This window comes from Puma concolor, chromosome C1 (assembly GCF_028749965.1).
Source record: "Puma concolor isolate L17-30 chromosome C1, mPumCon1.1.hap2, whole genome shotgun sequence".
In the NCBI taxonomy this organism is placed as follows: Eukaryota; Metazoa; Chordata; class Mammalia; order Carnivora; family Felidae; genus Puma; species Puma concolor.
This window is the reverse complement of record NC_141674.1, coordinates 6,443,057-6,712,658: the sequence shown is the minus strand read 5'-3', so window position 1 is coordinate 6,712,658 and position 269,602 is coordinate 6,443,057. Positions and strand designations below refer to the sequence as shown.

The window sequence follows — 269,602 nt, the reverse complement described above, 5'->3', positions numbered from 1 at the left end:
TCTGGCTTCTTTTTTTTAAGTTTGTTTATGTATTTTGAGAGAAAGAGAGAGAGAGAGAGAGGGGGAGAGAGAATGTGCACGTGCAAGTGGGGAGGGAGCAGAGAGAGAGGATCCGAAGCAGGCTCCACATTGTCCGCGCAGAGCCCAATGCAGGGCTCGAACCCATGAACTGGGAGATCACAACCAGAGCAGAAGTTGGATGCTTAAAAGACTGAGCCACCCAGGTGCCCCAGGCTCTTGCTCTCTTCTGCTCAGCTAGCCTAGGCTGTGCTGGACGCATGCACAGCCCTCCCCGCCTCCTTGTTAATAGTAACTCTGCCTTCATGTTAGAGTTTTTCCAAGGTCTTTCATGTATATTATCTTGTTGGATACTCACCATGTTTGGCAGCCCTGTTGTTTTCGTTTCCTTTTTATGGATAAGCAAGACAAATTTGCCCAGGGTCACACAGCTAGTGAGTGGCTGATGCAATGATCTTTCATGCCTCTGTGCCTTAGAACATGCTGTTGCCTAGGATGCCCCCTTCCTCTGCTGGCCCAATGCCTTCTGGACCTCATTTGAGACCAGCTCAAAAATCAGCTTTTCTGTGAGGCCACTGCTGTTCGCGTGGGGGCATCGAGTGCTTCCCTCTCCTGTTACCTGGCACTCAGCAAAGGGATCGTGGCTGTGGCTACCAGGTCATGTTGCTGTGCATTCTTGCAGTGCGGGGCACCAATGTTCCCTCCCTGCCTGGCATACGGGTTGGTGGGAGTGAAGGCTGGGACAATATTTTCAGAAGGAAGTCTGGACGTTTTGCCAAAATGTTGAAATGTGCACATCCTTTGACTGCCACGTGGAGGAAGAGATTTCATTCATTCATTTATTCAACACCTATTTATTGAGCATTTACTCTGTTTAAGGTAGTGTTCTAGGCTCGGGGTACATCAGGGGTTAAAATGGGTAAAAATCCTTGTCAAAACAGGAGCGCTCAGATCCAGCGACACATGAAAAGGATTATGCATCAAAGCAAGTGAGAGATGTCCCCAGGATGAAAGGTTGGTTAACATTTGGAGGTCGATCAATATAGCATAGGAACAGAATAAAAGAGAAAAACCAGGTGATTGTGGCAGTAGATGCAGAAAAAGCATTTGACAAAACTGAATACCCATTCCTGGAAAAAGCTCTTGGCAAACTGGGAATATGAAGGAGTTCCTCTCCCTGAATAAGGGTGTCTAAAACAAATCTACAGCTAACTTCATACTGATAGTAAGATTGCTTGCCTGCCTCCCTAAGATCAGCAACAAGACCATCTATGCTTACCACTTTTCAGTGTGGCACTAGAGGTCCCAGTCAACGCAATAAGGCAAGAAAAATAAATACAAGATATAAAGATCAGAAAAGAAGAAGTAAAATCGTCTTTAGTCACAGAGGATATAACAGTTTACTACGGAGTCCTAATGAATCTGTATAACAAGAACTAAAACTAGTTAGTGAATTCAGTAAGATCACAAGACACAAGGTTAATTATACAAGAAAGAAAGAATTTTTGCTAGCTACGAGCAATTTGAATATGAAAAAAATTTATTTTAGTGTTTATTTATTTTTAAAGGAGAGAGACAAAAAGCATGAGCGGGGGGAGGGGCAGAGAGAGAGGGAGATGCAGAATCAGAAGCAGGCTCCAGGCTCCGAGCTGGCAGCACAGAGTCTCGGATGCGGGTCTCGAACTCATGAGCTGTGAGATCACAACCTGAGCCAAAGTCGGATGCTTAACTGACTGAGCCACCCAGGCGCCCCCCCAAAAATTCTATTTACAACAGCATCTGAACAACAGCAACCATAACAAAGAAGTCAGACATAAAGGAATGCATGATTCCATTTATATGAAAATCTAGAAAAGGCAAAACTAACGTATAGTGACCGAGAGCAGATCAGTAGATGCCTAGGGCTGGGGCTAGGAAGGGGGTTGACTGCAAAGAGGCCAGAAGACATTCTTAGGGTGATGAAAATGTTCTCAAGCCTGATCGAGGTATACATACTTGTCAAACTTCAGTAAAATGGTTGCATCTTGTTGTACGTAAATTATATCTCAATAACATTGATTGGAAAGGAAAAAAGCCAAGCAGACTACATGTATAAGCATACATCCAACAAATCAAGTTTAGGGATGAGGAAGGGCACAGACAGATGGTTCTACAGGGAGATCCACTTAGGCGCTAACCCAATTTAAGCCACCACTCCCAGACTTGGTAGGTGGGGGAGGAGAGGCTTGTTTGGGTTTTTTGCAACTGTTCAAATTTTGAAGGGCCTGAGGCTCCCTGATGACCCGTTGCTGGTTTCTTCTTGCTTTCTTCCTCTGATTGGTGGCTGTCAAACCTCTAATTGCTTCTTTAATCCTTGTTTTTCTGCAAAGCTGCCCGCTCCTGGGAAAACACCTCCCACTGCACCCCCACAGGCTAGGATTTCAGATCTTTCCAGGGAATTGTATGGAGCATTTTGCTTCCTTATTAAGCCTAAGGTTGGAACAGGGCTCTTTTCCCTCCTGAGAGGCCTCCCCTAGAATGAGCTGATGTTCAAGGCCCCTGTCTTCCCAGGGGCTGGTGGGTAGCAGGGGCAGGGGGTATGGTTGGGGGGCAAAGGACAATTGCCCAGCGGGCTGCTGCACTCCTCCTTTTGTTTCTCCTTAAGAAATCCAGCCAGAGCCAAGTTTCTGCCACAGTCCTAATGAGGCTCTGCGAGCCCAGCCTCCTTGCTCATAAAAGGCCTGTGTTGTCCCGGCTCCCGCAAGGATAAGCCGCGGCCAGCAAGTTGCCCTCTTCAGGTCTGCCAGGCTGGAACCTGTTTGTCCAAGCTCTTTGTGAGCCCATCGCCCCTGACGCCATGCTTCCCTGTTCCTTTCTTAGAAGGAATGCACTGTAGGGGAGGAAAAAGAAATTTGCTTCTACCCTTCTAGGTTCTTGGCTGTGACACCTCCTGTAATAAAAGAGAGATTAACAGGAGAAAAACGATTTAATTTCATACGTTTGGGGCCCCCAAAGACATCAGACCCAAAGAAGTGACCGGAGCAGATAGGTTTTCTACCTTTTTGACAAGGAAACCATAAAATTTGTGAAGAACTGACAAGACAAAGAAGTTTGGGCTTTTTTGGAAATTGGAAAGGAAGTACCAAGGTTTGTTTATCTTGCCTTCAGTACTGAGCAGCAGACCCTGTTATGGGGATTCTTCCTCATACCTATTGGCAGCCGTTGAAATGTACAAGAAGTCTAGTTCCAGAGTGGGCTGGAGACAAAGAGGTTAAGGAGCTGTGTCACCCTAAAAGAAGGGAGGGTTGTCTTTTATTGAGTACCTGCTGTCCGCCAGCTTTGTGCGGAGGATGCTGTAAACACTTAACCCCTGATCCCAAACCGCCAGAGCTGTTCTGATGACCTCAGAGAAGTCCGAGGACAGAGGGTCGCAGATACCCTATACTAAATGACACCCCCAGGGCACCACACCCTCTCCAAGCTCCAAAAGGTTTTGAATAGTTCTCCTTCCTGGGATTTAAGGACCCCCTGTAAATGGCCTCCCGGTCAGGCAAGGTCAGGGTTTGCCATGAAATGGGGCGGACCAAGGTCAGGCTCGGCTGCTGGGGGAGTTAGCCTCCGGGCTTCAGGGCCGGAGGTTCCTCAAGGTTCCTCCAAGCCCCTTTCACAGATGAGCGGACCAAGCTCAGGAGAGGCTGAGGAAGCTACCCCTGCCTGCAGAATGGGGGCGCTTCCCCGCCAAGCTGAGGCCGAGGTGAGCGCACCCACCCTAGAGTCAGGCCGTGTGGGCTCAAGTCCCAGAACCTGGGGCAAATCAGCCTCTCTGAGCATCTGTTCCCCAACTGCCAGAGGAGATGATAAATAATAGTACCTGCCTCCCGGGGTTGTGGTGAGGATTATGTAAGGTAACTGCGCCTTGGCCAGAGGAACACAAGCCTCGTTACAGTCCTGCTTCTGGCTCCCCAGCCCCTCAGTATGGGATCAAGTCACAGTATTGGTGGGACGTGGCTGGCAGCTGGAAAGGCCGAATAGGGCAAGAATCTTTGAGGACCCTTGGTATAGAAGTGGGGTCTGGGTTCTCGTCCCCAGCGTGGGGCCCTGAACTGCGGAGATTCCCGTTGCCCTCCTCAGCCCCACAGCGCTGAGTCGAGGGATGCTGGGCCGGGAGCGTCCACATGGGTGTCGCCATTCCAGAAGCAACGGTGACCGGACCCTCAGCAGCTTCCCCCGGTTGGGGGGGGGTTGGGGGGTAGGGCAGGGCAAGAGAGAGAAATGGGGTAGACACCACTCACTCACTCATTCATTCCACGGGACAAATGCTGCCTTGTCCCCCACTCTGTTGTATACCTGGGTATGCCATGGGGCATCCGTGGCGGGTGAACTTCACGGTCCCGCCTGCCTGGAGTTTTAGTCTTGCAGAGAAGAAAATTCCGGGTGGGGAAGAGTTCTTGCTCTCCGGGCAGCTTCACCTCAGCTACACCTGACAGAGTTTTGACAAGTAACAGCTCTCTCTGGCTTTCTGGAAGACAACACAGAGTTGCTAGGCAAAGGATGGAGACCAGGGCCAGGAGTCCCAGCGGCTCAGGGCACGCGTCCCCACCTGGGTCCCGGAACCGTCGGTGAAGCAGAAAGAGCTTGGAGGAGTCACTTTTTTTCTGTTTGTTTATTTAATTTAATTAATTTATGTTTTTTTTTTTTAAATTTTTTTTTCAACGTTTATTTATTTTTGGGACAGAGAGAGACAGAGCATGAACGGGGGAGGGGCAGAGAGAGAGGGAGACACAGAATCGGAAACAGGCTCCAGGCTCTGAGCCATCAGCCCAGAGCCTGACGCGGGGCTCGAACTCACGGACCGCGAGATCGTGACCTGGCTGAAGTCGGACGCTTAACCGACTGCGCCACCCAGGCGCCCCGAATTAATTTATGTTTAACCTTAATTTTTTTAAAATGGCTTATTTATTCTTAAGAGAGAGAGAGAGAGAGAGACAGAGCAAGAGCAGGGGAGTGGCAGAGCGAGAGAGGGAGACACAGAATCCGAAGTAGGCTCCAGGCTCCGAGCTGTCAGCACAGAGCCCGACGCGGGGCTCGAACTCATAAGCCACGAGATCATGACCTGAGTGGAAGTCGGACACTTAACCGGCTGAGCCACCCAGACGCCTCTAATTTATTTATTTATTCTTAGAGGGAGAGAGAGAGCGTGAGAGCGAGCAGGAGTGGGGGAGGGGCAGAGAGAAGGGGAGAGAGAGAGAGAGAGAGAATGAGCAGGGGAGGAGCAGAGAGAGAGGGCAATGCGGAACCTGATGCAGGGCTCGAACCCACGCACCGTGAGATCATGACATGAGCTGAAATCAAGAGCCAGCTGCCCAACAGACTGAGCCACCCAGGCACCCCCGATGGGTCCCTTTCCAATGGGCTTTTTTTCCGGGCCTGCCCGTTCAGGGAGGCAGAACCAGGCCACCTTCAGAGGGCTGAAGGGGTGATGTGCCAACAAGCCCCGGGGAGTTTGAAGAATTCATTAGCTCCTGGAAACGATCCCAAGTGCACCGTGCTCCCTGGGGAGCTGGCTCCGGTTGCCGGCCTGACGTTGCTGCGGTCTAAGTAGGGCAGAGCCGGGATGCCGGGGCCCTGGCCCTGGTCAAGGGAGGGCCACAGGTCTGCAAAAGGGACCAAGAATCCTAGCTAACATTTATAGAGTGCCCATGCTTGTGTCAAGTCACCTGACTATTACAACAGCGCGGTCAGGTGGAGACTATTATTATTGTCCCCATTTTACAGAGATCACTGAGGCCCAGAGGATTTCAACCAGTGTGTTTTGGTTCCAGGGTCTGTACTGCAACCTCCTCCCAGGACTGGACTGGAGGCTCTAAGCAGAATGCATCCCTAGACTTTCTCCCTCTGACATTCAAGTTAAGCTGATCTGTGAGCCACTTTTCTTGGTGCTGATATGCAACCTGTTAGAAGTGAGGGAAGAGGGAGGCAGGGTCAAGGAAGAACAGGCTGGGGTCTCGTTCCCACGGGCTTTATCTGCCACGGCTGTGGCCATGGACAACAAAGCTAAAAATAATTGGGGTGGGGGCGGAGCCTGGGTGGCTCCAGTCAGTTAAGCAGCTGACTTCTGCTCGGGTCAGATCTCATGGTTCTGGACTTCGAGCCCTGCATCGGGCTCTGTGCTGACAGCTCAGAGCCTGGAGCCTGCTTCTGATTCTGTGTCTCCCTCTCTCTCTCTGCCCCTCCCCCACTCATGCTCTGTCTCTCTCTCTCTCTCCTTCAAAAACAAATAAAAATTAAAAAAAAAGATAACTGGAGGCACCTGGGTGGCTCAGTCGGTTAAGCGTCTGACTTCGGCTCAGGTCATGATCTCACGGTTCGTGAGTTCGAGCCCCGCTTCGGGCTCCGGTCTGACAACTCGGAGTCTGGAGCCCGCTTCGGATTCCGTGTCTCCCTCTGTCTGCCCCGCCGCTGCTTGCACGCTGTCTCTTGCATTGTTTCAAAAATAAATAAACATTAAAACAAAAAGACAAATAAATAAAATGCTTGCCTCTTACCAGGTGATTCAGAATCTTCGCAGCACAAACCCGCTCTGAATTAGAAGCGGCCCCTCCTGCTTCCTTGAGGCTCAGCCCACTGTTTCCTTATAGATCTTATTTACCTCCGGGCCTCTCCCACTAAAAGGGTGGGGTCCAGGACAGGGCGTAGTGTTCCCCAAACCAGTGCTCAAGGGCACTGGGGGAATGTGGTTTGACTGTTGACAGATAAGGTGGGTCATGTGGCCCGTGGCGATTTTACAGATGGGGAAACTGAGCTCTGGGAGTTGCAGGTTACTGAGCTATACAGCTGATAAGGGCAGAGATAAGACGAAAGCTGTCTTATCATTCCAGATTCCAGGCCCCTTCTGTCCTATCCTGATGCCCACCCCCAAAGGGGATGTTCTGGGCAGTTGACAATGCGGTTTAAAATGTGGTTCCTACAGCTCAAATATTGCCAAACTTCCCACTCTGTGATTGAGGGGCCACACCCTCTCCCTGGATGACCTTACCCAACCTGATAAGACTTTAAAAACCATCTGTCTGGCATCCCGATGACCCCACCTCTTCCCTGAGATCTGTTCTGGAGTATCCACTTACACACACAGGTTGCTTTCTAGGTGTGGAATCAGTACGGCTCTTAATGGTGTCATTGAATCATGAAAAGTCTGAGTTATATATATGTTGTTTTGGGAGGGCATACCTTTTTTTTTTTTTTTAAGATTATTTATTTATTTGGAGAGAGGGAGTATGAGCGGGAGAGGGGCAGAGAAAGAGGGAGAGAGAGAGAATCTCAAACAGGCTCTGCACTGTCGGGACAGAGCCTGACATGGGACTCGAACCCACAAGCCACGGGAACATGATCTGAGCCCAAACCAAGAGTTGGAGGCTTAGCCAAATGAGCCACCCAGGTGCCCTGGGGGGGTAGAACTTCTGCCTGAATTCCTCCTGATCTGGGCACTAGGGACTCAGGTGAGAACAAGGAGTGATTCCCATCTTCGTGGAGGTCAAATTCTAGTTGGGGAGACTGTCAACCACAAAGAAACAAACGGTACATTAAATCATTCCCTGGCGTCCAATACTGTAAAGGAAATATGTAGGTTCTGGGATGGTTAAGGGTGTGACGTATCTAACATTCCCTTTGGAAAGGGCGGTTAGGGGAAAACACTCAGCAGAGGTGCTGAGGGACTATGGGGCCCTCCACTCTTTGATTCCAGAGTCTCTGCCCCTGGGAAGTGGCTTATTTGGGATCCCAAAAGACCCCCTCGCTAGAAAACTCCTCCCAATCCAAGATGAGACACAACAAATAACTTTTATTTAGTTTTAAAAAATATTTACTTATTGGGGGGCGCCTGGGTGGCTTAGTCGGTTAAGCGCCTGACTTCGGCTCAGGTCGTGATCTCACCGTCGGTGAGTTCGAGCCCTGCGTCGGGCTCTGTGCTGACAGCTCAGAGCCTGGAGCCTGCTTCATAGTCTGGGTCTCCTCTCTCTCTGCCCCTCCCCTGCTCATGCTGTCTCTCTCTGTCTCTCAAAAATAAATAAACATTAAAAAATTTTTAAAAAATTACTTATTTTGAGAGAGAGAGAGAGAGAGAGAGAGAGAGAGAGAGAGAGAGAATCCTAAGCAGGCCCTGTGCCGCCAGCTTGCTCCCACGAACTGTGAGATCGCGCCCTGAGCCGAAATCAAGAGTTAAAAACATTCAGCCGACTGAGCCACCCCGGCGACCCCAATAACTTTAACAGCACAAACCTGAGTTATTCTCAGCTTCATTTATTTTTGAGAATAATAATACGGATGCAACAAAACTTGCCATTGTAACCATTTCTTTTTTTTTTTTTTTAACGTTTATTTATTTTTTTGGGACAGAGAGAGACAGAGCATGAACGGGGGAGGGGCAGAGCGAGAGGGAGACACAGAATCAGAAACAGGCTCCAGGCTCTGAGCCATCAGCCCAGAGCCCGACGCGGGGCTCGAACTCACGGATCGCGAGATCGTGACCTGGCTGAAGTCGGACGCCTAACCGACTGCGCCACCCAGGCGCCCCTGTAACCATTTCTAAGAATACCGCTCCGTGGCATGAAATACACTCACGTTATTGCACAGCCCACACCAGCATCCGTTTCCAGGACTTTTTTCATCTTCCCGAACAGGCACTCTGTCCCCGTGCAGCGCTAACTCTCCGTGCTCCCTCCCGGAGTCCCTGGGAACCACTCTTCCACTTTCTGTCTCTGTGAACTTGACGGCTCTAAGTGCTTCGCGTGGGTGGAATAATACAGCCTGTCTCTTTGCGGCTGGCTCGTTTCACTCGGCATAACGTGTTCCCGAGGTTCATCCGTGTCGCAGCAGGTGTCAGAGCGTCCTTTCTTTTTAAACGCTGAATACTTTACTGCGTCGTATGGGTCAGCCACACTTTGTTTATCCATTCGTGCGTTGGAGGTCACTTGGGTTGCTTCTGCATTTGGGCTGCTGTGAAGAAGGCTGTTAGGAACACCGGGGTGGGGGTGGGGGCTACAAATAATCTGTTCGTGATACAGTTTTCAGTTCTTCTGGGCATGTGCACGGGAGTGGAATTGCTGGATCACGCGGTCATTCTATGATTACTTGTTTGGGGAGCTGCCATAGTTTTCAGCAAAACCACGGGAAACCTCCAGGGGTCAACAGGCAGCGAGTTGTGGCTCCCCTCTGGTTGCTGAATTTATAACCCAGGCGTTCAGGGTCAGACGGTTGAGGGAATAAGGGTGCAGGCGGGGTCTTCCAGGGGCCACGGGCTCTCTGAAGGGTGGACTTTAACCCATCTGCCAGCAAAGGTAGGTGAGGAGGCTCGTCTGTCATCTGGATGCAAGGAGGGGGAAAAAAAAAAGCTCCTCTGGAAATGGGCGTTCACAGGCTTGCCCCCATGTGAGTTTGGGGCTTGAATTTGCACCGCCTTGTGATCCAGAGAGAACCAAATGGGAAAATTGTGCTTGCCTTTGCTTTTCTCCAAAGCACGGATGGGACGGTGATCCCAGGCATTGGAGTGAGATGAGGGAAGGAGGAAGGGGGTAAACGGGGTGCTAATGAGCTGTTAGCACTGGGGGCACACGGGGCCAAATCCTCCTGGGACCCCAGGGAGGCTGTGTGGGACCTCAGAATGTCCCCCTGAGGGACCTGGAGGCTGGGTGTCTATCCACCAACTCCTCTTTCTCAGGGGCCCAAGGTTGCTCCCATGGGGCTGACTCCTGGATCCCTCAGACTGCCGGCGACTGGCCCCCTGGAGGATTCAGGAAGCCACAGGGGCCTGCCTAGGTAATGTCTGCCCTGACTTCTGGGGCTGGCCGGGGACACAGGTGGGTCCCTGACAATGTTTGATCCATTCAGTTAATAGCCCCGGGGGGCGGGGGGAAGTGCTGGGAGGTCTGAGGGAAGCCTCACACCTCCCACAGTGGTTTTACAGGATTCCCATCCTTCGGTGCCCAGCTGAATGTGAGCTCAAACCCACCATTTCAAAACACAATCTGCCTCTGGCAATATTTCCAGATTCTTCTGTCACGGGACACTCCTGCATGCCTCGTGCCTTCGTACACGCTGTGCCCTCTGTCTGCACCCCTCCCCTTTCCCTGCTGGTCCATCTACCTCAAATGTCACCCCCCCCCCCCCCACGGGGCCCTCTGCTGTTCTGCCCCAGCTCTGGCTAAGCATTCCTCCCCCCCTGGGGGTCTCTGGGTACCTCTGCCGGAAGTCCCAACCCGGGAGCTTTTGTTTACATTTGTCTCTTCTGCTTTAGTTTTTACTGCACGGCCTGTGCCTCGGGAAATATACAGAAATGAACAGACAACAGAGTTGTCTGGTACCTTCTTCAGGCGAGCCTTGCTACACAGAAGCTGGCCAACTTAGTGTCGATAACCCCGTGTCCTCGAAACTCATAGCACTTAATTCTTTTTTTTTTTTTTTATAAATTTTTGAATTTTTATTTTATTTTTTATTGTTACATTTATTTATTTTTGAGAGACAGAGCACAAGCAGGGGAGGGGCAGAGAGAGAAGGAGACACAGGATCCGAAGCAGGCTCCAGGCTCCGAGCTGTCAGCACAGAGCCCGATGCGGGGCTCGAACCCACAAACCGCAAGATCATGACCTGAGCTGAAGTCTGACGCTCAACCGACTGAGCCACCCAGGCACCCCAGCACTTAATTCTGTAAAGCAGTCTGGGGATTTTAGATCACAAAGTGTGGGTATCAATGTTTTTGTTTCTTTTTTTTTTTTTTTTTAACGCTTATTTATTTTCAGAGAGAGAGGTAGAGAGCAAGCAGGGGAGGGGCAGAGAGAGGGGGAGGCAATCCCAAACAGGTGCCAGGCTGTCAGCACGGAGCCCAATGCGGGGCTCAAACTCACCAACCATGAGATCAAGACCTGAGCCAAGCTTAAGAGTCAATGCTTAACTGACTGAGCCACCCGGGCGCCCCTTGTTTTTGTCTTAAATGAGCTCCCCCTGCTACTCAGTGGGGTTTTAAAAACAGGCAACTCTGGGCTCAGGACTCAGGGCTCCCGGGGCCCATCCCTGGGACACTGGCTCCTCCTGGCAGTGGCCCAGGAACTCGCTGTTCTGTGACAACAGCGTGGAGAAGCTTCTTCCCCAAGGGCTTTCCCCTCGGGGAGGGCAGGGGCTCAGCTAAAACTCTAGGACAAGCCTGGGGTTGCCAGCACTCCTCGGGGCAACCGCGGGGACAAGCCAATCTTTCCACGGAGAGGCATGGCTGGCACCTCAACCCTGGTTGTTAAGGACACCGGGCAGGGACTTGGCCCCTGTCTGTGCCCTCACTCGCAGCCCTGACAGTCACAGATCACGTTGCAATCCTGAGGCCTTTAGGAGTTCCTGAACGGCAGATTCGGTCACAAAAGTCTTCCGTGAGGAGTGAACTGGGAAAGGGAGTTGGAGTGGGTGTTTTTTTCCTTTCAAATGTTTATTTTTGAGGGCGGGGGGTCGGGGGGTGGGGGGGTGGGGGGCAGGGGCAGAGAGAAGGGTACAGAGGATCTGAAGCAGGGTTTGCATTGACATTGAGCCCGATGACAACATGGGGCTTGAACTCACGAACTGAGGTCAGACACTTAACCGAGCCACCCTGAGTTGGTGTTTTTTTTTACCCCAAGTCCCCAGGTGGAAAGTGGAGGCGGGGAGTCCTATCCCACAGAGACCACCCAGCTTATCTTTATGTTTTATAGCTCAGATTTGACATCAGGAATCATATCCATCAACAAGGACTGAAACAAACAAAACCCTGATGAATTAGTTAGACTTAGGGTCATTTCATTATACATTGGGCTTGATTATTATTATTTTTTTTAATTAGAGTGTCCTCAAACTATAGCCGCAAAACCTGCTTTTGTACCACCTGGGCTTTAAAAATGGCTTTTACATTTGTAAATGGTTGGGCGGGGGAAAACACTAGAAGAATATTTCACGACAGGTGAAAGGTATAGAAATTCAAATTTCCCCATCCTTAAAAAAATTTGTTTAAGGATTTCACTTTTTTTAAATTACTTTTAAAACATTTTAATGTTTATTTATTTTTGAGAGAAAGAGAGAGACAGAGTGTGAGCAGGGGAGGGACAGAGAGAGAGGGAGACACAGAACCCGCAGCAGGCTCCAGGCTCTGAGCTGTCGGCACAGAGCCCGACGTGGGGCTGGAACTCATGGGCCGAGAGATATGACCTGAGCCGAAGTCAGATGCTTCACCGACTGAGCCACCCAGGCGCCCCTAAGGATTTTATTTTTAAGTAATCTCTACCTATGCTCAACGTGGGGCTTGAACTCACAACTCCTGACATCAAGATGGCATATGCTCTCCTGAGTAAACCGGCCAGGCGCCCATCGAATTTCCCCATCCTTAAATAAAGTTTTATGGGGACACCATTCAATTACATAGTATCCATTCAATTACATAGTATCTGTGGCTGCTTTCCCTACAAAGGCAGAGGGCTGTGTAGTTGAGACATAGATCGGATGGCTATAAAGCTGAAAATAGGTACTGATTGGTACTTTACCGAAAGTTCACTGAGGCTTGGGTTAGAATATTGGTGCTAAAAGGCTTAATAACGCTACCCATCCGTAGTGTCTGGTAAAATGCTGGGCGACCCTGAGCATTCGGTACACGTGTGGTGAAAAAGAAAGAGAAAGAGAAAGAAAGAAAGAAACAAAGGAAGGAAGGAAGGAAGGAAGGAAGGAAGGAAGGAAGGAAGGAAGAAAGAAAGGAAGGAAGAAAAGCAAGGTAACTCGGTCTCACACAGAGGTTTAAATATGGTTGTCCCCAGATCCAGGCTGCACCCATGCTGGGGCTCAATACAGGAGTGCTGGTCATGGAGGGCAGGGTTGAGCCAGGGTGCTGGGCCTCCGGGCCTCAGGAGACTGCCCTCTGGAGAGTCACCAAGCCAGCTCTGCTGGGGACCACACCTGTGCCAGTGTAAACGCCACTCCCTGACCCTCAGAGCTAGGAATGTCCGGTTACGCTGACATTTGCCCCGCCCGCCCTAACAAGTCCCGGATGCGGGTACCACCAGGTTTGGCTTCATGGGAGGCCTCTCTGCTTGGCTTGCGGTGGCTCTTCTCCCTGTACCCTCCATCGCTCGTTCCTCCACGAGTGGACACCCCTGATGCCTCTCTCTCCTTGTGAGGACACCGGTCAGTCCTATTGGATGAGGGCACACCTATATGGCCTCATTCAACCTTGATCACTTCCTTACGGGCCCTGTCTGCAAATACAGTCACGTTCCGAGGTACCAGGAGTTAGGATTCAACATGAATTTGGGGAAGGGGGGGAGACACAGTCCATTACACTTAATTTTCTTTAAATCAAAGTGTAGCAGGCGCTGCAGCCACCCCCCCCCCCCCCCTGCTGCAGACGCCCTAAGGGTGTCCTGAGGAGGCCCAGACCCCGGGGCCAGGACCTTGGGTGTTGCTGGTAGCTGCCAATTGAGCGGCCCTGCCTCCCAGCCACCTTCTTCTGGGGGAAGCCGGAACCCCACGCCCGCCTCCTCCAGGCAGTGGTTTCTCGACCTCGTCGGCCCTCCTCTGCTTCCCTCAGCCCCCAGCCTCAGACAGTTCAAGGTTTTTTGGAAACAGAAAAAAAAAAAACTCTGAGCTTTGTCCCAGAGCAGAGAAGCCCTGAGTTTCCAGTCTCAGAGCCTGTGTTAAGGTGGGGAGAGAGAGGAAGGGAAAAAGAATGGCAATCGTTCTTCCGAGAGTAGGAAAACAAAATGCTCATTGTTCTGTAGCTCCCTAGGTGATGCCCCGTCCTCCTCTGGGTGCTCCCCTCTGCCCCGCAGCGGCCTCTGTAAATGTCCTTTTTGCTCAAGACCCCACCAACTCTTTCTGCCTCCAATGAACACCAGCTTGGCTTCAAAGAGAAAACAGATGTTGGGGCTGCTGGCCTCCAACTCCCGGGGCTTCCTGCCAGGGATCCACTCAGCATCAACCCGTCTCCTTCCTTCCGTGCAGTGGGAGGGGGTCCTCCCTGTCTCTGGCCGATCGCTCCCCCCAACCCCCTCCAGCTCCTCTGATGATCTCTTCTACATTTAAGCTTTTTTTAAAATTAAAAAACATTTTTTTAATTAAAAAAATTTTTTTAAACACTTATTTATTTTTGAGACAGAGAGAGACAGAGCATGAACAGGGGAGGGTCAGAGAGAGAGGGAGACACAGAATCCGAAACAGGCTCCAGGCTCTGAGCTGTCAGCACACAGCCCGACGCGGGGCTCGAATTCACGAACTGTGAGATCATGACCTGAGCCGAAGTCGGACGCTTAACTGACTGAGCCACCCAGGCGCCCCAGTGTTGTTTTTTAATAAAACCTTTAATTTTAGAATCGTTTTAAATTTACAGAGAAGCTGCAAACATAGTACATCGAGTCCCCCCCCCACCGCCGTTCCCCCACCAATATCTTACATGACTGTAGTCTGTTTGCTACAACTAATGAACAAATATCGATACATTATTAATAACTTAGGTCCATCCTTTATTCACATTTCCTCAGTTTTTACCTAATATCCTCTTTCTGCTCCAGGATCCCCTCCAGGACACATGACATTCATCGTGATGTTCTCCTTAGGCTCCTCTTGGTTATGACAATCGCTCAGACTTCTGTGTTTGATGACCTTGACAGTTCTGAGGAGGACTGACTGATGAGGTGTTTTGCCGACCGTCCCTCCATTGGGAATTATCTGATGCTCGGCTCATGATCAGACTGGGCTTGTGAGTTTTTTGGGAGGAAGACCACAGAGGAGCAATGCCCTTCTCATTACATCATATCAAGGGTACCTGCTATCAGCATGACTTACTACGGTTGGTGTTGATCTTGGCCGCCCGGCCACGGTAGTGTTTGCCAGCCGTCACCACTGCGAAGTTCCTCTTTCCCCCCCTTCTATGGTGTCCTTGTTCGCAAAGAGCACTGTGCACAGCCCACACTTAAAGGGTGAGGGTTGTGCTTCACCTTCTTGAGGGCTCAGGGTCCACATCCATTATCTAGAACTCCTCTGTACGGGTTTGTCTCTCCAATGTAGGTACTTATTCAATCGCTTATTTGTACCAGTATGGACTCACTGAGCTTGATTTCATACTTCGAGTTGTTATCAATACTACACTATTTACTTTGTTGTTCAGATTGTTCTAGAGCTAGCCACCAGGAGCCTCCAACTGGCACCTGTCTCTTTGACCCGGCCCCACGGTTTTGCTTTTCAAGCACCTCCTTACTTTCTGAATCTACAAGACGCTTCAACTTGCTCTTCCCTATTCCCCCCCGCCCCATCCTAGCACCAGCCACCTCTCCAAGGAGCCTTGGTCCCTGCCGTCGAGGAGACTGGGATCAGAAATCCAGGTCCGGGAGCGCCTGCGTGGTTCAGTTGGTGAAGTGTCCAACTTCAGCTCAGGTCATGATCTCACGGTTTGTGGGTTCGAGCCCCGGGTGGGGCTCTGTGCTGTCGGCACGGAGCCCTCTTCGGATCTCCTGTCCCCCTCTCTTTCTGCCCCTCCCCTCACTCGTGCGCATACTCTTTCTCTCTGAGGTCTCTCAAAAATAAATAAACGTTGAAAAAATTAAACAAGAAAAGAAAAGAAAGAAACCCTGATCCGGGGGCTATGTGTGCTCGTGGCCAATGGGTGCCATTCCCTCTAGCCCTCCTCTGGGACAAAACTGAAGATGTACCCATAAACACAATAACCTGTGCATGTATGCATAGCTACGATTTCCGTGTTCATCCACCTGTACTTACGTGAGGCTGAACTTGAGTCCCTACTGATGTCTCCAATGCTAAACCCACACCGATCGCCTGGTTTGTTCTACGTTTTCCCCGGGCTTGTCTGTCGCTGCCGGTCCATGAGGGAGAACCTGGCTCCCACCGTCCACCAGGCACTGTCTTGTTCCTTGAATCCTGGCACACGCGTGTGATGCTGGAGAACAGTTGGCACGCACACCGTGAGCAGCGACTTCAGCGACCAGAGGGCAAGGGCTTTTCTCTTGTCTTTAGTCCTCTGTTCTCTGGTGTGTTAGATGACTCCAGGCGGGCACCGCCCTCAGTGAGCTCACGTCACATGTCGTAACACGGTCAGGTTCTTTCCTCACTGTCTGCCTTCCATTCTGGGATCCCCCAATCTCCCCATTGAGCTTTGAAAAATTTGCCTCCATTAAGGGTCTCCCCTCGTGCCAGGGATCTTGAAATACACAGTGTCTCATGGAACAGGTTTGCTGCCCCCGCCCCCCCCAAGTCCCCTGTGCGTCACCTACTCAGCCTGCCTTCCAACCCTGGCAACCACTGATCTGTTTTCGATCTCCCTCCTCTGCGTTTTAACTGAACTTGACTTTCCCTGTGGCTTCCTGTCCTCTGGCATTTAGTGTGTTTGAAAAACCTTCTCCCCAAGCACCTTGGGTTCCTCCCACCGTGGCACCACATGTGTCCCCCCCCCCCTCCGCCCTTTAAAAAAATTTTTTTTTTAAATTTTTTTTTTTCAACGTTTATTTATTTTTGGGACAGAGAGAGACAGAGCATGAATGGGGGAGGGGCAGAGAGAGAGGGAGACACAGAATCGGAAACAGGCTCCAGGCTCCGAGCCATCAGCCCAGAGCCTGACGCGGGGCTCGAACTCCCGGACCGCGAGATCGTGACCTGGCTGAAGTCGGACGCTTAACCGACTGCGCCACCCAGGCGCCCCTAAAAAAATTTTTTTTAATGTTTGTTTATTTTTGAGACAGAGAGAGACTGAATGCAAATGGGGGGAGGGGCAGAGAGAGAGGGAGACACAGAATCCGAAGGAGGCTCCAGGCTCTGAGCAGAGCCGGAAGCGGGGCACGAACTCACGAACCACGAGATCATGACCTGAGCCGAAGTTGGACGGTCAACCAACTGAGCCACCCAGCTGCCCCTTGTATCCCCCTTTTATAGCCAAACTCTGCATGTGGCCTCAGCCTGACTTCTCGCCGCCGAAACTGCTCCTGCCACGGTCACCAATAGCTTCCTTGTTGCTAAACCCAGAGGGCCCTCCGTCCGCCCCGTGGCCACCTCCCGGTGCAGGAAGCCGGCCCCCCCTTCTCGCTCTGCACTGTCTCTCCCTGTGACTCATTTCCTCTTGGGTGTTAACACGCACCCACGTGCTGGGGCTCCCACGTGGACACCTCGGCCCAGACTTGTTTTCACCGAGCTCCTCCTATTCCCCTGGCAGGTGCCTGTGACACCACGGGACCCGCAACAGCCTCAGTCCCTTGTTGCCCGTCCCGATACTAGAAGTCACCACAAGGTGGGCGACATAGAAAAATTGTGTTTAAATCCAGAATTAAAAAGTCACTTAAAAGTTAATCCGCTGGGGCCGGGGTGGGGGTGGGGGGTGGCGCCTGGGTGGCTCAGTCAGTTAAGCCTTTGACTCTTGGTTTCAGCTCAGCTCCTGATCTCCTGCTTCATGAGTTCGAGCCCCACGTTGGGCTCTGCACTGACAGGGAGGAGCCTGCTTGGGATTCTTTCTCTCTCTCTCTCTCTCTCTCTCTCTGCCCCTGCTGTGCACTCTCTCTCTCTCAAAATAAATGAATAAACTTAAAAAAAAAACAAAAAAAACAAGTGAATCAGCTGGCCAGCAGCCTGCTGCATTCTTTTCCCTGCATCTGGCTGCACGGTCTTGACCTTGCCAACCGCTGTCACTGTGTGGGGTGAACTGCTGCGAGCGGTGGAAGGATTTCTAGAAGCCTTTTCTGCCGTCACTTAACATACACAGACTTGGCTACGGACCATATAGACACACTCCATGAAACCCAACTCGGCGACCTCCCCTCACCAGACCCTGGAATATGGCCCGCAGTCATTGTAATAAACCCTGAGAGACGGGGCGGTGTGGGGGGGGGAAGGGCGTTGAGTTGGGGGGGGGGTCTCAATAGGAAGAAGCAATATTTAACTGACTGCAGTTGATTATGTCACTTTTGCAAATTTTGCAAAGTTTTGCAAAAACATTTGACCATTCCTAGGGTGCCTGCTGCGGAATCTACACCCCCCTCTGTGTAGAGAGGGCCCCTCTTTCCCTGGAAAGAGTTCATGACCCAAGCTCTCCAGATGAGTGGGCCAGATGGTGCCCATGATTCTCTCTCTCTCTCTCTTTTAATTTTTAAATGTTTATTTATTTATAAATATAAATTTTTTTTTCAACGTTTTTATTTATTTTTGGGACAGAGAGAGACAGAGCATGAACAGGGGAGGGGCAGAGAGAGAGGGAGACACAGAATCGGAAACAGGCTCCAGGCTCTGAGCCATCAGCCCAGAGCCCGACGCGGGGCTCGAACTCACAGACCGCGAGATCGTGACCTGGCTGAAGTCGGACGCTTAACCGACTGCGCCACCCAGGCGCCCCTATTTATAAATATAAATGTTTATTCATTTTTGAGAAAGTGAGAGAGAGAAAGAGACGGAGCGTGAGCAGGGGAGGGGCAGAGAGAGACGGAGACACAGCATCGTAAGCAGGTTCCAGGCTCTGAGCTGTCAGCACAGAGCCCGACGCGGGGCTTGAACTCACGAACCACGAGATCATGACCTGAGCCGAAGTCGGACGCTTAACCAACTGAGCCCCCCAGGCGTCCCTGCCCATGGTTCTCTTAAGGACATTTGTACATTTTCTGCTTGTGGTCCCAAAAGAAATGCAATATTTTACAGACTTATTTACACGAATACTCACAGCAACGTTATTCATTAGCCAAATAGCATAAAAACCCAAATGTCCATTATCCGATGAACAGATAAAACAAAACGTGCTCTATCCACACGATGGAATATTACTCGGCATAAAAAGGAATCGAGTACCGATGCCCGCTACAATATGGATGAACCTTGAAGACATTACGCCACGTGAAAGAAGCTGGACACAAAAGGCCACATATTATATGATTCCATTTGTATGAAATGTCCAGCCATGGGCAAATCCATGGAGATGGGAAGGAAGTAGATTAGTGATTGCCAGGAACTGAGGGGAGACAGGGATGCCTGGGTGGCTCAGTCGGTTGAGAGTCCGACTTCAGCTCAAGTCATGATCTCATGGTTCATGAGTTCAAACCCCGCGTCGGGCTCTGTACTGACAGCTCGGACCTTGGAGCCTGCTTGGGATTCTGTGTCTCCCTCTATCTGCCCTTCCCCCACTCATGCTCTGTCTCTCTTTCTCTAAGATAAATAAACCTTAAAAAAAAAAAAAAAGAAACTGAGGGGAGACAGAATTAGGGGGCAATGCCTAAGGCTTCTCTGTGGGGTAGAGATGTTCTAGAATTGATTGTGGCTCTGGTTGCACCTATCTGTGAATATACCAAAAGCAAACGGTACGCTTTAAGTGGGTGAATCGGACGGTATGTGAATTACAGCTCCATAAAGCCGTCGCTCAAAACCAAAACAAAATAAAACCCTCACTGACTGCTTTAAGACAGTCTTCATTTAGAGGAGTAACACTTCTACTCACAACCGGGAGGTTGTCACTGGGTAACTTCTCAGGCTGACTCAGTGACAGTCGTTTTCCTGACAACCCCCCCTTGGGTGGAGCCGCTTTCGATCAATCTATGACCAGCGGGTGGAGGCCTATTCAAAGGTGTGTAAAACCGCCTGACCCGGGGTCGGGGAGGAGGGACTGGTGGTGTAAACCTGCGAGGTCCTGGAAACTGAGTGGGAATAAAAAGGGAACAGGTTGTGCACAAACCAGAAACAGTCACCCGGTTCAGCTTCCGATTGTCACGTCTCTCCCCTCTAAGGCACGAATTTGGGATTGCAGCCTGGGACAGTGTTACAAGCTACAGAATATTCCCCCCCTTGGCAGGACCCTTGACCTGCCTCGGAGGGAGGCCACTTTCCTTTCTTCTTTAAAAAAAATAAATTTTTTTTTTTACATTTATTTATTTTTGAGAGACAGAGAGAGACAGAGTGTGAGTGGGGGAGGGGCAGAGAGAGAAGAGACACAGAATCGGAGGCAGGCTCCAGGCTCTGAGCTGCCAGCACAGAGTCCGATGCGGGGCTCGAACCCACGAACCGTGAGATCATGACCTGAGCTGAAGTCAGCTGCTTAACCGACTGAGTCACTCAGGTGCCCCTCTTTTCTTTTAATTGAAAAAAAAATTTTTTTTTTTAATTTTAGGGAGAGAGAGAGAGGGAGCACAAGCAAGGGAGAGGGGCAGAGCGAGAGAGAGAGAGAGAGAGAGAGAGAGAGAGAGAATTTTAAGTAGGCTCCAAGTGTGGAGCCAGACACAGGGCTCGATCCCACAACCCTGGGATCATGACCTGAGCCGAAATCAAGAGTCGGAAGCTCAGTGGACTGAGCCACCCAGGCGCCCCGGGAGGCCACTTTCTGCCGCCAGATCAAACACAGACATGGTTACAGCAGCTGAATTTAGGAAATAGCCACAAAGCAGCCAAAGGACTGGATTGCAGAGGCTAATCTGAGAGGGAATGTCTCTCACACAAGGCGGCAGCGGCGTCAGACGCATCCATTCTCATTGAGAGTGACCCATCACAGGGGGTTGAGGAGAGAGGTCTGGGGGTGGAGGGGTGCTCTCCCTGCAGACTTTTCTGCTTCGTTTGTGACCTCTCAGCACATTCGCGATGAATCTGGGCACCGTGTGGATTCCTGGTGCCCCGTTCTCCATGTTCACCCCCACTGGACACTGAAGAGGCTGGTTTTAGCGTCCCTTTCCCCATTAACTCACCTGGGCATTAGGCCTTGTGCTGGGTTGAATGGTGACCTCCAAAACACGTGCATTCAGAACCTGTGAATGTGACCTTATCTGGGAAAAGGATCTTTCCAGATGCGACTAAGGATCTCCAGATGAGACCGCCCTGGATTATCTGGGTGGCCTTAAGTCCAATGACTGGTGTCTTTATTAAAGAAAACAAGACACACACAGAGGAGAAGGCCATGAGTAGGGGAGGCAGAGGTTGGGGACCGTACTGTCACAAGCAAGGACATACTGGGAGCCACTGGAAGCCGGAGGAAGTAAGGAAGGATCTTCCCCCCCGGAGCCTCTGGAGGGAGCGAGGTCCTGTGGACACTTGATTCCTGACTTCCAGGCTCTGTGACTGTGAGAGAGTCCCTTTCTGTTGTTTGAAGCAGCTCAGTGGTGATTTGTCACAGAAGTACGGGAAATCAATACAGCCCTTCCGAGCCTCTGTACCTCATTTATAACAAATTTATCTCAACATAAAGCTGCATTCACCACATGCCAGGAACGATGTGGGTTAAGCATTAACCTACTTACGCCATCTAATCCTTGGGATAACCTGCACGGTGGATATGTTTCTCTACTCCCGCTCGGCCGTCGTGGGAGGCAGGTGCACACAGGTTGAGTGGCCTGGCCGTGGCTGGATCAGGACTCGAGGTATCATCAGCTCCCCCAGGGCTCCTGCCTTTGACTGCGTAATCCTCAAGCCCTGGGAAGCAAACACAGACACCCTCTGTCTTTGCCTGTCCCTGAGATCTGAGATGCTTTGTACCTGCTAGTGCTGCAGGGACCCGAGGGGCCAGGGTGGTTCGAGGGCTCAATCCAGGCCTTCAGCGCCCGGCCTGGAGATGATCCCGGGAGTCTCCTGCCGCCTTGCCCAGCAGCTCTTCCCGCCCCTGCCACCCCCCTGACGGGCCCTAGTCAGAAGAGAAATGCTGAGTCAGGTGGGAAATGAGAGGAAGTGACCCTGGGCCCCACCCTTGCCTCGTACACGTGGGAGTCTGGCCCGGAAGGCGAGACGCTTGTTGGCCCCTTGCTGTGTTTCGCTGTGCGTGGGCAAGAGCGATGGCGAGATGCTGCAGGCTTGGCGGGCACAGACGGGGCCCGGTCACAGGGACAGGGGCCATGCACGGTGCACAGGGAGTGGGCGGGCTCATGCCACCCCTGCCTTGGGAACGGAGACTCCTTGTCCCTGCACAGAGACCCCGCTTCTAAAGGTGGATGGCTCTTAGAAGGCTGTCCAGGTGTACCCCCTCATTGCTCATCCGTGCACCCGGGAAGAAAGCAGCATCGGCTGTTAACAAAACACTTAATAATAAAGTAAACAAGTGCGGGTCCCGGGTCCCAGGGCTCTGACGGACACCCATTCAAGGCAAGTAACTTTAGCCGCGTGACCTTTCCCACGCCGGCCAGGAGCACAAGTGCATCCACGAAAGTCATCGGAGCCCTCCCCCTCTCCCTCCTCCCCTCTCGCTCTCAGCAGCCCATGGACGCCAAAGGGGAAAGCTGGGCCTTCGGGACAGACTGTGAGCACCAGCTTCTGCGGGGCCAGGCCCAGAGCCGGTATTTATAAACCCTGGCTCCCGCCCACGCTCCTGGATCAGACGGGTTTGTTTGAGTCTCCAGCGCCAAGTTTTTTCTCTTCTTGTTTCTTTTTCCAACGAGAATCTGAACCTGAACAGAGTCAGGTGAACCCAGAATCGAATCGCTGGATCGATACTTGCTCGCCACTCACCGCCAAGGCCTCCGAGGTTCAAAAGCATTTTTGCCTTCCATACCCTCCCCCCGGGGGCACAAATCCCTTTATGGTGGGCAGGAAGCAGAGGGGCTGTGGGCGAAGGGCCGTGGGCTCCCAACGGCATCTGCTTAGGACCGGTCCTGGGTGGTGTCCTTCTCAGGGAGGGACATAGTAGAGCTTCGTTGTTGTTTACGAAGTAGACGGAGGTTCCCAGAGAAAGGCCCTCCGAGAAGGCGCGCGGTGGGGCTCGGGGATGGGCCAGGACTTCCAAGGGCTCTGGGCGCTTTTGCTTCCGTGGGTCTTTTGTTCTCCATAAAGAAATCATTAAAGGTTATATTTTATAACCACATCAGTTCAAAGACAGACATAATTCAGGCTGGATTTGCTATCACGTATTTATTAGTAACGTATTCACTTTTTCTGATTTCATAAAGTTACTGAAACCTCTTTGTGAGCTCCCCAAAGTAGCAGGGCCTTGTGTCTCCTGCGCTCTGCCCGGGGCTGTGGGGGGCCCCTCGCCCACCGCTGTTTTATTCTTTAATGGAGGTTTCCTGTGCTCGGCCGTCTACACGCAAACTCATATTTCTTCGCCACAACAGGCCCCTGGGGTGGGTACCCTTGCTACCCCACCATCCACGGATGTGGAAGCTGAGAGGTTAGCTGACTCGTCCGAGGTCACACACAGCTAGGGCTGACCCCGTGGCTTGCACGCTCCACGAACCCCGCTTGTCCTTAACCTCTATGCTGGATGCCTCTCTACCCACATTTGACTTTGAAAAGTTCACGGGCCCGCAGCTCATTGTAAAAGCCTCACGCAGGTGCCTAGAGGCCTCCGTTAATCAGTAGCCACCTGCACCTGGCCCAGCGGCCACCGCCAGGGTGGAAGGCACAGCTCGAGGAGAACCGTGGGGCCGTGTCTTCCTGCCCACCCCCTTCTCTCGTCTTTGCTGGACCCAGCGTCCTCAGTGCGGTCCAAGGTGGCTTGTTCCCTCCAGCCTCGGCTACCTCAGGGCCAGGGCCATTGCCCCGAGAGAATCGGCAAACGGCAGCCCTTCCTTCCTCAAGCCCCTCGACTGTCAGGAAATCAGTGCAATAAACATACAGCACGGCCAGCCCGTGCCTGCTGCGAACAACACCCTCTTTTAACGTGTGCTGTGCGCATGCTGCCCGTCCATACAGGGCGACCCTGCTCAGGCCTCCAAAGTGCCTCAGTGCCATTGCCTGCTTCCAGGAGTCCCGGATGTCAGTGATGATAGGCCTGTCCTGGGAGGAGGCTGGCGACTGAAGAGTTTGCTGCAGGAAGAAGGGGGAGACTGGGAAAGTGACCTGGTGGCCACACAGGGACACTGGCCAGCACTCTACTATCCCAGGGAGTTGTACTTGGCATCAGGACCGTCTAGGATAGTGTGCCCTGGAGGTGGGGCTTGAAGCCTGTGCCAAGTGCTCTAAAAACAAAGATGAAGGGGAAATTAATTCTGCTTGGGCAGAAGGGACAACCAAGAAAGGTTTGGTGGAAGAGGGAACATTTGAGCTGGGCTTTGCAGGATGAATAAAAGTTTGCAGTGTTAAGAATCCAGGAAGAACGTTTTATTTTATTTATTTTTGAGAGAGAGACTGAGAGAGAGTGCAAGTGGCGGGGGGGGGGGGGGGGGGCGGGCACCGAGAGAGAGGGAGGCACAGAATCAGAAGCAGGCTCCAGGCTCTGAGCTGACAGCACAGAGCTGGACGCGGGGCTTGAACTCACAAACCGCGGGATCATGATCTGAGCCAAAGTCGGGTGCTTAACTGACTGAGCCACCCAGGCACCTCCAGAAAGAACCTTATAAAAGGAGTGTAGAGGAGAAGGAATAGAGAAGCTGGGGACTGCAGAGCCACCCCTGTTGTGGCGGTGACCCCCCTGTGTTACTGGTTTGTTTACTCCCATCTCCCTCCCACTGCACTGTCAGCTCCCGAGGGCAGGGACTGGGTCTGTTGGCCTTGTATCTCAGAACCGGACTTAGGGTCTGGCACAAAGGGGCTCTCAGTACATATTTGCAGGGTGAATGAGCCACCTGTTAATTTGTTGTAGCCAGATTTTAAGGGGCTGGGGGTTGCAGTGAGGACGTAAGAGGAAGCAAGGCTAAAAAGGCAGCTCGAGACATCGTGTGGGCCTGGGGGCTCTACCATTGAGCCTCGGTCTCACCATGTAGGGGATGTAGAGTCAACAGAAGGGTGATCCAGACTTGTCCTTCCTCTGTCGCATGGGTTTGGGTGGCCCCCAGTTCAAGTGGGCAGACCCTGAGCGTCAAGTCCGGAGATGCAGAGAAGAGAGGAGGAACGTGACAGGACTGTGGGCTTCTGGCCACATTTACCTGCTCTGAAATGGCGGAAAGAGTCCCATCGAGGGGAGAAGGGAGTTCTCCAAACTAGAGGCCTGAGTCAGGAAAAGCATCACTTTCTCCTGGGTCAATTTCATTGGAGCAGGTGGGTGTGGCCTAAGGTGTAGGGGGACCCATAACCCGTCACAGGGCTAGTGCGTGAATTATTCACTCAGCACCACAATCAAGTAGGATTTATCTCAGGTGTACAAGGCTGATTCGACATTAAAAAATCAGTTGAGGTAGCCCGTGACGTTGACAGGCCAAAGAAGAAAAATCGCATGGTCATATCACCAGATGCAGAAAAAGCATTTGACAAAATCCAACACTCATTCATGATTAAAAACTCTCAGCAAACTGGGAATAGAGGGGGACCTTTTTCAACCTGATAAAAAATGTCCACAGAAAACCTACAGCAGGTATCATATTTAATAGTGAGAAACTTGAAGCTTTCCTGCTAAGATCAGGAACAGGGCAAAGATGTCCCCTACACTATTTCTTTTCAACCTGGTACTGGAAGTCCTGGGTAATGCAGTAAGACAAGAAAAGGAAATCAGGGGTATATAGGTGACATGATTGTGTAGAAAATCTGAAAGGGTAGACAAAAAAACCCTTCCCGGAACAAAGAATCAATTTTAGCAAGGTTGAAGGATACAAAGTTGATATACATCAGTCAATTGCTTTCTGGTATACCCACCACAAACAAGTGGAATTTGAAATTAAACACGGATTACTATTTACATTAGCACCACCGCAAAAAGAAATACTTAGCTGTCGATCAAACCCAGATCTATAGGAGAAAAACTACAAAACTCTGATGAAAGAAATCAAACAGGAACTCAATAAAAGGAGAGAGTTCCATGTCTATGGACTCAACAGCGTCACGATGTCAAGTCTTGTCAAACCTGATCCATCTATAGATTCGATGCAATCCCAGCCAAAATCCCAGCAAGCGAGTTTGCGGATATCGATAAACTGATTCTAAGTTTACACGGAGAGAAGCAAATGATCCAGAATAGTCAATGCATCTGTGACAAAGGAGCAAAGGCAACACAAGGAAGAAAAGATCGTCTCTTATGCTCTTCCAAAAACGAACTCAGAATGGATGATCGACCTAAATGGAAAATGCAAAGCTGTAAAGCTATAAAACAGGAGAACATCTAGAGGACCTTGGGCATGGTGGCGAGGTTTTAGATACGATACTGATGACGCTATCCGTAAAAGAAAGAGTTGATAAACCGGGCTTCGTTAAAATTAAAAACTCTGCTCTGTGAAAAATAATGTCGAGAGAATGAGAAGCCAAGCTGCAAACTGGGAGAAAACATTTGCAAAAGACATTTCTGATAAAGGATTATTATCCAAAATTCACAAAGAACTTGTACCACTCGACAATAAGAAAATTAACAACTCCTGGGGCACCTGGGAGGCTCAGTCGGTTGAGTATCCGACTTCAGCTCAGGTCACGATCTCACGGTTCACGGGTTCGAGCCCTGGGCTGACAGCTCAGAGCCCGGAGCCCGCTTCGGATTCTGTGTCTCCCTCTCTCTCTCTGCCCCTCTCCTGCTCACACTCTGTCTCTGTCTCTCGCTCTCAAAAATAAATAAATAAATGAAACAAAACCGCCCCCCCCCCCCACAAACCCCTGCACAGAGATGTTCATGACAGCTCTATTCATGAGTGCCAAAACTTGGAAGCCACTGGGATGTCCATCAGTAGATGAACGGAGAAACGAAACCGTGGAACATTCAGACAATGGAATATTATTCAGGGTTCACAAGAAATGAGCTATCAAACCATGAAAAGACGCGAAAGAACCTTAAAGGCATCACTAAGTGAAAAAAGCCAGTCTGAAAAGGCTCACGCAGTCTGATTCCAACTATGTGACGTTCTGGAAAAAGCAGAACTATGGAGACAGTGAAAGGATCAGTGGCTGCCCCCCCCCCCCCGGGGGTTTGGGGGAGGGAGGGAGGAATAGAAGGAGCCAGGGTAATTTTAGCAGTGAAACTACTCTGTAAGATGTCACAGGGGTAGCATGTCATTATATATTGGTCGAGACCCTCAGAATGTACGACACCAGCAATGGGCCCCAAAGCGACAGACGGACTTTGGGTGATGGTGTCTGAATGCGGGTTCACTGACTGCAAGGAAGGCACCGCTCCGGGGGGGGGGGGCTGCGGATCGCAGGGGAGGCTGTGCATGTGTGGGGGCAGGAGAACGTGGGATCTCTCTGTGCCTTCTGCTCAGTTTTGCCGTGAACCTCAAACTGCTCTAAAAACGAAAGCGCATTAAAATAAATTATTCACTCAGCCAAAAACCACTCAGCGAGTCCCCCTTACCTCCCCCATCAGCACCCCCCCCCCCAGCTGGGAGTGGAAGGGAGGATGAGGCTTGAGGGGGACGGTGAGGGGGTGGGTGGGGGGGGTCGCTGATGGTGACTGTAAACCTGGGAAACTGGGCAAGTCGGCGTCTGTCTGTAAAATGGGTGCAGTTATTAGGTCTCTCATCCGCGCGGGTGAAGGTCACCGCGGTGACCCAGGACCAGCGCCCTTGGAGGATTTGCCGCCCTTCCCCCGGGCGCCACTTCGCCCCCTGGTGGCCACGTCGGGGAGCGGCCGCTCCCGGCTGCTTGGGGCAGGATCACACACCCACCCCCCCCCCCCCTTTGCAGCTTCCTCCGCTGAGGCTTTGCCAGAGGTGGGCACGACGATATACCGATCAGGCGTCCCCAAAGATGGCCACGTTGAGTTTCTTCCCAATTCCTCTCTCTCAAGTCTTGGGCCATCATCCTCAGGACAGGGTTGGGGGATGCTTGGGGGTCCGTATGCGGGATGGTGCTCCAGACTCCTTCATCCACACATAATCAACCTCACTTTGGATGGAGAACTTCCTCTCTCCTATGCCTGCCCTTCCCTGTCCCCCACCTCCCCCATGCCCCTCAGGCTGTCCCAGGACTCAGCCCCAGAGGTGGAGGGAGTCAACCTTTCTCCCCCTGGAAAGCCCGCACCAGCCAGTTGCTAGGGGGTGTATGTCCTCTCTTGGGACCCTCCATCAAGGGGTAGGAAAGTCCAGGGAAGGGCGCTGCCATTTGGTTTTTGAGTAAGGCCAAGTGCCAAGACTTGAGGTGGGTGATGGGCAAGGAGAGAGTAGCAGGGCTTTGCCCACCCCCATCTCCAGCAGCCCCAAATAAGGATGAAAAAAACTGGCGAAGCATGTGTTTCAAATTCCCGAGTTGACGGTACTGTTTAATTCATGAAAGGAAGAAGTTAAGAGAAAGCGATAATCTACTGGTGAGATAATTGATTGGCCATGAGGGGAAAATTCTAGATTCCATTAAAAAAAAAAAACAACCCTATTAGGTAGCCAATTTGTGAGGATAAAGTATTTACGAATAACATCTTTCTGGATTATTTCCTAGTGCTGCCTTCAGATGACTGATGACACATTTCACGTAGCTCGAGCCCGTTGAAATAGCCACCCTGGAGCCCTCCGTGCAAGGACCCCCTCCCCTGCCCCCATCCCCACCCCAACCCGGGTCTTTGATCTTAGTAAAGGTCCTGAGTGTCACTGGATTCTGGAGTAAACTGGAGAACTGACCGTAAACAAATGGAACCAACCCCCCCCCCCCCCCCCCCCAGCTGGGAGAGCAGGGTGGGACCGCAGGGCAAGGAAAACTGGAAGGTACTGTGTGTCCGTGTTTGGGTTCGAGTCTAGACCCGAGCAGATTGTGAAATCAGGGCATTTGAGCCATGTTTGTCTGAATCTCGAAGGGCACAGTTGGCCCACAGTGACACCTAGGTCAGTGACAACATTTAATGTCATCGGTGTTGTCTTAGACGTCATGATGCTACCAGCACGCGGGCCATGTGATGGCGCCATCAGGGATCAAGAATGGAGGGTCGTTCTGGAAGGACAGCAGGGCATCCGAGCTCAGGGAACAGGGGCAGCTGAGAGAGAGAGGGGTCGAGGGCTCCCAGTGTAGACTGTGGCCACACTAAGGGAGTTGAGCGAGGGCCTCACCTGCTCAAACCCAGACTCAGCCTCTTCTGATTCTTCGAACTTCACACCCCTGTGTCTTCATGGACAGAATCATTCTTCACAGGCTCAGAGATCTCAGGACTTTGACAAATTTTGGGTTCAGGTCATTTGGGAGAGGTCCGTTGGGCCGTGCTTTTCAGTTTTTTTCTCTGGCAGTGTCTCAGGTGCATTTTCTGTCTTTACAGATTTGTTTTTCTATGATAAAAAAACCTAGAACCATAGAGTCACGGGAGCTGGGGGACCTGGGAGAGAAAGGGCCAGTGAAACCTCGGGAGCTGCCACCGTAAAACTCAGCTGGAATGTGGCTCGGTTCCCTCTGTTCATTAACGTGGCTGCGATCCCAGGCCACTTGCAAATTTAAATCATGTGTTAAGGGGCACCTGGGGGGCTCAGTAGGTTGAGTGACCGACTTCAGCTCAGGTCACGATCTCGCAGTTCATGAGTTTGAACCTTGCATGGGGCTCTGTGCTGTCAGCTCGGAGCCTAGAGCCTGCTTCAGATCCTTCGCCCCCTTCTCTCTCTACCCCTCCCCTACTCATGTGTGCTCGTGTTCTCTCTCTCTCTCTTTCTCCTTGTCTCCCTCTCACAAAGAAATAAACATTAAAAAAGATTATGTGTTCAAATAGAAAGACACCAAAAGAACAGATCTTCAGTGTTCTCAACACACACACACACACACACACACACACACACACACACACACACACAGAGGCAACTCTGTAAAGTGATGGGTATGTAAATTAGCCTGATTTTGGTCATCATTCCACAATGTATACACACATCAAATCTTCCCCTTAAATATAGACATTTTTTTTTATTTGCTGATTATATCGCAATAAAGCTGGAAAACATGGGAAAGCAAGTTTCTTCAACAAGTTGCAGGATGAACAGAGAGGCTGTAGATAAAGAGAAATTTGAATGGCACATCAACTAATCTCAGTGGATCCGGATGCAGATTGTTTGAAAAAAAAAAAAAGAAAAAGAAAGAAAGAAACATGTTTGGCATTGACGCAACTGTTGATAACATGACACTGTAAATGTAATAATGTTGAAGAAAATTGTTTTACGTGTGATAATAGTATTGTGGTGATGTCAGAAAGAGTCCTTATTAGCGGTCGACTTCGGCTCAGGTCATGATCTCGCGGTCCGTGAGTTCGAGCCCCACGTCGGGCTCTGCGCTGACGGCTCAGAGCCTGGAACCTGTTTCGGATTCTGTGTCTCCCTCTCTCTGACCCTCCCCTGTTCATGCTCTGTCTCTCTCTGTCTCAAAAGTAAATAAACGTTAAAAAAAATTAAAAAAAAAAAAAGAAAGAGTCCTTATCTCTTGTGCAAATATTTACGCATAAATATTTACAGATACGTAATGTGCTCTCTGGGATTTGCTTTAAAATAATACAGATGTAGGGAACTGTACTGACCTCCATCCATTCCCTTCATCTGTATTATTTGGGGTCAAGATGAAATGAGAATGAATGAGATTGGCCACCAGTTGGTTAATCATCCAAGGGGAGGTTCATGGTGGCGGTTGGTTCATTAGACCATTTCTGTATTTAAAAAAATATATTTGAGATTCTCCATATAAATGTCTCATAATAATAAAAGTGGGTTTACAAATTAAAAAGGGGGCTTCTTTTGGTGCAAGGGGGCCCAGTCCCCGGAGGTATCCTTGTGGGCTGGGAGGGAGCCCTGGCTGGTCCCTCCAGATGCCCCTTTCTGTGGCTCAGTCCCCAGTGACCGCCAGGGGGCGGCCAAGACCATGTTAACCCACCCAGGCGCCGCCCCGTCCTTCCCGCCCTCCTTTCTGTCTTCCTTTCCCCCACCCTCTCTGAGATCTGCGGAGGTTTCCGACTCCTCCAAGGGGGGAAAGTTGAGGCACAAACCTAAGAGATGTGCATGAGGTCAAGGCCAAGGCCGAGACTGCAGGAACGCACTGCAAACCTGGACTTGAAAACCGGGCTTTCCTACTGTTTTCTTAGCCCGGGTCCCTCCGGAGAACTTTATTTCTTCGGCTTCTGCCCCAGAGTTTTTCCAGTCTCCCTTGTGTGTGGGTTTTACTTTATTTTATTTTTTTTGAACGATTATTTTGGGGCTATAATTCACAGGTCATACAAATCACCCATTTAAAGTGTGCGCTTCGATTGTTTTTAGTGTATGCAAATACATGAAACTATCACCTCCGTCAACGTGAGAAGTTTTTATCACCTAAAAAGGAAGCCGTGTAGCCTTTAGATCCCCCTGTCTATCCCCCTATGCCCTGCCGCCAGTCCTGCGTAACCACTGATCTACTTTGTGTCTCTAGATTTCTCTATTCTGGACATTCCCTTGTGGTTTTGATGAGCAAGCAGGCTTTTTTATTTTTTTTTTTTTTTTCTCTCCCACCCTGGAAATGAGAGCATTATGGGGGCTCCTGGGGCCTCCTGCCCCTTCTCTCAGTGAACTTGATCCAGATCATGGAGCTTGCAGGCGGCCATGATAATCCGTAGCCTGCTCAATGAGACTGGCTTCTCCGAAGTTCGTGTCTAAAGAGTTAGGGTTTGTTGAAGTGGATCCCCCCCAACCCCCACACACGCGTGCACGCGAAAGGGATTAGATCAGGGCAATGAGCAGGTACAGTTCAGAAAGTCCCGACCACCCTCACACCCGGCCGGGGGATTGTAAAATGGTGCGGCCACTGTGGGAAACAGTCTGCCGGTTCCTCAAGAAGTTAAACATAGAGTCTCCATATGACCCAGCGATTGTACTTCTAGGTATACACGCAAGAAAACTGAAACCAAATGTCGGTGCTAAAACTTGCACACAAATATTCGTAGAAGCGTTATTCGTGATAGGCAAAGAGTGGAAAAAACCCAATGTCCATCGACAAAGGAATAAACAAAATGTGGCCCAACCATACAATGGACTATTTATTATTCAGTCATAAAAAGGAATGAGGTCCCGATACATGAATGAACCTTGAAAACACTACGTAATGTGAGAAAGCTAGGCACAAAAGGCCCCGTGGTGTACGATTCCACTGATATGAAATGTGCTGGTCATGCGAGTCCATGGGGACAGAGAACAGATCAGCGGTGGCAGGGGTCAGGAAAGGCCGAAGGGCCTGGTTCTTGGACCCCTTCTCCTCTGGTCACCCCCACGTACCACCCAGCCATCAGTCCAGCCTGAACCGTCCACTGACCCCAGACCCCCACGTCCACCGGTCCCACAGCCTTGCTGGGATGCCCAGTCGGGAGCTCAACCTTAATTTCTGCAAAACCACTGTCACCTTCCCGTCTGAGCCTGCTCCTCCCGTAGAACTTCCTGACCGCTGTCAACAGCAATGCTGTCCTTCCAGTTGGAGGCAGCTGTGGGTGGAATATAATTCCCTTGTTACCAGAAGGACCGGCCCCCTTGGGTCCTGTGACGATCAGATGCGAGCATCGAGAAATTGCGGCTTCCGGGGAAAAGGTAAAGGTCTTGGGTTCAAATCCCAGCCCTACTTCCTGACTGTATGGCTGTGTTTGGTTACCTAAACCAGCCCAAACCTTCTCTTCCCTGTGATGGCGGTCGTGAATCTTCTAGGATGATTGTTTCAGAAGAAATAACATGGCAGAGCCCTCTGGTGGGACCTAGCGTGTGGAGGATGCTCTGTTGACTCCTGCAGGGGTCCTGGGCTGCCGGAATGACCAGTGGGGTGGCGGGGACGGGCCCAGGGCTCCAGGGGACGCCCTGAGACCCACACTTTCCTCTTCAGGTTGCCGGCGCTTGAGGCAGAAACAGAGAGATCGTGACACGAGGCAGCTTCCTCGTGGAGCTTGAGGAAAGCATCCTGGGGGTCACAGACACGTTCCCTGGGCTTGATTTTTTACAAGATCAAAGTCGTAGGAAGTGGTCTGCAGGGAGCGGCCACCGCCTCCCCGCCGTCCGCGAGCTCCCCCTCCCTGCCTCTCTCCCGGGTTTGTCGGGAAATGCCGAGGTGGGTTTGCAGCCTGGCTCCTGGGGCTGCGGATGGGCTCGGAGGAGAGCTTTGGACAGCCGGGCACTGGGCGGGGTAGGCCGAGGGAGCCAAGGGCGGATGAGGCTGCCCGATGGCGGGAGGGGGTGCTTCCTGCATACTGGGTACCAACCGGTGGGCTTCCGGCCTTTGGTCTGAGCGGAGCAGACACTTGCTGGTTCTTTCTGGGCCGGTGTCCTTGACTTCTCTGGTCCCGGCCTGTGGGGTCACGAAGTCTCATCGTTTCCATGCCTGTTGCCGCCTCGGTCTACCGGGTGCCACTCGTTGGAGCAGAAACATTTGGATCATCTTCTCTGGTCCCCTTATTTGCTCATGAGGAAAGTGAGGTCCTTCCGGGGCAGCCAGCACCCTGGGACGGGGCGTGTGGGACACCAGGCCCTGGTGGGATGACCCCGGCCTGTGACGCGTGCCGGGGCAGCGCTGCGGGGGGCCGGGATATGCCAGGAGCCGCCGGATACGGTGCAGACTTTAACGGGGCCTGAGAAGCCACCTTTCCCACGGGCCTCGAGGTGATCCAACGTGGCAGGTCGGTGGGCCACACCATGAGAGGCGAGGGGTTGGGCCCTGCGCCTTCCATTCCTGGGAAGACAGGACTGACGCAGTGTCAAAGCCACACGGCGCCAGGCCTCCTCTGCCCCCCTCCTGGTGGCTACCTGCGCGGCCCGGCACGCGAGACTGGAAGGACCGAAACAGAGGCAACTCCTTTTATCTCCTGGATGGGGGCCCCCCGGGATGGTGGGTCTTCAGCCAGCTCTTCTGGACCCTTTCTGTGCATCCAAATCCCAGGGTGGGGTGGGAGGCAGAGATTTGCAAAAACCCAAGGATGCTCGGGCGGGCTTCACTCCCTACAGATTCTGTTTCAATTGGTCCGGGGTGGGGTCCAGGCCCCCTTGTTTTCCGAAGCTCCCCGGGGACTCGGCACAGCCAGGGCGAGAACCATGGCTCTTGGTGGTAGGGTTGATACTTAACCATTCATGCAATTGCTCGCTTGTTCCTCCCTTCCTTCATTTATACAGGTAGTTAGCATTTTCCAAGATCCAAGTCCTCGGATTTGTCCTGTTGGGAGTGACCACCCCTTCCCCAGGGTTTACTGAGCCCCTCCCTACTCCGGGCCAAGCACTGGCCTAGGCCCTGAGGACACACGGGCCCCTGAGCGGGAGGTAAGAGGACCCTTGAGAAAGAAAAAGCTGGGACCTACGCGCCAGGGTGGTTCTCTGGAAAAGTGACCTCTGAACTGAGACAGAGAAAGCGAGGGAGGGGGTGTGCACAGCTGGGAGGAGCACTCTCTAGCCGGGGAACAGTTTGCAAAGGGCCTGGGGTACGGTGTGTGTTTGAGAAGCAAGGAGGGGGGCAAAAATCCAGGAATACGCTCAGCAGAGCAAAATGCAGCACGGTGAGTTCTAAGCTTGCTGTAGCTGTGTATTTACTCGTCTATTTTTATTTTATTTTATTATTTTTAAAAAATGTTTATTTTGCGAGAGAGAGAGAGAGAGAGAGACAGAGCATAAGTTGGGGAGGGACAGAGAGAGAGGGAGACACAGAATCCGAAGCAGGCTCCGGGCTCTGAGCTGTCAGCACGGAACTGGATGTGGGGCTCGAATTCACAAACTGTGAGATCATGACTTGAGCCGGAGTTGGACCCTTAACTGACTGAGCAGCCGAGGTGCCCCTTATTTTATTAAAAAAAAAATTTTTTTTTAATGTTTATTTATTTATTTTGAAAGAGAGCAGGGGAGGCGCAATGAGAGAGGGAGAGAGAGAATCCTAAGCAGGCTCTGTGCTGTGAGCACAGAGCCTGACGTGGGGCTCAATCTCATGTGACATCCTGACCTGAGCAGAAACCAAGAGTCGGATGCTTGACTGACTAGGCCGCCCGGACCCCCTGCCTATTTGTTTTTTGTTTTGTTTTTGTTTTTTTGTTTTTTTTTAATTTTTTTTTTCAACGTTTATTTATTTTTGGGACAGAGAGAGACAGAGCATGAACGGGGGAGGGGCAGAGAGAGAGGGAGACACAGAATCCGAAACAGGCTCCAGGCTCCGAGCCATCAGCCCAGAGCCTGACACGGGGCTCGAACTCATGGACCGCGAGATCGTGACCTGGCTGAAGTCGGACGCTTAACCGACTGTGCCACCCAGGCGCGCCCCCCCCCCCCCCCCCCCCCCCGCCTATTTGAAGATGAGCTCTAGAAGTCTGCCTCGGGGAGGAGTGAGTGGCTGAGGACAGGGGCTGGAGAGAGGCTTACCGTATTTCCCTTGTGTACATCTTAAATCCTGGGCCGATGCCTGCGTTGCGTATTCAAAACTAAATAAAATTTAAAAGAAAGAAAGGAACAAGGAGGGGACTAGTGTGGCTGGGGCTAAGGGAGGAGCGGATACCAGGGAGGGAGGGGTGTGATCAGGAAGGCCATCTTAAGGAAAGGAGCTTTATCACTGCTGTGTGACCCCGGGAAAGCTTCCTAACCTCTCTGTGCCTTTGTTTCTCGGGTCCCACCTGAGGACTGTGGTGAGGGGTAATGAGCAGCAATAGTGCCTGGCACACACTCGGAGCAGCCCCATGAGATGGGAACCACCAGAGGGTTGGAGCTTCTGTGGCAACAGGGCCCCCCTGGCCACCGTGTGAAGAGAGGTGGGGGACAAGCAGGGCCCCGGAGGTAGGGGGCCATTAGAGGCCCCTGCACTTATCTAGGCGGCAGGCTGGTGGCTGGGGCCAGTGGGGGCATGAAGGTGCTGCCTGTATTTGAGATAGAGCCGGCTGGGGTTTCTGATGGTCCGACCGGGGCTGTGAGGGGAAGAGAGGACTCGGGGGGCGGGGGGTGGTTTCGGCCTCAGCACCCGGAGAATTAGTGCTGCCGTTGACCGAGATGGGGAAGCCTAAGAGGGACAGGTGTGCGGCGTGGAATACTCAGGATGGCCACCCCAAAGCCGCGCAGACATGAGTGGGGAGCAGGATGTCTGGGTCTGGGGTCCATGGCAAAAGTCGGGAGTGATACACGTTTGGGACTTGTCACCGCGTAGGTGGCCCTATTGTAGGGTGAGGTCACATAAGATGAGAGGGCGAGTGGAGAAAAGGAGACTTTCTGAGCCTGAGCCCTCAGGGCCACCAACCTTAGAGGCTGGGAGAGGAGGAGGAGGGGGAAGGGGGACGGAGGAGGGGAGGGAGAGGAGGAGGAGGGAGGTAGGGGGATGGGGGGGAATAAATCAGTCCAACAAGCATTTACTGAGCACATATTCTATTCCATGTGCCGCAGAGGTGCCGGGACAGGGGATCAAAGGCCCAGACCCAGTGCTGGGGACCTTATAGGCTGATGACAGAGACCAAGGAACAAGCTCACTAAGGGCCTAGTTTTGAGGCCTGATCCGCAAAGAGAAGAGTACCCTAACCTGACTTGATATCAGGAGAGGTTCCCCAGAAGTGGAACCCCTGAAGTGAGACTTAACAAGTGTTGGAGGGGCACCCAGGTGGCTCGGTCGGTTAAGGGTCTGCCTCTTGCCTTTGGCTCAGGTCGTGATCTCGTGGTTCGGGAGTTCGAGACCCGCGCTGGGCTCTGTGCTGACAGCATAGAGCCAGCTTGGGATTCTCTCTCTCCCTCTGTCTCTGCCCCTCCCCGACTCATGCTTTCTCTTTCAAAATAAATAAACTTAAACAATAAAAACTACAAAGCAAAAGAACAATCGAGTTTTGGAAAGGGAGGAAGAATGTTCCAGAAGAAGCCACAAGAGCAGCACGAACGGAGAAGTACAGACGTTAGATGGGGTCCATGAGGGGGCCAGGGGACCCTGATCGGCGGTGTCAGGAGCCCCGTGTTTGCGTCTGATCCCAGGGGTTGTGGTCCCCAGGTCAGCCGATTGCAGCCTGTGAGGCCAGATCCCGACCGCCATCTGTTTGCAACACCTACAGCTTAGGTATGGTTTCCACGTTTTTAAATGGTTGGGGAAGGACAATCAGCGGCGGAATAATGTTTTGTGACATCTGAAAATGACAGGAAATTCAAAGTTCAGCGTCCATAAAGAAAGCCTGTTGTTCAGACACGGCCGTGGCCATTCCTTCCACAGTGAACAAGGCTGCCATGGCTGTGCCGTGGCAGAGTGGAGCGGTGGCCACAGATGCCGCGTGGCCTGCAAACTTAAACTTTACGGGGAAATTGTGGGGCTTTGTGATCTGGTGTTTCAGAGAGACATAGCAGAGAACAAGACAGAAATCAGGATTCCAGCCTGCTGGACTGTCCGGCTCCAGAGGTGGCCTCTGAGGGCAGGGGCCCTTTGGAAGGTGATCCTCTCCTGCTTCTAGAATTTCTCCAGTTCCTCTTCCCTGGAGCAGAGTCAGCTGTCACGAGGGAGCCAGTGACCTCCGAGACCAGGCCCTGCCCTGTGAGGCTCCCTCACAAATCCTCTGGGAGAGGTGATGTAGGCCATGGGGGGCCACTTGGAACATTCTCTCTGGTCTGGTGTTTATGACGTCACCGGGGCTCCAGGCCGGGAAGGAACCACACCTTCAGCGTGCCCTTCTCGGGAGCACATTCTCTCTCACCGGTGGAGCGAAATCTCCCTTTACCTGGAATCAGGTTTCGTTGGTTTGTTTTTCCCTTTAGGAGCAAACTGTTCACTTAAGGGCAGGTGTAAAATCTTGTTTTCTTTTCTTTCTTTCTTTCTTTCTTTCTTTCTTTCTTTCTTTCTTTCTCTCTCTCTTTCTTTCTCTCTTTCTTTCTTTCTTTTATTCTTTTTGTTTTTAAGTTTATTTACTTATGTTGAGAGAGACAGAGAGAGTGGGGAAGGAATAGAGAGGGAGAGGGAGAGAGAGCGAGAATCCCAAGCAGATTCTGCACTGTCAGCACGGGGCCCGACGCGGGACTCCAACTCAGGAAACCGTGAGATGGTGACCTGAGCCCAAACTGAGCGTCGGATGCCTAACTGACTGAGCCACCCAGGCGCCCGTTTTCAACTTAGTGTTGTGGCTCCAGGGTGGAAACGGCCTCCGTGTTTGTGCCCTACACATCACCTAGCACAGAGCCTGGCTCGTGGAAGGCTCTGGATGAATGCTGGCGGATAAACGAACAAATGAAACGCCACCCTTCCCCCCAAAGTCATAGACTATTCCCGAAAAAAGGAATCCCTGAGAAGCAATCTTCCACGGTAACCCTGCCACCAAAAAACTTCCAGAGGTGGGCCTGGCACTCTTCTGCGGGGTGGGGGCGGGCGGGGGGGGGAGTCTGGCTGGGCACTTGCGGGGTCTCCGAGTGGTGCCAGAGGCAGCACGTGGCAGGACGGGAAGTGCAGGTGCCGGAGGCATGGAGGCAGGACGTGTCCAGAGAGACAACTTCTGCTCCCTCGCCAGGAAATGGAAGGACTGGCAGAGGAAGGGGATTGTCCCCGGAGTCATAACTCATCTCGCCTGCAACTCGGGTCGAGGCATATATGAATCTTCACCCTCTGGCTCCTGCGCTCCCTGGCTAGCCGCTTCCCAGGCAGCCCTGAGGCATCCAGCTCGGGCCCACGCCGCTGTTCACACCTTCAATGGCATCCAGGGGGGACGGTCCCTTCTGGGAGCCTCAGAAATAAAGAAGAATGAGCCGAGGAGGCTTCTGGTCCTATCTCTGCCAACGTCACCTTCTGAGCTCCTCTCTGCTCACGGAGGCCCAGACACCGAATCAAAGCTCATGGGGCCAGCTGGCAAGAGGCAGGCAGAGGCCTGACCCCACTGCCTCGGCTTCTCTGCAAATCAGAACCAGCCGGTGAGGAATGGGGGACGACGTGCGTCCCAAGACATTGGGTTCATTCATTTATTCAGCAGACACGCACTGAGGCCTTGCTGTGGCCCAAGCATTGAGCTGGTCAGCAGTGAGCCGGGCACAGATGTAGCTTGAAAGGACCCCCGTCTGACCGTGTTGGGCGGAGAGGAGGCATGGACAGGTCATTAAAAACACCGCACAGGCCGGTGCTGGCACTGAGCCATACACAGGGCTGCGGGGAGCCCCGGATGTGGCTTCCAGCTGGAGGAGAGGTGGGGCAATTAGTCAGGGGAGGCTTTCTGGAGGAGGTGATGCCTGAACCCTGTGATAAAGGATGAGTAAGCATTGGGGGGGGGGGGGGTCAGGCTGGGGGTGATAAGAGCGTTCTGGGCAAAGAAGGCAGGAAGGTGTGTGCCCAAAGGCTGGAGAAAGTATCATGGGTGTGCACGTGCACATGCGTGTGTATGTGTGTGTGTGAGTTGTGTGGCTGGCATATTGAATGAGAGCTGGGCCGTACAAAGGATAAAGGAGGGCGGCAAGGGGCTGATCAGGATGGCCTCAGGCTCCTTGCTACGGAGTTGTGTTTATTCCATAAGGGATGGGGAGGTGCAAAGACAGGAGAGTGAAACAGAGTCACGTCTGCCACGGGGACTGTGTGGGTTCCATGTCACGGAAACCGAGTTTCAACTCCCTTGAGCACAAAAGGTAGTTATCAGCTTTCAAAACTGCGGCGTCTGGGGACAGCTCTGCCTTCAGGAAGAGCTGAATCCAGGTGCTCAGCCCATGTCGGCAAGAACTCCGCCTTTGTCTCCACCTCCCTCCGTGTGGGCTCCATTCTCAGGTGGGCGCTCCCCGCACAGCAGCATCGGAGGGCCCCGTCCATTCCTGTCGCCCGGCCCGGACGCCTGCTCCAGGGTAAGTCCTGCGGCTGCTCTCATTGGCTGGAAGTGAGTCACGAGCCCATCCCTGAGCCAATCATGGCGCCCGATTTGCGAAACTTGGGTCACGTGCCACCTGTGGGCGGTGGGTGGGGGCAGCCACGCGGATTGAGGGGCGTGGGGTGGGATGCCGTCCCCAAAGTGAAATACCCGCGCTCCGATCAGGAACAGGGAATTGAGGGGCCGGCCGGTGAAAATAACAGACGTCCAGTCACATACTGTATGGTTCCACTTATAGGAAGTGTCCGGAAGAGGTGAGTCCGTAGAGACGGAATGAAGATTGGTGGATGCCAGGGGCCGGGAAGGAGGGAGGTGGGGCGGAACGTTTAATGGTAAGGGGTTTTCTTTTGGGGGGACGAGTGGGAAGTAAGTAGAGGTGATCGTTGCACCACAGGGTGAATAAACACTCTGCGAAATGCCACTGAATTCTTCCCTTTACAATGGTTCATTTTATGTTATGTGACTCTCACCTTAATACGAAATAAAAACACAGCAGCCGTCCATCCGCAGGGATCCTAGGATGCGCCCTCATTCCACAGGGCCCGCTTGCTGGTGAGACTCCTTTTCTTCCCTTTACTCCTGCTTGCTCCCTTAAAAAATTTTTTTTTAATGTTTATTTATTTTTGAGAGAGAGAGAGAGCGCGCACTAGCAGGGGAGGGGCAGAGAGCGAGGGAGACACAGAATCCCAAGCAGGCTCCAGGCTCTGAGCTGTTAGCACAGAGCCCGATGGGGGGGCTCGAACTCAGGAACTGTGAGATCACGATGTGAGCCAAAGTCATACATTTAACCGACTCAGCCACCCGGGTGCCCGCTGCTTTCTCCCTTCTTAAGCCTCAGAGAGTTAGGGGCCTGCAAGCAGATTGTAAGTCAGAGGTAATTCTAGGCACGGTCGCCCGCAGGGCCACTGCCCGCGGCAGGGGCCCCGCGGAAACCTGGGCCACTGGTCCAGAAGCTGAGCTCATGTATTTTCGTGGGACCTGGAAGAGGAGGCCCGGGTGAGATGCCAAGGACGTCTTGTTCACCAGCTGTACCTGTTTTGCTCGGGGCTCTGGGCCGTGGGACGGAGCTGCGCTGCATGGGGCGCATGGCCGGGACCCCCGCTGGCAGGGAGAGCGAGCGCTGGGTCTCCACGGTCGCTTGGCACCGAGGAGGCGCAGGTGACGCCAGCACGGGAACGGGCTGGGCCTGGGGAAAAGCTCTCTGCGCTGGAATGGTAAAGGGGAAAGAGGGTTTTGGCTCCCTCTCTGGGCCTTTCCGCATCCCCCATGCTGGGGTTTGGGCAGAGCCCAGAGCTGCCTTGGGGCTCTCCCAGAACGAGCCTGCCTTGGCTCCTTCAGGAACGGGAGTTTGAATCCAAAGCTGACCTTGGGTTGCTCAGCGCAAGCTGCCTGCCGCGGGCCCAGGGCTCCTGGTCCCCGCGGGGCCCCAGCGGGGCTCGCCTGGCGTGGACGGGGGACGAGTCTCCCCGGCTGAGCTGTGCTCTCTGCTCCTACCTTGAGCCGGAGACGGGCTGATCTCCAGTCCGGGGTCTGGTCTCAATGGATGCGTCTGGGATTCTCAGGACGCGGTGTCGGACCCGTCGGTACTGCCTGTGCCGAGTCACACGCGGTTTGGGGCCTTGTTTACGGTGTGGCTCTCCCCTCCCCGCCAGCCAACTGGGTCAGAACCCGCGAAGGATTTTACAAGCTCCTTTCGGGGATTGGCCCGCAACTGAAGCTGGAGAATGATTGGCGTGTGGGACCGTGCTTTGCTCCCGGGAGCTGCGATTTCCCACGTGGCTCCCCTCCTGCTTGGGTGTGTCCGGGTGTCAGCGGACACAGCGGGGTGGGTCGTGGCACCACGTGGAATGGGACGGACTGAAGAACAACCTCTTTGCCCGTTCCGTTTCCTCATCGGTAAAAAAGGGGATCTGCCAATTCGCCTCCACCCCTGGGACCTTACTGGGAAGTCGGGCCTTTGCAGATGTAATCGGTTAGGATCTTGTGCTGACATCACCCTGGCCTGAGGGTGGACCCTGAATCTGCCTGCTGGTGTCCTTGTAAGAAGACGAGAGGCCACACAGAGAGACGTGAACAGAGCGGAGAAGGCCACCCGAAAGCAAAGCGGAGAGTGGAGTCATGTGGCCAAAAGCCACGGGATACCTGGAGCTTCCAGGAGCTGGAGGCGGCCAGGAAGAATTCTCCCCCGGAGCCTTTGGAGGGACCGTGGGCCTGCCGGCACCTTGACATCTGACTTGTGGCCTCCTGGACCCGGAGAACTGATGTATGTTGTTTTCCTCACCCGGGTTGTGGCACTTTGTCATGGGCCGTCCCGGGAGACAAAAACACCCCCTCGAGGGACAGCTGTCACCGCAAGCATTGGACACACAGCACATAGGAGGTGTCCCGTGAACGACCGCTAGCATCGCTGTGCTGCCTGTGGCCCTGCAGGGGCCCAGCGGGTCCAAAGGAGCATCGCCAGCGTCCGCGGGGACACCCGGCCCCCGTGGTGCCCTGTGTCACCCCACGCCCTCCTGGCTGCCTGCGGCTGGAGCCTTAGGAGGACCGAGCCGGAGGGAGAGAAAACAAGGAGGCAGCTGGGAAGGGCAGCCGTGGGCTGAGGGTTGAGGTCTGCGGGAGGAATGTTCACCGCCATGAATCACGGCTTCCAGGCCCCTCTCAGCCTGCTGACACATCACGCCCCAGGGGGAGGGCAGCGATGACCTCATGCCGGTGGTCACACACTCCGGGCTCCTCCCAGCACCGCCCAGGGCTCAGCGTTTGCCCAGAGGGAGCTGTCCCCACCCCACCCCTGCCCAAGTCTGTGTGCTCTCTCCTCCCTCACACACACAGCAGGACGAGCTGACCTTCGGAGCCAAGACTTCGGTGGAGGTTTATTATCTGGATGCTTTTGGAACGGGCCGGGCGAGCGCGCTGAACATCTGCGTGGGGAGGGCCTGCTGGGAGGAGCTTCGAAGGGACTCGTTCCCAGGGCCGGAGTCCCACTCTCTCGATGGCTTACAGACGGGGACACCGAGGGCCAGAGGAGTCAAGGGCTTGCTGTACGCCTCCAAATCCGAGGCCTTTTTGGTTGCAAAGAGCGAGGATTGGAATTCAGAATTTATCTTGGGCAAGACTCTGTTCTGCCTCCTGGACCAGCGGCCTCATCTGCTCGGCCGCCGCCGTGCATCTCACTTCCCCGGCTCCCGGTCCCTGGACGTACCCTCTAGAAACGACTCAATTTCCTTTGCCCTGGCCTTCCGAAAAGCAAGCAGGGCTGCTGATAGCAGTGATCTTAGCTCTACGAGCTGCCCCCGTGCGCGCCCCCGCCTTCAGACACGGAGAAAGTTTTCCCCAGGCCCCCGATTCGGGTTCCTGGCCACTATATCGCCAGACCACCGTGAGCAAGAATCTTAGGAGAGTCTATTGAGACAGGACATCTAGCGTGGAGAATGGGTCCCTGAGCATCTGGGGCACGTGCAGCCCCTAACCTATCTTCTGTCCTAGCTGGAGACACCTAGAGACTTCGGTGAGCTGAGCCACCGCGGTGCATGGGCTTTGACCAGGGATCTGGGACAACAGGCTGGGCCGCTTTGACCTCCCCAAGGCTCCTGCTTATTTATGTTACCATTATAACTCGAAGCCAATATTTAAGCATTACCAAAGCAACAGCCCAAATTCTCCAGCCCTTGGCCCCCATCCAGCCCCACACGGTGGGGACGGAGCAGGAGGGAGGAGCAAGAAAAATGAGTCAACCGTGCCCCCCACTTCCCAACCACCTGGGAAAACAGTGACCCAAAAAGCAGATCTCAGCTTCTCTTGCGGGGCAGCTGTTCGCTTCCGTGGTCCTACGGCTCCGCGCTTTGCACCCAGGCAGAACCAAGTCAAGCAAGACCTCGGTCTCCCAGGATTTTATTTTACTTTTGTTGTACGGTTGGAGCCAATAGGTTTTTCAAACTTCGTATTGGCATTTCATGTGGCGAAGAACGTGGACAAGCCATAAGGGTTCAATTTTCTTGTCACCGGCCGGATGCATCTTTCACCAGGACCCAGACTAAGCAACGGCACACGGGCGGCACCCTCTCCCCAGGCCCCCTGGTCCCCGCTCCTCGTTACTGGACCCCGAGGGGGTAACCATTGTGCTCGCCACTCACGGCCTCGCTTAGTTTTGCCTGGTTGTGTACTTTGTATACATGGAATCGTACCCTGTGTTCTCTCCTGGACTGGAGCCAATGGCATTTTCGGTTCTCGAGAGACCTGAGTGGTCCCTCTCGCCAGCAGCTCTGGGGAGGAGCGAACACAGAGAAGGCACCTTCCCTGTCCCACAAGCCAGTAGGTGTCAAGACAGGAACTGGAAAGCATATATAGAAGGGGAGGGGGCAGGCAGTGGTCTTGATTTAAAAAGAAAGGCACACTATCCTTTTGTGCCCCGTGTAACTGGCGTTTCTATCTGGTGTTCGGGGAAGGAGGAGGGCAAGAGTAGAGTCATAATGAGCCCGATGGCTGGGGTCTCCGGAACCTGGCCCCCCCCCCCCATCCTCAGTTTTTCTGGCGGGATGCTGGGGCTGCCTGCATCCTCTCTGTCTCCGGGGAGGCTCTCCTCTGCCGGGCTGGCTCCAATAGCCCCTGGGTTTATGCCTGGGCGGCACAGGGCACAGATTTACCAGCTGCGGCCCCCGTGTGTCCCTGTGGTGTGGGTGCTCCTGGGCTCCTGGCCGCCTGATCAGTGGCCCCGTGCGGCACCCCCCCCGCCCCCCCAGGGCTGCCTTGGATTTCAGTGTTTTTTGGTCCCAGGACTGGGGAGTGGGGGAGGGGTAGTCCTTGGTGCTTCACAGCGTGGGGGCCACAGGGAGCCTCAAACTATCTGCAGAGAAGACCCAGCTTAAGAAATGTCCCGTGCGTCGCAGACGGCTGCCTTTGTGAACTATGGTAACCGTGGCATGCTCAGGAAAATGAAAGGGAAGGAATGAAGGCCATACAGGCCCCCCATTTCTTTTTTGTTACTGGAGTCAACGGTCACAGAATTGGTCTCACAAGATAGAATGGGACCAACCTAAAAAGGGGAAAAGGGCATTTGGGGATTCTCAGTGTTTAATTTTTTTTTTTTTTTTAAGTTTATTTATTTTGAGAGAGAAGGAGCAAGCAGGGGAGGGGCAGAGAGAGAGACAGAGAGAGAGAGAGAGAGAGAGAGGGAGAGAGAGAATCCCAAGCAGGCTCCAGGCTCCCAGCTGTCTGCACAGAGCCTGACACGGGGCTCGAACCCACGATCCATGAGATCATGACCTGAGCTGAAGTCAGACACTTAACCGACTCAGCCACCCAGGCGCCCTTCTTGGTATTTATTCTTGATCGCTACCCCTGTTTTGATGTCCTTGTGACAAGCTGTTAGCTGACCAACACAGGCCAGTGGGTCACCTTTGTAACAGCACCACCCTGAACACCCCCTGCCCTGCCCTCAGCTGACCTTGTCGGGTCTCCGTGGTTTGTATCTGTCTGTGACCCCTCCTCGTCTCCTCGGCGGCCCCATCTTCTTCCTATTTCTTTATATGTTGCTTTAGCGGAAGTGAAAGAGATGTGAGCCTCTGCCCACCCGTTTTGGGATCCTTGTATAAGACCCTAAGCACACAGGCCACGCTCTCTTCAGTTTCTAGCAGATTCTAAGGAGTTACGCTTCACTTCTTTCTGCCTTTTGTGGCTTCTCTCTCTCAGATGTGGGACAAGGTCCCTCCAGAGCTGGGTTGGAGGATTATACGGTTGACAAGAAGACGGTGCCACACTCCCATCCTCTCTCCTCCCTTTGCGCCCACCCACGTGCTATACTGAATCCTGGCCCCCCAGTGTGACACAGGCACCCCTAGAGCGGGAGGAGGGATCATTTACCCCCACAGTCCAGTCCTGAGCCCACACATCCCAGGCTTTTCCTCTCTGGAAGGCTCTAGGACCCCAGGGGGCTGGCAGCTTTGTTCCAGCCGAGGTGACCACCAAGCCCCCTGTCCCCAGTGCGCCCTCTGCCCTCGCGGGATATCGGTGATCTCAGCGCCTCTCACTGCAGGGAGCTGTCTGAGGTCGCTCAGCCCCTTCCTCCTTACCGTCTGGCCATCTCTCCCACGGCCATCTACTGTGTGACCAGCCTCCCCCAAGGACTCTGACTCATCTGACCCCAATGTCACGAGTACGTGTGGGACAACACACGGGAAGGGGGATGGCGAGGAGGGCGGAGTGCGTTTTCTCCATGAGATTGGTCTAACCGGGGCTTCTTTCGGGCTCGGTGAGGACGGCGTCGCCCCGGCCAGAGACCCAGGCAGAAATAGGCGGCGCTGGGATTTACGAGCTGTCACCGTCCCTGCGTGTACAAGCCGGCTTGCTTTCCCTTTCCTCTCCTCATTATTCAGCTTTGGTTCTGTTTAATAACCCTGGCCGCATACTTCTCTAAACCAAACCAGCTGCTTACTAGCTCTTTATAAGCAGCAATAAAGACGGCGAAGACCCAAGGGCCCTTTGGTCTCCAGGAGGCTGAGGAAGAGGTTGAGGGCCCCGGAGGGGGCCTGCAGGGGACGCGTGGGCAGGGCTCTGTCCTTCTGCCGGCGGCTGCCTGTTCAGAGCCCGGTGTCCCTGCAGAGGATCTGTGGCCGGCGCTCCACTGCTCCCCTTCCTGCGGCCACATCATAGGACTTGGGGATCACCTGCCTCCTGCGGGATAAGGAGCTGGTGCAGAGGTGCTGGGAGATGATCCGGGCTCGCGAGGTGCCAGGAGGTCACTCTGAGGGAATGTTCTGAGCCGTGAGCGAGCCCAGGAAAAACAATTCGACAACAATGCCGAGTGCCTAGGTGACAGAGAAAAAAAGAGGAGCCTGTTTGGGAACAGATTTCGGTCTCGGCTTCCAAGGCATTAGTAATTCAAGCAGCAGTGAGTGTAATATTTACTTGGGAAACTATGAAAAGTCTCTAACAATGTTCTTCTCGAAGCTTTCATCATGGGCTTGCTGGGTTCCGAGTGCAGCCAGCACCCTAATCACAAACAGAGGTGCTCGCTGCCATCTGGCAGAAAGGGGTCAGCGCGTTGTGTCCGCGGGGACCGAGGCCCTCCGCGTGCCAGGCTCCTCCACGAGGGCCCCAGGAGGCCCAGGACGACGGTTCCCACCCGGCCACTGCCCCAGGGACTGCGCACCGCTTGGAGAAAGAGCAGGGGCAGGGCTGCTGACGATGACGGTGTCTGGCCCAGTGCTTTAAGCATTTTTCAACTTATTTTATTTTTCGGTGGGGGAAAAGGGCGGGAAGCAAGAGGGAGGGTGGCCAAAGATCCCGGTTTGCCTGGAACTGAGAGGGTTTCTGGGCTAAAGAACTTTATGTTCTACAACCAGAGAATTCCCAAGCAAACCGGAATGAGCTGGTCACCCTGGTGGGAGGGGATGTCCACGGGGTAGGAAACAGCACAGAACTTCGATCGGCATGTACGGTTCCCCGCCTGACTCGAGGTTTGTCCCCTCTGGGAAGTCAGGTCACCTGCCAGCACTTGCCTGTAAAAGAGGTCAGACCCGTGTGAGGAGATGCGAATTCACAGGTCTACAGTCAGGGCAGGCAGGTGGAGGGTGGCCTGTGGGGGGTGGTGGTGGGGGGGGGGGTCCTGGGAGACCTGGGGGGAGGGCAGGGGGAAGCTCCGCCCCTCGCCCAGCCACGCCCCCACCCCAGCGAAATGCAATGCGGGCCCTGGTCTACCAGACGTCTGCGTTTTTAAAGAATTTTTTTTTGCGAGCACTCCCAAATTCGGAAATGTTGGCTCACATATTAATGACATCCTGTATCGGCCACACAAACACGTCCGATCGCCAAGTTGGCTTCTGGGCAACTGGTTTGCAACCTCTTGACTACGCATTTTCTGTTTCCTGTCAGTTCGAAAGTTCAGTGATTTTATAAACTCCGGCCAGCCGTCCCCTCAGTTAACTGGAAATGAGTCACGTGGTTTACTTTGAGAAAGAATAAACACATATATATGTCTCAAAAGCTGATTTCAGGGATTTAATCCTAGAAAATGCTGTCCGCGGTGTCCCAGCCTGGCATTTCTCTCCATTTAGGTAGGGGCCGTGGGCTTGGTGTTGTTAAGACGTGCCACAACCTGGGTGAACCTTGAAAACATGGCTGGGAACAGAAGAAGCCAGACACAAAAGGTCATGTGTTGTCGGATTCCATTTACATGAACTGTCCAGAACAGGCAACTTCATTGAGACAGAAAATACATGAGTGGCTGCCAGTGGCTGAGGGATATGGGGGTTGAAATAACTGCTCATGGGGATGGAGTTTCTTTCTGGGTTGACGAAAATGTGCTGGAATTTGATGGTGGCGATGGTTATACGACCTTGTGACTATACTAGAAACCACTGAACAGTGCACGTTAAAATGGTGAATGTATGGGGTGCCTGGGCGCCTCAGGTTGGTTGAAAGCGCGTCTGACCCTTGGTTTTGGCTCAGGTCATGATCCCAGGGTTGTGGGATCGAGCCCCACCTTGGGTTCCACGCCGAGCTGGGAGCCTGCCTGGGATTCTCCTTCTCCCTCTGATCCCTCCCCCAACTTGCATGCGCGCGTGCTCTCTCTCTGAAATAAAAATTAAAAATAATAAAATGGTGAAGGCTGTGGCATGTGAATTATATCCCAGTTAAAGAATATATTGTTCAAGTGTTGATTCTCCTCACACTGATCTGTAGGTTCTGCGCAATCCCAGTCAAACGCTCAGCAGGCTTTTTGGGCAGAAACTTGACAAACCGATCCCAAAATTCAAATGGAAATGGGATGGACGTAGAATCGCCCAAACAACTTTGCAAAGGAAGAGCGAAAGAGGAGGTCTCATAGCATCTGGTTTCAAGGCTTATAAAGCAACAGTAATCCAGGTAATGTGGAACGTAATTGTAACGACAAACAAATAGATCGATGGCACAGAACGGAGAGCCCAGAAATAGACCCACACAAATATGGACAACGGATTTTCAATGCAAGTTCAAAGGCGATTCCGTGGAAAAGGGGTATTCATTTTTTTTTTAAGTTTATTTATTTATTTTGAGAGAGAGAGGAGAGGAAGAATCCCAAGCAGACTCCGTGCTGCCAGCGTGAGCCTGACTCGGGGCTCGCGCTCACGACCCTGGGATCAGGACCTGAGCCGAAATCAAGTCGGACGCTCAACCGACTGAACCGCCCAGGCGCCCCGGGAAAGAGGCACTCATTTCAATAAATGTTCCGAAATAACTGAATATCCCTATGCAAAAAAAAAAAAAAAAAAAAAAAAAAAAAAAAAAAAAATCAATCCATACCTTGTGTCATATAAACATATGAATCCAAAACAGATTTAAATGTAAAACTTAAAACAACTCCTAGATGACAAGACAGAAGAAAATCTTGTCGCCTTGGGTTAGGCAAGGATTTCAGATACGGCGCCAAAAGCATATCCATAAAAAAACAAGTTGATAAATCGGACTTAATCCAAATTGAAAAACAAAAACAAAAACAACCAACTTCTGTTATTTTGAAAGATACTTTTACAAGCCTGAAGAAGAAAAGCCACAGGCCAGTAGAAAACATTTACAAATCATGCATCTGATAAAGGACTCGTATTCAAATACTGTATATAAAGAACTCTGAAAAGTTATTAGGACAACAACCCACTTAAGAATGGGTAAAATATTTGCGCCAAAAGATGCCTACTTTGTTTAATAAACATGTTTTTCCTTATTGGATGGCCAATAAACACATGAGCCAATGCTAAACTCACTAGTCACTGGGGGAATGCAAATTAAAACCACAATGTGATATTACTATACATCTGTTTGAGTGGCTAAAATTAAAAAGACCGACCATGCCAGGTGCTGGTAAAGATGTGGAACTCAAACACTGCTGGCCGGAATGTTAAAATAGTACAACCACTTTGGGAAAACAGTTTGGTACTTTTTTTTTTTTTTTTTTTTTAGTTTATTTATTTATTTTGAGAGAGACGGAGACAGCCAACTCGGGGCTTGAACTCACGAAACCATGAGATCATGCCCGGAGCTGAAACCAAGAGTCAGACGCTTAACCGACTGAACCACCCAGGCGCCCCAACAGTTTGGCACTTTAAAAAAAAATTCCACACAGGGAGCGCCTGGGTGGCTCAGTCGGTTAGGTGTCTGATTCTTGATTTTGGCTTTGGTCATGATCTCGCGGTCCGTGGGTTCGAGCCCCGCGTTGGGCTCTGTGCTGACGGCACGGAGCCTGCTTCGGATTCTCTCTCCTCTCTCTGCCCCTCCCATGCTTGCTCTCTCTCTCTCTCTCTCTGTTTCTAAATAAATATTTTTTTTTTAATTTTTTTTTCAACGTTTTTTATTTATTTTTGGGACAGAGAGAGACAGAGCATGAACGGGGGAGGGGCAGAGAGAGAGGGAGACACAGAATCGGAAACAGGCTCCAGGCTCTGAGCCATCAGCCCAGAGCCCGACGCGGGGCTCGAACTCACGGACCGCGAGATCGTGACCTGGCTGAAGTCGGACGCTTAACCGACTGCGCCACCCAGGCGCCCCAAAATAATAATAAATATTTTTTTAAAAAGTTCCACATACAACTGCTATATGGCCCAGCCATTCTATGCCTGAATATTTACCCAGAAGAAAAGGAAACATATGTCACACAAACATTTGTAAACCAATGTCCGTAGCAGCATTATTTATATAAAGAGCAGAAAACTGAAGGTACCCTGAATGCGCCTAGCAGATGAAGGGCTAAATACGTTGTGGTATATCCATATAATGGGATATTATTCAACACTAAAAATAAACAAGCATATGCAAAAGCATAGATGAATTTCAAAAGAAATATGTTGGACGAAAGAAGTTAGACATAAAAAAGGACGTACTAGTCCGCTGGGCATGCCATAACCAAGGACCCCTCACCTGGTGGCTTCAACCAAAGAAATTTATTCTCTCCCAGTTCTGGAGGCTGGGAAGCTGAGCTCGAGTCATTGGCAGATCTTGTCTCTTGTGAGGTTTCCATCCTTGGCTTGTGGATGGGTCTTCTGGTGTCTTCACCTGGTCCTCCCTCTGTGTGTGTCCTAATTTCCTCTTCTAAATTTTTTTTTTTTTTAATGTTTATTTACTTCAGAGAGAGACAGAGATAGAGTGTGAGCAGGGGAGGGGCAGAGGGAGAGATACACACAGAATCGGAAGCAGGCTCTGGGCTCCGGGCTGTCAGCACAGAGCCCAGTGTGGGGCTTGAACTCACGACCCGCGAGATCATGACCTGAGCCGAAGTCTGACGCTTCACCGAATGAGCCGCCCAGGCGCCCCGTAACCTCCTCTTCTTGTAAGGACACCAGTCCTGTTGGATGAGGGCCCAACCTAATGACCTCATGTTAACTCAGTCACCTCTTTTAGGGCCCAACCTAATGACCTCATGTTAACTCAGTCACCTCTTCAAAGGTCACATCTCCAAATATAGTCCCGTTCTGGGGTGCTGTGGGGGGGGGGGGTGGTCAGGGCTTCCGAATAGGAATTTGGGGGGGGGGGGGACACAATTCATCTCATGACAGAACTGCGTGGTTGCATTTGTATAAAAGTCTAGAAAATGCAAGCTAATCTGGAGGGACAGGAAGCAGAGCAGTGGCTGCTGGGGGCTGGGGGAGCTGCAGGGGTATAGGGACGAGGTGACAAAGTGGCCTGAGGAACCCTTTGGGACGGATGCATCTGTTCATTATCTTGGTTGTGGACATGTTTTCACGGGTGTCAAAAGTTACCGAATTGCACACTTTAGATACGTGCTGTTTATTGAATGTGAATTGTACGTCACACCCGGAGGTATTAAAAGTAACAGCAAGGGTTTAATTCTAAAAGGCAGCCTCCAAGTGTCTTGGGCCCGGTGCCACGTCCGGCAACATCCCGTTCGCCTCTGTTTACGAGGACCTGATGGTTGAGAGGGTGCCCCCCACCCACTTACCTCCTCCCCTCGGGCCATGCTCCGCACCGCCTGCTTTCTTGCAGCCCAGCTGACCTTGCAGACCCAGGGAGGACGCCGTCTCCTCCGTCTGGGACCCTCCCGCCCCTTCCTCACGTTGGAGATCTCAGTGTCCTCTTTGTGGTTGGCCGCAGTCTCGAACACCCCTCCCTCAGCCCCGGAACCTGTGACTCCAGGGGTCATATTCAATTGTGGGACACAGCTCACCTTAAGATGGGAAGACACGCGCCCTCAAAGGCAGAGCACTTCTGTGGCTGCTGGCGGGAGAAGTCCCGAGAAGCAAGCATGGGCAGGACCGGATGGGCCTTGGCTGCACGGACAGGAACGTGGGTGTCCCCCAGTTGCTGAGGGCGACCCTCAGCTGACAGCCAGCGAGGAGACAGGGACCTTGGTCCTTGCTCCACACGCAGTGTCCATATGTTGACAAAACCTCATCCCACTGTGATTAGGAGGTGGGGCCTTAGGGGGGGTGATTGGGTCAGAAGGGTGGGCCCCTCATGAGTGGGATTCGTGCCTTCATAAGAGATCCCAGAGAGCAATCCTGCTCCCTCCTGCCATGTGAGGACACACTGCGAGGCTGGCAGTGAACCAGGGAGCGGGCTCTCACCAGACACTGAACCTGCTGGCACCTTGATCTTGGACTTCCCAGCTTCCAGAACGGCGGGAGAGAACTCTTTAAGCCCTTAGTTGTTCTGTTGTAGCAGCTGGAAGAGACGAAGACGGGCCTTTGTGGGCAAGAAACCAGACTCTGAACAATGGACTCCAGCCTGGAAGTGGATTCTTTCTGAGAGCTTCCAGATGAGAGCACAGCCCTGCCGACGCCTTGGTTTTGGCCACGTAAGACCCTGAGCGTGGAGCCCCCTTGAGCCCGCCCAGACTTCTGATCTGTAATAAATGGGTGCTGTTTTAGATGGCTGAGTTGTGGTAGCTTGTTAGGTAAATGAAGTCAGAGAGGAGTTTCCTGACTGTCCTGTCCCAAGCAGCCCTGCCCTTAACACCTTTGTTATTTTCTCTCAGGTCCTCTGGTACCTGCTGAGTAGTAATGTCAGTTTCATGGGACTCTCTCTCATGCCAGAACTTAGCCCATAAGGGCAGAGCCAGTGTCTGTCTTGTTCATCTGTGGATCCCGAGTACCCAGGACTAGCCTGACTTGCAATTGGTTCTTTTTTTTCTGTTTGCTTTTTAAAGTTGATTTATTTCAAGAGCGCGCGCGCGTGCTAGAGAGCGAGCAAGGGAAAGCGAGTGGGGGAGGGACAGAGAGAGAGGGCGAGAGAGAATCCCAACCAGGCTCCTCACTGTCCTCGCAGAGCCCGATTCGGGGCTCGATCCCACGAACGGTGAGATCACGATCTGAGCAGAAACCAAGAGTTGGACGTTTTACCGCCCGAGCCCCCCAGGCTCCCTGCAACCGGTTCTTGATCAGTGTTTGTGAAAGGATGCATGATCCCTAAAGATTGTGCACGCTGATCAAGGGGTCTTCGTCTTCCCTGCTCTCTTCTTTCTAAAGGGCGCAACTTGAAGTGCTAATTTGCACTGGAAGGCTTCTCATCAGATGTTAAAACAAAACGGGCTTTTAAAATTCCTGGTATTAATTTCATCTAACCAAGGCTGTTGGCTGGCCAACTTTTCTCAGCTAACATTGAAATTTAGCCCCAGGACTTTTGAAAGACTCTCTCTGGAAAGATCCAGTGATACTGTTGTTTTGTAAAACATGACTGACCAATTCTTGGGACTCCTGAAAAGTGAAGAGGGGTGGAAAATGGTCTGGCGGTTCCTGGAAAGGTTGGATGTGGAGTTTCCACATAATCTGGCATTTCCACTTCTTGGTATCTACCCAAGCGAAATGAAAACATGTATAAACAAAATCGTGTTCATGAGTGTTCACAGCAGCATTATTCATCATCGCCCCAAAGTGGAAACCCAACTGGCCATAAATTGGTGAATGGAGAAATAAAATGTGGTATATCCGTGCGGCGAGACGTTATTCGGACGCGAAAAGAAATCTGGAACCGATGTATGCTATGCATGGGTGAACCTTGGAGACGTTATGCTAAGTGAAGGAAGCCAGACACAATTTGTGTGTCCATTTATGTGAGATCCCATTTATGTGAGATGCCCAGAACAGGCAAATTCCTAGAGAAAGTAGATTAGTGATTGTGCGGGGCTGGAGGCAATGGGATGTTGACTAGAGCTTGGGTTTTTTTTTGGGGGGGGGGACGAAAATGTTGTGAAATGGACTGTGGTGATGGATGGACAACTCTGCGAATATTCTAAAAATATTCTCAACGTATAACTCGCCTACAATGGCACGTGAATCAGCTCTCAGTGAAAAAATTATACCTCGTCCAGGTGTGAGGGTGCATGGACGGCCCTCTTGCCTAATTCCTACCGAGTCTGTGGCTGGGCCGTCCAGGGAATTTCAGAATGCGTGGAAGGAACCCCCTGCCTCGGTAACACTTATGGCAGAGGGAGGACTTCTTCCTGGATCCCCATTACTCTGGGTTCACTCACGCCCACGGTGCTCCCTGTCAGTGTTACACAGAGACGAACGGTCGTGCATTTATTTATTTATTTATTTATTTATTTATTTATTTATGTTTATTACTATTTTTAATGTTTATTTATTTTTGACAAAGGGCGAGCGGGGCAGGGGCAGAGAGAGAGGGACACAGAATCTGAAACAGGCTCCAGGCTCCGTGCTGTCAGCACCCAGCCCGACGCGGGGCTCGATCCCGTGAACCTCAAGATCGTGACCTGAGCCGAAGTCGGACGCTTAACCGGCTGAGCCACCCAGGTGCCCCTATTTATTTATGTTTAATTTACATCCAAGTTAGTTGGCATACAGTGCAATAATGATTTCAGGAGTAGATTCGAGTGATTCATCGCCTACGTATAACACTCAGTGCCCTCTTTAATGCCCCTTGCCCATTTAGCCCCCCCCACCCCCACAGCCCTCTGACAATCCTCAGTTTGTTCTCTGTATTTAAGAGTCTCTTATGTTTTGTCCTCCTCCCTGTTTTATATGATTTTTGTTTCCCTTCCCTCATGTTCGTCTGTTTTGTGTCTTAAATTCCACATATGAGTGAAGTCATATGATATTTGTCTTTCTCTGACTGATTTCGCTCAGCATAATACCCTCCAGTTCCATCCACATTGTTGCAAATGGCAAGATTTCATTCTTTTTGATTGCTGAGTAGTACCCCATTGTATATATATACCACATCTTCTTTATTCATTCATCCATCGATGGACATTTGGGCTCCATACCTTGGCTATCGTCGATAATGCCACTGTAAATATTGGGGTGCATGTGCCCCTTCGAAACAGCACACGTGTATCCCTTGGATATATACCTAACAGTGCAATTGCTGGGTCGTAGGGTAGTTCTATTTTTAATTTTTTGAGGAACCTCCATACTGTTTTCCAGAGTGGCCGCACCAGTTTGCATTTCCACCAGCAGTGCAAAAGAGATCCTCTTTCTCCGCATCCTCGCCAACATCTGTCGTTGCCTGAGTTGTTAACATTAGCCCTTCTGACAGGGGTGAGGTGGTATCTCACTGTGGCTTTGATTTGTCTTTCCCTGATGATGAGTGCTGTTGAGCATTTTTTCATGTGTCGGTTGGCCATCTGGATGTCTTCTTTGGAGAAGTGTCTATTCACATCTGTTGCCCATTTCTTCACTGGATGATCTGGTTTTCGGGTGTTGAGTTTGATGAGTTCTTTATAGATTTTGGATACTAACCCTTTATCCGATATGTCATTTGCAAGTATCTTCTCCCATTCCGTCGGTTGCTTTTTCGTTTTGTTGATTGTTTCCTTCACTGTTCAGAAGCTTTTTATCTTGATGAGGTCCCAGTAGTTGATCTTCAGGTGTTCTTTACGAGAATCAAATCATTCCTGGATGGAATCTCAGTTTGGGACCTGGAAACGTCAGGCATGAAAATCTGAGCCTGGAGAGTTTCTTGCAGCAGTAGGGGCCCATCCAGATCTCACTCCCTGTAACTTCCCCTCAACTTCAAGTCCGGGCCTGGAAAGAACAGAATCCATTTCTGGCCTTTCATAGACTTTTCCACCGGACCCAGGAGGTGAGTCCTGGTGTTGGGTTATTCCGAGACCATGTCCCTTTACAGGCACGTGGCATTTGCTTTTAATCTTCCCTGGGACTTTCTATAATCATATCTGACAAGTACTTTTATCCCAGATGGACCGAGATGCTTGGTTCAGCTTGAAGGTTCATCAGGCAGACCTGATGTCTGCCCAGTCCTCAGCCTGCAGGAAAACTCTGGGCTGCAGCAGGGGTGGCTGGCTAGGATAGAGTCATGGGTCCTGTGGAGAGCATCTGAGACCACAAGACGTGAGCCCTCTCGACTGTCTGGCTATCCATGATCTCAGCCCTTCACTGGTCTGTGCATCTCCCATTGGGATAAACTCATCCCTCCCCATTTGGCCACGATCTAAATGAGGTCTTCCAAGATTGAGCCACGTCAGCTTCGAGTTTCCCGAAGGTGCAGACTCCGAAGGGCTTTGTGCAAAGGTCTTGATCTTGGGGTTTGCACACAGGTGGAGGATGTTAGAGCCTGGGTCCTCTGTAGGTGGAGGCCGGTGCTGGGTGCTATGATCCTCTCTCGCCAGGGGGCGCCACACTCCTCCTCTATCTCTATCCCTGTCTTGCTTCCAGATTTCAAAGGCTTGGGAAAGGGGGTGGCGTACCTTCCAGACTCTCGGTCACTCCACTTTGTAAACTGCTTACGGGCCTCAAAGTTTCCTAGTGAATAGGCTGACGATTTTCTGAGAGAAAACACAGCTGACCTACCTGACAAGGGCTCTTTGATAAGATAACAACAGCGGACTGCAAACCCCCTTTCCTTCTTGGTTTGCATTCTGGTTTCTGTTCCATTCGACGACTCCAAAGTACGTTCCCCCTTCTCCAAGTATGGCATCAAACCCTTCTGGAATCTTTAGTGGAGAAGAGGACCCGAGACAGTGGACTTGGCAAAAAAGGAGGCTCTCTCTCAGAAGAGTCTAAACACACCCTTGTTAGTCCTGGGTGCAGCCAGTATGCCAAGAAACCACATCGAGACTTCTTCCTCAGAGGCTCTTGGTTGTTACAAGGAGACCACGCTGGAAGGTCTCGGCCACACGGGAGGTTGGGCCCCGCTTCTCTACCACGTGTACCTGGAGACGTCGGTCTGAGGGGACATGTTCTCCATTGTCACAGTTCTCATTGTCCACGGGACTGCAGGAGGGGAAGCTGCTCAGGAGATTTGGGGGGGCCCAATCAGGGGTCCCGAGAGGGTGAGAGGTGAAGCCACCCCCTCGGAGAGGGGTCTCACCTCTCCTACCAGGTGACCAAGAGGCGGGGCCCAAAATGGCGTGTGAGAGCGTTACGTGTGTAAAAGTCACAAGAATGAAAACCTTGGGGTCCTGTTCCCCCGGCTCTCCCAGTAGATACAGGAGTTCACACCCACCCCGGGAGCCGGGCCTGAGAGCAGGCAGTGGTCATAGCCCGCGGGTACGTATTGTTTCCTAGATTCCCCGAGGCGGCTCGTCTTGCCTCTTCTCTTCCACCATGGATGTTTGCACCAGTGACAGGTTCCTGGCCTCACCAGACTCCACATGGTTTTCCCACCTAGCCCCGCACCCACATTCTCCCGGGAGCCTGGGACCTCGGGGTGGACGCCCCTGGACGCTCCACCAACTAGATATTTTATTTTTTATATATTTCTTTAAACTTTATTTTTACTTATTTTGAGAGAGAGATAGAGAGCGAGTGGGGGAGGGGAGGAGAGAGAGGGAGACAGAATCCCAGGCACGTGCTGTCAGCGCAGAGTCTGACTTGGGTCTCGAACCCATGAACTGCGAACTCATGACCCAAGCCTTGGGGTTTTTTTTGTTTTTTTTTGTTTCTTTTTCCTCATTTCACTGCTTGCTCATGGACCTGGGACCTCTCTCACCCACCTGCCTTCCTCCTCCTTGGGACCTGGGTCGGCCTCTGGTGGGATTGATGTTGCTTTCCCACACTTGCACGGTGGCCTTCTGGATGTCTCTGCACCCTCTTTTTTTTTTTTTTTTTTAATTTTTTTTTTCAACGTTTATTTATTTTTGGGACAGAGAGAGACAGAGCATGAACGGGGGAGGGGCAGAGAGAAAGGGAGACACAGAATCAGAAACAAGCTCCAGGCTCTGAGCCATCAGCCCAGAGCCCGACGCGGGGCTCGAACTCACGGACCGCGAGATCGTGACCTGGCTGAAGTCAGACGCTTAACCAACTGCGCCACCCAGGCGCCCCACTGCACCCTCATCTTAACGCACCTCCCTCGGTGCCGCCAACTGGTGTTGGCGCCCTTTGAGTGGTGGCGGGTGGGGGTGCTCCTGGGAGTGGCTGGGCCCAGCGGCATCCAACTCTCTCATTTCCCGGCTCCTTCCACCAACCCCTGACCACGCCGAACAGATATGGGACAGAAATACTCAAGTGAGGCGGGGAGGGAGTCTGGATTACATGGAAAATCCTTGCCGCTTTCCAAGAAGAAATCAAGAGTTTGTATCAAACACCTGAGGGTCAGGACAGGGCTTTTCAGCAAGTTCCCAATCTCTGTAGAAAGTCAAGGTCCGCGGAAAATTCGACACCCACGCGAGCCAGCGGACTGAGATGGCTGCCGGTGGAAATGAGCTCTGCTGGGGACAGCCCATGCCTGCCAGCCCTAAGCCTCCTCCACTGCCCTGGCCTGGGCACTGCCGGGCTCTTTGCGTTCCCGGCCCAGAAAACAATCCCGACCTGGGTCGGGGGCCCTCTTGGCTTCCCCCTCAAAACGTACAAAGCCCACATCTTCTCCTTCTCCCTCTTTGCACCTTTCTCGTTGTGTCATTGTGTTCCCCGATCCCTGATCACCTCCGGGGCTTAGCCAGTAAGCCTCTCCGTGGCGTCCAGCTCCAACCCAAGAGGCTTAACTTTTCCCATCTAAGGTCATCTGGAAGACCTGTCCTGTCTGCTCCCAGCCCACGTAGACCTGTTCTGTCTCCGTCTCTCTGCATATGTATAGTGGGGCCGGCCCTGGAGCCAGAGACTAAATACCAAATTGCCTTGCTCTGCGTGAAGTCTTCCCCTGTTAAAGAGCAAATTATTCAAAGACACTTGTTCGAGACGGTAAGACAGACTTTAATCCAGGGGTGGGGGGCATGGCAATAGGCGCAAGGACCCCTGTGATGGAGATTGGACTCCATTCTGAATACAGCGGGGGCAAGTAGGAGATTAGAGCCAAGGAGTAGGGTGGGGACAGAGGATGGTAAATCACTAAGAGGAAACATCAGGGGTGAAGGGGGTCCTCGCTAAACCCACCCAATGGGGTTCTTGCTGAAGGCAGGCCAGGGTGGTCAGCCGTCACCTGGGGGGCAGTGGGGGTGAGGAGCCCCATCAGGCATCGAAGGTGGGGGTTCTTGGCGATCTGACTCAGCAGGAGTCATGTGGGAACGAGGAAGGGCACCGCTTGGGGTGGGAGACGTTTCAAGAGCCGGGAAAAGTTTGTTCCAGCAAAGAATCTTGGTCTCCAACATTTGTCCCAAGGATAGCGGCGAGGGATAGAAATGATACCACGCAGGGCCCCGCCATGCCGTGGTTTCGGGAAGATGAGTTTCTCGCCTCCTGGAGCGCGCGTCCTCGTCAGGGAGCAAAAAGTCTTTGTTTAGGAAAATAACCCGCTAAGGGGTGAAAGGTGAGGCCTTCAGAGTTAAGAGAAATGGGGACCAGGAAACAAAAGCCCCCCAAAGCCTTGAGCTGCTCTGCATAATACAAGAATGGGCATCTGGGGAGAAGGAGGAAGGGGGTGTGAAGAGGCCGGAGGCAGGGGAAGCAGGGCTGGAGGCCAGAACTAGGTTGGCAGAGACGGCGTCAGGGGGTTTCGGAACAAGGAAGAGGCTAATAAGCCATTTTCCTCGCATTTGTAAACTTGCTCCGTCTGCCCAAGCCTTCAGCGAGAATACGCAGAGAAGTCTTCCGCTGATGGTGTTATTACTGTTGCTTGGGCTCATCCGGGGGGATCGCAGCGGGCAGAGTCAGAGCCGGGGACAGACCCGGGGCTGGGCGGTGGGAAGAAACTTGGGGACGGTGCCTACAGCTGCCACCCGCTTGTAACAAATCTGCCTGGGCTCATCTCAGGGATGCCCCGCACGCCGCCTGGAGACAGGGATGCCACCGCGCGAATCTGCTCCTTCAACAGACATTTATGGAACACCGACTGCGTGCCGGGGGTGCTGCTGCAGGACGCTGAGGACGCAGGAGGGACCTGCGCACAGGTCCATGGTTTCTGTCGCTCCCCAGGTGATGACAGCTCCCTTCCCTAAAAGCTTTGCCGGCTCCTCCTGCCTGAAGGTGACGTCTGAACAGCTCCAGACGATGGGTGATGACCCTTCACGGCCCAGACCCAGCTCACCTGTTCGGCCCCTCCTCTGAAATCCCTCAGGAAGTCCCACTACCCTGAGATCACGTCTGATTCCTGGATGTTCCTGGAATGCATCAGGCGGGCTGCAAGGCCTCCACACCCCGAATTCCATTCCCACAGCCTCCACACCTTCTCCCCTGCACCTTTCCTGCCGATCCTTCCAAGCCAGGCTAGGGGGCACTGGCCTCGTGGCTGTCCCTGACTACGCCTATTCTCCCCACCCAGCCCCCCTCGCTCCCCCCAACCCAGCAGCCACCGTCATGCTGGCCTCCGGGCTCCAGTGGTGCTCCCGGCTGGCAGGGATGGACCGGATCATCGTGAGTTGCTTCCACGGTCTCTCCTCCTCCTGAACTGTACCAGGGAGAAGACCCGTGTCTTGTTCGTCTCAGTGCCCACCCAGCACCTGGCACTCAACGAGCCTCTACCGAGTTGAGCTGGCTGGGCAGCGAGGGTGAGAAATCCTTTTACCTAAGGATCTACAGAACTTTCCCCAGTGTTGGGAAGACAGGAATATCAACTATGGCTGCAGCCTCCTCTCCGGTGAATTTTCATTCAACTCCCAGTATAAATAGCTCCCTTTCCCCCTATCAGAAAACATCTGCTCCCACTGAGCTGCCCAGGCCTGTACCAGCACTATAAATATCCTGGCCGTGTCTAGCCTGCCCTGGCACAGGGGCCAGGAGAACTTGGAAAGAGTTGAACACCAAGCGAGGTGAGGGCAGCCGGAGTGAAGGAACAGAATTGCCCCATCTCCCCCTCTTGCGCCCCCAGCCACAGGCCGACAACGCTTCCCGCGTGGGCTTGGAACCCCCCACGGTAGTCCTGGGAATTCGGCAGAGGCAGTCAGCTACCCCTGCTCTCCTGGGTTTCGACACCGCGTGTGATGCAAGGACCCCGCTCACGTCTCAGCGGCTGAGGTGCGGCTTGAAACTCAATTTGAGCCAGCTCTCCCCATTCCGGCGGGGATCTTGCAGGATGGGAGGTGATAGGGCTTTGAGAGCATTGCCTTTCATGCACATTTATACGGAATCGTGTGATGCTGTGCTCCTCGAAGCTACTCCTTAAACTCAATAAACCGAAGGGCTGAAGTCCACATGGTGGCGTGGTCTAGAATCTGCACACATTTCCGAGGTGGAAAAAGGGAGGCTAGTGTTGGGGAGAAGGGACCTGGGAAACAGCCTCCATCTAAAAACACCAGCCGCAGGGGCGCCTGGGTGGCTCAGTCGGTTGAACGTCCGACCTCGGCTCAGGTTGTGATCTCACGATCTGTGGGTTCGAGCCCCGCGTCGGGCTCTGTGCTGACAGCTCGGAGCCTGGAGCCCACTTTCGGATTCTGTGTCTCCCTCTCTCTCTGTCCCTCCCCTGCTTGCACCCTGTCTCTCTGTCTCTCTGTCTCTCTCTCTCAAAAAATAAACATTAGAAAAAGTTTTGTGAGACACCAGCTGCTGACATCCACATGCCATGTTTGTAAAACCAAGCTGTGGCACAGAGAGGGCTTCCGGGTACCCTGGAGTTGAAAGCCTCTTCCTCACTCTCCAGGGCCTGTTCAACACTCCCTGGGGGGGGGCTGATTTCTCTTCAATCCCCCCCCCCCCCGGTGAAATGTCTGGGAGCCCGGTGACCCTCCAGCAGCTGCTGGAGAACAAACAGTTCGCTGATCACTTCGAGTCTACTGGGTCTCTGTGCAACAGAGAGAGTCACCGAAGTGAAATTTCTTCCCTCCCAGCTCGGCTGCTCCCAGTCAGAAGAAGCTGTGTTTGGCAATGGTGGGGGGCTGGGGGGTGGGGGGCCCACCCCATGTGTAAGGAGCCTGACTCCTCCAGGGAAACAGAACTAACAGGTGTATTTACACTAAGGGATCGGCCTCCGAGGGTTATTGGGGCTGAGAAGTCCCAGGTTTGCATTTGGGGAGCGGGAGACTCTGGAGGGCCAATGGTTCTGCTCTGAGTCAAGTCCAAAGGCAGAAGACCAACGTTCCGGCCGGAGGAGGGAGGGACGGTCAGACGGAGCGCGAATTCTTTCTTATTCAGGCTTCCAGGGGATTGGCTGGGGCCCGTTCACACCCGGGAGGGTTCCCTGCTTTACTGTCCACCGACTGACTCACGTGCTAACCTTGCCCAGAAACACCCTCACAGACACGCCCAGAAATAACGTTTGACCAAATATTTAGACACCTTGTGGCACGTCAAGTGTACACACACAATTAAGCCTCATACTTGATTTCCTCACAGTCTTAAAAAAAATTTAAAAAAAAAAAAAATTTTTTTTTTTCAACGTTTATTTATTTTTGGGACAGAGAGAGACCGAGCATGAACGGGCGAGGGGCAGAGAGAGAGGGAGACACAGAATCGGAAACAGGCTCCAGGCTCTGAGCCATCAGCCCAGAGCCCAACGCGGGGCTTGAACTCACGGACCGCGAGATCGTGACCTGGCTGAAGTCGGATGCTTAACCGACTGCGCCACCCAGGCGCCCCCAAAATTTTAAGAGTTTATTTATTTATTTATTTATTTATTTTGAGAGAGAGAGAGAGAGAGAGCCCGCAGGAGAGGGGCAGAGAGAGAGGGGCACGGGGGATCCAAAGCTGATCTCTGCTCTCAGCACAGAGCTGGACGCGGGGCCAGAACTCATGAGCTGTGAGATCACGACCCGAGCCGAGGTCCGACACTTAACCGACTGAGCCACCCAGGCGCTCCAGAGACAGAATCATTTCTTAACATCCTGTTCCCTTTGGAGTAGCTGAGGGTAGTGGGCCAGCAGTTAGTTGTAATAATACAGTCTGTCTTCTTTGGCTTAATTATGTTCCAAGCGTTTCCAGTGTTCTTCGATTGCCACTGTGACCCCCGGGAAAGGGAAGGCTGGCAGCGAGAGAGCCTTTGTGCGCTAGGGTACTAGAGGCTTTACAGAGGTGGTTGTTCACCTCACAGAATCAGGTGGAGGAAGGAAAAAGGCGAGGGGCATTGCCAGTCTTTTTCAGAAGAAAAGCAAAGCCTTTCCGGACGGCCTCCGGAAGACACCCCCCGATGCATGCATCGGTAGGACTGGGCCAAGGCAGAATCAGTGGAGATGGGCAAGGGGGGGTGGAGGGGGCTGGGAAAGCCAACGCATCAGTCAGGGTGACAGTCTGCATCTGTCTCCCTGAGCAGCTCACCCCACCTGAGGTGGTGACTGTGCTCAGGGGAACCTTCCGCATCCTCCCCCCCACTCCTCCTCATTATCAGATATTAATGGGTTCTCACGAATGATGCCACATAGATAAGGCATTGGACGTGGGCAAATTAGATTCTGTCCTGATTCCTGTATGGTCCCTGTGGAGTCAGACACGTGGACGTTACACTTTTGACTCTCGCCATCCGTAGTAGTAAGTTGTGGTGTTTCGACCTTGGCTCCGGAAAATTCGGATGTTGCACAGTGACCTGGATGTAGCGGGAAAGGACTTCGAGGTGTGAATATGTGTATCAAGCCATTAAGAGAGAAGAGCAAGGTTCTTTGGAACACCTGACAAAAAATGGGAGATAGCCTTACTCTTTGTTTTTATTATTTTATTTTTACTTTATTATAGAAATATTTTCTTAGTACTTGTTTTAGTCTGAAATTGGTTCTATGTATCTGTGTAGACCTTTCTAAATTTTTAAAAATTGTTTTTAAAGTTTTAATGTTTATTTACTTTTGAGAGAGACAGAATGCAAGCAGGGGAGGGTCAGCGAGAGAGGGAGACACAGAATGCGAAGCAGGCTCCAGGCTCTGAGCCATCAGTACAGAGCCCGAGGCGGGGCTCCAACTCACCAGCCGTGAGATGACCTGAGCCGAAGTCTGACACTTAACCGAATGAGCCTCCCGGGCGCCCCTCTGAGCAGACCTTTCTAGGTAGAATTGTTGGACAGGCTGCAAGTAGTTGAATTTCTGGTCTAAAATTCGTTTTTCGGTCCGATTTCTCTGGGGGATCATGTGATTCCCTGGAAGCCGGCTGGCTACACGCTCCGGCTGGTGCGTTCAACGTTTAAGTTACTACTTCGGTTTACTCAATATTGTCTTTCAGGCCTGCAATAGCCTCAAAGTTACCGGACTCCATGATGGTAGAGACACTTTGCTGCCGGAAAGAATCCGGATGATAACGTGATGAGAGCCTTTTAAAATCTATCCGTGATGGCATTATTACATTTTTTGGGGGGGGGGTGGGGGGCATCCTCCCCACTGAAATCAGGATCAGCAATGAGGTGCAGGCGTCGGAGAAAATGGAGATGTGGATGCCGGTGTCATGAGGTCTGTGGGCAAGTGGCCTTGCTAACGTCGCACTCCTGACGCAGACGGGCCGATGCCTCCTGTCCCGTGGTGCCACTGCCTGGCACTTTCTCGGCAGCCAGGAGATCCCGGGGGGGAGCGAGGGGGATACTCCCATGCGCCGTTCCTCCCCATCCGCCCAAGTGGGAACGTAGCTCCGCCTCCCTTGGGAGAGGAACAGGGGGGAGGAGGGGTGTATGGGGTGGGGGGGGGAGGGAGAGAAGCAAGGAGTGCACCCCTAAAGATCCCCTCTGCATGTCAGCCTGAGGAGCTGGGAACAGGTGTCCGCCCCACCCCTCCCCCCCGCCATCTAAACTTAAAACATAAACACAACCCAGTACAATATGCTCTGATCTGTCATAGAGCAAATGGCTGGGATTCTAGACTCTTCGGTCCCTTTATAGGTCTCTCCCTTCACTGACCTATCTGCCACGTGTAAGACAGCTTCTCTCCGGGTCTCGGTTTACTTACTTCAACCAGAAAGATAATAATAATAACAGCCTTCCTATTAATAGGGCTGATACAGAGGTGGTTCTATTTAAGCTAAGTCTTGCTTTCGTCATATCGTAGATTTTGTTATAATGCCAGTTATTAATAAATAATATCGCCCCCATTAGACAGCCTGGCATTAAATGCATACGAACATGGCTACATCCAGATGATGGGATGTTATTTAGTACTCAAAGCTGATGAGCTATCAAGCCCTGCAAAGACATGGGGGAAACTCAGATGCATAATACTAAGTGAAACAAGCCGGCCTCAAAAGGCAACACACGATGTGATCTCAGAGAACATTCTGGAAAAGGCAAAATTACGGAGGCAGTAAAAGGGTCGGTGGTTGTCAGAGGCCGGGGCATGTGAAAATGGTGAATAGGGAGCCCCGGGTATATTTATTCTTAGAAGTCCGGCCCGTTTTATGCCCGAGATCTGCCAACAGGTTCTTCCTCCGTATTTGAAGTGGATGTCGCGTCAGGCAGAGGGAGAACAGCCCCAATATTCGTCTAAGTAAAGACATTTACTCAGGCAACTTCACTTTCCTCTGCCTCTCCCCGCGCACAGAGAACATTGCCAGGTCAGCAGTATCCACCGTCCCTTAGACACAAGGAGTATTATTTAGTCTAGAAACTCTCAAAGGAAATATCCGCTTGCACGTGAAAAATCTCTGGAATTTCTCTGTTCCTCGCTGTCCAACATCCCCGTATCTGCGAAACCGCCCTGAAAAGCCTCTGTACACAGTGCTGTCTTGTTCATGGGCACGGCGGGTCTGCCCCAGCACGCTTCTGTCCCCGCCGATGTCACCCCGGGCTGCTCCTGCCCTCAACACTGGCGGTGCCCAAGAGGAGAGGAGAGGAGGAGGAGGAGGAAACAGGGCGGAGGGCCCTCCGAAGACCCGAAGTGAGAAGTTTTACACAATTAGGGAAATAAACAGAGGAACAAAATCCACAGTCCCTGGAGTGTCTGGGCTTCACTGCTTCTCAGTCCATAATTAGGACTAGGAGGACTTTGGATCTAGACAATTTAGACAATAAGAAAGACCGAGGGTTTGGTCTGGTTTCCCGGCCCCAAGCCAGTGTTGACAGATCTGGAGTTTATTTAGATTAGGCACCCTGGGACCCAAGGGGGCATCCAAGGGCCTTGCTAGAGAAGTCTGCTAAGGTGTAACTGTGTTGGGCAATGTCTTGCCTTCTCTTTAACATAAAGGCAGGGACACACTCTTTCCTCCCCGTCTCCCAGGCCCTCTCCACCCCTCACTGCTGGAGGACTGTCTGGTCTCCGCCTAAGTCTGGTTGCAGCAGCAAAGGTGAAAGACCACACAACTCCCCAGCTCCTTTAAAGGAGACTTTTTTTATATATAGAATTTTATTTATTTATTTTTTTTTTAATTTTTTTTTTTTCAACGTTTATTTTTACTTTTGGGACAGAGAGAGACAGAGCATGAACAGGGGAGGGGCAGAGAGAGAGGAAGACACAGAATCGGAAACAGGCTCCAGGCTCTGAGCCATCAGCCCAGAGCCTGACGCGGGGCTCGAACTCACGGACCGCGAGATCGTGACCTGGCTGAAGTCGGACGCTTAACCAACTGCGCCACCCAGGCGCCCCTATATATAGAATTTTAAAATATCGACTTACTTTTGAGAGACAGAGTGCAAGCAGGGGAGGGGCAGAGAGAGGGGGAGGCAGAATCCAAAGCAGGCTCCAGGATCTGAGCCGTCAGCACAGAGCCCAACACGGGGCTTGAACTCACGGACCGTGAGATCATGATCTGAGCCAAAGTCGGAGGCTTAACTGATTGAGCCACCCAGGCGCCCCTATAGATGATGTTTATAAATATCTTTCCCTTCGTGCCAGCAGGTGGGATTAAGCCAAATTAACATGGAAAAGGGAAGGTGGAAAAGAATCCAAGAGGTATAGAGGGTACCCTTCCGAGAACAAGAAATACTCAAGTAGCCAGTGTGAAAGTTTTAAATAGAAACCTGCTTACACAGCATTCAGAGTAACAACAACATTTGGAGGTCCCGGTTCTTTTCAGAAGACGAACATTTAATTTCCAGATGGTTCCAGGACAACAGACTTAACATCCCATGGATTTGTTGTAGCAGATGCCCAGCTCGATGGCCCGTTGTGTCTGTGCCTTTCAAACTCTGGGTTTAGGAATTCATTTTCTGAGTTGTATGCTAGACCTCTTACGTTCCAACACACACACACACACAATGAGTCTGTTTTTTAAAATGTAATCATACATGGGAATTTTATGACATCAAACCCTTAAAAATGTGGAAATCTGGGTTTCAAAATCCTTACTGGGAGAAAATAATAAACCTCTTGATTCACAAAAATTTTTTTTTTCTCCGCTTATGGTTCATTCTGGAACTGTGGCTGGCACACGCTTAGGAGACTGGGGTAGGAGGCATAATCCGGTATTCATGGACGCCTGGCCCGGGCCCTGCAGACCGCGCCTCCGATCTGGAAATACTCTCTCCTCAGACAGGAATAGAGAGGCGACTTTTGGGTCACTCCCAACCTCACAAAAGGCTTTTCAAACAAGATGAAAAAAAAAAAAAAAAAAAAAAAAGAAAGAAAAGAAAAGAAAAAGGGAAAAGAAAAAAAAAAAAAAAGCTCTGATGTGTTGGGAGAACCCAGTGAGCTTTCGAACGGCAAAGATGGGGTGAGCCTCCGGGAAGGTGGATGTGCGGGGCGGCTGAGTGAGGAAGAAAGGGTTACCGGCGGGCGGAGGAGGTGATGGAGCCCCCCACTTCCTCCAGGTGTCCTTTACGCGGACTTTCCAGTCAGGCTCTTGGCTGCAAGAGGTCATTCTTTTTCCTGTGGCTCGGGTATCTGCTTTCCAGCTCTTTCTGGAAAGCCTGTGTAAGGGCCGCCTGCCCGCATGGGCTGCCTCGCCCACAGCCCCGTTCCCCACCAGGGAGGGTGAGCACATGTCAGATGAATTTCCTCCTAGGAGCTCCTAGAGACGCGGGAGTCTTTGGCCCCGGCGGAGCCAACACCTGTGTTCCTAAATCGGGGAAGGCTCCGTCTCCCTCTAGAACGACCCCACTTTCCTGCGTCTGTCGGGGAAGCAGAATATACAGCCTCAAAAGGGCGGTGAGGAGGAGGAGGGAGGGAGGGAGGCCTTGGCCCAACTCCTCCGATCTCTCCGAGGGCCCAGGAGGCACGAAGCGGCCTTCAGCTTGAGGAACGGAGAATTCCTCAATCGCAGGCGAGCCGCGAACGCCCAGTAACTCTCGCGGCGTGGATACGCTGAGCGCCGCTGTGGGCACCGGGCTGTGACAGAGGACAGAGAGAGTCAGAAGTCCCTGCCCGCGTGAAGCTGGCATTCCAGTGGGCGAGGCAGATAAGGAAGGAGACAAGGGGGAGATAAGCTCGTGGGAAACCACGCGTGGGCGGGAGCTCCGAAGAGAGTGGTGGGGGACAGCTCACTGATGAGTGGGCGTGTGGGTAAAGACCCCGAGGAAGGGAGTGAGGGAGCCATGTGGGTGACACAGAGCGCTCGTGGTGGGGGGAACAGCACGCGCCAAGGCCCTGAGGCGGACGTGCGCCTGGTGCGTTCAGCCAGCGTGGCTGCAGCCGAGGAGCACAGACCACGGGCCGGAGAGAGGGAAAGCGTGAACTTCGTTTAGGGCCCCATCTTCCAAACCGGCCAGAAGGAGATTCAAGGGAAAAGTCGTGCAGGTGGTAAGGTGACAACTGTGACAGCGAAGGATGAAACAAGTTGAAGGCAAGCCCCAGAAGTGGGGGCGGGGGGGGGGGTATTGGGTAGGTGACGGGAGCATCTCGGGTCTGGGACAGGTTGTGCGCTTGAGGAGAGCGTGTAAGAGAAGCGACCTGAACTGCACTCGGGCGGGCTCTCTGGACCCCGTGGGGATGTCCACCCCTGCGTGGGGAGAGAGGTTTCGAAATCTCTCGTGGCAGCTGGACTCACCCTTTAGATAAGAGAGAGTTGAGTCTTCCTCCTCGGACTTCTGTCGAGGTCAGAGGAAGAGGGAGTTCACCCCTTTACATCTGGGACGGTATCTCCTCCGAGTTTCTCTTCCGTCTGCGTCAGCAGCCGTCGGCCCCGCCGATAGGAGAGGCGAAGGTGCCATGTGACACATCCCCTGCTTTGTCAACGTCGAGAAAGAGGAAGCGTCTTTATTGAATCTGCCTTTGTATCTATCCAGTTCTCAAATCATCTCCCGGTGCGCCCCCCCCCCCCCCGATCTTGCTAGGCAAAACTGTTTGGTATATGATGCCCACGATTATGTGGGGATCCAAACCAAATCACCATCTCTAAGCTTCCTAGGACCTTAGGCTCTAAGATCAAGAAATCGCTGCCAGGCTGAGAAGGAGCCTCTCGAGACGTCGAGCACACGCTCCTTCTCTGCCCCACGCAACAGCGCAGAACTCGCTTTCCTTTCTGCCCTCGGCGGCCTTCCCGGCAGCTTGCGTGCCCTTGGAGAACACCACTCCATAAGCGCGTGTTCTTCAAGTGGGTGTTTGGAGCCCTCGTGAGCTTTTGTTTTTGTTTTTACCAGGGTGGGGAGTTGGCGCAGAGGACGCGCCGGCCTGTGGGACATAGTTACCTTTGGAGGTGGCTCGCAAGGCACTCTGAGTCACTCTCGCACCCCACAAATGGAGCCATCCTGGAATAAATACTTAAAAAAAAAAAAACCCAAAACACAGAAAACAGAAAACAACAAACAAAACCCCCAAACAAACAAACAAACAAAACCCTACCCCGTTTCCTGGCAGGTCTGAAGCTCGGAATGGTCGAGATGTTGCAATCCGGGGGGGGGGGGGGGGGGGGGGGGCAAGTCAGAGCGAATTGCTGGGCTGTGGGAAACTTGGACGTGATCTCATCATGCCCAGGCCGCAGCCCGGGCTCTGACTGATTCCCCGGGAACCACTAGCAGAGCAGGGAGAAGAGCCAGGCCCCAGAAATGCCAGAGAGCGCGGCTCACCCAGGTTATCCTGGAAGCCCAGACAACGATGGTCAGATTCTAGTGGGAACGCTGTCTGCTGACGAGCAGCTCTGGTTCCTTGGCTAAAACCCCAGCTGTGCCGGGGACTGACCTCATTCACGAAGTAAACATTGAATCAGATACCGGCAGGCCGAGCCCCGGTTGAGTGGAAATAACATGGATGTTTCCATAATTATGAAGCTGCCAATTGGATTTGGCAAGAGGGTCCCTAAATATGTCGATCGGAATGAGTTCATTACCTTTCCTCGCCAATTTAATCAGGGGCCAATTGCCTCGTTGCGGTTGAAATGATCTGTATTAAAATGCTTTACTTACATTTTAGTTTTTATATTCCGAATAATGTACTGGAAAGCGGCGTCGTCTAGCAACCGGAAGACAATACTGGGAGCTGGGGGGGGGGGGGGGGCGGGGGGGCGTTGGCCGGGGCTGCGGCAGCACGCGTGCGCCAGCGGTTACCGCACTAGGTCTCGTAATTCCGTTACTGGAGGACCGGATGGGGGCTGCGCAGGTCCGGCTTCATGAAGTGGGCGTGGCTACAGTCTCTGTCCGCACGTGCCACTTCGGGGTCGCAGGCACTCACTGTGGCGACAGTCTGTGCGCCCAGGCTACAGGCTCTCCGTGCCCTTGACCATGCCCCCGACCCCCTTTCCGCCTTGCGCCTTCCTTTTCCCGCCGTTGAAAGCGGGGGGGTTTGCGACCCCCATGGTTGTTGAGACCACCGTTTGCGAAGCAGTTTTAGTTCATGATCTGGGGGAGAAATGATTCCGGACGGCGGTTCCTTCCTTTTCCTCATTTACTTGCAGAGGCAGCGGAGGCGGATGGGGGAGGAGCCAGGCTGCCTGAGTTCCCGGCCTTGGCTCTGCCGGTGACAAGGTGGGTGACCTTGGGCAGGTCACTTCAACTCGCTTCTGCGCCTCCATCTCATCATCTGTGAAGCATCATGAGTGAAAACAGCACCTCCCTCCAGGGGAGCTGTGGGGATGGAAGGGTTAGTTCATGCAAAGCACTTACAACAGCGCCTGGTTCCCAGAAGAGGTTAAGTATCGTCTCTGCCCTTGTTATCATTGTTCACTGTTTATTACTAGCCTGAATGAGCCAGCACAGAAAACACCGGATGGCCATAGTTGTAGGTAATTTAGGGGTACATTTAAGAGGGGTAAGTCAATTAACCGCATCCCAGGTCCAGTGGCAATCAGAAGCCAAGTGACCAGAATCATCACTGATTCACTTTGTCCCTTACGTTGGTTACACGGGGTTAATGTTTAGCGTTTCTTTCTTGGAATAGTCTTGTCTGATTTTTGATTTTGAAGTAACTCAAACAAAGGGGTGTCATCATTTGGTTTGTAGACAGTTCTGCTGATGCTTATTTTCTGCATTCGGCCCCGAGTTGGATAGCCGGAGGTCCCTCGCACAGGCCCACGGAGCTGTTTCTTCCCCTAATGATGAGAGTGGTTGGCATTTTTCAGTCTCACGAAGGCCCTCCTCAAACGAAGCCATTCAAACCGTTTCCTCTGAATGCTGTCCCAGCTGTTTATTAACTCTGCTCCCGATACCCTGGGCCCTCTGTCCGAGCTGGGAGGGGAGGAGGCAGTCCCAGGGACTCGCTCCTTCGCGATATGAAAGAAAACTGGACCAGGGTGACAGATCTGACAAGCTGGGGCAGCGAGCGCCTCTGCTTTCCCAGGGTACTTTTTAAAAAAAGTTTATTTACTTATTTTGAAAGAGAGCACGAGGAGGGTAGGGGCAGAGAGAGAGGGAGGGGAGGGAGGATCCCAAGCAGGCTCCACGCTGTCAGCACAGAGCCCGACTCGGGGTTCGAACTCATGAACTGTGAGATCATGACCTGAGCCGAGATCAACAGTGGGACACTCAACCGACTAGGCCACCCAGCGCCCCTGCTGTCTCAGGGTACTTTGAGAAATCATGGAGGGAGGGGGGAAAAACTGGATAAACTGAAGGCCTGTGAGCTTAGTTTTGATGATGGGCAAAACACAAAATTTTAGAGCAGGTAATCAAAGGAATGTTTGCCCAGCATTTAGAAAGGGTGATCATAAGGGTCAATATTGACTATTGAGGGAATGTTTCTCACTAGGTTGGTGAATTGGGTGAGCACTTTGCCACAGTGCAATGACTTCTGACAATCGTTTCACAGTGTCTCGAGAAACTTACGGAGGAGCACCTGGGTGGCTCAGTCAGTTAAGCGTCCGACTTTGGCTCAGGTCATGATCTCACGTTCGTGAATTCAAGCCCCCGCATCGGGCTCTCTGCTGTCAGCACAGAGCCCGCTTCAGATCCTCTGTCCCCTCTCTCTCTGCCCTGCTCACTCACTCTCTCTCAAAAATAATCATTAAAAAAACCCTCTTGTGGACAAAATAGTGACAAAAAGGCTGCTAGACCTTGAAGGGCCATTAGATAATCATGTGGCACATTGATGACACCACTCTTTAAAATTTATTTTTTAAAGTTTATTTAGTTTGCGAGAGGAGGCACGTGCACAAGCAGAGGAGGGGCAGAGAGAGAGAGGGAGAGAGGATCCCAAGCAGGCTTTGCACTGTCAGCGCAGAGCCCGATGTGGGGCTCGATCCTACAAACGATGAGATCATGACCTGAGCCGAAATCAAGAGTCAGACGCTTAACCAAGTGAGCCCCCTGGGTGCCCCTAAGGTGACGCCACTTGCTTAAGGCCACACAGCTAATTAGCGTCCAGGCTTGGAATCTGTTCCTGGCCTTGTGTCCCAGGTGAGGGGTCCATCCACTGCCGGTGGCTCCTGGGCATGGGAGGTGGCATCTTAACAGCAGATGGGACGGTGTCCTCCCAGGGCTCTCTCTAGCAGTTTGCCAAACAGTTCTGTCCTTGGCCCTAAACCCCTCAACATTCTATCAACAACTTGGATGAAGCCAAAGATAACTGCTTATCAACTGTGCAAATAGCACAAGACGGGGAGGGAAGGCCAACATGTTGGAATTACAGAATCAGGATCCAAATGATCTCACCAGGAAAGAATGATTGGTGGAATCCAACAAGATAAAATTTAACTGGAATACTTGTAAGGGCCTGCATTTAGCTCCAAAACTAGATTGCAGAAGTATAGGATGTGGTTGGAAAACATGTCCAACCTCACCCATAATCAAAGAGATGCAAATTGAAGCAACCATGAGATAATCATTTTCTTTTTATCAGATTGGCAGTGATTAAAAGAATTAAAATTCCCCAATTTGGTGGCTAGGGTGTGGGGAAAGAGGTTCTCTCTCGTAAACCACTTGTGGGCGTGTAGACAAAAGCACCCTTGCTGGAAACTGATCTGGAAATATACAGCAAAAGCTACAGAATGTACCATTTGGCCCAACAGCTTGGTTGGCAGAAATGTATCCAAAGACAGGTATGCAAAGGTTTATGGACAGGAATATTCATAAGAGCACCGTTGGGAACGCTTTTGGAGGGGTGTGATCAGTTTGGGAGCAGAAGTCTTGGTGCCTCCGAAGGGTGCCACACAGGTATTGTCGAACCCTTGGCGCCGCAAGGAGGAAGAATGGGGGTCCTTGTGGCTCCTGAAGGCCAGGCCAGGACTTACGAGAGACAGATGTGGCTTCATAGTATACAGCAGATCCTAACAATTAATTCTGTTAAAAATTAGGATGGGCTGGCTGCCTTGTACATTCCCCATCGCTGGCAGATGGCCCTCTGTCCAGGGTGTCGAAGAGGGTAGTCATTGCTCTTTAGCCATTGGGATGAAATGCTTGCCTTGCTTCCTTCCAGTGCAAAGAGGCAGGGGGGATCTTTGCTGCATTAAATCCTCAAAGGGTGGAGTCACCACTCAGGTTGAAGGTGGGTGGGTGGTCACACCAGCTTCTGCTTCCTGACACCGAATTCTAGAAATAAAGTGAGAAACCCTCTTGCCACCCCTCTAATGCCACTCTTACCGAGGGCCTGACCATCCCCTTCACCCCAAATCTTTTTTTCTTTTTAATTTTTTTTAACGTTTATTTATTTTTGAGACAGAGACAGAGCATGAACGGGGGAGGGTCAGAGAGAGGGAGACACAGAATCTGAAACAGGCTCCAGGCTCTGAGCTGTCGGCACAGAGCCTGACGCGGGGCTCGAACTCATGGACCGCGAGATCATGACCTGAGCCGAAGTCAGCTGCTTAACCGACTGAGCCACCCAGGCGCCCCTCACCCCAAATCTTTTAGGAGTACCTGCTGTGTACTGGTTCCCCAGAGGTACACCTAAGGGAAGGTTTTGGCTGAACTTGGAGAAAAGAAATAAACGATGTGTGTTTCTTCTCACCAAATCGTTTCCACTGTATTTTGGCTTCCAGTAGACAGGCGTACTGGGTAAGCGTTCCACTGCTTCATCTATACTTTTTCTCCTTTGTGTTAATTTCATCTGAAACTTTTATTTTTTTGATGTTTATTTATTTATTTATTTATTTATTTATTTATTTATTTTTTTCAACGTTTATTTATTTTTGGGACAGAGAGAGACAGAGCATGAACGGGGGAGGGGCAGAGAGAGAGGGAGACACAGAATCGGAAACAGGCTCCAGGCTCCGAGCCATCAGCCCAGAGCCCGACGCGGGGCTCGAACTCATGGACCGTGAGATCGTGACCTGGCTGAAGTCGGACGCTTAACCGACTGCGCCACCCAGGCGCCCCGATGTTTATTTATTTTTGAAAGATAGAGCACAAACGGGGGAGGGCCACACACACACACACACACACACACAGAATCAATCTGACACAGGGCTTGAACCCATGAACCATGAGATCATGATCTGAGCTGAAGTCGGATGCTTAACCGACTGAGCCACCCAGGCGCCCCTCATCTGAAACTTTCAATGTGAGGGGCACTCAGTAGGGCATGTGACTCTTGATCCTGGGGTCATGGGTTCAAGCCCCATGTTGAGTGTAGAGATTACTTAAAAATACATAAACTTTAGGGACACCTGAGTGGCTCCATTAAGCACCTGACTCTTGTTTTCAGCTCAGGTGATGATCTTACGGTTTGTGAGTGCAAGCCCCACCTCGGGCTCTCTGCTGTCAGCGTGGAGCCCACTTCAGATCCCCTCTCTCCCTCTCCCTCTGCCCCTCCCTCACCCTGTTCATGCTCTCTCTTTCAAAATAAATTAAAAAAATAAATAAATGTATTTTGAGGGAGAGAGCAAGAGAGGAGGAGGAATAGAGAGAGAGGGAGAGAGGATCCCAAGCAGGCTCTGTGCTGTCAATGCAGAGCCCAATATGGGGCTCGAACTCACAAACCTCAAGCCCACGACTGAGCTGAAATCAAGAGCCACCGACTGAGCCGCCGAGGCACCCCCCAAAATACTCCTCGTTAACTCTTTACTGAGCCGTAAGTGCCAGATGCTCACCGGAAGTCAGAGATGCTCACCGGAAGTCACAAAGCTCTGGAGCTGGGAGTCGCCTTCCTCCAACACACTGGTGGTCAGAGTGACCCTTTCATAAGACAACTCGTCACGTCACCAGTAACAGACCTCGTGGCCTTCAGCGCCCTGCCCATTCTGCTCGCCCAACGCCCAGTGTGTCTCCTACCAAGACCCCTCACTCTGAGCTCAAGGCACACGGGGCCCGCCATTTCTTCCAACTCCTCACACTCTTTCCAGCCATAGAGTTTCTACACAGATTCTTTCCTCTGCCTGGAAGGTTCCCGTTATCCCCTCTCTCCTTCCTGTGCATCCTTTGGGTCTTAATCAATGCCCTGAGATGAATTGTGCTTCCCCTCCCCCCGATTCATGTGCAAAACCCCTAACTACCTCTCCCCCCCCCCACCCCCCAGCACCTCAGAATGTGACTATATTTGGAGACCGGACCTTTAGTGAGGTGACTGTGTTTCTTTTTTTTTTTTTTAATTTTTTTTTCAACGTTTATTTATTTTGGGGACAGAGAGAGACAGAGCATGAACGGGGGAGGGGCAGAGAGAGAGGGAGACACAGAATCGGAAACAGGCTCCAGGCTCCGAGCCATCAGCCCAGAGCCTGACGCGGGGCTCGAACTCACGGACCGCAAGATCGTGACCTGGCTGAAGTCGGACGCTTAACCGACTGCGCCACCCAGGCGCCCCAAGGTGACTGTGTTTAAATGAGGCCATTAGGGTGGGCCCTAATCCAGTCTGACTTGCCGACACCTCGATCTTGGACTTCTATCTCCCAGGACTCAGGATAGAGTTGGTTAAGCCCTCTAGCCCGTGGTATTTTGTTATAGCAGCCTGAGCTGACTAATACAATTAAGAAGTCATTCCCTCGGGGGTGCTCTTCCCCACCCCTCCCCTGCTTCAGCACTAGATGGCTTTCCACCTTCACACTTGTCACACTTTGTGAATAATCATTATTTGGATGATTATATGGTTATTGTCTGTACACCTTCCTCAGGATCCGCACTCCAGGGGAGCAAGGACACCTGTGCAATCAGGTTCTCCAGCATGTTCCAGCCACGAGCACAGTGCTTGCTGCTCATATAGGAGGGGTTCCACATCGTTGGGTGAAACCGAAGTATTGTTTTGCCAACATTAAAAAGGAGGATATTGAGGCTCAGAAAGGTTAAATTTCCTAAAGGTCACAACCCCAACCCCCTATAGCTCTGGCTCTTAACCACTACATGACATTCTGATTTAAAAAAAAATTTTTTTTTGAATCTTAATCACCTGGCTGAGGTAGGGTTTGTCAGTTTCCTCCACTACATTCCTCTTTTCCTCAGTCCCTAACTGTCCAATTTTGAAATGTATCTATTCACTCAATAGACACTTACTGAGCACCTCTCACATGCCAGCTTCTGTCTAGGAAGTGAGAACCCAGCAATGACAAGAGAGACAAGATCGCTGCCTTCCCATGGAGCAGGACATCAAATGAGATAATTAAATTATACGGTATATTGGAAGGCAATAAACGCAACGGAGCCCAGTGAGAATGAGGGACTGGGGAGTCAGACCAGTCGTTTAAAATCAGGAGGTTAGGGGCGCCTGGGTGGCGCAGTCGGTTAAGCGTCCGACTTCAGCCAGGTCACGATCTCGCGGTCCGTGAGTTCGAGCCCCGCGTCGGGCTCTGGGCTGATGGCTCAGAGCCTGGAGCCTGTTTCCGATTCTGTGTCTCCCTCTCTCTCTGCCCCTCCCCCGTTCATGCTCTGTCTCTCTCTGTCCCAAAAATAAACGTTGAAAAAAAAAATAAAATCAGGAGATTACAGAAGGGCTTTCTGAATAAGGAATGTTTGAGCCAAGCCTTGAAGGAGGTGAGAGAGGGAGCCCTGGGGATATCTGAGGACAAGTTCCTTGCAGAGGTAAAAGCAAGTTCAGTGTCCCAGAAACAAATAAGCCTGGAAAATGACCCATGTGGCTGGAGTAAAGAGAGCAATGGAGTCACAATCAGGAGAGGGGCTCAGCCAGGTTCCAGGAACCTGGTGGTACAGGACATTTCTGGCCATGGTAAAACTTTGCCTTTCCCTCAGCGAGAAGGGAGTCTTTGGAAGGTCTTCACAGAGGAGCCCCATGATGTGACTTTTAACAGAATTACTCAGGCTGTCATGGGAACCCAGGCTGAGGAGGAGAGGGCGGAAGGCTGAATCTAGGAGGTCAGTGAGGAGGCCATTACAATAATCCGTGTGAGAGATGATGGGGGCTTGGTCCAAGATGGTGTCAGTCTTTTTGAAGAAAAAGCCAATAGGATTTACCAATAGGACAGGTTGAATGTGGGGTGAAGGGTACTCAAGGTTTGGAGCCTGAGAAGCTGTGTTACAAAGAACACAGGTAGAGCAGCTTTGGGTGGGAAAGCCCAGGAATTTCGCTCTAAATATGAGTTTGAGCTTGCCTACTAGGCATTCAAGTTTTGATGCTAACTAGGTCGTTGTATATCCAAGTATGGAGGTTCAGGGGAGAGGACCAGGCTCTCATCAGCCAAAAGGGACGGTCTTTAAAGTCATGAAACTAAATGAAATCACTTAAGATATTAAGTGAAAAGAGAGAGAAGGTCAAGGAGCCAGTCCCAGGGGGGCACTGCTACATTTAGAGGTCCGGGCAAAGAGGAGGAACCAGCAAATGAGGTGGGGAACTAGGAGCCAGGGATGCTGCAAAAAAAACCCGAGAGTACGGTCCCACCAGCTAAGTGAATAAAGTGTCTGATGCAGGAGAGCGTGATAACTGTTTCAAATGTTGCTGACAGAGCAGATAAGAAGAAACAGCGTGCCGGGAGAGGGTACAGTGGGAAGAGAGCTAGAGACGCGAATATAGACATTCTTTTCAGGAGCTTCGATATTCGGAAAAAAAGGAGACAGGTGAGCTGGGAGCTACAGGGAGAAGTAGAGTTATCAAAAGGTTTTCTTAGGAAGAAATGATATATGTTATATGCTTATGGGAAAGATCTCGTTGAGGAGAAACCGAGGCTAAAAAGGTTTGGCCACTCTTGGCGCTAAGTCTCCTGGGTCAGATTCTGCTTCTCACCCGACGCGGCTTCAGCGATAAATTTAAGCCTCACGGGGCCTCCAGCCCTGCACGGGATCCAGTCTAGGGCAGTTTGAATTTCTACATTATTCGGGCCAGAGGCACATCCGATGTTTACTACCTTAGGTGAAAAAAGTCTCTCAAATTGCACTCTGGGCTCTGACTCTCGCTTTGGGGGTTCCCGGGAATCGCCCGCCCCCAGGGCGCGTGACAGCGTCCGGGTTGCCATAGGAACCCGCGCCGCGAGCGCCGCACCAGGCCTCCGCGCTCTTTGGGAGCAGCACCAAAGCAGCTGACCTGTCTTCCTCCAATCCCGTCTCGGGGGCGGTGCCCGACGCACCGTCTCCACAGCAACGCCTTTGCCAGTCTGCGCTCAGGGCGTCGGCCCCGCGGGAGGCGCGCTCGGATGACGTCACGCCCCCGCGCCGCTTGAGTGACGTCATCCCGGCTCGGAGGAGGGCCCCGCCGACCTGCAGATGTGAAGGCGGCTGGGCGTCGTCTCAGGTTGGGGCGTCTGTCGCTCCGAAACACCTAGTCGTGAGCGAGTGCGGTCGAGGGCGGCTCGCTGCTGCGCCCTCAGTCTTTCCCGGGAACCCATCGGAGGTGCTGCTGTCCCATCTGGCTCTCTCAGAGCTGTCTGGAGGGCACAGATCCGAGAATCAGACCAATTCAGGCCCTTCTCGTCGGCCTCTTGTCTGCTGGTGCATTCCTCATAGAATCCATAATGCCTCCTACCAGTCCGAAAATGCTAGTTGAATTCCCAGATTGCTTTTGCCAGCGAGTTTCCGTAGCAGGCCATCTCCTTTTCCAGACCGGTGCTTGTAAGATGAGCAAGCAAAGTTTTAGGCTCTGGTTGTAAAGGAAGGGTAACCAGACTCCCTCCGACTGAGGGCCTCAGAAGTTCTCCGAGTCAGGATTTGAACTTTCAAGGGCTTGGGACTTCTCTTGACTGCTCGTGGTTCTTTCAGATTGTTAGCTAGGATGCAAAGGGTCGACCTGGCCAAGTAGATGAGCTGCGGGTAAATGAAGTGTCACTGTTGTGAAACTTACGAAGCAGCCGCTTCTGTCTCGCGCAGTGCTGACCCCGGGCATGCAGTGATGATGAGAGTCTCTGCCAGCAATGAGAACTCCCTTCGTTGATTAATTCAAGAAACATTTGTTGGCCATCAACCGTGTGCGAGGCACAGTTTAGATTGTTACTGTTCGTCGAAAGAATGAAGTTGATTTAGGATCTAGCATGTGGCTAGAGGTCAGATTTGATTTTGAGCCTGGGCTCTGCTGAGTGATCCTGGGTGAATTCACATCCCCTCTGCATCTTGATTTCATGATTTCGAAAAATAGGTATAATAATGCCTACCTCCTAAAGGTGACTGATAAGAGTTAAACCTCATGCTACAGTTGGGGGAGGGGGCTTTATTTCTCTTTTCTTATGTTTCTTCCCTTCTCAGTCGCTGTCTACCTCAGGCTGTCCACAGAGGACACCGGCGCTGGTGGAAAACAGCCCCCTGACCAGCACACAGCCTCAGAAGTCGTCCACAGATTCTCCTCAAATTGTTTTAAAAACAGCTTTCACCCAGACTCTGCGCTCTGTGGGTCTGTATGCTGAGGCAAGGTTATATTTAGGCAGAACCCTCCTACCTCATCCCCAGAAAGTTCCTCTAAAACCACCTAATCCAAAAGGAAAAAAAAAAAAATCCCTTTCTTCAAGTGCATGGTGTCTTGAAGCTAAACATGTGCCGGTGTGTTGGAGGGTGGCCTGGGAGATTGGGTCACGTCCTGGGTCACTGTCTGGGGAGGGAGGAGGCACCATAAGGGTTGGGGAGTGAGTGTCTGATTCCCCTGTCACCACAAGGCCTGTGGTTTCCAGCCCTGTCTGCATCCACGTCCCACTAAACAACAGTGGGAAAGCAAACAGACTTGTACACCAGCAGACACACACACACACACACACACACACACACACACACACACACACACACCAGACTTGCACAGCCTGCAGAGGAAGTGGGGCACCAGATGTTCTGGGTTTCCTGTTCGATGCTTCCACAGCTGGTCGAGTCTGTGGTTGTGGTTTGTCTGTCTCGGGCTCATGTGAGAGACAAAAGCTGGGCTGACGGGAAACCTCCCCTCTGGCCCCCCTTCCTCGGCTCTAACTGATCAGTCACACGGAAACCTGGCAGGTCAGACATTTCCTGAAACACCCAGAGCTTGGATTCTCCCAGGAGGAGGCTGAATCCCCCTGTGTCTGGGAAGCAGCCTCTGGGTCGAGGGTCAGTCCTCACAGAGCCTAGGGAGGACAGAAACATCTCCGGGTTCACGATTCATAGAGAGCCACATCCCTGCTGAACAGAATGGAGCGGAGGCCAGGTTGCCACAGTCACTGATCGGGTGCCTGGCATAAAGCAGCCACTCAGAGACGCTCAGCACGGGGAGAAACGAACGAGGAACAGGGAACTTCACCTTTGGGGGCTGGATCTCAGAGCTCCTGCTGGCCCTCCCTTCTCCTGAGTGGCTTTGGATTCAGACAAAGGTCCTCAGTGTCACCACGCCCCTGGTTTGCTGCAAGTAATCCAGCCTCCCTAGGCCTGGTTTCCTCACCTGTAAAGTGGAGACAGTAAGATCTTTTTCACAAATTTGTGAGGCCCCGTGAGACACGTGGATTTGCTGGATAAGGAGTCTTGCCCATCATAACTGCTCAATAAATTCCGGTTCCCTTTTCTCTTTGAAACCCTGCAGTTTATTTAAGGATGCACCAAGAAAGCAAAGGAGACAACCAACCGACCAAGATACGGGTACCCATTGTGTGTGGGGGGGTGGGGCAGAGGGGGCTGAGGCTACCCCGGGGTCTCTAGGCTCTGGGAGGCAGCACCCAGTGTCTTCCTCTGGGCACGGAGGAGGGTTAGTATCTGGGGATGAAGGAGAGAACAGGTAGAGTTCTCCTCCACCCTTCGGCTCAGTAGTGATCTTAATCGTTACGGCTGCCGTTCAACCTGAACTCGGACCTGGGCAACAGGAGCCCTGCCCTGAGCCCCAGCTTTCGACAGGCTCCCCCGTGGCCCTCCTCCCGCTGTAGCCCTCCCTAGGAGACGCATCCACAGTCAGCTGTTGGCTCTGGCACCGACGAGCCAGCTCTGCAGCCTTGGGCAAGTTACTTTACCTCTCTGTGCCTCCGTTCCCTCCCTTACGAGACGGGTAAAACAATAACCATGTCGTCAGGTAGTCATGACGATTGAGTTAATGTGTGTAAAGCACTCAGGAGGGCCTCTGGCGTGTGGTGAGGGATCATTAAATGTCCACCGTTGTACACCCAAACGCACTGGATGCTTAACAGCAGCCTGACCACAGGTGGATTCTGTGACGAGTTCCGTTTCACAGACGAGACCTTGAAGCTTGGGGAGATGAAGGACGTTTTGCAAGTTCACACAGGTAGTACGTAAGGCTGAGGCTTTACTCTGGTTCTTTCTCATGTGTGAGGTTTCAGCCACCTCCCCTGGCTGTATTTTTTTCTTCTTGGAGCACTTCCCCCCACCCCCTAGGATGCTCAGCCCCTTCCTGACTCCAGGACGTCACCCCCTGCAGTCTCCAGCTGGATTTCAGCTCTCAGGGCGAGGGCTTGACTCTTGACTAGTGTTTTCCCTGCGGAAACTTACCTCGCAGAGTAACTTCTTTTTTTTTAATGTTTATTTGAGAAAGAGAGAGAGAGAGAGAGAGAGCACGAGGGGGGGAGAGGCAGAGAGAGAGGGAGACACAGAATCCAAAGCAGGCTCCAGGCTCCGAGCTGTCAGCAAAGAGCCAGACGTGGGGCTTGAACTCACGGACCATGAGATCACGACCTGGGCTGAAGTCGGACGCTTAACCGACTCGGCCACCCAGGCGCCCCATAGAGCGACTTCTTACAAGCAATGGTTCCTAGCCAGGGCGGGGCAGGGGGAAACCTGAGTTAATTCATAAGAAGGTCTCAAGTGTTTCCAGGACTATTTGTATTTTAACCCAAAGAAATGGCTCTCTGGGGAGAAATTCACACAGAGCAGTTGTGGTTTTCGCTGGGGAGGTGGTCCTCTGCTGCACCCTCAAATCCCCCCCGCCTCCCGGCGCTGACTTCATCTGATGGGAGAGGCAGGCTGGTGCGGCGCCAGGGTTCTCACACTTGGTGTAATTACTGCCCCAGGAACTTTGAAAACGCGGTTTCCCGGGCCCCGTCTCAGAGTCTGAGAGCTGCACTTTGAGAAATACTGGTATTGTGGTGAGAGACACAAGACCTCGGTTAAGTTCTTCAATTAGCTGTGCAACCTCAGCAGCACGTTGGATCCTTCTGAGCGCCGGTGTCCTCATCTTTAAAATCGGAGTTAGGACTCTCTCGTTCGCCTCATGGGGGATCGCCAGTGAGGGTACTTCACGCCCCGTTAGACGCTCCGGGGTGTGAGAGAGGCGCGCGTGTTCAACCAAGTGCTGTGCAGACCTTCAAAGGAAGGCATAGACCCAGGCCCAAGCTGCAAGGAAGGCCCCCAAATCTTTGGTGGGATAGGGGCCCCTGAATATGCCCTCATAAGCCCTCCTTTGGGTGAAGGCTGCTGGCCTGAGCCTCCTGCATGCTGGTCTCTCCCAGTCAACAACACGGTCAACTGTACCAGAGCGTGCCGGGAGCTTGAACCCGTCGGGGTATGCCCGGCGACGCTGCAGGAGCAATCAACCCCTGGGTCCCAGTGGCCAAACACAATAGAAGTTTCTTTCTTGTTCGGCCCGTATGTGCCAGCAGGCCAGCAGGTGGGTCTGCCCCACAGACTCACTCAGGGACGCAGGCGGATGGAAGCTCCGTCTTGTAGCCATGCCATCTGGAACATACGGCTTCCGCAGTCCCAGTGGCCGGGAAAGAGAGCCTGCGGAATGGGCCATGGGCTTTTCACTGCCCGGGCCTGCCAATGACACCCATCATTTCGGCTCCGTTTCACTGGCCCAAGCCACTCACATGGCACAGCCCGGACGTGCAGGGGAGCACCTGGCGTATTTGGTGAGCGTAACGGTTTCTGCCCCAGGACACTTGCAAGAGGAGGAGGTCTGAAAACCCTTGGTCCAGATTTCCAGCTTGGGCACAGAGACCCATGTCCCTCGAGAGGAAAAAAGAAGGATGACTTCTCTGTCGAACTGCTCTCCCGCCTACGTTCTGAGAGGCTCAGCGTTCCTGTCTCGTGGAGTGCAGCTTTATCTGTTTGAGAAGGTGGGTGTTGCTTCCCCCCTCCCCCCTTTTTCCTCATTCTTGCCTACCCTCAAAACATGGCAGGAAAAGCAGCCTGCCTCAGCCGGCCAGCCGTCTGGCCCAGGCGCCCTAGGATCGAGAGGAGTCATTCCCCAGGAGGCCAAGAAATACCCCAGGGGCTCCCAGGGTCCTGTGGGCGCTGGGGAGGAGGCTGCCACGGCCAAGAGGGGGCGCGCCCGGCCCCCCGACCCCACCCACGGTCAGCCCTAGCATTCTGTGCAGAGTAGAGCCGAACGCAACACAAATATCTTTGGAAATGGAGAACGCTAGACTGGAACCCAGCAATTTGGGGCACAGTTTGGGGCAATTTGGAGCGCATAGCTTGGGAACATGCCTGCGGAAATTTTTCATTCCTCGAGTGTCGGTAGATACATGGCATGTATTTGTTTAACCTCAAATCAAGCCGCAGTCCCCACTTCTGGGCTGATCTGAAAGGGTTGTTCTAAAATAGCTGAACAAACTGAAAATCATGGGTCTAGGTTGCTGGAAGGGCTTTGCAGAAAGCGGCGGGCTCAGGAAGTTCCTTAATTTTCCATAGAATGTGACCCGGAGGTGCAGGGAGGAGGGGAGAGGAGCAGAGCCTGGGCCCCTCTCCCGGAAGACTACACATGGGCTAGACTGTCTCCGTGGTGGGTTCAACCTTTGGCCCGGTCGGTTTCGGGGTGGGAGGAAATCTGGAAGATTCTTTTGTGAGGTCTCCTCTGTTATTTGTCTGACCAGCCTCTACTTCCCCTCTTTTGGTGATAGAATGTCTCTGTCCTTAGGAGAACCTGTTCCGTTGGGTTAGGCAGGGCTGACTCAGGGGTGTAAGTGTCTAAATTGATGGGTCCGGAGGGTGGAGCGGGGAAGGCCTGGTCGGTAGCATTTGCCAATTTCCATGGTGTAAATACTCTCACCATAGCCAGTTTCTTTCTTTTTTTTTTTTAATTTTTTTTTTTTTCAACGTTTATTTATTTTTGGGACAGAGAGAGACAGCGCATGAACGGGGGAGGGGCAGAGAGAGAGGGAGACACAGAATCGGAAACAGGCTCCAGGCTCTGAGCCATCAGCCCAGAGCCCGACGCGGGGCTCGAACTCACGGACTGCGAGATCGTGACCTGGCTGAAGTCGGACGCTTAACCGACTGCGCCACCCAGGCGCCCCCATAGCCAGTTTCAAGCTACAAACATCGCTTGACTGAACGACCAGCCCTCGCAAGCACGTCACTGGTGCTGATTTTACCCCATCCAGGAAGCGGGCGCATGACCGTGAGATGCCTTCCCAGAGCTCTTAAGGGTTGTCAGAGAAGACTGGTTCTTCCCCCTTGGCATTGCTAAGTAGATAAGATGTTAGTCTGGGGCTGTCAGCAGCTGTCTTGCCAGTTAAAGGGAAACAATTGGTTTGAAGAGAAGGGACACTCACAGCGTCACTTGAACTCCTGAATCCAGCCATACCCGAAGCTGGTCTGTTCACAAACATTCCAGTTGTACACATCAGTATTTCCCCTCCTTTGCCTAAGTAGTGTGACCTGAGTTCCTGCCACCTGCCCATAAAAACGCCACGAAAGGGGCGCCTGGGTGGCTCAGTCAGTTAAGCGTCCGACTTTAGCTCAGGTCATGATCTCGCGGTCCGTGGGTTCGAGCCCCGCATCGGGCTCTGTGCTGACAGCTCAGAGCCTGGAGCCTGCTTCGGATTCTGTGTCTCCCTCTCTCTGTCCCTTCCCCACTCACACTCTGTCTCGCTCTCAAAAACAAATAAACATTAAAAAAAAAATTTTTTTTTAAATGCCACGAAAAACACAAATGGGTCACCCCTAGGAAGCCAGTAAAATAGATTTGGTGTTTGTCTCTTGATTGTGGCGGTGATTTTACAGGTTTACACATCTGTCCAGACTTCGTGAACTGTATACTTTAGTGGGTGAAGCTTACTGTAAGTAAATTACACCTCAATCAAGATGTTAAAAATACAGATTGGGGAATGTGTAGGGGTGGACGGGAGTGGCTTCTTCCTTATTTAATTCTGCCAGGCAAAGGTTTGGGGAGGAAAAGAAAACGAAAGTAGGACTCTGCCGCTCACATCAACTGGCTCTTACTCTAACCTGTATCATGATTTATCTCCACCGGCCCACTTAACACTGGGGACTTCTTGGAGAAGAAGCAGGGGAAAGAAGGAGGGAGGGAGGAAGGCAGGAAGGACTGAAAGTGGGAAAAGCAGGGTTCTTCAAGCTGAAGTTGGGGGTTATCTTCTCTGGAAAGCCCTGGAAACCAGCCAGAGTCCCCATTAGCCTTCCGTGCCACCGAAAACAGCCTTGCAGAACAGCACCACTGACGAGAGAAAGCACCTGGGGCCCGGCAGAGTTTTGCCTGGTGCTCCTTTGAGACGGAGTTGAAACAAACCTGATACAAACCCGCTCTTCCTTTCTATCTCTGGGGTCTGGGAGAGGGTGGGCTCCAGACTGCCAAGGAGAGAGCCTGCATCAGTGCCCAAGTCCCAGCATTCAGTGCTGGCTTAGGGCGCTGAGGCTGCTGGCCGACCCCCGCTCCCCAGCCCCCACCGGTTGCCTAGGGGCACCTGAGACAACATCTCATCGCCTACAGCCGGCTCAGTCACCAGCGGAGTGGCTAACAGCAGCTCTGGCTCCTTCGATGAGACCAGTTGGCTGCCCACCCTGTGTCTGGCTCCACGGGCACCTGGTTTAATTTTCACAATCCTGGAGGTAAATTCTCAGATAATGACCCAGATGAGGAAGCTGATGCTCAGAGAGGTTAAGTAATTTGCCTGGGGTCACACAGCGAAGAAGAGGCATCGCCAGGTCTTAACTCGGGTCTGTCTGGCTCCAAACCTGGCTCCCGTGGCTAACTACAGGGTGCAAAGCGGAGGGAACTGCATTTGTCTTTTCTCACCTCGTGGCGCTGAATTCACAATGATCGGCCCCAAACAAGGTGAGCCATGCTAGGCAAGATGGATTCCAAACGCCTGCTGCCGGTGTGGGGGTGCCCGGGGCACCATCACTAGGGCGGAGGTTTCCCATTGCACTGATCCCCACCTGCACCCTCCCCGTGAGGGTCCTGGGGGGTTACTGGGGGGGGCAGAGTGGGGCCACCCAGCTGCCAGGGATCAGATCCGCCCAGGACTGGCTCACGGCTCTACAGGAGTTGGCTGGGCATCGTTCCGAGTGGGACGGGAGCCCTATTCGGTCCAGCAGAGCCGTGGGGAGATCCTCAGCCATTGGCTCTCCCGGAGGAGGGACACAGGTGTGGCTCCTTGCGTCCAGGTCACTCTGGTCATACCCGTTCTGGCCTCCTGGAGCCCCCACCGGAACCACCCCCTTCTCCACCTGCCCTTGTCCGCTGAGAAACCCTGCTGCAGGGAAAGAACCCTCTTTGGCTGAAATTTTAGCTGGGTTCCAGGGATGCCGGCTTGGTCTGGTTGGGTGGTGTGGGTGGATGGAATGGGGGTGGGGTCACGTGGCCACACGAGTGGGGGAGGGGTCACAGGAAGAGAGGCGCGGAGGGGGCAGGATGGGAGGGGCGAAGGAAAAGGGGAGGGGTGTGAGTTGCTGGGGTGGTGGGATGTGGACTGAGAGCAGGGACGTCTGTGAACTTCCCTAGTGGGAAGGGTGGAGGCTGGAAAGCAGGGAGGGGGATGCGTCCCCCCGACCCCCCCCCCCCCCAGGGCTGGATGGAGGGAAAACACCGGAGTACTCAGAGCAGAGAGAGAGCAGAGCAGAGTGATAGAACAGTTGTAAACCAGTGTTTTAAAATGAGTATGAAACGTGACTGAGCGACGCGACGCGACACTGCTAGCGGGGAGGGCCCAGGGTCCCAGGATGGGGAGGGCGGGGCTGCCCCAGTTCGGGGATGACTATCTGCTGTTGGGTGGCTGTAAGCCACCATCCGGGCGCGTCTGTGAGCGGCAGGAAGCCAGGCAGGGCCGCGGCCCGCCGGGTTTGGGCTTTGCTGTCTCTGGGAGCACGGAGAGCAGCCCAGGGTCACTCAGCCCCAGGGGCCCCGGAAGCCGCCGTCCTGGGCGCTGGACGCGGGAGGTGTGCCGATCACGACCTGTAAGCGCTTCCGTTTACCCAGCATCTACTATCCGTGTGACCAGCACGGGGCACGCTCCGCGTAACACGCCTCGTGTCACGTGATTCGCGCAGTCCTCCAGCGGAGGAGGCACTACGCCTGCAGATTGGGAAACTGAGGCTCAGAGTCCAGTCTCCTATGAGGTAACAAGCGACGAACCCGGGTCGTTCCCCTCCGCCAGTGTCCGCGAGAGCCAGCGGCTTGGCACCCTGTCTCCGTGCAGGGGGGAGGGAGCCGAGGCAGGGGCTGCAGCTGCTGGGGGCCCTGACCTCTGACCCCGGGCAGTGGCTACCTGCCAGGGAGGCTGATGGACCAGGGCTCTCTGCTCGGGCCTTAACCCCAGCCCAGGGCCCCCCGAGCTGCAGGCCCCCGGGGTCCGGCCTTCCTCTGCCCAGTCAGGGGCAATCCTACTGTCTTTGAAGAGGCAGCCCCCACTTCACCTTCCAGAAGCCTTCCCGTGCTACAAGGGGTTTCTCCCTTGTGGTTCCGCCTGCTCGTTTGTACAGAGCTTAGCTCCCCAACTACCGTGAGCGATCTTTCAATTCTCTTCCCCCTCTGCAGCATCCTGTCCGATGTGGCCACGGCTGGGCTCACCGACCATGTCGCCACCAGTATAGAAACCACGCGGGGTGGGGAGAGGTCCCCAGCGAAACCTCGTTCCCCATTTTCCTCTTAATACCGTTTGTTAGGATTCAAGGGGGGCGGGACACCAGCACGGGTCCCCCCCCCTGCCCCCCCCGGTCAACCGTGTCACCTCGTGTGTGGCAACCTTTCGCACTGTCATCCTGCATCTGGAAATTTAAAAATTTGATGACATCCGGAAATCGAAGACCCTTAAACACGCAAAAGACTTGAGGCGCGTGGGTGGCTCGGTTGGTTGAGCCTCTGACTTCAGCTCAGGTCGTGATCTCAAGGTTTGTGAGTTCGAGCCCCGCACCTGGCTTGCTGCTGTTAGCCCAGAGCCCGCTTCGGATCCTCTGTCTCCCTCTCTCTCTGCCCACCACCCCCCCCCCCAAATAAACATTAAACAAAGGTAAAGAAATGTGTTTTAAAAAAAAACAACCACAAAAGACTTTTTGATGTGAAGATGTTCGCAGCAGTGTTATTTATAATATGAAGAATTGGAAACCTACCTATATATGCAAATTTGGAGAACAGCTAAATGGATAGTGTATTATATACACATAAATAGCAGACGGACTTTTTTTTTTAATGTTTATTTTTGAGAGAGAGAGAGACACACACACAGAGTATGAGCAGGGGAGGGGCAGAGAGAGAGGAGGAGACCCAGAATCCGAAGCAGGCTCCAGGCACCGAGTTGTCAGCACGGAGCCCGACGCGGGGCTCAAACCCACAAGCTGCTAGATCATGACCTGAGCGGCGGTCAGATGTTTAACCGACTGAGCCCCCCAGGCGCCCCAGCAGATAGACATTTTGGAAGATGGTGGTGATGACTTTGTGGTCACATAGGAAAGTTCTGTAATCATATAAAACGATTATAACTACGTGAAACATACCGCCATGACCCCCACAGCCAAAAGGTCTGCCCAGGAGGGACAGCAACATGTTAATGGTTAACAGTTACTTTGGGTGACTTCTGATTTCTCCCTTTCGCTTTCCATAACAAGCATGAATACTCACACCGAGATTAATTATACCTCGGTCATCTTTTTTCTTATCTTGAAACTCGTATTTACTTTTGGTGAAACGATCCAGTAAGGAAAAGAAGAAAATAAACACGGTAACATTGTGTGTATCTCCTTCTAGTCCTTTCTCCATGCATATTTCCACGCCTATAAATAGACACTCGGTTGACTAGGGAAGAAAAATCCCAAGGAATTTTGGAGGCGTTCTCTCCGGGCTCGGAGGTCCCAGTTGCCTGCAGGTCTCATGTGGCTGAGAAGTTAGGCCACTGGCCCCGGGCTGGTAGGGCGGGAGGTGCCCCCTGCTCGGAATCCCGGGCCAGGGGGACCCCGCCACTTTCGAACTGGGAGCCGTCCCTTGGGAACCAGCTTGTTGATCCGCTGCCCCGAGGCCCACCTTCCCCACCAGACCCAGTCCTACCTCCTCCGCTCCTTTTTAAGGGACAGCAAAGCAATCAATCTGCTAATCCTGACTTTTCCAGAGTCGGAAGTCTCCAACCAGTGGGAGGCTTGCTATTTTCAAGTGGTTTGGGCAGTTGTTGGCCACGGCGGGGAGTTTTCCATCTCTGTTCCCTAGTTTGGCCAATCAACAGCGGATTTGGCCCTGGAGGTTTGGTGGGGTCGGGGTCTGTTTGGCCCTGCCCTGCCTTGCTCTGCTTAGGTGGGGACACTTGCCCCAGGGCTCTGCCCAGGCCACTGCCCTGGCTCCCTGGGCATCTGCTAGCAGGACTCAGGTGGCCCTACAGGGAGGTGGACTCATTTACCCCCACAGTCTGGGCCGGCCTAACACTACCCTCCCCCTCCAGGATTGGGGCTGTCCCCTCCTTTGCTCTTCCTAAGAAATGCCCTGCACCCCGGGGAGGGGCGGAAATAAAGGAGATGGGGGACGAGGAAGCCTGTTCTCAGCGTCCGTCTGTCCGAACCCCCCCCGCCCCCATCTCCTCCCTCCCCCCCACACCCCATCCCGTGGCCACATCTGCTCCCGTGAATAAGACGGTGTGATTCAGCGCCTCTCCGTTCCATCCACGCCCCTCCTCCTCCCCTTGGCTCCCATGTCACCCCCACCACCCCAGCCTCTCAGGAGCTTTGTGATGACCGCAGCTGTGTTTCTGTCTTGGTCAGAGGTGAACGTGAACCGTGAGTCCCTGGGCTCTGCCCGGAGCCGAGTCTCCCTTGCAACAGCCCGTTTCCACTTAGAAGACAAAACAGGTCAGGCTGGCCGAGCCCTGCTTGCTGGGTCAGGACGAGGACAGGGTGGGGAGGCTGGGCTCGGGACCAGAGCGGGAGTTGGAGGGGGGGACGAGGGCACCCAGTGACTGGCATCGGCACTTGCCCTCCAGCGCCTGGCATGGTACCAGGCACACAGGAGGCACTTGGGAGTGTTTCTGCAGAACAGATGCTGTCCCCAGGCCCCAAGGGGACATCGCATGAGCTACGGTCACCGTCCTCTTTCTCAGTGATGGGAAGGCAGATGTGGGGTCATTCTCTAAAAGCTTAAATCTATCCCAAAGGCATCTGCTAAGCACCCACTGGGTAAGAGAATTCGGGCTTTGCTTTCAAGGGAAAATCTCTGTCATCCTGTTGCCGACCGGCCACCCAGCCTAGACTTGGAGCGTCGCTGTCTCTCACGTCTCAGGCTCTCAGCCCCGAGGGGGAAGAAAGTTATCCTTTAAAGGCACGGCCCCGTGTCTAGGCCTGGTGGGTTGGAATTTAAGCGAATTTCTTGGCAGCCCTGACCCACCGTCTCGCCTGGGGTTGGGCCCTTCTGATTTCAGGGACGGAAGGTCCACTCAAGGTTTCCTCAGAGACTGGGGTGGGGGGGGGGCTTGGAAGGGTAGCTGTGGAGCTAATGCCGGGAGGGGTCTCCCCAGGCCACCCCAGCCAGGGGGCACTGCTGTTCCATTCCTGTAGGCCCAGGAGCCCCTCCCCCTGCTGATGGAAGCCTCGCTCTATCAGGTGAGAGAATGTTCCACCCTCCCGGGACCCTGGGGGTGCGGCCGGGACTCAGCGCCTACCAGTCAGGGTACCCACTCACACCTCCGGCTCCAGAGACTGGCTTAGGAATAAGCACACGACCCAGCTGGTCAACGAGAACCCTTCTGGGCACTCCTCTGCGGACAGCGGCTCTTTCCTGGGGGCCGCTGAATCGGAAGGATGGCGGGTTTCAGGTGACCCTCATGCTGGGCTTCTAGAGAAACCTTAATCTTAGAGATGTGGCGAGAGATGGGGACCCGATTGCGTCATTTGAACTCCTGGGTCTTGATGTATGTACCTGAAGCGGAAGCAGGCCCAACTGTGAAGTTTTTGGATAAAAGTTCATAGGTTCCTCCCCTCCCCTCCCTCACCCCCCACCGCCAAGCCAGTATGAATTGTGTTTCTGCTATTAAGAAAGGGACAAGCCCCCAGTTACTGCTGCTACACTCTGCCCTGCTGGGTGTGGCTTGAGTGTCCCCAGGAGGGACTGGTTCACGTTGATTTTTAGGTCTTATTTTATTTGACAGAGAGAGAGAGGAAGAGAGAGAATGAACAGAGGAGGGGCAGAGGGAGAGGGAGAGAGAATCCTAAGCAGGCTCCACACCCAGCACAGACCCCGATGAGGGGCTCAGTCCCAGGACCCTGGGATCATGACGTGAGCCGAAATCCAGAGTCAGAGGCTCAACCGACTGAGCCACCCAGGCGCCCCTCAAGCTGATTTTTTAAAAACTAGGCCTGATTGGCTCAGTCCATAGAGCGTGCAACTCTTGATCTTGGGGTCCTGAGTTCAAGCCCTACACTGGGCCTAGAGATTACTTAAAAAAAAAAAAAGTGAAAAAAAAAAACCCTCAAAACTAGTTCTGGTATAGACGGTCTTGTTCCAGATTCTTTCTGCATCTTCGTGGCCCCCCAGTGCCCCAACACACACACACACACACACACACACACACACACACAAGCTTCCCTTGGGTGACCTCAGTGCGGTAGACAGAATAATGGCCCTTCAAAGTTGTCTGCACCCCAGTCCCCAGAACCTGTTATTAAGTGATATCACACAGCGAAGGGACTCTACAGATGTGATTGGAGTTAAGAATCTCGAGATGGGTGGGGCGCCTGGGTGGCTCAGTCGGTTGAGCGTCCGACTTCCGCTCAGGTCATGATCTCACGGTCCGTAAGTTCGAGCCCCGCGTCGGGCTCTGTGCTGCCAGCTCGGAGCCTGGAGCCCGCTTCGGATTCTGTGTCTCCCTCTCTCTCTGCCCCTCCCCCACTTGTGCTCTGTCTCTCTCTGCCTCTCAAAAATAAAATAAATGGAAAAAGACTCCCTTTTTTTTTTAAATAAAAGAATCTCGAGATGGGGAGACTGTTTTGGATTATCGCGGGCCCCATGTAATCTCAAAGATCCTTATCAGAGGGAAGCAGGAGGGTCAGAGTCAGAGAAGGAGGTGACGACAACCGGGACAGGAGCTGGGGAAGAGGCCAGAGCCCAGAGCCGAGGAATGCGGGCGGGTGGCTTCCAGAAGCTGGAAAGCCAGGGCCGCGGGCTCCCTTCAGAGCCTCCGAAAAAGACCACAGTGCCCCCCAAACTCCGATTCTAGCCCAGGGTGTTAGAACGCTTGGCCCGCCACGGCCAACAGTACTGCTGGTTTAAACAGTAGAAATTTAGCGTCTCACAGTTTTGGAAGCTGTGAGCTCAAGGTGCCGGGGCATTTGGTTTTGGGTGGGGGCTTTCTTCGTGGAGAGCCACCGGCTCGTTTTGACTTCACATGATCTTTTCTCCGATGTCTCTCCCTCTTCTTGTAAGGACCCTTGTCTTCTCAGAGTAAAGCCGCTCCCCGAGCACCTTGTTACCCCTTAATTCTCTCCCTAAAGGCCCTACCTCCTGATACAGTCACATTTGGCATTTGGACTTCAACATAGGAATTTGGGAGGAGGGACACGAATCGAGACTGATTCTAAACACTCAGTGAGACTGATTCTAGATCTCTGACCTCTAGAACCATAACAGAATAAACCTGTGTTGTTTTGAGCCACGAAATCTGTGTGTTAATCGGTTCCAGCAGCCAGGACACTCGCGCATTCGGCCGGCGATGCTCCGTCTTGTCCCCGCGTCTTCCCGCGTGCTGCGCCTCCTGCCCGGCGATCTTCGCTGGCTAGCTCCTGCCAGTCCTTTGAGATTCGGCTCAGGTGTCCATGAAGTTTTCCGTGGCCCCAGAAAACCTTTCATTTATACATCTGTCCGTCTTCCTTTACCCCCAAGACACCCGGCTCCCCTTCCCCCGCCAACAGGTGCATCTTGAGCCCTTGCTGTGGACTCCACAAGACCCAGTGCTCTTGGAACTTTTGTTCCAGTTGGGGAGCTAGACACGGGGACAGAGGGCAAGGGTCTCCACCTCTCTGCAGCAGGGTCAGGCACCTGGCGGACCCCGTAGCTGTTAAACTGAGGCCAGACCCGGGGCGTGAGAGAATGGGTGGCCGTCCGAAAGAGGCCCTGAGGTCCAGGCCCCGCCCTTGCACAAGTCCCTAGGGCTGTCATTCTGGAAAAAGTCCACACTGGAGTCTCAAGGCCGGCTAAGCAGTCGGGGCTGCTTTGCTGGCTCTGCGTTCTCTGGGCCCTCCCGTATTTGCCAAGTCTTCTCATTGCTCGGCCGGCGTCCAAGGCCAGCTCGGGGGCGAAGGGCACCCGTAACCCGTTCATCAGTCTGTGCCCTCAACGCGTCCGCTCCGAGCTGGGCTTCTCCCGGCCCCGCCTTTCCCGAGCCCAGGGGTTCTCAACATGCGAGATTCCTCCCTCCCCCGTGCCCCACGGACGTCTGGCACTGTCCAGACATTTGTGGTTGCCGTCATAACTTGGGGTAGGGGACGTGCCAGTGGCATTTAGTGGATAGAGGTCGGGGAGGCTGCTAACGATTCCTGATGCCCAGGACAGCTGCCTTCGGATACAACAGAGAATTGTCCAGCCCCAAATGCCAGCATTTGAGGTTGAGGAACGCTGAGGCCTAATCCCACACTTTTGGATGAGTTTTGGCTGGAGAGTTTTATTGTTTGGGTTGTGAAGGGCTGGCCCTTCTGTGTTAGGAAAAGATGGGCAAGGCTCTCCTGTGCCGTGTCGCGGTGGTGTCCTGGCCAAAGGGCTCTCTGCCGCCGTGTCATCTTCCTTCGAAGGCTTTCTGTTGAAGCTTTGTTCTGGTGGATTCTACACACTGGGGCCGTGACGTCTGGCGGCCACACCGGATTGAGGGAAGCGTGTTCGCTCCTTGACAACAAATCCCCAAGCACACCTGCGGCTCAGTCCCGCTCACCTCGGCCCAGCTCAAGTGACAGGTGCAGGAGCGAAGGCATCTCGGGGGAGGGTCCTCCTGGGTGCGAGCCCTTGTCCCGTGGCCGCTGAGCCTCAGCTTCCTCATGTGTGAGATCGAGATGGTCAAACCTATCGTAGAGAGTTGCCGGGGAGTTGAGTGTGAGCTCGCTGGAATGTCGGAGCTGGCTTGGACTGGCCACAGGAGGCAGATGTTTAATTTTCAGGAATCTTCGAGCCACGTTGTTAAATATAGCTTATCATTAACAATTCAGTTCCCAGTCAGGGGCGCCTGGGGGGCTCAGTCGCTTAAGGGGCTGACTTCAGCTCAGGTCACGATCTCGCGGTTTGTGGGTTCGAGCCCCGCGTCGGGCCCTGTGCTGGCAGCTCGGAGCCCGGAACCTGCTTCGGATTCCGTGTCTCCCTCTCTCTCTGCCCCTCCCCCGCTCACACTCTGTCTCTCTCTTCTGTCTCAAAAATAAGCAGTAAAACAAAATAAAAAAAAATTCAGGTCCACAAACTTACCATTAAATGAATTAAATTGAAAACAAAGCTAATTGATACTTAAGCTTATCACTTCCTGATTATTTTACTATGGTCTATGCTCTCAAGGATGTTTATATCTACGGGAAATAGCACACACCTCTTTTTAACTCCGCGTGCAGGAACATCACACTGGCGGCTTGGAAACAGCCATGGTGGAAAGCATTTACGTCACGGAAATTGATAAAAATTGATTACATCTCAGGACTTGCTTTATTGTTCTGCTGATTTTCTAGATTTAAGACAGGGACGGATGGGGCGCCTGGGTGGCTCAGTTGGCTGAGCGTCCGACTTCGGCTCAGGTCACGATCTCACAGCCCGTGAGTTCGAGCCCCGCGTCAGGCTCTGGGCTGATGGCTCAGAGCCTGGAGCCTGCTTCCGATTCTGTGTCTCCCTCTCTCTCTGCCCCTCCCCCGTTCATGCTCTGTCTCTCTCTGTCTCAAAAATAAATAAACGTTAAAAAAAAAAAAAAAAAAAAGACAGGGACGGAGAAAAGGGTAATAATGCAAATTAAACCTGGAAGTGACTTGTGTCTCTGGTCATTTGTGAATAGCGTACAAAAAAATTAAGGAAAACTTCTCCCAGTATTCAAACACTATTATCCAATTCAGGAAGAAAGTGTCATTCCAATAAACGTCATCATGGTCTCACTTTTCCTTAGTCTTTAATTTAATTGGAGACATCAGGGGTGCCTGGGCGGCTCAGTCCGTCTGACCCTTGATTTTGGCTCAGGTCATGATCTCACTGTGCGTGAGTTCCAGCCCTGCGTCGGGCTCCGTGCTGACAGTGCAGAGCCTGCTTGGGATTCTCTCCCTCTCCCTCTCTCTCTGCTCCTCCCCTGCTCACGCGAACGCATACGTGCACACTCTTTTTTTTTTCCCTCTTTCTCTCTTTCCCTAAATAAACTTTTTTTTTTTTAAACGTTTATTTATTTTTGAAGTAGAGAGAGACAGAGTGCAAGCCGGGGGTGGGGCAGAGAGAGGGAGACACAGAATCCGAAGCAGGCTCCAGGCTCCGAGCTGGCAGCACAGAGCCCGACACGGGCCCCGAACCCACGAGCCGTGAGATCATGACCTGAGCCGAAGTCGGACGCTCAACCGACTGAGCCACCCAGGCGCCCCTAGATAAACTTTACAAAAAAAATAAATGGAGACATCAGTTAAGCTTCTTGTCAGAACCCCATCTTCAAGCACACGAACTATTGCTGAGCTGGAGGGTAATCGAGCATTTTTTTGGACCAAGATTAATAATGAACTTATGTGCATGTATTTGTGGGGCCATTGCCCCGTCTCCCCCAGAACCGGTTGTTAAACGTCTAACAGCGCAGCATGGAACGTGAACTTGGATATGGAAGTTGTTCACGCAGGACCAGGCTTCCACGGGGTCCACTCAGTCACCAGCCCGCCTGCTGTGGCTCTGTGGGAAGGAGACGTGTGTGTCTAAGCTGACGAGGGGACTCGTTCTTACAATCCTGGCCTAGAGCGTCCACTCTCCCTGCCCACCAAGACACCCTGGGTGGGCATCCTTGGGGCCACACGGCACCCACAGAGGCCGTGTCCTGGGTACAGGTGAGCACCCGAGATCCCGAGGGGGGAGCCTCCTGGTTTGGTGGCTACCCAGTTTGGGAGATGGCCCAGAAGTCCCAGGCTCACCTGGTCTGAGCAGATTGGAATGGGAGGTGGGAGCCTGGGTGGCCTCTTGGGGGTCGGGGCGGGGTGGGAGAGACCTCGAGGGGCACACTCGGAGAGCGTCCTGTCTGTGCCGCCGCTGACCTGGGTGCAGTCACCCAGCGGACCCATCTTTCTTTCCCTTTTTTTTTAAATTTTTTTTAAATGTTTTTATTTATTTTTGAGACAGAGAGAGACAGAGCATGAATGGGGGAGGGTCAGAGAGAGAGAGGGAGACACAGAATCTGAAACAGGCTCCAGGCTCTGAGCAGTCAGCACAGAGCCCGTCGCGGGGCTCGAACCCACGGACTGCGAGATCATGACCTGAGCCGAAGTCGGACGCTTAACCGACTGAGCCACCCAGGCGCCCTAAATCTCAGATTACATTTTAATCTAAGTATGTCCCTTGCAACGTTTGGCAATTCTGTACCTCCCGGGCCGACCTGAACTTGTCCCCCGGGGCCAGCACCCTTTCTCCCCAGTCATCCCTCTACGTGGGCTGGCCGCTGAGTGAGCTAGGCTGAGCCGGCACTGGAGCAGGGATCCGGGGTCAGATCCGGATGCAAGGAGAAGCCCAGGGTCTGGAAGACAGAGAGAAGCAGAGGGGTCAGGCCAAACCTGTGAAGGCAGAGCTGGACCCGGACCAGGACCGGGTCTCAAACTCCTTAACTCCCCCCCGCTAATGGGCGCGCTGGCACCTGGCTTCTCTGAGCCCTTGTTGTCTCCTCTGTCGGATGGGGATAAGTAATACTAGACAGAGGTGGTCATGACGGTCACGGGGGACAGAGGGCACTGAGCACAGTGCCTGACATATACCAAGTGCTCAATAAATGGTAGGCTTGACCGTACACTTACCCATTACTATATATAGCATATCACGTCCTTATAGAATAATTACTTACCGCAATAATAATAAACTATTACCGTTCCAGATCGGACTTTTGTTTTGCTTTACTGTTATACAGCCAGCATCTACAATGGTGCCTGGAACATGGTAGGTGCTCAGCTGCTATGTGCTGAAAGACTACATCGTGGGGATGAGAGCTTTGCCTCCAACATCCCTGAGGTCGGTCCAGCCCACTCCTACCTGACCAAGCCACCCGACTCGGCCCTAAATGCTGAATAGACTAAACGCGTGGGAAGGTAGAAAACCCAGGCTGAGACGTGTGGCTGCATCTCCGTCGAGTTCTGGGAAGTCAGACCTTTCTGACCTGGAACAGAAGGTGGGTGGCCTCCCGGTGCATCTGGGAATCCTGGCTCATCACGGCCCCGGGGGGGGGGGGGTGGGAGCACGTTGTGACCCCAGCCCTCCCGGCAGATGGACAGGAACCTGGGAAAACAAACGCAGGCAAGTCAGCCACGGCGTCTGTTCTGGAACTCCCTCTGTCTGCCCTGGACCTCACCGGGGCCGCAGCTCTGTGCCGTCCGGCGGGTCTGGCCGGCACTGCCGAGGGGACACGGCGTCCCCCAGCCCAGGCTCGAGCTCAGAGTTCTGGTCTCCCGGTTATTTGGGCAGAGGCGGTTTGCAAATTCCTGGGGCCCCGAGACACCCCCAAGCCCCAAACTCGGCGTGTCTGAAACTGAGCTCCCGACCTCCCACTGGGAACCTGCTTCTCGCTCAGACTCGACCTCTGACAGTGGCACCTCCATTTTCCTGGATCTCATGCCGGAAACCGGGAGTTCTCTTGACGCTTGCATGCCGCCTCTCCCCACGTACAAGCCGGCACCCAGCCCTGGGGGTCCTGCCTTCCAAGTGTCGCCTGATTCTTTCCACACCCACTGCCACCATCCTGGGCCTGCGGCATCCCGCCAGCCTGCCCTCAGCCCGGCTGATCACTGCCACAGCCCCCCCCAAGACCTCGTGGTCCCAGCTCGTTCCCCATGCAGCAGTCCCCGAGTGCGGGCCTTAGCCGGGCTGCCCTCTGTCCTGCGTCCCCTCCCCCTGCTTTAACTTGCTACCTTCCTTCCCGCTCAGCCTGCAGGTGCGGGCCTCCTCGATGAACACCTAAATATTCACGTCAATCACAGACGCAATGACGCTTCACCCCTGAATATTTAAACACGAGCCTTCTGAGATCAAGGACAGTCTGCTGCATGACCCAAATTCCATTTTCACACCCAGGAATTTAACTGTGACGCGGAAGAGGTATATAATGTGCAATCCATGATTTAATTCTCCAATCGTTCCTAAAATTAGTCGCTGTCCTTATTCCGCTTCAGCCCAGGATCCCACCAAGAATTACACGTGATGTCGGGTCGCACGGTGCTCCCTTCTTCGTGATGCCTCCGGCGGCACCCGGACTTGCCCCCCAAAGCCCTCATCCCGCGTCATCTTCAACCCTCCGCTTTGCCTCCTGACTGCAAACTCCCTGAGGGCAGGACCGAGCCTGTCTGGGGTCTGCTGGTGGTTTCTGGCGTATGGAGAGCATCCCGTCAATATATTTTTAAAATTTTTTTAACGTTTATTTCTTTTTGAGAGACAGAGCATGGGTGGGAGAGCGGCAGGGAGAGAGGGAGACACAGAATCCGAAGCAGCCTCCGGGCTCCGAGCTGTCAGCAGAGACCCCGACACGGGGCTCGAACCCATGAACTGTGAGACCATGACCTGAGCTGAAGTTGGACGCTTAACCGACTGAGCCACCCAGGCGCCCCATCCTGTCAATATTTTCCAAGTTGACTCGAGGAGATGACGCACATCCTGGGTGCTTTCCTGTCGCTGTAAAATCTGCCTCTTGTAAAGGGGGCTCAGCTAAGGAAATATTTTGAACTCAGACTCTCATTCAATCTAAATCCTGGGAGGTGTGACCCATGAGAGGAGCAAGGACAGCTTGTCTTTGCTGTCCTTTTATAGCACGGAAGGAGGCAGAAGGGGACACCCGAGTGGGGTGTGGGGAAAAGGGCCGTCTGGCTCTGGGCCTTTGATCTGCGCCCCAGGAATGCCCAGGAGGTCCGGGAGTTTCTGGGTGAACGAGGATATCCAGCGAGGGCCCAGCAAATGCTTCCTGGATAACGGGCTCACCGGGTCCCTCACTCGCCGAGGCCCTGGAACTGGCGGGGAGAGTGACACGCTGGCTACAACAACAATGGCCCGGACTGGGTCTTTGGAGGGGCAGGAAGGCCTTAATGGCCCTGCGAGACGGAGAGGTCATTCAGAGTCACCAATATTTATTGACACAGCCGTGACTGTCCCTGGGACAGCTGTGAATCAGAGGAACTACCGGGAATAGCACTCAGAGGCCAGACTCACACTGTCTGACCAGCGGCCGGCCGCGTCCCTCCCTCACCCCTGCCCCCCAGCTGAGGGGCAAGAACCTTGCTGGGGCCCGTCCTGCCCGGGCTCGGGTACTGCCCCTGCTTCTGCGGCCCACCGCGCCACGCCCAGACGAACTTCATTCCTTTACTGGCTCCATGCATCGTATTGAGCGCCTACTGCGTGCCACTGAACCACCTACATTTCTGAGCACCTGCTGTGTGCTAGGCACGATCTAGATACTGGGTTCCAGTTATGTGTCCTTTTTCTGGTGCACCACGACGTGCGTGTGCCAGGTACGGTATCAGAATGCTTGCCCAGGGCGGTTCAAAGCGGTAAAGCCCAGAACCAGGCCCTGCCCTTACTTCCTTTGGGTCCCCACAGCATTGCCTTGGGCTGGAGGAAAGCAGTTTTCCCTCAGCCCAACAGGGATCTGTGTGCCCCAAGGTCAGCCTGACGGGGGGGGGGGGGCAGTCCCTCGAGGGGATGGCAAGAGGGGGTGGCCCGGCTCCAGCCCGGGATGGGCACCCGGCCCTGGCCACTCACAAGGCCGTGCCACCAGGCTGGCTGCGGCTCTCAGCAGAGCGGCCCCCGTTGCCGGGAGACACTGTGCAAAACAGTGCTGGCTGTTCTGCAAGCCTGGCGTCACCCCCAGCCCCGAGGCCACTGCAAGGAGCCCGGTCCCCTTAATTAGAACCTGCCGGCTTGGCCCTGGCCCTCCCCAGGCCCGAGCTGACTTCAGTGGCCGTGAAACTTGCAAACTCTTTCCTGTGTGCTCCCTTGGGCTCCAGCCTGCAGGAGCTTCAGAGGCGACTCACTTCCCCTGGCTGGGGACTGGGCAGGTGCAGCTGCGGCCTGTTGTGGCTCCCGGGTGCGGGGCTGGCACGCCGGCCCATGCCTCTCCGGGCCTGGCACGTGACGGGCACTGGGAAGGGTCTGCCACCCAGACGGGGACACGCCTTCCCGAGCCCCGGCCGAGGCCTCTTCACCCCTTCTTGCTGCCCCAGCCTGCTCCCGCCCGGCTCCCCGGCCCGAGAGCGTTGGCCCTGTGTGTGTGTGTGTGGGGGGGGGGGGGGACATCTTCCCGGTTCTTCTCTGGGCTTCCACGGCATCTGTGCAGACGTGCTGTGTAGCCCGGAATCCCTCCAGGGTGGGACAACGTGTTTTGTCTACCTCTGCATCTCAGCGCCCACCTCTTGGGTCCCGGCTCCAGTGGGAAAGAGCCACGCCCCCTCTCTGAGGTTCAGAGGCATCAAAGCCCAGCTTCTTCTCCCTATAGACCCCCGGAGCCTGGAGCAGCCTGGGCCATCAGCGTCTCCGGCCAGGTGGATCGGACTGGCTCCAGCTCACAGGCAACTCCTGTCCAAGCCCGGGCCGAGGTTTCCACTTGGAGAAGGTCCCCATGGCTGGGCTGGCTGAGGACCCGGTGCGGAATATCTGACTAATCCCAGCTGTCCGACCTCTGGTCCCCAAGTGCAAGGGAGCAGCTGGCACTAAACTCGCTCCCCCAGGGCCCCCTCGGCCCTGCCCGTGTGAGAGGTGGCCAGGACCGGGCCCGGGCGTGACGCCTTGAGGTCTTCTGGTGCCCCTTTTGTGCCCCAAAGCCCATGCCAGTTTGCAGAACGCCATGGTCCCGGCCTCCAAGAACTGTGTGCAGTGGCTTCCAGAAGGACCAAGCCCGGCTGCGTGTGTTCTCGAAAGGTGCCTGCTCTTTCCCCAGCTCTGGGGTGTCCGTCCACACCGGGGGTGGTGGGATTCCCTGGTGGGAGGCCAGAGGGAAGGGTTGTCAGCCAAGGTGGGGACTTCAAAGGGCTCCTCTGGGCTCCCTGCTCGGGCCCCCGGCTGTGGGATGGGCTGAGCCGCCAGGCTGGCAGCTGGCAAAACACGGCTGTGCTTGCTCGAAGCCCCAAATAGCAAACAAGGGTGCCTTTCTAATTGGGGTGCCAGCAGGGTCCTCCCCGGGGAGGGGGGGAGTTTGAGGGTGGCCTTGGACTTCAGGCATAGGCCGCACCTCCCTGGGGCAGCGTGGGCGGGGTCCCCATCCCTCAGTGTGCGCGACCCTGGCTGGTCCCCGGCCGCCTCCTCCAGCGGCAGGCAACTCAGTTCGTGCTGATTATTAGTTACTAACTTACGAGTGACCCTATTGGGGCAAAGCAGGGACTGGATAGACTCCGGTCACGGTGCGAAGGAGGAGAGGAACCCAGCGTTTATTAAGCACCAACTGCATGCCTGGCTTGGTGTTGGGCAGGGAACGAAGGAGAAACAGCCCATGGGGGTGGGAGAGGGCCGGGAGGATGTGAGTCCAGGCTGTGGGTGGCCCTGGGATCAGCGGGGAATGGGGAGGCCAGTCCCTTGTCCTTGCGGGTGGGGCCGGCCCGTGTGTCCTTCGGTGGGCTTCGTCCCTGCAAAGGAGGGAGGGGTGGAGGAGAGAAAGCCACAGCTGTGCCCTCCTCCCAGCCTCTTTCCTCTCCTGCCCGGCTGCCGGCCAGAACCCCCCCACCTTTGCTGTGGGACCCGGATGGCCTGCCGGGCTCCTCGGTCCTGCGGGGCACATGGGATTTGAACCCTGTTTCCACTCAGGAAAAACCTGGTACATTCCACTCAGGAAAAACCTGGCTCGTCCCTGGGTGTGGCCGGCTGGCCTTGGCCGGGGGCCTGTGCCAACCGAGCAGCCGCTGCGGTGCCCGGGCTCATACACCCCGAAAAGGGCCCCAAAGGCTCAGCCTCACTGACTTAACTGGAGAGTCATTTAAAACCCCTCCAGGGCCGCCTGGCTGGCTCAGTCGGCGGAACCTGCGACTCTTGATCTCAGGGATGCGGGTTCCAGCCCCGTGCTGGGTGTGGAGATTACTTAAAAAAATTTGTTTTTTAATTTAAAATTAACTTAAAGAAAAAAAAAAATCTTTCCAGTTGCTGGGTCACCGAGGTCTCGGTGGCAGGATTCCACGCTCTGGAATCCCGCCAGGGGACAAGCCCGCAGGGACAGGAGGCGCCCTTGAGCTCCTCGCCCCCCAGGACCCGTTCCTCCCACGGGAAAGAAATGCCACGGGCCCTGCCCAGCCTGGCGACAAAGCTCAGTGCCCTGGAGTCCGGTCTGACAGCACGCAGGGAGGCCTGGGCTTTTATGGGGCAGGTCAAGGATGCACAGCAGGGGGCCTTGGTCCGCCAGTCCTGCCGAACACCCTAGAGGAGCGCCTTTCTTTCCTTCCTCCTCCCAGGATTGCCGAGACCCCAGGACGTGTGCAGCGGGGTCAGCTCCGTGCCAAGAGGCGCCTAGCAGGCCACACGGAGGCCACCGGGATTCCGCCCAATGTGCCAGTGGGTCCTACAGGTGCCGACCCAGGGAACAGTGTCCTGACCCGCCCCTCCTGTCCCTTTGTATATCCGTTACCTATTTCCTTTTTTAAAATCTTAGCACTCTCGGGGTGCCTGGGTGGCTCAGTCAGCTAAGCGTCTGACCCTTGATCTCAGCTCAGGTCATGATCTCACGGTTCGTGAGTTCGAGCCCCGCGTTGGGCTCTGCGCTGACAGGGCGGAGCCTGCTTGGGATTCTCTCTCTTCCTCTATCTCTCTGCCTCTCCTCCATTCTCTCTCTCTCAAAAAGAAATAAACATTAAAAACAATAAAATCTTAGAGCTCTTTATTGGGTCTGAAGTTCTGCCCCGAGAGTCCACGTGGGGTGGATGTGAGAAAGCGTAGAGAGTGGCTGAGTCCCCTCCCTCCCTCCTTCCATTGGGAGTGGCCCCCTGTGACTTCCAGGGACAGTGACACTGAGGGCACAGTGTCCCCTTGGCTCTCACCAGCCAGTGGACTTCTGCTCCTTTGCATCCCGGGGTGTTTTCTGGAGAAGGCTCTCTGGGGGGCCCCCCGCAGGGCAGAGTGCTGGGCTCATTCGCATAAGTCAAAGTTCAGGGGCGGCCTTCTCCGCTGCAGGAAGGGATGGGGGGCTGCAGGAGCTCATGGGGGGCCCCCAGTTCTCTGAGGTAGGTCTGAAAAATTTGCTACTGCAAGTTAGGGCTTGAAGTGAGTGCGTTAGATGAGATGAATCCTTGGTGGGGATGTGGAAGACAGAACAACGCCTACCCAGAGACGCCCCCTGTCCTGAGTCGACAGAGCCTGGGACCCATACTTAGCACGGCAAGAGGGACTTTACGGAGGTGGTTAAATTAAGGACCTTGAGGTGGGGAGATTATCCTGGATTATCAGACGGGTCCTTTCAAGAGGGAGGCAGGAAGGTCCGAAAGGGACAGAGGTGGTATGATAGTTTGTGTCTCCCCCAAATCCACATGTCAAAACCTTCTCGTGGCTGTATTTGGGGCTGGGGCCTCTAAGGAAGTAATTAAGGTCATAGGGGTGGGGCCCCGATCCCAAGGGATTAGTGTCTTTATTAAGAAGAAACACTAGAGAGGCTGTTTTTTCTCTCTCCACCCCTCCTTCTTCCCTCTTTCTCTCCCTGTCTCCCCCCCGCCTGCCTCTCCCCACCGGCTGTGTGCGCACCGAGGAAAGGCCCCAAGAGGACACAGTGAGAAAGTGGCTGGCTCCAAGCCAGAAGAAGGCTTTTACATCCAGGAACTGAATGGGCCAGATCCGCCCTTGATCTTTGGACTTTCCAGCCTCCAGATCTGTGAGAAATAAAATTCTTTTAAGCCGTCCGGCCAATGATAGTTTGTGTGGCAGCCTGAGGACAGGGTTGGGGGCAGGCAGGGGTGGGTGCAGAGATGGAAAAGGGCCCACGACCCACGAACCGAGGGGCGCGGGCAGCTTCTATGAGCTGGGAAGAGTAAGCTGTTGGATTCTTCCCTAGAGCCTCCAGAAATTGGCTCTGCTGACACCTTGAGTTTTAAGACCTCCAGCCTCCAGAGCTAGAAGATCATACATCTGGGTTGTTTTTAGCCATTTCGTGGCCGTTTGGTACAAGCAGCCGCAGGAAGATAGCACAGGGGCCACGAGGTCTGGCCTGCCCTGTCTGACCTTCCTTCCCCTTCTCCGGGGAACAGCCCCTGGCCCTTCCTCTGGGAACCTCCCGCCCCGTTCTCAGGCCCTCCCTGTGTGTGGGTGGAGCAGGTGACTAGGACACGGAACAGCACGTCTCCCTGGCCACGGGGCGGGGGGGCCTGGGGTTCTGGGGCTCTTCCCGAAACCCCAGGGGGAGAGAAGACCCCTCTTTCCACCAAGGCGGCTGAGGACGGACGTAAGCCTGAAGCACTCGCTGGCCATCTGGCCACGTCAGGGGTGGAGGCCACGCCGGAAATCAGGAACACAGAACCGAGGGAGGCCGAGGGTGCTTCCTGACCACCCCAACCGAGCCCCCAGCAACTTGAGCTTTCCGACGCAGGAACCTTTAGATCCCCTGTGTCGCTTGACCAGGTTTGAGGTGGCACTCCGTCACTTGCAACCTGGAGTCCTATACTAATGTCACTCGCTCTCGGCTGCCCGCGATGAGCTCCATTTTCTCAGGTGGGAAAGAAAGGGCTGGAATTGGGGCCCGCGGCGTGAGAATCATTCCCACCCGGGCCGGTCTTCTCTCCAGAGTGGCCACTTTTAGTGTTTGTTGGGGGCAGTTATGAGTCACCGCACTGCTTCTGGAACAGTTTTTTTTGGGGGGGGGGGAGCCCCAGGCAAGCACCTGCTTCGGTCCTCCCGGGCACTCTTCTGCAAATGGACACGCTCTTTTCCAGTGTTTTATTCCACGATGGTCTGGAACAGGGTCCGTGGGGCGTGGGAAAGAAGGCGCACGTGGCCGTCTAGAGAAATCTCGCGGATGCACGCGTGGTAACGGGCAGGGTAAATGCGCACAGAGGCCAACGTGGTCGTTATGGGAGGCGGCACAGAAGCGGGGTGGGCAGGGCTCCCCGCGCCCTCCGGCAGGCTGGGCGTCCACCGAGGTCTCTGTGGCTTCTGTGTTCACAGCCCGGGGGACAGACGAGCCACCGCTTTTGCTCTGGGGTCTGGGTGTGATGCCACCGTGATAAGGAGTACGATTTCGTATCTTCTATTTGCCCCTCGGATCCTGACGCCACCTTCCCCTGCTTCCTGCCTCGAGGGTGCCCTGTGCGGACAAGGGGCTCCTGTGCCCTCCACCTTCTGGCTGGGAAGCCCTACGGCCAGCTAGAGAGAGGGAGGAGGCTGAGGGCAAGGTGTCCATTCTCCTGGCTCCTTCCGTTCGATGCCTGTGTTCGTTTCTGCTACAACGAAGTACCATGGACAGGGCGAGGGGTGGGGGGGGAGGCGGGGGCGCGTAAACCGCAGAAGTTCCTTCAGGAGGTCACTAAGTCTCAAATCAAGGTGTCAGGCAGGGCCCCGGCCTCCCTGGAGGCTCCGGGAACATCCTTCCTCGCCTCTCCAGGCTGCGGGTGGCTCCGGGCGATCCTTGGCTTGTGACAACACCATGACATTCTCTGCCTCCTTGTCACATGGCCTTCTCTGCGTCTCTCTGTCTCCTCTCTTCTCATAAGGTCGCCGGTCAGATTTCAGACCCACCCCAAATCCAGGATGGTCTCGTCATCTCAGGATCCTTAAATAATTATATCCGAGAGGACCCTATTACCAAATGAGGTCCCAGACAGACAGGAATTTTGGAGGACACTATTCAGCCCACCGCAAAACCCTCATGGACTGGCTGGCTCTTTCTGACCAAAGGTCCGACAAGGGTCCTGTCTGCATGACTCTTTTATTCTGGGCCTCCGGCCTTTGGTGCCTCTGGTGGTAAGGCTCTGATGGCACCAGCCCTGGGACCCTACATTCTCCTTTCCCCTCTCGGTTTCCCTATACCCCACCTCGTGAACGAAGGCTCCTTGAATGACCTGAAAGAACCATCAGTTTCCTGTTGGGGTGTTGATGGACATACTCTTCATCACGGGGCACTCAGCCCATCTCCTTCCATCCTCGAAATCAGTATCACTCCCTCCTGGATGAAGAGACAGGTTCAGCAAGGCCGAGCTACCCGCCCGAAGCCGTTCCGCTGAGATGTACCACGGGTAATGCCCTCCTTCTCTCAGGATGCCAGGCAAAGCCAGTTCTGCCTCCGAGAGGCATCCTTTGGGGTGTGGCGAGGTGGGGACAGTGGGGCCTGACTCCGGACTCGTGTCGCTGCAGGTGAATGGAAACCCAGCTCCAACTGGCTCCAAGCAAAAGAGACAATTTGTTGGCTCCTGTGCCTGAAAAATCTGGGGGTGGGGGGTGGGGAGTGGACTCGCTCGAGGCACCTCCGGCTCAGGTGTGCAAATGATGGCGAAGAAGGGCATGTGTCCCCCCTGTCGGCTCTGTGTCTCTGTGCCAGCTCCGTTCTTGGGTGACTGTGCCTGGGAGGGGTGGGGGCAAGATGGATCCTGACTCCCCAGCTTCAGGTTCCCAGCGGGAAGGGAGCTTGTCTCTCCACGGCCTGCAGAAATCCCAGGGAAGACGCTGGTGTCTGGCAGGTGGCTCCCCAAGGGGAAATCAGGGTGCCGCTGGAAGCTCCTGGAAAGGGCAGGTGCTTGGTGGGGAAGGTGGGCGGAGGTTTTATCGGTCACCTGAGGCAGTGGAGGAAGGAAGGGCCGGGCAGATGTGGGACCGGGGCTTCTCCCACCTTCCACCTTAGCAGAGGGATCCTCCCGAGCCAGGTATTGGGAAGCAGGAGGTGGGCGGTGTGTCGGGGGAGGGGGATGAAGGCACTTGGGTGCAGAAGGCCACCCCACGTGGTCCCAGGACGTCAGCACCATAAACCCTCCCTAGGGATGGGAGTCTTCAGGAGCTGATGTCCCCAGCTGCTCTCCAGGAAGGTAGCGAACCAGCAGGATGGAGTCCCATATGCTGCCTCTTCGCTGTGTGACCTTGGGCCAGCACCATCGTCCTCTGGGCCTCAGTTTCCCTGCTGTTAAACGGGGGCCTGCTCCCCATTGCCGAGAGATCAGAGGGAGGACCAGCAGGCATCTGACAAGTGCCCTGTGCGGACCTAGGAACCTGGCTTCTGGTCTCGTCTTCACAGTGTCTCCTGTCTTTCCAGGTGTCCTGTCTGGTCATCCGGTGGCCAAGCAGCTTGGAGGCCATAGAGGCTGGCTGCGTGTCGCCTGCTGACTTCCCACCCTCGGTGTCTTCGGTAACTGCTTGTGGGAGGCTGAGGCGTGAGTCACGGGAGGTGCCGGGTGAGGCTGCGGGGCCCGGGGGGCCCCGAGCTGAGTACCAGCTCTCATGCCAACTTGGTGCCAGGCCAGCGTGGGCCACTGAGGAGGAAGAATCAGAGCATCTCTGTCTGAACCCAGGCCCTGCCTCCTCCCAGCCGGAGTCCCACTTGGGGCAAGCCTGTCCCCTCGGCGCCTCAGTCTCCACCCCCACCAAAGTCAGGGCAGGGCTACAAGAGCGTGGGGAGGTGGAGCAGGCCGGCGCCTTGCACGGGCCGCTCACTAGGTAGGAGGCTCGGCGGCTGGTTTATCGAACTGCCCAGTGTGGTTTGACACGGCTCCAGTCCCTCGGTCCCCGGCTGCACTCTGTCAAATCGTCCCTTCCTCGACTTCCAGTTTCCTTCACTTTCGGTTTTCACTGAAAGTGTTCGGACTCTCTGCTCTGTCCCTTCTCGCTCCCCTCTGCTCTCTGTCTTTGCTCCTCCTGTGGGTTAGGTAGGGGTTGAGGGGAGCAAGATTCAGGGGGTATGGTCTCCCTTGCCCTGGTCCTTGGCTGTCCTCTCTCTGGAGCCTCTGGGTGAGCCGTTATACCCGCCCCCCCCCCCCCCCCGCATCCTTGCCCTCAGCTCCTGTCCCTGGTGAGATGCACCCTTGATCTGCGGCCCTTCCCTGGATGCAGGTTCACAAGGGCGGCCTCACCTCCTCCATCATTTGTTAGACCCCCGTGGGGCCCATTCCTGCTCCCACCTCTCTTTGACTCTTCCTCTTCTGAGAGGTCCGTTTTGAAGTATTTGCCTCTTGGTTCTGTGTAAATCTTCTTCGGCTTGCCCCCTGGCCCCTGGGATTCTCCAGCCCATACTAGGGGGTGAAACGCAGATGTTACTGACCAAGCAGGAGCCAGGTTTTCTGCTCCAGAGACTCAGTCCAGTTGGGCCTGGCGGAAAGCAGGTGGAGGTAGCACAGGGCCGCCTCGTACAGGTGTTAAGGCTGTGTACTGCACAAGGGTACCTCAACCGTGAGGACACTGTTGTCAGTGCACATCCTAACTGACCTATGTGAGGCGTGTGGGTAAGTGTCAGGATGCAGGCCTGTGTCTCTGGGTGGCTGAGGCAAGCCTCCTTTATGTGAACCCCACACTGGCTTGGACACACTCAGGGCGGCACCTGTATACTTCCGCACACGCACGGATGTGTGCAGCTATGCCCAACCCCCGCTGAGCTCAGAGGATGCCTTGAGGTCCCTCCACCTGCTTGCTGCTCTCGCACCCAGTCCTCACCCTCACCGGGCTCCTCGGGGGCGGTCCTGAGGCAGGGTTCAAGGAGTAAGTAGAGGCCAAATAAGCGAATGGATGAAAGAAGGGGCACAGAGGGGAAACGGCATAGAAAGGAGTAGGCACGCAGCTGAGCATCTGACCGCGTGCCTTTGCTTCCTGGGTTGAGCAGTGTTCTGGACCCCGGCCAGCTTCAGGGTCTGTGCTGCGGGGAGGGCCGGCTTTCTCTCTGCTTAAACCCCCAAGTGGCTCGGGGTCTGGGTCTGCAGTGTCTCCCAGACCAGCGTCTTCCGGCCCTTGGGACCAGTAGTGGAGCACTGCCCTTGGAGTCCAAAGTGGGAGCCCCCACGGGCCACCTAGGTGTCCCCTGCCCCGGCAGCAGCTGCCAGCCACGGAGAAAGGGGAGTGCCAAGGAGAGGGCGAATGCTTTCCCAGGGCCCCTGTGTGCCCCTCCGGGAACGCCTGGCCTCCTTCCTCCCACCCCTGGCAGCAGGGGCTCCCCGGGGCGCCCTGGGTATGGGCCTGGGGGCAGGGAGCCGGGCGAGCTCCGTCCTCGCCAGCCCGCGGGGAGTCTGTCTGCCCCTCCCTGGGCTCTGGTGAGAGACTAGAACACAAAGCTATTTTTATTTATGATAGTGTCAGTGGGCTGGCCTCCGTCTAGACAGCGGGTGTTATCATTCGGGGCCATCCTGGAATGCGCAGCCCCATTTATTGAGAACAGAAGACCGTGTGCAGATTAAGCGGCTCATAAAAATAAGCTGGGAACTGATACCGGGCCGGGCAAGCCAAGGTAACCGGCGAGGTCAGCCGTGCACGTTGCTTTTGGACACCGGGATGTTTTCAGAGAAAACGAGGATCGATGTGGCCGCAAGGGTGGGCGTGGCCTGAGCCTGCCAGTTCCCCTCTGGATGACGCATTTAGCTGCCTCGGGGCCTCAGGGTGCTCATCTGTAAAACGGGCACGAACACAGAACGTCTGTCTCAGGATGAGGACTACGTGGCTAAGGGGGAGAAAGAGTTTGGGAAGGTGCCGGCACACAGCGAAAGCTCTGCGATATTACTGCCTCTGCTATCATTCTGCCCCTTCGACCTTTGGAGCGTGGCCACGAGGAGGAAAAGGCAGCAAGAGTGGCCTTGACCCAGCCCTTCCGAAGGGCCGAGGCAGCTGCGGTTGAGACTCCTACGTGGGCACACTGGGGCAGAGCTGGAGGGCCCAGACCTGGGCAGGAGAGAGCTCCAGTGGGGGTGGCAGAGGCAGGGACCCGGCTCCACCCCAGCAGACGGTCCCAGCACCCCTCTGAGCCTTGGTTTCTGCTTCTGAGAAATGGGGAGGCTGGGGGGGTCCCTTGCAGGCTTGCCTGGGACGGAGCGCGCCCAGTGCTCAGGGCGCTGTGTGGACGCCTGGCTTCTGTGAACCAGGCACTGACAGAGCCCACGGCAGAGCAGGCCCCGCGGCCCTTTGGGTTGGGGCTTTAGGAAGGAACAGAGCCTCTCCTGGTATCTGATGCCGTCCTGCTGTCCTGCCGTCCTGCCTTCCCGCTCCCACCCCGACACTGACTAAAGGTACACATGTGTTCTGCGTTGCCCTGATATCGCCCTGGCCTGGGGCCTCTGTGGTCAGAGGCCTTGTGCTCTTCCTTCAGCTTCCGTGGTTTCTCCGGCTCACCCTTCGCACCCGGCGTGCCGCCCCACCTTCGCGAGGTCTCCATCCCAACCTCTGCTTTGGAAGACACCTGCCCTCTCCTTCCTGTGATAGGAGAAGCTCTGGGTGGGGTCCACCCTGTCCCCAGGGGCCACACCCAGCACCCCCTGAACGAATGAGAACCCAGCTCTGCAGGGAAGCGGGCTGTCCTCAGCCACCCAACAAGGGAGACTTTGGGGGCGGGGGGGGGGAGTCGAGAGAGAGTGTGTGTGTATGTGGCCTGTCTGAGCAACCAAGGTCACAGTGGACCCGCCAGACAGCGCTATCCAGGGGATAGCATGCATCAGCGCGTGCAAAGTGAGTGCTTTCGCCGGCACACGCGAGTTCTCAGGCCCGTGGTGTTGGGTGGAGGCGGACGGTAGGCTCGTGCCTACTTTGGGGGGTGGCTGTGAGGCTCACAGAGGTGGTTTCGTTTTCCCAGGACCACCCAGGAGTCTCTGAGCTGCAGGTGGAGCCCAGATCTTTTCCCCTGCGTCTTTTTTGGAACCTACTACCCCCGGGAAGGAGAGAGCCCAGCGGGAGCTCCCGCCCAGGAACGACTTAGGAAGAAGGCAGCCTCGATTTACCCGGGTGTGCTGGGGTTTGCCGTCCACTGCCCCCCAGGCCCCGAGGCATGGCGGCAGCATCCCTGGGCTGACCCGCTGACACTGTGAGTGCCTGAGGGACCCGTCACCAGGCACAGAAGAAGCGCACAAACCGCACCCCCCTCCTTTCCCAGTATGCTCTGCAATGCGTGGGCTCAGAGTAGCCACCTCGACCGCTCCGAGGGAAAGAGGACCCCAGAGGGCAGGGCTCAGGGAGCCACACGGACAGGCTCAGGCTCTTCCCCAAGAGCATAGACTGACTGCTGGATTTCAAGACAGGAGCGCCCAGGGCGGTTCGGTCAGAGCCACAGCCTAGACCAGGAGCTGCCTAGAGGTGGGAGGATTTCTGGATGTAAGCAGAATAAATGACCCGGGTCCCCGAAGTTCTGGGTTTAAGCCTCCTTCATGGGGCCGCCTGGGGGAGGCACACAGGCTGTGAGCTCAGACAGCATTCTTACTATTATTATCTCCAACCCTTAAATGGCACTCCCTGTGTGGCAGATACTTCCTAGCAAGAGCCACTCCACGAGCAGGTCCTGTCACCACCCCCGTTTCACAGAGGAACCTGCCCAAATGGGCTCGATCCCCAGCCCCGCCGAAAACTCCTATTTATTTTTCAAAACCCTGGTAGGGCATCCCCGCGCTGATCTCCTGGTGGGGGCCATCCTTCCCCCCAACCCCCCTTGGAGCCCCATTTCCCACACCTGCCGGTCTGTGCCCATCCACTGGGCTCCTTGCTCAGAAGCCTGCTTTCCGGAGTCTGAATCCCCATCCGGCACAGACAGGGGGTCAAGACGTGTTTGCCAAACGGGACAGCAGAGGCTGTGGCCCCTTTTCTCGTCACTCCCACAGGACCTCCTGGAGGCAAATGTTGCTTGTCTCCCCCGCAGGTGGCCAGGAAACCTGTCCTTTAAAGGTGACTCTGGGCAGGTCTGCTGGCCCAGCCCACCCCCCAGTTCATCTTTCCTGGAAACTGGGGGTGGGCGATGCCTACGGAGGGGACCCCCCCCAAGCTTCCAGGGACGGCGGCAGGAGGCACGAGCCGAAGCCATGGGACCAGAGGGAGGGGTGTCCCTGGGGAGGCACAGGCATATCCAAGATGCTTATCTTTCCCCCTCTCTCGTCAACGGCTATTACGACGCCTTAGGCCTGTGTGGGCTTTGCAACTTTTCGAGGCGTTGCCTCGAACCCAGTTCTCCTTGACCCTTTGCAACACCGTGAGCTGGGCTGGAGTGGTTCTTCCCACTTCGCAGAAGAGGAAATGGAGACCCCCCCCAAAGGTGATGCCCAGCCTCACAGGATCAGCGACTGGTATTCTGAAGTCCCCCGGCCTGTAGATCTCTGTCGGCTTCACCCTGCAGCGGGCCAGCCTGGAAACTTCCTAAATTCCGCCACTGTGTCCGGTTTGCGGGTGAGGGCCCCCTGCTTACGATCCTCTCTCTTTCGGGTTTCCTGGAGGACTCTGAATGGGGGGGGGCAAGGGCTGGGGGTGGGTGGCAGGAAGTCGGACTCCTTAGGGCTGCCGGGAAAGGCGCCCCAGGGGGCAGGGTCCCAGGGCCGGCATGCTGTTCCTTCTGTCGTGCAGCCACCAGGCCCGGCTCCTCCCAGCGTGGCCCTCAGAGGCGGCTCCTTCCAGGGAGAGCCAGACTCCAGCCTGCTAACAGAGGATGTTTTCCTGCGCAGTGGACAAAACATTTCTGGCACTTTCAGGAGGGGACTGAACAGTCTGTCCACTTTGGCTGCGTTCGGGGTTCCTGGACGGGCGCAAGTGTGCTTTCACAGGCAACAAGATTAATCACACAGCAACCTCCCTCCCTCCCGGCTCCTCACCTGCCCCGCCCCGTCCCCTGTCACCCGCGCTGTGCTCCGGAGCAAACTTCTGAGAAGTCATTCCAAGTGGCCTCAGGAAGTGAACACTCGAGTCATGCGCCTCCCGCCACAGGCCTCCTCGGGGAGGGGGAGGGGCTGGGAAACACCCCCGACCCCGAGTCCCGTGAACCCCAGCCGTCTCACGTGGGGCACGTCCCATCCCAAGTGACTGCTTTGGCCTCTGACCTGACGCAGTGGCCTGGATCCGACGGCCGTTCCTCCTGGTGCCTCTCTGGTGGAAGTTCATCAGAATTTCCCGAGGTTTGGGAAGCTTCCAGAACCCCCGGATGAGATGTGGTCCCAGCCCTGGTTCCCTGTGTCCTTCCACGCTCCATTTAGAAAGGTCTCTGAGGCACCTGGGTGGCTCGGTTGGTTAAGCAATCACCTTCGGCTTAGGTCATGATCAGGTTCATGAGTTCGAGCCCCGTGTGAGGCTCGGAGCCTGGAGCCCGCTTCCGATTCTGTGTCACTGTCTCTGCCCCTCCCCGCTCACGTTTTCTCTCTCTCTCTCTCAAATATAAATAAACATTAAAAAAAAAATTTTTTTTTTTAAAGGCCGGTCTCAAGTGGCCAAAGTGAAATCAGTGGGTAGGGCCAGGATAGATCAGGAGAGAAAGGGAGAGGTCTGTGTCCAGAACTTCCGGGCCACGCCCAGGGCTGGGTGGGGGATGTGGTGGGGGGACAACCCTGGCCTGGAGAGCCCGCTCCAAGGGACGCCTCGTTGCAAAGCTGTTCTCAAGGTCTCGGGGTTTGCTCTAGACCCTGCCTGTCCCAGAGGGCCCAGCAGTAAACATCAGACAGAACATTCCACGAGCTTAGGGTCCTGGCAAGACACCCCGAGGCCAGGGCCACACGGCCACCCCAGGCAGGTCTGACACTTTGGAAATTGGGCCCCCACCCTGGCTGCACTCGAGGCAGAACAGGTTTGGGCGGCACGGGGGTGGGGAGCAGCGAGACCACTCCGCAGAGGCCCGTGGGCCGGCGCCGGGGCCCTGAACCCGCCGGGGCGAGCTGAACTCCGGCGGGAGGCAGGCTGCTAACCAGTAAGCAAGTTGTAAAAACCCAAGTCAGACACAACATCTGGCAGCTGCTTCAAATAGTTCTCCGTCTGAAGGTGGAGTCGCTCGCAGCCTTCCAGTAAATCAAACCATGTGCGACGAGGGGCCTGTGCCGGCCTGAAGCACCCTGCTTGGCCGGGCCCCAGCCGCGCCTCCGGTCTCCCTGGCTCTTTAAATAGCCTGGGGTTCACATTCCATTTCCTTGTACGATCACTGTGGAGCCGGCCTGGCCGGAGAAGCTTCAGGATGCGGGCCGCCTCCTTTGGTACCCCCCGAAAAGGATGGAGGGAAACAGGCACCGAGACGCCACCCAGTCCCCCGGCTCGGCCTCCGAACAATGCCCGTGTCTTCCTAGACCCCGGGACCCCTCACCGTGGCTGGTCAGGGCGAGACCCAGGGAGGGCCCGGGTGCCCTGTCCGCCACCAACTTGCAAGGCCCGTGCCCGGCCCCGTGGCTTCCACGCGCGGCCTGGGCGCCCACCCCTCGGAAGAATGGTCATCAGTGCCAGAGCAGATGTGCTCCGGTGGGACCGGCCCTGAGAGGCGGGGGCAGAAGGGAGGGCTGCCGTAGCCGATGATGTTGGGAATCCTGTCCTTGTTCCCAGCACCCACCACGGGCCCGGCGCTGGGGTCTGTCTTCCATGCACGTCATTTCGTAAATCCTCACGGCCGCCCTCAGAGGCGTAGAGCGTTGACTGTGGCCCTCAGAAAGATTAAGTCTACGTCCTAAGCCCAGAACTTGTGAATAGGAGCTTATGTGAAGAAGGGGGTCTTAGCCGACGCCATTAAGGATCTCAAGGTGGGTTCATCCTGGATTATCTGGGTGGGTCCTAAATCCAGGGACAGGGGTCCTTGCAAGACAGCCACAGGGACACAGACGGGAAGCCCGTGTGATGACAGAAGCAGAGGTTGGAGCGACGTGACCGCGAGCCAAGGGCGGCGTGGAGCCACCAGAAGCTGGAAGAGGCAGGAAGGATTCTCCCCTCCGAGCCTCCGGAGGGAGCGCGGCTCTGTCCACACCTTGATTTTGGACTTCTGGCTTCCAGGACTGGGAGAGGATGAACGTGTGTTTTAAGCCACCCAGTGCGTGGTGATTTATTGCAGCAGCCACAGGAAACCGATACAACGTGGAAACTGGGGGTCAGAGAGACGGAGCACGGCCACCTCTCTCCTCACTGCCCCGGACTCTGCCTCCCTGATGAGGAGGCTGATTTTGAGAAAACTGATCTCATTCCCATCCAGCAGGACAGAGGTTCCGGGACCCAGGCAACTTCCGGGCAAGATGCCTTCCTAGGAAAGGCTTGTTCACAACACTTCCGAGCACACGAGGGTCTGTGTGGCATATGAGTCATTACATGAGCTGCTTAACTGACCAGTTACGATGGGCCAGGCTGCACTCTAAGTTCTTCGTGGAGACTGAATCCTCACGGTGACCTCAAGAGAGGAAATTTTCTCTCCATTTTACAAATGAGGAAATCGAGACCAAGGGAAGCACTGGGGGAGGGTGTCGGGGAACACCCCCCTGGGGAAGCAATTGGAAGTCAAAGCAGCCAGGCACGAGAGGTCCCACAGGGCGTCTGATCCCACCTGGTATCAGCTGCGCGCAACAGGTGAATCCATCGAGTCAGAAGGCAGATTGGTGGCTGCCAGGGGCCGGGGGGCGGGGGGATGGGGAGGGACTGCCAATGGGCACAGGGTTTCCCCTGGGTGGATAAAAATGTTCTGGAACCAGACAGAGGTGGTGTTGCACATCGTGAGCGTGCTCACGGCACTGAAGCATACACTTTAAGATGGGCAGCGTGACGTTACGTGAGCTTCATCTCAACTTTTAAAAAAATATTTATTTAGTTTGGGGAGAACACCAGCGGGGGAGGGGCGGAGAGAGGGGGACAGAGGATCTGAAGAGGGCTCTGCGCTGACAGGCTGACAGCAGCGAGCCCGATGCGGGGCTCAAACCCACGAACTGCGAGATCCTGACCTGAGCTGAAGTCGGACGCTCGACCGACTGAGCCACCCAGGCACCCCAGCTCAATGTTGTAAAAAACCAGTGGAAAAGGGTGAGGTCGGAGTCCTGGCACCAAGGACCTTGAAGCGCCCAGCCCTAAGCTCCTAGTGTCTCAGCAGTTCCCCCGGGGAGAAAAGTGCTCCTGCTGGGTCACAGACGGGGACAGCAGGGCGCCTGAGAGCCTTGCTGGAAGTTACCGTCCCGCGTGGGTCGGGGAGCTGGGCGTGAATCGCAGGCTGCCCCGGCTCCAAAGCCCAGGACCCTCTCCGTGGCCATGAGGACGACGCACAGACGAGCTCGAAAGGGAAGTTCTTTGCTTTTTGGCTGAAGTTGGTTCTAGCTGTGGTGGTCACAACCCCGATGGTGACTTTGTGGAACAGCAATCAAAGGGAAGGAACCTCACAAACGTGGTTTGCTTGGAATATCTATCAAAAGGTGGAAAGGAGAAGGGACGGTCTGCTCTTCACGCTGTAAAGAGCGGGGACACGATCGGGGAGAGACATGGTCCTGGGTGATGCTGAGGTCGTGGGAAATATCAGGGGCAGCTCTTGGGTGGACAGGCCTGCTGCAGGGTGCCTGGGCAGTGGTCTAGGACCTGCAGGCCAGCTCCGAGCTCCTGCTTCAGCTTTCCAGGACTAATTGCCTTGGGGAAACTGAGGCTCGCTCGGGGGACCAGCCCCAGGCTGAGGTTTCCTCCCCCCACTCTGGTATTTTCCTCAGACTGCCTGGCTCGCGAGCACTTCCTCACCTGGGAAGGTGCTGGCCACGCAGCCCCCGCTCTCCGGGACATTTGCACGCGCTCTGAAACGAAGGGTACGGAGAGCTGATTTCCACCCACACCAGTGGTCTCCACACTTCTCTGAGTCACAGCCCCAGTGAGCCTCTGAAGGGAATGGGGAAGGTCAGGGGGTCTGCCTGGGTCCAACTCTGCCTCCACCCCAGGGCAGGGCGTCAGACTCGGTTCCAGTGTTTCAAGATGCAGATTCCTGGGCTCTCCGTGCTGCATCAGAGTTTCTGTGGGTTTGCTTTTTCCCGAAGGTGCCCTAGTGATTCACGTGCAGGTACCTGTGAACTTCAGCTTCGGGCCCCCAAGCTGGGTCCTGCTATTCGTGAGCTTCTACAAGACACAATCTTAGGGACGGCTGGAAGGTCCACCCTCAGAAGAGTCCGGGGAGGGGTAAATGAGGTCTTTGCATTTCCCGCCTACAAGGTGGACCGAGGACGGGCTGCAGCTGGGTCGAGTGGGAAGACAGACCCAGGGTAAGTCAGCGCCGACTCCATCCTGCCAGCTGCCCTCAGCCTGGGCTTTTCCACCGGGAACATTCCCTCTGCTCAGCAAAATCACTATCAGACTGGCAGCGGCTGCTGCGTTCTGGCCCGGGAAGAAAGGTTCCAAAGACGTGTTAGCTTTCTGTTCTCTTAAAACAGGAAAGGAAAAGAGAAAGAAAAAAGGAGAGAAAGAGAAAAGGTCAGGGCCCCGCCGAGGACACGGAGGTCCGAAGCTGGGACAGGATGCCGCTGAGGACACCGGGAGGACCGCAAGGCCGGCCCGGCTGCCGGCGGCTGAGCCCCGCGAGGCCCTCAGAGAGCCGTGAGCGGCTTCCTCTGGGCCTCCTCGGCCAGGACATCATTTGTTGATTCTAGAGCCCAATTCCTAGCTCATGATTTCTCTCTGGTTGCCATGGCCCCGTACAGAAAACACAGCAAACTCCTGGCCCCGGGCAGCTCATTTATTTCAAATATTCCCTGCAGCTGGACTCCAACCATGTTTGGGTGTCTGGACTGGAGCATGAACTAATTGCTCTGTCTTCGGCCCCCTCCCCAGCTCCCCCGGCATACTTTATGGTTCAGTAAAGTCCGCATTCCACATCTCGCCGCCGAGGAGGCGCGGGAGGGAGGGTGGGTGGGGAAGCCTTGTGCAGGAGGAGGGTGGGGGGGGCTCTTCCCATCTGTGGCCAAGCCCCAGGCCGGCTACCTGCTCGAAGGCAGGGTATTAATTACAACCACATGGGCCGCTCTGCAAGATGGTTTTATTAAGATTGCTCCCTTCCACGCGAAACCCTGCTCCCCCAGAAGTCTCCAGGCCGTACAAAGGCCCTTATTTTCCCCGGGCATCCACAACCCCCAATCCCACCCCTACCCCCGCCCACCGCCTGACCCCGCTCCTCCCCCTGCTGTGTCCTTCAAAGCTAGCGGAGTCCCGACTGCAAGCCACACGTGAACTCCGACCGAAAAATAACGTCAGACCACCCCTTTCCTCCAAACACACCCAGGGAGGGTCTCTAGGGCTCCCTGTCCCCCAGTACCCACCTGGATCTCTGGAGACCCGAGAAGAAAGATCGGGAAGCTGGTTTCGGGCTGGTTGGACCATTCTCAAAGACCGATTTCCAGAACAGAAGTGCACGAGCTTTTAAAGCGTTTGTTAGCGCCCTCGCTAGTGTGCTGGGCCCTGTTCTAAAGCCTCATTTCACCCTCGCTACCCTCCCACGAGACGGGCAGGGTGAGGACTGCCATTTGATGGAGGCTCATCCAAGAGCACGCAGTGAGGGAGAGTCAGAGCCAATATTTGAACCCGGGTCTGACTCAGGAGTCCCTGTGCGCGTTGCTGGGACAACCCACCGACACACTAGAAGAATTTCCCTTTCCTCGGCGACCTGTCCTGCAAAAGAGCTGATACAGTCACAAACAGTGGTCTCCAAACTCTCTTAGGCAAGGTCGCTTGGGGAGTTCGAGACAACTGCAGATCCCTGGCCTGGCCCCAGGAACGTCGATCTCGTTCATCTCAGGCGGGGCTCTGAGAAAACGTGCGTTTCAGCCAATACCTCCCGTGTGGTGCCAGTGCAGGTGGTTCGAGGAGAGCTGACCAGGAGGCTGACAGAGGAAGGGACACGGGACTTTGGTCCTGAGGGTCTTGGGCCCTCAGACCAGGGCACTTTTCACAGCACCGCGAGATCCTGACAGGCCCCCGGGGAGCTGAAATTCTTTCTTGCCAGCTCTTTGGAAACTAGTCAGGACATGAGATGGTATTTAGTAAATTTCTTGCAGATTCACGGATCACTCACCAATCCTCTGAATAAGCCTGAGTCTCCTGTCTTCTCTCTCTCTTTTTTTTTGAATTTTTAAATATTTAGTTTTTGAGAGGGAGAGAGACAGAGTGTGAGTGGGGGAGGGGCAGAGAGAGAGGGAGACACAGAATCCGAAGCAGGCTCCAGGCTCTGAGCCGTCAGCACAGAGCCCGACGCGGGGCTCGAACTCGCAAACCTCGAGATCATGACCTGAGCCGAAGTTGGGTGCTTAACCCACTGAGCCACCCAGGCGCCCCTCCTGTCTTCTCTGCTAGGGGATGAGGGGGGTGTCCTGCCCTCAGCAGCTGGCAGGACATGGTTCACCGTGAAGTCTCATTAGCGTCATGCATGCTCGGCACGGGGGCACAAAGGTAAGTGCGGGACAGGCTCCTTCTACCGAGTGTGCAGAGCGGGGACCCATATCTTGCCCCTTAAAAAGCCCACGCTGTCAACTCAAACCATAGGGCACTGATGAGCCAGGGGCTCTCACTGATGTGCAGAATCCTTTCCATCAGGCTCAGAAAGTCTCAGTCTGGGCTGCAGGCTCACAAACTTCTAAAAAGGGATGGGGACATTCTAGGATCACCTCTCTAGGATTCTCCTCCTCACTGGGCCTCGGTGGGCATCCCACCCTCTGCCAAAGGGTCCTGGGGATCACCTTAGTATCTACTGAGAACTGGACGCACGCAGGGAGGGCTTGGCCACAGCCCTTTCCTTCCCCCGAGACACAGAGAGAGAGTCAAAAGTGGCTTTGTATTTTTAATAAACTTTCCTTTATTAGGTTACTGACTATTATTAACCATCATAAAATAGAACGGGAGTTTCAAAACTGTACAGGTCACAAGGTTCTGGGCTGAGGGGAAAGAAGGGTGGGGCCGGGGTTTGGGAAGCTTGGGGACAGAGGTGCAGAGAAATGACAAAGAGCCCGCAATTCATCCGGCGTCGGTGGGAGACGGCTGGGCCAAGGCAGTAAGGCTGGGAGCGGCAGAAATAGAACTCTCTCGTGTGCAACATTCATGAGAACACGACCCACCCCGAAACAGGAGTGAGGAAAAGTCTTTAAAAGTCTTACAGGTAAGATTTCCTCCCCACTCCCCCCCCCCCCCGCCCCTGCCCTTGGAAAAAACCTCAAACTAATAAGGGGGCAATTTACATTCCTCACCCAGACTTGGTACCAATTTTGTGCTTTAAAAAATATACTCCGTTGGAAGACTTTTTTTTTTTTAAAGGTACCCTACAGCAGCTGTTTAAAACATAATTCTTACAGACAAATATATATGTATATATATTAAACATTTAAACAAATAAAGTCATCTATTGTACTGGTACAGAAACGAACAGAAGTCCGATTCGAAGAGAGTTGACCTCAAGATAGAAGGTGGTGAACGCGGTGGCAGGGGCCGGGGGCTGCTACGTGGGGGGGGGGCTGTGGCAGGGCGCTAGTGACCCTCTTCTATTGGCTGCCCCGTCCCACCCCGCCCTGCACCTCGTGTGGCTCTGCGGGGGGGGGGGGGGTGGGGGTGGTGGTGAGCTGAGGCTGTTCCACTCGGGCGCAGAGCCCAGACAGGGGCACTAAGTGGGGGCCTGCGCTGGCTTCCGGTGGGGCACCACCTCTCTGTGGTCTCCCCAGCCCGTCCTGCCCCTGGTTCCTCTGGGGACAGAGACCCACTCAGCCTCCCTTCTTGGTTGAGGCTCCAGAAGGCCAGGGCTTCTGACGACGCACATGGGAAATCTCAGCTAGGAAAGGAAAGGCAAAAGCAGCAACACCCTCCCCCAGAAGACTGAAGAAATAAAACCACGTGCAAAGATGGCCGAGCCCGAGGGGTGAGTGGCCACCTGGAGAGACACAGGGAGCTGCCACAGCCCTTGCAGACGGGACCCCCAAGATTCTCGTATTGCACGTGAGGCAAATGTTCCCTGAGGGGCGTGCTCGGGAACTCGGAGCAGAGCCCCCCCGGAAACTGTAGGTCCAGAGCCCCAAACAAAGACACCCTCGTGCCCCTGTGAGGACACGGCCCCCCAAGAGGGGCAGGTGAGGCACACACATATCCCGGGGAGGGGCAGGTGGAAGGGACCACCAGAACACTCCAGAGAGAGGGTACTGAAACAAGGTTTCCTTTCTAAATGGAATAAATAAATGGCTTTTGTTATTGTTCAAAGAATAAATAGAGGGTACCAAGGGACTGACAGCCGGGGCTGATGCTGGGCGCTGCGGAAGGTCCGATCTTGGTTTGCTTCTGCCTCGGAGTCCGTGGGGAGTTCCTGACGTCCTGAGCGTTGTCTGCCGTGGCGTGGCCCCACCGGCCTCGGCACCAGCCTTTATCTGAGCACCTCTTAGCACCCCTGGGATCTGCGCTTGGCGCTGGGACCCGGCAGGTGGCAGGGGTAGCCCACGCCACCCCGAGGGCAGATCGGAGCTCAGCGCAGGGCTTCCTAGGAGTCTGTTCTATGTGTCCTTTTCCAAAGAGGGACCTTGTGCGGCATGCAGGGGACTTCTGCCAACGTCAGGACGGGGGACAGGGGAGCCTGGGTCGAGCTGTCCGTGTCCGGCAGGGGCGCTGGGCGGGATGAAGAGGGAGAGCAGGGGCTTCCTCCCGCGGCCAGATGCCAGCCCGCGGCGCGGGGCACGGCGGTAGCTCGGTGAGGTGGCACCAGGTGGCTGTCGTGCTGGCCATGCCGGGGCTAGAGCGTCACTGGTAGAGGAGGTAAGCCTTGAGGGAGGCGGGCAGCGGCAGTGTGTGGATGTCACCCAGACGCTCCTTCCCCAGGGCCAGGCGCACGGAGCGGCGGCAGAGATCCATGAGCGGCAGGGGCTCGGCTGGGGGGGACAGAGCAAGGACAGCAGGTTAGCGCAGCTCTGGGTGGCTCCAGAACGAAAATGCTGGGGGCGCCTGGGTGGCGCAGTCGGTTGAGCGTCCGACTTCAGCTCGGGTCACGATCTCGCGGTCCGCGAGTTCGAGCCCCGCGTCGGGCTCTGGGCTGATGGCTCAGAGCCTGGAGCCTGCTTCCGATTCTGTGTTTCCCTCTCTCTCTGCCCCTCCCCCGGTCATGCTGTGTCTGTCTCTGTCTCAAAAATAAATAAACGTTAAAAAAAAAAAAGAAAATGCTGACAACGCTGGCGATACTCTGACTGTTCGTTTCAATACACAACTGGTGAGGAGACCATTCTACACGTTAAGTCAACTGTTATTAGCTAACACAGAAAACCTGCCCGGGGCTGGCCACCTTTGTGAGCCCTCCGCAAACAACAGGTCCCTTAGGGGTTTGTTATTTGTTTTTAGTTTTCAAATGCAGCCCCGCACTTTGGTTTTTCTTTCTTTTTTTTTTTTTAAGTTTATTCATTTCGAGAAAGAGACGGAGAGGGCGAGGGGGGCAGGGGCAGAGAGAGCGGGAGACAGAGAATCCCAAGCAGGCTCCTTGTTGTCAGGGCGGAGCCCGACGTGGGGCTCGATCTCATGAAGCGTGAGATCATGACCTGAGCTGAAATCAAGAAGCAGATGCTTAACCGACTGAGCCACCCGGGCGCCCCTCCCTTGATGGTTTATTATGGTTTGCTCGGAGGGGCTTAACAAGCACAGGGAGGCATCATTATCATCATCCCCATTTTACAGATGAGGACACTGAGGGATAGTGAGTCCAAATAACCCGCCCAGGGTCACGGTGCTGGTAGGAGGTGGAACTGGGTCAGAACCCAGGCCGTCCCTGCTCTTACCCACAGGACGAGCGGTAGCCTTTACAGCGCGTCCGTCTGGGCACACGGAAGCCAGCCCTTCCCCCCACACGGCCCAGCTCCAGACCCCACACGGGCGTCCAGGAGGGGAATCATTCTAGGTGAACCCAATGCTCGTGGGTCCTGCAGCTGTCCCCCCGCTCACTGCTGAGGGCACCGAAGCAGAGGGGGCCTAATGTGCCGGGTTAAGCTCTGGGGTCCAAATCCAGGCAGCCCGGGCTCAGCAACCACATCCTTTAGGCTCCAGACCCCACCGCCAATGAAGACAGATGGTGAAGAAATGGTGGAGGACACCCAGCCACCCTGCAGCCTGGAGGTGTGATGTCTGCAGAAACTCCTCCGTCCCAGCTCTTCTCTCTCTGACGGAGAGAAAGCTGAGAGCCCAGGCCAGGCAGAGTGGAAACATCAGCCCAGGCTCGGCAGCCGGGACCCTCGAGACCGCCCCGGCCACCGCCAGGGCATCTCATCTCGCGGCCAGGGAAACTGAGGCTGGGGCTCACGGCAGGGCCGCCTCAGGCACCTGGATTTGAGAGGGACCTCTAGCTGCAGCCTGAAGGAGCACTTCTGTCCTTGTGTCCCCAGACAGCCGGGGCCCGTCTTCCCGCAAGGGAGGCTCCATGCATGCAGCCTGTGTGCTCCAGAAGGAGTGTGACAGTCACTCCCTCCCAGGCCCTGGAGGCCGCCGGGGGCAGAGTGGGCCTTGCTCTCCCCGCCTCCCCGGGGCTGACCCTTCCTGGCCCTTCTCCCAGAAGCAAGGAGGAGGTGAGCCCCCTTGGAGCTGCTCAGGGCCACCCTGCAGCATCCCCAACACGGGAAGAGCTGAAGCGACGGCATCCGTGGCTTCGTCCAGGGTCTCCCCCTGACACCGAGACTCCTCTGTGACCAAAAAAAAAAAAAAAAAAAAACACCGAGAAAAACCCAGCATTTCCCTGGAGATCCCCTGCCCCCAATGAGAAGCAGATCGCCGTTCTCTAATACTCACGAGTGTGTCCCAGAATACGAAAAATAACATGAAAAAACCTCAACTCTTGAAGAGCAAACCCTATGGCTGGAGGTGTTGGGGGGAAATGGGGAGTTGATGAGTACGGGGTTCCCTCGGGGAGACGGAAGTGTTCTAGAACCGATCACAGTGATGGTTGCACAACTGTGACTATACCAGAGCCCATGGACTCATACGCTTTAAATGTGGGGATTGTATGGCCTGTGAATTACATGTCAACAGAGCTGTTATCAAAAAACAGAATCCATCTGAGGCTTGATAATACATTTGCTAAATTCCTGGCTTTAAATGAAGGCAAGCAACCCCCACGGGTGGCCAGCCACAGCGAGACGGCAGAAGGAGCTGAAATGGTAAATGTTGTTCGTGAAAAGCTTTCTCGGTTCCTGGACAGCACAGGATGATTAAAGGCAGCCCTGCCTGGAGGCAGGAGAATGCACTAAATGCTTGGGGGCCAAACGTTCCAGACTCCCCGGGGAGCAGGGCCCGGTTCCTCCCACCTGCGAGCCCACAGAGACAGGAGTTTCCCCCCGCGTCGTAAAGCGTCCTGTGCCAGTGGCCTCACATCTGGTCCTCACTTCTGCCCTGCACAGCAGCCTGACCTCGAGCAGACCACTCCCTCGGCCTGGGCCTCAGTTTCCCCAACTGTACGATGAGGAATCCAGACCAGATGCTTCCTAGAGTCTCCTCCAGCTGAGATCCTGACGGCCAGAAATGCCTCCCAGTGGTTCCTGACCTGGAAACGCGCTGAGTGGCCCTTCTATGGACCGAGTGGGGGATTTCGGTGGCCCTTCCTCTCCTCCACTCAGGAGCTCTCTCCATCTGCCCCCATCGGGCCAGTCCCTTCTCCCTCCCGGATGTGGCTCAGCTCCCATGGGGAGCCCGAGGGGCTTCCCCTGGTGGCTGAGGGCACTTGAGAAAGTAGTAAGAGCCATGAATGTGGCCAGAGGGCTGTGCAGGGCTGCAGAGGGAAGACTGAGAGGGAGTTCCCATCACACCCTCTTGGCTTAATGGTGTCCAAGGCATCCCACGGGGACCCTCACTGAGAAATGTTTCTAAACAGCAGAGCTCTGCAAACCCGCAGCCCCAGCTGCCTTCTTTTTGGTGACAGCCTACCTGAAATTAACATCACAGCACCAGCAGCGGTCATGGCTTGTGGAACACGTACCGTGTGCCTGGCGGGGACTGCAGCCCCCCCTCAACCTACCGACGGGGAAACGGGCTCAGGGAGGGGAGAGCCACGGGCTAGAAAGTGAACACACACCCAGGTCCAGCCTATTCGGCAGTTGGGCTCTCTCTAGGCCAACGGGAGGAGGAAGTTCCCAACGGCCCCCTGCAGTTTACCCAGACGGATGAGGACCTACGTCTACCTCCTTCCACCCCCCCCCCCCACCGAAAGCAGCTATGTGATATGGGGGAGCCTCCTCTGCCTGACCATCTTTGGACCACACTGAATGATCCAGTTATGGGGGTTGTGAAACCAGAAGGATGTGTCCTTCGGACATAACCGACCTGCCAGGACGAGTTACGGAAGCTGCAGCTGACAGAGCCAGTGATGCGTTAGGACCCGTCACCCGAGCATCCCCCGATGGGCCCATTCTTGGGGACCGTGAGGGCACAAACAGGTCATTCCCCCCTGGGTCTTGTAGGAGGTCAACGATGATGCACAGGGCCACGGTCTGATGGCTTTCCAAAGGCCGGGCAGAGACCAGGAGTGCACTGGCCACGGAGAGGGAGATGGGCACCGGGCCGGGGAAAATATACATCCTGATTTCAGTTGGTCACTAACAGAACCCAGGAAGGCCTCCCCACCTCAACACTTTTGACGGGGGCCTGCGGGCTCTGCCTCGAGCTCCACGCACAAAGTAAGGTACCCAGTGAAATCCCACCGAGGAAGCTGCCCGGCGGGGAAGGCAAGAGTTTACTTATTTGATGACCGTGCAAGGTGCGTCGGCCGCTCTGCCCATCTCCCGGAAGCTGAGGGGCTCATCACAAACTTTACATAGTTTGTATGAATGGGAGGGGCGGGCACTGAGGGCGCACAGTCGGGAAGTGAATCGGGTGCTTTTTATGGGAGCAGAAGGTTGAGGAACTGGACGGTTTATGCGCCAACTTCCACATTTCAAGGAGCAATGGATACCTGGTGGCCTATCTGAACACGCACGGCCCAGCACGCCGACCGCCGACCGGGAGCTCTCCTGCAACCCAGCTCACGCCTCCAGAGCCCGGGGCTGTGATAGCTCACAGGCTAAATGGACGAACTCTGCGTCCGGGAGGTCGAGGACAGTGTCTCGCGTCAGGAAGTGCCCCTGATTCAGCCACGTTCCCATTCCCACCCGTCACCTTGGCCGCCCCTGTGACTGCAAGCAGCTTCCAGTGCAAATGCTCTGTGAGCTGGATTCTAGACAGTCGTGGCTGGAGGATGGCCATCCCAGGGCATGTGGGCACCTCTCCTTAACGTGAAGCAGGTCTCACCAAACAGAGGCAAAACAAAACCCTAACTCCTTGTCCTTGGCCACCAGGGAAGGAGGCCTGACCCCTGGCTGGGTAATGAGGCACCTTTGGTTCCCGGCTCCCCCGACTCTGAGAGCCTGTTGTCCTCATGTGACCAGCGTTTTGGGGGACAGGGCGTCTAGAACAATCCCTTCCCTCCTAAGTGGTCTCTCTCCCCCAGAAGGAAACTCTTGCAGGTTGGGTGATTAGTATCCTTGACTAGGGCTCTTCTCTGCAGTCCAGCTGGAATGGAGATGTGGGAGGGAGCCACCAGCGGGTGAGGCGCCCCGGGAGGGGACCCACAGGAGGACCCCAGGAGGAGGTCACCAAGTCAAAAGTCTCCTGAGGAAAAGAGCTGAGCTGTCTCCAAACCCACAATCACGACAGACCTCACCAAACTTACTTATCCGGGAGCAGGAAAAGGGAGACTTTGAAAATGCTGGAACCGCAGGGAAAATGCTTCCTTAGCGGGAGACGCTAAGTGGGAGCAGGGAGGACCCATGAGGCAGGGACTCTCCCTTGGGGGACGGTCAGCCTGCGGCTTGCAAGTAAGTCTTTTCATTTTTGCATCTCCGGCGGGGGGGGGGGGGTGTGTGGCGGGGGGGACAGGCAGGCCCAGGGCCCAAGCTGGGTCCTGTCTCCCCAGGAAAGAGGAAGGGTGACACTACAGTCCCTCTGGCTGCAGCTTCAGCCCCAGAAAGTCTCAAGGCTGGAGGAGTCAGAACAAATGGGCTGTGGTCAGAGGCGGCTGGATGGTGGGGGAGGTCACCCAGGGGCAGGAGGGCCGGGTGAGCACGGAGGGTGGCCACGCTTAGCGACTTAGGCTGACGGGCTCTGCAAACCGCTGGTCCCTGCTGAGGGCAGGACCTGGTGGCTGGGGTGCGGTGGGGTGGCGTTGGGTGGGGTGGGGTGGGTGGGGAAGGAGGGCTCAGACAACTTCCCAGACTAATAAGTCAGACCGCCCCAGAGGCTGTGACCCTGAGAAGACGTTATCTAGCCAGCCCTGGCTAGACCTTCTGCCCGTCACACTCCACTCCCCCCATGGACCACGGACCTGGGCTGCCATGACAGTCTCCCTTCCTCAGTTGCCTTGGACGGTAAAGCAAACCCTCCTGGCAGAAGACACAGGCGCCCTTTGACCTCGCCCAATGAGCACCCCATCTGAGTGCAGTCTCACCTTCCCCTGAGGTGGCAGGTAGCACGGGGGTCTCGTGGGAATGGTCTGGAATTGCCGCCTCCACATCTACAGTGGGCCGAATAGCGTCCCCCCCCACCCCCAATTCAGAACCACTTGGATCCTCAGAATGTGACCCTCTTGGAAACAGCATCTTTGCAGATGTAAATAGCTAAGATAAGGTCATGCCGGAGTAGGGGGGGGCCCTGAATCCAATGGCTGGTGTCCCAATAAAATGAGGCCATGTGATGACGGAGGCAGAGATGGAGTGATGCGTCCACAGCGAGGACAGTCATCAACCAGCCGAAGCCAGGAGGGAGGCCTGGGAAGGGTTCTCCTTGGAAGACCCAACCCTGGGCACCTTGATTTTGGACATCTGGCCTCTGGAACTGTGAGAGATTACATTCTGTTGGTTTAAGCACCCGGTTGGTGGTCATTTACTCCAACAGCCCAAGGGACTGAACACACCGTCCTTCCTGCTCCTCTTCTGAGCCTCCCCCCACCCCAACCCTGACGACTTCTGTCAAGGTCACCGGTCATGGCCTTGTTGCCAAAGCTGATGGACAATTCTCCGCCGTCACCATACTGGACCTCGTCCTTCCTCAAGTCCTTCCTTCACTTGTTGTCCAGGATACCACTCACCTCCCAAGCCCCACGGCCACTCCGCCTCCTCACCCCTCTGTCCACCTGACCCCAAAACACTGACGCGCCCCAGGGCTCCGCCTCAGCCCTGCCCGCTCACTCCCTGGGTGAGCTCAACCCGGGGTCCCAGCGTCACACACCGTCCAGCCGCGGATGACTGTCCCACCGACTGTCTAGACTGGCAGAGCCATCTAGATGTGTGCAGTGAGCACCTCAAGCTCAACTTCCCTACTCTGGCCAAAGCCCCGGTCCCCTTTCCCCTGGACAACTGTCATGGCTCGTCCCTGGCCTTCCAGGGGCCACTGTCGCCTCCATCGTTCATTTCTACGCAGCAGCCAGAGTGGTCCTTCCCTAGAAGGAGAGTGTGAGGTGCTCTGTTGGTACGGAACCGAGGTGTCGGTGAACGGGCCGAGGCTGGCACTTATCCTATTCTGTGTGTGTGTGTCCGGCTGTTGGCGTTCTACCAGCCTCATGGGTCTTCCTATCTGCATCCTCCAAAGTCAACTGGTTGCGCAGAATGGGGCCCATTCATGACGGACTGGGACTGGGGGAGCCGAGAAGGCAAAAGGGCGTCCGGATATTGCCTGGCACCAAAACCCAGGAACCAAAGAGTTCGTGGGACTGATCGCAGCTGCACACTCACAAGCCGGCTCAACTTTTTACTCGGACCTTGTCCTCTTGCCTTTAAATTTCCCCGACTCTCCCTTCAGGGAGGTGGATTTGAGGCCTGCCCTCCCGTCTCCTCGTCTGACTGCCTCTCGAGTAAACCCTTTCCTTGCCGCGTCCTGGATGTCCCAGGCACGGTCTTCAATGCCCATCGGGGAGGCAAATTTGGCTTTGGCTACAGCATGGCATTTCAGGGGAGGGAGAGGTCCTCATCATTAGTCAAGAGAACCCAAGGTAGGCTCCAGCCACCTGGTACTTGGGGGTCTCCACCCGAGACCCGGCTCACAAATGCAACTCTCAACAACACATTCCAACGCCCGCTCCCCACTCCCCTCAAGCCCTGTACGTTTCCCCAACAAGAAAAGTTACAGAAGCATCCGACTTCCCACCTGAGGCAGAGCTGACAGGGCATCCCCTTTACAAGACGCCCGTCTGGGCCTCCAGGACTGTTTTGGGCCTCGCCCTGACTCAGCAGAGGAACAGTTCGGGCTGAGTGTGCCCTGACTTGCCAGGGTGAACAGGCTAGTCCCCTCCGGGCCACTCAGGGGTCTGTGTTCTATATTAGAGCTGGCCACGGGAACAGGGGAGCCCTGCAAACACACAACACTGATGGACCTGTTCCTGGAGGGCACCGGGGGGCTGGACAGCTTTATGGAGACCAATAGCCCCAGTGGCCTGGCGACAACACAGGGGGCCCAGCAATTCATTCATCTGTCTGGCTGCACAGAATGGGCATGGAACGATCTGGGGCTGTGTTCATTCTTCTGCCAGGGCCAGGGCTCCTGAGATCCTAGGTCCTGGGCAGGATGTGCCTGGTTCTCCCAATCCCTGTCTTTCCCGGCCCAGGGCAGATGTGGCTGTAGACTGTCTACTACCATCACCTGGGGAGACAGACTCACAGAACTTGCTCTCCTGGTTCCCTAGACCAGGTCTGAGATAACATCCTGAGGGGAGGTCACCTGCTGGACGCACACCTGACTGCTCCTGCCAAGAGTCCCGTGACCTAGGGGTACTGGGTTGCGCAGGTGAGTTCATTGCCATCACCCAGCCAAAGCCAGGGGCAAGGAGCGAGGGAAAGAGGCGGTGGAGACTTCCAAAGAGAAGTGTTTAAAACTTGCCTCTGCCTTATGTCCCTGGATATTTTCTCTGGTATCTTCCAAGGCTGAAGTAGGGAAGGGACATGGGAGAAGCTGAAGGTTTGGAGGCAGCATGACCAGAGTCAGCGTTTGTGCTTCTGACCCCAGCAGGGGCTTCCCCGACTGCTCACCTGGCCTAAGGGTGGGGTTAGATCTCGGGGTGCCAGGCCAAACTTGCCCCTTAAAAATGGTCGGCACATGGGCAGGCAAGGCTTTCTGTATCGCCCCCTTTCCAAGGTGGGGTTTGCAGATGGTGGAAGGGACCCATGAAAGAGGGAGGGCCAAGCATGGGGATGGACAGTTCTGGAACTCTGGGACCTCCTGCCACCATGGGGTCCCAGCCACAAAGCCACCCACGGAACCCTCTACTTCCTAAACCAGGAGGACAGTGTGGCTACATGTGGGCTATTTAACATGTGGTCTGAGAAAGGCCACTACCTTTTCCAAAGGACCTGTGGGAATCACTGCTGATTCAGCCTCCTTCTAATCCACATGATCCTCCCCCAAAGGCCTCCTGACATCCTGATTGAACAAATCCCTCCAGGGGACTATGTCCTGAAGGAGCCAACTCAGAAGACCCCAGCACCAGAAGAGAGTGACCCTACACCTGTTTAATGAGAAACAGAGAACACTGGTTTTCATTTCTGTAAGAGGTCCTCATACTCCGAAGACTGCAAACCCTAGCTCAATAATAAACCCCCAGCTACTGTGCCAGATTTTGGTCAACTGCAGGTCAAAACTGGAGACAGACCAACCAGAAAAAAAGAGCATCTATTCATGCATGCATGCATCCATCCATTCATCCAACCATCCACTCATCCATTTATCCATCCATCCATCTATCCATCCATCCATCCATTCACTCATCCATCCATCCATCCACCCACCCATCCATCCATCCATCCATCCATCCATCCACCCACCTATCCATCATCCATCCACCCATCCATCATCCATCCATCATCCATCTGCCCATCCATCTATCCACCCATCCACCCATCCATCCACTCATTCATCCCTCCACCCATCCATCATCCATCCATCATCCATCTGCCCATCCATCTATCCACCCATCCACCCATCCATCCACTCATTCATCCCTCCACCCATCCATCATCCATCCATCCAACCACCCATCCATCCATCCACCCATCCAACATCCATCCATCCATCCAACCACCCATCCATCCGTCCACCCACCCATCTACCCATCCATCCACTCATTCATCCATCCACCCATCCATCCAACCACCCATCCATCCATCCACCCATCCATCATCCATCCATCCACCCATCCATCATCCATCCATCCATCCATCTATCCATCCACCCATCCATCTGTCCACCCACCCATCTACCCATCCATCCACTCATTCATCCATCCACCCATCCATCATCCATCCATCCATCCATCCAACCACCCATCCATCCATCCATCCATCCATTCTCCATCCATCCATCCACCCACCCATCCACCCATCCATCCATCTACTCACCCATCCACCCATCCATCCACTCATTCATCCACCCATCCATCCACTCATCCATTCACTCATCCATCCATCCATCCATTCACTCATCCATCCATCCATCCATTCACTCATCCATCCATCATCCATCCACCCATCCATCATCCATCCATCCACCCACCCACCCATCCATCATCCATCCACCCATCCATCATCCATCCATCCATCCATCCATCTACCCACCTATCCACCCATCCATCCACTCATTCATCCATCTACCCATCCATCATCCATCCATCCAACCACCCATCCATCCATCCACCCACCCATCCACCCATCCATCATCCATCCATCCATCCACCCACCCATCCATCCACTCATTCATCCCTCTACCCATCCATCATCCATCTATCCAACCACCCATCCATCCATCCACCCACCCATCCACCCATCCATCCACCCATCCATCCACTCATTCATCCATCCACCCATCCATCATCCATCCATCCATCCATCCACCCAACCACCCAACCACCCATCCATCCATCCACCCAACCACCCATCCATCCACTCATCCATCCATCCATCCATCCATCCATCCATCCATCCATCCACGAGGTGCTATCAGGTAATCTGGCCGACTCCAGCTAGAATTCTTCACTTAAGTAGAGGAAAGCAAGAGTGACCTCCGAGGATCTGAATATGCTGGGATGTCTACCTAAAGACAATTTAGTTCCAATGACTGTGAACTTTTGGCCAGGCCCAGCCAGGATCCCGGGGACACAAGAAATCCAGGAATGCTGCCACACTGGACAGCACAGAGGACACTTACGGTCGAGGCCGTTCAAGTAGCGCATGCGGATCTCACAGTGGCCCCAGACGGCACTCACTACAGGATACAGTTTTTTGCCCTTGAGTCCTCGAAAAGCCACTCCCATGTACTGTCCGTCCACAATGAAGCTCAGAGTCCCGTCATCCATGTCCAAGGCCACAAGGAAAGAGTCAGGGACAATAAATGTCTCATCCGGCTCCAAAAAGGCCGGGTACGTTTTGCTTGGCTGGTTTTTGCCATCGTGATAGAGCCGGTTGCGCCCCAAGTCCCAGCCCCAGGACTCGTGGTTATTCCCCACGAGAGTCGTGTACCCAACGGAGTGCAGGGGGGCGTCCGCCGTCGCCACCCCCACCACGGCGTGCGTGCCCCGCTGCCTCATGGCCCACGTGATCTGCCACACGTGCAGCCCACGCGTGTACCCGACTTTGCCCCTGATGGCGTCCGTGCTCTGGGCCACCGGATGCCGGTGAAAGATCAGCTTGTCGTCCTCCTTCACGAAGACGTTGAGCGATCGGTCGTTGTTGTTCCACGAGTGGAGCAGCTGGATGTCATAGGACACGGGGGGCATGTCCAGCAACAGGTCCAGGCGGGTGGGCTTGCAGTAGTCCAGGCCCTGGAGCTCCTGCTTCAAGGGCCGGTACGTGGGGTCCCTCATGTCCACAGTCTTGATGCCTCCGGTGACCTTCTGACCCATGTTCGCCTTTGGTTTCACCTTTGCACCGACTCCCAAGGCAAACTCATCAATCGTGGGGTCTCCCGTCCAGTTTTCCAATGAGGCCTAGACAGACGTCCCAAGGAAGGTTTCCAGGCAGCCTCTGTGGACTGCAGCGCGCTCAGTGTTGCCTATTGGATGGAGAGAGAAAGAGCGGGGTGAGCAGGGCGTGTGGGAAGAAGGGGAACCCGGAAACCAGGAGCACAAGGCTACCCACGCGGACACGTCCCAGCCACCTGGCCTCTGTGCTCCCAGTACACCTGATGCGGGCTCTGGCCCCATGACTACACCGCCAGGAAGGAGAGGGGCTGTTCACCAGCAGCCAGCATGGGGACACGGGCCTGGGGACCGGGCACCATGCTCGATGGTGTCGGCTACACGACACTCTCCAAATGCCTCATCACGGTTTCCCAGGGAGGAAGGCCAAGTGGGCAGGGATCCTGAAATCAGCCCTGGGGCAGTGGGCATCTTCCTTGGGCAAAGCAAAGGGAGGCTTGTGTCCCTTCCCTGCTGTCTGCAGGGAAAGTGAAGCCCCGACAGGCAGCAGAAACTTCCAGACTCCATTTCCCAGTACCTCCTCTTTTCTAGCACAGTTGTTTGCAGGGGTTCGCACTAGGGGAGGCGACCCGGGCGTAGGCGGAAAGCCCCCCTCCCGGCCTGCTGGTCCCTGAGGCTGCAGCGACCTCCCCAGCAAGTCCTGTGTCCCTCCTGGGCCGCGGCCACCAGTGACACTCTTCTCATGGCCCCCGGTCAGGTGAGAATGAAGACTCTCGCCCCCCACCCCCAGGTAGTTCTGGACCAACACTTAGAGGACCGTCACTTTTCCCCGCCCACACCCTTCAACGAGCAGCCGGTGTTTGGCCCCTTGGGTCCCAACAGCCCATCTGGGGAGGAAGCCCGACTCCAAGACTTCACCGTGTCGTGGGGTTGGAGGAGAGACCTCACTGCATCTGTCCCGTCCGCTCGGCTGGTAGTGCCAGGAGGGTTACGACCAAGGAGGAGGGTGTGACACGTGGGTGCCCGGGGGCCGGCAGGGCCAGGAGGTGGGGCGGGCGGGGGCCATCCGCAGTGGGCCTGCTGTCTCTCCTGGGCCTTCCAGCAAGCCCGGAGTTGCCTCCCTCCCCTGGGACCACGTCTTCAGGGTGACCTGGCTTCTAGGAGGCTGGCTCTCGGCAGAGCAAATGTCCCTGTGTGGGAACACTTGGACCCGACCCCCTTATCTCAGCGAGCACACCAAGCTTCTCGCCCTCCCCTTTCTGGTGTGGAATGGAAGGCTTGATCGCTCCCCGACGCATGGTCATTTCTTCAGAGACAGGCTAGGACTTCTTGTGTCGAAGGTATGCAAAGCTGGTATAAAGCAGAGGTGTCCCTCTGCAGCCAGAGGGCCACCCTGGTTCTGGAAAGTTCTGTGGATATCGTGACCTGATGTCCCGGATCCCCCAGTTTCAAGCTTTCAGGCCCATTGAGTCCTGAGAGCCATCGAAACCTCCAGGACTCGCCTGTGGTCCCGTGGAGGGTTTGGCACCTGCTTGCCAGGCTGTGTCGGGGTGGGGGTAGAGAGAGCCAGGGTTTGGGGGTGCAAACATGGTCCTGGTAATTGCAGAGACCGGGGCCCACCAGGCTGCAGCCTTCCCTGAACCCCCTCATCCATGTCTCCCCCGACTCCATTCGAGTATTTTCCTGAGCTGGTCCGGGGCAGTTCTCCAAGTCGGAAGCACCCAATTCATCTCTGCCTGGGCGCCTCCCTCTGGCTGCTGCCCAGTGGCCTCCCTGTGCAGGACGCTGGTGGGGACCCCAGTCAGCCCTCTGGAGGACGGGAGGGAGCTGACTTCCTCAGAGAGCTCATTTCACTGCTTCCTGGAGCACAACGGCCATGGCCCTTTGGTGGGATCTATCCCAGCACCTCAGCGTTCCCATGCCGGGCACAGGTGGGGGAGTGAGGAAGGGGCTGGGGGTCAGGGGAGACACTGGGCAGGCAGAACATGCGGGAGAGAAATGTGGCGAGGAGAAGTCCCTCCAACACATTAACTTCAACTACTTGGAGAGACGGACTCCTGGGTGGCTCAGTCGGTTAAGCGTCCTGACTCCTGATTTCGGCTCGGGTCGTGATCTCACGGTTCGTGAGTTCGAGCCCCATGTCGGCTCTGCACCGGCAGTGCGGAAACTGCTTGGGATTCTCCCTCTCTCCTCTCTCTGCCCCTCCCCTGCTCTCGCTCCCTCTCTCAAAATAAATAAACCATAGAAAAATAATAAACTACCTGGAGAGAAACGGGTGGAGATGGAGCATGGGGGAGGTGGGGAGAGCTGGCACAAGTCAGGGGTGGAGCTGGGGAAGGGATGGGGGGTGACAAAGGGAGAGAGGAAGGGAGCTCTCAGGCCTGTGAGCCGGGGCCTGCACACATATAACTCCTGCTTCAGCGAGACCAGGGATCAGCAAACTTCTCGGATAAAGGGCTAGATAGTCAAAGTTTTAGGCTCTGTGGCCAGGCAGCCTCTGATAAGTACTCAGCTCTGCCTTGTGGCGTGAAAGCAGCCCCAGACGGTGCATTGATACGTGAGCATGGCTGAGTTCCAATAAAACTTTATGAGAATAAGCTGGTCCCTATTCTTGGCCGAGCTCGGCCAACCTCTGGGCTAGACAAGGGGCCTCGCACCTCATCTCCGCCGAAGACGGAGGGCCGAAGTGGAAGGCGGAAGATGTACGTGGGAGGGGATCTGGCGGCCACAGCGTCAGGCCGGCCTCAGAGCGAGCCAACAGAAAAGACGGCATAAGCTTGCAGTGGCAGGGGGCGACCTGTTCAAGTCAGTCAACCACGCTCTGAGAGATTCCACGGCCTGCAGGCAAAGTCCGTTTGCGCGGCCCTTGTGCTAAGCTCCCACCCTCCTGGGCCAGCAACCCAGGGCACCGTCCAAGAGGGAGGGTCCTTTCGGGCCCCCGGACCGCGTGACCTCGAGCAGCGGGAGTCTCTGGAAGGAAGAGGGGCAGGGTAAATTGTCTGCGGCACCGCGGAGTGGCTCCCGCCCAGGGGACGTGGCCCACCCGCTCTGCTGCCTCTGGGCCAGCCCGTCGTCAGGGTCACCCCCAGATGGTCAACCACCATAGCAACCCTGGAGCCATTCTTGATTCACCCGTCACCTGCCTGCCCCCACCCCGTGTCCAGGCTATGGTCCAAGTTGACACTTCCTTCTTGTAGACCTCATGCTGTCCACGCCTAGCCACCTCCTGGCCTCCCTTTCCTTCCATTTTTAAATGTAGCCGCAGAGATCTGCCCTTCTGGGGGTCTCCAGAAACTCCACTAGCCCCTTCTTGGGAAGAGCCAGTAAGTTCTCCGCCCCCAACGTGCACTTCCCTACTCTGCTCCTATCAGCACTGCCCCTGGGGCTTCCAGTCCTGGGGGAGGGGGGGACTCACGCACCTCAGGCCACTGCCTAGGACTCGCCCTTAGCTTTTCCGAGGCTCTGTTTGCTCCTGGGACAGGGGTGTCCCAAGCTCACCTCTCCTCAACAGAGACAATGTTCCAGAGAGGACCTAGTACAACTGGCAATTTCACTTCTGCTTTTGTTTTTATTTTTATGTTCCAGGCTGTGCTCTGCACACTGAACAAAGATCCCTGTTATCCATATTCTTGGTCACTGCACTTGGTCCTATGATGGACGCTGGCCTTGAGCCAAGACCCAGGTGTCTGAAATGTTGAGCAAATCAAATTCAACGTCCCCCCCGCCCTTTTTTTTTTTTTTTTACTTTTATTTATTATTAGAGACAGAGAGAGACAGAGCATGAGCATGGGACGGGCAGAGACAGGAGACACAGAATCCGAAGCGGCTCCAGGCTCAGAGCTGTCAGCACAGAGCCCGATGCAGGGCTCGAACCCACAAACTGCGAGATCATGACCTGAGCTGAAGTCAGACGCCCAACTGACTGGGCCACCCAGGTGCCCCTAACGTCCCTTCTAAGCCAGGGGTTGGCAAACTTGTTCTGTGAGGGGCCAGATTGTAAATATTCTAGCCTTTTCAGAGGATATGTAAATGAACGGGCATGGCCACGTTCCAATAAAACTTTATTGCCAAAAAACAGTGGGCCAGATTTGGCCCGAGGCCACAGTTTGCTCACCTCCATCCTAAACCCATGCCAACTGCTGACGTTATTTCAAAAATGCCTGGACGAGGTTCTGGGGGGTTGGGGAGGGCACGGAGTAACAGAGGCACCGGCTTGGCCTGTGCAGCAATCGCTAACACTGGGCCAAGGAGTCGGCAGGGGATGCCAAACTTCAGGGAGGAACCAGAAGAAGCAGTACAGGCCCCAGCTCTGAGACCAGTCCCCTTTCCTGCCTTCTGAGAGGCAAACGCGGATGTCCAGGCCTTTTAGGGCCTAAAGTTGTCACAGGAGTGTCAGGGCCTGGAATGGCCCAGCGAGTCCCTAGTGAGTCTCCACGAATTGGGAGGACCCAGACCTTGTCCCCCTGGGGGAGAAATAAAGCTGCAGCAGGTGTGGCCGTGGCTGGAACAAGAGAGGCCGAGGACAGAGACGGCCCGCGGCCATCGCCACCCGCCCCCCCCCCCCCCCCCAGCTGCGGCTCTTTCACTCTCTCTGCGGGGTTCTTGTTCACAAAGCTCGTACACACAGGGGCGCCTGGGCGGCTCAGTCGGTTAAGCGTCCGACTCCCGGTTTCGGCTCAGGTCACGATCTCACAGTTTCACGAGTTCAAGTCCCGCATCGGGCTCTGTAGCTGGCAGCGCGGAACCTGCTTGGGATTCTCTCTCCCCGGCTCTCTAGGCCCCTCCCCCACTCACACTGTCTCTGTCTCTCTCAGAATAAATTAATCAATTAAAAACAAAAAGCACAGGACACGGGGTCCCCAAGACTACTCAAGACCGTCGCGAGCCAGCTCTCAAGACAAATTCCTCGTTTGCACCCCTCCCGCCCCACCAGCCTCTGATTGCCCAAGTAACATACTGTCCCCACTGTCCTCAGTCCTGCTTCTTCCCCAAGATCAAAGACACGCCTGGAGCAGGGGTGAGCAGGACTCCAGGGTGACCTGGGGGGGGGGGGGCGGGGATCTGTGGTTTTGGTGGGTGGGGTGTTGCCCTTGTAACGGGCACAAACACAGCAGCAGGATGGCTCTCTGAACCAGGAGCAAGAATGCACGCGCACCTAGAAACACGCGTGTGTGCGCACGCGCACTTCAGTGGAAGCAAAGTAAAATATGTCCAAAGGAGCTCTGACCGTCGGACTGTCCCTCTTGCTGGTTCCGGGGAGTCGACAAGTCATTCTGGGTTGGGAGCTCCTGGCGACATTTTTTTCGACAGGTAAAATCAGATTAAAGATCAAACAGGGTCAGAGGAGAAAACTAACCACAGAAGGGTGGGTCGGAAAGCCCGCGAGGGAAAGGGCCCCCCTTCACACAACGGGCAGAGAGTGTGCAAGTCCTAACACAGAGCTGTACCTCCTGTGGGGTCACGTTCTCGAGCCGCGGCTGGCACGGGGCCCCGTGTGGTACAAGTCACTGGAGGGGGTTCAGGAAAGGCCGCGTGGACGGCTTTCTCACCTGGAACAGCAGGCGAGGCGCCCACCCCACCACATCTCCCTTGTCGGGGACCTTGACCTCGTGGTCAAGTTCGCCCACGCTGATGAGTGGCTGTGGCGCCGTCCCTGAGACCGAGGGTGCTCCTGGGGCCTCAGTCTTCACGCTCCACTTCCCTCTGCTCAGCCGGGGCCCTCCTCCCACTCACCAACCTGGCACAGCACTGGCCCCAGTATGCCGCGGGGGTGGGGGGGGGGAACAAAGCGGGGAGGACCCGTCCCCAACATCAAAGCCAAGCACCTGGTTCTGTCTGGTGCACTGGAGGGCTGCCTGGGGGCGTCAGAGAGGAGCGCACAGTGGGAGGGAAGCAGGAATCACAGCCAAGGGGCAGGGACACTGGCCCTGTAAACTGCCTCGTCTTTCCCAGAAGAGGGACACAGAGGGGCATGAGCAAACACACCTCAGAAGCTTTAAGACTCTGCATTTACTTAACAATCGCGTGCACAAGATTAAAGGCTCTGGGGCCAGGGGTGGGGGTTGGGGGTGGGGCACAGAGGGCGAGTGCCTGCTGTCAGGCCTGATGTCGCCGAGCCCTATGGTTTGACTTGGGGAGACCCCTTTCCCTCTCCTGAACCCCGCCCCCCAACTCTTCCCCACTAATGCTACGCACACATCATCTTCGATGGATCAAAAGCCAGCTCATCCACTGCAAAAGGGGACGCCTCTCAGACCCTCTAAGGGGCAAAAGCATCCCACTTCAGGGAGCCATGCGGGATGCACAGGGCTTAAAAGCTTGAGGTGGTCTAGAGAGAATGTGGGGGAAAGCCACCCACGCACAGGTACGGGGGTGAGTCCGCAGCACGCACCTGGGCACGTGGGGCCACGTGGCGGCCGCCATCCAGACGTATGACACCCAGCAATCACCCGCCAGCTGCTCTCCCAGGATCTTGCCTACGGAACCCGAGAGCCCTGCACGGGGACACGGGGACAGAGACGCTCATGGCCCTACGACGCCCCCGGCCTTGGAGAGGAGCAGACAGCCCCTCGGACGGCTGACTTGTACAAAACCTCACGTGACGCTGTTCCATGGAGAACAAGATGCAGGACGGGATCCTATTTCTGTAAGAACGGAATTTAAGAAGATTCTATCTGCACATGTTTATCTGTGGGCAGGCACAGAGAAAGGTCTAAAATGAATAAACACCAAAGCTTTCACAACGGTTAACCCTGGAGGGGGGCGGGGTGGAAGGAACGATGCATTCACCGTGAACACTTTTTGAACTGAGTTTTTTTGTGTGTGATGCACGTATTACTTGGGTAACGGAATGAGTTTTAAGCACACGGAAACGAATAAAGGCTGGAAAAGAATACTGGCTTTACACTTCCACAGAGGAGTTGTTTCCCAAAGTAACTCCTGAAGGCTCTCCACGTGTGTGTCACTTCTTCTAAAGGGGACAGAGGATAAATGTTTAATTCAGCCGGGAAGACGCACAGGAAGGATCCAGAATCGGGAGGAGGGCGAGAATCACCGGGTACAGCCCAGGGGGCCGTCCCAAAGAGGGACGTTATTTCCACAGTGATTGCTCCCAGGATTTCCAGTGGCACGGTTTCTAATTCATAATTTGAAATTGCCCAGTAAAAATGGGGTGGCTCCTGTCTCCCCTGGACCCATACGAGCTCTCCTAAAAATCATCCCTTTGTTTTGTGGTTTGAGGAAAAGTCTGTTGAATGGGCGGAGGGACGGCTCTGATGGAGACACATCCAAGGTGACCGGTGACAAATGGATGGGGTGGGGGAGGAGGGAGGGCACACACCCAGGAGGGCCGCCAGGGAGAAGAGTGGCAGTCACACACTCACCTCCTTTTAACTCAAGTCCCCCTCAGCTTGTCCGATTGACCCCAGAACAGTAAAACCATTGTCTTGACCCAAGATGGGGAAAGAATGAAATGCAGGCTACGGAACAAGGTGACCCATTTATAAAGCCTCCTTTCACCTGAAGATCAAATAAACCCCCTCCCTCCGCCTCCCCACCTCACACATCGGTGTCTGCAGCCCAGAGTTTTGCAAGAGAAGCACGCCCTGAGCGGTCTGTGATTCTTTCAGACAACTTTGCAGCTTGTTGACTTGCTGTCCGGCTCTGCCTGTCAGTTAGGGTTTCACGCTCCCGTGAGCCAGGACTTGGGGACACGCTTTGGTGGTGAGCGCGCTCGGGGCATGCTCCGTGCGAGCCTGGCCACGGAGCCCCTGGCAGAGGGGTTCCCACCAGCAGGATGAGGCCGCGCAGCAACGGTCCCCCGCACCCCCCACCCCCCCATTCCACCTGCCCCTTTGAGGAGAGATCCCCCGGAACACCCAGGAGAGAGCCGTGTTCTTCTCAAGAGGGGATATAAACATGAAGTCTCTGCCCCTAGAACCAACAAAACGTATCGGTCCCTTCTGGAAAGTTCTGACGGGTGACTTTGGAGAGAAAAGCCCGCATGGTCCAGAGCTCTAGCCTCTGACCTCAAAAGACCAAGAATGCACCTGCTGTAAACACCTACGGAAGGACCCAAATTACTCACGGCACTTTCAGAAAGGGCTCACGTCAGTTGAACCCTGCCCCTGGGAAATCGGCACTACATTCATACAGAGACTGAAAATTAAAATAAAGAGCCACGGCTGCACCCAATCAAGGTTGTGACGGCAGGCGCCTGCACTCTGTTCAGATGAGAACCCCTGTTCTTGGAGGGACCTCGGTGACACACAATGACCCCTGGATACCTCGTCAGAAGTTTGCCGAGACAGCGGCCAAAGAGCCTTTGAGAGGCAGTGGGAACGGAGCCCGTAGTGGGGGCTGGGCAACCATCAGATGGCACCTGCCTGGTGCCCTCCACACAGGGAGCGGGAAGCCAGGCAGAGAGCTTAGGCCATGGGGACAGCCTGCGGGAGCCCAGGGGAAAGGCTGTCTGTGGATGAACCACCTCAAAAACTCCAAGCATAAACTCCCCGAGTCCAGAGCAGCGGTCGAGGTCCCAAAAACTTTCTCCAGGAAGAAGAGGCTGTTCTCCCGGATGATGCTCACAGGAGTGCTCCTCCAAGTGGGGTCCCCCGACTCCTTCATCACCTGCCGGGAGAAGCGAATGCCTGGCCTCCCATCCCCGACCCACTGAATCAGGGGCTGCGGTCCAGCAGTCTGCATTCTTTTTTTTTTTTTTTTTTTTTTAATTTTCTTTTTTTTGAACGTTTATTTATTTTTGGGACAGAGAGAGACAGAGCATGAACGGGGGTGGGGCAGAGAGAGAGGGAGACACAGAATCGGAAACAGGCTCCAGGCTCTGAGCCATCAGCCCAGAGCCCGACGCGGGGCTCGAACTCACGGACCGCGAGATCGTGACCTGGCTGAAGTCGGACGCTTAACCGACTGCGCCACCCAGGCGCCCCCAGCGGTCTGCATTCTAAGGAGCCCCCAGCAACATCAGGACACTGCTGCTTCAAAGGAACGACAGCTCAACGTTTTAGAACCTCAAATCCATGTGAAATAAGAACCGCCAGGCTGAGATTCACAACAAGGATTTTTAAAAACCGCGTGTTCAGTCTTGATGTGAGATCTTTTAAATGTTACACATGCTCATCAGAAATCGCAATCCAGAGGGGCGCCCGGGTGGCCCCGTCAGTTAAGCGACTGGCTCTTGGTTTCAGCTCAGGTCGTGATCTCGCGGTTTTGCGAGCCCCGGGTTGGGCTGGCTCCACCCTTGATGGCGTGGAGCCCGCTTGGGATTCTCTCTCTCCCTCTCTCTCTCTGCCCCTTCCCTGCTCCTGCTCTCTGTCTCAAAACAAACAAACAAACAATAGAAATCTCAATCCAGAAATGTATAAAGTGTCCCCCTCCCACTGGGGACAGTCCACTTTGAGCAAAGGATCACCCCCAAATACTACTCACCAGTTTGCTTTCTCCAAGTCATAAGAGACTAGTCCCTGTGCCAATTTCGTGTGGTAGGAGCCGCATAATATCCCACTACGGGAATTTCTGTCACTTGCCTTTAGAGATGAATGTGTGAAGGTCACGCGTGGGGTGAGGGATTCTCCCTAGCGGGGTGGCCTTGAGCAGCTTCCTCTCATTAGTTTGTGGCCACCTCGTCTCTCAATACGCCCCAAATCTTGGACTTCAGAGCCCCCACCCTACGGTCCACCTCTAGTAGAAGAGTCTACGGCCATAGCACCCTGAACGCGCCCGATCTCGTCTGTCCATTTTTAGTAGGACAAAAGCGGAGGTCACGGGAACCTCCCACCAGGCTTCCTGGTCTTTGAACTGGCCACAGTGGCGGCAAGGTGCCCAGGTTCCCGCACAGCTAGTTGGACTGAAGGCTTGTCACCCGGACCTTGAATGGACCACAGCCAAGGAACTTGGAAAGGATTCTAAAAGGAATCAGGCCTTGTGTGCAACCTAATCACCATTCCTCGTGTGCGATTTCACGGAACTGAACAGGATGCTGAGGGAGAGGTAAAGCCCCACGCTTCGCAGGCCGGTCGAGAAAAGGACTTAACCCTACCTCTAAAGCCACAATAGCTCACGGACCTCCTCCTCCTGTCCTGTCAACCTGGAAAGTCCTGGACGCTGGGCCGCCAGCCCGATGGGAGGGCCACCTAAGCAAGTCCAAAGGTAGCAAATCACTCAATCCTAAATTCCCAGGCAAGCAGAAGGGTCCAGCTGCCAGGTCCCCATGGCACCAGCTTGTCACCAGGGGGTACGGCGAGGAGGCAGGAAGTGGCCTCCGCAGCTGCGCCTTCTCCTTCTTTTTTTTAATGCTTTTATTTATTTTTTGAATTGTACTCTTTAAAAATGTTATATTATGTGAATTTCACCTCGACAAACAAAAAAACATAAATGGATGAAAAATGTCCACCTGCCCAAAACCCTCACGGCAGGAGGTGGGTGTGGAAAGGGCTGCAGAACGGAGGGGGGCCCGGAGCTCGAAGAGGTCTAGGGTCACACACAGGGACCCGGCCAACGACGTGCCTCTGTGGGGAGTAAGGAGCCTTCTAGAACTGGGCCACGGCCGCGCAGTTCTCCACTCTCCACCCCACCCCCCTTTCTTTTCTCCAAAAGAAAAAGTGCAGAGCTGTGCGCCTGGAAACGGCACCCTTAGATGGAGTTTCTCTGCAGGGATCTGGAGTGCGCACCTGCACCTCTGTGCCCGCTCCCTCTGTCGATGACTCTGGTGACGGATCTGTCAGCTGCGACCGCACCGCGGGGCTTCGGCCCCGGGGTGACGCACGGTTTGACTGGACCTGTCGCCACATGAAAACCTGTTCCGATGGGCTGTTTCTGAGTTCTCGTGAGGATTACTGCTCACAGAACTGGAGAGATCTGGGCCTCCCGCGTCGGTCACCACCACCTCCCCCCCGACCCTCTCTGGCCAGACGCCCTCTCGTAAAACCCGGCAAGTTGGCCAAGTGTTCAAGGCCTGTGTGCATCTAGTAGGTGTCTAAAAAAATATCGGGTCGCAGGCTCGCCCCATCCCACCAGCACCTGCTGAACCCTGACGGGCGTGGCATGGGCTTCCCAAGACCCCGTCTTTGTCCCTCAGTCCCTGAGTTTCCCAAGCAGGTGGACAATTCAAGAGCATGGGCTGCGCACGGTCGGCGTTCAGGGAAGTAGGGGGCGGTGCTCCACCTCGGCTGCCAGAGCGCGTCTTCCCCGGGGGGAAACTGGCAAGAAAGTCAGCAAGACAGTCACCTGCAGAAGTGATCCACCCCGAGAGGTGGTCTGTACGTGTTCAGCTGACGAACACTTGGAAGACACCCAAGTCCCAATAAGGTGCCTTAGGGTTGGAATGCGTTCCAAAAATATTAGGTGCCTCCTGTATACACACAGGTAGAAATCACTGGGGGAGACAGGGAGCAATCATTTGAACAGTTAATGCAAACTTCAGGGGCAGAAATTTTTTAAAGTTTATTTCTTTATTCTTGAGAGAGAGAGAGAGAGCATGAGTATGTGAGTAGGGGAGGGGCAGAGAGAGAGGGAAAGAGAGAATCCCAAGCTGTGAGCACAGAGCCTGATGTGGGGCTTGAACCTGCGAACCGTGAGATCGTGACCCGAGCTGAAATCAAGAGTTGGAGGCTTAACCAATTGAGCCACCCAGGCGCCCCTTCAAGGGCAGAAATTTTTATCTGTCGTGTTCCCTGTGGCAGCCCCAATGCCTAGCACAGTGCCTGCAACACAGTAGGTGCTCAATAAATAAATGTTAAATGACTCTATCTCTAATACAGGGCCAAGTAATAAGTGTCAAAGAAAAAACAGAGTAGTGAGGACAGAGAAAATGATGGGAACAGGTGGGAAGGGAAGGCTTCTCTGATACCGCAATTTATGGACGGAGACCGAGATAAATGGAGGGAAAAAAGCACGAGCCTACTCAAGAGGAAGAGCGTTCTGGGCAGAGGGAACAGGATGTGCAAAGGCCCTGAGGTGGCAGCACGCTTGTCGTGCTGGGAGAATAACAGAGGAGCCATGCAGAGGGGCAGGCACACCGGCCTTGCGGGCCACAGGAAGGACTCTGGATTCTGTCTCCAGTGTGATGAGAAACGGGCATAGGGCTTTGAGCGGGGGGAGGACACAGTCTGACATCTGTTCTAACGGGATCCTTTTAGGCGGCTGTGTTGAGAAGAGGCTGTTGGCAGCCAGCGTGGAAGCCGGGAGACCGGCTGAGAAGTCAATGCGAGGTTGCAGCTTGAACCTGAGGGTGGCCGTAGCGGGAGGATCCAGAATGTAACCCGAATAAACTATAGACCCAGAGCCCAGGAAGACGGTGGCCTAATCTGTGAACCCAAGGACTCCAGCTCTTACCCCCTATGGTGACAGCAGAGATATCGGGTTACAAAACGGGAGGGCCACTCGACCGGTTTTCCTGAGCTCTGGTTCTGGGCTTCCCACGTGTCACTTTTAGAGGCGAACACAAATCTTTTGCACACTTGGCTGTCTTACTCCTTACTGTATGTGAACGTATCACCTCAGGTTTATACCTCAGTCTCCTGTGAGTTTGGTAAAGATCTCTAAACTGTGTCGAAATTGGGACGCCGGGGGAAAAAAATCCAGTTCCCGAATCTATAAGATGTGGGTAGACCATAACGACCCCGAGGGCTCAGCTGGCCCCCTTGGGATCCTTCTCGGAGCAGCCCGGCTGCCTCTACCTAAGACTTCCTGGGGCTGAAAGGGGGTCAGTCAAGGGTAACTTGTTTACCAAGTGCCTGCAAACACGGAGAAGACACACGAAGTCTGGAGTTGGACCACTTGGGCTTAAGCTTCAGCTCCACAAGCTGGGCGACCTTGGGCAAGTTGTCTAACCTCTCTGAGCCTCAGGTGCTTCTCCACTGGAATGGGGGTGGGGGTGGGGGGGGGTGACTGCCTGACATCATAGGTTTGCTTTGAGGATTAAGTGAGAAGCCCACAGAAAGCCCAGCCCTTCATAAAGACCCACGCTGGGGATGCATCTGTAATTTAGTGGTTTGAGGAGAAGGCAGGAAGGCAGGAAGGAAGGGAAGCTGGGAGGGTTTCTTGAGAAGGCGTCTCTAGTGGAGGAACAGCTAGAAGAATGGTCGCTTCGGGGTGTCCGTGACTCAGCCAGGTGGCCACCTCTCGTCATCTCAGGCTCATTCCTGATGACAGAGAGGCCCCCTCGGGAAGCCCGCAGGTGCTGGTGCCACAGGCAGGCAGTGGTCTTGCCCGCCTCTACTGGATGCTCCCTGGTGCCTCCCCCACGTCCCCCGCTGTGCCTGCTGCAGGATGCGGTGGCAGCTGTGGCGGTGGGCCCGTGGTGTCCCGAGTCTGCTGTGGCCTGGGCTCTACTGAGGCCAGGTGGCAGGGACACACACATCTGGGGAAGTTTCTCGGGAAAGCAACTGGATTTGGGCTGGGTCTATCCCACTTGGGAAAGCAACTCGGATCTGGGCTGAGTCCGTCCCACCTATCACATCTGAGAACACAAAAGGAAGAAAGGGGAAGTGGGGAACAGGGAAATTGGCCCAATATCCATTTAATGGGCTAGTCCCGGATGGCCATCAGGGCAGAGGGAGGAAGAAGCCAGAATGAATGAATGCGCTCGCTTCTCCAGCAAACTTCGGAAACGTCGGCAGGCGTGGGACCGGCCACTGGAGCTGGGCCAGGTCCCCCTCACCCCCTCCCCCGGGTCCTAGGTACACGTGAGGGCCGCGAACGCACGCGGCACCTGCTCGCCTCGGCCACATCAGACAGATCGCGTTTGGAAAGGTGTTTCCTCCGCACGCTGGACTTGCCATGAAATACAACCACCAGCAGGTGACCTTCACGGGGAAATGGGGCCACCCCAGGGCAAGCGGCCCACGCTCCTCACGGTCACGGCCGTGGGCCGTGCAGACCTGGATGCGGGGACCCCTCTACAGCTCCCCCGGCGCAGCGGCGGGCCCCGGGACTGCCTTCCTGGCCGGGCAGCGAGTTTCCAGGGCCGGAGGAAGACCACAGCTCCTCTCCCGCCCGACACACCGAGTATTTCTAAGGCCGTCCCAAGTTTCCGTTCCCATATCAAGAGCGCCTCTTTTCTGCTGAGGCAGCGAGAGCCGTCAGCGAACCGAGCTGCCGGGACCCACGTTTTCGTAACACAACGCCTTCCCTTGCAACGCACCAGGGTGAATCACTGAGGTTTAATAGTATCGGCAGCTGGGCTGGTGGAAGGAATCCGCGCAGAAGCCGGACGGCGCGGCTCCGGCCGGTCCCCACGCGCCTTGCCCCGGCCCCCACCCAGATACCCCACCTCTCTTGATTGACAGCACCCCCTTTCCAGGCCCCCCAGTGGAAAGGCAGATGTGACTGCGGTTCTGCACGTGCAACAATCCAACTCCTTCCTTGAGAACAGTCCCTTTAGGGGCCAGGGGACGGTCACCCTGTGCCCCGCATCTAGGCATGCCTGGAGCTGGTGGAAAATGCAGAGTCTGGGCCCTTCCCGGCCAATCTGGGCCCAGGGGGGTGGGGACTGTGGAGCGGGCCCTCTCCAAGGCAGAAAGAAGCCTGGAGGGAACACGCATCAGAAAGAAGGAAAACAGAGGGGCTCCCAGCCCTCTCCAGCAAGCAGTCCTGAAACATAACTGGCCCCGAACAAACCAAATCTAGAAGCTGACAAGTTTAGCAGAAGTAATGCGCAGAGCCCGTCAGGGCCTCGTCCTCTTGCCAGACCCCCCGGAACAGGGGGGGACTTAGAACGGGCCGTAGATTCCCTGGCCCACAGCTTCCAGAAGCCCCCGGCCACTCAGGGTCTGGGAAGACCATGGTTTTGGCAACAGCATTCCAGACCTCTCCTCCTCTCGCAGCTCATCAGGGGCTCCCTTCTGCCCACCCTCCAAGCCCTCCTCAGCTCTCCCTTCTTCTCCAAATACCCTCCATTCGCCGGCTAGCCACGCCAGCCTCGCCGCCACTCTCCGGGAGCCTCACGCGCTCTCGCGGCCACACCTGCTGTAGCACCGACCCTTTCACTGCAAACAACCCCACCTGCTGGAATCCCGTCCATCTGTCTGTCCTGGCACCCCTGTCTCCCGCAAAAACCTCCCCCAGAATCACCTCGGGACGCCGGGTCCTGCCAGAACCTAGAATGCAGGTCCCTTGTGGCCCCAAGTAGCATCCTGGCTGAGGCCCACAACCTTGCCCGGGACCCGCCCCTCACGGCCGGCCAGCAAGTGGCCTCACCGTCTTCCGGACACCTACCGCCGGATCCGGAGTTCTGGAATGTTTCGGGCCAGTGCCTGGGGAAAGCGCCAGGAGAGGAGTCCACGGGCTCTCGGGCTGGGGGCAGATCTGAGGAGGGGAGGCTGCCTCCCTGCCAGTGGCCGGGCCTGCGGGTCCCCCAGGCCTCCTCCGCTGGGGCTAGATCAGCCCTGGCCTGAGCGAGCTCCGCCGTCACCAAGGGGAAGCGGCCCTTGGTTACCACTGGCCGGGAGAACACAGAAGGCAAAACAAACAGTGGGGCCCGCTCCTCCACGGACTCACTCCTCGCTGCTGGGAACGATTACAAGGTAACAGGCCAGTTTTTAAAAGCCCTCCAGAAGGGAGGCTGCGGCCCAATGGGAGGCCACTCTGTAACCCGTTCCCTTCCTCCTGCGGCCGCTGCACCCTCCCCAGGACCCAGGGGCCCTCCGTCCACCCACTCAGGGAAGCCCGGGGCAGCCAGGCTGCAAGTCGCAGAGGAAGCCGGGGGGAGGCAGAGTCTCAGGCAGACACGGCAGCCGCTTCGGCAGCCACGAAGCCAAGGTCTCAAAACGACAGGTGGGCCCACGTTGGCAGGTGTGGAGGCGACTTCCCCGAGGACCCCGGCCGGGCCTGCAGGGGCAGGCTCAGGATAGCACTGTTCCCTCAGCCCCCTTCCCAGCCCCACCCCTCCGGCAATGACCAGCTCTCTCCTCCCCAAACAGGTTGCCATGAAATTAACAGAAACTCACCAGCTTAAGTTGCCATGAAATTAATAGAAAGTCACCAGCTTACGGGGCTCACCAGCCGGGCTGGCGGTGATGGGCCCGGACTGCCCCCGGGCCACAGCCAGCCCCCCAGGGCTCTATCCTCAAGCCCAAGCCTGGGCGCTGACTCCCTGTCTGCCTCCAGCCAGAGCGGACCTGGCAGCCAGGTCTCCCCCATGCGGAGGCAGCTCACGGCCGGGGCCTGGGCTGCGTCCCAGGTCCCCATGAGGGAGACTCCAGTGGAAACCAGGAAGGGTTAGAACCGGGTGGCACTCCTTGCCCCCAGGTGGCGGCGGGGGTTGGGACACGTGCAAGGAGAGGTTTTCTGGCTGCTTGCCGCACCCCCACCCCGGCCCCTGGGGATTTACACCTGAACCTTTAATATCTTCCCGCACTGATTCAAGCCCTGCTTGCTCCCCTCTGCCTCCACTCTGAGCAGGTGGGAGCGTCCCGCAGTGTCCCCCTCAAGGGACAGACTGCTAACTCTGGACAGGGAACGTGGCAGCAGGTCCAAAGCCCCAACAGAAGGAAAAGCCACCACATTGCCTGTCTTTCCCTCGGGAATTACCCCATCAGGCACGCGGGTCAGGTTTTCCCCGTCTTAGAGAAGTCATGCTGATCGCGGGCTAGAAGAGCCCACCGTGGTTCAGGAGCCTCCCGGCGACAGAGAGAGAGAGACAGAGAGACAGAGAGACAGTCAGAGACACAGAGAGAGACAGAAACACACAGAAACAGCGAGACAGAAACAGACACAGAGAGACAGAGATAAACACACAAAGACACAGAAACAGACACACAGACAGACAGAGGGACAGACAGAGAGATAAAGAGAGATAGAGACACAGAGACTGAGACACAGACAGAGAGACACACAGAGAGACAGGAAGCACAAGGAACAGGAGGCGGGAGGGTGCAGGCCCTGAACCCTCCACAAATGTCCACTCGGGGCCCCAAGAGGCCAGAGTGTCCTCGTCAGGAGGGCAGGGCCGAGGATGGGAGTGGGGGACCCTTCCCCAAGCCAGGCAGGAGGGTCAGAACTCACAACCGGAGGGGAGAAGGGTCGCAGAGAGCTGGGGAGCCCCTCCGCCCACCCCCAGCGTCGCCCTGCTCTCACCCCCACAAAGAGGGGTTTCTGTCCCCAAGCCGGCAGTGTTGAAGTTAAAACGAGCCAATGAGCTCAGTGACCAGGCAGGCCAGGGGGTCCAGGGCCAGAGAGGGGTTACCTGGGCAGGTGCAAGGTTCCCGCCTGGGTCGTGCTCTGGGCACGGGCACCAGTGGCAGTTGCGCCTTGAGGGGTCCCCTCCCTCCTTTTAAAAGAACCCAGTACCTTCGGAGGTGAAGCCCTGGCTCGCTTGAGTATCAGGAGCCAAACTCCCGGCCCCCCTGTCCCCCCTGGCCAATCCCTGCTTGTCTTAGAGGGACCAGGGGGCCAGCTTCTGCCCCCACCCTGTCCCTGTCACCGAGCTGTTCTTTCTGGGGGGTGGGGGGGCTGAGCAGCGGGGATGAGTCTCAGACTCCCACTCTGACATGCTGGAAACTGAAAGGGAGCATTTCTAGGGCAGCCAGACAGAAACTACTAGAAAGCCCCCCTCCCCAACTCACTTGAGTTGACGGAGAAGTTTCTTCCAGAGCTTCAGGCGTGGACTCTGTTCTGAGGGGGAAGTGAAGGGGCCAAGAATCCCTGGACTAAGACCCGAGACCCTCCTCGGAGCCCCCCTTTCCCTTCCTCCCTTGAGGACTCCCCGCCCGTTGTGATTACAACAGCGGGGACATTTAGGGCGATAATTAGCAAGCATGTGGAGGAGACAGGGTCTGGAGCTGGATGGCCTTGAATGCCACTACACGGAGTCAGGACTCCGACACTGGGACCAGGTGACACATCAGAAAGTTCATCCAGCCCCTGGGCTTCCAGAAAGCGCTCCAAATGGAAAGCTCATGAATGTCCCCTGTTTCCACGGAGCAGGTGAACTTGCTCTGCTTAATGAAAAGTGCCGTGAGGGGCAGTGGTTCTATAAACACAGCAACTGATGCCCCTTTCATGCCTCAAGCCTTGGGGACTGTTGGCGGGGGAGGTGGCCTCCCGTGTGCCACTCCCCCAAACACTTCCTTGAACGCTCTAAGAAACACTCTTGCTTGCTTGGTTTTACTTTGGGGGGAGGTAGATTAAGAACCAGGAAGGAAGATTGGGGCGCCTGGGTGGCGCAGTCGGTTAAGCGTCCGACTTCAGCCAGGTCACGATCTCGCGGTCCGCGAGTTCGAGCCCCGCGTCGGGCTCTGGGCTGATGGCTCGGAGCCTGGAGCCTGTTTCCGATTCTGTGTCTCCCTCTCTCTCTGCCCCTCCCCCGTTCATGCTCTGTCTCTGTCTGTCCCATAAATAAAATAAAAACGTTGAAAAAAAAAAATTTTTAAAAGAACCAGGAAGGAAGAATGAGAACATTCCTTTTAGGTCAACAAAGTTTGCAGTGGGTTAACAACGCAAGAAACACCACTTCCAACAACAGCATGAGAAAGCGTTGCTAGTCTTTCACCCAGAGAAACACGAGCAATAAAGACATACGGTCTGTCAGAGGGCTGAGAGAAACAGAGGCAAGAATGAATACACACGGAGAGGCCAACAGCTGCCCGCACACAGTGGGTCCTCAAACAATACTGGATGCTCACACGGCCTTCACTGTGAGAGGTCGGTGGGGGGCAGTTGGGGGCACTTTGCACATATTCCTGAGTTAGGTGATGTCATGATGATGGCCCACGTGATGTTCAGGTGGTCAAATCTTAACTCCAAAGATCATCTTCCAGCCACTGACCCCAGAACCAGGGAAACCACCACCTTCTTTTAAAGCACAAAGACACCATAAAGACCATTCAATCAAAACGCTTTGTTTTGTGAAACGGGGCCTCCACCGCGGGAGATAGTAAGGTGAATCCTCAAAAAATTAAACACGGAATTACCATTACCAGCAACTTCACTTCTGGAGTTGCTCAAAAAAATTAAAAAATTAAAAAAAAAAAATAAAAGCGGGGCCTCGAACAGATGTTTGCACATCCACGTTCACAGCAGCGTCATTCGCAACAGCTAAACAGTAGAAGCCACCCAAGCGTCCGTGGACAAGGAGTGGATAAGCAAGCCACGGAGGATCCATGCCACAGAATATTATTCCGCCCGAAAAAGGAAGGACATTCTGGGGCGCCTGGGTGGCTCAGTCGGTTAAATGTCCGGCTTCGGCTCAGGTCGCGATCTCGCGATTCGTGCGTTCGAGCCCCGCGTGGGGCTCTGTGCTGATGCCTCGGAGCCTGGAGCCTGCTTCCGATTCTGAGTCTCCCACTCTCTCTCTCTGCCCCTCCCCAACTCGTGCTCTCGCTTCCTCTCTCAAAAACAAGTAAACATAAAAAAAAAGGTCTTTAATAAAAATAAAAAGGAAGGACCCTATGACATGTGCTACGACATGGGTGAACTTTGAGGGCATGAAGTAAACCAGTCCCAGAAAGACAAGTGGTATATGATTCCACTTACAGGAGCTACCCAGAGTGGTCAAATTCCCAGACAGAAAGCAGAACGCCAGGGGCCGCGGAAGGGGGAAGGGGAGTGAACGTTTCGTGGGGGCAGAGTTTCAGTTTGGGAAGACGAGAACGTTCCGGAGGTGGATGGCGGTGACCACAACCCAGCAATGTACGTGTGCTGAATGCCTCTGAACTGTACCCTTGAAAGTGGTAAAAACGATAAGTTCTGTCCTGTGTCATGTGTATTTTACCGTAATAGAAAATGCTTCGTTTTCTACGCAAATCAGGAAGAAAAACCTGAAGCCTAGAAAAATTAAGTGAGGGAAGAGGGGTCCCTGCTCCCCCGAGCTACCAGAACCAGTGATGAACGAGGCAGACGCCCTTGGCCAGCCATCCCTGTCCCCCCCCACCCCGCCTCTCCCAGCCAACCGTGGCCAAGGTTGTCCACACACGGATCTGTTTTCCCAGGAGCCACGCGGGAGGGGGGATCAGCCCAAGCAGCGATAGAATGTCACCACTGATTTGGCTAACGGGCTCCCCAGACCTCTTTGCCAACTTCCCTTCCTCTCGGTTAGAAGACCAGAAAGGGCTTGACTACGGGCAGGCCGCTTCCGGGCCCTGCGCACGCGGGGTGCTCACATGGGAGCCGGTGCTTCGCCAACCTGCCAGGGCGGCAGAACTGGCAGGAGATAAAAGTGGGCTTGAGAAAGAAGACAGCTTAGAAAGACAGAGCCCACAATGGCTAAGGGGCTGGGACAGGTTGCTGTCCAGGAAATGACTCGTGTCTCCCCTGGTCCCTTGGGGCCGCTCCGGGAACAGACACTGCAAGAGGAGACCAAGCTTCTCGAGCTTCTCACGGGAAGGCGGCTTCCGGCAGCTTCCCCCACGGGCTGGGAACCTGTGAGACACCTGAGGTGGCTGGTGGCTGGCGGGACCCAGGAGGGCAGCTTGGTCCTCACTCCCTGCTGAAGAATACCGAAACCGAGCTGGAAGCCACAGGGCCCAGGGCGCCCCGGGGGCTCGCTGCCCTCTCCTGCCACCACCCACACTTCCCGTGGCCTCTGTCACCCTCCACATGCTCAGGCTGCAGAATCTAACAAGCTGAGGTCAGACCCCAGCCACTTTAGGGAAAGTGCTCTTGTACGGTCAAGACCTCCTAATGAATAAACTGAATGGCCTAAAACAGCATCTTCTCAATCTCTCAATCATGTGTGAGAATACTGACCGCGTCCTTGACCTTGAAGCGTCAGTTTCCCACTGGGTGAGGCTCCCACTCCGGCTCCTTTGCCAATTCTGCCTCGTGCCCCCTAAACACAGAGGTTTTTGGCAAGACTCTCCCTCTGCTCTCCAGGTTCCAGGGAGCATCTCCCCTTGACCTTGACCCAGCCGGCATACAGCATCTCTAATGGCAACCCCGCCCCCGACTCACACACAGCTGCCCCAACTCAAACGCGGGCTCCTCCCAGCCTCTACGCCTCTGCCAATTCCTGTCCTCGCTCTCACGATGAAGTCACCGTCACCTGCAAGGCTCCCCCCAGCGTCCCCAGACTGGCCTCCCTGCCCACAGCGTCTCTCTGACCCAGCCCACACAACCAACCGTCCTCAGACCCTCTCGTTTAGACAGCTTTTGTTCCTTCTGAAAACCTGCAATCCACAAATGTATAAAAGGGACGCGTATTTTCGACACGTAAAGCGAACAGCTGCCAACAGCGTCGCGTCCGTTTCTGCGCTTCCTGCATGGTGGCCAGAAGGCCGGATGACTCGAACGGGTGACTCGGGGGAGAGGTAAATACAAGTGGTGAACACACTCGTATGGAAGGAGGCCCCAGCTCCCCGGTAGACGGAGAAACACGGAACCGAAGTGATAATGCTCTATCATTTCGCACCCCCCGGGGTCTCTACATAGTCAATGCAGACACAGCACCAACCGCTGGGGGGGGGGGGGGCACGAAGGGGCACCCGCACGGCTGGTGAGGGCTGAAACGGTGCCGCTTTCGAGAAACCAAATCGAAAGAGAAATCATCCCAGCGAGTGCACTCCTGGGGGCCCGGGCCCACAAGAACGAAAGCGCCCTCACCAAGGACGTCCGTATGGGGTGCTTATTACAGAGCCGCTGCCGAAGCCCCTGCTCCCGATCCCGCGGTTTGTGAGTTCGAGCCCCGTGTCGGGCTCGCGGCTGTCAGCGCAGAGCCCGCTTTGGATCCTCTGTCCCTCTCTCTCTCTCTGCCCCTCCCCTGCTTGTGCTCGCCAATAAATAAATAAACAAATAAACAAATAAATAAATATGAAAATAAAAAAGCAACTAGAAAATAACAGATGTTGGAAAGGATGTGGAGAAATGGGAACCCCTGCACACTCCTGCTGGGAATGTAAAATGGTGCAGCCACCGTGGAAAACCGTATGGCGGTTCCTCAAAAAAAAAAAAAAACCTAAAAATCGATTTGCCGAACGAGCCAAGAGTTCCACTTCTGGTTATGTGCCCAAAAGAACTGACGGCAGGGGCTCAAACGGGTCAACAGCAGCGTCACTCACGATCGCCAAAAAGTGGAAGCAACTTGAATGTCCGTTGATAGATTAATGGATACGCAAACTGCGGCACATCCACACCACGGAATACTATTCGGCCTTGAAAAGGAAGGAAATCCTGTCACTTGCTGTGACTCGTACGGAGCTGGAGGACATGAGGCTAAGTGAAATCAACCAGTCGTAAAAAGACAAGCACTGGATGATTCCACTTACCTGAGGTTTCTAGAGGAGTCAAATTCTTAGGGACAAAAAGTAGAATGGCAGCTGGGGGGGGTGGGGTGGGAGGGGCGGGAGTAAACGAGGACGCTTGCCACCATGAAATGGAATGGAGTGAAATGTCAAAAATAAAATAAAATTATTAAAAAAATAAAAAAGCTGCTCCATACAAAAAAAAAATACAAAAGGAAAGGTGTTGACAGGCATGAAGGAGCCCCTAAGGAGGCTGCTGTTATCAGGGGTTAGGGCAGTGGGCTGTCACCCACCCCACGCCCAGAGGACAAACGTTCAACGTAAGCACAAGGGACTCCAGAAGAGTCTAGATCTGACAGTACACCCTAGAAGGCAGCAGAGGCCGGTGGGTGGATGCCACCACCCCGAGGTGACCTCACAGGGACATTCTTCTCCCACCCTCCCCCTGATCTCCCCACTGGCTGATCCCAGCTGGAAGCCAGAGGGAATGGGAGCCCCCCCAACGCGACCCACCCAGGAGGTGCCCCCAGGACAGGGGGCACAGGGGGCAAGGAAGCCCCAACATAAACTCCAGGACTGTTTCTTTAAAGCAAGGTACAGGATGTGATATAATGATTGGTATGATATATGATATGATATGATATGATATGATATGATATGATATGATAGAATAGAATATGTGTCACCATTTCCATGAGAAAGAGTGTATCATCCGCATGGTTATGCAGGCACGCCAGATCTGGATGGACCCCCCTCCCCAAGAAAAAAGACTATATTTGACACGCTATGGAGGGGACCGGGGGGAGTGTGGGGAACAGGAGTTGGCGGGAGGAGACTTTTCACTACCTCCCGTATTATACCTTCTGAATTTTGAACCATACAAATGGTTCAAAACGTTAAAAGTTTCGTTTGGGGCCGCCTAGGTGGCTCAGTCTGTTGAAACGTCCGACTCTTCGTTTCGACTCAGGCCATGATCTCATGAGTTCGAGAGTTTGAGCCCTGCATCGGGCTCTGCCGTGTGGGAGTCTCTCTCTCTCTCTCTCTCTCTCTCTCTCCCTCTCTCTGCCCCTCGCCCACTCGTGTGCGCTCTCTCTGTCTCTCTCAAAGTAAATGAGCTTTAAAAAAAAGTTAAAATTTGCTTATATTAAAAATCACAAATAAAATTGAATTTTAAAAGTGAAACAAAGAAATTAGAAAGGTGACTGCCAGAGGCGGGGGGTGGGGGGGGGGCAGTGGGGGATAAGGAGCTGTTGTTTTCGTGGGGACAGAGTTCCCAGTTCACAAGATGAAGCGTTTTTGAGACAGGTGGTGTGATGGCTGTGCAACCCCACGAACATGCTTCGCGCTTCTGATCTGAACACATAAAGACGAGGTGACGGTGCTCTGGGTTTCCAGCGTGCATCCCCCAGAAACATATGCTGAAATCCTAACCCCCAGTATAGATCAGGACTTTAGGAGGTGCTGAGGGCATGAGAGTGGAGCCCTGATGAATGGGATTAAAGTCTTTCAGAGAAGGTTGGGGCGCCTGAGTGGCTCAGTCGGTGGAGCCAGGTCACGATCTCACGGTCCGTGGGTTCGAGCCCCGCGTCGGGCTCTGTGCTGACAGCTCAGAGCCGGGAGCCTACTTCCCATCCTGTGTCTCCCCCTCTCTCGGCCCCTCCCCGATCATGCTCTGTCTGTCTCTCTCTCTCTCTAAATAAGCATTTGAAAAATAATAATAAAAAAAAGAAGAAACACCAGAGAGATGATCTCTCTCTCTCTCCACCACGTGCGTAGCAATGAGACAGCGGTATTCCGGCCAGGAAGAGGGGCTCGCCGGCCTCCAGAACTGTTGGAAATACATGTCTGCTGTTGAAGCCCCCTGGCCTGCGGTGGCCTCTTAGAGCAACCCACGATGCCGAAGACAGACGGTAAATTTTGTGAAGTGTATTTCACTATAACTTAGGAAAAAAACAAACAAAAAAAGAAGGCAGAAAAGACATGCTCCAGGTTAACATCAGTTTGAAATGCGGATGAGAGAGACCAAAGGGGAGAGGGTTGTAGGCAAACGCGATGTACTCTCGCAAACGAGCCTGCGTGAAGACAGGAACGGGTGCGTCTCATCAGCCCGGCAAGGCCGGAAGGGTAACGTGGGGACCTCAGGATCCGGTGATTCCTCCTTCCCTGCATTTACATATCACGTATCATCCGGTGAGTGCACATTGTACTCAGGAGCAACGAAGCTATTTTCCTCGTGGAAAAACTTACATACGGAAGGCACCAACCCCCGTATTTTTTTTTTTTCCGCGCGGAACTGACAACCGTAAGCCATGCGGGTTCAGATCAAGTCGTGTCTCCTGGGAGCATCTTGGGAAAACGGCTCCCCCAAATATGCGCACGCGATCCCCTTGCAACGTGCGTGATGCTCGGCGTGGCTTTCTTGCTCTAAAGTCTTTGGTGGCTTCATCCTGCCTGTAGGGTCAAGTCCAAACTTCTGAGATGGATACCAAAGGCTGTGCCCACTCTGTCACAGAAAGGCTGGCTCGAGCCCTCTGTTCGCTCTGACCGGCTACTCCCGCCCCTGCCCCCCACCCCCATTCGGGTCACACACCTTTCTCTGTCTCTGCACACGCCTGTGGCCACCCGCTCGTGGGCTACTCTGAACCAGCTCAGCTGTCTGTCCCTTGGGGCAATTTTCCTTCTGAGACTCTGGGAATCATTCCCGGAAAAGAGTCCAGAAGCCTCATGCCATCATTTCGAGAATAAATTGTCTGCAGAGTGACACTACCCATGGGATGTCCTCCACAGCCCTCCCCCTGAACCCATCCGCACCCAAGCTCACTGTCATTCTGGCAATTTGTCCAAGGTCTCCCAGACTCTGGCAGTGCCCTCTGGTTGGCTGTCGGGCTCCCCTCCCAGAACACTCTCCGCCCCCACTGTCTTGCGTCCTCCTCATGAGTCCCACTCACCGTCCCACATCACCTTCCTGAACATTCCATCGCTCCCTGGCCACAAGGTCATTCCCCTCCTGCGCTGGCGTGGAGTCCTCTGCCCCGGGGCACACACCCTCCATCCGGGTGACTCCTCTCCAGCTGTGTCTCCCCATCCAGGAACCCCTCGACGGGGGGCACGCGACCCTAATGGAGAACGGAACCACCCGTGTACTCTTTTATACCTTCAGGACTCTCCAAGCTTCCTGCCAGGGATGCCCCCTGCACCGTGCGTGCCCCCCGGGGATGCTCCCACCCTCGTCAGAGCTCCCGCAAAACTGTCTACCCCTGACCAGCGATCCCAGCAGATGCAGGGGCCACACGTACTGGCATAACCAAGAGCAGTGGTTCTCAACTGGGGTGATTTTACCCTCCGGGGGACATTTGGCCACGTCTGCAGACATTTCCGGTGGTTCCAATCAGGGGTGCGAGGTGCCACCGGGACCCTGAATACCCCACAGTGCAAGGGCAGCCCCCACATCAAAGAAAACGATCCTGCCCGTCACGTCAACAGTGTCTCAGCTGAAAACACAGAGCTGAACGGATGCAGTGATCCCTGGACAGAACTGTCTTCACGTGGCCGTGGCCGTGGCCGGAAGCACACCCCAGAACGCCAGCATGTGTGGCTCTGTGTCAGGCCAAGGGGGTGGCACCTCAACCCGTGGCTGTCCTGAGCCCGGAGGGGAGCGGCTGAGGAGAAACTCACCCCAGCATCATCCCCAGCCCTCTGTGTCACCCTGAGCAAGACACTGGACCTCTGTGGGTCTTAGGTTTCCCCAGCTATAAAAGAAAATGTCAAAGGAGATCGGCTCTTCAGCGGATTGGGCTGGAGAGGTTCTTAAAGCACTTGGAAAACTCGTTTCTGGTTGGCGGAACTATGAGCTGCCCTCCTCTGGAGTCGCAGAGCCCATTCGCATCTTCAAGGCTCAGAAAAGTCCTACAGGACAGACAGCGGCAGGTGCTGCTTAACCCTGATGCTTTCACGCCTCACAGAAGGGGACATTCTCCCCGCAGCACACTTGGCCGCGGCCCTGCAAGGGACTCCGGTCCGCAGGGCTTCTGGATCTTTCAGCGCCTGCCGCTTTGTGATCCTGTGACGAGCAGTGCCCCTGCCTCCTGCCACAGCCACGATTATCTGGCCCTAAAGCAGTCGGTGCCAAAGTGAGCAAACTGTCTGTGGGGTCCACACCGTGTCCCCGAATCCCACAAGTGTATCTCAGCGGAGCGCTCATTTATGAATCCGGGGTCAGGGGCTTGCTTTTTGGTGGGTGATAGCCGCTGGCTCTGAGCCACGTTGGGCCCCATCCTCTCAATCCGGTCCGGGGGTTTTGGCAAACGGTGACCCAGGGGCCAGGGTGGACTACTGTCGGTTTTTGTAAATAAAGTTTTATTGGCACACAGCCGTGCCCTTTTGTTGACATACTGTCTCCGGCTACTTTCCTGCTTGCTAGGAGTAGTTGCAACAGACAGCACGTGGTCCACAAAGCCTAAATATTTACTATCTGGACCTTAGAGTTTGCTGACCCTTGGTCTAGACCTTAGGAAATGCTGTCTACCGTGGAAGAACCGGGCCAAACTTCTCCCCCACGCTCCTCCAAAAGACCGTTCCAGCAGGCCCCGGGCCCCACATCCACCCGCACGGAGATGACACATGGTGCCCCAGCACAGAGCACGGCCAGGATGCTGCTGTCTGTCAGCCCCGGGCCCGCCCACGCCCTCCTTCCCCGGGCCCTGCGCTGCCCCCCCCCCCACCCAGGCACACTTCCCCACCACAGCCTCCCTGGATCCCGGGGGGACCCTCTCCCTTCACACACCAGAGCCCCATTTACAGCCCAGTGTACCAGCCTCTTCTGGTTATGTGCCTGATTAGCCAACTTTTAAGTACGTATCCCCCAAAAGATACATTATGCATACATCATGCTCTCGCGGTTCTGTATGGACGGGACCTACCTCAGGAAACACACATCAAAAAATAGAAATTAAACAGGAAGAGGGTAAAAAAATAAAGCTCCGAATTTCTTCCCACACGCTGGCCGACCGGAGTCTGAAGAGGGGGTCTGGAGGCCGTCGGTTCTCAGCTCCCACGTCGGCCGGCACCCTCAAGGGGCTCGGGCCTCGGGGGGCAGGGGGCTGTGCCGGTCTTTCCCAACAAACGGCAGCAGATTAATCACAGGACGAGTGACCATCCTGATGCCTGCTCAGCCCCGAGCACCTGTCCCAGAGGACCCCTGGGTGGGGGGAGGCTCAGGGTCCCCGGACCCAGGAGCCACCTGGCCGCAGACAGGAAGGGAAGGATGAGGAACCCCCCCCTCCCCGCCCCCGCCCCAGAGGAGGCACCAGCTCCTCCCTGGACAGCAAACACTGTGGCACATCCAGGGGGATTTTTGTGTTTTGACTCAGAGGCAATAAGTCTTTCAAATGAAGCCAAATGCAGACAGAGCTACAGTAATGAGGAAAGCCCCTTGGAAACAGCCGGCCTGGGGTTTGCACTCCTGCCAGGCAGGGGAGGGGCGAAGGCCACTGAGCGAGGGCGAGAGGGCAAGGCTGCCTTGTGGGTCCTCCCGGGAGGTGGCTCCTCGGGGCCAAGCGGCTTTGAGGGGATCTCAGGCCCACCCCCAGCTCCCGCCCTGGGTCTCCAACCCTCACTCCAGTCCTCCCAGGCCTGCCCACCGGGAAGGCACTAGGCCACAGGCAGTCGGAGACCCCATGGCTTCCCTTCTCGGTGCCTTTAGTCACTGTTCAAGGGGCACCAGCTTGGATGGCCCCCGCTGACCTTCTGTGGACACTTCAGGTGGCTTCAGGTGTCCCCACAGGGTCGCCTGGGGGCACTCCAGACCCCCTGTGGCATCTTCTCTGTTCCCGGGAGGAGTCAGGGCAGACACCGGGGACACAGATACATCTTCCCTAGAGTTTTATAAAGGGAAAAAAAAAAAAAATTCAACCACAGGGAGCTTAGTGCCAGCCCAGGAAGCAGAGCCGCCCAAGAAAAAAGGCGGCCCGGCCTCCCTGGGCACCTGGCTGCTGTTAGAAACACACCCTGCTCGTACCCCCGAGACACCGGCCTGCGGCTTCACGGAAGGGGGGACGGGGGGAGGGTAACAGCCCCCCGGGAAGGTGAGGGCTGAAGATGCTGGACAGAGCTGATGACAGGATTCGAATCTACCCCCTGAACCGGTCCAGAGGGCCTCACACGGAGGGGGGCATCAGGAGGAGGGCCCGCCACCAACGACGCGGAAGCAGGGACGGGGCCGCCCCTGCACCGGCGTCTACGCGGGAGGGCCCGCTCCCAAGGTCCTGAGCGCACGCCCTTCCAGCCGGCCACCAGTCCTCCGACACTCCTCTCACTGGGCCGCTTCCCTGCCCCAGACCGTCTGCTGGCATCCACGAAACACACAGGTCCCCGTAGCTAGTTTCCTGAGTGACCACGATGGACCAGGCACAGGGCGCCCTCAAAGACGACCGTCAAACTTTCACACAGAAGAGCGTTTCGTGACCTGGTCCTGACTCCCTTTCTGGCCTCGCTCCCATCCCTTCCGGGCCCCCAGCCTCGCCCGCCAAAATGCAAACACCCGATGAAACCACGCAGTGTCCCCAACAAGATGGGCTGAGGGCCTGACTCCTCTGCCCACCCCTGGCTTCTCGTTCTGGTGATGCACCTCAATCCTGTCTAGTCGGGGGGGCTCCCTCTTCCCACTCCCGGCCCCGGGCAGCAGTAGGTCGTGCTCTACCCCGGGCTCTAGGGGTAGGTACCGGGGCTCAGCCTACGGCATCAGGGCACCACCCACCCCTGTGACAGTCAGAACCAGTCCTGGGACTTTCGCTTAAATGACCTTCGGAGAACACGGCCAAAAAGGAAGAAGGCGGATGGATGCTTACACAGAGAGGCAATTGCTGATGCCAGGATCTGAGCTTCTGGATCCAGCTACGCCTGAAACCGCCTGACGTTTTGGCTGCTTCATACAGTTCGGCGAATCAGTTGCTTTTTGCCTAAGGCATTTGGATTGGGTTTTCTGTCCCTTGCAACTAGAAAAGTCCTAATCGACTCACAGGCCAAGCTTTTTAAAGGCCACTTTTTGCTCACACTGTTTCTTCCACCTGAACACCTGGCTTTTCCAGGCTTCTTTCACGGGGACTTTGAAAGCGGACTCAGGTTCCCTCTGGAAAGCCTTCTGACCTCCTCCCAGTGTCATTTTGATGCCCCTACTCTGCGCCTCTCAGTACCTGTGCGTTCTTTCCATTTATTAACCCGTCCCTCAAACATGGACTGAGCACCCAAGCCCTGCCCCTCGGTCGGCTCAGTCCAGGGGGAGACACCGTGGCTGCTGGTTTTCTTTCCTGTCTCCCCATCCTTGAAGCAGGGACCAGGCTGTTCTAACAGCCAGCCCAAAGCCTGGCACACAGCAGGTGCCGGATAAATGTCTGCTGAAGGAGGACAGAGCAACCCTGCCTTATCCACGGACACGTTATACGCGAGGGATGGGGCAGAGATCCAAGCCTGTCCAGGAGCAGACCTTGTCGGTCCTACCTTCAGTCCATCCAGAACCCAGCCACCCTCACCACCTCGCTGCTCCCGCCTGGGCCCAGCACCAGCCTCTTCTGCCCAGACTCTCCAGTACCTCCGGGCCTTTGCACTTCCCGGGCCCTCTGCACGGTACTGGGTACACGGGGCCTGGGCACCCAGGTGGCTATTCCCTCACTTCTGCCAAACCTCGGCTCGAAGGCCGCCTCATCACTGAGGCCTTTCCCGGCTACCCTACTTTAAATGGCAGATGTTCTCTCCCCGCAGCACCCCTGCCCCTGTAACCCGCTCGGCTCTTCCCTCGGCACTTTCCAATGACACTCATTTGCTGATCTGCTTAAGACCTGCTCCCCGGCGCGCCTAGGGGGGCTCACTCGGTTCGGCATCCGACTTCGGCTCAGGTCACGGTCTCGAGGTTTGTGAGTTCGAACCCCACGTCGGGCTCGCTGCTGTCGGCATGGAACCCACTTCAAATCCTCTGTCCCCCTGTCTCTCTGCCCTTCCCCTGCTCATGCTCATGCGTGCGCATGCCCTCTCTCTTTCTCTCTCAAAAATAAACATTTTAGGGGCGCCTGGGTGGCGCAGTCGGTTAAGCGTCCGGCTTCAGCCAGGTCACGATCTCGCAGTCCGTGAGTTCGAGCCCCGCGTCAGGCTCTGGGCGGATGGCTCGGAGCCTGGAGCCTGTTTCCGATTCTGTGTCTCCCTCTCTCTCTGCCCCTCCCCTGTTCATGCTCTGTCTCTCTCTGTCCCAAAAATAAATAAAAACGTTGAAAAAAAAATTAAAATAAATAAATAAATAAATAAACATTTTAAGAAAGAAAAGAACAGAGTTGAAATCTGAAGGAAGAAAAAAAAAAAAGACCCGTTCCCCTATAAGAACACGTGCTTCACAAGGGCAGGTGTCATTTCACTGGAACAGTGCCTGGCACACAGTAGGTGCTCAACGAACACCTGTTGAATGAGTCAGGGGCTGTGCGTTCCACGGAGCCACCTCCCACACTGCCAAGCTGCACAGAAATGCCACCTGCACAAAGCAGGGCCTAGGGCCTCTGCTCCCATACCTCCTTCCTGAAGGCGTATCAGGCATCCTCCTGTCTGTCCCCCCTCTGCTCTGGAACCTTCCGCCAACTGATCGGCAGCTTCTCTGCCCCAAGTTGCCTTCCAGGCCCCTCATCCCTTGAGAAGTCAGTCTCCAAACACGTCAAGAGCTGACCCCTAAACAGCCCAGCCATCCCTGGTGTGCAGGGCAGGCACATACCCAGACAGCAGGGGGCAGCCTTGGCCCCTTCCCTGGCCCCGCAGGGGCTGCTCTTCCCCCGGAACACACCCCCCCCCCCGCCCCGCCCCAGGCAGCAGTGGGAGCAGAAGCGGGCTCGTCAGCTGCTCCGTGCTGAGCCCTGGGGTCCCAGCTTCAAGTAGCCAGACAAGCCCTCCATTCAGCGGCAGCAGCTGGCAGGTGGCTGTGCTTCCAGACGGGACTCCTGCAGCCCCCACGGTCTGCCTGGCACAGACCCGCTCGTAGGGCACCTCCCATCCCAGCCTCGTCCCCACCGCCCTCACCCACTCGGTTTCCAAGAAAGAATGTGTCTGGTCTGGATCCGACAATGCTGGCCCCGTGACACGGAGAACAGACTGATTGTCCCAAACACGACCGTCTCGCCAGTGTCGGCCCAGAGAGGTCAAGGATCACAGGAGTTATCATCACAGTGAGCTGTGGCTCCCAGGCGGTCACACCCGCTCCCGGGGAGAGTCTGGGTGCTGGGAGGCAGGCTGGCCACCTCCTCCTCCCGCTGGGAGCCACACACAAAGTTCCCTTTATGGGAACACGGCGGGCCGGGCACTGGCAGTTTCAGCCTCAGGGAAACCAGGTTTGGGTTTTCTCCGAGGGCACAACCAGGCCTTTGTCTTGCCTCTGCCCCATCCCCACCCGGCTGGCTTGCCTGTCGGGGACACGGCGTCCAGGACCCAAGCCCTTCCAAGCGGACCCCTCTGAGGCTGGGCACGGAGACACCGCCAAGGACAGCAAGGGATGTGCAAACGGCACCCGACGCAATCCACGTTCCCCACCAAAGCCTCCCTGAGCACCTACTATGCGGTGAGCCGTGGGATCACGGCGGATCCTGCCGCAGAGGAGGGCGACGGATGTGACCACAGCCAGTTTGGACACAGCTCACTGAGGCGAGGAATCGTGTAGTCCCACTATGTGCCAGCCCAGCCCCCACAGCGGGTCCCCACGGTGAAAAGAACAAAGTGTTGCCCGCCTGGAGCCCACCCCAGCTGCACCGAGCACATCAACTCGCTAAGAAAAGCATGAACATGTAATGATCCACTGGGATTTGGTCCCCTACTTTGGCACACATAAAAGATAGGCCCGGGGCACCTGGGTGGCTCAGTCGGTTGAGCGTCCGACTTCAGCTCAGGTCACAATGTCACGGTCCGTGAGTTCGAGCCCCGTGTCGGGCTCTGGGCTGACAGCTCAGAGCCTCGAGCCTGCTTCCGATTCTGTGTCTCCCTGTCTCTCTGCCCCTCCCCAACTCATGCTCTGTCTCTCTCTGTCGCAGAAATAAATAAACATTAAAAAAAAAAAAAAGATAGGCCCTAAAAACTGGAGGAAAAAGATACGGCAAAAAACCCCAGGAGCTCTGACCGAACAACCAGGGTGCCTGAGAAGGGATTCCAGAGCTGGATTTCAGGTGGCCGAGGGGGCGGGACCTGGTGTGCATGAAGCTTGCCCGTGACCGCTCCTTGGGGTCCGCATCCCGGTTCTCCGTCCTGCAGGAAGAGTCCCCCTGAATTTCCCACCGGCCACAGGGAGGAAGGAAGGGGGGAGGCCCACAGCCCACAGCTCCCGAGCTGCACGGCCCTGCCGTCTGTGATATCGCAGCAGATCCTGACCCCTCGTCACCCTGGAAGCCCCGCAGAAGTGACAGTGGTGCGGACGTGGCATTGTCTCATGGAGGCCGAGGAGGCCTCAGGGACCCACAAAGGCCACTTCCCCAGAATCTGCCCTGTGGGGCTCGAGCCACGGGGGCAGCCAGGTGTGAGACAGAAACCACTTCCTTGAGGGGAGATGGGTCTGGTGTTTTCCATTTTCTGCTTTGTGCACCTCTGGGTTCCACGAAGACTAAATATTAAGCCCAAGTTAAGCCCTCCGTGGCAGACAGGGCTCCAGGCCCAGGCAAAGGGGGCCACGCGGCCCAGTACTGCCTTCTGGGCATCAGGAGACAACGAGTGTGGACCTTTGGGGTTGTCATCCTTGGCACCTGGGCTTCGTGGAAGCATCTTCCAAGCCCCACCGCGATCTCTGCCGGCAGGCCCCTGGGGGACAGCTCCCCAAGCCAGCCAGGGGGAGAATCGGAAAAACCCCAGTGATTTTTCGGAAGGAACATCACTTGCTGAGCACTCGGCAGAGGGGCTGGAGGGCCAGGGAGGGGCCAAGTCGAGCTGTCAGTCCCTCTTGGCTCCAGCCCAGCAGGAATTAGGCTGTTCCCTCTAGACGGTCAGAGCCGCCAGCCCAGCCAGGGCACTTTGAGGAGGAGAAAAGGTCGGACGCTCAGACAGAGGGTCAGGAGTGTGGATTTCCCCTTTCCAGCATGGCAGAGGGGAGGAGCGCTGCCGGTGGGAGCATCCGGCCGGCGATGCCGTAAGGTCCTCGAAGGCCAGGTCGGCGGGGGGGGGGGGGGGGAGGGGGCGGCCACCTTGCCCCCAGACATTCGCAGCCCCTCTACAGACAGCATCAAAGAGTGACAGCCAGACACTGTCACCACGGGGAAGGTCACATGTGGGTCAGTGCGGGCAGCACGGGAAGGGAGTGACCTATTTCCAAGGCCCATTCAGGAACCTCCCTGCAAGCCCAGACGTCTGACGCGGCCAGACAACAAAGGAAAGGGGGGCTGGGCTGGGGGGCTGGAGGTGTCTGATGGCCCGACGTGTCGCTTCCCCCATCACAGGGGCCCCCGCAGCTGGGCCTCCACCCCCCTGCTGACCATCGGGGTGGCCAGAGCAGGGCCCATCGTGTCCAGCAACCGGCCACCTTGCTCTTGGCTCTCCTGGCCCTCTGGAATATTCTGCCAGTACTCAACCTTGGTGGAACCCGAGGTGGTCCTGGCCTCCCCAGAATTTGCCCTAGGGCCCCGTAAGCACACCTCTCCCCAGGAATCACACCATTTCTCCTACAGCTTTGAGGAACACTCGTCACCCTGGGCCTTCATTCATAGACACCCCCTCTCAATCAACCATCGATCAGGACTTAAATCCCATTTGCAGACAGGTCAGGTCACCATGCGAGGCGGGGAGGGAGAAACCAACGCACATCTGTTGAAAACTCGTGCACATCTGAGACGGGCCTGGGCTTTGGAAGTAACCACCCTGGGTTCCAATCCCAGCTCTGACCCTTCCCCAGCTAGGACCTGAGCTTTTCCGGGCCTCGGTTTCCCCGTCTGCAAAACGAGGACAATAACCGTATCTGTGTCACAGGAGTGGCTTCAGGGTTAGGCGATGCCTGTGCACACGCACCCCGGCGCCTGGACTGTACTGAGTGCTCCTTAAAGAGAAGCCACGGCAACCGGCCCAAGACAAAGAAGGAGCTCAGGAGGAACCAGGGACTAAGCCCCAGGGATCTGGGTCATTGCTAAGAGCTAATCAAGACCCGAATAGGATGTGAGCTCAGGGCAGCAGGTGCTGAAACTCCCTGCACGATGCTATCTATTCCCAGGTGTGAGTTAACTTGCCCCAAGTGTGCAGGCGGGTCCCCGACTTGGTTTGAGATTGCAGAGCCCGGCGGGGACCACGCCCAGCGAGCCCTGCCCACACACTGCCACCCGAGATACCCACTGTGGCTAAACGAACCTCCTGCATGAACTCGGCCAGGCCTCCGGCCAGTCCGGTGCCCTCATCCTGTCTCTCATGACTCAGCGTGATTCACACTTAACGTCGCTGACATCAGGCTGGTCCCGGAGTCCTCGGCACGGTCCGGCGACAATCGGCAGCCCATGCGAGAAAAGCGGTGAGCCTCCCTCTCCGTGGGTCTCGGAGGCGACGACGTACGGCATTAACGAGCTGCCCCGTCTGCCTCCCTTACCGCGGCCTAAGCTGTTCCAACGGCACTCTCATCTAATTTCGGCTGAAAAGTTAAGTGTTCCCTGGAGGTCCGGAGGGCAGTACTGCTTAGACGCTTCTCCGGCAGGTACCAAGGTCTGGCCAAAGGTCGGGCAGGTTTACAAAAGCCGCACAGGGCCTGCTCTCCCCTGACAATGTGCCCTGGGGCTCGAGGCCACCCCGTGCCCCCTTTGCAAAGAGCCCTGGCTTCCTGCTTCATGCGCCACTAACCCAGAAACTCCACACTCAAAAGAAGCGGCTAAGCCCTAGGAATGCAAACGTTGAAGGCGCACGGCCTGGGATGCCTCTGCAGACTTGAACTAGAAAGGTTTAAGGGCTTTTGTCAGGTGTGGGGGCGGGGGCCAAGGAGGAGCAGGTTCAGAGGGAAGCAGAAGTATTTCCAGGGCCTGTAATTACGCTCGGCCTTTTTCAGCCGAGGTCCGTCCCATTGCCTTGGCCTGGGGAGTCGGTCAGAGACTCAGGAATTTAGAGACGTGAACAGAGCAGAGAAGCTGAGATGCCTGGGGGCGCCTGTTAAGCGTCCAGCCTTGATTTCGGCTCAGGTCACGATCTCACAGTTCGAGAGTTCAAGCCCCGCATCAACAGTGCGGACGGAGCCTGCTTGGGATTCTCTCTCTCTCACTCTCTCTCTGCCCTCCCCCACTCATGCTCGTCCTCTCTCTCTCTCTCTCAAAATAAATAACTAAACTTAAAAAAAGTGAAGAAAAAAAGAAGGTGCCTGTTCCAAAGGAGGGTCTCCCACTGGAGATGGGGGCGGTGGTGACCCCTTCCATTCACACCAACCTTTCATAAGCAGAGAGCGTCCCACAAATCCGTCCCACCTGAACCAGCCACAAGAGCAGGTATGGCCTCAGAAACGCCAGTGACATAAGCGAAAAATCACTCCTCTACCCCCCTCCCCCAAGGAAACAAGAGGCACAGAGCCCACCCTCCAGGTCACCTTCGAAAGGAAGGTCACGAGCGGCGGGAGTGGGGGGCGGCCACCTGGGGGTGTGGTCAGACCCACAGCTGGGATCGAGGCTGAAAAGCACTCGACCGATTCAGTCCTGCGTGTGCCAGGCACTGTCTTAGGCACCAGGGCCGCCAAACTAGACGGACAGAGCCCCTGCCCTCATGGAGACAGACAGACATCAGCAGGCAAGCACGGAATATGAGCCGACTGGGTCAAAGGCGCTACCTAACTCTTCCGTTGTTGGTAAAGAGGTTGGCTAGCTCATTCGTTCGTTCATTCATTCATTCGGCAAGTTCCCACGTAGGCCCCCTGTGCTAGGCGGGCAGGGGACCGGACAGTGGCGAGCGAGGTCTCTGCCCTGGAGGGTGTCACGGCGACTCCCGCCACATCCCTCAAGACCCCACAGCGCCCCCTGGGTTCCTCACACGCCCCCGAGACAGGCCCCGAGCATGGAGACAAGTCCCAGCTCCGTATCACCAGCTCCCTCAATGACGCAGGGTGAACCATTCCTCCTGCTCCACGGCCTGAGTTGCTTGCAAAACGGAAGGGGGCGGGCGCGGGCTTCCTCCAAGTATCAAGGGATAAATTAGGAACACGGAGCAAACCCGCCGGGTACAAAATGCCCCACCAATGGTGTGCTCTGGAGCCCCAAGACTTTACAAAGGGGCTCGTGGCTCTCCAGGACCTTCCAAGACCTCCCAGTCCAACAAGGGAGCAGGGACACCCAGGTCTGTAAAGGGCAGGGGGAGGACAGGTGAGAGGACGCTAAAGCCTCATGGGAGGAGGGAGGGAGGAAGGGAGGGAGGAGGTATCGCAGAGGGGCCCGCAAGAGAGAGGTGCACCCAACGCGCGGAGAGAGACAACAATGGTTAATTATCCCCCTCCAGTCTGTCTTGTTTCTGCCTAAACAATGGCTGGCACATAGTGGGCGCTCAGTAAATATTTGCAGAAGGAAGTTTCTGCTAGGAAAACCCGAGAGGGAGGCAGAGAGACCAAAGCGGGGGGTGGGAGGTGCCCAGAAACTGAGACACCATCCTCCCGGGAGGTCTGGGGCTTGGAGGCTTGGGGACAGGCTTCCCACCTGAGCCCAGCTGCCCAAGCAACCACAGGACCACCAGGTATGGACTCGGGAGCTCTCTCCAAACGGGCCATCCCATCTCCCACCACCAGGCTGGACAGTGACTTAAAGCCCTTCGAGAGGTGGCCCTGTCAATGTCACCACCGCACCCAAACCACATCGGGCACACTGGGGACCCGAGGGAGCCCACACCTCAGAGTCACGTAAAACCCATCACCGCCTGGCACCCTGATCCAAGTACCCCTCTGCCCCTTTCCACCTCTGGGCTCGCCTCTCCGAGCTCCAGGCGGACACGGGAAGGCCTTCTCCCCGCTCCACGCGAGCCACGCAGGCTGGGTGGCTTCACTGAGCCTCCAGCCCAAGATGGTCTCCACCTCCTCCTTTACTCGATTCAGTGGGGTCCCAAGGAGGGGGTGGAGCAGGAGGGCCCCCAGGACCGACCTCATCCCTCCTGCCCATCTCTCCTCCTGTCCTTGTAACTTCAAGGCTCCAGATGGGGGGCAGGGGGGTAAGCGCGCCAGGTGGAGCCTTGATCTGGTGGGGCGGGGCGTGTTCACGGGCAAGGTGAACACCACGCGGCTGCGGTGGTTCCCAAGCCCACGCCCCCTCGCGCCGCCCCTCGGCTCCCACCTCTCTGGTCCCTACCTGCTCATTGGAGCTTGCTTCAGGACAGCCCTCCCCAAGGCGGGGGTCCTGGGCCAGGGGTCCCTCCTGTTGGCTTTCCCTGCACCGGTCACACTGTGTTGTAACGCCAGCTCAAGTGACCAGGGACGGCCAATCCTCATGGGCGGAGGCCTGACCCGCCCGGCTGCGTCCAGAGCCTGGCAGAGGCACCGAGCTGGGTGAGCCACCCCAACCGCTGGACGCGCAGGGGAACGGTTCTCAGCCCTGGAGGCAGCGGCCACACTATCTCCGTGTAGTCTTTGGGGCGATTCTGCAAGGTGAGTCTGGTGCCCGTTTTTACAGATGTGGAAACTGAGGCTCTAGGAAGCCGATCTGTCTGGGGTCCAGGTCAGAAGCCAGAATTTGAAACTCAGAAGGTCTTCCCCGGACGCGGGGAGCCTGAGAGCGGAGGTCGGAAGGGTGGGGCCCCGGCACCGAGGAACAGGGCAGGAGCTCAGCGTGGGCCACAGGTGCAGGACTCTGCCCTCCGTCCCGCCTCCTGTCCCCACGGCAGCCTGGAGGTGCCGCCTACGCTTCAGGCAGCGCGGGCTGGGAGGGACCGGAGTGGAGGCGACTAAGCCACTGCTCTGCACGGCCCCCGGGTGCCCACGCCCAGCCTCACCCCTTACCCGCTGTCAGCCCAGGCGCACAGCCCCTCCCTCACCAGACCACAGGAAACACCATCCCTCCCCGTGCCGCAGATTCCCAGAACCTGCCCGGAAAGGGAGTGAGTGCAGCGGCTTCCTGTGGTCCCCACCTGGCTGTCAGGGGCCGAGACCGTCCACCCCGCTTCCCCTGGCTCCCATGGGACGCCCGAGTCAGACCGTCTCACCCAGCCTGGGCTCTCCAGGGCAGGCCCGGGGCACTGGGAAGTTCCAGAATAGCACGGGCTTAAAAACCGAACAAGGGCAAGTACACGGGGTCGGGACTCCCCTTAGGCCTTGGCCTGTGTCCTTGTTTCCCGTCCGCATGCTCCGCGGCCAGGACACAGGGGACAGCGCCTGGCACACACGGGCCTGTGGCAAACACGTGGGGTGAATTAGAAGGGAGGAGGGTCAGGGAAGAATTAAAAGCACCCATGCACGAAGCCTGTGAACTTCAGGGGCTCAAAAAAAAAAATTGGTCCCCTCGACACAGGAAATCAGTTGCATATGGCTTTGAAACTGTCTTTTCCCACACGGTGACCTGAAGATCTCCACCTCGTGCGCGCACACACACACACACACACACACACACACACACCCTCTACCCCTCCACCCCTTGCCCTGGGAAGGCAAGGAGTTTCGATTCTGGCTTCCAACCTGGATCCCAGACAAATTACTTGGCCTCTTTGAGCCACATCTATAAAAATAGAACAGAGCTATAAAAATAAGTTCTCAGATACCTCAACTAAAAATCCCAGAATCGTTGATTTTGAGGATATCTATTAAGGGCTTACGACACACTGGGTGCCATCTGCCCTCCTGGTGGTTTCGTATACGGACGGCCTCTTCCACCAGTGACAGATCTCTTCCCTTTTTCCTTCCTTCTCTCTCTCTCCAGTCCTTACACGTTCTAAGGTTCGGTTTCAACATCACCTCCTCCAGGAAGCCTTCCTGGACTCGCCTGCTGACAGTTAACTCTGAGCCCCATCTTAGTACTCCAGAAGTCTGCTCACCTCTCATTGTCTTTATTACCCTCTGCCTAACATGATATTGTTTGGGAGTTTTCCGTACATTTGCCCTCCTCCCTTCCAAAGAGCACACAAGGCAAGTTCTCAAAGGCCAGGACTAAAGATGATAAAAATCCAAGCCACGTTTCCTGGGAGCAGGAAGGCACATCGAAAGTAAGCCCCCCCCCCCCCCATCCCATCTCAGGCCTTGGATCCCAGTTATGGGAAGGGCAGTATCCGGAAGTTAACCCATATCAACTCACTCCATCCATGGGGTCCTTTTACACCCCCATTTCACAGATGGGAAACTGAGGCCCAGAGCGCAGAGGCAGGAAGTACCACAGCAAGACTCCAGCCACCTCCACCTGACTCCCAGGTCGGGCTCCTAACTGCTCCAGCCCCGACACCCAGACTAAACACGGTTTCCCAACGTGGCTTCCTCCAGAGAAGGAGCCCGTGAACCAAAGATGTCATATAGGGATGTCTTCGTGCCCCCAGGGCGGCGGGATGCCTAGGGGCTCCAAGAGACCCAGAGTCCCCGATCGCTTGGTAAGGGGCGACTTCCCCGAGCCCCCCCCCCCCAGGTGCCCCTCCATCAGTCAGCCCTTTGCCCACACAGCCTGCACCTCCTCACCAGCCGGCAGCTAAAGGAGAGTCACGCCCGGCACAGCTGAGGCCCCGGGATCCTGCCCAAGGCCGACAGGAAAGTCTGCCCTGCTGGGCCAGGGCTCACGCTAAACCGGCACGCTAATGTTATCTGGTCCAGCCCGTGCACACCCACACCCGCCCACACCCGTACACACCCCTGCTCAGTCCCCTGGGGACCCCTCTCACCCCAGCGCGCCTGGGCACATCACCAGCTCCCACTCACCTGAAGCAGGAGGCCGGTCCAGCTGGGGAGTGTCCACTTCCCAGGCCAGACCCCTGGGAGGGAGGTGCAGGGAGCCCCAGGGCGGGAGAGGCCGGCTGTCCCCTCCCCCGCCAGTCCTATTCCACCTCCCACTCCCCTGTCTGCAGGGCTGAGTGGGGAGAGCACGGGGCCTCCGCACCTCTCTGACCTCCCGCACCTGCTCCCTGCTCGTTCATGACTAAGCGATTTCCACCTCGGCGTCCGCCTGCCAAGGGGCCCGCTGGCCGCAGGGACCGCACCACGGTGCCCAGAGCCGCACACACTTCAACCCATAATTGGTGAGTCTTCTTCTTGGGAAAGAAAACCCCCTCCATGTTTTGTTTTGTTTTGTTTTCCCCTTAAATGAAACAAATCCACCCACGCAGTTACTGGAAACTCAAGCATGTGAAACTGAACCGTTTGCAAAGAGAATTAGTCAGCAACCTTGCGAACGGCGGAGCAGTCCCCTCCGCGGTGGAGGTGGGGCCGCCCGTGCTCTCGAGGTTCCCATCCAGGAGGGGACCGGGGGGCCCCTCGTGCACGCCACGTCCCCCAACCTGCAGGTGACGCCCTGGGAGCGGCTGAACGCGAGGGCTAGTCCGTTCGCGCCAGGTCGAGGGTGAAACGCGCTTTTCTGGCTGCGTCCCGGTCCCGACTTTGTGAGACCTGATGGTTTCTATGAGCCCTGGCTCAGGGATGAGACTCGCATCCACATCCCGCCCCATCTAGTCAGGTGAACCTCTGCGGGTCTCAGTTTCCTCATCCGTAAAATGGGGGCAACGGAACCTGTCAGGATCACCCAGTCTATGTGCAGTCCTTTGCGTCTGGCGCCAAACAGGCAGCGACACATGCGGACTCTTGAGCAGGTAGGGGCGCCTTTTGTCAGGGAGCGACAGTGGGTGGACTGTTCTAGGGCTCTGTCCCTCCAGGTTCTGTCCCTCTGGCTGCAGTGGAATTTGCGGAGTCGGTTTCCAGCCCTGCTGCCTCGCCCAGGAGGTGGATGCAGGGCGGGGGTGGGGTGGGGGGGTGGGGGGGTGGAGAGAGGGGCCAGGCCAGGGGGACGAGTCTAGTCCCGGAGCCCTGAGCCCCAGGCTCCGCGACCCACGGCTCCTTGGCCTTGCCTTCTCCACTGTACAGGGAGGCCTCAGACATTTTATTCTGTGTTGTTTCTTTAAACAAAACAAAACACCCCAGGGGTGCCTGGATGGCTCAGTCATTAGAGCAGTTGACTCTTGATTTTGGCTCAGTCGTGATCCCACAGTTCCTGGGTTCGAGTCCCGCATCAGGCTCTGTGCTGACAGCGTGGAGCCTGCTTGGGATCCTCTGTCCCCACCACGCCCCCACCCCCGCCCCTCCCCTGCTCTCTCTCCCTCTCTCAATAAATAAATAAACTTAAAAAAAACCCCTAAGTTATTTGCCTACATTAAAAAAAAAACAACACTGGATTTCTGGCTTTTGTTAGGGGGGAAAGAAATGGACACTCCAGGGCACTGGGCAAGAGGCCACTCCCTAACCCAGGACGCACACACCCTACTTTGCCACAGCCCCCCCCCCCCGCCCCCCCCGCATCGCCTTCCACTGGGTGCTTCCTAGGGCCTCGTTCCTCGCCCCTGGGAGTATCTGAGTTTGTGACCCAGTTTAAAACCCTAATTTTATGTAGGAGCGTGACCTCAGCCACTTGTCACTAGAAATATCCACAGGAACTGTCCCTAGGGAAGGTAATTAAAGTCTGATGCTGCGGGCTGATTTTTCTTGGAGAAAAACAAGACGATGTAAGAAGAACTACACCCCAGTCTGGCCGAGGGCAACTCAGGGATGAGATAGTAATTTTCTGAACTTCTTTACGCGATTTACTAGACAAAGAACAGAAGCAGGTGCCCGGGGCCCAGCCCTCATTTCCCTGATTTCTTCCCTCTCCTTTGGCTTGTGAACCAAGAGGGCCTCCCTCTTGGGATCTCGCCCCCTGGACGTGCAGAAGGTGGGCAGCCTGCTGAGCAGGCCCTTCTGGAGGGTTCCAGGACGGCTGTTTGCAGGACCGGAAGCCCCCCCAGCCCCAGCTCTCCCGGCTGGCCACCCGTTTTGTTGATTGGAGGGGGCAGGGGAGGTAGGGTTCGGCGGACACAGCCGGATCTACTCTTAGCCCAGCAGAGACGTTGAAAATGTCAAGTGAGCATCTGAGGGCATTTTCGAGTTGTTTTGGTCACTCCTAAAGGCAAAAACATAAGCTTCAGGATCTCTGCTTTCTTGACTCTCCAACGGCCGTCTTCATTCGGTCTCCACGGAGCACCTGCTAAGGGCTGGCCAGCGAGACACAGGAGGGACAGGCTGACGCGAACCAGTTCTCACCCAGTCTGTCTTCTGGCGCCTCCCCCACCTGGGAGCCCCTCCTGCACCCTCCCCTTCACCTGGCTAAGGCTTCTCTCCTTCAGAAAGTTCTCATCCCCCCGGGAGCACCCCAGGCACGCCCATGTCACATACCTTAACACCATGTGGCAGTCTAATGACTGCTGCCTTTGGACCCACGCCCATCCCACCAGATCAGGAGCCTCCACGTGCTCAGAGGCCTCATGGAGCCCAGGCTGGGGCCGCATCCAGCCTGACTTCTTGGCTGTGTGACCCCAGGCAAGTTATTTGACTTTTTCGTGCCTCGGTTTCCCCATCTGTAAAATGGGCATAACCAACACCGCTCAGCAGAACTCTTGGGAGCAGTGAATAAGTTAAGGCGCGCAAAGTGCCAAGCATGGTGCCTGGCACATAGTAAGTGCTCAATAAATATTAAGCAAACTGGTCTAAACCCAGGAGGCAAAGTTGGTCAGTGGGCACAGTCCACTGGGGACACGCACAGCCTTGCACCCAGCCTTGGACAACCGGCACACACTGTTGTGGCTCACCTCCCCCTCACATCCTCCGCAGAGCCCCAGATTCTACCCAGGCGGCCGTCAGCAGGTGCTTGCCAGGATCGTGCCGTGTCAGTGCAGCGACGAGGCACGAGACTGTCCAATTCTCATAAAACGCAGCTCACGAGCTGCTTACCCAAGAAACCTCCGTGACTGTACTTCCTACACGGGTGCCGGCACGCACGGGGCTCAGAACCGCAATCCTCGTACCCTGGCTCCCGCCTGCAGAGCCCCTGACGCGGGGAGCGGTCATGAATCCCAGGATGGGGGCTGCTGGCTGCCCGACTGTACGGTCACTACAAATCATCAAAGTGGACATTTACAGGGGCGCCTGCGGGGCTCGGTCGGTCGCGCATCTGACTCTTGATTTTGGCTCAGGTCATGATCTCACCGTTCGTGAGACGGAGTCCCATGTCGTCCGTGAGGTTGAGTTCGGCGCTGTCAGTGAGGAGCCTGCTTGGAATTCTCTCTCTGCCCTCCCCTGGCTCTCACGTGCACGTGCGCACACACTCTCTCTCAAAATAAACAAAGAAACATTTTTTAAAAAGCGGACGTTGGGGCGCCTGGGTGGCTCAGTCGGTTGAGCATCCGACTTCAGCTCAGGTCACGATCTCGCGGTCTGCGAGTTCAAGCCCCGCGTCGGGCTCTGGGCTGATGGCTCAGAGCCTGGACTTGCTTCCGATTCTGTGTCTCCCTCTCTGCCCCTCCCCCGTTCATGCTGTGTCTCTCTCTGTCTCAAAAATAAATAAACGTTAAAAAAAAAAATTAAAAAAAAAAAGCGGACGTTCACGATGGGTGAGCTGCATGGCATGTGGATTACATCTCAGCAAGACAGCTCGGATCGAATCCTGCATTAAGTCCTGCTGTATACACTCTGAGCCTTGAAGAGACAGCATCCCGCTCTAATACCCAGGAAAGCCGGGTTCTCCCTGCTTTTGTCTTTTTAAAAATTCAAGGAGAACAATTACACCAACGCAGAAACTTGGGTCATCACAAGGGCTCCTGTATCTCCGTGCTGGCTTCTTCTCTGGCTGAAGGAGGGAAAGCCAACTCCATTTTTCTACTTTGCCCAAACACAGCTACGTTATCTGGTTCCCCAGGGATGCTCCAAACCCACCTTCGCAGAAAGAAAACAGAGGTCACATCCCTAATACCCAAAAGGTGGCGGATCAAGCCACGTCTCGTGCCCGATACCCAGCAATTCAGGCAGAACCATCGTGCCTGGCCCCTGACCTTGACCTTTATCTGCTCCTGCCGGTTCACCAAAATGTTCTGGGGAAAGGGCAGTCGGGCCAGGGAGTGGGGGGTGGGGGGTGGTGGCGGAGGGAGTGACAGAAGACCACTTCCAGTCTGCTTCTAGGACAGTGGCCTCTAAGCTTATTTTCAGCAGTTCAAACAATTTCCCCCAAAGCTAAGTCTTGCACAGAACGCTGCACCCCTCAAAACAAAAAAAAAAAAAAGATCAAAGTCGGCCTGTTCTGGTTCCAATGACCGTCTCCCCACTCTGGCACGGCCTGAGGCTCTGAGGGAAACCAGCAGCCGGGGGATGTGGTGTCCAAAGCCACAAGATCCCCATCCGGCCCTTTCTGGGACTTTGAGGTTATCCCCTGGAAAGCGGGACCTTTCCAGAAAGCAGCGTGTCCCGTGCACATGAACAAGACGCACGAACAGCAGTCACGTGGCACCGGGTCACGGAGATGGGGGGCTCACGACACCAGCCTCGGCTCCTGCACGTGCCCCAAATTTTCCATGAAAATAACGCACGTAAACGCTGACACGGAAGCAAAACCTCAGGAGTGGGGAGACACCCTGGGGGATGGGGGGACCCGGCCTTGGTGCAGCCCTCAGCTCAGACATGGCCCCTGGGTCGGTGCTGTCCGGGCATCTCCCTCAGGGGAGGCACCGTGACAGCGAAACAGCACCGGCATTCAGTGCGTATTGGCTGAATGACGAAGGAATTAAAAAAAAGAAAACCTTATCCCGAGCTGTCTAGACACCCCCGAGGGTGACACGGTGGTGAGGAAGGCAGGCTTGCTGGGACCCTGGGGTCCCAAATGTGGCCCGATAGAGTAGAACCAGGAGAGCGGGGAAATCCCTATTGTTTTGAACATCACATTTCTCCAAAGAAGATGAAGTTTGTTTCAAGGGACCCTGACATTTAGATATAATTTATGCATAATTAAACACATTTCACACTGGTGTTGCCCCTTAGGGTGATTCTTCCAAGCTTCACAAATGCAAGGTGACCTTTCTCATTAGGGCTTCTCAAAATCTCCAAACTGCCAAGACCCTCAGACAAGCAAACACCCTCACACGTCTCCCCCTGCACCCGCCCCCCGTCCTCAGAGTAATTAAACAAGGAGGTTCTGATTCCCAGGTCCTCCCGATCTGTCCAGGGGCTCGTCCCCCAGAAAGCCATGTCGGTGCCCCAAGACCTTGGCACGCTCCCCCCAGCTCCCCCTGCCCCAAAACTGCTGTCCTCTGAATCCTGTGTTTTATGTCAGGGCCGCATGAGGCCCCCTGGGATCAGCCTAGCAGACAGATCCCTCCACCACGGCCCATTTCCTAGGCGGCCCGAAGGGAGCCCCGGCAGGTGCAGAAGCCTCACGGAGCCTCCCCACTGCCCTGCCCCAGGAGAGGTCCAGGCCACGGTGCAGCACCACGCCAGCCAAAAACTCCAGCCTTGGCCAGACCTGCAGCCAAACTGCTGATGGTTAATGGTCTGCCGGGAGAGTCCCCAGAGCGTCCAGGCAAAGGGACCAGGGCCTTGACTGGGGCTCCTATGAGGACCTGGCCAGAGTGTTCAATGAAGGAGGCAGAGGCGGATGGAGACAAACATTTCTAGTTTATCCGTCCTTCTTAGGAATAGCTTTTGGGGTGACTGGGGTGGGGAAGGCCCAGGGTACCTCCTACCCACCCCTGGGCCTGGCATCCGGGGCCTCCCTGCTACACAGCAGCTTCCCGTGATCCTTCTCCTAATGGCCAGCCCCTCCTCCTTGGGGTCACTCTACCTCCCTGCCCCCTACCACGAACCCCACCCCCCCCCCCCAGCCTAGAACAGTGCTCCTGCATAGTCACACGAGGCTCTCTGTGCCCAGCCAGCACCCCCGGCAGGTTGGCCAGTGTTTCCTGCACACGCCTGTCACCTGTCATCTCTACCTGCTCCGTCACAGATGCTTGAGGGCTTAGGGCCGCTTCGCACGACTCCAGCGTCACGCCTGGCGACAGGAAGTGCTACACGATGTCAGCGTGTTCACCAGAGCAGAAAGAACACGGGCCAGCTGTATGTCACCCACGTAGCCGTGTCCCCTCCAGCAACTTAGAAAACATCTCTGAAGCTCACTTTGCTCCTCTGTTGAGGGGGAGGTCATACCTAATCCCTAGGGCTGTTTGAAGAATTAGAACTCGGTCTATAGCAGCAGGGGCCTCAGGCCTGACACACAGCAGCCATCTGATAAAGGTTAACACCGTTTCTGGAAGATCGTACTTCGAGCAGAACAGGAGCGGACACGACCTCCCCGAAATGCTGGCCGGAGGCTGGGAGGGAAAAGGCGGGGAAGAAGCTGTCAGGGGCTCCAATGACGGAAGAGCCAACGTTCCCCGAGGCGGTGACAGGTCAGGTCTTGTCCCAAGCCAGGGCCCGCCGCTGGAGTGCCGGTGACCCAGCCAAGGGTGGCCACAGAGCAAACGGTGCGCCCGTCAGGGCATCCCTGCTCCAGAGCTCTGGGTCCTAGCTCAAACGAGACAGAGACAGGCCATCCCCTTGGGGCCCGATGGTCAGGTCTCAGCCACCACTGGGAGGGAAGGAGAAAGCGTGACTCACGAGAGCTGCGTCTCTGGTGGCAGACGGGCCGGCAGGATTTGAAAGTGGCACCAAATTATATTGTCAGTGATCCATTCTGGAAACAGCCACCAGCCCCAGGTGGCCTGGGGGGGTGGGGGAGAAAAAGCTCTGTGAGATACTGGCCCCCCAGCCCCAGAGCCGGTCCGCGTGGGGACACATGTGGCATCGCTGAGCGAGGTGGGGGATGGCTGCACAAAGTGAGCTTGAGGCCAGGTCATGCCCTGAAGGCCACATCACGGGTCTGGGGAATTTTCCCTAAGAGCAATGTCCCTGTTGACGGGCTTTGAGAAGGGAGTGGGCGTCGTCGGGTGTTCGTTTTAAAAAGATCACTGGATGGGGCACCTGGGTGGCTCAGTGGGTTAGGCGTCCGACTTCGGCTCAGGTCACGATCTCGCGGTCCGTGAGTTCGAGCCCCGCGTCGGGCTCTGGGCTGATGGCTCAGAGCCTGGAGCCTGCTTCCGATTCTGTGTCTCCCTCTCTCTCTGACCCTCCCCCGTTCATGCTCTGTCTCTCTCTGTCTCAAAAATAAATAAACATTAAAAAAAATTAAAAGATCGCTGGAAAAATTTAACACAATGAAAAGGATGGCTGGGAGCAGGAGGGCGGTGGCTGGGTCTTGGGCGGCAACGGATGCGGAGAGGAAGGCAGGTGTTTAGAGTTCTAGGTGAACGTTTTAGACGAGCTGTCTGAACAGAACCACCCCCACCTTCAAGCGGCCCCCACGTGAGCCAGGAAGGGAAACGCAGCTTCCATTCAGGAAACACTGAACTTTCCACGCCAAACGTAATTAGCCAGAAGCCAGACACAAAAGGTCCCAGAGTCGATGATTCCATTTATAGGAAATGTCCAGAATACACAGATCCAGAGAGACGGACGAAGGCAGACTGCTGGCTGCCAGGGGCTGGGGGAGGCGGCGGGCGGGGGGATAGCCATCGGCTATGGGGTTTCCCTTTGGGTGATGAAAATGGTGGGAACGTGGGGTGCCTGGTGGGGGGGCTCTGTCGGTTAATAGTCTGATTCTTGATTTCGGCTCAGATCGTGACCTCACGGTTCCTGGGTTCGGGCCCCACGTCGGGCTCTGGGCTGACAGTGTGGAACCTGCTTGGGATTCTCTCTCTCTCTCTCTCTCTCTCTCAAGATAAATACATAAGCATGTTTTAAAAAAGAAAAAAAAATCGGGGCGCCTGGGTGGCTCAGTCGGTTAAGCGTCCGACTTCAGCTCAGGTCATGATCTCACGGTCCGGGAGTTCGAGCCCCACGTCGGGCTCTGTGCTGACAGCTCAGAGCCTGGAGCCTGTTTCAGATTCTGTGTCTCCCTCTCTCTCTGACCCTCCCCCGTTCATACTCTGTCTCTCTCTGTCTCAAAAATAAATAAACGTTAAAAAAAATTTAAAAAAAAAAAAAAAGAAAAAAAATGTTGAGAACTAAGAATGCTTCGTTTTAGGTTGTATGGAATTCACCTCAATTAAAAAAAAAAAGCAGCCAGTATCGCAGAGCATATTAAGGGGCCTCCTGCAGCTAAGGGCTCTCCGATGAGCCACAATCCCATTTCTGCTGCGGGTGCCATCATAGCCCCACAAACCCGGGGTCCCTTCTGTCACTCTGTGACCCCCTATGTCAATTTCTCAGGCCACGGTGACATCCAGTCTTCCAGCCTGGCCCCTCTGGCCACTCGCCTCCGCCGCTCCCCTTCTTCATGGCAGAGCTTGGCGGGTGAGGGTGTAGACCCGGGAGCCTGGGAGCTGGACTCCCAGCTCCTCCCCTCAGGCCCCAGTGGCCCTGAACGTCCGTCTTCCCGTCTGTAAAATGGGGCTGCACCGCCCTACAGGCCTCACCGACAGCATGAGGACTAACTATACGTACACGGGGCATCGGAGGGCCCACCGGGACCGCCAGCCTCCCGCCAGCCTCCAGTGGTCACCGAGCCCAGCACCGGGCCTGAAGTTCTGAGACCAGCCCTTCAACCTGACTTCTCTGCGGGCCCTTCCTCCTCCGTTTCGTCCAGGCCCCCAGCCACCGCCTTGAGGAGCCCAAGTCACGTTCAAGAAGCCCCTCTCCCCACAGGGCCCTCCCGGCGTCCTGTGGCCTCTCGGCCTCACTCAGCCCTACCCCAGCCACAGGCCAGCCCGTGCTCGCCTCCTGCACCTGGGGTGCCCACCCGCCTCCCCCTGCCCTCTCCTTGTCACCCTCTCCGCGACGCCCAGGTAAGGTCATCAGGGGAGACAGGCCGGTCTCCCCCACTAGACAGGTCTCTGAGAGTGAGGCCCGCCCCCCCCCCCCCCCCCCGCTTCCTTCGGATCCTCTGCCCAGTAGACTGGCCACACATGTAGGGGCTGAAAAATGTTTGCGTGAAAGAATGAATGACAAGAAGTCCAAAATAGCTCAGACGGCTTGTTTTGGACTTCTGGACCTCCCACAGGGTCACGGGGGACATTCTGGGCAGTCAGGGGGCGGGTGATGGGTGAGTCCGTGGGGAGTGAAGCCACCAGCCCCTCAGGATGTCGGGGCTGTGCACTGCGGCCAGTGCTGATGCACGTCACCGCCCTGAAACCTCACGGCCACCCCATGAGGCGGCTGTCACACCGCACAGTCAGGGTGGCCGACGCTCTGAGGGAAAGCCGGGGTCTGGGCCGCCCCTGAGCCCAGATTAGGTCTCTCCAAGCCCTGCTGGGAACCACTGAACCGCCAGCCCTGCCCGCACTCACCCGTCCAACAGGTACCTAGGAGACGCCTACTGTGTGCGCTGAGCGCTGGGGACAGAGCGGTGAGCGAGACCCCGTGTGGCCTGGCCCTGCCCACCCCACCCCCCACCCAGGCTGTCCAGCGGGACAACTGCCAGCTGCCCGCGGTGCCTCGAGAGGGTGAGCGTGTGTCTGGCTGGGTCTCTGGGTGGAAGGTGGAGGCAGGCCTCCCGCCACGGGAACACCCCGTGAGCAAGTGTCCCTCTGGGAGGGACACTTTTACAAGCGGGGGGCACCTGGGTGGTTTGGTCGGTCGGTTACACATCGGACCCTCGGTCTCAGGTCAGGTCACGATCTCACGGTTTGTGGATTCGAGCCCCTCGTCCGGCTCTGCGGCCCCCACCCTGTACTGACACCGATGGACGGATAAGCAAAATGAGGCAGATCCATACAATGGAGGATTATTCCGTTTTGAATTTTTTTTTTTTTTTAATGTTTATTTATTTTTTTGGGACAGAGAGAGACAGAGCACGAACGGGGGAGGGGCAGAGAGAGAGGGAGACACAGAATCGGAAACAGGCTCCAGGCTCCGAGCCATCAGCCCAGAGCCCGACGCGGGGCTCGAACTCACGGACCGCGAGATCGTGACCTGGCTGAAGTCGGATGCTCAACCGACTGCGCCACCCAGGCGCCCCGAGGATTATTCCGTTTTGAAAAGGAAGGACGTTCTGACGCAGGCTACAACACAGACGACCCCCGACAACATCAGGCTGAGGAGACCAGCCAGTCAGAGAAGGACAATCCGCAGGACCCCGCCTAACTGAGGGAGCGCTGGGAGTCAAACCCGCAGAGACGGAGGCAGAATGGAGGCAGCCAGGGGCCCGGGGACCCTGTTTCTAGAAGAAAATGCCAGAACGAGGGTTCTACCCCAGGCATGCCTCGGCTCATGCCAGGATCTCTTCTAGTAACCCCTTGGAAAAGAAGGTTCCAAAGTTTCTACTTCAGCCCAGGCCTCCCACAAGAGCCCCAGGCCTAGCTGCCGTCCCGACACATCCATAGGCCATTTCTATCTGGGACAGGTGCAAGGTACCTCCACGCCCCTGGCCCCCAGCCCTCGCTATGGGGTCACCACCCACTGTGACCCCCCAAACTAGCGAGGAGGCTGACAGACATCGGCATGTCCAAACAGCTCTCAAACCTGTGGATTTCACCTTGAAAACACCGCCAGCCTCCATCCCAACCAGCAGGAAACAGATGCACAGACACAAGGAAGCATTTTGAATAATCACAGGCCCCCAAACAGCCAGCAGCTGTGTGGCCACAAGCAGCCTGTCTGACAAGGGCCGTTCACAGCTGGCACAGCTGTCAGGACCTTGTCACCAGGTAGACCCTGGATTTCTCCTCCGTGTGGCATTTACGTGTCACATGCCCGGAGTCTTGGGCCCAGATCACCCGGCGCCTCCCTCGTTTTCCCAGAGGCACCCCGAGGGTGGCAGGTGCCCCCACCCTTCTCCGCCTGTCCGTCACCCGCACGGTGACTTCAAGATGGTCAAGGTTGGGTTTAAGATTGGGCCGGGTGCCATGTTTGTTGACAAATGACTCCCACGTCCCCTGCTACCCAGGTGCGATCTTGAACGCCCGTGCCTGCACAAGGCCCAGCCTCCATGGGGGCTGGGGCGGGGGGGGGGGCCAAGCAGGGCTGAGTCTTTCAGGGTCTCCTCCCCATCTCCACGGGAGGCCCAGGGGAGCTGATGTGGTTTGTCCGATGGCCAGCAGACTGATTCATTTGTCATGTTGAGCAATGAACAGGATTTTTAAAACACAAAACAAGCAAGAGGCTTTCCCCAAAACTCTGGGGTTGGGGGACCACAAGACGGATCCCCCAGTGAGCCGTCCTCACCTTGCCACAGCCAGGAGGGACCCTCAACTCCAAGTCGGGAGGAATACACTTCCCCCGACTTGCCCCCAGGGAATCACACTCCACCTCTATGAGACTTGATATTTCCCCTTACACGCTTAGGAACTACTTACAGATGACCTGAGGTTTGCTTCAGAATGGTCCAGCCTGAGTGTGCACACGTGTATGTAGACGTGCGTGTGGATGCGTGCACACGTGTGTGAGCGTGGGCGTGTGTATGTGCTGACCCTTGAAGCTGGTGAGGGCACCTTATACTCTTCTCCCAACTTTGGTAGGTGTTGGAAATTTTCCATCATAATAAAAAGTTTTCATTAAAAAAAATAGCAGGGGCGCCTATGTGGCTCGGTCGGTTAAGCGTCCGACTTCGGCTCAGGTCATGATCTCACGGTTGGTGGGTTCGAGCCCCGCGTCGGGCTCTGTGCTGACAGCTCACAGCCTGGAGCCTGCTTCGGATTCTGTGTCTCCCTCTCGCTCTGCTCCTCCCCCACTCACGCTCTGTCTCTCTCTCTCTCAAAAATAAATAAACATTAAAATTTACAAAAAAAAATAGCCCACGCTTCTTGGAGAAAAGGCTAAGGTGATGGCGGTGGCATGCTGTGCTGAGTAAAAGCTTACGCACCAAAATTAGTGTTAGAGTTTTGTTCCACCAGCCAGTAGCGGCAAGACTTTGGCCAAGTCATGTGGCCATTCCAACCCCAGGAAAACCAGCTCGCTGCCCTGGGTTCTTAGGAAAAGCACAGGGTTAATGCGTCAAGGACTCAGATCACAGCCTAGTGCTAACACATTCCACAAAACCATTTCTTATCACTGCCATCATCATCATCAACATCATCATCACCTCCAATAACATCCCGCCTGTAAAGCACTTAGTAGCACATGCCCGGCACCTGTCTATGAGCTAGACTTTTACTCTTAGATCAGGAGGAACTCCCTCTATCAGATAACCGGGAAAAGGGAAAGCATTATGTTTCTTGAAAGGAACCGGTGTGGAATTTCTGGACAAAACTCTGAACGCCGTAGAGTCGGAGGTTTCGCTGAATGTGCAAATGCATCGGTAGGCAAGTCTCTGCTCCCCCGAGGGGAGGGAAGGTCCAAGAAGGGACCAGGCGCAGCGAGGAGAGCACAGAGAGCACCGCATCGCCCTTAGTGAGCAGGGGCAGCGCTGGCCTCCGCCGGCTGGACCCCCAGCCCATTCCCAGGCCCCAGTGGAGAAATTAAACATCTATGCCGATTGCCCAGGGGTCCACGGAGTTTTAGAGGGCAGCCCCAGGAGCCCACTGAAGGGTGGTTTTCGCCTTGCTGGAGCAGCCCAAGGAAGGCAGCCTCACCCAGCAACAGAGTGACATCACCCAGGGCCCCTGGCAGGACCACTCCTTCCTAGGAGCCCCGCAGCCCCCACCAACCGCCCCGCGGCCCCGACCTCCCTGAAGCCAGATCTGCCCCTGCTCGTGACTGTCAGAACCACTGCGGTCCATGGGCCACGGCTTTTATTCTTCTTGCTTCCCTGGTGGTAGCCAGGCTGGGAAAGAAAAGGATTTGTGAAGTTATTGCATTAGGCCACCCCACACCTCCCCATCTGCAAACACACACACGCACACTCTCTCTCTCTCTCTCTTTCTGTCTTTCCCTCTCTTTACTGGGCAAAGCCCTGTCTGCAAAAGAAAAAGCAGTAAGAGAACGAGAAGTGCTTAAAATGATCTAATCGGGCCCATCACCTGACAGCTGGGCAGCAGCGAGGTGCCTGGCCCGTGACCTCAGCACGGGAGGCAGTAACCGGCAGCCACAGCCAGGGGTCTGGAGACCGGCCACAGCCCTGGGTCTGCTGTTTGCGTAAGCCAGCCACCCTCTCTGGACCTCTGCTGGGAAGGGAAAGACTGGCCTACGCAGATGCCCTGCAAGTAAGACAGGGCTTCCCCAGCTCCACGATTCCTTAGCAGGGTGGGAGTGGGGGGGGGGACGGATGCCTGTCTATGCCTCTCATGCTTAATCTAGCACTTTCCACCACCCAGAGGGGCAGTATCAGATAGGGATGGGACACAGAAGGGAGGAGCGCCCCCCCCCCCAACCCCGCCGCCGCCTTCCTTGCTCGCTGTCCTCAATAATCGGGGATGAAGTTCTGGGCCCCCTCCCCAGCTGTCCTACCCCGGGAGAGAATTCTGCCAAAGACACCAAACTGGAGTCACCGGGGGATGGCGTTGTTTTACCATGGCCACCTGTTAAAACTCAGCTCATGACCAGTTTCTGATGCTCCAGGCTGGAGTGTTTCATTAAATATTACTCACTCAGGAAGCAGCCCCTGCCAACTCACCCCCAAACCGTGCGGCTCATTTTCGGAGAAAAAGAGAGGGAGGGAGAAGGAGCCTGCCTGGGTCCTCCCGAGCCGGCACCACCGGCAGGGTGTCCCTGCGCCCGGTCCCCGCACAGCCTACTTTTGAGAACCAGGCAAGGGAAGTCAAGTAACCAGCCCTCAGTAACCAGCAGCCCCACTGCCAGGTTACCATGGGGGGCATGCACACCCTCACTCGCAGAGAAGCACACTCACCCCGCACCGACACACTCACACTCACCCCAGGCACACACGCAGAGACACATGCCCTAACTCACCCACAGACATGCAGAAACATTCAGAGACACACACAGACCCAGAAGCACAGTGCAGACACACACTTAATCTCACACGGACACACCCTCAGACACACCCACACAGGCAGGCTCAGAGACACACATTCACACTGTCACCAGACCTCTTGCACACAGACACGCTCTCAGGCACACACCACACACACACACACACTCTTGTAGCCTCCCATCAGGGCAAGCCACGGCGCCAGGGGCCAGTTAACATTCCAGGAACCTTTGCCTTGAACTTGAACAGGACAACTACCAGGTCCGCACACACCCCGGGCGCGCAGACTGAGCCATCCCGCGGTTCCACCGACCCACCCAGACTGCTCTGGTTTTTCTGTTTTAATCGATTTGCTGACACAACACTCGGCTCCCCCTTGGCTCCCCCTTGGTTGCCGGGAGAAGCTGCGGCGGCTCCGGGACGGCGGAGACGGCGGCGCCGCCCGGGGTGTCGCCCGGCGGGCTCCCCGGGGGAGGCGCGGAGGACAGGGCGGGGGGAGCCCCGAGGGGGCCAGTAAGGGCCGCGCTGCAGAGCCGGGTCCCGACTGGCGGGAAAAGCGAAACTAACTTCGCGGAGCGGGGTCGCGCTGCCCCCGTGTGGGAGGGGCAGGTCAGCGCCCCCGCCTCCACCGCGGGGACAGTCGCAGTCGCAAGAGGCCCCCCCCTCGGGGCGCCCCGGCACCTGGAAGTCGGCGGGGGCCGCTGCGCGTCTGGGTCCCCTCCCCGGGTCTGCGGTAGCTGAGCCTCGACCCCCGGCGCGACGGTGGCCGCGGCCGCCGGGGACCACCGCCCTGTCTCGCCCCCGCAGGTGGGATCCGGGGCCGCCGCGACCCGCAGGCGTCCGCAGCGGCAGCGGCGCTGGGCGGCGCCCCGGCCCCCTCGCCCGGGACCTGTGGCGAGAGGAGGGTTCCCCGCGGGACCCTCAGCCACCAGGTCCCCAGCGCCCAGCCCCGCGCCCACCACTCAGTCCCCGACCGCCGCCATGCCCGCGCCCACCCCGCCCGGACCCCCCACCCACCCGGTGCCCGTGCCCGGCTCTGCCTACCGCGCCAGGGAGGGCCGCCTGCGCCGCCGCCGCTCTCCGGGGCCGAGGAGGCCGGGGCGCCCCGGGCCGCGCCCGCCGCAGGGAGCGAAGTCGTCTCCTCCCGCGGCCCCGGCGCCAGCGCCTGGAGCCTGGTTCCTGCTGCGAGCGCGCGGGCAGCCCGAGCGCGACTTCTGTGCACAGAAGAAAAAGCAGGCGAGGGCTTTAAAGTGCAGGGAGAGAAACGCGCCGGGGGGGGGCGGGGCCGCCTCGCCCCGCCCCTCCCACCCCGCCAGCCCCGCCCCTCGGCTCCCGCCCCGGCCCCGGCTCCCGCTCCCGAGCGCCGGGCGCTGTGCGCCTCAGGGGCGGCCGCGGGGCGCCGGGCGGCGGGGACGCCCCCTGTGCCGCCCCCTCCTCCGCCCGCCCCACCGCCCCACCCGGGGGCCATCGGGGCGCGCGCGGGGCGGCACCGGAGCTTCGGTCCCTCCGGAGGCGTCTTCGGGAAGCGCCGGGCAGCCTCCGCTGGGCGAGAGGCCGGGGTTGCAACACCCGGCGGGCCGCGGCTGGGGGCAGACGGGGGGGGGGGGGGGCGGGGGGAGGGGGGCTTACTAATAATAATTTTTAAAACCTCTTGGGAGGGTGAGGGTTGTTTCAATAACCTTGGGAGCAAGGCCTTGCTTGCCTCATCCGAAATTCCCAGCAGTTTAAAGTTCCGCAATTCGAAGGCACAGGAGAGGAGGACGCAGGGACCGTACTCACAAGGGACCGGACTCTCTGGGCTCCCGGACCTCGCGGGCCCCCGGGCACGTTGGCTCAGGACACACAGCAGGCGGCGCTCCGTGAGTGTTTGTTGAATGAATGCGCAAGCGATTGCCCGCTGTAGGACCTCCAACCCCGAAGAAACTTCTTATAGAGTCTTGGGGCTCTTGGCTCGTCCCAGGAATTTTCCTCCTCAACCCTAGAACTGGGAACGTCCTAAAGAAATTAGTGTGTGTTTTTTTTTAAATGTTTTTATTTATTTTTGAGACAGAGAGAGACAGAGCACGAGTGGGGGAGGGGCAGAGAGAGGGGGAGACACAGAATCTGAAACAGGCTCCAGGCTCTGAGCTGTGAGCACAGAGCCCGACGCGGGGGCGGGGGTGGGAACTCACAAACCGCGAGATCATGACCTGAGCCAAAGCCTGACGCTTAGCCGACTGAGCCACCCAGGCACCCCAAAAGTTTGTTTATTTTAAGAGAGAGAGAGAGAGGAAAAGAAAGTGTGAGTGGAGGAGGGACAGAGAGAATCCCAAGCAGGCTTTTCGCTGGGAGCACTGGGGCTCGAACTCACCAACATGAGGTCCTGACCTGAGCTGAGATGAAGGGCAGAGCGCTTAACCGACTCAGCCACCCAGGCGCCCCTGCTGTGTTTTTTTTTTTTTTTTTAATTAAAAAAATTACTAAGCCCCCACTGACTGCTGTGGTCCGCGTGAGCCTCCGTGGGCATTCTGGAGGCTCAGTTAACATTCCTGCTTCCAGTTGTCTGGGAACCCAGACCGCTGGGGTGGGCAGGCATTGTCAGCAGCCCCGGGGCCCTTGGAATGTAGAGCATGGGACCCCCTCTCGCCACTTTGCAATGCGAGGACGTTAGTTGGCCCAGGGTGTAATAGCACTTGGGACAACTGTGAAACCATCCAGGAAGGCGGGGGCTTTCTTAGTTACTGTTATACCTGGGAGGAGTCTGATTGCTGCAGAGCACAGCCTCTTCTGGGTTCTGGGTCTCTCCCCTGGAGGAGTAAGCACGGAGGGGTGTGTCACACAGGAGGTGTGCACCCCTCGCCAGCCGCTGTCCTCTCCTGGAGCTGTTGCCCGCAGCCTCATGAGTCGAAGTCCTCCAGGCTCCGCCTCTTATTCTGGAGGAGACCTTTGGGGACAGACTGGAGCAGATTGTGTGTAATTCCAGTGGTGAGATCTGTTCATTTAGGGCCGAAGACCTCACCTTTGATGTGTGGGCCCTGAAATAGATGGTTCCCAATTAGGAGTCCTCAGCACCCCTACCCCACCCTCCTTCAGCATTAATCTTGAAATCTCAGCTTTGAGCCAGTTGGGTAATTAGATCCTGCTGACCTAAATTTCCCAAAGGAATCGCTGGGGGAGTGAGCCTTCCTTCTCTCCTCCAGGACTCTGGGCAGGTAGGCAGGACCACGCTGGAAAGCTGGTCATCTTGCGGTGACCCTCTGTGGTACGGGAAGCTGTTGAGCAATTGTGGAGACCAGAAAGGGATATATGCTCATCCTATCAGTGCTGATACTATTGTTTGCTAAAAAGATACAAAACCTTGCAATAGTGTGACATCAGCTGATAAACATCCAGGAATTTGAGGGCTGACTCAAGTCTTAACCGATCTGTGCTCCACTGGGGTGACTAGGGAGGGGAGGGGCTCTGGGCCTGGTGATGCCACCCCCCAACTCCATTCCCCTGCCCCCCCAACCCCTCCCCCTTTCATCACTGGCATCGACACATATAATTCATTCCCTTCTGTAATCTGCCTCAGGAAAATGACAGGAAGAAATTACTAGATAGCAAATTAACATCAGCTGGTTTTTTCTGACGATGGAAAATCTGTCCAGGGAGACCTTGGACACCTTTGAGCCCTTAGAACAGAATCTTCTATCCTCAAAAGTTCTCATCTCCCAGGGCACCCACCTTCTCTGGGTCCCTCTTGCTGCCTGGAGTGAATGGAGAAGGGTTTTAAAATTAGACAAACCCCAGCTCTGCCGTTCACTGCCTGTATGACCTTGAACAAATTACTTAACCTTTCTGAGACTCAGTTTCTCCATCTGTAGAACAGCTCTATGTGTTTCCCATGATTTGCTGGGGGAGGGGCAATCATCCCACAAATACTGAGTACAACATGTGCAGGGCAATGTGTTAGAATGAAATCAGAGGTTTTTGAGGAATTTCAGAACAAGAGACACATTTTAGATATTATTAGTGACAAAACAAACAAACCAACCCCAAAACAAAAGCAAACTTTCCGGGGAAAAGCATGGGATCCATACACGAAAGGGTAGCAAGATTCACCAGAACAGAAAGAACACTGAAGCATATTAATAAAATGTAGGTCCATTCTGCATCCCTAACATAAGATACACTTATCTCATGAAGTGAAATTGAAATCCAGTGGACCTAATCTTACAGAACTTTGATCTTACAGCTTTCGTGAATTAGTACATATTGATTCATTTCCTAAACTCTTGGCCTTAACTGGCTTTGGGTTTCACACAGAGGCATGTGTTGTTAGACAGTGACACCTGCTGGTAAATTATGGTATTGCAGTGTAGCTCTATCAGACATTATTAATCATCAGTATAAAGGGGAAATGTGGAGAAGAATTGGGGGAACTTTAAATGAGACACTAGGTGATAACCAAGCTTGAAGAGACTTCCTGTGACCTTGAGAAGAGATGATCTTGGGCTCATGATACCAATTATTGCAAAGTTCTTCAAAAACACTTGCAGTGAATTAAAAGTGAGCAGGCTATGGTGTTGGTGCCTGTTTTAACTCTTTACCAGAGACTTTCAGTGTGTTTTTTCCCCGTGGGATGACATCTTCAATATTACAGGAAAACCCCATAATAGAAGTAAAGCAATCCTTGAAGTATTTATTCACTTAATCCTTCAGTATTTTTAAAAATTAAATAGTGAAGCACTGAATGAATAAATATTAAACAGCACTACTCTGTACACAAGAGAAAGAAGAGTAAAAAAAAAAAAAAAAATAGACCAGGTTCCTGACCTTAGAAAATTTCAATTTAAGTGGGAGAGACAGACAGTAAATGGTAGGCGAGATCATTTCAGATAGTAATAAGTGATCATAAATAATCACTTGTTATGTAAGTTTGCTCCATGGTCTATTTTTCTTTGGACAGAGATCTGTATTCCATGGCCTCAGTTCATACTCGCTTCAGACTCTACATAAAGATTCTAGAAAGGTCATCCTTCTGTTCCCAGAATGACAGATCAGAGACCTCCAATAGTCAGGAACGTGTTTTTCCTTCCCGTCCCCCACAGCAGGGCTTGGTAGACACCCTGAAAATGAGCCCAAACTGACTGGTCCAGCCTCTCTCGGGGTCCCCCAGCCCCAGCGAGGGGGTCAGCTGCCTCACTCCCTCAGCAAGCACTTACTGGGAATGAGCTATGTCCTCCTCTGTGCCAGGAGCTTGTGAAGTTAACACTGGTCTCACAGAGACCAGTCTGAAGACTGAAGATGGACCAGTTCCCATCCTGAATCCTGGAAGAGCATCTCTAAGATCTTGGCACATTGGTCCTGCCATCCTTCTGCAGAGAGCCCGGCACATGCTGGCTGGGATTGGTGATGCCCGTTCTGGCTGGACTGTTTCCTCATCAGGGGTGCCCTGAGTTGTTCTCCTTAGGGGACACCAGGTTGCAATAAGGAAGGATTAAGGCATCCAAACCCATAAGATGGTCACAGATACATATATTTTTTTTAAGCTAACGTTTGTTGAATGCTTATAATGTGCCAGCTACTGTGCTCTGCGCTTTACACGTATCATCTCCTGTGACCCCCCCCCCCCACCACGAGGTAGGTACTATGATTATCTACATTTGACAAATGGAAAGCTGGGATACAACGTGGCGAAGAAGATCACCCAGAGTCACCCGGCCGGCAAGTGGCAAGACCAGGACTTGAATCTGGAGGCACTCAAAAGCCCCAGCCGTCTGTTGGCCCCGGTTGGACCGACGCCTGTGAACCCAGGATGCCAGGAGCACCAAGGGACAGAGAGAAGATTAAGTGCCACCGTATCAGCCTACGGAAGGGGTCCGGCACAGAACCACAGCCAAACGGGAGACAGACCCGACGAGGAAATGAGTGGACGGCCCCTCCCGGGGGTGGCTCTGCGGCCAGGTGGAGGGTGAGAAGGGAGGTCAGAAGAGTGAGGTACCAGGATGGCCAGCAGTGGGCCCAGCTCCACGTTCCATTCATTTGACGCCAACCCCCCCTCCAGGAACTCCCCACACCATCCACTGCCTACCGTCTCCTCTACACATCCATCCTATGCCATGGGGACTGGGGTTGAAGAGCTTGCCCCCCAAAATCCTTGCCCACACTCAACCTGTGAATACGACCTTATATGGAAATAGGTCCATACTGTCTTCAAGTTAAGATGAGGTCATGCTGCGTTAGGGTGGGACCTAACCCAATGGCACGTGTCCTCGTAAGAAGAGGGAGTGTGGACACGAAGCAGAGTGTGATGTGACGGCAGGGATTGGAGGGGGGTGTTTACAAGCCAAGGAACGCCAAGGATCGCCAGCAACCACTACAAGCCAGCAGGGGCAAGGAAGGATTCTCTCCCAGAGCTTTCGCAGGGAGCGTGGCCCTGCTGACAGCCCGATCTTGGACTTCCAGCCCCCAGAACTGTGAGAGAATACATCTCCTGTTGTCCAAAGCCACCCGCAGGAAGTGATGCACATGGCCTTCATCACCTGTCCCCTGGATGGCCGCCACGGCCTCCTCACCCGTCTCCGTGCTGGCACTCACGGCTCCTCCGATCCGTTTCCTGCTCGGCAGTGAAAGTGTTCTTTGCAACATACCTACGGCACGTGGGCCCTAGTCACGCTCTTCCCACAGGGTCCAGGATTCTTACCGTCCCACCCACCCCTAGGCTCGAGGTGGTCTGGCTTCTGCTGCCCCATCAGCCAGCTCTGCGTGGCGACCTGTCCCACCTCTCTGGGCTCTGCTGCTTTCCTCCGAGTTCCACGCTCCCTCCTGCCTGGGAGCATCGCCCCACAGCCTCTCCACCTGGATTTCCATCCCATGTGTGCTTTCTGCAGCCGCCACTGGTTTCTCCACCTGTTCCCAGCTCCCACTCTACCTGACCTGATCATTGTCTCCTACCGCCCCCTCTCCCATTTACTCCACCCCACGCTCGTCACAGCGAGAATTTTATACTTACTTATCTCAGACCTTGGCACACATGGGCCCTTGTAACAGTCAGCCGTTGCTGTGTAACAAACCACCCCAAAACTATGGCTTCCAGCCACGATCATTTATGCTCGCTCACATTTCTGCAGCGGGGAGTGGGGAAGCAGCTGGTCCTGCTGGGCTTAACCGGGTGACTGTGCTTTGGGTGACTTTGCCTCGTTTGGCTCATTGATCTGCTCTGTATGCTCATCCTGGGACTCAGGCAGAAGGCACACTGGAAACCCCTGGGAAGCCCCATGGTGCCAGCACATTTCAATCTCTGCTTGAGTCATGTCTGCTCACCCTCCTGCCCCGCATTGGTCAAAACCAGTCACACGGCTGAGTCCAGTCCTCAATCAGTATTTGTTGACTAAATACATTTGCTTGAACAAGATTAGTCATACGGAAATGGAAGGATAGTCATTGGAAAGCAAGGGACAAGGGAGGAAGAACTCCTTGGGAGGGTCCTGAATGCTTTGCATGGTTGACACGCCCCGGTCCCCATGCTGGACTTCATGAAAATGTCTCCTGGCGACCCCACAACTGTCAGCATTATGCTCCCGTGGGGAGAACACAGGACACTCCCCACCTTCCCCGCAGGGTGAGAAGCACCATCCCTGCTAGGCCCTGGGGGGCCTGCTGGGAGAGGAACCACTCCCCCCTTCCCTCCCGCTATCTATCCTTCAGTACACCGGCCCCTCGTGCCTCACTGCCCACGGCTGCCGGCCGGTCAGGCCTGGGCGTTGCTGTCCCCCCTCTCCCCACCCCCAACTTTTCTTGGGAACAACTGCCCAAGAGATCCGGAGGGAATTAGTGATAAGGAATTAAAAGACGAAGCACTACTTGGCTACAGAAAATACACACACACACGCGCGCACACACACACACACACAGATACCAGAAAGGAAATGTTGTAATCTTAGCATACCACGTGGCTCAGCTGTTAAGAATATTTAGATAATCATAATAATGGACACAGCGAATACTGACTTACTCCAGTGTCGTGATTTAACTCCAGTCTGAAGCCGGAAGGAAACCACGGAGCGGAAGATGGTGATGGTGATTGATATAATAATATTAACGGCCAACGCTCATTGAGAGCCTATTATGTGCCAGGCCCAGCACACGGGCAGGTCCACTGCCTGCTGACACGACCCCGACGGGGTGCATACCAGCACCCCACACCACAGCTAAGGAAACCGAGCACAGATGAGGTAAAGAACTTGTTCAGGGTTGCTCCGCCGTAAGTGGCAGAGCCTGGTTTCGAACCCGGGTAATCTGGCTCGAATTATTCTCTTCTAGGTAGTTCCTTAGATTTTAGACATTTAGGTGATATTAAAGTGAAAAGACATAGGAAACCGTGGTATGAGCAGGCTATTGAGAAATATGGCGGTAGATATCCAATATAATGGCCCAAAAGAATCACAAGTAGTCACTTCTTGGGTGAAGCATTTGGGCGTGGGGGTGGGGCAGGAAATGGTTTGGGTTTGCTTGTAGGTAGCCCTCTGGTATTTTAAAAACTACTTGCGTGTCTTATTTTGATTCAGATACAAATCAAATCGAGAAGGGCGCCTGAGTGGTTCAACCGGCTAAGCGTCCAGCTTCGGCTCAGGTCACGATCTCTCGGTCCGTGAGTTCGAGCCCCGCGTCGGGCTCTGGGCTGATGGCTCAGAGCCTGGAGCCCGCTTCGGATTCTGTGTCTCCGCCTCTCTCTCTGCCCCTCCCCCACTCACTCTGTCTCTCTCTCTCAAAAATGAATAAATATTTTTAAAAATTAAAAAAAAAAAAAAAACAAATCAAATCAAGAAAAGGAGCTTCCAACGGTACAAAAGGGACCCCCAGTCTCCCCCCACCAACCTCCAAGAGGTAAGCCTCTGGCCGGCTTCCTGTGTGTCTTCTAGACCTGTCTGGGCTCTCTAACATGGGGGCTGCACACCACACCCACCAGATCTCCCTTTTGTATCTCTCCCCTTAATGATCTGTCTCAGAGATGGCTCCCCTCGGGGTCTCTCTAGAGTTCCACTGGATGGTTCCATGAGCATCTAGCCAGGTCTACCAGCTGCAGGGGGACCTAGGTGAGCTCTTCCCCAGGTGCCTGAGGACCTAAACGGAGTCAGCCACCAACACGTGGGAGCAGAGCCATCAAACCCAGTGGCCTTTTGTCCCAGGGAGAGTTCACACCCAGAAGGAGAGCTCCTGTCCCGGCCACTCGCTACTATTGGCACAGGCCCACGGAGGATCTCGGGGGAGGCAAGGTCAGCAAGCCAGGTGGCCTTGAACGTCAGAGCCTCCCTGCCCCCTTCTTGGTTTTGGGGTCATCTGGCTTCCCTCGTCCTGTGACAGATGCCCAGTACCTCTCTGGGTGAGTGGTGCTCTGGGCTCCCGGGTCAGCTAAGTGCCAGCCTGCTCCTCCCAGACGCCTCCAGGAATTGCCGCAGGAGAGAGGGAGCCCCCTCCCTGTCCTCGGCCCTGTCATGTCTCCACCGCCCCCAGGGTTGCATCTGCTCGGTATCCAGGAAGCTGAGTCTGGGTGAGGTCCCCGGGGTGCCCACTCAGAACCCAGAAGGAGGAGGACTCGGGCGGAGTGAGCTGAATTTCCTTTCTATTTAAAGAAAAAACCCAAGTCAATATTTTTAGGTGCCAGCTAAGAAGTTGCTTCCTTTGCGCAGGGTCATTGTCTGTTGCGCGGCTGGGTGGTGGCTGACCCAGCCTGCAGAGTTGGGGAGGGGAGAGGAGGAAGAGGAGGAGGAGGTGGAGGGAGTGGGCGGGGGTTGGGGGTTGGGGAGAGTTTCCGTCTCCCTGAGCTGGTTCAGGACAGATGCTGACATCTGGTTTTAAGGGAGGGGTCTGTCCCTGCCCCCTCCCTCCCCACCCCCCCCCCCCCAACCAGTGGGTTGGCCCGGAGCTCCAAAAGAAACTTGCAGGAAATTGGTGGCAATTCGAACCCAGGCTCCTTCTGGCCTCTGGGTTGCATTTGGATACCAGACCACCCAGGCAGCTGGCACTTGGCAAGAGTGGACTGAGCTCTGTCTGGAAGCACATCTGGGAGACGCTCCACGGCGGACGCCGAGGGCCAGGGCCATCTGCGGGGCTGTCAACCTGTGTCTTTCTGTGCCCAGAAGGGCCCGTTGCAGGAAAGCATTCCAGGTGCTTCTGCAGCTTGTGTGTGTGTTGGTGGGGGGCGGTCGGGAGGGAGGAGGTCACCTCTATTCTCCCAGAACAGCTGGGAAGGACGCAGGACCGGCAAAGGCCCGGAGAGAAGCTCTCTGCCCACCGCCCCCCCTTAGAAGGTTCTGGGCTTTGGGGCAACGGATGGGGGAGGTAGAGGCTTCGTTGTGCTGAGACGGGGCCCTTCGGAAAAGCGAGGGCAGGGGAGAGGCTGAGCGGGAGGCCTGATGGACAACTTTGCCTCGAATGGCTACGGTGTCGACAGTTAAGGGGGCACTGAGAAGACTGTGCTCTCCAAGGGCCCAACGCATACTTGCGGGGCAATGTGAAATCAAAACAGCTCATTGGTGGCTCCCAGGCCACCTCTCCCTGGAGCCCCGAGGTTCCCTGTCACCCGCAGCACCTAAGAACGCTCTGTTCATTTCCTCAGTGCAGGGCCGGGTCTCATCTGAGGGCCAGAGTGGGCCGTGTGGGCAGAGCCGGCAGACCCAGTCCTCGGCCCCTGATGGAAAACACACGGCGACATGGACTGACAAGCCGCTACGCTGACAGAATCAACGAGCACCTAGTGGGCGCCAACTGTATACCAGGTAACGGGGCCATAGCGATGGGTAGGTGGCCCTTGCTGGGCTGATGGGGAGGGTGCCCAGTGACAGATCACAGCCTGGTGTGGAAAGGGAGGCCCCTGCTGGCCTCGCTCTCGGCTGAGTCCCTGGTGTGCCCCCCCCCCCCCCCGCCAGTCCCCGCACTCATAGGTATCTGTAGACTGAACGAATGACTCCTTGTGTGAGCTGTTTTGGCAGCTGGACCCACCCCCTTCTTGCTGGGCCCTCACGCCATGGCCACCTGGTGGGACCCCTCCAGGGCTGGAAACTCCTCAAGGACCCCTACCGCCCAGGAAGTGATTCGCAAAGTTTTCCCTCAAACCACCCTCACCCACCTCAAGCGGGACTATTCTTGAAGTCTCGGGTTTTATATTGGAAAGGGATGGAATTTGGCTTTTTTTTTTTGCTCCAGGGGTTGTTTTAGGGTGAAAATAATATCTTCCTAGGGCGCCTGGGTGGCTCAGTGGGTTAAGCATCCGACTCTTGATCTCGGCTCAGGTCATGATCTCAAGGTTCATGAGTTCGAGCCCCGCCTCAGGCTCTGTGCTCATGGTGCGGAGCCTGCTTGAGATTCTCTCTCTCTCTCTCTCTCTCTCTCTCTCTCTGCCCCTCCCTCACGTGTGCGCATGTGCTCTGTCTCTCAAAATAATAAACTTTAAAACAATAATAATATTTTCCTTCAATTCTGGGAGCACAGTTTTTTTTTTTTTTTCCTAGAACATGGTGCTTCGTTTGTCCTGTGTCTTCAAGTCTCCCCAACTCTGTGTGGTGATCCAGTCTGAGAAGTCGGGAACGACCTGGGAAAAGGTCCACGCTCCTTGGTTGGCCTTCGAGGCTGAGGGTCTGGCCTCTGTCACCTCTGCTGCCCGCACTCACCACTGGGACTGCCCTCTCCAGCGGCACAGGACTGCGTGTGGCCCCGTACCCAATTCGGGCTGCTTTAGGCCTCCTGCCTGGGATTCCCCGTGAGGCCCCCCACCTCCTCTCCAGGTCGATGTCTACTCAGCCTTCAAGACTTGACTCGGCACCTCCTCTTCCAGGAAGCCCTCCTGACCCCCAGGTGGGGCCCAGTGCTCCGCCTGTGTCCTCCGTAAGGCCCTCTAGTATCAGGCTTCTAATTTGGTTCTAGAACGATGCCTCCTATCCACGCTGTATTATCTAGGATCCTTTAATTGCAAATGACAACAATCCAATCCGATTGGTTTAAGCTGGAAAACAAGGGAGACTGATTGGCTCACAAAACTGGAGCGGGGACGAGAGGAGCAAGCCTCGGGGGTGACAGGGACGTTGGAAACCCTCTGTGCCTCTTGTCTAACTGGCTGCTTTCTCTGGGACTGGAGCCCTGGCTGCCTGCTCCCCAGGAAGACACACAAACAGCTCGCAGCCACAGGGGAGAACGCTCTTTTTCCGCCAGCTCCAGCCCGTGGCGGAAAGCGTGCGGGCTGGTGCAGGCCTGGGCTGCCGACGGCGTCGGGGCTGGGGGGGCGGGGGGCATTCCCACCCCCGGGCCTGAAGGGCCAGTGGGAAGGAACAGCTACTGAAGCCCCAGGGAACAGACAGAGGCCATGCTGCATGCACCCTGGGACCTTCCTGCAAGGACGCGCCCACCCTTCTCAGCTGGGCGGTAAGTTACCCACCCCTCTCCCGTCCCATTACTGATGGACCGGCTGGGGCTGGAGATCCGGCCCGTGTAGACCCACATCCTGGGGCCTAGACTGGGTAGGGGGGAGGCCGATGGAGAGGGGAGCAAACCGAGCTGTGCTAAAGATCGGGCCCCAGAAAGGGGCTCGGAGGCCGCTCTGCTGGGCTGGGGGACCTGCCGGAGGGGAGGTCCTGAGTGGGTTCCGGGGCTGGAGCACGAGGACGGGGCGGCCCGGAGCCGGCAGGGGGAGGAGGGAGGGCGACGAGGGAGTCCCTGGTCAGGAAGAAGGAAGCCTGTTGGTGGAGGGGTCACCAGGGCGCTCTTTCTCTGGAAGCTTGCCACCAAGAGGCCCTCCTGTGCGGCCCTCAGAGGGGAGGCCGCAGCCACAGCCCCCCGCCCAGCCGCATCTTGGGGTCTGCGAAAATTCTCCGTGACGGCGCCCTGAGTTATAACACCTGCAAGGAATCGAACCGTGGCGGAGAACGAGAAGCCGTGGAGGCCGCATTTTGGAGCCACTGAGGGCCGTTCCGGCAGTTTCCTGTGGTGGGGGGGGGGGGGGGGGCGGGAGCTGCGTCTGTGTGCGAGAGACCCGAGGCCCCTTCTGAGTGTCTCCCCCGGAACTCTGCGCTCAGCAGGGGTGGCCATCGAGCAGGCCGCCTGCCTGCGAGGCTGGCAACCACCACCCCTGGGTTTCCCGGGGCGGGGATGGCTGCTTCTGCAATAACTTCAGAATTAGCAAACCTTCGTGGCGGACGTTTCCTTCTCCGGAACACGGGATAACTGCGAAGATGGTTATTGCTATTAACGAGGCGGCCCCGATTTCTAAGGACCCATAGGCGCCGAGGAATGGGAAGCTTTTCTAGCACGGGCTCGGCCCGCGTGATGGATCCACGCAGACACCTCCTGGTGCTGTCATCACAAGGCCCCACACTGGACACAAAGTCCTCCTCAAGGTGTCCCAGGCGGAGCCACGAGCCCCACGCCCTCTCTCCCTCTGGCATCTCGAGCCGGTCGGTGCCACGAGCCGTAGGCAGCCCCGGTTCCCTTACAGGAAAGCCTATCTGCACACACAGTACGGGCTGCCGTGCTTGAAATCAGAATTTCAACTCAACAACGAGTAACGCTTTAAGCGTAACATGTCCCAAATGTTGCATGGGACACAGGTCCACCAACAGTGCATTTTTGTTCTTTATCTGAAATTCCAAGTCACCTGCAGGTCCCGTAGATTTAGCCGCTGGGTCCGGCAACCCTAACGAAAGCCGGCTGAAGCCGGCTTCCTGGCCACACTGCCCGACGTCCCTGAATCCAGCCTCGCTGAAACGGCTCCCGCTCGGGGCCTTCCGAGGACAGGAGCCCGGCACCTCCTTGTTCTTTCGGACCTAGTTTGAAGTTGGGCTTCCGTCACTTGCAACCCAAGGTTAAAACAGGCGATGATGAAGGGGCGCCTGGGTGGCACAGTCGGTTAAGCGTCCGACTTCAGCCAGGTCACGATCTCGCGGTCCGTGAGTTCGAGCCCCGCGTCGGGCTCTGGGCTGATGGCTCAGAGCCTGGAGCATGTTTCTGATTCTGTGTCTCCCTCTCTCTCTGCCCCTCCCCCGTTCCTGCTCTGTCTCTCTCTGTCCCAAAAAAATAAATAAAAAATAAACGTTAAAAAAAAAAAATTTAAAACAGGCGATGATGAAGGGGTGCCTGGTGGGTGCAGTCGGTCAAGTCTGATCTCGGCTCAGGTCATGATCTCTCGGGCTCGTGAGTTCGAGCCCCGCGTCGGGCTCTGTGCTGATGGTGTTGAGCCTGCTCGGGATTCTGTGTCTCCTCCTCTCTGCCCCTCCCACACGTGTGCGCATGCTCTCTCTCTCTCTCTATCTCTATCTCTCTCATAGATAAACTTGAAAAAAAATGTGTTTTTTTAATTAGAAAATAGCCAGTGATGAAGCCACAATTCGGGTAAAAAGTAACCCGGTGGCCCGGGAATCTCAAACTCCCCGGAAAACTCAAAATGTAGCACCAGGGGCTCAAGACTCTTGAAGGAGGGTTTCGGGATCTGGTGCCCTGGCTGCAAACTCTCCCCTGCTTTTCTTTCTGGGCCACTGATTATTGCCGTGGTTATAATTACTGTCCTATCGGAGTTTGTTTTCCAATTACAAAGTAATTCATGTTTACCGGGGCACTTTAAACCCCACATTTCTGTACATTTAAAAGAATAAACAAGTTGGGGTTTCTCCCCCCCCCCCCCGCATGAATACCTTCTGTTACAGCATTGTCTCCAGTAGGCAAATGTTAGATTCAACATCCGTGTTCAGTGACAGAGGACGGGGAACGTTCATCTGGACGCCGCTGTCCCTCAGGATGTGACGCACGCGTGGAAACGAAGTACGAAGACCGTGAGGAAACACAGAGAATGTTCATGAAAATACACGCATACAATAAAGCAGAACACACACCCCTGTGATGGCAAAGGTCACGTGTCCCAGGAGGGGTCCCCGAACGCGAAAACAACAGATAGAGTGGCAGGCAGGCATCGTGGATAATTTTTCCCCATTTCATGTCTTTTGTGTGGTATTTTTTATCCATAACTAGAAATCCAAGGGGGAGAAGTTTCACCTTTACCAATTTACTTCCCTCGTGGTTGGAAGTGGGAAAGGGAAGAGACCTCAGCTTTGCAGCCCCCATGATTCAATTAACACAGGGAATAAACGAGGAGCAAATAATAGTAGAAATGGGGAGTCACCCTCCGGCCCAGCCCCCGCTTGGCCGTCAGGCAAAGTCGCCCCGGTTTGGTGCAGCCTGCAGGCTTTGGTGGTAACCCTCCCCACCGGCTACCACCCTGGCTTAACGACATTCTCTGCTGTGGATGACGCTCTCGGGGGAAGCAGGCAAGAGCTGAGCCGGCCAAGGTGGGGCCCCCCTATCAGCTGGAGCCCGCGTCTGGGAGTCCGACGGAGGCTGGGGACTGGTCGCGGGTCGGCCACTGGCTGGGAGCCGCTGGTTTGCCCAATGGCAGCATCTTCTGTCCCCGGAGCACCTGCTTCTGAGATGACCCAGTAGTTAAGGGTGTAGACTCGGGCCGGACAGACCTTGGGCTTTACCACTTGATAGCCGTGGCCTTCGGCAAGTTAGGGAACCTCATCAGAAAAACGAGGCCTCTCACTCGCGCTGTGTTAGCTGCTGTGCGGTGGCAATGGCCTCTTAGCTTCCTGTGACCACGAGCTCCAAGCTGGTGGAGGTCACTAGTGACCTTCGAGAGCACTTTTAACAGAGCAGTGCAGGTGGATGTAGCTAGGAGGCCACTACGAAATCCATTCGTTCCGAACGGTCTGTGTGTTAAAATGGTGAGAGCTGACAGAGGAGGTGGGGGGACTTCCCAAAGATGGGCGTATGAACCCCCCAGAAAAGGAGAGGTGGACGGTTCAAGAGAAGGCGGAGCATAAGCTCCATGAAGAAGAGGCTTTGGTCCCTGCGGGATGCCCTGGGCTGGAACAGAGCCTTGAGCCAGTAGCTGCCCGGTCTCTAAACTGAGCACCCCTTCTCTGGGGCCTGGCGCCCTGAGGCTGGGCTGTGCAGGGCTGCGTGGTCAGCCGGCACCCCCCGAAAGTGCTGGCAGAGGGATTCATGCAGCCAGCACACGGGGGGGGGGGGGGCCCGGCCTCGATGAGATGGGGCACAGAGAGGGAGGATGCACACTCAGGAGACACACACACACACACACACACACACACACACACACATCAGTGAGAACTCCAGCCTCTTAAACATTTCACATCCTTCTAACGTTAAAGAGACTTTTGTGGAAAGTGTAGGTATTGTGTGGAAAAAAAAAATATTTATGTGGATTCAGTAAGCCCTTGAGTTTGAAGTAAAATTATTAATGCACTATTGAAATTGAGATGAGCTCCAAGAAAAGGATCTCATTTTTCTAGAAAATTTTTTATGTTTATTTATTTTTGAGAGAGAGAGAGAGAGAGAGAGCACAAGTGGGGAAGGGGCAGACACAGAGAGAGAGACAGAATCCGAAGCAGGGTCCAGGCTCCGAGCTGTCAGCACAGAGCCCGACGCGGGGCTCGAACTCGCAAACCTCGAGATCATGACCTGAGTATGCTTAACCGACTGAGCCACCCAAGCGCCCCTGAAAATATTTTTTATCTCTTCTATTTGTATCTGTGTCTTGCAAGAAGTTCACCTCGTAGCACTATCGCTCGTTTCTGGGGGATTGAAATGAATTTTGTCCCCCTACATTTCTTTGGGTACTTTTCGCCACTGTTAGAATTCAGTTACAACAAGCATGCGATATTTATACAAAAATGTGTGATTTTGTTTTTCTCTAAAAAAAGCCAATATGCAAAGATCTTACAGTGGTTAATGCTGGGTAGAGGCAATCCGGATGGATTAGTATTCTTATCTTTGTGCTTTTCTGCATTATTTTTTCTTTCAGTTAAAGATAAAAGCGTATGGGGCGCGCCTGGGTGGCTCAGTAGGTCAAGCGTCTGACTCTTGATTTTGGTTCCGGTCACGATCTCGCGGTTCACGGGTTCGAGCCCTGCGTCGGGCTCCACGCTGACAGTGGAGAGCCTGCTTGGGATTCTCTCTCTCGCTCTCTCTCTCTCTCTCTGCCTCTCTCTCCGCCACTCACATTCTCTCTCTCTCAAAATAAATACACTTTCAAAAAATAAGCAAAAAAAAAAAAATAATAAAAGCACATGGAGTGGAGGGAGGGCGTAACTGATTATTTCCAACAATGCTTCTTCCAACAAAAAATACATCGGCAGTTGCCACAGGCCCAGGGCTTGGGATGAGAGAGGGGAGGGGCCGTGTCCATGCAGGACGCAGGGGTGGGTGAGGCGGAGCAGGCACATCACACCTGCCAAGGCCCGGCAGCCGCACGGACCTCCCGGTCTTGCTCTCCACCTGCAGTAAGTGGGAAAGTGCCAGGCGTGGGGTCAGCCCGTGCCCATCTTCCCTGGTGCCAACACGAACTCTGGCCCCCGTTGCGGCCGCTGCCACTCCGGCCCACTGTGAACGGAGGGGATCCGGTCCCCCCTGGAGAGGATGACACCCACCAGGCTCCCTTCTGCCTGCCACACCCACCAAGGAGCCCCGGGCGCTGGACGCACCCTGTGGAAGCCTCGCAATCCCAGCCGCCAGCCCCGTTCTCCTCTCCTCACCCACAGGCACCTGTCTGGGGCCCCACAGCACGCCCTCCCGAGCCTGTCTCGGTGACTCTCCCCCAGGCCCCTGCTGGGGTGGCCCCCTGGCATTACCGAGATGACCCCGCTCAGCACCTCCTTTCGGGGGGAGGCACCGATGTCTGGTGACCCGTGGACGATGACGCCTGGACAAGCCCTGAACCCTTCCAGCTGACGATTCTTGCCCTGCTTTCCTGACTGCCCTTCATTCATTCATTCACTCATTCACACACCGCCTGCACAGTACACACCCAGAGCCTCTGCGGTCTGGGTCCTCAGTGGACAGGTCAGGGACGGCTGGGCAGATGGGGGAGAGGACAGAGGGCAGTCCCCATCTGTCGGGGGCCGGGCAGGCAGGCTGACGGCCTCCAGGGCTCTGGCAGTGGCTCCACAGAGCCGGTAGGGGCCTCTGGAGGAGACATTTAGGCCAGCACCTCCTGAGCGTGTCCACCAAAACCTCCTTCTGTTGTCTGCACAGCCCTCCCTCCCGCCCTTCTGACTTGCTTTCCAAAAGCTTTGGTCAATCGGGGGCGCCTGGGTGGCTCGGTCGGTTAAGCGTCTGACTCTTGATCTCAGCTTAAGTCGTGGTCTCCCGGTTTGTGAGTTTGAGCCCCTGCAACAGGCACAGAGCCTCCCTGGGATTCTGTCGCTCCTTCTCTCTGCCCCTCCCCGGCTTGTGCGCGCTCTCTCTCTCTCTCTCTCTCTCTCTCTCTGTCAAAACAAAAATAAATAAACTTACAAAACAGAACAAAAAAAGCTTTGGCCAATCAGGAGGAACGGTCCAGATGAAGCGCTAACCAACAGCCAAAGCAGCACAGCGCTGGGCCAGCCAGAGCCGGGGCGGGCACCCCGACTGATGAAATCCCGGCCCCACACGGAGGGATCTGCCCTCTTGCTTGGCCCGGATCGCCTGTCGGGTCGGCGTCGGGCCCCCGCTGGGCTTCCTGAGACACCCCCCCACCCCCACCCCCAGCTGCAGTGGCTCTTGCGTTCCCCGCCACAAGTGACAGCCCCGTTCTCGCGAGGTGAAGCCCTCGGCCCCCAGTGGTGGGCAGATGGCTGCCAGCAGCTCCAGGGCGACACGCCCTCAGGCTGGGCTCTAGGGACAGGGAGTCGCTTCTGGCCATGTCCTTGGAAGCACTCTGATTTGACCGACTTGGGCCACAGGACCCCCGGAACCAGTCGCTGCAGCTGTGGGCACTGGATGTCTTGAGCCGCCAGGACCCCCGGACACAGTCCAGGGAGGCTCCCTGGGGGGGGGGGGGGGGGGAGCAGGTACGGGTGACTCTCCGGGACCGCCTTCACGGACGCTAGCTGGGCAGCGAAGCCTCAGGTGTCAGTAGGCAGGGAGCCTGCCTCCCCGTGTTTCTGGAAGGACGGCACCACCTTCCCTGCAGAGAGTGGGAAACCGACACTGATTTGTCCCCCAGCTCAGGGCCACCCCCCACCTCAGGAAGCCTGTTCTCTGCGCACTTCCCAGGCTAAGTCACGGTCAAGAACTGACTACGGCCTCTGGTTTCCAGCCTTCATTACCGCCCACGGGCCTTCCCTTCTTCCCCTGGGGACTCTGGGCGTGTGTCTGTCCCCCGTGCCTCTCGGTCCCTGGGGACCTCGCCCCTTGTGGATGTGCCTGCGGCTCCTGGTGCCGCCTTGTGAGGTCACCAAATCGGCCTGGGTCCCACAACCAGCAAATCTCTGGCTCCTGTACCCCCAGTAGTTCTGGAGTTTCGTCTGACTCCCCCAGAGTCCTTATGTTCCTGGGAACATGGCACGGGTCGGAGGTGAAAATCAGGCAGAGGGCATGAGAAGACCAACAACGCCATCAGGCCCCGCAGCCTTCAGAGATGCTCCCTCCTGGTGCCGCCCCCTCAGACACCACAACACGCACCCTCTGGGCAAGGTCTTCCCCACCTGTCGCGCTGCCACCAATGCTAGGGGGACCGTTTAGGGACCTATGAAATCCAGTCACGGCGGGGGGTGCTGAGGGCCCTCAAGCAAATGGGATGCACCTGGTGGGGCCAGACAAGCCCGTGTCTGCAGTGGGGACGTAAGGATGTAAGCAGGTCCTCACCCCCAGGACCTAACTGTCCCTCCCCCACCGCCAGAACAAACCCAGTGCCGTGACCAGGTCCGTAACCCGCCCCACTCCATCTCCCAGAGGAAGGACGAGCGCGAGAGTTTTGGCAAAACGATTTTATTGTTTAAAAAATAAGTGTCACGTCTGACATACAAAAAGTCATTTTAAAAACTCGGTTCTGAATGCGTCTCACGGTCTGAGACATCTTTAAGTAGCCACTATTTCCATAAAAACCAGGGGCAGTTTCTCTTTGCACAAAAAGGCAGGGCACATTCCTGCTGCTTGGCGGAGAGGAGCCTTCATGCCCGCAGTCTCCCCACCGCACGCGGGACGCAGTCCCTCTGGGAACAGAGCCCCCCGCGGCACAGAAGCCCAGGACCCAGTGTCCCGGTGTGGGACAGAGAGCGCCCGGACACGGCCCAGACTGCATCACGCCCTGGTTCCCGCGCCGGCCCCACACCCCCTCCAGGTCTCTCGCTGGCACCGGACCCACTCGGCCTTCCCGGCTGGAAGCACGCGGCCCTGCACTCCGGGGTAGCGACCGCTCTCGGGCCCAGCGGAGGCCCTGCCGGCTGCGCTCAGCCCTGTTCTTCCAAGAGGAAGGGCCCGGGAGGGTCAGGCGGTCAGGGCACACCTCATGGCGGGTGCCCTTGGGGCCCTCGATCAGCGCTAACCCAGGGTCCTGGCCTCTCCCAGTTACGAATCTCATGACGTTTTACGACTGACCTTTCTAGGCTTACGTAGCGGTACAGCTAAAGACCCAAACTGGGCAAATTTGGGCCGTGTCTGTTTACACTTCCGCTTTCAAAGCTAACATTCAAATATGCTCCCCTGGGCTCTCGGCCAAAGAAAATGCGTTTCCTTGGCCCTGCACCAGAGGGGCAGACAAGGTGCAGAGGCTTCCTTTCGAACACCTGAGAGCAGCACGAGAGGTCCGCACAAAGACCGGCCTTGGGAATCAACAAGTAAGCAGAAGCACAATTAATCTAGACCTCCTCCGCCCCGTCCAGCCTTCCAGGCAGATACAGAGGCGCGGATGCGTCCCGGGAGGGGGCGGGGGATCTGCTTTGCCAACAGATGCGCCCCCGGAAGCCGGCTGGAGAGGAAGTTTCCCCCAAAGGGATCGTTCTCCCCAGCTTGCTAGGATTTCGGAAATGCCTCCTCAAATCTCTCGCTGCCCCTGTCCCGTGCTGGTGACAGCATTACTGAGCTTGCACCTTGCGTAGCAACGGGCCTGGGGCCTCAGGTGCCGTGCTCACCCCCCACCTCGGGCTGCCGGTGCGGGAGGTGGGAGCGCAGGCCCCGGAGAGGACCTCGGCCACGGCCACGGCAGGTCCTCGGGAACACAAGCTGCTCCCAGGTTCCTGCTCCCCAGGGGAGGGAAGGCAGCTCTAAACGGGGGCGGCACCCTGCTCTAGCTGACCGGGCGCCAAGAGGCGGGGGATCCAAGACCACGCGGCGCCCACCTCGAGCCCCAGGCCGGCAGCACGAGGCGGACGCCGGACCGCGGGGACTGTGGCTTGGGTGACCCACCGGTTGGCAGAGGGAAGACAGCAGGCAGGGCCCTGACCCTCTTCCTCCAGGAGGGGCCACCTGGAGGGTGGCCAGGGGGGCACGGGAGGGGGACAGGCAGCAGAGGCTACAGGTAAGCATGCGGCCGGCCGGCGGCCGGCCTGGGGACACTGGGAGGCGGCCGCCCTCTTAAGGCCCTGGCCCCTCCAGCCTTTGTGTTTCAAAGGGTGAGCGCGTGCGGATGGCGCTAGCCTGCCACCCAGGGTGCCACCGGCCTCTCCTGTGCCTTGCTCCTTCCCGAAAATGCTGCCAGGTAGCGCTCCTTCCGGAACACGCTGCCAGGCAGCTTCTCTCAAGTGGACTGAGTTCTGCAGGGTCCCGGGTGCTGAAGACAAAATCGAACTGGATAAAACTGATGCCGAGTCTGCTTATGTGAGGCTGCATATGTTTTTATGGGAACAAACTGTTCCGGAAAACTGAATTGCACGCAACACCCCGCCCTGCCACACACACACACACACACACACACACACACACACACACACACACACGGTTCTGTGGAAGGTTCTCCCTTTCTCTGTCACACTGTCCTCAGCTCTCTGTGCCAACGGGGAGAGGAGGGACCCAGGCAAAGCAGGAGCGTGCCCTGGGCACAGGGACACGAGCCTGTGCCTTCGGGAGCACTCCCCTGGAGGAGCGTTCCCAGCCAGGTCACTGGCAGAGCTTGGATTCTGCGGCTAACGGTGGGGGGAGGGGGGGGGCCGGTGGGAAGAAGCCGCTGTCTGCAGAGACAAGAAGCAGGGAGGGTCACCAAGACACGACTATTTTCACGTGCGGTTAGCAGAAACCTTTGCTCCCAGATCAAAATCAGACTCTCAGCCTACAACCACCTGGAAAGTCCCTCAACTCTTTCCCCACAACAAATGGTAATATGCTCGTTCTAGAGATGCTAATTTGACGAGGAGGGGCCCTTCCGCCTCGCCTCGTCCAGGTCGACAGCGACAGCGAGGGCACACAGGCCGCTGACTGCCTCCCCAGGGAGCCGCTCCGGAACCGGAACCGCCGCTCTGGGCAGGAGGGGGCGCCACGGGGCCAGCACCCCTGTGGTCATCAGAGGCCTCCAGCTTCAGCTTCCAAGCCATCAGTAAACAAGGACCCCTCCACTTGCCTCACGGGGTGGCTGACAGGGTAGCAGAGACCGAGCGAGCAAAGCCTGAGTGACGGCTGACTCCCCAGGGAAGGTGTGTTTCTTGCTGAGGATCGGGGTCCAGAGAGGGTGAAGGCCTTCACCCCCCGGGGGCCCAGTTCTGAGAACGGCTTCTTCCCAGCACAGGGACAAGGGAGGGAAAGGGAGACGCAGACACGGAGTTACTGGCTGTGTCTCCTGGTGGCCTTTGCTGGTGTGATTTTTAAGATGGCACTTGACCGTGGAGAAGAGGATCCTGGGGCCCTCTGCCCGCCCCCATCCCGTGCACACAGGTGAAGGGGGGCATTCTGAGGCAGGGCCCTCCTCTAAGCACCGGCCGTCCTGGGCTCACCCCCGCAACGACTCACTGTAATTCAGAATGGTGACATCAGAAGCCTGCTGGCCCTACATCCTGGAGGCCTCCGTGGGCACGTGGGGGGCCCTTTCTCTCAGTGCTGCAGCCACAGAGGACGAAGTTCCTAAGGAACACACGGGCGGTGCTCGGAGCCAGCAGCCCAGGGAGGCAGAACGTGAAAATGGGAAGAAATGCACCCGGGAACTGCTAGGAGGGGCTTCTCTCTGGTCACACGCGGAGAGGGCAGGGATGGCGCGAGAGCGCCCCCATGTGGCCACAGGTGGCACCCGGCCTGCAGCCACCCACGTCCTCTCATGCCTGCTGGCCAGCCAGGTGCCTAAAAGCTAAAATGCCGACCCTCCAGAAAGAGAGACTTCCCGACCCAGCACTGGGGTTCCGCCTCGCCAAGGGGAGCTCTGTTGGTGCGAAGAGAGGTGTCCTGTCTGGACGGGTCGCTGGAGGTCAGGGGAATTTTAAGAAGAGAGCCTTCCCCATCGAGAGCCCCCCTCCCAGGCACCAGATTCACACGCACACATCTCAAAGCGAGACCAGAATTCTTTTAAATCCATCGCCTTGAAGAAAGCATAAACAATCAGAAGTAGAGAAATAGATTTGGCCGGGCTCCTCCTCCCCAAGGAAAGCTCTCTGTGGGGCACCCACACCGGACACAACGTGTGACTTTAAAACAAGACAGCAGTCACAGAAACATCGGTCTCATTCCTTTACAGTCCTGTCTTGGGGGCATGACTCTGCGGGAAGCTGGAATAAAAATTCAATATGTGAGAATATTTTTTAAAAGAATTTCAGACTCACCGCCGTCCCCCTCCCCCGCCCTCCCCCCGCCGGAACCTTGGGGGTTTCGGAAAAACAGGCATTACTGACCCACCGCTGACCAGGAACAGAGCAGCCACCCTCCTCTTAAAGAGAAGCTGCCTATTTCTTTTCCCAGCTCTTTCACAGCGTGTTAGCGGGAGGGGCCGGTGGACAGCAAGTAGGTCGCTGCACCCGGCATCATCCACTGGGAGGGAGCACAGTCGGTGGGACGCCTGCCCCCTCCCCCCCGCCCCCCGTGGCCCCGCGAACCCGCCATGTCCCCGAGAAGGCCGCAGCTGCCCCACCGAGGGGGCCTGACTCCCGTCTGGTCAGGTCAGGGCACCTGGATGGTGGAGACGGTTTGCACGGGGTCTCTCCCCACATATGATGTGTCACCATCAGAGAAAGACTTAAAACTGGATCTTTCCTGGTAAAGCCCGAGGGTATACTGAGAGTGGAAACGCCCACCGGAAGTCCCCTGCGGTACAGAGGACCCTCATAAGTGAGGATCCCTGGAATGGCCGAATCATCTCTGCGCACCGTGCATCACGAAGGGGGCAGGGGGCCGGCTGGAGGAGGGAGAGCAGGCGGGGACCCCCCCCCACGCAGAGGAAGCCGCGAGATTTCTGGGACCTTTTAACCTCCTTGCGTTTGTTGCTGTGTAACGCTACCATCCTTCACCCCTCTGGGGGGCAGCAGAGAGACCGAGCGATGAGAAAAGACCCCACCATCGTCAGAGTCAGAACCGAGAGGAAGGGAACCCAGAGGGAGCAGGAGAGACAGCCACCAAGAGGCCAGAACAGAAGGCTAAATGTCAGAGGCTCAGGAAGAAGGGGAGGAGGGGACAGAAGAAACGGGGACTCGGCCAACTCGAGGTCTCTGGACAGTTCCCAGCAACCTGCTCTGCGTGGGCTCTGCACCCGGTGGACACCTGTGTCCCTTCTCTCTACCATCCATAGTCTGTTTCCATGGGAGCCAGCTCAAGGATCACCCCCTCCGGGAAGCCTTCCTGGGTTAACCTAATCATGGCATTCTTGCCGGAGTTGGGAGCCTTCCCCCCTGCCCGGTTCTGTGCTGCTGGTGTTCGTGGGGAAAGGCCACAGGTATGCTCTTAAGGTGGATACTTCTCTGCTGAACAGGACCGGAAACTTCTCGAGAGCAGAAACTCCGTTTTTTCCTTGCATCTGTGTCTACCCACCACAACTAGACAGGGACCGTCAAAGGGATTGGGATAAGGCCTCGTCCTTTCCTCTCCGGCGGCCTAACCCCGAGGCATAGGGTTCCGGGCAGCCAGGGCAGGTGGCGGGACAGAGGAGAGGGGACAGTACGGGGAGAGCGAGAGCGGGAGTGAGCAGAGGCCACTGGGGCCCTCATCCCAGAAACGCCTCATAGTCCATGTACCAAACCAGCTGGCCGGAACTAGGCAGGACGCCCGAAATGGGCCATTTCTTGGGCTCGTGGCCCACGCGGCTCACCAGCATGGTGATCTCACGCTTCACCCTGCCCATGACCAGGACCGCCACCTTCCTGGCGCGGTTGATGAGGGGCAGGCTGAGGCTCATGCGCTGGAACGGCCTGGAGGGGCTCTCGGTCAGCACGACCAGCTGCTCGCCGTCCAGGCCGCTGGGCGACTGCGGGAAGAGGGAGGCCGTGTGCCCGTCCGCGCCCATGCCCAGCAGCACCAGGTCGAAGCTGCTGTTGGCCACCAGGGCCGAGATCTCGCTGGCGTACGTCTGGGCGCCCTGGTCCTCCTCGGCGCACAGCCGCTGGTGCAGATGCACGGGCATGGGGTGAATGTTGTAGTAGGGGACCCTGACGTGCTGGAGCAGGTGGGTCTGCAGGTGCTGGAAGTTGGACTCGGGGTCCCAGAGCGGGACGCAGCGCTCGTCCACCAGCCACAGGTGCGTGTGGGCCCAGGGGAAGCCGTAGTGCCTGGTGGCCAGCTGCTGGAACAGGGGCACCGGGCTCGAGCCGCCGGACAGCGCCAGGTGGAACGTGCCAAAGCGCCGCACGGCTCGCACGGCCGTGGCCTCGATGTCGTCGGCCAGCTTCGCGATCAGCTCCTCGGGCCAGGCCGAGATCAGCGGGCTCTCTCGGTACTTGGCCTTGAGAACCTGGAAGCCGCTGGGCATCGGCGCGGGGCCGGGCCCCGGCACCAGCTGCTCCGGCTGCCGCTGCGAGAAGTACAGCTGGGTGCCGCTGAACTCGAAGTCCAACAGGTGCCCGTTCTCAGCGCCTCCCGGGTAGAGGCGCGGGACCTCGTGGGCCAGGCTGTCCAGCAGGGGGGTCCAGAAGCCCCAGGAGGCCAGCAGGTTCTCCGTGGTGATGAAGGAGTCCTTTCGGCCGTGGAAGATGCGAGATATGAGGACGGAGTAGGCGTCCTGCTCCCTCACGGGGCGGTAGGCGTAGAAATCGGACAGCGGGCGGCCGAAGAGGCGGAGCCCCGGCCGGGCCCCCAGCTCCTTCCAGCTCTCGGAGGGCAGGGAGGGCCTGAACAGGTTCCGACTGACCAGCACGGCAGGGCTGCCCAGCTCACCGTGTCCGATGTAGAAGACGATCTGCCGAGGGAGGCACTGGCTCTGGTCGGCGACCCAGTGCTCGTCGTTCTGGACACAGTAAGCCTGGTTCCTGAACAAGATGCGAACGTAGCCCACTCTCTCATCCAAGGCTTTGCCGGACATCAGGATGAAAGGGACGCCCTCCCAGCGAAGGTTGTCCATGTGAACGAGGACGCCTGAGGTGACAGGGGACGGCAGGGCTCACGCTCTGGCACAGAGAACCGAGGACTTCCCGGGGCGCCGGCCTTCCCTTCCTCACCTCCGCCAGCCCTTCTCCTTTGCCCCCTCCTGCAGGCAGCCTGTGGAGCACCCGAGACCTTGCTATGGTCACCCTTTCCAGCATCTTCTCCTGCCAGCCAGCGCTCGAAATGCAGCCTCTGGGCCATCTCGGACTCCCACCTCCGTGAGTGAGGTACCTTAGAGTCCCAGTCCCCCTGAGAGACAACCAAAGTCTCACGGTGGGGGCGAGGTCGGGCCAACCCCGACTCCTGCCGGGAAGGAACGCTTCCCTCCAGTCTGCAGAGCACCCGGGCGTGCCTGAGGCAGGGTGGTGTGCGGGTAAAGGGGCCTGCAGGGCGCCGTCACGGCCGTAAGAACCAGAAGCTGAGCGTGCTCCCGACTTGTGTTCCTAGCCTGGTTTTCCCAAGTCCTCTCTCTGCACGACCCTGGGCAAGTCTGTGCCATCCTCACCGAGCCTCTCATTTCCTGACCTTTAAATGGGGATGATAATCGTACCTGCCTTGCGGGTTTGTGCATGCGAGGATTTAACGAGGTAACGTACAAAAAGTGCCTGGCACATCGTAAGTGCCCAATAAACAGCCACTGCTCTTGTAGTGGAGTTTACTGCCCGCAGCATTAGGGAGCCAGCCCTCTCCAGGAACGCTCTGGGCCCGTGGAACTGTCCACGGGACGTCGCCGGTGGACATCTGTCTGAGCAGCAGGGTGGCTGCCTGCTGGAGGGGGCCCGGGCTGGGCCCGGACACAACCGCAGCCTCACTGGGGGGCTAGATGTAAGGGGGGGCCAGGTCTGAACCCGGCTCAGAGAGCCCTGCGGGTGTGTGTGGACATGGCCCAAACCGAGATGACTACCGGGTGCCCTTCGCCCACACGGACCCAACAGGTGACCTGCCGCTTTAAGATGGGGGAGGCCGGAGAGGCAAAGGAATCTCCTCCTTGCCGACAAGCACCCTCATGAACACCCCACCCGAGGTCCCTTCCAACCCAAAGCGAAGCGTGTTTGAGCCTGGAAAGCTGCCCCCGGCGGTGGCTGCCCACGCCCGGCCCCCGAGCCCACCTGCGAAGGTCGGCGTCAGGCTGCGGAAGCTGTCCGGCTTCTGCTGCTCTCTGCGCACCTGCTCGCTGTATGCCTGGTACTGGCCCAGGACGGCGCTGCCCTTCTGCAGGCCCCGCAGAGCCCGGAAGGCCCGGAGCTTGTGCTGGAGCACAGACTCTGAGCTGCTGATGTTGTGGGGCAGCTCCATGGCCACGAGGGTGAGGACCTCGGTCAGGTGGTTCTGGAGCACGTCGCGAATGACGCCGTACTCCTCGTAGAAGCTGGTGCGGCCTGTACAGCAGAGACGAATCAGAGGCTGTAAGGAACAGTCAGCGGGGCGCCCGGCGATGGGGGGGGGGGGGGGCTTAGTCGGCTGAGCGTCTGACTCTGTTTCAGCTCAGGTCACACCCTCACAGGGATCGGGCCCCGCGATGGGCTCTGCACTGGCAGTGTGGAGCCTGCTTGGGATTCTCTGTCTTCCTCTCTCTCCACCCCTTCCCCACTCATGCTCACTCTCTCTCTCAAAATGAATAAACTTAAAAAAAAAAAAAGAGGGCAACGTGCCAGACTTCCCCAAGGCACACCTGGCCCCCTGCCCCCACCGCCTGCCCCTGCCGTCTTCATCCCCCAGTCCGTAGAACTTCCAAACATGACTTATGTCAGAGCAAATCTCAATTAAGAGAAGGAAGGAGGGTGTCTCTGAACACTCTAAGTGAAGCTGTCAAACCCTTGGGCCTTCCCGGGAATCTGCACGGGGAAGGGTCTGGTCCCAGAGAAGGCCAGACTGCATTTACCTGCAGATCTGTGGCCGGACTCCCGACCCTCCCTAGGCGTCAGCTGGGAGGGAGGTCCGGCCCCACAGGAGGCTGCAGCATCGAGGCGAGCGCCTGGGCTCTGGGCTCTGGCTGCCGCCTGCTAGCGTGGTCCTGGGCGTTACCCGACTCCTGGGTCTGTCCCTGCATCCCGCCATTAAGTGGGGCTAACGGGTGCCACCCCGTTACCAAGGGCACAAACGTGCCAGGCAGGGTGTAGGGGCCGAGGAGGTCCCTGTCCTCAGCTTTCAGTGGGAGGGAGGAAAAAATAAGTCAATGAAGGAATTACAGACAGAGAGTCAGAAGAGGGCAAAGGGCGGGTCCTCTGAGGGCAGGAGAGTCAGCACTGCCAAAAGCGAGGGAAAGACTGGCGAGGAAGCCTTCGGGCGCAGACAGCCCGAGGCGGGAAAGAGCTCGGCTGGGAGGGCCTAACGGAAGGTGAGCAAGACGGAGAGGCCAGGAGGGCAGGGGCTGGTGGCACGCGGGTCTACATTCAGAGGAATCGGGTGGGGAGAATGATGCAGGAAGAGACAAGATCCTGGCCCGCTGCGGGAGAATGGTGCAGGCCAAGGAGGAGGCTGTGCGGTTGCCCCAGCGGAAAGGCAACCAGGCTGGGGCTGATGTAGCAGCAGAGGAGCCGGAGGGAGTGGACGATCTGTTCTGGGGGCAGAAGTGACGGGACCTGCTGACCGCTGGGGGCAGGCACAAGAGAACTGCTAGGTTTGGGGCCTGAGCCAAGGACGGGCAGCAGTAGGGGGCCACGGGGAGAGGAACAGTCTGGCGGAGGGGAAGCCATGAGTTCCCCTGGGTGTGTCGAAAACTAAGACATCCAGGGGAGGACGACGAGTTGGCGGGTGGACAGGGTGACGGTGAGGGTGAAGGAGAGCGACACAGACGACACCGAGCACAGAGCCCCGCGGCGGCAGCCCCCCGCCTGCCCACAGGCTCCCGAGGGGCAGCGCCCACGGTTATCCCTGTTCCACGCCGGAGGGAAGAGCCAGCCGTGTAGGGCTCGTCCCAGCAGAGTCGGGAGCTGGCCGAGCCCACGGTCGACTCCACAATATCCTCCGGACGCAGCACGAGGTCGGATTATCGGTGCCTCGGATACACACAACCCAACAGGCGTAGAGCTTCGGATTCAAGTGCACAACCCCTCACACGGCATGGTTCATATTCCGCCGACCGGCCAACGCCCAGGCCGGTTCAGAGCCTTGGACAGAGAGAGTCTGCCATCACGGCAGGAGGGGCAATCGTCCGTCAAAGGCTTTGTGTGAATCATCTAGAACTCAGGATTGCTTCTTTTGCCCGGCAACTCCTAATGCCCTACAAGTCTCGGCTTCTGGAGGGTTGTACTGACCCCTTGGCCTGCACCCCCGGGGGTGTCCGGGGGCCTGTCTTCCACAAGCCCCGCTGACTGCCTCAGTGCCCGTCCGTCTCTCCCCCTGCCACGCACAGGAGCTCCCGCAGAGTAGGCGCCGCACCTGTCCGCCCACTGCTGCTGGCCTCGCACCCGATACGGCCCCGCAGCTGCACCCACGGGACACCGGGCAGCAGAGAAAACGGACATCTACACGTCATCACGAATCAATCGCAAAAGTATCACATCAAGAGGAAGAAACAGGATTGCTTTGATAAAATAAAAATTTTGAAAACAGGATAGGAAATGACTAGTATAAACACGTCAACAAACGAAAAGTACGGTTGGAAGTCAGAAATTCAACGGATGGGTTTTATGGATAAGAAACATCTGAAAAGAGTCAGTCATGAGAAGACAGATCTGACGAGACTATCCTGAGTGCAGGATAAAGGGGCAGAAAGACCCACACTCACACACAATCACACACACACACACATGCACACGGTATGCCTCTCCTTCAGGATGAAACAATATATTGTTTATGGAATCGGACTTACCCACAAACAACGAAGACAGTAACCTACCCCAGATCTGGAATAGTGAAGGGGAGGAAATGGGACAGAATTTGGGGAAAGACACACTAAAGCTCTTTTTAAAAACAGGGCGCCTGGGTGGCTCAGTCGGCTAAGCGGCCAACTTCAGCTCAGGTCATGATCTCAGGGTTTGTGAGTTCAAGCCCCATATCAGCCTGCTTGGGATTCTCTCTCCCTCTCTCTCTGCCCCCCCCCCCACTTGTGCTCTCTCTCTCTGAGTAAATAAACTTAAAAAAAATTTTTAAATGGTTTGGTTGGGGGGCGCCTAGGTGGCTCAGTTGGTTAAGTATCTGACTTCAGCTCAGGTCACGATCTCACGGTTTGCGGGTTCGAGCCCCATGTCAGGCTCTGTGCTGACAGCTCGGAACCCGGAGCTTGCTCCAGATCCTGTGTCTCCCTCTTTCTCTGCCCCTCCCCTGCTCGCTCTCCCTCTCTTTCAAAAATAAATAAATAAACTTTTGAAAAAACGGCTTGGTGGGTACACTCGATGTGTTATATCGTAGTTCTTACACGTCCTACATATATTTAGTATGAATTCTTTTTGATCTAGTTAATATTTAATTCAAACAAGCAAAAAGAGTGGCCCCTAATTCAGACCTGGCTGGCCCCGCACGCTCCCTCACAGGGGCCACCCAGGGTCCTCGGCACCAGTCCTGAGCCACCTGCCCCAACCAGGCTCGTGGCGCGTGCTCCTGCCAGCTGGGCGGCGAGGAGGGCCAGGCCATGACTGGCGGAACGTGCCCTGAATTCAGCCCAATGTGCCATGCCCGACGGAGCACCCGTGTCACGGGGCAAGAAATGGACCCAGGAGCCTGCTGGCCAGAAGGCACCTCTGTCCTCAGGGACAGGAGTCTGACTCTTGCTCTCGGCCAGAACTTGAAGGTACAACCCTGGCCACGCCAAGCCCTGAAAGAGTGGGAGGATCCAGCCCAGCTGTGCCAACCGAAATGCCCAAAGTGCCCCCCCCCCCCCCCCCCCCCCCCCCGCTGAAACGGTGCCTGAGCTCCTCCAGCCCCACAGGGCTCTGGTCTTCAAAGTTCTTACGATATGGCTGAGAAGAAGGACATCAAGAACAGATAATAACTATATAATAACAGTGTTCATCAGTCCCTTTACTCCTCACAATACTGATATATAAGCAGGTCTTACTTTTAAAATACAAGTTTTAAGGGACACGTGGGTGGCTCAGTCAGTTGAGCGTCCGACTTCGGGCTCAGGTCGTGATCTCGCAGCTCGTGAGTTCGAGCCCCACACAGGGCGCTCTGAGGTCAGCGCAGAGCCCGCTTCGAATCCTGTGTCCCCCTCTCTCTCTGCCCTGCCCCCACTTGCGCTCTCCCAAAAATAAATACACATTTTTTAAAAATACACATTTTGATTTTAAAAATACAAAGAGGGGCGCCTGGGTGGCGCAGTCGGTTAAGCGTCCGACTTCAGCCAGGTCACGATCTCGCGGTCCGTGAGTTCGAGCCCCGCATCAGGCTCTGGGCTGATGGCTTGGAGCCTGGAGCCTGTTTCAGATTCTGTGTCTCCCTCTCTCTCTGCCCCTCCCCCGTTCATGCTCTGTCTCTCTCTGTCCCAAAAATAAATTAAAAACGTTGAAAAAAAAAAATAAAATAAAATAAAAATACAAGGAAACGAAGGTTCAGAGAAGTTAGGTAACTCGTCCAAGGCCACAGAGCTGACAAAGAGGTAAAAATGCGATCCGACTTGGGCAGTTAGCTCCAGAGCCCGCAATTCTTACCACGCAAACACCTCCTTTTTAACTTCCTACCACTCCCAGTGTTTAACAACCATACAAGTGAACGTGCAACTCGGGAGGGGGCTGAATGGCATGAGCGCCAGCGGATTTCAGGAGCGGAGGAAGCCACCTGAGCTGGGCTCTGGAAGCATGGATCTAGGTCAAAGGTCAGGGACCCGATGCCTGCTGGGGCCGGGCCACGGAGGCCCCAACACACGGCTCATACGACAACGTAAGCCCGGCCTGGCAGAAGCAGCCAGTCTGTGACTCGGGACGGCAGAAATCGAGCGAGAGCAGACAGAAAGGGCCTTGGACGCTAGACCGAGAGGTCTGAGGAGCTATTAAAAGTTCCTGACAGGGGCGCCTGGGTGGCGCAGTCGGTTAAGTGTCCGACTTCAGCCAGGTCACGATCTCGCGGTCCGGGAGTTCGAGCCCCGCGTCAGGCTCTGGGCGGATGGCTCAGAGCCTGGAGCCTGTTTCCGATTCTGTGTCTCCCTCTCTCTCTGCCCCTCCCCCGTTCATGCTCTGTCTCTCTGTCCCCAAAATAAATAAACGTTGAAAAAAAAAATAAAGAAACAAAAAAAAAAAAGTTCCTGACCACAACCAGTTAAGCGGAATCACCGTAGGCTCCACCAATTTCACTCCTATGTGTGCACCCAAGAGCAGTGAAAACACACGCCCACACAAACACTTGTACGCGGACGTTCACGGCAGCATTATTACAATCGCCGAGAAGAGGAAGCCACCCAAACGTCCATCCACCGATGGATACGTAAAATTTTATCATTCACGATAAAAAAGAAATGAAGTCTCGGTACACACTGCAACATGGCTGCACCCTGAAAACACGTCACTCGGAGAAAGAAGCTAAACACGAAAGGCCACCCGTTGTGTGGTTCCATTTATACGAAATGTCCAGAAGAGGCAGCTCCGTAGACACGGAAAGCAGATTCGTGACTGCGTGGGGTAGGGGCATGTGGATGAGGATAAGGGGCACAGGGGTTCCTTGGGGGGTGGCAAATGCTCTCAAATTGACAAATCCACTGCCCTGGATACTTTAAATGGGTGCATTGTCTGATACGTGAATTGTATGTCAAATACGACTCTTTCAAACAAGTGTGAAAGCAGGAAGGAGAACCGTAACAGAGGTGCTGTGGGACAATCAGGCCGTCTCCGGTCTACCTGCAAGACAAACTTTCAGGGAAGGGGACTGGTCCGACAAGGCAGCGTTCGGGGCAGTTAAGGGAAGGAAGCAGGGCTAGGGCAGATGACGTAACGGGAAAGACAAAGACGTTATTCGGGGGAGGAGTACACGCTTCATGGTGACTGGCTCTGGAGTGTGGTCCGTGGAGCCAGGAGGTACAGGTTCGAACACCTGTTCTGCCATCTTTCAGCCCTGCAGCCCCACGAGAGCCGCTCTGTCTCACACATAAAAGAGGGACGGTCCCATCCCTCCCTCGCAGGGCTGCTGCGAGCATTAATGAGTTAACACATCTACAAGGCTTGGAACGGAGCCCAGCACACGGGAAATACCAGGAGATACCGGCTAGTATCTTTATTATTATAGGAGCTGCAAAAGAATGACCAGCAGCCGGCAATGCAGAGAACAGTCACCATTTGGAGATAAAGAAGTTAGACAACGCAAGTGGTGTTTCATGAGAAAAGCTCGATGGCGGTTTAAGTTCTGAATCTGCTGAGTCTGGAAGTGGTGACATTTGGTGCAAATATCAAGAAGACAGCTAGAGGTTTAAGACTAGACCTCGGGTAGGCAATGAGTGCCAGAGACATATTGGATTTCATCAAGTCCAAAATGCCAACGATGGCAAGAGCATCACGGTTTTACTACCGCTGAGAAAGAGACGGGCTGCCAACCACGTAAGCTATGGTGCCCCATCAACGGTGAATGCAACTTCGGAGATGTTCAAATATTCCAAAAAAAATGTGCGCCCTGCAATCAATGGATTACAGGTTTAAGAGTATAAAGAGGAGAGTTAAAGCTTGGAGAACAGATGAATTTTTGATGGAGGGAACACAGCAGAGTCCTTCAAGGGCCCTGTTATCTGTTTACCACTCATTAGTTTAGCAAATCCCTAAGTAGCCCTCTTCCTATTTTTATCCTCTCTCAAGGCCGGGGAGAATGCACTTCACAGGTTTACTACCCGCTGTGTAAAAGAGAGCTTCCTTTATTCCTTAATTTCAAGCTTCAGGGGCGGCCGTGTTTAGCACAGCCCGGAGACTTGCAGCCCCTCCCGGTTAAGCTCTGCCTTTTCAGAACCGCCTTTCCGGGACAGACCACACAGCCGACCGCAGGACAGGGGTCCAGCCGGGGCACCAGCTCCCCTGCGGATGCCAACCACTCCGGTTTAACACCAGTTACTGTGGACTGATTCTTCCTGAAAACGATCTCTATTCACTCCTGGTATCCTTTCCTAGATCAAAAGTTGAGGGTTAAAAACCCACTGCTGTCTGAATAAGGACAGAAAAAAGCTCAACCGGGTTGGACAACTAGGACCAAGACCACAAACCTGGCTTCCAAACGGCTCAAGGCCAGAGCTACCCAGGATCACAAGGTCACAAGCACGGCTTTGCCCCTCAGCCGGGCTACCCCTCAGACCCTCGTGGGGCAGCATCCCACGGCAGGCAAGACAAGCTGTGTCCCATGTGCTTGAAAAACGCTCCCACAGACCCACCACACCGGCAAGGACGGGAGGGAGATTGGCACCAATGCAGGCAAAGCTGTAGGAACACGAGGTACGAACACTACTGTTGGATACGTTCTGGAAAACGGTCTCATGAGATGTAATGAGCTGTAACGTAGTTTCCACCATTTCGCTAGTAATTCCACTTCAGAAGTACACTCAAAGGAAAAAATATTTTTTTTAAGGCTCATAAGTGTTCTAGGATGACGGCGGTCAAACAATTTTGTGAATAAATTAAAAGCTACTGAATTGTACACTTTAAAAGGGTAAAGTTTATAATATATGAAAATATATCTTAATTTTTAAAGCCTGCAAAGTACTATTTAAAATAGCAAAAAGGGGGCGCCTGGGTGGCTCAGTCGGTGAGGCATCCGACTTCAGCTCAGGTCATGATCTCACGGTCCGTGGGTTCGAGCCCCGCGTCGGGCTCTGTGCTGACGGCTCGGAGCCTGGAGCCTGCTTCAGATTCTGGGTCTCCCTCTCTCTCTGCCCCTCCCCTGCTTGCACTGTGTGTGTGTGTGTGTGTGTGTGTGTGTGTCTCAAAAATAAAGAAATGTTAAAAAAATTAAAAGTAAAAGTAAATAAATAAAATAGCAAAAAGTGAAATGCCTAAGAACACAGCAATCCGTATTCTGTGACAGAAACCGAAATTTCACAGAAATAGTAACTACAAGGTATACACTCTACAGATTGTTGACAGGTGGAAGCTGAAATACACGTTCACATCCATATGTGAGAGAGAGATGAACCAGGCGAAGGCTGGACATAAAGGAATATTATAGACCAACTACGGGTGTTCGCGTAACCCGGCACGAGTCACGTGCGAGTCCCAGGGAGCCCCAGAGAGACAGGCAGCCTCCTTTCCTTGACGACTTGCAAGGAGAGTAGCATTTCCACTGGTAAAGCATTTCCATGTATGTGATTTCATTTAAGCCTCCAAACAACCCCCAGAGAGAGGCAACAGAGATCGTCATCGTCATTCAGAGATGTGCTGAGGATCGCACCCTTCAGAACGGGGACCGCAATCCCCCTCCCCACTGCCTCCACGCTGCGGGAGATCCAGACTTTCCCGGGAAAACACAGATTTAAGAACCACAAAACTGAAAGCTGGCCGTGATCCCCACCCGTACCTTCGGGGAGAACTAAAAATAAAGAGGAGGGAGGGCCAAGGAGAGAGCAGGTCTGCCGGCGCTCTCCCCAGTCAGGAGGCCTGCCAGCCGCCCTGAGCTCACCTTGCAGATGGCCCTGCAGAAAGGGGGGCCCAGGGCTGGAGGGCAGGACAGCTGGTGCACACCTGGGAGGACCCAGGCTGCCTCGGTCCCTGCGTGAGGGGCACTGAATGGCCACTCCAACCCTCAGAGGTCAGCGTGCCCTGTGCTCCTTCCCCGGTGTGGGAACGGGTGGTTGGAACCCTCCCTGCCAGGGGCAGTTACAGCACCCTCGAGAAGTGTCCCTCTTTCTGCCCGCCTGGGTGGCTCCATCAGTTCAGCGTCTGACTCTTGATTTCGGCTCAGGTCATGATCTCACGGTTCATGGGATCGAGCCCCACGTCGGGCTCTGAGCTGACAGAGCAGAGCCTGCTTGGGATTCTCCCTCTCTCTCTGCCCCTCCCCTGCTTGCTTTCTCTCTCAAAGTAAATAATCTTAAAATAAATAAATAAATACATACATACATCTATACATCCATCCATACGTACATAAATGAAAAGAAAAGAAAAGAAAAGAAAAGAAAAGAAAAGAAAAGAAAAGAAAAGAAAAGAAAAGAAAAGCCTTCCACCAAGAGGGGAAAGCAGGGCAGCAGAGGGGCGCGGAGATGCCCTGAGCACATCCTGGCAATAAGGCCAACTGCCGAGGGCCCGCACGGACTGCGCCACAGGCACGGGGGTGAGAAGCTTGGGTTCTGAGGTGCCACAGAACTTGGATCCCATCCCGGCGCCCCCAGAATAAAGGGCAGCCCAGCCTGGACAGCTGTCCCTCGGGCCATCAATGACGCAGCCCTCCCTTCAGCAGAGCCTCCCGGCGGCCACCATGAGGGCCAGCAGGGGTCATCTCCACACAGCCAAGGTCACTCCTTGTATAGCCCATGGTGCTGCTTCAGGAGATCAGGCCGCCCAGGCTTTCTGTGGCTCTGAGGGGGCGGGGCACCTTGGGTGCGACTGGGGAGGGGGCCCTGGGGCCAGGGAAGGAAGTGCTTTTCCTCTCCTCCTCCCCTTCTCACTCTCTCCCTCCTGCCTGCGTGGCAGCCTTCACACTGCAGCAGACTCCTCTGGGCCAGAGGCTGCGGCAGGGAAGGAGAGAGCCACTCAAGGGCCAAGGAGAGAGGGAGCTGGGGAAGCCAGCCTCAACCACTCGGATGACTGGACTGGGGCCCAGCGGCGGGGGAGGGGCGGGGACGGGACATCCCAACGACCTTGCCACTCAGAAGTCCCTTTCCAGGGCCCAGGCCCGGCGTGCAGCCCCCTCCCTTTGCGGCACTCGAATGGCAGTGTAGCCTGCCATCCCTGAGGGTCCCGGAGCTGGGCCACCCCGGAGGCTCCCCACGCCGCACAGCTGAAGCGGCACCTGCGCCCCGCGAGGGGAGACCGCCCCTGCACTTTGGCCTTCTGAAGCCTGACGCCGACTGCTGCGCTCTGAATCCCACCTTGGAAGCTTCCCAGGCCGCCCTCAGTCCCACCGTAGCAGCTGGCCGGCCACCCACGAGGACCCACGGCAAGGCACGGTGACCTCCAGCAGGAGGCCAGCCCCTCCCCCTGCCCGCTTCCCATCCCGACTGCGGAAGGCACGGCCAAGGCCCAGATGTGCTGGCCACGGGACTCACTGGCCACGGGGGCACAGCCTCGGGGCCCACGTCTCCTGTCCTCTCTCTCCAGCCTGAACTAGTGTGACGGGCGACTGGTGGGCAGACAAGCCGACCAGGGAGATCCAACCCCCAGGATGGCATCTCTGACGAGGACGGGGCAGGCCACACCCTTATGGGTTAGAGCCCCTGGGGGGGCGGGTATAGAATCCCCCCTTTCCCCCCCTCCCCCCGCCCCAGTTGCCTGCCCTGCCCTGTGTCTCTGCGCCTCTGGGCTGAAGGCACAGGACCCAGCTGAGGGCAAAAGCCTTGTGCTCCGGGGTGTGACAGCAGCACCGCCTTCCCCTCCGAACCCAGGTCCTGAGGCTGCTGGGCCTGGGCCTTGGTCCCATGCGGCAGCCTTGACGGCAGGGCCACCGTGCCCACCCTCCTGGGCCGCGGCTGTCTGGTACTGTCCGAACCTAGATTCTCCCTGCCTCCGGCCGTGCTTTGGCAAACAGTCCTGCCCGGGCCTCTGTCTGCCTTTGTGCCTTGCCTTCCCTTTTCCTTTCTCCAAAACCCAAAAGTATCTTTGCTGGGTAAGCAGGCCTCTGGTTTGCTCAGCCCCTGGCTCCCTAGGGATCCCGCAAAGAGACCTGCAAGTGACATCAGGTATCGAAAGGGAAATGCGGTGGAAGGTTGGAAGGGATACGGGGCGATGGTGCCAGCTGGTAACCCCAGCCATCACTGCTCCTCCCCAGCGCAGGGTGGGCACAGGAAGGGGCCGCCAGAAGCAGGGGAGGCGTCCCGGTGTCCCAGCCCTGCCGGTGGCTGAGCCAAGTCTGGGCAGAGGCTGGTGCTGGGCTGCAGAAGGTGACGGCGGCACCCTGTCACCATCCCACGCCCTCAGCACCAGATCTGAAGTTCAGCTCCCTGCCGGTGAAGCAAGAGCCGGGCCCAGCCCGCACCCCCACGAGCGCAGCGGACACACAGCGGCACAAGGAGGTAACCCACAGCCTGAGCCCCTGCTAAGGACAGAACGGGAAATAACGGAAACGCTGGGGCGGGTTCCCGAGGCCCACGAAGGCTCCATGCGGCGGGGAGAGGGTCAGTGTCCTGACAGGGGCTCCGGAATGGAGAAACCCAGCTCCGCTCGAGGACGGCAATGCCCTCAGAGGCTGGGTTCACGGGGCCCTGCCCGACTGCCCCAGCCCGGCACCCCCGCTCCTGCCTGCCTCCCACGGCACTGTCGGCCTGCATCAGTCATTTCGGAGTCTGTCCTAATAGACCCTGTCCCCCCAGCGAGAGGTGTCGGGGGGGCAGAGGCTGTGCCTCATTGCCCTCCGTATGGCCATGGCCCTCACACGGAGCCTCCAGCACCAGATACGTGTTTGAAGAGGAAAGGAGGGAAGCTGGAGAGAGTAACCAAGGGAAGGAGAAAGGAAAAGAGAAACAGGCAAACGGGAGACAGACCTCCTGGACCCCCAGCCAGGCCCGAGGGGTCTGCCCTCTGCTCTGCCCAGGGGCACACCGTGGGCCGAGGACAGTGGCCTCGGCCCCGCAGACAGCAGCCAGCGGGATGAGCTAGACGCACTGCTACGGAGCCTGGGTGCCAAAGCCAGACCTCTCACCCCAAGGACCCGGCCCCACCGCTTCCTGCCGCGTGACCTTGGGCACATCACCAAACCGCATCCGTACGTGGAAGCTAATACTAGGACCCACCTCAGATGGCCACTGGGGGGACGGACACAAGAAGAATTAGCTTTTATGGTCTGGGCTGAGAACCAATGCTCTGACCATAATACAGTCAAGGCTCAAAAAAGTGGAGGGAGTCACAGAACGCCAGCACTCCGCAGAGCCTCAGCAGCGGTCTTCTATATGGCCTGCCCATCTCGCAGCCGAGGGGAGTGATGTGCTGAGGTCACCCAGCAGAGACAGGCCGGAGGCTCCCTGGTCAACGGTGCTCATTCATTATTCGTTCAGCGCTTGTGACGTGCACGCCAGGAGCCTGAAAGGAGGCACCTGACCCCCTCGGTCCGGTGGGAGAGGAACACTGGACCCGGACAGGACACAGAACAGACTGGAGGGCGGACCGAGGAGGCACGTGGTGTTCCGAGGGCGTGAGGGGAATGGAGCTCGTCAAGAAGGCCCCCTGAGAAAGTGATGGCCGAGCCGGGAAGGAACAGGAGGGACGGGAGGCGACGAGGAGGCGAGGAGAAGCATCTGGGCAGAGGGCGCCACCGGTACCAGCCCTGGGGCAGCTCTGATGGGCCCCACCGCACCCACGTAAGGTCTTGGCCACGTAAGGCCAAGTTTACTCACCCAGCCTGCGTTCCCTAAGGGCAGCGAGGCCCAGGCGGGCTCTGCCCTGGGGGTTAGCACAGGCCAGAGCTGGGCCACAGCAGGCCCCGCAGGAACACCACATATACGGGAGGAAACTTCCCTCCGAGAAGCACCAGCTGGGGCGCAGAGGCTGGGCAGATCCCCCGGCCCTCCCATCTCACCGGGCACAGGGCCGGCGGAAGCCGGGGAGCCGCGGAGGGCGGGGGCCATCCACTCACCCTCGGCATCCACAGTCTCCTTCATGATGATCTCCACCCGCTCCACGTGGTGCCGGCTCCAGAGGCCGTCCAAGGCCTTGCGGTTCTGGTCTCGGAAAGGCAGGATCTGAGCCACGGCCTGCCGGGGAAGGAGGCCAGTTGGGCGCTGGTTCTCAGGGTGAAGAAGGAATCCTGACTCCCAGAAAGGGCCCACGCTTCTCTACCCTCTGCTCGGAGGAGACGCTCCCAGGATGCAACAGTCCCTGGGCTTTGGGGCCTCACAGCTCCACGCACACTCCAAAAACTTGTAAGTGACCTCCGCAGGGTTACCTGCTTTTTATTTTGCGAGGAAAAAAGTACTGCAGATTATTTATCTTCTAATAAAAGAAAGAGATCTTCTTACCACTAAAAATGGAGCAAGAAAAGCTTTAGATTGAATGCATTCAGTATTCTTTTCTCATTTTCCCAGGAACAGGTGAAAACCTCACCAGGTCAGACACTGGTCTGAGGACCACTCTTTGGGGATGCTGCCACTCCAAACAGGGCTGGACAGAAAGCAATGCCTCTGTCCTGGAAAACTATGAGGTGCCCACCCACGTGGCCCTGGGCTCACCAGCCTGGTCAGCACCAGAGGGTGCCGTGCTGTGTGCTCTCTGCTGGGGTTTCTAGGCAGAGATGTTCCAGAGGCGCTCCAAGGGCCTGCCCAGAGTGAAGTGGCCAGCCAGCCTGCATCACCCAGGAGGCCACCCCATGCTCTGCCACAGAACCTGGCTGAGGAACATGGACTTAGGGTCCCTACGCAGTGTGAGACCTTGTTACCAGCCTTCAGCTCAAAACAGAACTCAGGAAGACACGGATACTGAAAAAAGGCAGTTGGATGCGGAATAAGTTAATTCTAATCTCCCCACCGGGACCCCCTGGAAGCCAGGCCGACACCAGAGTCCTGGGGCCACCCGTGTAGATGATGCAGGGCAGCGATGAGAACGCGGCTGGACAGGCGGACCAGGGCCACGCAGTCCTGCCCCTTGCCGCCCTGCTTCTCCTCCAGCCTGTCGCCGCCTGCCCACCCTCGGGACGACCACGGCGCCTCGGATTTCATGACGGCTCAGGCCTAATCCCACATTATCAGTGTGGCTCTGCCGGTGGGGTCTCCCCGCGCCCGGCTCACTCCAACTCCTGGCTGCAGCTCACCTGCTTGCCCAGGTAATGGTCCACCCGGTACATCTCCTCCTCTCGGAAAAAGCCCCCGAGTTCCGTGGCCAGCTGCTGGGCTGAGAGGTGGTCATGGCCGAAAGGCTTCTCGAGGACAACCCGCAGCCAGGCGCCTGGGCCCGGGCGGCAGCTGCTGTTAATGTTGCGGGCAATGTCCGCATAGGCAAAGGGTGGCACCGAGAAATAGAAGATCCTGCCGGCCTCCCGGAGGCCCCCGTGTTGGACCTGTGCCTCAATGTCCTTGCTCAGGGCCATATAGTCCTCACTCGTCGCCAGGTGGCGGTATGCACTCAGCCGCTGGAACTGGCCCTTGAGTTCGGCGCAGCGGTCGGGTGCCATGTCCTCCGGGCAGGAGAGGGACTCCAGGACCTTGGCTATGAACGCTTGGCCCTGCTTGGTGGACGTCAGGGCAGCCCCATGGAAGCTGAAACTGTAGTCCTTCCCCGCCTCATCCAGGTACAGCTGGAACAGCCCCTGCCATAAGTATTTCCTGGCCAGGTCCCCGGTTGCTCCCAGCAGGATGACGGAGACGTGTCCCCGGAGCTCCTGGGCCTGCAGGCACCCCAGGAGGGCCATGCACATCGCCACTGTGAGCATCTTCCAACAGCCAGGGTGCCTGGGCATAGGTGAGACAGACAAGGAACAAGGAAAGATCAGACATGGTTCAGGTGGCTGGGACATGGAGGTAAACACACTTCCAGGCTCTCAAACATTTCCTGCCTGGCAGGAAACAACCACGTTTCTCAGAAAAATGTTATAATCCCACGGCTTCCCCGCTGCTCCCTCCTCAGCAACTTGGCTTCTGTGCCAGGAAGCTGGTGCGTAGGGAGCCTGCCCCGTAAACAGGGACTGTACGCGGGGAGGGGGTAGGCCAGTTGCTAGAGACGGACCGCGGTGCCGCAGGAAGCTCCGGGGAGGCACCCAGGGCTGCCGCAGGATTCGGAGCTGCCCACTGGAAGATCGACGCCAACCTCATCCATGAGCACAGGCCACCAGGCCCACGAGCTCGGGAATGGTAGATGGCCCTCGGGTGACGGCCGGAACTACAAGAAGACAGGATCACCCCCGTCACTCCTCGCTTGGCTTCCCTCGTGTCTGCTGGGCTCCGGGCCCAGAACGATTACTAATATCTCCTACGGCACAGTGAATAACAACACGGACTCTGGAACCAAACGAGGTGGAATCCTAGCTCAGCTCCTCCCTGTTTGACCTTGGACAATTACTTAATCTCTCATAACCTCGGGTTCCTCATCTGAAATGGGGGTGACAGCGACCTATACCACAGGGTCATTAGAAGGAGAAAATGAGTTAATATTTATCAGATGCTTAGGACACTGCCCACCACCCCCGAGCGCTACGTAAGTGGTAGTCGTCACTAGGGTATGTTAATGACAGCAGCGGCCCTGAACGGAGCGCTTCGTGCGTAAGATCCCACTGAGTGCAGGCAAAAGAGACAATGGAGTGGGTGCCATGATAGTTTCCCTCTTGCAGAGAGAAAAGCTGAGGCTCAGACGGTGAAGGAAGGTGAGGAAGGAGGGAGCCCAACAGGCACCAGGCTCTCTGGCCCCCGCGCTGACACACAGCAAGTGCGTGCTGCATCCTCCCTCGCGTCTTGGCTGCTTTTCAGGCTAATTTAAAGCCGCTGACACGTACGAAAGGCAAGAGGCCTCGGACCCGCCACGAATGCGCCGGAGGATCTGCTTTCACTTGCCTTCTGTTCTGACCAAGGTTGTAGGGCTTACTGTGTGCAATTCTTACTCCGCGGCTCTCCCGTTCTCCGATTTCCAACTGAGGCTAGTGCTTTGGGGGAAAGGGAGAAGTGAGGGGGGAAAGTAGGCGTGGCCAGCTACTGGGCTCTGAGAACTCGAAGGGGCAACGGGGCCCAGCCCGGGGCGCTGGAGCACTGAACAGGGAACCAAGATGACTGACAGCAGGTGTTCCCGGATGAAGGGTGAACAGCCTCCACCACGAGGTTCGAGTCTGGCTGTACGGTAGGGACACGGAGGTGTGAGGCGATACCCGGCCCCCTTACCTTCCTGCATCCCTGTACCATCCCCCATCTTGAGAGGGTCCTGGCCACCCTCTGACAGCCCACTCCCCAGCCCCCCCTTTTCCCTTTGCCTCCTCCTCATCTCTTTTGATGTTGCAGTTAGCGGCCAAACCAAGATGAGGCTCCAACGACAGGATGTGCGTCAGAATCTACAGGACACCAAACGTTTCCACTATTCAGCTTGATGTGGAGGGTAAAGAGACCAGCTTCGAGGCCTCCAGCCTTCCCCTTGCACTCTCCCTTAACCTGTGCACTCACTCCCGAACCAGATGGGCCACAGGACCGGTCTTTCCTCTCCCGCTTCCCAATCCCTGTCCTTGGCCCTTCACGCATTTACGCATTTCCTTCTCGGCTGGCTGGCAATCGCCCATCTGGAGGGAAGACAGAGCTGCAAGGTCAGTGCGGGAGAGAGGCGGTGAGAAATATGAAGCCCGGAGAACAGCCTGGAGAAGGAGGAGCCTCCAGCTGGCGAGCTGCATTTCAGAGCTCCTGATCCCACACGCGGAGCCAGGGCTCCAGACTGACAAGTGCCGGGGACAAGAGGAGGAGTCCGGAACCTCAGAGAGCCTGGATGGGCAGGTGAGGGAGCCCCAAGGACCAGTCCCTCTCCCCCAAGCCCAGAAGACTGCAGAACTGTCGTGTCCCCAAGCCCGAGCCTCCAGTCACTGTGCTGAACGGCTTCCTCAGTCAAGTGGAAGAATGTGGCGTTTGGGTCAGAGGACCAGGGCTCAAGACCACCTCCTGGCTGTGTGATCTAATGAACTCTCCTAGTCAGTTTGGGTCCACGTTTCCTAACTATAAAACAGGGCTAACACCACTGAACTAAATGAGGGGCTTGTGACGATTAGCCGAGATGATGCAGGCGACAAAGCCCTACGCGGACATTAACTAACCTAGCTCAGTGCCAGGCGCTTCCTGGCTCCTGGGGGGGCATAATGCCACCGCTGCCCGACAGAACTGCGCAGCTCAGCGGCTACAGAGCTCAGCCCCGCAGGCAGCCCCGAGGAACCAACTCGGGCATTGACGGCACATTCCCCAGACTGGTCCTTACGCCCGGCCCCGAGGGGAGGGAGACAGTGACCAGTACGGTCATCCTCCTTGCTGCCCCGACAGGGAAATAAACAGGATCCCCGAAGGCCAACAAAGTCAAGAACAGGGCCCCAGCTCCGGAGCAGGGGTGAGGCAACAGGGAAACCAGACGGCTCCAACACACCCACCGACGGTCTAAACCGCCCTCGCGCGGCACGGCTCGGCTTTTGCGGGGTTTTCTGAAGCACTTCCCCCTGCCTCTCTGCCTGCTCCAAGAGGAATGGGCCTACAGGCACCTCCTAAAATCACACACCTGAAGTGAGCCAAAAAGCCTGGACGTGACAGTCCAACCGCTAATACTGCCATGAACCGTTTGTATCTTTCACTCAAAGTTAGTTTCATTTGCAGAGCTCCGGCGCAGGAAGGGCAGCCTGCGGGACTGCGCGTTGGGCCGAGTGGTGGTTCTTCTCCAGCTCCTGCCGTGAATCACCACGCCACCTCGATGACCTCTCGCCGAGGCTTCTGCCCTGGCCAGGCCCCCCCTGCCCCACCTACGAGACGAAGAGACTTAGCGGAAGGATCGCTACTTGACTGCTGCCCCCCAATCCCGGGTTTTCCAGGGAAAGGAGAGAACCCCTCTCTCATCAGGGAGAGGCCCCAGCTCCGCCTTCCTGTAGGGCAGCCAGGTGCCCACCTCGGGGGAGGGGAGAGGGGCGCTGAAACGGGAAGCAAAGAGCTGATGACCACGTGCCCTTCCAAAGCTAAGACGAGACTCTTGAAGCTTTAACCGAAGTGTGTGAAGGATGCAGTGTCATTTACGACACTCAGATACTTGCCAGACACACACTACCCCACCTCGTGCGGTGCCGCGGGGCCTCGTCTAGGGAGGCGCAGAGGACCTTCTCCAGACAGGCTCGTCTGGGTGTCAGGACTACTGGGCCCGTGTCCGCAGTCCTGCCCCCCGAGTCCGGTCTGAGGGGTTCCCGCCCGGCATCCTGGGTGGTTCACCTTTGGAAGAACAGCTCTGCCAACGCTCCCAAAGCTGTGAACACCGACTTGGCGGGCCTGGGGGTCTGGATCAGAATCTGCTTCCGGTCTTTGTTTCTGCCCAAGCGAAAGAGGCGGGTGTGGGGCGCAGCCCCGCAGCTATGCCTGACGCGCTCCGGTGGCAGGGTGGCTGCTGGTAAACCACAGGGGGAGTGGCCCTGGTCTGCTATTCCCAGCAGACACGGGGCAGGGGCAAGGAGCGGAGAGGTAAAGGTCAGTGGCTGCGGCGGCCTTGTCCCCTCTCCCAATGCCACATCGACAGCTTTGGCCTCCACCTTCTGTTTGCCAAGTGGGAAGGAGGGGCCTGTCTTCTTCAAATCATAGCCCAGGAGTTTGGAATTTTTGAAAGAATGTGTGGGAGTAAAACAAGAGTTCAACCTAAAGATCATTTTTAACCAGAGTGCGAGGGGAGGGGCCCAGCGCCCTCTCCAGTCACTAACCCCAGTGTTTTCCCCGAACTCTCCCGGGCCCCTTGGGAAGGGTCAGGGACAAGAGTTGCAAGATCGGGCTCTGGGGCCAGTTTCCTCCCCAGATCTCAGAAAATCCTTATTCCTATCACCTTCTCAGGGGTCTTGGGTCCCTATGACCCAAAGGTGTGCTAGAGCCGCCCTGTACCTGCACGCAAGATTCGCCTGCTGAATTTTTAGGAATTTTTCAAGCCAGTTGTTAAACACAGCCATTAAATTAAAGACCAAATCAGGGCGCCTGGGTGGCTCAGTCGGTTAAGCGTCCAACGTCGGCTCAGGCCAGATCTCATGGTTCATGAGTTCAAGCCCCGCGCTGGGCTCTCTGCTGTCAGCACAGAGCCCGCTTGGGATCCTCTGCTCCCCCTCTCTCTTCGCCCCTCCCCCACTTGCATTTTTGCTCTCTCTCAAAAAAAATTTAAAACCAAATCGTACCAATGTATAACCCAAAAAGCTATATTCAAAGGTAATAAATACTTTCAGTTCACCATTTCCTATTTTACTGTATTTTACTACTAACCTGGGTTCTTGACATTGTTTCCATCTACTACGTCTGTAAGGTGAAGATATTCTACGATGGGGTGCTTGAAACGGCCCGGGAAGGGATATTTCACCACAGATACCGGCAAATGCTGTAAATCGGGCCCCCCCTCACCAAAATGAATCCAGAGTACAACCACTTCCCGCCTGCCACCACTCCACTCTGGTCCCAGCCACCATCACCCCTGTCTGGGTTCCTATAGGAACCACCTAACTGGCCTCCGGTTTCTTCTGCCTTTTCCTGAACATGGCACTCGGTGCCCTTTTTATGGCCTCCCACCCATGACCTCTTTGATCTCTTCTGCCACTATGCCCCTCTCTAGGCTCCAGCCACCCATCGTCCTGCCTCAGGGCCTTTGTACTTACCGTTGGCTCTGCCTGACCTACTTTCCCCTGCAGATGTCCACATGCTTCACTCCCTCGCTAACTTGAATTCTGTGCTGAAATGTCACCTCGGTGAGCCTTTCTCAGGCGACTCTGGCAAACTGCAAACCTCCCACCTCCACCTCAGCCCCTGCTCTATCTAGTTCTCTCCGCAGTACGTATCATTCTCTAATACGCCGTCTGTGAAAAGCGTATTTGTTTTATTGCCTGCCACCCCTCCCCGTCAGAATGCAAGTGCCAACGGGGGCAGGGGGCTTTGTGCTTTGTTCGCTGATTACCTTCAGTATCCAAAACAGGGCCTGGCACACAGAAGGTGCACTACAAATATGTGCTGAATGGACAAATAAATCCCATTCTGTAGGAGACCACCGTCGCCTGTGTGTGAGCTATCTGCATCAGAATGATGGCACGAAGGAACAAACCTCTACTGGTGACTTCAAGCGCTACGGCCCAGTACACAGGCCCAGCAACAACACCAGTAATGATAAAAGAAACATTTACAGAGCATCTAACTATATGCCGAATCCTAGAGCTTCACATGCATCGAAGCTTTTAAATTCTTGCCACAACCCAGGAGCTAGGTACCATTACTATTCCCATTTGTAGGATGAGCACAGGGGAAGCCGAGGTGCATGGGGAGGGCGGCGGAAAGAACTTACTGAAAGGCAGGCAGCTCAGAGGTGATCGGCTATAAACACGGGCAGTCTGGCTTCAGCACTTAGGTCCCACGTGACTACGACCCCAAGCAGTGGGATTTAAAACACTGCATTGGTGTGGAAACGGATTCTGCCCCTCTAGGAGACGCGAACAACGGTGGTGCCAACGGTCTGTTCCTCTCGTGTCTCAACCACGGGGAAGGCAAACAAGTCAATAAGAAGCACAAGATGAGGCAATCCCCACAAAGCACTTGGCACGAGTTAGCCGACGGTAAGCACCCCAGAAATGTTTGTTTCTATCATTATGAAACCAACAGCATCGTGAGTAAAGGTACTTTCCTTGCCAGTTTCTTGGAACTGCTGCAAAATGAATTAACCATCCCACAACAGAAAAAAGACATACCAAGAAACGGCTCATCAACAGTTTTCATGACCTTCCAGGCACACTGGGGGTGGGGGGGAGGGGGGCATCAAAGAAAGAGAATGCTAGAAAGAGAATGCTTCAAAGTCCCCAGCCCAGCCCTTAAGGGATTTATAATCTAGCCCACAGAATAGGGGCGTGAACCCCAGCTGGAAAATGGGGATCATCCACCTCATTTTAACACTGGGCCAAAAAAAAAAAAAAAGATCACGGATGTGAAAATATTTTAGAGGGCAATGGTGGTAAGAGCTCTCCCAAAGAGCCACCAGGCTCTCAAAAAGCAAAAACCAGACTTCCTGGGCAGCAAAAAGCAAAACCAGACTTCCTGCTCTGCCCGTGGGTTAGGGTCTCTCTGGCAGAATCCACCGTGAAATGTGGCATGATGCAACGACACCTCACCTTGTTCAAGTTCCATCAATAAAATCAGAAGTGGCTAGGCCACTGATGACCAAAGGGAAACCTCTTAGGTTTCCCGTTCAGATGGCCTAAAACTGTCGGACCCAAGAGTAACTTCGTAAACTCCAGTCTTTGTATAAACATAACTTGAATGTCTGCCTAGAGGGGTTACTTGTTGGGCAGTCGCGTACCTCAAAGAAAAGTTACTGTCTGAGAAATGAGCTCTCTTCATGCCAAGCAGGGAGCATTTTTACCTCGAGTGTTCCTAAAACTAACCAAAAGATGAGCCTCATAAACTCAAAACGTCTATCCGCCTTCGATCAGGGCAGAGAATGTGGAAACTAACTGAAAATCTGCCCATTCTACACCAATTCCCCCTAATTCGCTACCTTTCGACGAGCCATGCGCCCCGTTGGGAGGACAGGCGGTCGGGTGGGCAAAGAATTTAGGTTTATGACCTTTCCAGAAGTTCTCATTTCCAACCAAACATTCAGGCTGAAGTGACCTGATTCTCAAAGAGGCGGACAGGTTTACTTCTGGAAAACTCTTCGTTGGATGCGTGTGTCGCAAACGCTGATGGAAACCGGAGGGCGAATGCCAGAGATCAAGCTGATCTCGGGAAAGAAAGCACGGGGTTCCTCCTCTCACCGGGCTGACTTCCAGAAAAGCCTAGAGAAAGGGACGCCGTGGGCCCCTCCAAACTAGCCGCCAAGGGGGCTGGCCGGTCCCCGCCGCCACGGGCTCTGCGGAGGAGGAAGTGGACAATTTATTTGGAGGAAGCGGGGCTGGGAGGCAACTCGGGCCGGCGCTGGGCCCCCGCCGGAGTCCGAGCAGCGGGGGGCGGGCGGGCGCGCGGTGGCCGCTGAGACGCCGCCCGGCCGAAAGCCCGAGGCGGCCGGGCCGCGGGGCAGCCGCACCGACCTCCGGCGCGGCCCGGCGCGAGCGCGCCGCCGCCGGGCGACTGTCAACAACGCCCGCGGCCGAAGGAGCCGGAGACCAAGCGGGGGTGGCAGCTTACTTCATCTCGCCCGTCAGAGCCGGCCGCTTCTCCGGGAAACGTCGGCGGCGGCGCGGGGCGCGCGGCGCTGCGGGCCGGGCTCGGGCCAGGCCGGGGCCCCGCGCATCCTCTTCCGCAGGCGCGGCGCGGCCCGCCCCGACAGGTGCGCGTCACGCGGCCACGCGGCTGCGCGGCCGCCGCGCGCTCTGGTTTCGCCGAGCGTAGCCGGGGGGCCAAGTCGGCCGGCCCAGCCGCCCCTTCCCTGCCCCACCCGAGCCGCGTCCGGCCTGGGAGCGCGGGGGCCCCCGCGGGCCTGGGCCCCAGACCACCGCGGCCTCGGCGCGCGCGCCCGCGCGGTCAGGCCGGCTCAGGGGCGCGCGCGCGCGCGCGCGGTCAGGCCCCCGGCGAGGGGCGGAGGCGCAGGCGAGACCACGCCCCCCGGCTCGGGGTCGACCGAGGGGTGTTGGGGGGGGGAGGCGGAGCCTCCCGGATGATTTCTTGGTTAGCGTAGAGAGGGCGGGACTTCAGAGTGAAGTGGGCGGGCAAGCGGCCGGCCGCCCCTCCGCACCGGGTTCTGCGGTTCTGCGGTGCATCTTTAGGGGCTGCCCTCTGAGACACCCGAATAGTGGAAGGAAGTGGCGGTGTCGCGGAGGAAGCCTGGGAGCCGGGTGGCCGGGTCCTCCCCAGCATCTGGCAGAAGCTGCCGGACCTGGAACAGGTTACTTGCCTCCTCGGGCCTCGCTCTTCTCCGTCTGTACAGTGAGCAGCTTGGTCCGGCTCACTTTCAGAGCCCAGAAGTCGTGATATAGGGGTCGGAGAGCACGCTATTGCCGGGCCTCCACGTTCAGCTTCAAATCTCTGCTTACACCCGTGTGACCTTGAAGACACAAACCGGAGGCTCAGTTACTTCGTCTGTACAATGGGACGATGAGAGCATGGCCTTTTCTCTAGGGCGGTGGTGAGGTGGATACGTGAGATAACACGGTCAGCTGCTTCTGTCAGCACCCAGTCGATGGCATGTGAGCCCTCTACCCCCGTCCTCGCCAGTGTCATGCAGTATCTGACCCTCACCCTGCAGCAACTTCGTACCTACTTTCTCCCAGCCCTACAGGCTGTCAGGGCCCCTAGTGGCGCCCCAGCCATTAGAGAGGCAGCTGCTCCTTCCTGAGAGTGACGGTCCTGAATGACCTCGGGCTAATTAAGTCAGGGCTACCCAGGACCACCTCCTGGATGTAGCCCAGCCCTACTCCCAGAGCACCTTAGCTCCGCCCCTTCCCCAGACCCACCATCCTCCCACCGCAGGGACAGGAGAATGCATAGTCACCTCTGCTGAAGAGTGCAGAGCACCCAGGAGAGGGGATTCTGACTGCAGAGAAGAAAGCTTGTAGCAGCTTTTTCTTTCATGAAGGTTCCGCGAGAGGTAGAGCATTGAGAGCAAAGCAGAAGGAACTTGGCAGTGGCCAGCAAAACTGTGTGGGGCCAACAGGCCTGATTACCACACAGGATATTGGGCAAGAGGGTTCCAGGAAGGCTGGGAAGCTGGAAGGGGCTGGACCCCACTGTCATCAAGGCCAGGGGCCATCTGGGGGCCTGCAGTGAGCTGACAGCTCACTGCAGGCCCCACAAAGAATTCGGGCGGTATGCTGGGTGGGACCTGGGCGGGGGCACCGAGGAGCCAGGTACCCACTGGGCTGCCTCCACAGCTGGATGTGGGCAGGAGGGTCTAGGGGAGGGGCCAGCAAAACAGTCTGGGAGAGGCCAGGATTCTTGGCCAAGAGCCCTTCCCATGTTCTGCAACCCTAGGTGCACCGTGCCCTCCCACAACTGTGCGAACCGGGGCTGAGGGAGGCATTATGGAAGATGGCGGGTGCCCAAAGACTGAGATGAGCCAAGGGGACCTTTTTCCTGGGTCCCTGTACAGCCATCATGAGGGTGATCTGCAGGTACCTTTAAAAAATTTCCCACAGGCAAGTCAACCGTTAGCAGCCCATTAAGAATATTCGCGTGTCCCCTTAGGTGTCAGGGGGGCGGGGTCTGCACCTAGGATGAAATGAGCCAAGGATGTTACAACTGTCCTCCCCACCGACAGCTGCTCGCCCCAACTCCATACCTCCTAGCCTGACCTGGACCATCGCTTTGCCTTCTTTCCATCAGGAAAACACTTTGGTCTCATCCAGGTGTAAGCGCATTGCCCCCGCCAAACCCACAAATCTATAGCCTTGTCCATTAGGGCCTGTGATTGGCTTCTGCTCGTTTGCCAACCCGAAGCTTTGCTCATTTCTGTGCTGCCAGCAGCTACGAGACGCTCCAGGCGACATCACCGGGGGCCAGGTGTGCCCAGAACGCTCCGAAGGAAGCCGGAAGAGAAGAGCAATGCCCCCCCCCGCCCCCACCCCACCACCGGCATGTTGCGGCCCAGACGGTGTCTGTGGCTGAATTGTCAAAGAGCACCGTGGGGCTCTCTTCGCCAAGCTCTTTTTTTTTTTTTTTTTCATCTTCCTAAACTGTGGGGTGGGCAGGAGTCAGGGTTAACTCAGCCCGCTTCACTTCACAGACATGGCAAGTGAGGCCCAGAAAGATGAATGACTCACGAGAGAGGTCTGTGGAGTTAGAAAGAAAATCACGTGGCGGGTTCTATTTTCAGAACGACTCACCAAGTCAGCTCCCCTCGTTCACTCTGCTCTTTGCACCGGGAGGGGAGGGGGGGGAGGGGGAGAACAGGTGTTGTGGATTTGCAGCCACAAGTCGAGTTTTTCACCCCCAGACATGAGAAAGCTCAGCGCTTTTTCTGCCCTAAGGACGGGCTTTGTGACGTCCGCATGAAGTAGCTACAGACAATATGTTTGTTTTTCTATTGCGGCGGTGACAACTTACCACCATTGAGTGACGAAAGCAATGCAAACGTATTATCTTACAGTCCTATGGGCCAGAGGTCCAGCGTGGGCCCCCCGGGGCTAAAACCACAGGCTTGCAGGGCGGCTACGTTCCTTTCCAGGGCAGCCCTTTTCTGGCTCATTTGGGTGCCTCCGGAAGTCAGTTCCTTGTGGTTTAGGACTGAGATCCCCGTTCCCTGGCTGGCTGTCCGCTGAGGGCCATTCGCAGCTTCCAGAAGCTACCACATTCCCTGGCATATGGTCCCTTTCCTCAGTCTTCAAAGCCAGCCACAGAGGGTTGAGTGCTTTGATCTCGCCTCCGTTTTGGGGTTCATGTTTCTGACCCTTCTGGGAAAGGGCCTCTACTTTTTAGAACCCATATATTAGATTGGGCACACTTGGATAACCCAGGATCATCTCCCATCTCAAAGTCCGTATCCTTAGGCACATCCGCAAAGTCTCTTTTGCCGTGTAAGGTGACATGAGCACAGGTTCCAGACATTAGGGCCTGGACATCTTCAGGGAGTCATTATTCTGCCTACCGCCAACTAGAACTTTCCAGACTCCTAAACCCTCTTGATTGTCCAGGATCTTTACCACATGACTTTTTACACATAACTTTACTAAAATATAATTCACATACTATATAGTTTACTCATTTAAAGCGTACAATTCAGGGGCACCTGGGTGGTTGGGTCAGTTAAGCATCTGACCCTTGGTTTTGGCTCAGGTTACAATCTCATGGTTTGTGGGATAGAGCCCCCCCATCAGGCTCTGCGCTGACAGCGTGGAGCCTGCTTGGGATTCTCTCTCTCTTTCTCGCTCCCTCTCTGCTCCTCCCTGGCTTGTGCTCTCTCTCTCTCTCTCTCTCTCTCTCTCTCTTAAAATAAATAAACTTACGTTAAAAAAATAAAGCATACAATTCATCGGTGTTTAGCAGCCACAGAGTGGGGCAGCCATCATCAAGATCAATTTAGAACAGTTTCATCACCCCAAGAAGAAACCATGTACCTGTTACCCCTCACTCTCCATTTCTCCCCCACCATCTCAACCCTAGGTGGCCACTAATCCACTTTCTGTCTCTGTGATTTGCCAATTCTGGACATTACATATATGTGGAATCATATAATGGGTGGCCTCTTGTGTCTTTCTATGATACACACACACACACACACACACACACACACACACACACACACAAATAACGTGTAGCAACATAATGTTTTCAAGGTTCATCCATGTTGTGGTATGTATCGATACTTCCTTCTTTTTATCGCTAAATAATATTTGATTGCATGGGAATGCAACATTTTGTTTATCCGTTCATCAGCTCATGGACATCTGTGTGATGGGGATTTCCACTTGGAGAGCATTATGAATAACGCTGCTATGAACATATGTATCCGTGATTTTCCGTGGACCTGGTTTTATTTCTCTTGGATACATACCTAGGAGTGGAATCGGCCAGTCGTATGGTAACTCAGCAATTTCTTGAGAAACTGCCAGAATGTTTTCGACGGTGGCTATACCGGTCTGTCTACATTCCCATAATAATGTAGGAGAGTTGCTATTTCTCCACCTCCTTGCCAGCATTTGTTATCATCTGACTTCTTGATTCTAACCATCCTCGTGGGCGTGAGTTGGGATCTAACTGCGGTGTTGATTTATGTGTTCTCGATGGTTTTTGTCATTGAGTCTCTTTTCATGGGCTTATTGGCCACGTGTTTATCTTCTTTGCAAAAATGCCTAGTCAGGTTCTTTGCCCAGTTGCCAATTGGGTTATCTTTTTATTATGGAGTTGGTAGAATTCTTTATATATTCTAGATACAAGTTCCTTCCCAGATGGATGGTTTGCAAAAATTGTCTCCCATTCTGTGGGTTGTCTTTTCACTTTCTTGATGGTGGCCTTCGAAGCATAAGGGTTGTAATTCTGATGATGTCCACCTGCTCTATTTTTTCTTTGGTGGCTTGCCTTTTCAGCGTCCTATTCTACAAAGGCTTTGCCTAATCCAATGTCATGGAAATATAGGCTTGCATTTTCTTCTAAGAGTTCAATAGTCTCAGCTCTTACATTTAGACTCTTGGTCCGTCTTGAGTTGATCTTTGTATATGACCTGAGAGGCAACGAGTTTAACTTCATTCTTTTGCATGTGGACATCCAGTTTTCCCAGGATGCTTTGTTGGACTGTCTCATAAGATGCTCCGGAAACATCTGTTTGGATAGCTGCGCAATGCTGACGTGACCAAAGTCCCTGCCCAGTCCGGTGAGACAGACCCTTGGCAGACCGATGCCTGGCAAATAATAGTCCCTTAAAAAATGCTTGCCAAGTGAATGTGGTGGAAGGTGGGGAGCCAGCCCTACCAGGTTCGGGTGTTGGCGGCCCCTCCACTTGGCGCGTGGCCGTGAGTCACTCTGAGGGTGTCTTCTCGAAGCAGCCACCTGACAGGCGGCAGTCAGCAGTCTGAGGAGGTACATCAGTGCCCTTGAGTAAGAGAGGTAAACCAATGATGTCACTAGTGGCTGAGCCAGGTCTCAGGAAAAAAAAAAAAAATTCCCAAATTTTGTTTTGAGGCTGCCTGGGAGGTAAGGGGTCGAGGGAAAAGAAGAGAGAGGGCTGGGGAGCAGCCGGCCTGAATGTGAACCAGGACGGGGGACCATGAGTAACAAAGCGAGGGGCTCCGGTGCTCAATCAAGGTCAGGGTTTCTTGCCTCAAGCTTCAAGAGGCAAAAGCACAGAAGAGCTCTTGGCTGGCAGATGAAATGAAAAGATAAGGCTGCTGGCAGCCGCCCCAGACATCTCTGCACCAACAAAAGCTGCATCGCATCCTTCGGGCCAAGTGGGGTTGCAGCGTGGGGACGGCCAAGCTTCTGGAGCGGGCGCCGGAGGAGCCTGGGGTCTGGGGAAGGACAGGGCACCCTTGCAGGGGAAACGTGATGGTCAGCAGGACCTCACGAGACAGAGGCCGGCTTCCCGTTGGCCTCTCCAGGAAGCAGGCACCGTCTGCCTTTCCCAGCCCTGACGCTGCAGCTGTCTTGTCTGGGGCCGGGAGTTTGGAAGCCTCTGGTGAGCCAGCAGCTCCCAGGAGGCTACAGGGTCACAGCAGGGGATACCTCCACAGTCATCGGCCCCCTCCACCCCTCCCCTCTGCAGCCGTGGAAATACAGGTAAGGCGCCCCTCATTCATCTGTCCGGTACTCACGACATGCCAGGAGTCTAGGCTCAGGGGAGGCGACTGTGACCAAGGCCCCTGTCCTCGAGGAGCTTCTATTCTACTCCAAGCGGAGGGGTGTGGTGGGGAGGTGTAAAAAAGAAAGTACAGAGGCCCCCGAGACAGGAAACAGCGTGGCATCTCGGAAGAACTGGGAGGGATCCCGTGTGGCCAGACCACCGAGCGAGAATTGGCCTGAGTCTGGCGGTAGGCGCCCGTGAGGAACGTGGATTTTCTTCTAACATACAGCAGAGGGCTCTGGGAATCGTAAGGAGGAGAGCAACACGATCAGTGTTCGTTTTGGAAGAGTCCCCAGGGTTCCTGGGCCACAGGCTTAGAGGAGAAGCACATTGAGAGGGTGGGGGGTCATCGAAGGGTCCAGACAGGCTGGGGGGGGGGGCACAGCTCCAGGGGGTTTTGAAAGGCGTGATTAGTGGGGCGCCTGGGGGACTCTGTTGGTTAAGCATCCGACTCTTGATCTCGGCTCAGGTCGTGATCTCACGGTGTCGTGGGTTCGAGCCCCACATCGGGCTCTGTGCACCGAGCACGTGGACGTAGCCTGCTTGGGATTCCCCCTCTCTCCTTGTCTCTGCCCTTGCCCCCGCCCCTCAGAGCTCTCTCTGTCCCTCTCAAAATAAATAAATAAACTTAAAAAAAAAAAAAAAAGTTGTGATGAGTACTCAGATATGGCAAGGCCAACCGATTAGGAGATAATGCCATTGGAAGGGTAGTTTGTTACGGTTCCCAGGAAGGAGGACCCCTGTGCTGCCCACACGGGACCACGTGAGGAAGCCCCAGGGCCAGTCAGAAGGCAGAGGGAGACAGGGAAAGTGTGCACAAAGCCTTCCCATGGGAAAGCACAGGCAAGGCAGGGTCCACAGGCTTAGGACTGGCTAGTTTGAATAGTTGAGGCAGGTTCTGGGGCACGGGGGCTGCCCCCTCGCTGTGTACCTGGTTCCCGGTGATTCGGGAAGCAGGTGGCCTCAAGTGTGAAAGCCTCACGGAGGCGGTGGATGGGAGTGTAGGCTCTGGATTGGTGGGTTTGTGTGTGCAATGCACACTCCAGGGTAAATCGTTTGCGATCTCTAGGAATTGGCTAGCCTTGGGAGGGCAGTCCTTCCAGAGCCAGCCAGGCTGCAGATGTCAGAGCATCAGGGGGGCTCCTCTGTTTCATAGAGAGAAGCTTGGGAGAGGATATTGACAGGATTGGCTGATGGGTTAGACACAGGGATGAGAGAGGAAGGATCCCCAAATAGGGGGGCTTTTGGTATAAGCAGTTGGGTCTCTCACTGTTGAAACAAGTCTTTGGGGGGCCAGGAGACATAGCTATCCCCCAGGGAGCTTAAACTCTTGTAGGGAAGGCCAGCTTCAAGTAGGGAAGGTTGACAGGTCAAAGTCAGTGGCATTAGGCTCCCTGAAGTATGAGCGGACCTTGCCTTAAATCACAGAAATGTTGCTAAAAAAAATATTGCATACTACATAGTACCTATGAATACATACGAATACACAGTTCATAGTAACCATTTAGAAGTCTTTGCTCTCCATGGACTTATATCCATTGCAGAGACCGTGACTTCCATGGCGGGGGCCTCTGCTGCCATAGTCCAGGAATATAATGCTTCCCCTAAACCCACCTTATCTGTGTTAGAAAATCTCTTCGTAGGAATTTAAGACGGAGCCTTTCAAACATATGCTCTTTTGACCGTGTAAATCAATGCCTTTTCACTTTCTTGTTTTGTAAGATCGTATTTCATTAAGTTCCATTACATATAACAGTAAATAACTTCTCATATTATTTTGAATCAAGAGTTGAAGGACAGCACCCATGACATAAAATAATTCCTGTGTGGTTTGATTTGATGGTATAGGCTGATGTATTTATACCTGTCACAAAGCTAGAAAGGAGTCTCTCCCTAGAATATAACCTCGACCTGGTAAGGGACCAGATGAGTGGGGGATGTTATAACACCTAAGTTAACATTCTCCAGTTCTTGATCATTTAGATGCCCCACGGCGTCGACTGTGAGGGTGGAAATATTGACTGTTGGTGACAAATTTGATTGTGTGGTTTGGGCCAGGTGATGAAGGACTTGAGTGGCTTTCCCTACCCAGCCTCCTTTGATGTTTGAACAGCCCCATCACATCAACTGGAATTCACATATTGGAAATAATCATACAGGGGCGCCTGGGCGGCACAGTGGGTTAAGCATCCGACTCTTGATTTCGGCTCAGGTCATGATCTCACAGTCGTTAGATCGAACCCCACGTGGGGCTCCACGCTGGGCGTGGAACCTGCTTAAGATTCTCTCTCTCTCTCTCTCTCTCTCTCTCTCTGCCCTTCACCCCTCACTCTGTCCAAAAAAAGAAAAAAAAAAGGCTGATCAAATATCTATTGTCATTGTTTTTTAGCCTCTTTTTTATGGCAAGTGTCTTGTCAACTATACTCTAAACACTTTGAAGGTGAACTGTCCAGTGGCAACTATACCTTAGGAACACAAATCTCTCCCCAACACCCAGCGCCAGGCTCTCCTCAGCACATATTTGTATTAAATACTCTCCGTAATACGTGTATAAATGGGTGAATTAATTAATATATCACAGCTGGCAGCTGGCAGCTGACAGACCTTTGTCAGATGAACCTTCTTTTCACACAAAAAGTCACATTTGGTTGTGCATCGAAGGACACCATCAAGAGAGTGAATGAACACCCTGCAGAATGGGAGAGAATTCTGCAAATCTCATGTCCGATACAGGATCAGTATGCAGAATATAGAGAGAACTCTTACAACTCAACAACAAAAAAAAAAACCAGACAACCCAATTCAGAAATGAGCGAAGGACTTGAACAGACATTTCTCTAAAGAAGATGGTAAGATGTATGATGGCCAATAGGCACATGAGAAGATGCTCAGCATCATTAGCCATCAAATCAAAACCACAGTGAGGTACCACTCGCACCCACTAGGAAGACTCCAACCAAACCAACCAAACAAACAAAGGGGGAGAGTAACAAGCATTGGTGAGGACGTAGAGAACATGGAACGGTCATGCGTTGCTGGTGGGGTCGTACAGCAGTGCACCTGCTGCTGTTCCAAGGTTCCGAGGTCCCTCAAAAAGTCAAACATAGAATTACTATATGATCCAGCAATGCCAATTCTAGGTACATCCCCAAACGAAGGGAAAGCACGGACTCAGACACTTGTACACCAACGACCACGGCAGCATTATTCACAACAGTCAAGAAGTGGAAACCACCCAAGTGTCGGTCAACGGATGAACAGATAAATGAAATGTGGTCTATCCCTACACGGAAATATTCGGACACGAGAAGGAAGGACATTCTGCCACGTGCCACAGCATGGATGGATGTTGAAGACGTTATGTTTTAGTGCAAGAAGCCGGACACAAAAGGACAAATAATGTATGGCTCCGCTTACATGTGATACCTAAGTCAGGCACATGCAAGGGGACGGAATGCACAATGACGGGTGCCAGGGCCAGGGGAGGGGGAAGTTTAATGGGGACCGAGCTTCTGTCTGGGGACAGGAAAAAAGGCTTGGAGTTGGTTGGCGGTGATGGCTACTCAACATTGTGAATGGTTTTTTTGGTGTTGTTGTTTTTGTTTTTAAAGTTTATCTACTTAGGGGTGCCTGGGTGGCTCAGTCGGTTAAGCATCTGACTTCAGCTCAGGTCATGATCTCCCAGTTCGTGGGTTTGAGGCCTGCGCTGGGCTCTGTGCTGACGGTTCGGAGCCTGGAGCCTCCTTCAGATTCTGTGTCTCCCTCTCTCTCTGCCCCTCCCCGGCTCGAGCTCTATCTCTCTCTCTCAAAAATAAATAAAACATTAAAGAAATTTAAAAAATAAAAAATAAAGTTTATCTCTTTATTTTGAGAGAGAGAGGGAGGGGCAAAGAGTGAGAGAGAGAGAGAGAGAGAGAGAGAGAGAGAGAGAGAGAGAGAGAGAATCCCAAGCAGGCTCTTCTGTCAGCACAGAGCCCAATGCGGGGCTCGAACTCACAAACCACGAGATCAGGACCTGAGCCAAAACCACCAAAACCAAGAGTCGGACGCCCAACTGACTGAGCTACGCAGGCACCCCAAGGTGGTGAATGTGTAATGCCACTGAATTGTACGCTCAAAAATGATTTAAATGGTAAATGGTAAATTGTTGTCACAATTTTCAAAGTCACTAAAAAGAAGCGTTAAGTCACATTGGGGCAGCGTCCTGTGGACAAGATGCTGAGAGGCACTTGGCTCATAGAGCAGCATTTAATTAGGGTGCCCATTTGTCTCTCCTGCACCCCAGGATTAGGACAGGCCAGCCACCCCTCTACCTTTGTCTGGAGAGGGTTGGGCACAGGGAGGTTTATCCCAGAGGCTGACATCGGCCAGGACTGGGACAGCCTTCATGTGGCAGATATGGGAACTTCTTCGAGGGCCCAGCCCCCGTCTCCCCTGCTCCCTGTCCCTCCCGACGCCCCACCAATGCCTGTCCAGCTGCAATTTTATTGTAAAAGGCGAATTATGTGTTAGTTTAAGTCAGACACTTTGCCTTGATGACCAGTCCAGTGTGGGAGAACATGTGAGTCCCTGTTACAAAATAAAAAGGCACGTGAAATTCAAGCACATGCCAGGGTCTCTGAAACACTACATTCCCAGAACGCAGGCAATTGGGTAAGACAAGAGTGATGTTCTCCTAATTCTTCTAGAATTAAGCACTGCATGGATGAGGCCCCAAATGAGTTTATCCGTAATACGTTCCAGGGTAATGTTAGAGCGAGGCTCCCAGGTACTCGAAGAAATCCACATCGCAAATAGAACCCTAAGGAGTGCGGCTCTGCCCAAAGAGGTATTTAGAGGTGAGGCGGGAAGCATAAATGGAGCCCTACCTAATGCGCGGTGTGCTAATCGTGTTTCCCTGCAATTGCAAGATTAACCCTGGCATGTCTTTAAAGCTTTTGCGTCTAGGGGCACCTGCGTGGCTCAGTCTGTTAAGCGTCCGACTTTGGCTCAGGTCATGATCTCATGTCATGAGTTCGAGCCCCGCATCAGGCTCTCTGATGTCAGCGGAGAGCCCACTTCAGATCCTCTGTCTCTCTCTCTCTCTGTCCCTCCCCTGCTCACGTGCTCTCTCTCAAAAATAAATACACTTAACAAAAATTTTAAAAATTAAATTCTAAAGTTTATTCATTTATTTTGCAAGAGAGGTGGGGGCGGGGGGGAAGAGTGAGCAGGGGAGAGGCAGGAAAGAGAGAGAATCCCAAGCAGGCTCTGAGCTGCCAGCCCAGAGCCCGGCTCAGGGCCCGATCCCACCAACAGCGAGATCACGACCTGAGCCGAAATCGAGTCAGCCACTTAAGCTTAACTGACTGAGCCACCCGGGCACCCCAGCAGGCTTTCTTTGGAAGGGCTCACCCTTGCTGTTCTTTTGATTCTAGTGAAAACACTTTCTCTAGCTGGTCTTTTGTTATTGGCAATTCCACCCCTAGCCCCTGGAGATCCGAGCTCTCCCTCTGGATCCCCCTCCAGGCTCTCCTATCTCATCTTTCGGGAAGGATCTCCGAACTCTCCCAGACCCACACCTGGTCTCCGGAAGCTCCCGCCTTGGACCAGTGGTCGGGGAAAGAACGTCACTGCCAGGGGCAGCTTTAGCCAGATGCAGATTTCTCAGGGGAGGGCTGCATCCCTGGCCCTGGCGGGGGCAGGTGCCTGCCCTGTGAGTTCTCTCCTAAAGATCCTTCCAGGCAGCGGGAGGGAAGGGGGAAAACAAGCCCCTGCTCCTCCACCAGGGGGCGATACTCACAAGACACTGATCCCTGGAAAAAACATTCTTTCCCTGACCTCAAACGTGCTGCCTGCTCTTTCTTCCTCGACCTGGTCGCTGAAATACCGGGTGCAAAGTGGTCCAGCTGTCCACACCTCGTGCTGGAATGGGGGGGGGGGGATCCTGGCCTCTAAACACTGAATGGAGCCGGGGTCCCCTAGAACATCCCTCTACACACGCTTTTCATGACCAAAGATGGAAGGCAAAGCAAGGATTTCTTTCCTTCATCTTTTAAGAGCTTTGCTTAATACTAAATCTAAAAGGTAGAAAATTCTCAGCAGAACTTCAGGGACCCATGCAGATCATGACATGACTTTGGGGGGTGGGGGCAGAAAATTGCTCCCAAACACCAGTCACCGGTAAGAGCGCTCGGGGTTATTGAAGGTCTGCGCGGCCCGCACGGGGCCTCAGTGGACTGGAATTCTGCCATGGATGAGTTTTGTCAGGAATATTAATGATTCCACCGGGGCCCTCCTTCCCAGGCACACAGATTCAGTCTCTTCACCCAACCTACTTAGGATGCAACCCAGGCACCCTCTCGGACCATTTCACACGCGTTTATCACCTCTGGGAGTGCTCACCCGTCGTTCCAGCCCCCCATCCTCGCACCCTGCCCAGCACATGGTAGGATCTGGACGCAGCCCCAGTTGAAATCTAAGCACGGGAAGCGGGGAGAGCTCCGCAGAGACCAGGTATTTAGTTTTCAAAGAGTCTACTCTTTTCCTTAAGAACATCCTTTTTAATTAGATTTTAGGCATAAAAAAAATCAATCCGGTGCTTTATTTTATTACTCTTCTGATATATTAAACTGTGCCCTTGGTGGCTTAGAACTGTAACCAGAAGAGTCTATAAAACAAAACAGTAGGCAAGATAAAATTGCCTATATTTTTAAAAAGTGGGCCCTTAACCTCCTCCTGCAGAAAAGGCCAAGGGCCCTAACAGACAGGAGAGAAGACACAGTTTTCTATGGAGCTGTTTGCCTACCCAGTATCCATTCTCCCTTTCTTCTAGTAACGGACCCTTGATTTTATTCAGTGAGGCACCACGCACAGTTATAACACTGCACTTCAAGCTTCTTTTGCAGCTAAAAATGGCCTCCTGACTGCCATGTGCTTTTTTCATATTCTTCCTCCACCTGCTCCTTGCTTGTTGCCCAGAATGCTGATGTGACAACTGGAGCTTCAGCAACTCTTTTGGCTCATGAGGCACCTGTGAGACAGGAAGGCTAAGAGTAGAAGAAGAGAAAAAGAGGAGGAGCCCAGGTCCGTGGTCACCCTGTGGAGCTACCCAGGTATCCCAGGACCTTGAACCTCTAGAATTTTTTTTTTAATGTGAAAGAGAAATTTCCATTGTGTTTGTTGCAGCTTCTGTCACTCACACAGTTCTTATCTGTTACACATGTCATAAAGGATCACGTAAGCACCAATGTATTTATTTTACCCATTTTGGTTTTTTTAAATGTTTTAAAATGTTTATATTTATTTTTGAGACAGAGAGAGACAGAGCGTGAGCAGGGGAGGGGCAGAGAGAGAGAGGGAGACACAGAATCCGAAGCAGGCTCCCGGCTCTGAGCTGTCAGCACAGAGCCCAATGTGGGGCTCGAACCCACGAACCGTGAGATCATGACCTGAGCTGAAGTTGGACGCTCAACTGACTGAGCCACTCAGATGCCCCGGGTTTTGTTTTTTTTTTTAAGTTTGTTTGTTTGTTTGCTTGTTTATTTAGAATATATGGGGAAGAGGCGGAGAGAGAAAGAGGGAGAGAATCCCAATGCAGGCCTGGAACCCACAAACTGTGAGATCATGACCTGAGCTGAAATCCAGAGTCGGATGCTTAACCAACTGAGCCACCCTGGCGCCCCTTTATTTTACCCATTTTGGAAGAACATCTTTCTGGAATGCATTGCTCTCTTGCCTTTTTTAAACCAAGCGTGCGGTGAATATCTAGGGTCGCTCGATATAACACAGGACCCCCGGTGAATTTGAATTTCAGATAAGCAACAGATAATTTTTTGGTATACGCATATCCCCAGTATTGCACAGGACATACTCATACTAAATAGTAATGTGGTGTTCATCTGAAATTCAGATTTAACTGGGAGTCCCACATTTTTATTTGCTAACTCTGCCAGCCCTCACGGAACAGACTGTTTTCCTGCTGTTACTCATGCTGATGTGTGCGGTGATGCTGTGGGGGCCTATCGAGACGTGTCGGGCTTTTAGCCCTTCTGTGAAATGGACCCAGGTTGCCACGCTTTTCCCTTTTATTCCACGCTTCCTAATGCTTCCCTATCTTCTTTGGTCATCAGTCTGGCGGTAGCCCTGTCTGTTGCTCTAACAGGCATGTCTGTCCTACCCCTGTCCTCATTGGTGATGTGCCCTGGTAACCTGTGGATGAACACCGCCTTCAGAGGGGCGCGCCCTGGGACCGGAAGTCTGGGTTCGACCCCAGGTCCCCCCACCCCCACCCCGAGTCACCGTGGGCAGCTCATCCAACCCATGTGAGCTTGGATTCCTGCTTAGATAATATGGGGGGGAATTAGAGCTGCCTCGTGGGTTATGTGAGGCTTAACTGTGGGAACTGCTGGGGCCGTGCCTGGCCCTCCCTAGGCCCTCAGCAGATGGGGTAATTGTCGTGCGGTGGGCTCAGCGACCGGCTAAGCAAACTGGAGAAACAGAGATCTAAGGAGAGAGCTTCTATGAGTAAAACATGAGCAACAGGGATGCGGAGGTTGCTGAGAGGGGGTGCAGGAGGGAGGCCGGGGGGGCCGAGCACTGAAGTCACAGGAGAGTGTGAGGACACATGCCCAGCCAGTGTGGGTGGTGCCGGTGGACAGCGTGGGCATTGTTATCTGTTCCCCCAAATTCACGTGCTCAAACCCTGACCCCCAGCACCCCAGAATGTGGCTGTTCCGGAGACGGGGTCTTTCAAGGGGTGTTTAAGTTAAAATGAGGCCGTTGGGGTGAGCCCTGACCCAATCTGACTGGTGGCCTTATAAGAAGAGGAGGTTAGGACACAGACGGGCACAGAGGGATGACCACGTGAGGACACGGGGAGAGGACGGCCATCTGTAAACCAAGGAGAGAGGCCCCAGGAGAAACCGGCCCCTGCGGATGCCTTGATCTCAGACTTCCAGACCCCAGAACTGAGAAAATAAATTTCCCTTGTTTAAGCTGCCCCGTCGGCGGTACTTTGTTAAGGCAGCCCCCTAGCAAACTAGTACAGGTGTGGAAACAGAAGGTTCTGGAAAGACAGCAGCAGGCCGAGTGCCCGCGTGCCACAGTTCCTCCCTTTATCCAACAGATATTATTATTGTTATTGCCGTCCGTATTGATGTCAGGGAGTTCAGCAAGGAACACGGTCCTTCCCATGACAGGGACAGAAACCCAAGAGAAGAAGAAACTACAGAACCAACTACAGGCAGCGGTGAGCCAGGCTGCGGGGGGGGGGGGGGGGGGGGGCGCTGTCCGGGAAGGGGTGAGGAGCCGGGAGACAGGCGCTGGGCCAGGGAACCGGTCAGAAGAGGCTCCGAGGGTGGGGGGCAGGGGCCAGCTGGAGAAAGTTCCAGGTAAGGGAACTGCAAGGGGGCATTTAAAGGAACCCAAAGGAGGCCAGTGCTGCAGGAGCCCAGCCCGGCACGAAGGAGAGAGGCCAAGAGGAGGCCGGGGGTGGGTGAGGTGGGCCTGGGCCCCAGGGAGGCGTTCGCACTTACCTTGAGATGGGGGGCAGCTCAGAGGGGCTGTGCGTCTAGAGAAGGTCCGCTCCTCCCGGCCGCGCTGGAAGTGGCAGGGCTGACCCCCAAGGGTGTCACCCGAGAGGCCACAATTCGGGCCTCTGGGGAGCCAAGTCTCTCTGAGGCAGGAACACCAGAAGTCGCCAGGTGGTGGAGGTCATAGGTTTGCCTGGAGCGGATGAAGCATCCCACGGGGCACAGAGAGAAAAGAAAAGGAATGTGTTCATTCATTCATTCATTCATTCATTCATTCACAGATGTGCATACAGCCTCTACCCCATGCCCGGCCCTGATCTGGTGCTGAGGACTCAGCAGTAACGGAACAGCCAACCTCTCCGCCTTGGGGGAGGTTGCATTCCAGGGCAGGGGACACGTAATAACACACATATAAGTGTACCATGTCAAGGCGTGAAGAGAAGCAAAGCGGGGCAAGGAACAGAGTGGGGGGGGTGGTCCTAGTGTGCTGTTTGGCAGAAGGAAAGGGCTCTCCCTTGCCAGAAGGGTAGGGGGCATTTGGGCACAGACCAAAAGATGTGGCTTCCATAACCAGGGTGGTAATTTCAAGGACCCCGGGAATGCTTCCTCGCCCCGGAATATATCTTTCCTCCGGCTTCCGGGGCCTGGAAATGCCCCGTCAGCCCTCTGCAGGTATGGTCTCCGTCCTTCTGTTAAACATGGACGCTCCCGGGAGGAAGGCCAGCGTAAGCCAGTGAACCTGCAGCATCTTGGCCGAAAGACATCGACAATCGGTGCCGAGCAAAGTCACCTTTAGTCCAGGGTGGACAGAAGCTGGATGGAGCTGTCCCCTGCTCTACGCACGGTATGTGCTCCCCAAACACCTTTAAAAACGGACAAGTGAGAAGATCCCCGTGGGGCGTCTGTAAGCTGGTGGGTCTGATACCCGGGCGTTTAGGGCTCTGTTTCAACACGCCAGGAGGCAGATTGGCAGGGTAGGAGATTGTCACACCGTCGCGGACAACGAAGAAGCCGGAGGAAGAGGCAATGTCTCCGTTCGGGACAGAAGGGCTGTCGCCGATCAGAAATGTATTTGGCTCTGTCATCCCCGGGCCCCCACGTGGCACAGCTCAGGGTGGAATGAACTCCACACGGCCCGGTTGTCAACACGCACGGCGGAGGAGAGTCGAGGCGGAAAAAGCCTTTATCTCCTGTTGAAAACAGAAGCCGCCCTCTTGGACCCCCTCCCTGGTGATGGTGGGTTTGTGTGGGGGAGAGAAAAGGCCAAGCACATGGAAGTCATCACAGAAGGCTTTACTCATCCGGGAAGAAAAACCACTGCGGTGCATTGGACGTCCCTGGTCCCAACCCAGATGATTTGCTAGGCAAAGGTCGAGGGACTTTTTGTGAGTTAAGACGTAGGGAATCTCCTGAGTCAGATGGCAATCCGGAGCTTATCTCCAGGCAGCGCTGCTCCCCTCCCTGTTCCCCAGGGGTTCTACCTCATCCTAAAAAGGGAAAGACCCTGAAGTCAACTCCAGAGTCAGATTTTAGAAGAACCGCCAGTTAGAACACTTTCCACAGACGTAACCCGGTTTTCTCCCGTTGTCGCCGAGCATGAAAGGGAATTGTCGCCTGTTAACCTCACACAAGGTGGCCAGTGGAGAGCACTGGGGCTGTATCTGCCTTCCACCCCCGAGAGGCCGGCGTGGGGGGAGCCCTGTGAGGAGCTAGACTTACACGTATTGCTTTTCAAGGTCAAAGTTGACGGGGTCATTTGCATGCCAAAGATACAAGGCTTTAGGGGCTAAGAAGAAATCTGTTGTGTGTTAGAAACGTGTTCTTGTGGGGAGGGGGGCGGGGGGAGGGAAGAATCGTCAGATTTGCTAAAACACCACGGGAAAGACAAGGTAAAACACGGGACCCATGATGTTGGCTGCTCCAAAAGACCGCCACCGTTCCTACGTTTCTTCTTTCCTATTGATTTAAAAACGAACGCTTGCTTCATGGTCTTTACTGACCCGGCAGGTGTTTTGCTCATCACCAGTGGCACAGTGAGATGCGCCGTGGCGTCTCCCCCCGCCCCCCTCCATTCTTAGGGTGACCCCGCACACTGCTCTGCCCAGTCTCGTGCGTGGAAAGCCTGCGAGCCCACCCACCCCGGGTGTCCGACTGTAGATGGGCACAGAGCACGCATCCAAAAGTGCCCCATAAATATCTGCAAAAGCAACAAATCTGAGACGTGGGGTGGATGGAAAATCAATGGTGTCAAGTTGAGAGAGAGGGAGAGAGAGAGAGGAGTGTGCAACCCCAGCATGAGTAAGCTGAAGTGTGGTTAAGAGCACAAATTCTGGAGCTGGGGGGGCCTAAATCCGGCCACTTAGTAGCTGTGTGACCTGCACTCCTTTGTGCCTTGGTTTCCTTGGCTGTAACTTGGGGACGATGACGCAGTACCTGCCTCAGAAGGCTCTTGGAAGAAATAGATAAGTCAGGGGCGCCTGGGGGGTTCAGTCGGTCGCGCGTCCCACCTCGACTCAGGTCGTGCTCTCGCGGTTTTGTGGGTTCGAGCCCCGCATCGGGCTCTGGTAGCAGACATGGCATCTCACCGCTGCCGGTTCTCGTAGGAAAACTTTCACTGGACCGGGTAGCGGGTTGGATGACGTCTCCCCCCCCCCCCAAGATGCTGTCCCGCTGGAATCTGCGAAGATGAACTCACGTGGAAAAAGGGCGTCGGTAGATGGAATTAAGGATCTCAGAACGAGACCATGCCGATACGGGTGGGCCCTGAATCCAGTGACAAGCATCCTCATCAGAGGAAAGACAAAAACAGCCGGGAAGGCACCGAGGGAGAAGGGCACGTGAACGCGGAGACAGAGATTGGGGCGGTGCGTCACGAGCCAGGAAAGCCAAGAATTGCCATCAGCCACCAAAAGCCAGCAGAGAGAGGTATGGGGCTCTCTCAGAGCCTCCAGAAGGAACCAAGCCTGCCAACATCTTGATTTCCGACTTGGGGCCTCTAGAACAGTGAGACAACACTTTTCTATGGTCTTAAGCCAGCAATTTTGTGGCAATTTATTACAGCAACCCTAGCAGACTGACGAAGATGATATTCCGGGTCTCGAAACCGGACTACACTGAAGAAAGCTTGCTTTGGTTCCTAAGCCTTATGCGTGGCCTTGTCCCCGGAGACAAGAAAATGACTTGGTATTTCCCCACCACTGCTCTCAAAGGCTTGAAATTCCTCGGGCTAAGTCTGCAGATCATGTGGGGGGCGGGGGGGGGGGCGGGTAGGGAAGTGAGTGGCAGGGCAGAGAGGAGTCCTCAAGGTCAAGTGAGGAAATGGCAGAGGGAGATGGGTCACTTTAGAGAGGGCGATGACAGGCACAGGGGGACGATCAAAGGATCCGCAGATCCAAATTCTCGTCCCGGTTCTGTACTTTACTGGCAAGGGGACTACGGGTGAGGCCCTGCCATTTCCTGGGCCTCAGCCTTCCTGTCTGTGAAATGGAAGGATCGGGCTGCGCGCTCTCTGGGGTCCCTTCCACTGTGACACTCCACGCGTCTGCCGCCGTCCCCCACGGCCACCAGGGGTACCGCACGGAGGAGGGCAGTGCCAGCAGCCTGACTGCGGCTGGTCCTTGGCTCTGTCTGCCAGCACAGCCTTACCTGTGTGCCAAGGCCCCGGAGCGAGGAAGGTGGGTGAGGGTGGCAGGATGCGGTGCCCGCGGTGGCCGTGGCACTGCAGCATCATGGCCGAGCCTGTCCCAGGCAGGACGCAGGCAACAGAGCCTTCCCCCCTAGTCCTTTTAGAAACAAATCACACACACAGCGTCTCACTTCAGTGATGAAATGTACATGGAATTGATGCCATTGGTCCTTCCGAACTATTTATTTGTGAGACTTCGTCGCCCTGCCCCCGACTTTCTCCTCTGTTGTCCTTCCCCAGACTCTGAGTTTGCATTAAATTCAAAATCTGGGAAGACTTACTTCTCCCCACACCCTCTTCAACTTCTCGTTTTATCTACGCTGCGTTATCTCTCGTGGATTATACTAGGATGCGCTATTTCAACCGTATCTGCATTTAAAGTGCTTCTCTCTCCTGGAATTTTCCCAATTAAATCCCTGCCTCAATTTTAAACGATAGCAACGTGCAGAGAGGCAGGAGCAAAAACTTCAAGAATCACAGACAGGTCAGGACACCATTTACACTTCGTGGCCATCTTGTAACATTTCACGCGAACACAAATTTCTTTGATGGGGCTTTCTTGAAGGCAAGCAGAAAATAGAGATTTCCGAACTGTCGAGAATTTGCCCGTGGACAGAGAAGAATTTTCCTCTTCTTTGTACCCTGGGTCTTCCTCTGTCCTTTTTTAGTAAAGTGATGGTGTGGACTTGTCTGGAGCAAAGCAGCCGGTCACCGGTCTGTGCTCCTTCCCGGGGAATCAGGCTGTAATTCTCAAACTTTGGAACAAGTCCCACCTTGTCCAAAATGTGGTCCCAGAAAGGAAGGCATTAAGGGTTCTGCAGTCTTCTTGTTCTTGTTTGTTTTTTGTTTTGTGTGTGTGTGTGTTTGTGTTTTTTTGCAAGAAAAGCATCTTCAGGGAAACAAATGGGGAGGTGGAGCAAAGCCTTGGACCTGGTTGTGAGGAAGTGTGGGGAGGGAGGAGGTTCTTTGGAGATGTAGGAGCCAGGCATCTTGTAGTGTCAGGGGTTTAAATTAAACGGGGGGGAGGAGGACAGACCATCCCAGCCGCCTGCAGCGTTGACTCCGGGCATCATCTCGGTGCAGGGACCCAGCTGACACTTCTTATTTCGGGTCCTGCCTCCCTAGCAGCAGTCTGCAACTTGCCGGCATCCGGGGAGCACAGCAGCTGATGAGCAGAGGAAAGAGGTAACTTTCAGGGCGGGGTGTGTTGGTTTTTCTGATGCTAGATCGCCTCCCTTCACCAGCTCCTTAGACAGCCGGCGGGAAGACCCCCTTTCCTTTGGGTTTTAAAAAGCTTTCTCCCCCCGAGAAGCTTCAGCCCTCTCCCCGCACTTTGCGGAACTCTGGGCTCCGTGAAGTTCTTCCAGGTCCTTCCCCGCATGGCTTTCCAGCCGAGCAGTGCAGGGAAAGCTGAGTCAGGCGCGCTCACGGGGGGGTGAATTTTCCAAGATAATTTTCAAACGCTGTTCGGATTATGGTTTTTTTTTTTCATGAGTTTCTTTCTCACGTTGGTTTCATGGCTTGCGCCTCGTGTCTGAATTAGGCTGCGAGGAATGTAAGTTTGTGGAGGAAATTTCGGTGGGGGTTTTACGGTTAAAAAAAAAAAAAATTCTACTCCATTGCAGTCTCGCTGCGGTCCCAGCAACCTGGTTTCTCTGCAGAGGCTCTCACGGTGCAGTCCGCCTCTCCTCTTTACCCTTGCTAGAGTCTGAGTCTCTGATTCCCACCTGCCCGGCCTCCCTAAGCAGCGCCCCCCCCCCGCCCCGTACCCCCTCTCCTTGCCCACCCACCGTCCGCAAAGGACCCCGCGAGTGAGCCGATGTCCGTGACACTTGGGGTTTGAAGGAGAATTTGGGCACTGCAGCTTTAAGAATGCCGTACTGCGAAATCTTTCTCCTTCAAGTGACTGCAGAAGCCGAACAGCAAAGGGAGGAGGTAGCTCGGGGAGGAGGAGGGGGTGGAGGGGGAGGTGGGGGGGGGGAGGAGGAAGAAGAGGAGGGGGCGAGGGAGGGGAGGGGGAGAGAGAAAGGGACACCCACTCTCGGGTCAGCCCTTGGGTTGCTCAGCCTGGGGAGCGCTCAGCCCCAGGCAGAATCCAAAAGCACAGTCAGGACCTGACTCTGGGCTGGTTTCCCTCTCCCACATGCTTGGGGCAAGGGACCCCGCCGACTTACTGATGAGTTTAAGCTTAGTCCTTCCTGGTCCTGGCGCGTGGGTTGGCGTCTGGTTAGCTGGCTTTTTAAGTCATGGGGAATCGAGCTGAGGAATTTGGTCCTTCTCTGTTGTGATCTTTCCAGCCTGGCTTGAACCTCGGGAACGCAGCCGCCGTATTCATTGGGGGTGGAGGTTTGCTTCTCCTGGGTAAACTGAGGTGAGCTTTGGAGGGAAACTCAAAATGCAAATAAATCACTACGGGGCGATCACGGGGGCAGAGGCTGCGGCGGCATTTGAGACCGGATGGATTCCCTCTGCGTTTAGTAGTAGGTACCGGATGGTGCCCGGAGTGGCCAGGCGGCTGGGGGGGCCCGCTAGGGGCTGGTCTAGAGGGGATGCAGGGAAGCAGCGAAAAGCACACTTTGGGCCGCGGCTGTTTCTGGGGGGAGGAACGGGCAGCCCGAGGGCCGAGGGGTCTCCGGGACCAGACTCCTCCCCGCCTGGCCCAGGGGCCGCCCCAGAGACAGGTGCTGCCTCAGTAGGTGCCGGCCTGCAGGGCTTGGATCTGGGTCCACACTGACCGTGATGTCGTGCGGCGTCCGCCCGGGGGGGGGGGGGTCCCGGGAGCTGGAAGGGCCGAGGCCCTTGTGCATCCTCCCAAAGCGAAAAGTGTCCTTTCACCAAAAAGAAAATCAGCAAGAACCGCCCCCCCCACCCCCCGCCGCCAAAAACGTGTTCAGTCTCACAAGAAATCAGCACTAAGGATGTGCAGCAAACCTCTCTAATTTAACACACAGACTGTAGCTATACTATATATAAAAGACATGGGTAGAAATTCTCTCTGGATAACGTATAGATAGACATTATCCAGGCAAGCCCCTGAAGCAGCAACTGGGCTGAGCCTGGCAGGGTGCCATGACCTCCGTGGGTTCCTGCATTGTGTCCTCCTTCTCGCTGTAGACAGGAGCCAGACTGGAGGGCTCATCCTGAGAAAACCCTGCCGGCCCTCGGGCAGCGGGCACTAGAGTCACGGCTCCTTGGGGCACGACAGGTGCCCTGACCAAACCCCGTGGGCATTTGGGGAAATGCACGCTCACGGACAAATACTTTACAGGGCCCTGGCTGTCATCACCCAGACTGGAAAAGGAAAGGCTCTCTGTGGTGAAAGCATCCCACCCCCAAACTAGGAATGTCTTTCTACCTCTCTGCTTCGGCCAGTCCCATTCCGTCCTTCAGAGCCCTCCGTCTTGCTCCGGCCGTTTTTATACATTCCTTATATATTTAAAACCATCTCTGACCTCTGCTTCTAAATCTACCGGGGGGGAGGGGGGGAGGCAGTGTTTGTAGGACCCCCCCCCCCCACCGGGGATATGGAGCAACTTTATCTTTCCGGATGAGCATCCTTGGATGTGAAAGATTTCTAGCCCGATACACCCCAAAATGAGTCACCTGTGTCCCGCATTCTGGGGTCTTTCGAGGTCAAGCATTCTGTGTGCGGTGTTGAAGATGCAGCCTCATTTGTGCGTCAGGCAGGGCTCCCCCTCCCTCCCCCCCCCCCCCCAAGCTGCTAGGATGAGCCATTTGGACGAACCTTGCTGAGTTTTCCCTCATCAGCGGGAGAAGGTGTCGGTGGCCTTGCCACCTTGGGGAACAGGAGAACAGAGCTGGTGAACTCAGGCAAACCCCTCTCCCATTCGGGGTTTTCCCCCCCGCCCCTGCCCCAGCCTGGATGACAAAGGAGCATCTTTTAGATCTGCAATTAATTCCCTTCTATCTGGAATCAGCCAAGAGAAAAGCCTCTAGTCAATGGCTGCAAAGGAGTGCCTCTGTGCCACCACTCCCCCCCCCCCCCCCCCGGCAGGCCATCCAAGTGGACCAGTCTCTGGTCCCCTACGGGGAGGTCAGGAGAAACAGGCCCTTCGCACATGTGTTCCGAGGGGGAGCAGGTGACCCTGAGCCGGGCACTCGGACGTCGCCGGGGCTTGTGAAATGAGCCACATACACTGTCGGGGTGAGCCGCGTGAGGGGCTTCTCACTGCAAGAGACCCCTTCTCACAGACAGGTGCCATCTGGGCCAGAGTGACCACAGCAAGGCAGTCGGGGAAGGAGCAGCCGAGGGGACAGGAGCCCCTCAGGGACGGGTAGGTGGGGACAGGGCCTCCGCCCCTGCAGGCCCCTGGGTGCCCTCGTGTCTCAGGCAGCCGACAAGGGAGCCGGCTGCTGAAGAGGTAAGACAAGAGCCGTCCGAGGACATCCAGGGGCCAGCGCTCGCCAGGTCTCGCCAGGCGGAAAAGCCAACGTGATTGGCCACGATCGCCGCTCACCCCCCAAGACCCCCATGTCAGACCCGCTCGCCCCGGGGCTGTTAAGACGGTGGGAGCGAGGAGAGGATTCTCCCCCGCCCTCCCACGGGTCAGATCCCCGTGGCCTTGAACTTGACCCCACAGGAACATCTAGGGGGGGACTGTGGGCCTGGGCTGCTCCTTAAAGAGAATTCTCCCTCTCCATCCCCCGGCGTCCTTAGAGCAGGGCACACTGTGGTCCAGTAATCGTCGAGGGGAAATGAGGCTAGCTGGTCCTTGAGGCAGGTGGGGGCGCGCCTGGAAGGGGGTGTATCTCTTCCGTCTCGGGCGGTCGGAGGCTCCCGGGCTCCTCGCAATGCGCCAGTGCTGACTCAGGGCTTCTCCAGCTCTCCCTTCTCCCACCCTGTCCGTCGCCTCGGCCGGCCCAGCCCTTGCCGCCGCTTCTCCAGGTCCCCTGGCGCAGAGGCGGTTGGAACCAAGCTGCGGCTGCGGGCACCCCCCCCCCCCCGCCCCTCCCCGCCTCCCCCCTCCCCGCCACCCGGGCCAAGTCAGCAGTGCTGGCCGCGGCGGGGCTGCAGCAGCGGGCGGGGCAGAGGCCCTGCGCCACTGCCCCGGCTGGCTGGCGGGCTGGCGCTCCTCTTTCTCGCTCGCGTCCCGACGGCTGCGCGCAGCCGGCGCCGGCCCAGGACCGGGTCCTGATTGGTGCGCGGAGGGAGTCTCTGGCTTTATTTATACCACCTTTTCCTCGCGACTCTACTTCATCGGAGTTGACGGCCCGGGGCAGCAGGCGGCCTTCCCTGGTGGGAAGGACGACAAACGGGGCTCCTGCGCGGACCGCCTTTATGCATCCTCGGACGGGCCGTTTCCACGGGCGCCCGGATCCCGAGCGCCCCCCCCCCCCCCGAGCAGGGGGGCATGATGTGGAAGTCTGCATAGAAGAGGAAGATGTGTGCGGCCGCCTCGGAAGGGTTGGGAGGGTGCAGGATTTGAGATGAGCCGAGGGGAACGGTGATCGGGGCCCCCGGCTCTGGACCTCCTCCTCCCAGTCGTGGATGCCAGTTTGGAAAGCGAGGCTGCCTTCCCAGGTGGGGGGGGGTAAGGAAGGGCCTCCCAACCCAGGCATCTCTTGGGTGTGAGAGCGAAGGAACCTTCACATTCTTGAATGCTCCCGCTCGGGATTTCTGGGAGGTCTTTCCCCCCCAAGTGCCATGAATTTGGGGGCAGAAGGTTCAAGTCGGACATTGAGGAACTCCTGCAGAGAGGGAAGCTTCGCCAGCAAATGCGGGCGGGGTCCAGCGGCTGCTGACCCTCCTGGGTGATGGGAGAGGTTGAGATGGCAGGAGCCGGGGTCCTGGGGGGGGACAGAGAGGGCAGCCCGAGGGGGTTCAGACAGCACCTTCTGCCCAGAATAGCAGCCTCTGGTACAGGTCGTCCTTTATGCCAGCAGCACGAAAGTGCTGCTCGACTGGTCCCCGGGGGCCTGTTCCTGGCAAACGCCCCGTCGCCTGGCAAGATGGGAAGTGATGTCACGCTGCGCACCTAAGCCTGCTCTTCCGGGGCTGCTCGTGGTCGTGGGACCATTCAGAGACCGGTGTCTCTCACGGCCCTGGACCCTGGACTTCCACAGGAAGAGCCTGGGTGCTGGTGGTCACCACTGTCTTTCGTGTCCCCACCTCGGAGGCTGTCCTCGGATCCTGCATTGCATTGGGAGAAGGAAGGAGATGGGGGAAGGGGAGGGGGAGGAGATGGCAGGGGTCATGGGGTCCGCAGATCCTGCTCTGTGCTGATGTCACCAGTTTTGGGGGGGGAGCTGTCCAGGCCCACAGCTGCCCCAGAACTGACACCAGGAGCCCTACTCAGCCTGGGACGGGCACAGCACTGCGGCTGCCAGTCTTCCTGTCAAGGACGCGGGGACAGGCGGTTCTCCAGGGGACTTGCCTGCACCCTCCAGGCACAGCCAACTGGCCAGCGGAGTCCCTGCGGTTCCTGCAGGAAAAGGTCATGAGAGCAAACGGAGGGCCTGGGTTTCAACTGGGGGTGTCTACCCCGGCAAGGCGACGATACCCAGGATCCTGAAGGCAGGGAGGACCAGGTGACGCCGGGATCCTGGGGCTCCAGGGCCAGACCCTGACCCACCGCACTGCCCACTGGCCGTTTCTTGCTTTCTACCCAATGCGGAGTCAGCAATTTCTCTGCTGTTCTCATTCACTGCAAATCTGATTAAGGATCAGAACCCGTCTTTCTGCATGTGATCTTTAGCCTCGCAAATGGAAGATACTTAGCAATCATCTGGTGCAAGCCCCAGGCTCAGAGCTGAGGACAGGGAGGCCCAGAGATTACCGACTTGCCCAAGGACACCGGAGGCTCAAGGCAGACCTGGGAGCCCCCGGGAGATGTCTGGACCTGGCACGAGGGACAAGGATGGAATCGTCAGCACTGGACCCATGGGGCGCCCCAACTCAGGTGAAACAGGAGAAGGTAAGGAAAGGGGGCACCAGGAGGTAACACAGACCAGAGCTCCTGAGGACCATGGGCACAACTTCCTGGCCATCAGGGTAGTTCTGCCCCGGCTTCTGCCTTTGAGCAGGGTTACAGCACCCCTGGTGTACAATTCTCACGGGGCAAAGTGCCAGAGGCAAAGAACACGGGGCTTCTTTTTTAGTCCATTCTCTTTTCAGTTCCGGGAAATCGGGCCCCTGGAGTCCGGTGGCTACCAGAGCTGTAACGCAGGCTTTGTCCAGCAGAGGGCGCCCGAGGACGCGGGAAGGAAGCCCAGCCGCTCGCGGCTCACTGCGGGGTGGGGGGGAGAGGAGGGTGCTGGCGGGTTGCGGAATGGGGTTTGGGGTTTTATTCGGTTCCATGCGTTCAGCAGAAGAGTTTTTCAGGATTTTGTCTCAATTAATCGAAGCGGGGAGGGCTGGCCATCCTCGAATAAGGTGGCAAAGGACAGATGGGACAGCCCCGCAGCAACACCAAACTGAGCCTCCTGGGCCTCCTCCAGGACCTGCAGGACACCCTCGGGTTGCGGGTCAGGCATCGTGCCCACCCCTGCTGGGGCAAGTTACGAAAGGTGGTAGCAAACCCAGACAGGGGTCCCCATGGATCAGCCACCGGATTTGCCTCGTTCTTATCCTATCAGCCTTTCCTAATGGCCCACCTCGGTTGGGGGCTTCTACTGAGAGTCTCAGCTCACTTTGGTGTCCGATGAGCTCCCCCTCTCTCCCCTGACAGTTCCACTTGTTTAATGCTGATTTGGTGTTGCGAGCAGGGCTGATCCGAATACCCTTACAAGGAAAATGCTGTGTGCTAATGACCTTCAGCTACTTGGAGGTGAGTTAGTGCAATGGTCTAGATAGAAGGCAGCCCGTTTCCCTGTATCATGAGATCACCTCTCCCGTCTCTGGTAAAATGTGTTGTATAGATTGCACGTGATCGTACGTAGGTGGCAGCTCCTCAGTTCTCCAGTTTAGGGCAAGTACGAGACTGATGCTCTAAGTGCGTGTGTGTACGCGCAGCATATGGTTATTGACGGAGATACTGCAGAGCGGAAGCCAGACGCCTTTATGAAGATACAGGTGGTGTTTACGTTGACTTGCCGGAGATGGGGAAAGTTAACCAAGAGATTTGACTGGGGCTGCCTCAAATGGCCCCGATCGGCAACACACGGCTTTCTGACGGCATGCCAGTGTCAGATTATTACTGAAGTCCCCCTAATCCGCGATTTCGCTCCCTGTGGTTCCGTTACCCAGGCAACTATGGTCCTGAAGCAGAAGATTCTCCTTCGGAGGTATCTATCACCGGAGGGTCAAAGGTAGCCTAAGGCTAGCCATTCCCCTCCCCCCTTTCATCATGTAGGCATTGTATCATCTCCCCTTGTCACAAGGATGAGTCCAGGGCAAGGAGACACAGACAGAGAGAGACCACGTTCATAACTTTGATTATGGTTATAGTCTCATAATTGTTCTACTATATCCCTAGCTATTATTGTACCCCATTTATAAATTAAACATTAACACAGGTGCACACGCATCGGCAAAACCTAGGGTATACAGGGTTTGGATAAACCATCCAAGGTGTCAGGCATCCGTTGGGGTTCTTGGAATGTATGACCAGCAGATAAGCGAGGATTACTGTATCTCTCCCAAGGAATTCTTGATCACGCCTTCTGCTAAATTGTTTCAACCCAATAAATATTCGTCAGGCACCCACTGATGTGAGAATTGGGGTACAAACCGCGTAAGGTGTAGTCCCTGCCTTTAAAAATCAGTAGCAATTTCACCATATGGAAATACGGTGGCAAAGCACCAAGGGACGGGGGTCACTTCTCAGCGATACATTCGACAGTTCTGATCTTGCCTTTTCCTGGTCAAGAGTGGATGCTGGGACGTTGTGCCAGTGTGATAGATCACTCGAGTTCGGAAGCAGGGCTAGTGGACTCATCCAGTCCTGGGGCTCAGATTCCAATGCTGGGGTCAGCGCCCATTGGTTGCTTTCTTGGGGTGTCTTGCTTCGGGGTCTATCATGGAACGTGGGTTCCACGTTCAAAAGAATTTGCAGACTCTTTGTATCCGTGCTTGCAAACAGTACAGTTCTCTTGTGTTTGGGCGGTGTGTGTTTGTTAAAAGCATTCTGTTTTAAAATACCAAGTGTTTGAAATATGCATTTTTTTAACCCTATTTTGACACTTCTTCATTTTGCAACTTCCCAGGTCCCCTACAATGTGGCAGTGGCCTGGGTGTCTCGTGTCCTCTGAAAGGCTGGGCCACACTCAAGCCATTGCCCCTTTGTGGTCTAAAGGTCACCTTGCCCTGCAGCCCACATGTTGCAAATAGTCTGTTCAAGGTCCCAGAGATACCAAGCTTCCTTTGGTGTCATAAATGTGCTTATTTCACAATAGGGAGTAAACTGGGGGGAAAAAAATTTTTTTTAAGTACCAATTTGGTTTATCTTCAAAACAGGAGGGGTAAGATAGGGCTGGCTCATGATAAAATTGTGAACTTGGCCAAGGTTGTCTTTGATTGCCACCCCCTTCCCCCGCCCCCCCCCCCCCACTGCCTTTACCCCACCAGCCTACCCCACAGGCTCAAAGGGACCCAGGTCACCATGGAGCCTCTACTTGGAGCCTATGCTCAGCCTGGCAGCCTGAGCCCCATGCTGGTGTTAGGTCTGACCCACCTCTCTCTCTCTCTCGCCTTAGAAGTTGTCTCTGTCGAAGACACCAGGGCACGTAGGTCTCTGGAAGTCACCGGCTCTGTCAGACATTTCCTGAGAACTGCAAGGACTTAACTCAAGGGAAAGTGTCGCGTTGGCAAAATCACCCTTGGGTGAGAAAGTCGGTGAGGGACACCGCGGCACACAGGTACCCACAGGCTCCCTCCCTGCGCACCTGGCCCTGCATTTGGTTTGATCTGCATCACGTCTTGGCTTCTCTAGGTTCCCGAAGGCCAACCGTGGCTGCTCTCCCAAGGCCTTCCTTCCAGGCTAGTGGAGAAACACAGCTCCAGCGAAGAAGTCCAGTGAGTGCCTTTATCTCCTCCAGCCAGAAACCCAGATGCTTGCCACACGGTCTTGTGAGGGCTGTGCTAAGCGTTCGTCCTATTTATAGAAAGACGTGGGTGATGCTGATCCCCTGCTAACTGCGACGGATGGGGCAATGACCACAAACACGTAACTTGGCAGAAGCTGCCAAAGCACTGAGGATGTGAGTTGGGTGCGGCTGAGTAGAGATAAAGGGGGTCCCCTAGGGACAAGGAGCCGCATCGTTCATGGGAGTCAGCCTCAGGGTCCTCATGTTGGAAATACTTACACATCCTGGGATGAGGGTAACTTTCTGACTCTGTGTTGAGCTCAGCTATGCTTTAGAGCAGACTTACCTTCGGTGGGTGGTCCATTCCACCAATTCCTGGCTCTTTTTACCATCTGCCCTGTTTTACGAGAGCCCCGCCTATCCTTGGCATTTCCCTAGCATCCCCCCCACCCTCGGCTCCGCTAGGTCAAGGCCCCACCCCCTTCAATGAGATGATTCTTTTCTTCTGTAGAACAATCCACATTTCCTACTGGCACTCGGTCACTTTCCCTCTTTTTTTTTTTTTTTCTTTTTGACCGACCAGTAGAATAATGTAGTTACTGCATCAGAAATAAAGTGCTTATGCTAATATTTTCTGAGTTAGGAGAGAATTGCCACTTTTTCCCTCCACGGCCCTTGGGCTGTAGGAAATGGGTGTTGTAACCATGGCCGAGGGTGCTCCTTAGTACTGTTGTCTCTGATGTCACATTGGGGGCCCGCGATGGAAATGGGCTTAGTGGTTACAGCCTCTGGTTCTCACTGACCGTTGGTGATGGTGACGATGGTGACTAAGGATGGCGAGCGCTGGCCCCAGGGCCCTAGTCTGGTTCCTGTGGCCTCCGGGCAGGGGAGAGGACTTCTTGGTGTGCTCCAAGATCAGTGAGGAGGCAAGTGCGGCTGGAACAGAGTAAGCGAGAGAAAGAGAGAGAAAGAAAGAGTAATGAGAAATGGGGTCAGGAGTCAGTTGGGGCCAGGATCATTTGAACTTTTTAGGCCGCAGAAAGGACTTTGGCTTTGACTCAGTAAGGTGAGGAGGCACTTTGGGGGAGAGACGGGACTAGACTTTATTCTAAACGGGTCACTTCGGATGCTGTGCTGGGGACGGGCTTTCAGGAGCAAGGGTCCAGGGAAACCAGCTAGGAGGCTGTGACAGTTACCCAAGCAAGAGAATGACAGTGCTCGGACAAGCGTGGAAGCGATAAACGTGATGAGAAAAGCAGAGAAGGGGCTGGATTCTGGCCGCATGTTGGTGGAACCACCAGGCTCCGCTGATGGACTGGATGTTGGGGGGAGAGAAACGGCGGTCGAGGATAGACTGCAAGGATTTTTGCCAGAGCGCTGGGGTTGCTTTGCGTGGAGAAGGGAGAGACTTCAGAGAGCAGCCTAGGGAGGCCAGGAGCAGTTAGGACTTCAGTTTGGTCTATATCATGTTTTTAGGTTTCCATTACATACCCTCGAGACTTTCGATTGGTTGTCGGCTATCAGAGCCTGGAGGTCATAGCTGCAGATATTAACCTGGGAGTCATCAGTGTACGGATGAAATCGATAAGCCGCGAGGCTGGACGAGATCACCCAGGGAGGGAGTGTCGGTGCACTGAGTCCTGGGGCTCCCCAACACAAAGAGAGTGGGAGCTAGAAAAGGAAGACACTGAGGAGCGGTCAGTGAAGTAGGTGAGAAGCAAGACACTGACGTCCAAAAACCCAAACGGAAAGGAAAAAAGAGTTTCCAGGATCAGGGAAGGACCAGCCGTGTCAAATGATGCTGATGGGTCAAACAAGATGGGAGACTTGGAAGCGGCCCCTGGGTTCGGCCACACGGAGGTCATCGGTGACCTTGACAAGGTCTGAGCGGAACAAAAGCAAGCTTCGGTGCTGCTTCCCTCGACCCGGTTGGCAAGAAAGAGCATCTTCAGACTCAAGTTCACGGCAGTCACAGGGATGGGCGCTGGCCAAGCAGCCGTCAGGTTCTGAGGACTTAACAGGCTCAAGGGAAGCCCATCCCTTCTGCCCTCAGTCTCAGCAGGTACAGCTGCAGGGCCCGGGAGCTTGTCTTCTTGTCTCCAGCGATTGCAGACAGACCACCTCCAGGCTGTCAGTCTGTGGGGCCAACCAGACCTTGTCCTGGTCCTCCTGGGAACCGCCAGCCACTCAGCACCGGGCGGCCCAGCACAAGGGACCCCATCGGACCTTTCAAAATATTTTGTCTAAACTCAATCACACTACTACCTTTTAAAAACCATCTTTGTCGTCATACACAGACTGTTGCATTATCACCTGAACGCACTGGCTAGCTGGATATGAAAGGCCTTCGGCCTTCAACTAATTCAAAGGACAATTTAGTGACCGAAGAGAAGTCACTTTACCATATGCATTTGGGAATCCCAAACCCCAGAAGCGGACTGGCATGGAGACTCCTTCCAATACACCTCCCGTAACGGACAGCGTATTCGAGTAAGCTCGGTGAGTGGGGAGCTGTGTCCTCACCCTCTTTCACCTAAGGCCCCTCAACGTAAGCCAGTGACAGCGGCCAACATGGGATGCAGCCTGGTATGCAATTTTTTTTTTACTTTATTTATTTTGGGGAGAGCGCAAGCCGGGGAGAGGCAGGGACAGGGGGACAGAGGATCTGACAGCAACGTGCCCGATGCGGGGCTCGAACTCACAAACCGTGAGATCGTGACCTGAGCCGAAGTTGGACGCTTAACCGGCCGAGCCACCGAGGCGCCCCAGTATTTCTAAATTTGGGGGGAGGAAGCAGTAGGGAGGAGGCAGTCGAGAGCTTCTGAAATTGTAGGCAAAATTTTGTGTGATGTGAGTTGTTGGGGTTTTTCCTTGGAAAGGATTCAGAGCCTTCATCAGAATCTCAGAGGATTATGTAACCCCAAAAAGGTCACAAACCATCAATCTGGAGCGATAGGTAATGCATACGTAACAAAATACATGTATCTTACACAATAAGACGTGCATCATACACCTTATTTAATATATACCATCATATATGCCGTGGGGGTTGCTTGTGTTTCTGGCAGTGGAGTCCCGTAGCCATCTTGGAGCAGTCTTGTTCTGGGAGGAACCACTCAAGGGTCCCTTTGACACTCACTGGCTTCTGGGGACAGGATAAGACCAGAGCGTCAGGCTGAGGAAGGGCGGTGGCCAGGGAGAGCCGCCCGGCACCGTGGAGCGTGAAGATAGTTAGGAAGGTACTGGAAGCCTGCAATGAGCCAGTAAGCCTTGGGGAAGGAGAGGGTGGGGTCTAGAACTTTCCACTGGCCAGGATGGACCGGGATGGCCCTGATGAGGTCGGCCCACAGGAAGGAACACCCCTCAAAGGTGTGTGGGCAATGAGTCATCCTGGAGCCCACCTCAGCCACCAGGAAGTCCTAGAGAAGGGGGGTGGGCTCTGTACCCCGGTACCCAGGGCGCTGTGGTAGCATATGCAGGCGGTTTCCGCTGACTCCGGAGCCAGACCACCTGGGCTCACATCCCAGACTAGCGGCATGACCTTGGGGAGCTATCTAACCTCTCCGTGCCTCGGTTTATTCATCTGTAAGATGGGAATAGTAAAAGTCTAACGTTTTTATGAGGGTTACACCAGGTCGTGTCTGTAAAGCACTTGGGCCCGAGCCTGGCCAAGGGAGACCCCCAGTGTGAGTCTTTGTTAAATAATCCAATGTGTGGATTATTAGCAGGACTTCATGTCTCCAAAGGGCTAGACGTTGAGGGCTATGCGTGGGCCCTAAGACCCGGGGCATCTTCCTCCATCACCCCGCCCAACTGCACCTGGGGAAGCCGGCAGACCTTGACCTGACAGTCCCAGATCTATTCCGGAGGGGTGATGGGGGCAGTAACCAGGACTTACAGCCTTGGGGTGGGGTGTTACTTCCAGGGTTCTTTAGATGGGGGAGGGGGGGAGATTCCTCATCCTTCCCACCATCCTTAGGACAGAAACCGGCCCTATCTT

At 55.6% G+C, this 269,602-nt stretch overlaps 2 protein-coding genes and 5 long non-coding RNA genes across 18 annotated transcripts; 3 read left to right on the top strand and 4 right to left on the bottom strand.

The window, feature by feature from the left end:
* The first annotated feature begins 37,151 nt into the window (after positions 1–37,151).
* LOC147577765 (uncharacterized) lies at positions 37,152–38,403 on the top strand. Of its 2 annotated transcripts, XR_015254456.1 has the most exons (3): positions 37,152–37,394; positions 37,914–37,991; positions 38,165–38,403. It is a non-coding gene; the product is annotated as an uncharacterized LOC147577765 (long non-coding RNA). The 2 variants fall into 2 exon arrangements; XR_015254455.1 differs by lacking the exon at positions 37,152–37,394 and having other exon boundaries at positions 37,551–37,991.
* Positions 38,404–66,674: 28,271 nt separating this feature from the next.
* LOC147577764 (uncharacterized) lies at positions 66,675–70,023 on the bottom strand. The gene is made up of 2 exons (XR_015254454.1): positions 69,947–70,023; positions 66,675–68,767 (listed from the first exon to the last, which is right to left on the bottom strand). It is a non-coding gene; the product is annotated as an uncharacterized LOC147577764 (long non-coding RNA).
* Positions 70,024–78,537: 8,514 nt separating this feature from the next.
* On the top strand, positions 78,538–80,791 carry LOC147577763 (uncharacterized). Its single transcript, XR_015254134.1, has 2 exons — positions 78,538–79,366; positions 79,523–80,791. It is a non-coding gene; the product is annotated as an uncharacterized LOC147577763 (long non-coding RNA).
* Positions 80,792–120,158: 39,367 nt separating this feature from the next.
* Positions 120,159–203,300, bottom strand: SPSB1 (splA/ryanodine receptor domain and SOCS box containing 1). Of its 5 annotated transcripts, none has more exons than XM_086715602.1 (3): positions 201,898–203,300; positions 132,552–133,394; positions 120,159–122,230 (listed from the first exon to the last, which is right to left on the bottom strand). In XM_086715602.1, exons 2-3 carry the CDS (start codon positions 133,243–133,245, stop codon positions 122,103–122,105), a joined length of 822 nt encoding a protein of 273 aa, XP_086571728.1. In that variant the 5' UTR covers positions 133,246–133,394; positions 201,898–203,300; the 3' UTR covers positions 120,159–122,102. The 5 variants fall into 5 exon arrangements, with proteins under 5 accessions (XP_086571728.1, XP_086571725.1, XP_086571727.1 ...); XM_086715599.1 differs by lacking the exon at positions 201,898–203,300 and adding an exon at positions 188,300–188,489; XM_086715601.1 differs by lacking the exon at positions 201,898–203,300 and adding an exon at positions 173,272–173,519.
* Positions 170,836–174,156, top strand: LOC112848564 (uncharacterized). The gene is made up of 3 exons (XR_015254453.1): positions 170,836–171,027; positions 173,418–173,588; positions 174,019–174,156. It is a non-coding gene; the product is annotated as an uncharacterized LOC112848564 (long non-coding RNA).
* On the bottom strand, positions 176,960–182,035 carry LOC147577762 (uncharacterized). The gene is made up of 2 exons (XR_015254452.1): positions 181,456–182,035; positions 176,960–181,214 (listed from the first exon to the last, which is right to left on the bottom strand). It is a non-coding gene; the product is annotated as an uncharacterized LOC147577762 (long non-coding RNA).
* Positions 203,301–210,501: 7,201 nt separating the features above from the next.
* H6PD (hexose-6-phosphate dehydrogenase/glucose 1-dehydrogenase) lies at positions 210,502–237,791 on the bottom strand. 7 transcript variants are annotated; one of them, XM_025912372.2, is made up of 6 exons: positions 237,643–237,791; positions 237,046–237,195; positions 228,314–228,950; positions 227,144–227,261; positions 214,630–214,899; positions 210,502–213,511 (listed from the first exon to the last, which is right to left on the bottom strand). In XM_025912372.2, the coding sequence occupies exons 1-6, from the start codon at positions 237,720–237,722 to the stop codon at positions 212,148–212,150; spliced, it is 2,619 nt and encodes an 872-aa protein (XP_025768157.2). In that variant the 5' UTR covers positions 237,723–237,791; the 3' UTR covers positions 210,502–212,147. The 7 variants fall into 7 exon arrangements, with proteins under 7 accessions (XP_025768157.2, XP_086571722.1, XP_086571720.1 ...); XM_086715596.1 differs by lacking the exon at positions 237,643–237,791 and adding an exon at positions 237,408–237,490; XM_086715594.1 differs by lacking the exons at positions 237,046–237,195; positions 237,643–237,791 and adding an exon at positions 236,340–236,692.
* Between the last annotated feature and the right edge of the window lie 31,811 nt (positions 237,792–269,602).

Bases quoted from the DNA above. Each gene is read 5' to 3' on its own strand.
- SPSB1 (XM_086715602.1), bottom strand. From the start codon at position 133,245: ATGGGTCAGAAGGTCACCGGAGGCATCAAGACTGTGGACATGAGGGAC. The intron at 122,231-132,551 runs GTAAGTGTCCTC...TGTCCCCCCCAG, and splicing joins CTACTTGAACGGCCTCGACC to CCGAGCCCCTGCCGCTCATG.
- H6PD (XM_086715592.1), bottom strand. From the start codon at position 232,849: ATGATCTTTAGGTTGAACTCTTGTTTTACTCCCACACATTCTTTCAAA. The intron at 227,262-228,313 runs GTGAGCTGCAGC...CTTCCCCGGCAG, and splicing joins ACCATTACCTGGGCAAGCAG to GCCGTGGCTCAGATCCTGCC. The intron at 214,900-227,143 runs GTGAGTGGATGG...TCTGCTGTACAG, and splicing joins GGAGACTGTGGATGCCGAGG to GCCGCACCAGCTTCTACGAG.